Source organism: Anomaloglossus baeobatrachus, chromosome 2 (genome assembly GCF_048569485.1).
Source record: "Anomaloglossus baeobatrachus isolate aAnoBae1 chromosome 2, aAnoBae1.hap1, whole genome shotgun sequence".
Classification (NCBI taxonomy): Eukaryota; Metazoa; Chordata; class Amphibia; order Anura; family Aromobatidae; genus Anomaloglossus; species Anomaloglossus baeobatrachus.
In genome coordinates this window covers 639,733,084-639,990,772 of record NC_134354.1, presented here as the reverse complement: position 1 = coordinate 639,990,772, position 257,689 = coordinate 639,733,084, and the positions used below count along the sequence as shown (strand labels likewise).

The following is a 257,689-nucleotide window of genomic DNA, read 5'->3' as shown; positions in this document are numbered from 1 at the left end:
TTTCTTTAAAATAAAACTGAGATGCAATTGAAGTGGAGACTTTCAGGTTTAAATAAAGGGGTTGAATAAATATATATTATGACACGTTTAAGGAATTACAACCACTTTTCTACAAAAGCATTAAAGTAATTGGACAAATTTACTTATATAAATAAAATATTAATTTTTAATATTTTTGTAAAGGATCCTTTGCAGGCAATGACTTCCTGAAGTCTGGGAGCCATAGACCTCATCAAACGCTGGGTTTCCTCCTTTGTGCTGTGCCAGGCCTTTGCTGCAGCTGACTTCAGTTGTTGCTTGCTTGTGGGTCTTTCTGCCTTAAGGCTGTGCCCACGTAGCGTATTTTCATGCAGTTACGCTGCGTTCTGCTCCTCAGCGTAACTGCATGCGTCCTGCGTCCCCAGCACAATCTATGAAGATTGTGCCTAATCCATGCCCACGTTGCATATTAGAACGCAGCGCTTCAAATCCTAAGTCAAATGTCAGGCATGCATGCGATATATCTTCAGAGACCAGAGATGACCATGGGTCTGAGTAGAAAAGATGACTCGTTTATGTAAAAGAAAGTACAGGATAATATAGAAATCAGTTGGATAGGAGCCAAGAGTGCGTATACTTCTATTGGGTTAATGGCAAACAGAGCTTATTCTGAGATATATACAGTATGTACTGTATGTCATCATTTACATTAAGCTAAGTAAGCATTACAAAAAGTCTTATGATCAAAAAGTCCCATGTCTGAGCACAGTTCAAATGCCATTTTCAGGTCTGTTTTTGGATATCTTCATATAATACTAAATACTGACCATAAAAATCCCCCCTTTGGAGATAGCCAAAAATCTTTCCCTACTTCTGTCGATTCTATCGATCTGTCCTAATGCCAATGATTACTTCACTGCATACGTGGTAACACATCCCTTATGGATGAACCCCCTCGCCCAACAGACTATGCATAAGGAAGTCAGATCCTGTCCCTATCCCCTTGACTGTCCTCATGGCTATGTTCCATGCTGGCGCACGCTATTCGGAGGGAAGGAGGTTGTGGTAGTCCTCTCATCAGTTCATATTCATCAGGGTTGGTTGTACTCAGAGCCTCATATTCCTTAGGCGGTGGTAGTGGGACATCATCAAAGGCGGCATGCATAGTCATCGTCTGGTCCACAAGCTTGGATACCATCTTCTTGATACATGGAGCTACTCAGCACATAGTTAAGGCCAATACAGTAAAAATGTAAAAAGCTTTATTCCTAACTTCACAAGCATCCTATTTTGGAAGACCATAACTGACGTGGGGCCTAATTTTTCCTAATTCCCATTAGGGCATCTCTAGTGTAATTTTACAAAGCATTTTTGTTTACTGTTATTATGGGAATCATAGATTCAAAATCGGCTGCTACATGATTTCTGGCTTTAAATTTGTCAGGGACTCCTCTATGAACACCTATTAAATCTATGTAGACATCGGGCAATTGTCTATTTTTACTCGTTAACAGGGAATCATTATAGGGGCCATTTTCTTGCAGTTTAATGGTGCTATTACCATAGTTGGAAGGCCAATGTATCCACTATTTATAGCAGCGAGGATATAAGTGGGCTAGAGTTTGGCATCTTTTTGTGAGGGTTGTCTGGTTAGAGTAACTGGATAGTATACATTTAAAACTTCTGTTCCAGGATCTATGGGGAATGGTACAGTACCCATGTGAGGTCTAGCTGCCGCACAAACAATACATGATGATCTATTGTTACTACTTGCAGAGTACCTAAGCCATTCTAACCATCTTTCTTGGTTATAGCACCTTGACCAACAAGACAAACACAGCCAACAAGCTCAGGTATCAGGAAAAAGATATGTATCAGGTAGAAGAGGGGAGACAGCCATCTCCTGGCCCCAGGTCCTACATCTTTTTGTAGTGGGATGCGTGGATCTATGTGGGTCTCCTATCAACCTTTACAGCAGTGCTGGTCATCAAAAGGATTTGGAAGGCCACATCGTATCTGGTTCCAGGGATCGTTTGGTGAATCTCCTGATAAGGATCTGGAGTGGAGGAGAAAACTCGAGAATGTATGTTAGTCAAATGTTTAGTTAATTGAACAACAAATTTAGTTAGAGTATCTGGGGGCAGTTCCAAACAGGATCTCTTAGGGTCTAAACTTAGTGGTCCCTTCTGGAGTGTTTCAGACCCTGAACTATGCAAGGGGTAAACTCTCATGCCCTTGTATCCCTGTTTCCGACACTGCATCGACCTCTCAACCCTCCCACTATTCTGCGGATGGTATGGGGTGTGTAGGGCCAATTTTGTCCCCAAGGCCGGCCATATCTCTTTGGTTGGCAGTGAAAACAGGTCCCTGGTCACTTTCTATGGTCTCTGGGAGCCCACAGCTGCACACTATCTCAGTCTCTGATGTTTCTCATTCTGTATGGAAGAAAAGGCATAGGTATCCAGCTCATCTGTTGAGGATTCCAGCATACACGGAGCAAGACACTCTGAATGTGCTGAAGTTAAAGAAGAAAAAAGGGAAGGATCCAGCTTCTGGATTGTAATAAAATTCTTCAAGCTTTATGTCTAAAATTAAATAAAAAGACAGTACAGAGGTCAGGCAGCCCAAGCGTGGCAACGCGTTTCAAACGCAGCCTGCGTTCTTTATCAAGCTTGATAAAGAACGCAGGCTGCATTCGAAACGCGTTGCCACGCTTGGTCTACGGAATATGTTAGCGCTATATAAAATAAAGATTTTTTGATTTTTGGTCTCCCTGACCTCTGTGCTGACTTTTTATTTTAATTTTGGAAATAAAGCGTGAAAGAATTTTATTACAATCCGGAAGCAGGATCCTCCCCTCTTTCTTCTCATTCTGTGTGGCTCAATCCTAGATCCACATGTCTTTTTTTTCTTTTGAAGGTCAAGACCATGTTTTCCCAAGACTTTCCATCTTTTTCTTTCTTCTTCACATCGGGGTCACTTAAGGAGCACAGATTGACTGTTTCCGTGGTATGTGATTGCATTGCTGCTTCTTTAGCTATTTTGTCAGCGAGGGCATTTCCTACTGCTTCCCTTTAGGTTTCTCCAATGTCGGTCTCAACCCTGATCACCACGACTCTGTCTGGCAATAGCAAAGCAGTTCTTCTATGGCCTCGTGAGGATGTATAGAAGTTCCATTGGCGGTGATCAAGACTCCTGTCTTCCATACAGAGTAGATGTTGGCTGCCATCTTGTAGGCGTCAATGAGAGCACATACCTCTGCTACTTGTGTAGAAAAGGATGCGGGTAGCGGCTATTCTATCAGCACAAAGAGGGTTAATTCAGGGTCTTCCAAGTGTGTCCATCACTGTATCAAATCCAGAGATTTCCTGCCTCATGAAAGCAAGGCAATCATGTAGAGCTATGCTAGAGTCGACTACCTCTTCCACCAAGGTGTCAGAGGTGGGACACTCCATCCTTGGAAGAGGGAGAAGTGTAGCAAGATTAAGGACTGTACACCGAGAGAGGTGAATACTGAAGTTGGGTAGGATTCTGAGGCAAATACATCTTCTCCACTTAGCTTTCCAGACAGTATTGTAGCTTCTCCTTTGAGGCTTTGCACCCGTTGAGTGCTAAGAACTATAGCAATGCAATCCATTTGTGTTGGGCTTCTTCTAAAGAGTCTGCTTATGGGCTCTCAGAGACCCAAGACAAAGGATTGTACCCAGATTTGTATAGAAGGGCATTGTGTGTAAATTGGGGTCAGGAAGACTATTCATTAGGACCCCAGCCTCCTGGGGCTTCCATGTAACATATCTGAAAGGACCTTATCTGGCACTGCCAGGGGAAGGGGTTGGGCTGACATCACTGAATAAGGATAGTACCAGTGGGTTATATTTGGAGGTTGTGGGATTGGGATCTAGGCTAATCTGGGGGTTCGGTGTGAATGTAAGGTCTTTATGTCTCTCCTCTGCAGCTTCAGCTACACCAGCAATAAATAGACCAGTGGCTTTGGGTCCTAAGATGGCTGAAAAAGAGAAACTAGGTGTTGGCCAGGCTAAAATGGCCACCAAAGAGGAAGTAGGTATTGACTGAGTTAAAATTGTCCCACAATGTGCCTAAACCACTGTTACCATTCACATGTTTGTTATTATTGTAGTGAGGAGAGCCCGCCTACTTTACAGGGAGTGTGTCTACAGAAACATGAGCTGGGCACAATCTATGGGCACTACAATGTATTATTTGCAATTTTTAATTCTGCAACATTCACTGCGTTTGTCTTCATGGGTGTTCTCCAGAAACTAAATTATCACTATACCTGTAGATGAACTCCCGGAGGGGTGTAATTTCCAAAATTTGGTTACTTGAGGGACTTTCTGCTGTACTAGGGGGGCTCTCCAAACATGACATGGCGGCGTCCTCTATCCTGACAATATTGCGCTTTAATGTTCAAATGGTGCTCCTTCCCTTCAGAGCCCTGCCATGCGCCCAAACAGTAGATTTCCACCACACATGGGGTATCGTTTTTTTTTTTAGGAGAAATTGCACAACAAATCATATGATTCTCTTGTTACCCTTGTGAAAATGCAAAATTTGGGGCTAAAGTAACATTTTTATGGCAAAAAGTAAAATTTTCATTTTTTTCTTCCACAGTGCTTTAATTCCTATGAGGCACCTAAAGGGTTAATAAACTTATTAGATGTGGTTTTGAGCAGTTTGAGGGCTGCAGTTTTTTGGGATCTTTTTTTGTCTCCATTGGCCTCTCAAAGTCCCTTCCACTTCAATTGTGATGCGGCCCCTAAAAAAATGTTTTCTTTTTAAATTTTGTTAGAAAAATTAGAAACTGTTGATAAACTTTGAACCCTTCTAACTTTCTAATAACAAATGTTTAAACGATCGATGTTTAAACATCCTGGGGATGCAGATAGAAAATGAAATTGGCATGGTGACTGCATGGTGCAGACCGTGGGTCACTGTTTTCAGTTTTGCAGCTGAAGTGGGCTGCACTTTTCCCAAGTCTATTAAACTATAGCCCATATCCATTCTCCTCCATCTCAACATTTCATATTACCGTATATTGTGGGCAAGAACTACTGCAGCTACTTAAATCCCTAATTCCAACCAAGGTTCACTGTTACTGGTTAAAGACTCCTGGCCCTGGCAGCATCCCACAAGTGAGTAGTCTGAAAAATTGCAAGCTTATCACTTTGAGCTGTGTGCTGTCAGACCTTGAATGTGAAGCTACAATGAAAGGAAGAAAGTGAAGAATAGATGGACATAAAAATATTGGTGTTATAATCTGTTTACAATGCAGAGAAAAATGTGTTTTTGTCATTAACTAGCTCTTTTATTTAGATATTTGCAATGACCGCCAAGTAGACTGACACCTTCAACTGTTACCACATATTGCAGTTCATAGTCTAATATATGAACTTAAAGGAAATGTCCAGGCCTTTAACACTAGAACTACTGAGGTAGTCATTTTGACTACTTTGCACCATGTATTTCTATATAGGTGTCACGAGTCCAGTAGTTCTAGTGTTAAAGGAGTTGTCCAAATGAATGGGAGATATACAGTGCCTACAAGTAGTATTCAACCCCCTGCAGATTTAGCAGGTTTACACATTCGGAATTAACTTGGCATTGTGACATTTGGACTGTAGATCAGCCTGGAAGTGTGAAATGCACTGCAGCAAAAAAGAATGTTATTTCTTTTTTTATTTTTTTTTTAAATTGTGAAAAGTTTATTCAGAGGGTCATTTATTATTCAACCCCTCAAACCACAAGAATTCTGTTTGGTTCCCCTAAAGTATTAAGAAGTATTTCAGGCACAAAGATCAATGAGCTTCACATGTTTGGATTAATTATCTCTTTTTCCAGCCTTTTCTGACTAATTAAGACCCTCCCCAAACTTGTGAACAGCACTCATACTTGGTCAACATGGGAAAGACAAAGGAGCATTCCAAGGCCATCAGAGACAAGATCGTGGAGGGTCACAAGGCTGGCAAGGGTTACAAAACCCTTTCCAAGGAGTTGGGCCTACCTGTCTCCACTGTTGGGAGCATCATCCGGAAGTGGAAGGCTTATGGAACTACTGTTAGCCTTCCACGGCCTGGACAGCCTTTGAAAGTTTCCACCCGTGCCGAGGCCATGCTTGTCCGAAGAGTCAAGGCTAACCCAAGGACAACAAGGAAGGAGCTCCGGGAAGATCTCATGGCAGTGGGGACATTGGTTTCAGTCAATACCATAAGTAAACTAAAAATATATGGTGTGCACTCAGTTATTGGAAAATTTTGAGGTGCTAGTGAGTGGACCGGGGTCCAGACTATCATGTACAATATAGACACTGCACTCTCTATTCAAAGAACGAGGTATATAAAGACCAACAAAGTAGTTTTAGTTCAAAAGGTTTTTTGTTTTTTTATTTTTATATTTTCAATGCTATAAGGTAATAAAAGTGATTATAATACATATGGTGGGACGTTTCGGCCATAACACTGGCCTTCTTCACGCCGTATTATACTGGAAAGAGGGTAAAAACAAGACAAAATCAATATACATGAAAAAAAGAGGGAAAAATAAAAGAAAGGGGTTTTTTTACATATAATTACATATATACATTTTTTGGTAGTTGCTTAATAGTAAGGAATCTTAATCCATGTCAATATTAGTTCCTTGGACGTATATTATGCAACTCTATACAGTAAGTTACCATAGATGTATTAGAAAAAGAAAGGATAATAGCAACAGTAGTGAAGGTGGCAATAAAGCACCTACCTCCAAAGAAGTGGGGGAAATTGGTTCCAATAGATGCAGGGAGTGTGTACAGAGAAGTATAGAGTAGGGGGACACCCTAGGTATTATTTTTCTATTGGTCACAGAAGAAAATTCCTGCAAATAAAGGTAGATAGGGTGAGATTGGAGTAGATGGAACACCTGACTAAGGTAAGTATACCCAGGTGAGCATACCTGGTGGATAAGGTGTCTCAGGGTATGTTTGTTCTGGAAAGGTCTAGTGAGTGCATCAGCAGAGCATTTTAACTTATGGTTTCTGAAACATAGGAAAAGAGTCAATGTGGTTTAAACAGATAGATTCTCAGTTTAATGCCAAAGGTGTTTTGACCAATTACCTTGTAATAATGCGCAACCTTAATTCAGTATTTATTGGAATAGTGTAGGGACCTAATCTGAATTTAGTATTTTCAGATACGGGCTCACATTTTATGTCCTGTAAGGCAGGGAACATAAGCTGTTAGGAAGTGCATTTCCTAGGGTGTCCCCCTACTCTATACTTCTCTGTACACACTCCCTGCATCTATTGGAACCAATTTCCCCCACTTCTTTGGAGGTAGGTGCTTTATTGCCACCTTCACTACTGTTGCTATTATCCTTTCTTTTTCTAATACATCTATGGTAACTTACTGTATAGAGTTGCATAATATACGTCCAAGGAACTAATATTGACATGGATTAAGATTCCTTACTATTAAGCAACTACCAAAAAATGTATATATGTAATTATATGTAAAAAAACCCCTTTCTTTTATTTTTCCCTCTTTTTTTCATGTATATTGATTTTGTCTTGTTTTTACCCTCTTTCCAGTGTAATACGGCGTGAAGAAGGCCAGTGTTATGGCCGAAACGTCCCACCATATGTATTATAATCACTTTTATTACCTTATAGCATTGAAAATATAAAAATAAAAAAACAAAAAACCTTTTGAACTAAAACTACTTTGTTGGTCTTTATATACCTCGTTCTTTGAATAGAGAGTGCAGTGTCTATATTGTACATAATACCATAAGTAACATACTCCACCGCAATGGTCTCCGTTCCAGACGAGCACGTAAGGTACCTTTACTTTCAAAGCGTCATGTCAAGGCTCGTCTACAGTTTGCTCATGATCACTTGGAGGACTCTGAGACAGACTGGTTCAAGGTTCTCTGGTCTGATGAGACCAAGATCGAGATCTTTGGTGCCAACCACACACGTGACGTTTGGAGACTGGATGGCACTGCATACGACCCCAAGAATACCATCCCTACAGTCAAGAATGGTGGTGGCAGCATCATGCTGTGGGGCTGTTTCTCAGCCAAGGGGCCTGGCCATCTGATCCGCATCCATGGGAAGATGGATAGCACGGCCTACCTGGAGATTTTGGCCAAGAACCTCCGCTCCTCCATCAAGGATCTTAAGATGGGTTGTCATTTCATCTTCCAACAAGACAACGACCCAAAGCACACAGCCAAGAAAACCAAGGCCTGGTTCAAGAGGGGAAAAAATCAAGGTGTTGCAGTGGCCTAGTCAGTCTCCTGACCTTAACCCAATTGAAAACTTGTGGAAGGAGCTCAAGATTAAAGTCCACATGAGACACCCAAAGAACCTAGATAACTTGGAGAAGATCTGCATGGAGGAGTGGGCCAAGATAACTCCACCTTGTGCCGGCCTGATCAGGTCTTATAAAAGACGATTATTAGCTGTAATTGCAAACAAGGGTTATTCCACAAAATATTAAACCTAGGGGTTGAATAATAATTGACCCACACTTTTATGTTGAAAATGTATTAAAATTTAACTGAGCAACATAACTTGTTGGTTTGTAAAGCTGGTGTCACACATAACGACGACGACAACGACGTCGCTGCTACGTCACCATTTTCTGTGACGTTGCAGCGACGTCCCGTCGCTGTCGCTGTGTGTGACATCCAGCAACGACCTGGCCCCTGCTGTGAGGTCGCCGGTCGTTGCTGAATGTCCAGCTTCATTTTTTGGTCGTCACTCTCCCGCTGTGACACACACATCGCTGTGTGTGACAGCGAGGAGAGCGACGAAATGAAGCGATCAGGAGCCGGCACTGGCAGCTGCGGTAAGCTGTAACCAGCGTAAACATCGGGTAACCAAGGGAAGACCTTTCCCTGGTTACCCGATGTTTACGCTGGTTACCAGCCTCCGCTCTTGCTGCCAGTGCCGGCTCCTGCACTGTGACATGTGGCTGCAGTATGCATCGGGTAATTAACCCGATGTATACTGTAGCAAGGAGAGCAAGGAGCCAGCGCTAAGCAGTGTGCGCGGCTCCCTGCTCTCTGCACTGTCACATGTAGCTGCAGCACACATCGGGTTAATTAACCCGATGTGTACTGTACCTAGGAGAGCAAGGAGCCAGCGCTAAGCGCGGCTCCCTGCTCTCTGCACATGTAGCACAGCGACGTTATGATCGCTGCTTCTGCTGTGTTTGACAGCTAAGCAGCGATCATAACAGCGACTTACAAGGTCGCTGTTACGTCACCGAAAATGGTGACGTAACAGCGACGTCGTTGTCGCTGTCGCTTAGTGTGACACCAGCTTAAGATTTATGCATCTGTTAATAAATCCTGCTCTTGTTTGAAGTTTGCAGGCTCTAACTTATTTGCATCTTATCAAACCTGCTAAATCTGCAGGGGGTTGAAGACTACTTGTAGGCACTGTACTTGAAGCAAGCTGCAGTAAGCAGTGTTCTATTATGTACCGTACATTGCTTATATCTGTCTGCTGCTGGAGCAGATTTCAGCTGGTTTTTGGTGTGCCATTTGTTGGACCCTGGCAATCTCATATTGATGACTTTAGCCTTTAGATAAGTCATGAATATGTGAATTCCGGACATTCTCTTCAATTGCCTATGCTTAGTAGTAAATTAAGCATTTCCAGGACATTCAGATTTCTGACTGACTGCTCTTCACCCCTCCCCATCTGTTACAGTAATTCTGTTTTAGGAAAGTCCATCACAATGATCATAGGCCCCGACTTATCAAACAGTTATCGGGAAAATTCCGGCGTAAAACTGAAATGTAACAAAATTTGTGCATAACTCAGAAAAACACCAGTCCTGTCTCTGTATGAATTGTTTTGGAAAGGGGCAGAGTTTGCTTGGAAGAGGTGTAGTCATGCGCAGCTGGCAAATTTATCATAATTTATACCATAAAAGTGGCTTTAATTATGACAAATGTATTTCAGTCCCTGCCTAGTGTAACATGCAGATGAAAAGATGGCCAAATTAATCAAGAGATGAACACCTCCTATTGAGTATGGCGCATCTTCAGCACACACATCATCAAGACTGCGATATAAAGTGCTAGCCTGGATGAGCTGTGGCCATTGTTTCTCAACAGAAACCATATAACTGCTGCCAGTCTCATTCTAGGTTTGAAAAGACTGGATTGTTAGGAAACTAAGTATATGTGCAGAAAGTGGCTTTTAAATAGCAGCATACAATTGAGTTTCCAAGGCAAGAATGCTTCAGCAACTATCATTTTTTAAAGATAATCTGTCAACACATTTTTGCTACGTCATTTGAGAGCAGCAGAAAGACATCCTGATTCCAATGGTGTATCACTTAGATTCCTGGCTGCAGTCATTCTGACAGATTCTGAATTTTTAGCATTAGTCATGTAGCAGAGCTGAGAGAGCTACCCCCGCCCGCACCAGGCTCTCAATCGAGATTGTACATTGACTGAGAGTTTTCAATCACAGCAGGAGGAGTATCGGACTGTCCTGCACATGGGTTTCTAGTCCTGTAATGTGTCCTGCTTCTTAAACAAACATAGCAAATAAACAAAAGATGGGACTGTGACAAAACATGCATGCCTGAACTTTGTGTTAACCCTTGCAGCATGCTGGCTTCAGCTTACATAGCAAAAACTTGTTGACAGATTCCCTTTAATAAGAAAATTGTATTATATAAACACAATCTGTAGTAGTAGAAGCCAGTCAGATAATTGTAGGAAGAGTTCTGTCACTGGGCAGTTTTCTAAATGGACAGAGATGGAACAGGACTGACCCCGGGCCATTCACATGAGTAAACACGTGTACGAGACAAGACTTGAACAAATAAATCTTAACTAAATGTGAGTGGTTCATATCAAGCAGGATATGAGCGTTTTGATTTTCATGCCTTTAACCCAGCTCAGAGACTTATAAATTGATATTTTAAACTGTTCCACATGACAGGTATGAATAATGTTGCTAAAACTATATGAGAAAAATAGAAATCAAAGTGCATGTAACTTTCTGGCTCGTGGTTCAAGTGAAAGAAGATTGTATCATTCGGTGGATTGAGGTTTCTAACATTTTGAATCATCCTTCCCCATTTACAAAAGATTTACAACTTGGGGACAGAAGATAAATTGCATGGCTGATTACTTTTACTGAACCTCCAGCCTAAAGGATTGTCCACTTTTGGGGGCAATTAATTTTCTTACGTAAATTCATGCAGTTGGGCCTAAAAATAATTTTTACAATTGTTTTTCATTAAAAAATGTTGCTCTGGGGGCGTGGCCTGGACATGGAGGGATAGAGTCGTGAAGTGTCTTTGCTCCTGCCCTGACCCGGGCATTTATAACACCAGGGCAACAAAAACGGAGATTTGAGCAGCGGATGGGCAACAGGAGGAGGGGAGGAGGCCCCCGACATACTTTTAAAACACCGGCCACCACAACGCGGGATATCAGGAGCTATCTGAGGGATCCGGAGCGGGCAGCCCCTGAGCACAAGATGGCGGACGCAGCGAGGCATACGAGAAGCGGCCGCTCCCTGGGCGCAGCCGTGGCGGCGGCAGTGGCGGCTGAGGACCCGGAGGATGCAGCTGACGCCCGGGCTCCGGCTGCGGACACAGGCGGCAATGAAGAGCGGGCACAGGTCAGTGAGGGGCAGGCCGGAGCGGCACCTCGAGCGGCTCCTCAGGCGGGAAGGCAAAATGGCGCCGAGGCCCAGAACGCCGGCGGGACAGTGACGGAAAACTCAGTCTGCACCCAGGCGGCACTTACCATGACTGGAGCGGGAGGGGAGGGCAGTGATGCGGGGGGGTCCATGATGTTGGAGGATTCATCTGGCCCCACTTCCACTGGAGGATCGCCAGCTACTCTGGGCCTGGAGACTCGGAGGGGGGAGGGAAGGAGGGCTGCCTCACCCGACCACTGTGCTGCTGCAGGCACGGAGCTGTGCGTCTTCCCTGTGCAGATGGGAACCGCTGGGACTGTGTTCTTTGGAGGGAGCCCCCCTGCAAGCCTGTGTTTCTCAGCTGCTACATTTAATAGTGCTGCTCAAGAGGCCGGGCACCCTGGCACCAGCGGGGGAATAGGCCACACAGATCATCAGCCTTAGCTCCAGATGTGGAAGGTGTTAGAGGGCCTCAGTAGTCACATCAAAAATATCCCTACAAAAGCTGATATGGACTCATATGTAACTAGATTGGAAAGCTCCTATCGCGCAGAGCTCTCAGGCCTGAGAGACGAAGTACAGCAGATGGGGGAAAGAGTGGGGGCTGTTGAAGCTGCAGCACAATCCCTATCACTTAAAATAACAGAGCAGGATTCCCGCATTTCTTCCCACAATGCTCACTTTCAGTATCTGACTGACCTCATTGACGATATTGAAAACCGCAACCGACGAAACAATATAAGGGTCCGTGGCTTGCCGGAATCGATTGAATCTGTGGATTTGGACAAAACCCTACGCCACATTTTTAATGCTCTGTTACAAGTCCCACTAGACTCTCCCCTGGAGCTGGACCGATCACATAGAGCTTTGGGTCCCCGCTCTCAGGACCCGGACCGTCCTAGGGATGTCATCTGCAAGGTACACAGATACCAACTCAAGGACGCCATAATGGGACGGGCCCGCTCGGCAGAGAATCTAAGACACCAGGGGCGGAGGATACAACTTTTGCCTGATCTCTCCAGATGGACACTCCAGAAAAGGAGGGCATTACGCCCGCTCCTGGACTCGCTGCGCCAACGGAATATCCCGTACACGTGGGGGTTCCCTTTTCGCCTGCGGGTACGGCAGGCGGGCAGGGTACACGTATTGAGCCACCCGGTGGGGGTTCCAGCGTTTACAGCGGCCTTACGGATTCCGGAGGTGACCATCACAGACTGGCCGTGTTTGCCCCCCGGGGGACCAGGGGGCGTCCACCCTGCGGCGGTCTGGGAGAGGAGGAGAAACCAGGAAGAAGTGCCCGAAGATCGTGGCTGAGGTCGGACATTCACAAGGAGGCGAAGATTTATGAAGGTTTATAAGGCGTATAAGTCATATTACTGCAGAGATGTGGTTTGATTTTTCTCATTACAGGTTAACATACTACTGACAGTTAATGTTATATTGCATTACCAAGGATGTGTTGGAGGGGCCTCCTTTTGTCTTTTGTCTAAAGGTTGTGGCCTGAGTTTGCGTCGTCGTGGGGATGGTGAGAACATCTTAATTGGCCGCCAAGCCCCCGCGAGGAACACACTCGGTGCTAAAGTTAAAGGCTGAAGGGCGGCGTAACTTTAAAATGAAGGTTGCTGATATAAGTTGTTAAAATAATATGCTCTGGGTCAGGCGGAGCTGCCTTCCGTGTGCAGTCCGCTTCTCTATTGGGGTTGTTGCACTTGGCTGGCCTAGGTGCAGCTTTATATAGTTCTACCCCATTAACTCCGTCAGGTTTGGCGGCACGCTTTAGCCCTTTCTTGGTGCTGAAGTATTTTCTGTTCTAATTGTTCTAATTCTCCTTCTAACTCTTCTTATTTTACTTCCTCTTCTCTCTCCTCTTCTTTTAATTTTTTTTTCTTCTAACTCTTCTTCTTCCTCTTTTTCTTTCTCCTCCTCACCCTTCCCCCCCTCCCTTTTTTTTTTTTTTTTTTTTTTGTCTTTCTCTGTTTTTCCTACAACCTTCCCCAACTTCCCTATTATCCTTTCTCCAAACACAGGTGATTGATTGGACCCTAGGTGCGGAACCATGGCGGAACTAAAATTCGGCTCTTTGAATGTGAAGGGACTTAATACTCCCCAAAAAAGGACCCAAATTCTTTATGATATGCACAAGCAGAGGGTGCACATTCTTCTTCTCCAAGAAACTCATTATAAAACTGGTTGTGTCCCCAACATGAAAAATCGTTACTACCCGACCTGGTACCATGGTACTAACGCAGACTCTAGATCCAGGGGGGTGTCTGTTGCCTTGCATAAATCATTGAGTCACTCCTTGATAGACATGAAGTTGGACCCAGAAGGCAGATACGTTATGGTTAAATTGAGAATCTCAGGTAATGTGTTCACGGTTGCGGGTTGGTATTCGCCCAATGTAGATCAGTCAAAAGCGGGACGGGGATTTCTCAGAACCCTTACAGAATTCTCAGAGGGCGTGGTCATCTTGGGGGGAGACTTTAATATGCCCCTAGACCCACAGGTGGATACTTCAACTGGCCGAAGCGCGATCCCCTTATCCCACTTACGGTCCTTTAAACGGGAGGTGCATCAGGTTCAATTGACGGACGTGTGGCGGGTATTAAACCCCTCGGGAAGGGATTATACCTTTTACTCAAACCCACACGGCTCATATAGCCGTATTGATTTTTTTTTAGTAAGTCAGCACGTCCTCACATGGCACCCAGTTGCTGAGATCGGAAGCGTGGTTTGGTCCGATCATGCACCTATCTTCCTAACAGTTTCGCCCCCGGGGGGTCAGACGCGTGAGTGGACATGGAAACTTAACGACAATCTATTGAAGGATACACTGTGCGCAAATGATGTCAAGGAAGCAATAGAGGTCTTTTTGGCAACACACGCCGGGGACTCCACCTCCCTACCTTTTCAGTGGGAAGCATTCAAGTGCGTAATTCGGGGAGTTTTAATAAAACATGGGGCACGTATTAAGAAGTTGAAGACTTTGCAAATTAGCACACTACTTGATGCGATACATAGGTTGGAAACCACACATAAAAGAAACAGATCAGCTGGGGTCTTAGCAGACCTCGTTAAAAATAGAGAGGACTTGAAGACGCTTCTTAACGAAAAATACCTTAAATACCGCTCTCATTACCAACGTTTCCTATATCAACACTCGGACAAATGTGGTAGGCCCCTGTCACGCCTTCTTCACCCCCGCAACAACACATCATTCATACCGAGAATACAGCGGCGTGGCGGCACTGACACGAGTAACCCGGTGGAGATCATGGAGGAAATGAGGACATTTTACTCTGATCTATATAACATTAAGGGACGCCTGGCGGATATGGAGCAGAGTAAATTGATGGAGAGGATCAATGAGTACATCACAGACACGGCATCCACACCGTTGAGGGAGGAGGAGGTCTCACAATTAGAAGAACAGTTTACAGAGGAGGAGGTGGGGCTGGTGATTAAAAGCTCTCCTGCAGGAAAGAGCCCGGGCCCGGATGGGTTCTCCCCGGCATTTTACAAGACATTTAGAGAATTGATAGCCCCATTCCTTACAAGGGTTTTCAATTCGGTCTCAGACACGACTCCATTTGCGGCGCAGTCCCTGGAGGCGTTCATTACAGTCTTGCCGAAGCCCGGCAAGGACCCATCTCTAGTTACCAATTATAGGCCGATATCTTTATTAAATGTGGATGTGAAATTGTTTTCTAAAACACTGGCCAATAGACTGGCCCCTCTCCTCCCCTCAATTGTTAACTCAGATCAGGTCGGATTTGTTCAAGGTAGGGAGGCCCGCGACAATGTGAATAAGACGTTATTACTCATGGCTAATGCGATCTCTTCTTCTTCACCGGTTGGCCTTTTATCTGTGGATGCGGAGAAGGCATTCGACCGGGTGCATTGGGATTTCCTCCGAACCGCGTTACAAAAGATTGGCTTGGGCCCGCTCTTTTTACAAAAAATATTGGCGTTGTATACGTGTCCCTCGGCACGGATCAAGGTCAACGGAGCATTGTCTCGACCCATTGCGATAAGGAATGGCACGAGACAGGGGTGCCCTCTCTCGCCATTGCTGTATGTGGTAGTGATGGAGCACCTCGCTAACGCTATAAGGAGGAATCCCAGTGTACATGGTCTACGGGTGGATGAGGAGACTTATAAGACTTCCCTGTATGCTGATGACCTATTGATTTATGTTTCTCAACCCCACATTACACTACCCTCTTTGATGAAGGAGTTTGAGAGATTCGGAGAGGTAAGCAATTTCAAAGTGAATTACTCAAAAACGGAAGCACTGAGTGTCACCCTAAGATCCCACGAAGTGGCATTGGCTAAACAGAATTTCCCATTCATGTGGCAAACTAAAGCAATTAAATATTTGGGCATACAGATCCCGGCTGACCTCTCTCTCCTCTACGCGTTAAATTATCAAACCCTATTGACACGCACACTCAAAGATCTCCTATCATACCACAAAAAACCTATTTCGTGGTTTGGACGTATCAACTCTTTCAAGATGGACGTACTCCCACGGTTTCTATATGTTTTTCAAGCGGTCCCCATATCTCCACCCGCTAGCTTTTTCCGCACACTCAAATCGGCGTTGATCAAGTTTGTATGGGGACACTCGAGGGCGAGAATAAAATATCATACTTTAACCAGACCGACGGACAGGGGAGGGGCTGGACTGCCAGACCTCCGTAGATACCATCAGGCTACTCTATTAATGCGCATGTTTGACTGGCACTTTTTTGCTGAACATAAGAAGTGGGTAGCATTAGAGCAAGGGGGAGCGCATGTACCCTTGCGGTATCTACCTTGGTTGGAGTCACGAGAGGGAGTAAAGTTGCCTACGGCTGACTTCTTGGTAAAGGCCACACTAAAAGAATGGGATCGGACCCGACAAAAAAGTTCGTTATCTGGTCCTCCACTCCTGCTCACCCCGATCCTTTCCAATCCGGAATTTGCTCCGGGATCTGACCGTTCCACTTTCTTGCGTTGGGGAAAAGATGATGATGTTAGGATTCATCATGTATTAAAAGGACATGACATCATGTCCTTTGGGGATCTGCAGGGTCTGGATCCCCCTTGTTCATTATCATGGATAGAGTACAGACAGTTGCACTCATTTGTAAGCAATAGATTGAGAAAACGGAAACATCTACCCAACCCTTCCTTGACCCCATTTGAAGGGTTGTTCATGCAGAAGTCCCCACCTTCTCACTTAATATCATTAATTTATAAATTGTTGAGTCAGGCAGCTCCTGAGGCAGATACGGATCCACACTTCATGTCACAATGGGAGAAAGAATTGGGCACCACCTTTTCTGAAGAAGAAAAACGGAAAGCATATCTGTTTACCCATAAGCTGGCCACGGCAGGCTATGCGAAAGAAAAGAATTACAAAATTTTATCAAGATGGTACCTATACCCAGTGAAGCTGCATAGGATTTTCCCCTCTGTATCTGAGCTGTGTTGGCGGTGTGGAGGTTCCCCGGGGACAATGCTGCATATATGGTGGGAATGCCCGCTAATTAAACCCTTCTGGCTAGAGGTGTTTCGGACATATACCAATATCTCTGGAGAGAGGGTGTTGCCCTCCCCACAGATCTCTCTGCTGTCCATGTTGCCCGGCTCAATTAAGACACAAAAAGGAGACTTACTTAGATTCTGCCTTTCGGCAGCCCGTTCGGTGGTACCTAGACACTGGCGGAAGACAACGTCTCCTTCTATGCAAGAATGGCAGCAGGAACTCTCCTCCATATGTTATATGGAGGAGCTTTCCGCGGAGGTGACAGAGGACAGCGAGAAATTCTTAAAGATTTGGCAACCTTGGATCCTTTTCAAAGAGACAAATGCGTATAGAGAACTGTTTGGTCCTTGAATAGAAGGGGAATACTGGCCGGGCCTGGTTTCTCCAACAGCCGCACCTGGGAGAACATGGACATTCCTTCCCCTCGGACTTACCCACCCTTCACCTTCTTTCTCTCTCTATGTAGTTACTATCTTCACTGCTAGCTCATTTCCCCCCTCCCCCCTTTTTTTTTTCTCTCTTTTTCTCTTTTTTTTCACCCTGTTTCCTGACCTTAAGTTGCATTCTTAGTGCCTAATGTTCTGGTATACGAGTCAAGTGGGTACGTAGACTCCCTCTCATTATATTTTGGTTTTGAAATAATACCCTATCCAAAGTAAACAGAGGGAGCAGAGTCAAACAAATGTGGAGGGGGGGAGAGGGGCAGATAACATTCGTAATTGAAAGATCTTGAGATATGCATGTCCCCTTCCTTTCTTCCCTTCCCTCTGTTATTGCCTTTTGCTACTTTCCAGAAGGATATATGTCTACATGACTCTTTTTTGTATTTCTAAGGAATTGATTTGTAAGTCAAATTTGTATGCAATATTTGATCCTATGCTTTGGTTCTTGTCATTTGTATTGTATTTTTCTTAATAAACAAAGATTATACATAAAAAATGTTGCTCTTTTAGCCTTCTTTAACCGCCTTATTATTCTGACTGTTGCTGGCTGCAGAATGAGTTAATGGGGTTGGCCACATTGTCATTACTTTAACAGATGTTTTGGGGTCATGATTTTGTGGGACTTATTATTATATTGGTGTGACAAGTTTTTATCTTGCTCTTCTTGGTGCATCTTTCCTCACAAACGGCACAAATCTCCAGTCATAACATGGCTGCTACTGGAGGAGCATGTGACCAGACCTGTCCATTTGTCTCCTCCGAATGAAAAGTTATTTCCATGTGACGTTTTCAGTTGGACAAAACTGATGGACAGGTCTAGTCATTGCTCTTCCACTAGCAGCCATTCTATGGACAGAATTGATTTGCAGTCTATGGGAGAAACTGCAATAACAACAATAGTTGAAGGTGTCATACCTATGTTTAAGGTTGCACCCCGCAACCTGGGGGGTTCCACTTACTTGCAGTGGTGCAGGGTAGCTTAGGCATACACAGGCAACACAGTCTCTCAAAAATGCAGCAGTTTATTAGTAACCAACATAAACTGCAGTTCCAAAACACAATGAAGCCTCTCCTGGCTTAAAGGAAAAGGTAAACTAAACACCTTCACATACCGTGGGCTTCAAGTCCATTTAAATGTCCATAGTGAAGGTATGGTTGTCTCCCCAGGAGACACGGATTTCTGGTCAGTCTTTATAGCGGACCGCCCGCTCAGGTTTGGACACTAAAAGTGTCAGAGTGGAGCTCCCTCAGCCTCCACACACTCAGTTCCAGATGGTTGAAGGCAACCCACGCTTCCTTAGGCAGGTTCCTTCCAGAGGCTCCAACCTCTCTGAGAATAGCAGCCCCTTTACCTGCTTGAGGCTGCTCCTCATGCATGGCTGCTCCTCATGCAGGGCTGCTCCACACACTGCTTCACACACACTGACAGTCTGCTAAATCAGACTGGACACACCCACAGGTGGAGGTCTGTGATTCTCCAGACCTGCACTGCACACTGGGATTATTAAAGGGAACCTGACCCTTATATGCAGAAAAAAGCCTTTGTGGAACTACAAGTCCCATAGCAACCTCTTCAGTTTAATATCGCAGGTACCTTCTCCACTGTGACATATAGCGACCATTTACCTGCATGAATCTTCCATTTCTGCCAATCAGCTTCTTGACAAGTTCTCTGGGCACTTGTGTGATTTCTTCTACAAACTCCAACAGCCTTCTAGCTGTCTTCACTGCTTCTGCAGTTTTCCCATAGATTCGGAATGTTCCACTATGTCCTACTTCATCAGCTGTAATACCTGGAACCTTCCTGGCTTGCTGAATGTTACTTCTCAGCGCTCTTATTGCAAGCCCAATTAATGGTTTATTCACAACCACCACTTCCTGAAACGCTGCGGTGAGCTGCTTCATATGCTCCAATCATCTGGTGTCTTCTTCCATCTTTATAGAGATGAGCCACTTTGTGCGAAGACACTGTAGGTGTATGCCACTCAGGATAGCCACACGCTTCTTTGTGACATCACTTACAGAGCACACCACCAACCGACAAGACTCTGGGGCAAAGTACACTTTATAAGCTCCTACGGCCGTCTTGAAGTTTTCATGTACCGCCTCACTGGCACAGGCTTTTCTCAAGTCTGCAGGAACTTCTACCATGCACGTAAAGACTGGCCGAATTTCTTTATCTGTAAGGCCATCGGACCGTTCCTTGGGTCTTCCACATCCATCCTCTTTTCTTATCACAGGCTCCACCTTTGGAGTTGCATTCTCCTCAGGTTTTTCCATAGCCTTAGAGCCTTTGAATTTTCCTCATCTTTGACCTCAAGATTCTCAATCTTCTGAACCAAGTCCATCTTTATGGCCTCCATCTTGGTCTTACCAGTAAGTTCAGTTAAGCTCTCAGCTGCTGATGAGACTTCTCGGCTAGATTTGCCTACTTTAAGGGTTCTCTCAACTTCTGCAGCTTCATCCATCTCTTGGGACTCTGCAGCATCTCCCTCAATTTCCTCTTGATTCTCTGCAACTTCAGAGGCTTTCTTGCATTCCATATCTTCAACCTCAGATTCTCTGGAGTCTACAACAGCTTTTGTGCCGTTTGCACTATTATACACCCCAGCACTGGGTGGATCACTGGTCTGCTCACCATGACCTTTGTGGATTTTTCCTCCACCAACAGCCTCCAGGATTTCTTCTCCTATAGTGTTCTCACTCAACAGACCATCATATTCACACCAGGAAATCATAGGGGACATCACCACTACTGTTTTGGTCGGCTCCTTTTCTGCATTTTCACCCTGCTGATTTTTGTCGTTACAATGTGTCAGTTCCAGCTCAGACTCATCTTTCTTTTGTATGATTTTTCTGTCCGACTCTACATTAGCGGTTGCTATCGGCAACGTGCCTTTCTCAACCTTCTCTGCATACTCAGATTCTGTAAGGGAATCCACACTTTGGGCAGAAATACATGACACTGTCTTTACCTGGACCATATTTTCAGAGGTTGTAGCTTGCTCCGCCTCTCTACGCCTGTTGCGCCTCCGGCGACGGGAGGAGGTTTTCCCCTCTTTGCTCATCAGTACGTCACTGTACTTGTTTGTCACTTTAGTAGAGTCAGTGTCTTTACTGGAGTCGTCACTCCCTAACCAGGTGTTGGCTCCCTTTTCTGGAGCTCTTCCGTCACTAACGGTCATATTGTCATTTATTTTCTTACCCATCATGTAACTAAGTTGGGCATGTCCACCTTTTTCTTTGCTCCCCACTAACTTAGGATAGTCAACTTTAGAGGGTGCTATCTTCACCTTACTACACATAATCACCCCACAAGGACTCTTTTTAACCTCCCGCTGTGGTGGAGCTTCCTTTGGGCCATTCCGGCTCTTACACAAGCAACCGGACACTTCCCCCTGCTTCCACAAGTCCACAAATAATTTAGAGTCCCAACCTATAATAATTGGGTGCTGTAAATCTGAAACTACACCAACATCATGAGAACCAATGTCCCTGTCTGTCTTAATGACCACGCTGGACATCGGGTATTCTTTATCATTATTGTAGGTGCAGTTGGCGTGGAACTTCCTTTCAGGAATCAGGTAGATATCAGATGTAGCCCTTACCAGTGTCACCAAACTCCTTGAGTCTACGAGTCCAGTTACAGATTCCCCATCCACTTCCATGCCGCTGCAGCTCATGCTGCTTTACCTCCTTGCAGCCGGTCTCCTGCAGTCGCTGCTCACCGACCCGTACCAGGTACTTTAACAGTAGCTCATCCACACAAGCTTCTCCAGTCATGGCTGCTCAGCTCCCACGAACCTTCATGGACCCGCCGATCCACTGCAAGCCGCTTGTGTGCGCCGTCAACTTTCGTGGACCCGCCGATCCACTGCAAACCGCTTTGAAAATTGTTTTCGTGGACCCGCAGATCCACTGGCAACACTTCCTTGCAGTGTGTAGACAGCAGAAAAAAAAAAACCTTCGTGGACCCGGCTGATCCACAGGAACAACACCTCTACAGTTGCTAGACGTGCTGCCTGGATTGCTGCCCGCATTCTCCACCATATGTAAGGTTGCACCCCGCAACCTGGGGGGGTTCCACTCACTTGCAGCGGTGCAGGGTAGCTTAGGCATACACAGGCAACACAGTCTCTCTCAAAAATGCAGCAGTTTATTAGTAACCAACATAAACTGCACTTCCAAAACACAATGAAGCCTCTCCTGGCTTAAAGGAAAAGGTAAACTAAACACCTTTACATACCGTGGGCTTCAAGTCCATTTAAATGTCCATAGTGAAGGTATGGTTGTCTCCCCAGGAGACACGGATTTCTGGTCAGTCTTTATAGCGGACCGTCCGCTCAGGTTTGGACACTAAAAGTGTCAGAGTGGAGCTCCCTCAGCCTCCACACACTCAGTTCCAGATGGTTGAAGGCAACCCACGCTTCCTTAGGCAGGTTCCTTCCAGAGGCTCCAACCTCTATGAGAATAGCAGCCTCTTTACTTGCCTGAGGCTGCTCCTCATGCAGGGCTACTCCTCATGCAGGGCTGCTCCACACACTGCTTCACACACACTGACAGTCTGCTAAATCAGACTGGACACACCCACAAGTGGAGGTCTGTGATTCTCCAGACCTGCACTGCACACTGGGATTATTAAAGGGAACCTGACTCTTATATGCAGAAAGAAGCCTTTGTGGAACTACAAGTCCCATAGCAACCTCTTCAGTTTAATATCGCAGGTACCTTCTCCACTGTGACATATAGCGACCATTTACCACATTGGTGGTCGCTACCTCACATACGGTATATAATAATAATAATAATAAATATCACAAAATCATGACCCAACATATCTGTGAAAATAACGGTAATGTTGCTAACCCCTTTAACTTATTCTGAAGCCAGCAATAGACAATATAATACAGTGGCTACTAGAGGCCAGCGGTGCAAATTTTTTAATGAAAAACCATTGGAGAAAAAAGATTTTTAGCTCCAAATGCCTTCATTTAAGTAATAAAAAAGGTGTCCACAAATCTTTTAACCCCTTCACGACATTTGCCGTACCTATATATCATGGTCGGATAGGGGTCCCGAACCAATAACGTATATGTACGTTATGGGGATCTCGTGGGGCTGTGCCTGCACGATCGCTGCCAGGAGCTGGGCGTAAGTTATAGCTGAGTGCTGGCTGTCACAGCCAGGTACAGTCTTCATGCCGCCCCTGGCTATTTAAAGGGAACCTGTCAGGTCCCATATGCATTCTGAGCTATAAGCAGTGTGTTGTGTGGCCTATTAACCGCTTCCTACCCATCCCTGTGCTGTAATATTGTGGAATATGAAAGTAATAAAAAACATTTTATTACTTACTTATACCCTGTGTAAATGAGCAGGGGCTGTAGCCCCATGAGCGTCACATCGCCCTGTGGGTGTTTGCATGTATTCCGTGGTATCATGCCCCTGTGGGCGTGATACCATGGATTTACATGTGCAACATCACCATCGGCATCTTCAGATCCCGCGCATGCGCACTTACCATTCCTGCAGCCATCATCAGGATGCTCGCTTCTCTGCTTCAGATGCGCTTCTGAGCATGCGCAGGGCGCATCTGAAGCAGAGAAGCGAGCATCCTGATGATGGCTGCAGGAATGGTAAGTGTGCATGCGCGGGTTCTGAAGACGCTGATGGTGACGTGCACATGTAAATCCATGGTACCACGCCCACAGGGGCGTGATACAACGGAATTCATGCAAACGCCCACAGGGCGATGTGACGCCCATGGGGCTATAGCCCCTGCTCATTTACATAGGGAATATGTAAGTAATAAAATAATTTTTATTACTTTCATATTCCACAATATTATAACACACTGATGGGTAGGAAGTAGTTAATAGGCCACACAACACACTGCTTATAGCTCAGAATGCATATGGGACCTGACAGGTTCCCTTTAACCCTATGAATGCCGCAATTAATAGCGATTGCAGCATTTAGGAGGCTGGGAGAGGGAATGAGCTCCCTCTCCCACCTGATTGAGACCCCACGGGGGCCTAATTGCTGCCATGGTAACCTGAGGTCATCACAACTATCTCTGGGTCAGTCATCTAACACAAGCCTTTTAGACTATGTCAGGAGCATGGAATAACTGGCTTTTGTCAGTATCATGGTGACAGGTATAATGTATTGCAATGCTTGAGCAATAGATTATACCAGCGATCAGACTAATAAAAGTTAATGTTCCATCCTGGGACTAAGTAAAAAAGTTCAAAAAGCTTGTAAAAATATTTAAAAAATATTGTACCACATAAGTGCGGTCAATAACAGTTTTTTTGCACCTTTGAAAAGATGGACACCGCTGAGGACAAACGGAGTCCAGAGTAATTCTGCTGCCTCATTAGCGAATGGATCCATCTGGAATTCAATCTGAATCACATATTTCGGAGATGTAGATGGAAACCCTAATGTAAGTGTTCAGCATAGAGCACAGGATAAATGTGAACTGATCCAAAATGTTCTGTACCCGAAATTCTAAAAATAGCGTTTAACTGAACTGAGTTTGTCCAAGGTCATTGCCATGGGCTCTCGCGATACTTGTTGTGAGAGCAGAACTGACTTGTGGTGAACTCATACTATCACCATCGCCTCTGCCCGCAGCCACTTGCATACTACTCTGTGACCCGCTGCAGTGACCTGGGCTGACCTCATGAGGTCATCTCCGTTCACAGCAGTGGTTCTGACACAGAACAATATGTGAGGCTGCAGTCACTATTCTCTCAGCCAATGAGGAATGATCTGTTCTTCATTGGCTGGGACAGTGAGTCTTGGAACATTGTGGGACCCCCTTTTGGATTACGCCGCACCTTGGATTAGGGTTTTTGCAGGGAAATAAATTAGTGAATGAGGGTGTCTTTGGGATCCCCTCTATTTTTCAAAACCAGCCAACAGACAGCTGCAGCTGCTGTTGTACCTGTGCTGGTTGTGAAAATTAGGGGAAACCACAGGGTTTTTTTTTCTAAAATTACTGTAGTATTTAATTCTGCTAAATAGCTGTACAAGCTATTTCTCTATCTAGCATTTATCTAGCACTTTTCATGCTTTGCACATCTTTTAAACATAAAAAAACCCCATTCATTTCTGTTTCATGTGTTTTTTTTCTGGTACTGTTCACACGGACATACGGACAGTACACGGATGACACACTGATGACACACAAGGATGGCCATACGGATGGTCAAAATGGACCATGCAACACATGCTTTTTTTTTACACGGATGTCTGAAGGGGGCCTTAAGTATGTGATGCTCGTTCACACTCATTTGTGGCAAGCAACTGGTGTGGGCAATAAGAAAATCACACCTGAAACCAGGTAAAAAGCGAGACGTTGACGAAGTCTTTGCAGCAGCACAATGACCTCAAACATAACACAGGTCTGCGACTAAAAAGCTGCTTGATTATTTTCATCTAATTTCCATGTATTTTGGTGTGCTGAAAGGGAAATAATATTGGAAAAAAATCCTGGACGTCAGGATTTGCCACAAAATGCAAAATTCTCTTCAAATTTAGTAAATTTTTCATAATTTTTTCCTTTTTTTTTTAGGGTTTTGAAAGTCAAAATTACTATTAATTAATTCACATCAATTAATTGAAAATATATAATGCCAAAAAAATATAACTTTCAAAGAAAAGAACTTTCAGAGTGAGCTAATGAAACCAGCATCAACATTTTGCAAGCTGAATGAGCGGGCTCTGACATGCTCGGGTTGTTTCAATTGTTTTATCTTTGTTCTCGCCCGTTCACACTTTTTAATCTCAGTTTGTGTTAGCTCTTCATATTCAACCGTGTTTCCCAAAATTAGCATTATGGCTTAGCGGAAGTGTATTAATTCTCCTGACAGTTTCTGTTACATTTGTGGTGAATATACAGTGTTGAAGCAATAGCTAAATATTACAGACTTTGTGAAAAAAGTATACTTTGCATATTTCGGACTAAAGCTTGGAGATCAAGATAAAGCTTGGGCGCCTCATAAAGTGTGCAAACGGTGTGTTGAGGACCTCTAAAATTGGTTCAAGGGTAAGAAAAAAGCTTTCCATTTTGGGATTCCTATGGTATGGCGAGAGCAAAAGAACCATAGTGACGATTGTTACTTTTGTTCATGCGATGTGAAAGGGTATTATTCAAAATTGAAGCATTCCATTTTATACCCCAATATTCACTCAGCAATTTTTCCTATCCCCCATGGCACAGATATACCAGTACTCAAGGCCCCTGCTACCCTGGAAGAAATAACTATGTCCGATGAAGGTGGAGTAATACCTAAACCAGATGAATCAAGTTCTGACTTTGAAGATGATACAAGACCAAAATTGTTTTCCCAGGAGGAGATGAATGATTTGGTAAGAGACTTAAATCTTCCCAAAGATGCCGCTGAGTTACTTGGCTCAAGGCTCAAAAGCAAGAATTTATTGTTGCCAGGAGTGTCTTTTTCATGGTTCAGACATCATGAAAGACGAGTGCGTTCCTTACTTTGCCCAGGAAGATAAGTTGGTTTATTGCATCGATGTCGAAGGTTTGATGGGTCAATTCAAAATCCAATATGATTTACCGCAATGGCGTATTTTTATGGATTCGTCAAAAAGAAGTCTCAAAGCAGTTTTACTCCACAATGGCGGTTTTTATGCTTCCATCCCTGTGGGTCATTCCATACACCTCAAGGAAACCTACGAGAACTTGGAATTGGTTCTTCGTCAACTTAAATATGAAGACCATGGTTGGCAAGTGTGAGGGATTTGAAAGTCTTGTGCATGCTGCTCGGGCAACAAGCTGGGTATACCAAATACCCTTGTTTTCTGTGTGTATGAGACAATCGAGACCGACAAAATCACTGGACCAAGAAGTATTGGCAGCCGAGGGTGCTCACAGTTGGGGAAAAAAATGTCCTCTAAGAAACTTTGGTTCCTCCCCATAAAGTTCTTCTACCACCTCTCCACATCAAATTGGGATTGATGAAGCAATTCGTAAAATCACTTCCAAAAGATGGAGAATGCTTCAAATACTTGGTCGACAAGTTTCCAGGCCTCTCGGAGGCAAAATTGAAGGAAGGTGTGTTCGTCGGACCTGACATTAGAAAGCTTATAGCTAATCAAGAGTTTATCAATACCATGACGCATCCTCAAAAAGAAGGGTGGATTGCATTTAAAGAGGTCGTAGAGAAATCTTTAGGCAATAACAAAGACCCTGACTACAAACAAATCATCGGACGAATGCTGAAAGCATTTCAAGCTTTAGGTTGCCTGATGAGTTTGAAAGTGCATTTCCTCCATTCCCACCTTGACAACTTACCTGAAAATTTGGGAGCTGTGAGTGAAGAGCAAGGTGAACGATTCCATCAGGACATTAAAGAGATGGAAAGAAGATACCAGGGAAGATGGAGCATTACAATGATGGCAGACTACTGTTGGACGCTTCAGAGAGACATTACAGATAGTACTCACAAGCGTAAATGTACCAAGAGAAGCCTCACAGGGAAGAAGAATCGATTTTAGTGTGTGTTAGTGAGCTCATTGCAGTTAAAAAAAATTATTTTCATGAAACATTTGTAATAAAAAAATAATTTTGAGTCTATTTTCATTTATTTTGAGGTATTGTCTTATTTAACATAGTTATTTAAATTGTCAGAAAACGTGATGTCCCATGACAAAACGGAGGTCATGTTCGGATTCAGCGCACTCAAAAAGATAAAGATTACGTGGAATAATCGAAACAGCTCTCGAAATAGTTTTTTTGCAGACCTGTGTAATTCAAAAAGCACCCAGAAATTGATGGAAACAAAGCGCTGGAGAGTTCTGAAGTGGTCAGCAATGAGTCTGGTTCGAAATCCCATTGAACACCTGTGGAGAGATCTTAAAATTGCTGTTGGGAGAAGGCACCCTTCAAATATAAGAGACCTGAAACAGTTTGTTAGAGAAGAGTGGTCTAAAATACCATTTGAGAGTAGCTTGTTGATGGATATTGGAAGCAATTAATTGCAGTTATTTATTTGTCCCATTTTGAGGGTTTTGTGTTTTGTTTTTTTTCTTCGTCTTTTGTTCCAATACACACATAGTAAATAAACATGTGTATGACAAAACATGTCATTGCAATAATTTTCTGGGCGATATATTTCATTTTGTGGAACAATTTCAAGGGTGCTAACCTTTTCAGCTATGACTCTAAAATAGACTTTAAGAAAGTTGCAAATTAAAGAATTCAGGAGAAGTCAAAAACATAACAAATGCCAAAAACTAGACAAAAAATTGGTGTGAATGCAATAATGATTTGGGCCGATAGTATTTTCTTTTTTGCTAACTACAAACAGGAACCTGGTAATCAATCGTTGGTGAACCTGGTAGCAGAGTCAAAGTCTTCTCACTTATTATACTCTTGAGTGAAAAGCTACACCAGAAAACCAGGGAAAAATACCCCTAAGAAGATTGATGGCCAACTATGGGTTACAAATGTTTCCCTAAATATTTTCATACCTTAATTTAATGAGATGAAAATGTCAACAAAGTGGTAATTGCTGCCAGTGGAGGAATTTTTAAGGCATGTAAAGTTTGACGAATAGTGCTTTCATAGTAAAGGGGTCTTCCTCACCCCTTTTTTTTTTTTTTTTTTCATCTTCCTAAACCCAGGCCTAGCATGAACCATGAGGAAGCAAGGATACTGATGTTGGTCTTTGTCAATGATAGAGAGGATCAGCATGTGTGGGGGGGTGTGCGCGTATATATATATATATATATATATATATAAAATGTTTTTTTTAAACCATACTAGTTCCAGATGTAGAGAAAACCATAGACAACCCCTTAAAATAAAAAATCTGTACCAACGCAATATAGCCATTATGGGCGGCACGGTGGCTCAGTGGCTAGCACTGCAGTCTTGCAGCGCTGGGGTCCTGGGTTCAAATCCCACCAAGGACACCATCTGCAAGGAGTTTGTATGTTCTCCCCGTGTTTGCGTGGGTTTCCTCCGGGTACTCCGGTTTCCTCCCACATTCCAAAGACATACAGATAGGGACTCTAGATTGTGAGCCCCAATGGGGACAGTGTTGCCAATGTATGTAAAGTGCTATGGAATTAATAGCGCTATATAAATGAATAAAATTATTATTATTATTATTATTAAAAGAGAAGTGCTGAACTTAGGGATATATTTGGTTCTGATTTATTGTAGTATTTTCATGTAAAAGAAATCTGTTTTAACGCTGCCAAAAGAAAAGGCAAGAGAGTTTGGTTCCCCTGCCCAAATAAATTGATTGACATCGATTGACATCAGATTGAATCATTCACATATCATTGCTAAGGCCAGGGGTCCCAAACACTCGGCCTGCAGGCTCCATGCATCCTCTTATGCTTTTTCTTGCAGCCCACAGGCATGTAGCCCCTTGATGATCACAGCTGGTGTAGAGTCCACCCCCTTCAGCACTTTACTTCAGTTGAATGTATTGGCGGCACCGCACAGAGACTAAAGGCCACTTTACACGCTGCGATATCGCAAGCGAGCGTACCCACCCCCGTCGGTTGCGCGTCACGGGCAAATTGCTGCCTGTGGCGCACAACATCGCTAACACCCGTTACACTATACTTACCTGCCTAGCGATGTCGCTGTGGCCGGTGAACCGCCTCCTTTCTAAGGGGGCGGTTCGTTCGGCGTCACAGCGACGCCACTAAGCGGCCGCTCAATAGAAGCGGAGGGGCGGTGATGAGCGGGACAAACATCCCACCCACCTCCTTCCTTCCTCATTGCGGGCGGCCGCAGGTCCTGCAATAGCAACGATAATCGTGAATGGAACGACGCATCAACGATAAGGTAAGTCATTTTGATCGTTAATGGTCGTTCGTGTGTTTCACACGCAACAACGTCGCTAACGAGGCCGGATGTGCGTCACGAATTCCGTGACCCCAACGACATCTCTTTAGCGATGTCATTGCGTGTAAAGCGGCCTTTACTCTCTGCACAGCTATACTAGTGGCAGGCATACCAATGGACAGAGGCCAGCAGCTGAAGTCATACACCAACGTCAGCTGCTTGCCTCTGATTGGCTGGCGTTTACCATTGGTATAGCTGTGCAGAGAGTTTTTCTCTGTGCGGTGCTGCTAATACATTCAACTTAAGTAAAGCATTGAAACTTACAGGGACACAAGCGCTCACACTCAAGACGTTCTGTGACTGGTTGGGTATTGCTGGATGGGGGATACGTTTTTATGTACCACCTATTGCCCTATTTGCCAAACCAGAAAAATTGGGGAGCTGCCAGTAAAGCTGCAGGTAGTAGGCAGGGTCCGCGAATAACCTGTCCGGGAGCGATAACACTAGCAAGAGTAAAAAGGTATGGCTACCGCGCTAACTGGCAGGGGTTAGTTGAATGCAGTAGGTAGATGAATTTACGCAAATTGATTTACTGGGGATCAAGTATAAAATCAAGTTAGAACAATGTGAAATTGTTTAAAATTTAAATTAAATGTTAATTTCATATACATAAAATGGAGTAAAAAGGGTTAAAAAGGGTCAGGAAATTCTGATGAGATCCAAGTATCCCGAATGATGATGATGATTGGATCAATATAGGACCTATGGAATGAGAGAAAAAAGGGGGAGAATGTGTATATTAGAATATAAGCCCAATGGGTTAGGGTATGTGCGCACGTTGCTTTTTACCTGCTTTTTACCTGCTTTTTTGCTGCTTTTTCTTCTGCGCTGTTTAATGCCAAAATGGATGTGTTCTTCTATTCAAGCAAAGTCTATGGGAATTTGGGTATCTTGTTCACACTATGTTGTTCAAAATGCTGCCTTTTTGTGGCAGAACTTTGGTCAAAAACTCAGCTTTGCAGTGCAAAACCCAAATGGCAAAAACAATTGACATGTTGCTTCTTTGAAAAGCTGAGTTTTTGACCAAAGTTCTGCCACAAAAAGGCAGCATTTTGAACAACATAGTGTGAACAAGAAACCCAAATTCCCATAGACTTTGCTTGAATAGAAGAACACATCCATGTTGGCATTAAACAGCGCAGAAGAAAAAGCAGCAAAAAAGCAGGTAAAAAGCAGGTAAAAAGCAACGTGCGCACATACCCTTAAACCTAGTGTTGTCGTATTCAGTACAAATAGAGATTACCTGTGTTCCGCAGAAGTGGAACAGTGAAGTGGTGAATAGAATGAGTACAGCACAAGGCCAATGTCCAATGTACAACAGAGGAAACCTGGAAAATATCGGCGGTTAATCAATGAATAAGGGCTCTAGGTAAAATTTATAGCAAGCCAAGCTATATACGTGACGAACCTCCGGTGCCTATTGATGGTTGGCAAATGTACATGGAGGTCGTCTCCAAGTTGAGGTGCTGCTTGTGAAGATCCAAAAATGCCAGCAGCACCTAATCAGCTAAAAAGTAAATTTTAAAATTTGTATCCTCATGTACAAGGGAGACAGATAGAGGGGAAAAAAAAGGACTTTTTATACCATTGATGGACTCTTATTCCTGAATTTAGGAAGCTTCTGGAATCTTATCCGGGTGTTACCAGATAATGAGGATTTGGTAGGTTAGTTGCACCTGTTAGATAATAAGATATTAAAATATTAAAAATATAAAAGATTGTATTAAATTTAGGGTGCTATTTAATAGCTCACCCTATGTGGAGTATTACCTTGGAATGCAGAGCACTGACCACAGCAGCCCCTACACTGGCCGCAATAATAAAGGGGGCTATGTGCCTGCAGACTGCAAGAAGAAGAAGGGAGGACACCGACGGAACAGAGGACAGGTAAGAAGAATATTTTTTTTCATGTGTATGTGAAGAATGGCACAATAGAAGAATGACACTGTTGCAGGATGGGCCGCTGCTTCAAGAAGGGGACTAGGAAAGGGGACATTTCTACAACATGAGGACCAGCATGAGCACATTATTAAAGGATGAGGACAAGGCTGGGCACATTACTACAGGATGGGGACAAGAATAGGCACATTACTACATTATGGAGGCAATAATGGGCACATTAATACAGGATGAGGACCAGGATGGGCACTTCAAGATGGGGACAACCATAAGCACATTACTACAGGATGGGGACAAAGATGGGTACATTACTACAGGATGGGGACAAGGATGGGCACATTATTACAAAGAGACCAGAATGGGGCATTACTACAGGATGGGAACATTACTACAAGACGGGGATTAGGATGGAAACAATCGGTACATGTTGGCAAAAATTACTGTATGGTGCTAATTAGAAGACAATATTACTTACAAGAAGGGGATCAAATGTAAAAAAAAATTCTAAATAAAGCGTGAAAAATATGTTGCCATTTAAAATGATTTTTTATATATAAACTGAAATTAGCAAAAAAAAGTGCAAGTTTGTTATAGCCACATCCTTAACAACCCAAGGCACCATAACCCATAAGACGAATGTCATTAAAAAAAATAAAATGAATGAGTGAATAATCTTCAAAAAAAGTGATCTCAAGGTGTAGAGAAAAAAATATGGTATCACTAAAAAAGTCACTTTGTGCTGCAAAGAATGCGGCCCCCCAAATTAAATTTTTTTCTATGTGTGACCCATATATACAGCCGGGTTTAAGAACCCTGTCTTAGGCCAATAGCACAATAGCAATAAGTGATCAATATTGCTAGCATATGGCGAGCTTTTTTTTTTTTTTTAGATAAGTTTGGGAAGTAGTTATCCTCTGTCACCGGGCCACTGGAAATCACTTGGCTATGGAAACAGCCTAACAAATTGTTAGTTTATAGCAATGAACTGTACGTGTGCAGTCTTTCTAAAGGCTAAACTGCCACAATGGTGAACTGTTGAGGGCAGCCGTCAGAGCTATATTTTCTGACCTCACATAAACTGTCTGGCTAAGGAAAATGACTTAGGTTTTTTTTTTATTTTTTGCATGCCACTTTGGTGGAGACGAGGATTGATTTGCCGTCAGTACATGCCGTTCAAATGTAACTCTGCAGGGTGTAGAAGTCCCTGAGGTGCTGTGTTTTCATGCTGTGACCTGCCTGACATATTATTAAAGGGGGGAGAACTACTGAACTTTTTATTTTTCTCGTAACTAATGTTGTTAATCAAGGTTCTCATCTCCAGATGTCTGGGTTCATAATCTTCATGGCAGATGTGTTCTGAGTTTAGTGACCAGACTATTTTGGGTTACTGCAGACAGTGTGGTTTAGCTGTAGGGAGGGGTATTATAATACGGCAGATTAGACAGGGCAGACAAGTCCTGTAGTTTTTGAGGATTTAAACTAACCCTATACATTTCTGATTACATGAACTTATAAAATATAGTAATACCTCCTCTTGATGATAAACATAGTCTTAACAAATAATTTTAGATTAAAGAAGGAAAAAAAAAATGTCATATACTCATCTTATATAATTAAGGCAATTCTTAGGATTCCACCTTCATCTATCCTGAGAATGGGGCACTGCTGTTGGAATTCATACTCGGTTGTATGGGAATTGTGCCTGTATCATCACTGAAGCAGAGTGCCCTATTCTAGAGATAGATGTAGGTCTCAATTGTGAACCCCCATCTGCTGTACATTTAATGCATGCCCTGTGAATACTCCTTAAACATAAGAGCTTGAAATACACTTTTAAGATCAGATGTCTTGGGATAAATCATTACCGTGAGAATGGCAGCCCTATTGATGAGCTGTTTGCAGCGACCTTCAAGGCCAGATGTAAACAGCGTACAGATCTGAACACCACCGCACCATCGGACAGGCTGCTGCTGGTACTGTAAAGAAGTTTGTATTCAAATAATTTCTGAATTTCTTTTTCACATCCATGGAGTCATTTATAGGTCTACGTGACAACCCTTTTTAGGCCCCCTTCACATGCACGTGAAAATCATGCACGTGCCGCGAGACACGTATTTTCCTTGCGTGTGGTAAGTACGTGTCTCCGGTACGTGCGGGCCACGTGTGTTCTACGTGGGCTATCCGCGATAACACACAGAGAACCGGTAATTTGAATACTCATTTGGTCCTTGCTGCTGTCCAGGGTACTGATCTTCGGCTCCAGCCCCTCCCACTCCCCGCTGATGCTGCTTCCGGCCGAACGGAGGGGCGGAGATCAGCGGCCGTGACATCACGCCCAGCTCCTTAACACGCTCATAATGTGCGGTGGTCAGCAGCAACTGTTTGCAGCGGAAGATTCTGCAGGGCTGAAGGAGGTGAGTATGTGTTTTTTTTATTTTAAAATAATGACACGTGTTTCTCCAGCGTGTGTCATGTGGGGCCACATCCACACTACATCTGTGTGGTACGTGTGCGGGCCGCGTGACACCCGTGCTGCCGGAGAAAAATGGACATGCCTCCGTATGGAGCACGCGGGCTCACGAATGCTCCACATGGAGGCACGGGCCAATGGCTAAACACGTGCGTGCACATAAACCCATTTATTTTAATGGGTTTACGTGTGCCCGTGTCTCAGGTACATGCGGGAACGGACCTAGCACGTACTGGAGGCACGTGCGTGTGAAGGGGGCCTAATACTGTTACATATGGCAACTTCTACAGCAAATCCTGGGCTTCTGATGCATATACACAGTACCAGAACAGTCCTTAGTAGAGGGCAGTGCATATACACATATTACATACTGTGAGTGAAATAAGTATTGAACACGATACCAATTTTCTAAGTAAATATATTTATAAAGGTGCTATTGACATAACTTTCTCACCAGATGTCGGTAGCAACCCATCCAATCCACACAGACAAAGAGATCAAACCATAGATGTTAATTTATGTAGAATGAGAAATGACACAGGAAAAAAGTATTGAACACATGAAGATAGAGAAGTGCAAAAAGCCATGGACAGTCATGACACCAGCTGAAATCTATCAGTAATTAGAAAGCAATCCTGACACTTCGTGAAAAATAAAATCAGCTGGTTCAACTGATGGCCTATAAAATCATCTCTTTATGGGTAAAACCAGTTAGCTGTCTCAAGACCTTCACAACCTTATTGTTTCAAAACATTCTAATGGTATTGGTTACAGAAGACTTTCTAAACTACTGAAGATTTCTGTGACCACTGTTGAGGCCATTCTCCAGATGTCTAAAGAACATAATCTCACCATAAACCAGCCATGACCAGGTGCTCTGTCCATGTTTTTTTCTGCCGGGGGCCATTTGGAAATTTCTACCAACCTTCCTGGGCCGCACAAAACTATCAACTTGAAAATTACCCAACTATATTTGGTCAAATAATTAACTCACTGTGACGGCTGGTGCTTCTACTCTTTGGTGCAGCTATAATATTAGGCGATATTGATCTTGTTGCTTTTTACAACTGCTTTTCCAGGTTTGAGTTGGCTGGGACTGCTGCATATACATCACAGGAGGGGATGGGGGCATGTACATCACAGGGGAGGGTTGGGAGGAATATAGAACACTAGGGAGGCTGGGTTTCAAAGACATGACTAGGGGGGCTGAGGGCATAGACATCAAAGAAGATGCTGAGTGCAAATACATCACTTGGGAAGAGTATATATCACTAGAAAAGCTGCGGGACCTAGACATGGCTGTGGGCATAGACATCACTGGGGTACATACATCATTGATGGGGAGCACAGACATAGCTGGGGGGCATAAACAATGCTGGGGAGGGTTGAGAGGAATTATCATCACTAGGGAAGCAGCAGGACATAGACATCACTGGTGGTACATACATCACTGGGCAGCACAGACATCACTGGGGGTATATGCATCACTGGGGAATGCTGGAGGGGCACAGACAGCCCTGAGGTCACAGAGAACGATGGGAGAGGCTGGAGACACAGACAAACTTGGGGAGGCTGGGGGCACAGAGGGTGCTGGGGGAAGCTGGGTGCACAGAGAGCACTGGGGGAGGCTCGGGGCAAAAAGATCACTGGGGTCACAGAGATCACTGGGGGGCACAGAGAGCTCTGGGAGCACAGAGAGCGCTGGGGGCACAGAGAGCGCTGGGGGTACAGAGAGCGCTGGGGGCACAGACAGACCTGGGGGAGCTTGGGGACACAGACAGACCTGGGGGAGGCTGGGGACACAGACAGACCTGGGGGAGGCTGGGGGCACAGATAGACCTGGGGGAGGCTGGGGGCACAGACAGACCTGGGGGAGGCTAGGGGCACAGATAGTCCTGGGGGAGGCTGGGAGCACAGACAGACCTGGGGAGGCTGGGGACACAGACAGACCTGGGAAGGCTGGGGACACAGACAGACCTGGGGGAGGCTGGGGACACAGACAGACCTGGGGGAGGCTGGGGACACAGACAGACCTTGGGGAGGCTGGGGACACAGACAGACCTGGGGGAGGCTGGGGGCACAGATAGACCTGGGGGAGGCTGGGGGCACAGACAGACCTAGGGGAGGCTAGGGGCACAGATAGTCCTGGGGGAGGCTGGGAGCACAGACAGACCTGAGGGAGGCTGGGGACACAGACAGACCTGGGAAGGCTGGGGACACAGACAGACCTGGGGGAGGCTGTGGACACAGACAGACCTGAGGGAGGCTGGGGGCACAGACAGACCTGGGGGAGGCTGGGGGCACAGACAGACCTGGGGGAGGCTGGGGGCACAGACAGACCTGGGGAAGGTTGGGGACACAGACAAACCTGGGGTAGGCTGGGGACACAGACAGATCTTGGGGAGGCTGGGGACACAGATAGACCTGGGGGAAGTTGGAGGCAGTTAGAGAACTGAGGGAGGCTGGGATCACTGCTGCCGGGCACAGTGAGCGCTGCCGCCGGGCACAGTAGGACCTTGGGGCTGATGGGGTAGTCGCTCCTCTTCTGTTGGATTGGAGCCCACCTCTACCCCGCCTACAAAGCACTTCCTCACGTAGCCACTGTAAGCGTGGGGACGTAGTCAGCATTGAACGTGCCGTGTGGGGTTTTATAGGGATAGCAGCAAGCAAGATGTGGCTGCCGCCACAGCACTGCGCTCCTCGGGAATCAGCCCGGGGGCCGCAGAAAAAGTCATTGCGGGCCGTCAGGTTCCCCACCCCTGGTTTAGATAGAAGAGTGAAAATAATTATCAGAAAAGCTGTTCAAAGAACCACCTGTGGAGAGCTACAGAAAGGCCTGGAATCAGCAGGTAGAATTGTTTCAAAGAAAACAACAAGTAGTGTAATGAACCTCCATGGCCTGTATGTACGCTCACCACACAGGACTCCATTGCTGAGCAAAAAGCATATTCAAGCGCATACAACATTTAGACAAGCCTGTGAAATACTGGGAGAATATAGTCTGGTCAGATGACATCAAAATTTAACTCTTTTTATGCCATAATACACGCCATGTTTAACCCCTTAACGACCGCGGGCAGTAAAATTACGTCCTAGCGGTCATAACGTTACTGCCTGCGGTCTGCCGGCGGCAGCATGCTGCGATCGGCGCACATCTCAGCTGATTTTCATAGCTGAGATGTGTGCCTGCTAGGCACGAGCAGAATCGTTATCTGCTCGTGCCGTTTAACCCCTTAAATGGCGCTGTCAATATGTGACAGCGCCATTATAAGTGCGATTGCGGTAAACTTGTACTTACCGCCCGATACCGGAAGTCACGTGACGCGATCACGTGACTATGGTAGCACAGGGTCATGTGATGACTCCTGTACTACACGTGAATTGCTTTCACTTTCGCTGTGCCCGCGGCCCAGTGAAAAAGAAAGTGAGCGTATCTGCTGTTTACAGCTATGTAGCTGTGATCAGCAGATAGTGCAGAGCGATCGGACTGCGGATCACAATAGCCCCCTAGGGGGACTAGTAAAATAAAAAAAAAGTTAAAAAAAGTTTTAAAAAATTAAAAAAAAAAAAAAAAAAAACCTAAAAGTTCAAATCACCCCCCATTCGCCCCATTGAAAATTAAAGGATTAAAAAAATACACACATTTGGTATCGCCGCGTTCAGAAACGCCCGATCTATCAAAATATAAAATCAATTAATCTGATCAGTATACGGCATAGCGGCAAAAAAATTCCAAATGCCATAACAACGTTTTTTTGTCGCCACAACTTTTGCGCAAAATGCAATAAGAGGCAATCAAAACGTAGCATCTGCGCAAAAATGGTACCGTTAAAAACGTCAGCTCGAGACGCAAAACATAAGCCTTCACAGAGAAATAGATCCCGAAAAATGAGAGCGCTACGGGTCACGGAATATGGCGTAAAACGTGCGCCACTTTTTTCGGACAAACTTCCGATTTTTTTTAACCCCTTTAAACCTATACATTTTTGATGTCTACGAACTCGCACTGACCTGAGGAATCACACCCACACATCAGTTTTACCATATAGTGAACACAGTGAATAAAATATCTCAAAAACAATAGTGCTATCGCACTTTTTTTGCAATTTTTCTGCATTTGGAATTTTTTTTACCATTTTCCAGTACAGTATATGGTAAAACTGATGGTTTCATTTAAAAGTACAGCTCGTTCCGCAAAAAATGAGCCCTCACATGACTATATTGACTGAAAAATAAAAAAGTTACGTCTCTTAGAAAAAGAATGGCGAAAAAAAACGGAAAGCGAAAAATCGGCCGATCGTGAAGGGGTTAAAGGTCAAAAGGCACTGCATATCACCTCAATAATACCATATCAACAGGGAAGTTTGGAGGTGGAAATACTATGGTGGAGGGCTGTTTTTCAGTGTGCGGCACTGGCAAACTTCATATACTTGAAGGAAGAATGGATTAACAAATGTACCAAGAAATTCTTGATAAAATTCTGCTCTCATCTATCAGTCTCATGAAGATAACAGATGAAACGAAGCAAGGCATTTCAGCCAGACAATGATCCCAAACACAGCCAAGGAAACTCTCAATTGGTTTCAGAGAAAGAAAATAAAGCTGCTAGAATAGCCCAGCCACCTGACCTGAACCCAGTAGAAATTTTATGGAAGGAACTATGCTCAGAGTTCATAGAAGGAGCCCTTGAAACCTTCGGGATTTGAAGAGTGTTTGTGTGGAAGAATGGGCTAAAATCACATCTGAGCAAAGACTAGGTTCTCCATATAGGTGGCATCTTGAAGCTGTCATCACCAACAAAGGCTTTTTTATTAAGTGGTAAATAAATGTCAGTAAGCATAACAATAGAGAACAAATTAAAAAATGTTGGGGGGTGCCTCAGGTATTAAGCTTGATTTTAGATACCGTATTTTTCGCTTTATAAGACGAACTTTTGTTCCCCCAAATTTTGGGGGAAAGTAGGGGGTGCATCTTATAATCCGAATATACGGGTATATATATACTACAGAGTCCAGGGGAGGTAGGGGCAGCTCTGGAGTGGTGCTGGGGGCTGGTGAAAGCTGCAGGAGTCAGCGGGAGATCTCCTGCTCCCGCTCATATAATATGCACTGCCGCTGTCCATCACCGTAGTGCTGAAGCCGCACCGCGGTGATGGGCTGGGGGAGCGGCGCATATTATATCTGCCTGCGCCCCCCTTTGATGGCACATGCCCCCCCTGTGTTATATATGGCCATCATGCTGCTGCTCATAGTAAAATAAAAAACTCTTTACTTACCTCCTCCAGCGTGTCTCCTTGCTGCCGCTGTGATCAGGCACGCAGAGATGATATCACTCTGCTGCGCCAATCACATGACCGGCACCGAGAACCAGGAAATGCAGGAGCTCAGCAGCACGGTGTTAGACACGAGGAAGGACAGCACTGGAGAAGGTAAGGAAAGAGTTTATTTTACTATGGGCAGCAGCATGGAGGCCATATCTAACACAGGGGGACGTGTGCCATCCATAGGGGGCCACATCTAACACAGGGGGAGGTGTGGCATCCATAGGTGGCCATATCAAACACAGGGGGGGGTGCCATCCATAGGGGGCCATATCAAACACAGGGGGAGGTGTGCCATCCATAGGGGGCCATATCAAACACAGGGGGAGGTGTGCCATCCATAGGGGGCCATATCAAACACAGCGGGAGGTGTGCCATCCATAGTGGGCAATATCAAACACAGGGGGAGGTGTGCTATCCATAGGGGGCCATATCAAACACAGGGGGAGGTGTGCCATCCATAGGGGGCCATATCAAACACAGGGGGAGGTGTGCCATCCATAGGGGGCCATATCAAACACAGGGGGAGGTGTGCCATCCATAGGGGACAATATCAAACACAGGGGGACATGTGCCATCCATAGGGGGCCATATCAAACACAGGGGGACGTGTGACATCCATAGGGGGCCATATCAAACACAGGGGGATGTGTGCCATCCATAGGGGGCCATGGGCAGCACAGGGGGACGTGTGCTATCCATAGGGGCCATGGTAAGCACAGGGGAACATGTGCCATCCATAGGAGACCTGTGCCAGCTGTAGGAGACATGTGCCATCTATAGGAGTCCTGTGCCAGCTGTAGGGGATATGTGCCAGCAATAGGGGATATGTGCCAGCAATAGGGGACGTGTGCCAGCACAGGGGGACGTGTGCCATAAATAGGGGATGTGTTCCATCAATAGGAGACATGTGCCAGAAATAGGGGACGTGTGCCAGCAGTAGGGGACGTGTGCCATCAATGGGAGACATGTGGCATCACTGGGGGACGTGTGCCAGCACAAGGGGGCTATATTCAATATAAGGGGGCCATATCCAGATTAAGGGGGATAATTTTAGGATGGGGGGCTATGAGGGACATATACCCTATATGATTTGTTAGATGGACACTGGCATTATAAGACGGACCACATTTAACATTAAAAAAATGTCTCTTTTTCTTCACCAAATTTGTGGGTGTGTCTTATAAAGCGAAAAATACGGTATATTCAATCCTCTGAATCAGAATGTTATTTATTTTTTGTAGCAGGTCTACTTTTTGAGATAATGATCAGTTGCCCACACATGAATTTAGAACTTTTTCCTTGACAATGGTATTAGTTATAGAATCAAAGATGGTCTGTAAGATATGTGACAAATACGTGAGTACTTATTAAATGCAATACGCATTTAAATAGATATTAAGGTATTGGTCAAATACATCACTGACATTTTTGATACTGTACCGACTGCCGGTGGCATGTTCCACATAATTGTGTGGCAATGCAATAAAGCATTTGGCGAGCTTGCTGACGTCTTTTCACTTCAAGCTGAGTGAGTGTGTTAATTATGGAGAAACTAAAGGTGGGTATTTTTGACAGTCTTCAAATCAGAGGAAACATGACTTTTTCGGCATGTTTAACTCTTATTCTGTAATATAAATTCTTCATGAATAAAAGAAATCTACAAGTATCAATTTGTTGTTATAACCAAGAAGGCCAACTTAATAATGTTTAGTTGACATCAGTCCTCGTGTTTGATTGGTCGAATGAATATACTTAGGGTATATCAAATCTCATTAGCTAGAGCTGATGGAAGAAAAAAGGGCAGGTTTAGAATCAGAGACAAAAAGACAAAAGCTGACCTTAAAACAGGTGAAACATCTCAGGCGCCAATTTTCTTGTTCCTCAGTGTGATATATAAATAAATATATAAAGCATATATATAATAAATATATATTATTTAAAAAAAAATGAAGTGTAGTCCCCCCCAATTTTGATACCCAGCCATTATAAAGCTGGGAGTTGGTATTCTTAGGCTGGGGTGACCCAGCCACAACTGAGCCCTAGATTAGTAATGGGGAGGGTCTATGAGACCCTTCTAATACTAATCTGTATGTGAAAAGAAATAAACATAAAATCCTTTATTTGAAATAAATACAAAAAACACCCTCTTTCGCCCCTTTGTTAACCCCCAAAACACCCAAGTCCGACGTAATGCACTCAAGGTCCCACAACGATTCTAGTTCAGCTACATAATGAAGGCACAACGCGTGGCCATAGAACATGACCCCCCACTGTGAGCTTCACGCAGAAACAACCTCCTGATGAGCGGTGATGTAAATCAGGTTATTTGCAGTCACAGCTGGAGGTTACCATGGTCCTTCACCTGTGATTACAGTTAGCCAGACCTCAAGTGACCTCAGTAAACTCAGTGACCTCACCTCAGGTGAAGTCACTGAGTTTAGAAATCTGCATCTCCTGGCAGAAATCCAAGGTTTATGCAGATTTGGTACTGAAATTTCTACAGCATATTCCTGCCCCCAATCTACACCTCCTGGCAAAAAATTGCATCATTACTGCATCATAAAAAAGCAGCATGTGGTTCCCCTTATTTTGATACATAGCCAAGATAAGCTCATGCCTGGAGGCTGCAGCCTGTAGCTGTGCACTTTATCTGTGCTGGGTATCATAATATGGGGGGGACCTTATGCCAATTTGTTTTATTATTTATTTAGTTTTACACCATGGTATAGACCCGCAGACAGGGTCTGTGATTGGTTGCAGCCAGACACACTGTCTCACAGGCTGGGGGTGCGTCTGACTGCAACTAATCACAGACGCCAGGACTTCCAGTGGGCGAGGGAAGCAATGTAATGCATGAGCAATAATGAGAGGACCTGGAAGTAGAGTGAGCAGCCCAGAAACAGTTACAATGGCACCGAAGACTGATAAGTATAACGTGCCTGCTCCAGTCTCCCTATCCATTCTACCACCATTTTTAGGTGCCAGATTCTGGTCCCTATACACTTATATGGGAACCAGCGTCCGGCCAGATATCCGGGATAAATTTTGAGCTGTAACTGTTTTTCTTTCTTTTAATCCAGTTAGACTCACCAATCCCAGATATCTGCAAGTTCGCCCATCAGTAGTGACCCAGTAGTCTATGTGATACATCATTGGAATGAGGGTCTGTCTCTCCATTATGCTGCTCTCAGATTGTTGAGGATAAGAATTGAGTATCCAAAAATACTTAATTCAGCCATGTCATAGACTCAGGTATATCGTTAGTAGATGTAAACTAACACACATATTTATGTATGTCTTTGTTCTTTTTACTAATACGTATATAGGTATATTGCATATTCAGTGTATTTTCCTTAATACAGTATATATCAGTATATGTAATTTGAAGATGGCTGCCACATCCTGTCTACACCCGGGACGATGAACAAAGGAATTCCTAAAAGCCTGGACTGTCCAATAAAAAAAGAGACTATGCTAATTCCTATACGTCTTGAAGCCCCGACCTACGATACTTGATTGGACTAAAACTTTTCTTTACACCCCCTTACTTCTCGGTATAGGGGCTTTGTCTAAGAATAAAGTTCAGTTTTGCCCAGCGTCTGTCGTGAGAGGAAGAGTCATAATTGATTCAATTAATTGTTATTATTTCTGTGCACACACGACAATATAATTTGAAACAGCAGTCAGATCCTGAGTGACCGGTTGAGTCACATCCTTAACAAGATGAAGTAGCAAAAATCTGCTTACAGATTCCCTTTAAAAGAATAAAAATACAAACAATTCTTGAACGGCTGTTAACAATATCGTCAAATCAGACACGGTACATCACGAATTGTGCATAACATTATACAAATCAGGCACAAAAGGGAACAGCAGAATATCCCAGAAAATCTATAACTTTGGCAGTACCTGGAACAAAATTGTTGTCTCAGTACTTTAACATTGGTACATTCAGTTGATTTCTGTGATAAATACGCAGACAACTTATTCAAAATGGGCTGAAATAACCAAAACCAAAGAACATAAAATAATACAATAAAGCATAAAGGAAGTGCAGCAGTAGTACCTACGTACTAAAGTGTTCCGCATTTAAATAACGAGAGGGGTCGTTAATTGCATTAACCTCTCTCAAGCTTCTGTGAGTGTGCTGGGAGAGGAGTTCCACAGGTCCCAGATTTTACTGAATTTTTTTGGACGCCCCCTGTTATAGTACAGCACCTGTTCATAAGGTATGATTGAGTTGACTAAATTGACCCAGGATCTTACAGTCGGATCCGAACCACCCGTCCACCTTAGGGCAATCAATTTCCTGGCGGCCATAACGACTGTTTATTTCTTCATTCTGCCTCCCAAAAATTAAAATAAGGCGCAGTTCACATTTATCCTGTGCGCTACACTGAGCATTTATGTTGGGATTTCTATATATAAACCCCAATAACGTAATTCAGATGAAATTCCCAATTGATCCACTCACTATAATGAGGCAGATGGAGTCACTTTGGAATCAGTTTGCTCTCTATTTTGTCAATGTCCAGCATTTTTAGGTATCTTTTTAGTCCACAAAAGTGTGGTTCAACACCATTCTGGGCATTTCTAAAGAGGATTTGCTACAATCTGAACAAAGGCCAAATGAAGCCAAAGTGACTCCATCTGCTTCATTATAGTGACTGTTTCTGTTGGGGGTTTCATCTTAATTATGGATCTTGAGGCTTTAGATGAAAAGCCCAATGTAAATGCTCACTGTAGAGCGCAGTATACAGTAAATGTGATCCTAGCCTTATACAAAAAGAGATAAAAAAAACGTTATCACTAGAAGACTGCTAAACCTGCTGCCATGTAGTCCTCTAAATTCATGAGCTCTGTATAACCACGCCCCCACCACTGATTGACAGCTTTTTACCTATGCACAATGTACATAGAAAGCTGTCAATCAATGGTGTGGGTGGGGTTATACAGAACTTTGCATTCAGAGAAATGGTAGTTTTTTATCAATGAAACACTGATTTTTATCAAAATGACAGCAAGAAACCCAATAATTGATAAATCTCTGGAATAACAGTCTCTGCCCTTACATCTTGCTGCTCCCACATGGCGTAGCAGAAACCTGGACACAGATTCCCTTTAAACTATTAAGTCATGAATATATTATTAGTGTATAATCAAGCACAGAAAGTATGTTGTAAATCACTTTTTTTGGTACAAAAATATATAGTGCGATTCATCAAAGCTTTTACGTAAGAATTCTAGAGTAAAAAGCATTGAAAAATCACAATGTTTTGGCGCTACTCGAGGTGGTGCTAAAATTTTGAAACTTTTCTAATGCCATTTTCAAGCAGCTCCAACAAAGACAGCAGAGCTAGGGTGAGATGGGAGTATGGCATGACGAACAGCATAATTCGCTTTGCCACAAATCTTCCTCCAGCTGGGAATGAAGTAAGATTTGTGGCTTAGTGCCTCATGAATGTGCACACCATTGCTCCTGATTCATTAAGAGGCATGCACTTCTTTATGAATCAAGAGCCCTGGTCTTCAAACTGCACTCTCATCAAGATGGGTGTGAAGATCACTGATCTTGCTGAATTAGGGCCGATATGTGATAAGTATAAAAAGTGATCAAAATCAGAAACAACACTCAACATTGCTTATAAATCTGCCTTATTTTTGGAATCAGCAAAATTTAGAGGAACTCTTCATAAAGATTGTGATGTTAGATGACTGGGTCTAATCTTGCTGGTGGCTTCCAGTATGCAACGGATAGTACTACGAAAATTGGTCCAAGGATGCACAACCTGTGAACTGGAATCAAGGTCATGGGTTTCCAAGGATCTTTAATGCATGTAGTGAGTAAAGGCTAGCCCATCTGACCCCATATAAGAGCTACTGGAGCACAAATTGCTTAGAAACATTACTACTGGCTATGATAGAAAGATTTCAGAACACACACTCCCCCAAAATTTGCTGCATATTGGTATATGAGTACATAGCCTTGGGCTGATAAGAATGCCTGTTCAGATCCATGTCCGATGCTGAAAGCATCTCTAATGGGCACGTAAGCTTCAGAAATAGACCATGTAGCAATAGAAGAAGGTGCTCTAGTCTGAAAAATCATGTTTTCTTGTATACTATGTAGACGGCTGAGTGAGTTTATCACTGGCCTGGAGATGGCACCAGATTACTGTGTTGGAAGAAAACATTTCAGAGGAGACCGTGTGATAATCCAGCAATGTTCTGCTGGGAAACCTCGGGCCCTGACATTCATGTGGCTATTGCTTTGATACGACCATCTATCTAAACATGATTTCATGCCAAGTACACTCCTATATGGCAGCACTAACTCCCAATAGAAATAACCTATGTTAACGTAATAATGTGCCTTGCTACATTTATAGTTAAAAGAAAACAAATTTGGTATCGTGTTAGCCATCTTGCTACATTTAAAAATGTGTTAAAGAATGGTTTGGAGGACATGACATAGAGTTGATGATGGACATACACAATATTAGATGTGCATCTACAAATAAATTTGGCAACTGTACTCCACCTCACTTTCGTTTAAAGACTACATGTCATTAGATTAGCAGTTACCAGTTTTTTCTCTCATTTTAATCCCCTGAGTGTTCTGTAGTAACTTTGTTTTTTTTTTCATATAACTCCAGACATATGGCCTTTTTTATTTTGTGCTAATTTTTATAGTCTTTATATGGGGGAGTGATTTGCAGAGTTCAGTGGTGTTTTGCCTTTAGGTTGGTCTGCATTATTACTTTCTGAGCAATGCCTCATTGTTAGAGATGAGCGAACCTCAGGCTCAAGGCTTGGGGTTTGGGTTTGGAAAATGACGTGAGAATTCCCGTGGTGAGTATCGCGCTGTGCTGGTGTCTGAGTGATTACCTGTTTTGTCTCTGCAGCTTGAAGTGTTTGGTTGTCACAAATTAGGTTTTTATTCAGTGTACTGAGCTGTTTTGTTCATGGAGAATTAAAAAAAAACAAAAAAAAACACCACCCACCGTGCTCTGGAAATGTTTTGCTATGGGCCTAAAGCAAAACATTTCCGGAGGTGGGTGGGCGTTTTTTTTTAATTAATTTTCTGTGAACAAAACAGTTCAGTACATTGAATGAAAGCTTCATTTGCAATGAACAAACACTTCCAGAAGTGTGGACAAAGCAGGTAATCACTCAGACACCAGCATAGCGCAATACCACGGGGGTTCTTACATCATTTTCCGAGACCGAACCCTGAGCCTCGAGCCTGAAATTCGCTCAACTCTACTCATTGTTAAAGCCTTGTGATTAGTGAGCAATACCATGCTTGGGTGCTCAGTTCTCATAAGGAGCAGTTGAATGCTTGAATGGGTGCGATTCGAGTACCCAAGTATAATGCAAGTCAATTTGGAACTCGAGGATTTTTCTGGAAGAGTTCCTGAAAAAATGTTCTAGGTCCCCATTGACTTCCATCATACTCGAGTACTCGAGTTATACCGATCTGAGCACCCAACTGAACACCTGAGCATGGATGTGCTCACTCATCACTATTAAAGACCATAAAGAGAAGCAGTAAATGAAAAAACTCCTATCTCTGGAACCGTATGGTCGAGTTAAAAAACAAAAAAGCAGAATATTCAAGAGAGCACTGGAGTAAAATGTGGGCAAAAACTCCACTTTTGACCTGGTGACACATCCTCTTAAAGATGTAACATTCAGTCATAAATTATAATACATTCTCCCCATATTCTATGAAATGTTCCTTAGAGTTCACCATATAATCTGTTGCATAATGTTCAGACATAATGTTCCAAGAAATATATTTCATGCAGAATAGGTATTCGAAACAATCCTGGAATATTTTTAGACTTCCAGCAATCATTGATACATCGTACCTATTCTTCCAGTACTAATGTGAAGGAAACCATATAGTGAGTCCAGGTTCCTGGTATTCTCCAGTCAGACTAATAGTCATTGACCGGGGCATTTCCTGAATGTCTGTCCAGCATGCCAGCAATGAAGTCACACCAGCTATTTCAGTTAAGGACAGTCGCTGAACTCACTTGGAGGATTTTTTCTTGCATCCATAAAATGGATGTCGATATTCATAATAAAATATCCTTCATTTTGAAGCCGACAGCAACCAAACTCCTTATGGTTGTATTTTGTTGTCAATCTTCACAGCCACCCCAACATGGAGATGGTGCTATGAACTCCACAGAATGAAAGACATCAGTCTAAAGTTTTATGAAATGGTGAATATATTTAATCTTACAATCAGTGTACCATAATACAATTTGTAATGTTTAGAACTATAGGAATAAAGTCCCTTATTAAGCTGGAGCTGAGCACACTCTTGTCTAAGCAGCCGGCTGCGGGACCCGTCCATCCAGCCGTTTGTTTTACCGGAGACTCTGCATCTGTTCTTGGCTGAGTGAGTACCACCGTGCCATCCGGCACCGCGCTGCCCCCACGACCCTGCACCTCACCAACCGTACCTCCCCGTCACACCTTACCGGGTCCCGGGACAACCAACCCCTGCCCACGGAGGGGGAAGCAACGTCCCAGCTGCTCCCTGCCATCGCTCCCGGGATCGCCGTCACCAACAGCGGTGGTGCCCCAACCTCACCACAAACCGTGGGTGGCGTCACGGACCAAATCCCCAAACCACACAACCCCCCTTTTCACTCACGGGCGAGGAGTGCCGCTCGAGTCCCGGGATCCGGCCCACCGCTCGAGCCACCGAGCAGCACCACGCCGGACCCGCCCGCGACACATACATACTCACACACATACATACACACATTTAACTTTATATATTAGATATATTATTGTTTTAATAATCATGTGGCTATATTATACACTTTTATTTATATGTTTCTAATCCCTTTGTCGGGAACCAATGACAATTTTTAATTTTTGGTCTATACACATCTTTGCTATTGGTAGTTTCTTGCAAAGATGTTTTCAAAAATTCAAAAATTGCCCTTCTTTTTTCTGACCTGCGGCCACTATCTCTGTAGCTATATTTGCCTGCTTTTTCAAACTGTTCCATACCAGTTCCTTTAACATGGATACACACAATATACAGTATATATATTTTTTCATATAATTATTTTTATCAAAAAGTTTCCTTAACACTGTCAGCATCTTTTATTGTCATAAATGTATATATAATCCTCACCATTTCATTGCACAGTATTTCCTTACATCGTATATTTTTTTCTTTTTAAAACAGACACAATACAAATAATATCTATAAAAATAAAAAATTCTTTCTGCGATCCTTTTATCTTATTTTTCATATCCATCTCAATTTGATTCCTGAACTATGGTTACTGTTATTTTGAACAGTTAAGTAAGTTGAAAACAAAAGGAACTCTAAGGCATAACGTTAAAATGATACATTTCTTTTTTATTTTAAGCAAAACAAAAAGATTTTAACCTTTTACATTTTAAAATTTACAGAAAGCAAAATGGGCTGGTGTACAAGTTTGGGCACCCTTGGAGATTTGTGTGACCATGGTTTCAGACCTTTATTAGCCTGTTAGGGTTATGGTTTGTTCACTGTCATCGTTAGGAAAGACCAGGTGATGCAAATTTCACAGCGTTATTAAAACCCAGCCTCCTTTATCCTTGTGTCAAAAACAGCAGCCATGGGTTCTTCTAAGCTGCTGCCTAGCACTCTGCAAAATAAAGTGGAGGAGGCCCACAAAGCAGGAGAAGGCTATTAGAAGATAGCAAAGTGTTTCCAAGTTACTCTTTCTTTAGTTTGAAAAGTAATTAAGAAATGGTAGTTAATAGGAACAGTGGAGGTCAAGATAAAGTATGGAGGACCAAGTAAAATGTCTGTGTGAACTGCTTGTAGGTTTGCTAGAGAGACAAATCAGAACCCCCGCTTTACTGCAAAATTCCTTCAGGAAAACCTAGCAGACTCTGGAGTTGTGGTACATATTTCTACTATTCAGAGACACCTGCACAAATGGGACTTTGCCAATGGCACAGGGAAAATTTCGCAGGTAGAGGGAAGAATGGATTAAATGACATTTCAACAAATTCTTGATGCAAACGTAAAAGGCGCAAGCTGAAGGTTTTTCAATGGTCCTCACAGTCCTCTGATCTGAACATCATTGAAAATCTGTGGCTAGACCTCAAAAAAGTAGTGTATGCAGGACGGCCCAGGAAGCTCAAAGAACTGGAAGACTTTTCCAAGGAAAAATTGATGAAAATACCTCAAAAAATAATTAAAAAGACTCTTGGCTGGCTACAAATATTTTTTACAAGCTGTGATACTTGCCAAAGGGGTGCTACTATGTACTAACCATGCAAGGTGCACAATCTTTTGCATCATCCCATTTTCCTTTTTTGGTAATTTTAAAATGTGAAAATAATAACTATTTTTTCACTAAAATACAAAGGAAATGTAGGAAGGTGAAGTCCAGCACCAGGCTTGATTAAAACTCATCTTTATTGAGTACAATTAAAACATAGTGCAATTCAAATAAGATGACACTGATGCGTTTTGGACCAGGGTGGATTGATTTAAATCACGCCGATTTAAATCATGATTTAAATCACGATTTAAATCAAAAGATTTTTTTCTATTTAAATCGGATCGATTTAAATCATGATTTTAATCATGATTTAAATCACTGATTTAAATCAAAAGGTTTTTTTTAATATAAATCACGATTAAAATGAGAAGTGAGAGCAGTGTGCATGTGCGCCCATAGTTACACGGACGAAACTAGGGGCAACGATCTAACACCAGGGTGAGGGGGGGACCCCAAAGTAAGTAAAAATCTTTTTTGTTTTACTATATGGCAATAGGTAGGTGTTTAAAAGCAGCATGTCTTAATTGTATAAACTATTAATAGCCTCCACATTTTGTTCATACTGCCCCTTTAATTCCACACTTCTAGCTTGGTTTCAGTTTTGGTTTAGTTTCTTTTTCCCTGCATTCAGTTGACATGCCCAAACTTGTTGGATAGTCAGCACTACTTGGCTCAGGCTGTAGTAACATCAGCAGTGCTTGGCTCAGGCTGTAGTAACAATCAAACTTCATAAGTGATCTGTGTGAGCCTGCCATGGCAGCAGGTCGTAAGAGAGACCCTATTTGGGTTCATTTTGTTGAGATGCCAGCAGCAGATCTTGGAAAGAAAGGTGCAAGAGCAAAGTGCAAATACTGTCAAAAGGATATCCAAGGACTTGTTTGCCGTTTGAAATCACATTATGAAAACTGCAACCAGAAGGGAAATGAAGATGTTGATAGTGATACAACTAATGTCAATGAACCCCCACAGCTTCTTATGCACCAGGAGCCTAGTACTAGTGGTAAGTCTGGCAATTAATTTACAACCTATTTTTTTAACAGACATTTTACTGGGATGGTTAAAGTCTATGAAAAGAAAAATTTCTAGCACTGGTAGTTCTGGAGTATAGAATTTAAATTTATGTTAAGGCAATATTTCACAGAAAATTAACGCTAAAGGACATGTGCACCTTTATTTTTTTAAGGTGCACATGTCCCCCCCCGCAGCGCTCTTACCTCCGATCCCCGCAGCGCTGAGATCCGTGGCTTCGTTTTGACCGTCCGCCTCCCGTCCTCCGGTTGCGGCCTACTCGCAGTGATCCAGCGGCGTGACGTCAGCGGGCCGCACGCTCCATTGAAATGAATGGAGGCGCGCTCGCGGACGGGCAGAACGAAGCCACGGATCCCCGCAGCGCTGACATCGGAGGTAAGAGAGCTGCGGGGGGAGGACATGTGCACACTGTGACTGGCTGCACCTTAAAAAATAAAGGTGCACATGTCCTTTAAGTAAAAATAAAGTGTGTATACGCTTATTTTTTTTTTATTGTAGGCTGCAATTCACTTTTGAAGTCTGCCAAATTGACCATTTTAAAAAAAAAACATTTTTAAAACTTTTGTGACATAATTTTTTTCAGTTGCTGAGGCTCTGATATTAGTTACCAGTATTACAGCAACCTCACCGGAAAACTTGAGTAGCATAACTTTTGAGACAGCCCTTATAAGACGAGGACCATTACATTGTTCAAAAAGTTTGTTTCAATATTTTCGTTATATTTCTTCAAATACGCAGTCGATTTATATTTTTAATTTCTGTGCTTTCAGGGTCAAATATGGCTTGTGCTGCACGTGACAATCAATATCTGGGTACAACTTCAACAAAGCAGCCCAAAAAAAAACTTTGCGTGCAACAAAGTGTAGAAAAATTCATCTTAAAGACTACGACGAGCCAGAAAGAACATTTTGATGAATTAATTGCTAAATTCATATTTGCAACCAATTCTTCTTTCCGACTAGTTGAGCACCCATTGTTTGTACAAATGATCGAAGGAATTAGACCAGGCTACAAACCACCAAGTAGATTTGATATCTCAGGAAAACATCTTCAGGCTGTATACGACATAGAAAGAGCGACTTGTACAAAATATTTGAAAGACAAGGTTGTTAACATGAGCTTGGATGGTTGGAGCAACATCCACAACGACCCCATAATTTGCACTTGTGTCACAACAGAAGATGGTGAAACTTACCTTACAGACACAATCGACACATCTGGAAATTCACATACTGCTGAATATTTACTTGAAATTGCTAAGAACTCAATTCACCAATGCCAAGAACAGTTTGGATGTAAAGTAAGGAGCTTAGTTACTGATAACGCAAGCAATGTGGCAAAAATGCGAGCGGAACTGGCACAGGATGACACAAATGTCATTACATACGGTTGTTCTGCCCATTTGTTGCATCTTTTGGCAAAATACCTGCATATTTTGGGTGTCAAGGAACATGTTGTAGAAATTGTTAAATATTTCCGCAATAATCATTTTGCACATGCAACCTACAAGGAAATGGGAGGACTGAAGTTGGTTCTACCATAAGATGTTAGATGGAATACCTTGGCTGACTGCTTGGAACTGTTTATTAACAACTGGTCAAAATTACTGTCCATTTGCGAAACACATCGGGATAAAATTGATGCTAATATACGAAGCAAAGTATTAAATCTTGGTGTGAAGAGAAATGCCGAGGACCTTTTGGAAAGGTTAAAGCCAATATCGATTGCGTTGGATAAAATGCAGAAAGATACTGCAACCATAGCTGATGCCACAGAAGTTTGGAAAGATTTAGAAGGTTCTCTAGATCTCTTGAACCTCTCAAACAATGTAAAGGTTGCAATACAGCACCGCAAGGACCAAGCATTAAAAGAAGAACACTATTTAGCCAATATCTTGCATCCCATCTACAGAGGGAAAAAATTATCTGAGGCGGAAATCAACTCTGCAATGGAGTGGCTCGCCAATACTAACCATGACATTGTGGCAACTGTGCTGAAATTGAAGTGTGAATCTGCACCATTTCAAAAATACATGTTTGCAGATAACGTCGTTAATGAACTAAAACCACTGGACTGGTGGAAGTCGCAATCACTTGTTCTTCCAGCAAAGATAATAAATCTAGCTACTCAGCTACTGACTGCATCGGCTTCATCCGCAGGAGTAGAGAGATTGTTTTCTTCATTTGGTTTTGTGCACACAACAGTCCGAAACCGCTTAGGAACTGCTAAAGCAGGACAACTGGTTTTCCTATTAAAAGTCCTAAATAAACAGTAGGCTTAAAGGACTGATGTATTCACTGAAGATGTTTGCTTACTTCAAACGTTAGAGATAGGCTATTGTTAAAAAGTACTTACTCTCTGTAGTTCAATTCTGAGTGTTTAATAGTGCAAATAAAAATTATTAGGTTTCATAATCAACTGTTTTAATATTTTTATTTGTGTAAAACAATTAGATTTGCAAAAAGACAAAGTTTTGCTTGTGTACAACTTGATTAAAAAATCTGATTTAAATCAAATGATTTAAATCAAAAAAATCTGATTTAAATCAAAAAAATCTGATTTTTTTGATTTTTTTAAAAAAATAAAGATTTTTATCCACCCTGTTTTGGACAGAGTCCTTAGTCATATGATTAATCACCCTGTCTGGAACGCATCAGTGTCATCTTATTTTAATCACCCTATGTTTTAATTGTACTCAATAAAGATGAGTTTTAATCAAGCCTGATGATGACCTTCACCTTCCTATACCTTTATTCTGTGGACGTCAGACACATGGATCCATGCCCCTGCCCTCATTTGATCCACTAAGGCACTTTAACATGAACCACCATAAGCTTCTCAGGATGTGCTGATATATCTTTCTTTTGTTCACAAAGGAAATGTGTCATCTTTAACTGTATGCCTTTTAGAGATCATTTCATCTTCAACTTGCTTAACTGTTCACAATAACAGTAATTTTGACCAGAGGTGCCCAAACGCTTACATGCCACTGTAGTACTCCATATAAAATAATGTATACCCCATAGTCCTCCATGTAGTATAATACCGTCCCCATAAAACAATGTGTAATGACCCAGTAGGAGACATTACAAATGTTTCTGCATTCGCACGCGTCTGTAGAATAATGTATGGTTTAATGTATTGCCTGGTGTCATTCTGTCAAATTTACTGTAAGTTGTTACTCTGTAATACCACTGGAGACCATCAGGTGGACGTATAAGTGTTGCCAAGGGACTGTACTGGAGGATGTCTGATCAATATCCTCTATAGCCTGGTCACTATGGTAACCAGGGAGAGTTGGCAGTTGGCAATTGGCAGTTGAGACAAGCTGAGCTGGAGGTGATGAGCAGATTACAAGGGCAGCTAATGTCCTGCCCCTCTCCAGACAGTCTTTTCAGAGACCATCGCAGCAAGGCCAAACTGCAGTTATAGTTTTGCAATTGCAGAGCACCAGTTCAGTTGCCAATTAACGAAAGGCTGTATGGAAATCCAGTGTCACGGCTAAATGGCTAAGAAGTAAACCCTCATAGTGTTATCCAGTAAACCGTTTGAACATTTCATACCAAGGTCCAGTCTGCCTTTTTCTTACTTACCTACCTCATACAGATGTACCCTGGGAATGGGCTCGGAGCGCCAGGAACCAGGTAGGAGAAATGTGACACCCCAAACTGCACAACACCACAGAAAAGCCACAACACCGCTCGGCACCTACGTCTGGGCCTAATAGTGCCTCCTGCACCTACTATCCAGGTATGATGTATGTTACAACTACACACCCCATACTCATCCATATAGTATTATTTTCGCCAGAGTGCTCATTATTTAATAAATATAATTAAATACTCACTTCCAGTTGTTTGCCTGCTGATTCCATCTCTTTAGCAAGAGGTCAGCAGTTCTGCTCATCTCAACACAGCGGATGTGCTGTAGTGACGTCATCACGCTCGCTGTCCTGAAACATCACATGCTGAGGGAGAATAATGAAGGAGGGCGCGGATAGTGGAGGGCTCCCATTTTCATCATTGATTTCAAGTGTATCAGAATCATGGATGCCAATACAGCTGCACTGGCTCACAGTGAACTTGACTGACAGGCTCCATAACGGCCTCTAACCTACCCATAAAGGTACTCGTGTGCCTGTGGTTGGCTGATGCCAAGGTGAGCTTGCTTACAGAAACAGAATCGCTGCCTGTATAAATAGGTCCCAAAAACACACAGGCAGCATTACTCCACAGGGATGCAGTGTCATGTAATTTATTGGGATGAAATTGCCTCTGCAAATTAAATTGTGCCATGTTGATTTTTTTTCTTTTTTTAATAAACCATTTCAAGTCTAATAATTCTGTATAATGCCCAATTTCAACTGCTTTGGAGTTTGTAGTGGGCCTCTTAACACTTGGGCCCTAATGTTGCATCAATGGTTTGTTTCATAGTTTCATAGTTTTTAAGGTTGAAGGGAGACTCTAAGTCCATCTAGTTCAACCTGTAGCCTAACATGTTGATCCAGAGGAAGGCAAAAAAACCCCAATGTGTCAAATAAGCTCCAATGGGGAAAAAAATTCCTTCCTGACTCCACATACGGCAATCAGACTAGTTCCCTGGATCAACACCCTGTCATAAAATCTAATATACATAACTGGTAATATTATATTTTTCAAGAAATGCGTTCAGGCTCTGCTTAAATTTTACTAGTGAATCCCTCATTACAACATCATACGGCAGAGAGCTCCATAGTCTCACTGCTCGTACAGTAAAGAATCCTCATCTGTGATTATGATTAAACATTCTTTCCTCAAGACGTAGCGGATGCCCCTGTTCCAGTCGCAGGCCTAGGTGTAAAGAGATCTTTGGAAAGGTCTCTGTACTGTCCCCTCATATATTTATACATTGTGATTAGATCCCCCTAAGCCTTTGTTTTTCCTAACTAACTAACTCCAAGTTTAATAACCTGTCTTGGTATTGCAGCCCCCCCCATTCCTCTAATAATCTAGGTCGCTCTTCTATCTACCTGTAAGATTATGCTATTTAAAACCTTCTATAATTTTGCTAACAAGAAATGCATCCATTCCTCTCTTAAATTCATTCAGTGAGTTGGCCATCACCACTTCCTCAGGAAGAGAGTTCCAGAGCCTCACTGCTCTTACCGTGAAGAACCCTCTTCTATGCTGATGTAGGAATTTTCTTTCCTCCAATCGAAAAGAATGCCCCCTTGTTCTTGTCATAGTCCTTGGTACAAACAGATCATGGGAGAGATCTCTATATGGCCCTCTGATATATTTGTACATATTTATTAGGTCTCCCCTAAGTCTTCTCTTTTCTAGAGTAAATAGACCTAATTTTGATAACCTTTCCGTGTATTGTAATGCACCCATTCCATTTATTATTTTAGTAGCCCGCCTCTGAACCCTTTCAAGTTCAGTAATGTCTTTCTTCAGCACCGGCGCCCAAAATTGCACACAATACTCCAAGTGTGGTCTGACTAGTGATTTGTACAGAGGGAGAATGATGTTTTCATCTCGTGCCCCCAGACCTCTTCTAATGCATCCCATCACCCTATTTGCTTTGGTGGCTGCTGCCTGACACTGGGCACTCCAATTTAGATTCTTATTCACTAAGATGCCTAAGTCTTTTTCCATGTCTGATTTCCCCAGCAGTTTCCCATTTAGTAAGTAATCGTAGCATCTGTTTCTCCTTCCCATGTGCATAACCTTACACTTATCTGTGTTAAACCTCATTTGCCATTTTTCAGCCCAATTCTCCAATTTACTCAAATCCATCTGTAGTTGCAAACTGTCCTCCTTTGTGTTAACTACCTTACATAGTTTTGTATCATCTGCAAATACTGATATTTTACTCTGTAAACCATCCACCAGATCATTAATAAATATATTAAATAGTAGGGGGCCCAATACAGACCCCTGTGGCACCCCACTAGTAACCCTGGCCCAATCTGAGTATGCACCATTAATAACCACTCTTTGTTTTCTACCACTAAGCCAGCTACCTACCCATCTACACACATTTTCCCCGAGCCCAAGCTTTCTCATTTTACTTAGCAGTCTTTTATGTGGGACAGTGTCAAATGCTTTACCGAAGTCGAGATAAATGACATCCAATGATTCTCCTCGGTCCATGTGAGAGCTTACATCCTCATAGAAGCTGATCAGGTTAGTTTGACAGGAGCGATCCTTCATAAATCCATGTTGATATGGAGTTAAACAGTTATTAACATTGAGACATTCCATAATAGTATCCCTTAAAAACCCTTCAAACATTTTACCCACAACAGATGTTAAGCTTACTGGCCTATAGTTTCCAGGTTCCCTTTTGCACCCTTTTTTGAATATTGGTACCACATTTGCTAGCCGCCAATCCAGTGGAACAGACCCAGTTTCTATAGAGTCTTTAAATAAAAGGAATAGAGGCCTGTCTATCACATTACTTAACTCCCTTAATACCCGAGGGTGAATGCCATCAGGGCCTGGTGATTTGTCAATTTTAATGTTACTAAGTCGGTTCTGCACTTCTTCCTGGGTTAGGCAGGTCATACTTAATGGGGCATTTACATGATCACTCTGCATTTCCCCTGGCATATGCTTTTCCTGTGTGAACACAGTTGAGAAAAAAGTATTTAAAACATTTGCTTTTCCCACATCGCTTTCTATGATTTTACCCTCATTATTCTTTAAAGGACCAACACCATCAATTTTAATCTTTTTTCTGTTTATATAATTAAAGAATAGTTTGGGATTTGCTTTGCTTTCCTTAGCAATGAGTCTCTCAGTTTCTACTTTTGCTAAATATATTTGTTTTTTACACATTTTATTTTTTTCTCTATATATTTTTAATGCTTCCTCGCTGCCTTCTTGTTTTAGCTTTTTAAATGCCTTTTTCTTATTATTCATTGCCCCTTTTACATCCTTATTTAGCCACATTGGTTTTCTCCTGTTCCTAGCCCTTTTATTTCTGTATGGTATGGCTAGCCCGCAGTGGGTGTTTAATACCGATTTAAAAATGTCCCACTTATTTTCTGTGCTCCCATTTTTGAGGACATTGTCCCAATCAATTTGGCGAAGGTCTTCTCTAAGCTGATCAAACTTTGCTTTGCTGAAATTCAGCGTTTTTGTAACCCCCCTCCAAGGCACCTTACTAAAGGACAAGTGGAATTGTATTATATTGTGGTCACTATTCCCTAGGTGCCCATCCACTCGTACGTCTGTTATTCTATCTGGCCTGTTGCTTAAAATTAAGTCCAGAAGGGCTGCCCCTCTAGTTGAGCCTGGCACAAGTTGGGACAGATAATTATCCTTAGTTACTGACAGAAGCCGGTTTCCTTTCTGAGATACGCAGGTTTCAGTTTCCCAGTCTATATCGGGGTAATTGAAGTCCCCCATAATAATCACCTCATTGTGATTTGCTGCTTTGTCTATTTGTTTCAATAATATATTTTCAGTAGTTTCTGTTATATTTGGTGGCTTATAACAAACCCCTATGAGGATTTTATTAGTTTTCCTTCCTTGTATCTCCACCCATAGAGACTCCACCTCTTCATTTCCCTCTTGAATATCTTCTCTTAGTCTGGGCTTTAAACTGGACTTTATATATAGACAGACTCCACCCCCTTTCCTTTTTTTACGATCCCTCCTAAACAATTCATATCCTTGCAGGTTAGCCGCCCAGTCATAACTATCATCTAACCATGTCTCAGTTATTCCTACTATGTCGTATTTCTCCTCATACATTACCAGCTCCAATTCCTCCATCTTATTGGTCAGGCTTCTTGCATTGGTCAGCATGCAGGAAAGAAGTTTTGCTCCCCTTTTCTTAGCTTCCTTCTGATTACCCTGTCTTGGGTCCTCTTTACGGTGTTACGGGGGGCTGTCTGATAATAACCGAAAGGAGTATCAGACAGTCAGGGTCCACCGTGCAAAGACTTTGCTGCAGACTATGGCAGAGTGCAATACCTCTGTTAACTCACAGAAGGATATAATAAGTAAGTAAAGCAATTCCTCCCTTACTTGGAGGGTGTGTGGAATGATCTCTGTTAATAATCACAGAGACAAAGGCAATGTGTGCGAAATGGCACCTACCTAGGTCCGCTCTTCTAGTGGTGCAAAAGAGACGAACAGCAGCATAAGCCGCACAAAGCTCCTACCTGCGTTCGCTCCACTAGTGTGCGAGGACACGAACCACTAGATATGGCACCTGCCTAGGTCCGCTCTTCTAGTGGTGCAAAAGAGACGAACAGCAGCGTAAGCCGCACAAAGCTCCTACCTCTGTTCGCTCCCCTAGTGTGCGAGGATACGAACAACTGCCAGACGCAGTATAAGGAACGTTACCCTAGCGGCAACGTCCACCTACGAGTAGAATCACAAGGCCCAGCCAGACCATGTGCCTCAGGCACCTGCCTATGTCCGCTCCCCTAAGAGGTAAGGATACGGACAGCAGCCGAAGCTGTAAGGTATAAGAACGCTACCCTGCCGGTAGCGCTCACCTAGCATAGACAGAGGAATGCCTAGAGGAACGCGCACAGAGCGTCTACTCATATGCATGAACCAAGAGGACTGAGCACCATGCGGCGTGTGTCAGGGTCTTATATAGACTCTGTGCCTCATCCAAGATGGAGGACACCAGAGCCAATCCGCTGCCAGAACGACAGGAGTGACGTCATGCTGGCCTATCACCGAGCAAGACGTCACAAGCACATGACCAGCGACCAATCGGCATAGAAGGTGTCAGAGACATGTGACCTCGTGTCAGCGATGATGTCACCCGCACATGTGCAATGGCTCCAAGATTGGACTTAGTCTCCGGCGCTCGCACATGTGCAGTAGCAAGAAATCTGGACTTAGTCTCCAGCGCTCGCACATGTGCAGTAGCAAGAAATCTGGACTTAGTCTCCAGCGCTCGCACATGTGCAGTAGCAAGAAATCTGGACATAGTCTCCAGTGCTCGCAGCAACCGTAACATACGGCATCTAGTATCCTTGATTAGTTTGTCCTTCTGTTGCATGTTCTTGTCTGCTGTTTTTTCTCCCATCCCCTCTTCTTCTAGTTTAAAGCCCTCCTGATGAGTGTGGCAAGCCTTCTGGCGAACGTGTGTTTCCCAGGTTTTGTGAGGTGTATCCCGTCTCTTGCGAGAAGTCCATCGTAGAGGTAATTCACTCCATGGTCCAAGAATCCAAATCCTTGCTGCCTGCACCACCGTCGTAGCCAGTTGTTCAAATCTAGTATCCTATTCCATCTTCTGACACCATGGCCATCGACTGGGAGGATTGATGAGAAAACAACCTGTACGTTCCGTTCCTTAATTTTCTTCCCCAGAATTTCAAAGTCTTCACAAATAGTTGGTAGATCATTTCTTGCCGTGTCGTTTGTTCCTACATGTATCAATAGGAACGGGTATTCGTCCTTGGATCCGAGGATAGTTGGTATCCTGTTGGCCACATCCTTGATTTTTGCTCCCGGTAGGCAGCATACTTCTCGTGCGGTTATGTCCGGTCTGCAGATAGTTGCCTCCGTGCCTCTTAGTAGTGAGTCGCCCATAACTACCACTCTTCTTTTCTTTCTGGATGCACTGCATTTTGCTCCTGAGTGTTTTTGAGTGTCTTTTGTTTCTGCTTTTGTTGACAAAGTAACTTCTTTTGATGATACTGTGTCTTCTCCTGTAGAGACGTTCACGTTTGGAAACAGCAGTTTATTCCTGTGTTAGTGCTGAAATGAGTTAACTATCACTGTGGGGACCCAAAGGGGTAATATTACTGTGTGAAGATATAAAAAGGGTATTTTTACTTTGTGGGGACACAAAAAAGGGCACTTTCACTAGAAGACACAAAGAAAGCCTTATTTTTTAGTAGGCACCATGGATAAATTAATATTGTATGGGAACATAATTACTTTATGGGGCATAAAGAGGGCCACCAGTACTATGCAGGACACAAACTGGAAAATGAGACACTGCAACGCCAGGATAAGTAATGGGGGTGTTTCATAGATGCCTTTCCATTACTAACACCAGGGCTTGATGCTAGCTGTCACTACACAGCTGACGTCAACCCCATAAACCATTTCTCCAACTGCCACCGCACCAGGACAAATGGGAAGAGCCAGAATTCATGCATCTAATGAGTTGTGCCACTTCTGGATTGGCTGTAGGCTGGTATTTTTAGATTGAGAAGGGCCCAATAACCATGGACCTTCCCAGCCTGACAATATCAGTTCACAACTGACTGCTTTATTTTTGCTAGTTGTCAAAAATGGGGGGGGACCCCACATTGTTTTTTAAAATTATTTATTTGTTTGGCTAATAGCTGTAAAATCTATCTATCTACCGTATTTTTCGCTTTATAAGACGCACCTGATTATAAGACGCACCCCCAAATTTGGTGAAGGAATAGAGAATTTTTTAATAAATGGGGTCTGTCTTATAATGCCAGTGTCCGTCTAACAAATAATATAGGGTATATGTCCCTCATAGCCCCCTCATCCTAAAATTAGCCCCCTTAATCTGGTTATGGCCACCTTATATTGAACACGTCCCCCAGTGATGCCACATTTCACCTATGGCTGGCACACATCCTTTATGGCTGGCACACATCCTCTGTGGCTGGCACACGGCCCCTATGGCTGGCACACAGGCCCACTCTGGCTGGCACACAGGCCCACTGTGGCTGGCATACAGGCCCACTGTGGCTGGCATACAGGCCCACTGTGGCTGGCATACAGGCCAACTCTAGCAGGCACACAGGCCCACTGTGGCAGGCAGACAGGCCCACTGTGGCAGGCAGACAGGCCTACTGTGGCAGGCAGACAGGCCCACTGTGGCAGCCAGACAGGCCTACTGTGGCAGGCAGACAGGCCCACTGTGGCAGGCAGACAGGTCCACTGTGGCGGGCACACAGGCCCACTGTGGCTGGCATACAGGCCTACTCTAGCAGGCACACAGGCCCACTGTGGCAGGCACACAGGCCCACTGTGGCAGGCAGACAGGCCCACTGTGGCAGGAAGACAGGTCCACTGTGGCAGGCAGACAGGCCCACTGTGGCAGGCACACAGGCCCACTGTGGCAGGCACACATCACCCTCTGTTACATATCGTTCCCATGTGTCTACTTTTAGTAAAATAAACTCTTTCCTTACCTTCTGCAGCGCTGTCCTGTCTCGTGTCTCCCTCCTCGGGGTTGAGCTCCTCCAGTGTCTCCTGCACTTCCTAATTCCTGGTTCTAGTGCAGGTCATGTGATCGGGACAGCAGAGAGATATCTCTGCATGCCTAATCACAGCAGCAGGAGGGAGACCGGGCAGACGCACCTGGAGGAGGTGAGTAAAGAGTTTATTATTTTACTATGGGCAGCAGCACGGGAGGCCATATCTAACACAGGGGGAGGGGGGATCCTGTGCGATCAAAGGTAAGCACAGGCAGATATAATATGCCCCGCTGCCACAGCCCATCAGCGCGATGCAGTTTCAGTACCACGCTTCTGATGGACAGCGGCTGTGCATATTATATGAGCGGGAGCAGGAGATCAAACGCTGCCGCTCCCAGCTTTCCCTGCCCCCAGCAGCCCCCATCACCGCTCCAGAGCTGCCCACACCTCCACTGGACTCTGTATATATATATATATATATATATATATATATACACCCCCCCTCCCGTATATTCGGATTATAAGACGCACCCCCTGCTTTCCCCCAAAATTTGGTGGAACAAAAGTGCGTCTTATAAAGCGAAAAATACGGTATCTATCTATCTATCTATCAATCAATCTATCTATGAGCTATCTATCCATCAGCTATCTATCTGTTATCATCTATCTATCCATTTATCTATCTGTCATCTTTGCACATCTTTAACACATAAAAATCTATTAATTTCTTGAATGCATTTAATTCTGGTCTGTGCCACACGAATGTCACACTGATCCGTGCCCTGTATGTGTTTTTCACAGTCCCATAGACTTCTATTGGCCTTTGTTATCCGTGCTAAAAAAACGGACATGTCTCTGTGTGGATCACAGCCCATGTGAAAACACTGAGGCGTAAAAAGTAACACAGATTTTAATAAGTATGCATGTGAACGAGACTTCTGTATGTGTAAAAATGAACACTACACGTACTGGAAACACAGACATGAGAAGGGGGCCTTAATGTAAGTTTTTTACTGCCAATACCAGTTTGAAAGGATCATGTATGTACATAATAACTAGAGCTGAAGGACTCTTTTGAAATTCAATTTTGATGAATTTTACCCAAAGCTTGTTATTACTTGGAAAATACACACGGAGGAGAGAAGAGAGATAGAGAACCCCGCTGATTATAAGCGCTTACACTTTACAGGCGAGAGAAAGAGTAAACCGCTGACCATAAGCGATTCTGTGTCGCCCTGGGCAAGCCAGGGGACACAGATAACAACACCACTACACCCCACACTCCAGGTAGGCACATCTGCTAACCTAGAAATCCTTGTTGCCTCCCTCCAGGAGTCTGTGATGCACACCAGGGGGTGGGCCAGGCGGTTGGCTCCGCCCACCAAGGAGCTCACAACTCTGGAGGCAGGAAGTTACCAGGCAGTTTAGCCCGGGGAGGGCAAGAGAGCAGATTAGCTCAGGAGGAGCTTGAGTGAAGAGCAGAGTAGCCCAGGCAGGGGCTAGAGGAAACAACCAGAAGTGAAAGTGAAAGAAAGGAAAGTGGAGAAGGAGGAAAGCAAGAAGTGGTGACAGAGCAGAGAGAAGGAGAAGCCTGAGAGCCCAGCTGTGTGTAGGGCTAGAACAGCAAGGTCAGCGACGGCGGTGACTGTCCGGAGTGGGACAGTTCGGAAGTTCCTGGAAGGACCCCGTTGGCTGTGTGCCCGGTGGTCTGGAGCAGTGTTCCGAAGGACAGTCAGCACCAGGGCAGGGGCCTCTCGGACCCCGGCAAGGCTAGGAGTCGCCCAATTTGCCGAATCCGTCAGTGAAGGGGACGCAGATCCCCCAGCAACAAAGTCCCGATTGACGGCAACAGCCCGACCATTAACGGGGAGACACCGCCACCGCCAAGGCACCAGTTTCCCCAGGGCCAGCGCCTGCGGGCAAAGTGTAGAGCTCCTCCGGCCCAGATTGCAGTCGGGGAGCGGGTAACCGGAGGGAATCCACCGCTACCATCAGTCAAACAGGTGCAAGGAAGAGAGACGTCACCGTCACCTACCGGGAGTGCAGGTGCAACCGTCTGTGGGACCGTCCTACCAGCCGTTGGTTTACCGTACAAACTGTGTCCGTGTCTCAGGCTGAGTGAGTACCACAGTGCCGCAAGGCATAGCGCTGCCCCCGCGTCCCTGCGCCCCCCAGGCCCTACCCTTCACATCTCTTCACCGGGCCCCGGGAACACCAACCCCTACCCACGGAGGGGCAACACAACACCTGGCTGCTCCCATCACCATCCCCGGGACCCTCATACTGAGCAGCGGTGGTGCCATCACCACAACCGTGGGTGGCGTCACGAACTATAATCCCAACAAACACCCCCTTTTCACTCACGGGCGAGGAGTGTCGCTCGAGACACCCCGGGATCCGGCCCGCAGCTCGAGCCACCAGGAGCAACTGCCGGACCCGAGCAGAAGGGGTGAGCGCGGTGTGCTGACATCCTCCTCCCCGCCCGCGACAACTTGGCGTCACGAACAGGATCTTACCGCTCTGCCGTCAGGTAGAGGTGCGCCTTGTGACCGCCGGAGATATCCGACAGAAAAATTTCAGAAGCCGCCATCTTTGGCGCGAAAAGTTCCCGCTCGAGCGTCTTCTCGAGCAGTAGAAGCGCGAAGGCCAAAACCCCGCCCCGAGAGAGGAGGGGCCGGAAAGAGATAAGGGGGACGCGATGGCGGCTGGCGGCATGTAGTCGCCGCTATAAAAGCGAGGACGCCAGGACCTTGCCAGAATACCGTTCCTGGAACCAAACAGTGGAGACACCATGTGGATGCCGTCCCGAAACACCGTGGCCCCCGCACCGGGAACCGCAGCGTGGGTGGAGATCCGGACCGCGCAGCTCCACCTAAGGCTGCAGGTCAAGATGCAGCTCCTCATGGAGGAGTGGGAGACCGACATGGCGGACGTTGTGGCAGCCGTGCGGAGACGCGAGGAGGAAGCGGAGGAAGGGAGGGTGAGTGACCCACGCCCCTATGTCCCGGAGGGACCGGTCGCTGCGGCTGAGGGACCCGGTCCAAGCCCTCTCCCCCCGTTGCCTCCTTCGCCACCCGTATCGGAGTCCGTGACCCCGCCACTAGGCCCGCTACCACCGCAACCGGTAGCGATACCCAGCCCGTCCGCCCCAGCGGACCGACCTGTAGCCGGAGCCCGAAGCAAATCGGAGGCATTGCCATGGAAGGCCCCGAAGATTGCGCCAGAGACAGTCCCCGAGCAGTTCCCCGAGCCGGAGCCGATGACCCGCTCCGAGCCGAAGGCCCAACTGCGGAAAGCCCCTGTGCCCATCCCCCACACCTCGGCTGAGGTGGCGCCGGGTTGTTGCTGCAAGGCAGCGCCCAAGGCCATGACACCGCGGGATACGCCGCCCACCTTTCTGACAGTGGGTAACGTACTGGATGTCCCGCGGGGCTCAACCCGTGCGCCGGAGCCATACTGGGACAGGGAGCCGACCAAGCTGGGCCTGGAAATCGCGGAGAGGGAGCGAAGAAAAGCCGAGCTGGTAGCCCGAGCCATCCGGGAAAAGGAGAACCTGCGGCAAGCGACCTTCCGTGTCCGGGGCCCGTTCTACGAGGGGCAGGTGCGGCGCTTCGATATCCGCCGGGGCTACGGGTTCATATACGAACCGGGCCTGGAGGCCGAGGTGTTTGTAGCCCGGCGGGATGTACATGCCCATCTGCCCGAGGAGCATCCTGGCCGCAACCTAATACCAGGGGACATGGTGCGTTACACTCGGCACTGCGGAGAGAGGGGGTGGTTTGCCCTGGACGTAAAGCTGAAGGGCAGCCCGGAGAGCAAGGTGAGCTCTGCACCCCCTCCCTCGGAGGAAGCAGCAGCAGGACCGGAGTAGGGCAGCGGATGCCCGTTGCACCGTCCCCCGTTGGGACCACCACTGAGTTATTTGTTTGATGTTTGAAAGTTCTGCAATGATGAAAGATGATTACCCGAGTTTGTTACCTGATTTGCTGCAGTGATTTGCAACCGGCAGGAGCCGGCACCGTTGTCCCCGTGGGGACCGTTTAAAATGCATGGGAACTATCCATGGACAAGCCCGTGAACTCTGCAGGGCAACCACAAACGTTAGTGGCTTGTAAATATGTTGGGTACCGTTACCGTTTCCGCAGGCCGCCTCCGGAGAGGCAGGTTGGAGGGAGGGCCCTGAGCAGAGCAGGCCAGGGCCCAGCCACCAAAGGGACCGGTGGCTACCCTCTGGAGGGGAAGGACAGATCCCGCTCGGGTGACTTGTGCTGGACTGTGGGTCAAGGGGTGCTGCCTGGGTTTTAGGGGCAGCATCAGGGCCAGGTTGCTTGGGTGGGAGAGAGCGGAAACCGTGACCGTACACCGTTGCAACGTTTAAAGTAAAATGTGCCTCCCGTCTTGGGAAGAGTTGATTAAAAAAAATGTTATGCTTATGTTTTGTTTAACCCTGTTATCCCCTTTTTACAGAAAAATAAAACAGGTGTAGGACGGCAGCCCGCGGACGGTCTGCATTTTGCTAAGGGGGAATGTGTCGCCCTGGGCAAGCCAGGGGACACAGATAACAACACCACTACACCCCACACTCCAGGTAGGCACATCTGCTAACCTAGAAATCCTTGTTGCCTCCCTCCAGGAGTCTGTGATGCACACCAGGGGGTGGGCCAGGCGGTTGGCTCCGCCCACCAAGGAGCTCACAACTCTGGAGGCAGGAAGTTACCAGGCAGTTTAGCCCGGGGAGGGCAAGAGAGCAGATTAGCTCAGGAGGAGCTTGAGTGAAGAGCAGAGTAGCCCAGGCAGGGGCTAGAGGAAACAACCAGAAGTGAAAGTGAAAGAAAGGAAAGTGGAGAAGGAGGAAAGCAAGAAGTGGTGACAGAGCAGAGAGAAGGAGAAGCCTGAGAGCCCAGCTGTGTGTAGGGCTAGAACAGCAAGGTCAGCGACGGCGGTGACTGTCCAGAGTGGGACAGTTCGGAAGTTCCTGGAAGGACCCCGTTGGCTGTGTGCCCGGTGGTCTGGAGCAGTGTTCCGAAGGACAGTCAGCACCAGGGCAGGGGCCTCTCGGACCCCGGCAAGGCTAGGAGTCGCCCAATTTGCCGAATCCGTCAGTGAAGGGGACGCAGATCCCCCAGCAACAAAGTCCCGATTGACGGCAACAGTCCGACCATTAACGGGGAGACACCGCCACCGCCAAGGCACCAGTTTCCCCAGGGCCAGCGCCTGCGGGCAAAGTGTAGAGCTCCTCCGGCCCAGATTGCAGTCGGGGAGCGGGTAACCGGAGGGAATCCACCGCTACCATCAGTCAAACAGGTGCAAGGAAGAGAGACGTCACCGTCACCTACCGGGAGTGCAGGTGCAACCGTCTGTGGGACCGTCCTACCAGCCGTTGGTTTACCGTACAAACTGTGTCCGTGTCTCAGGCTGAGTGAGTACCACAGTGCCGCAAGGCATAGCGCTGCCCCCGCGTCCCTGCGCCCTCCAGGCCCTACCCTTCACATCTCTTCACCGGGCCCCGGGAACACCAACCCCTACCCACGGAGGGGCAACACAACACCTGGCTGCTCCCATCACCATCCCCGGGACCCTCATACTGAGCAGCGGTGGTGCCATCACCACAACCGTGGGTGGCGTCACGAACTATAATCCCAACAAACACCCCCTTTTCACTCACGGGCGAGGAGTGTCGCTCGAGACACCCCGGGATCCGGCCCGCAGCTCGAGCCACCAGGAGCAACTGCCGGACCCGAGCAGAAGGGGTGAGCGCGGTGTGCTGACACCCTCCTCCCCGCCCGCGACAATTCCATACTACAGCATAGTTATTCTGGACCTCGAAAAACACTGCTCTACAAACTGTCCTCCACTGGAAAGTGCAGATCTTTGGTGGCCCGGCTACTGACCACCAGTGTGCAAGGTAACCACTAAGATGTCATAGCCTCAGGGCATTAAGGAGAAGACAACGCAAAATGACAGTAGCCTGATCTCTGATGCGTCAATGTTGCGGGAGATGGTGCCAGGCAAGTTTACTTTTTACGAACCATGAATCGAATCTAGAAATGTTCAAACTTACATGGGACTGCGAATTTCAGGAAATTCAACTTAAGCTTAATCCTCTGCAGATCGGTCTGCTCATCTCTTATATTAAAGGATATAAATCAGTGAATTTATAAAAGAGAAGATAACAAAACATTTGATAAACTGCTTAAAAAAAAACTTCACTGCATATGATACCAGTATGATGTGGAGAAAGAAGAAATGGGCTTGATAATTTGTTTTACCAGAAATGAGTATGAAATGCATACTACGTTAACCTGTTATATCCTTTTTTGAGGGGGAAAAGCATTTTTCAATGATTTCATTAACTGGGAATATTAGCAGCATAGTAGACAATGTATGGTAACACTTCAGCATATAACAGTGGAATGTGGAGTCCACCCCTTAATAAAATCATGCAATTGCCCAAAGGGCTACTATCCTTAAATAAGTTAATCTTTCCTAAATAATGTTTGTCTCTCTGCATTTCTACTGATGCTGTAATCTGTATTTGCTGCCAAAATATTGCTAACTGCATTGTGAATCTGTGAGGCTAGCCCATCCTTGTATATTTAACCTTTCCCAGTCTAATAAAGAATTAGGATCTGTGATACCTGTGAAATAGTCTCATAACCCAGTATCCTTAGACAGCTTTATTCCAGATGGTTTGCACAGCGTATGACAGAAGTCTATCCGTCTGTACAGGTAATATAAAATATATCACATACAACATGTATACAATTGAAATTAGGATATAGAGATGTTGTAATCAAAATATAACAAGGAAATGTCCACACAGGACAGAGGAGTCTGTAATCCACTGTAGATTTTCCTAGGCAATTATACATAGAAAATTCACGGAATTTCCATTCTGTGTGGTAGAGTTGGCATGAATCAGTTCTCTGAACTCAGTCCATTTCCCACATCAGTATTCTGGTCGGGGCCATGAGAACAACCTTTTACCTCTTGGCATCTGCGACTCTTCTTTTCATTAGTCAGTTTGCCTAAAGTCACTGTTTTAGCACAATGCACATGTGATGTCGCACCAGACTGGCTAATCAAAAAAAGAGGTGCAATTGAATAGAGGTAAGAGCTGGTACACAAGGTTTCCGTCTAGTGACCATACATCACTAATGTGGCTGATGGACTGGGTCCAGCAAATCTATTTGCACCTACTATACTGTGTGGCCACACTCTAAAGCAGGGGTCTCAAACACGCGGGCCGCGGGCCGCATGTGGCCCGTCAGGCTGCTTCGTGCGGCCCCCTGGCCCGTGCCCCTGGTCACTATCGCGGCCGGTGCAGGGGCCGCAGCCACTGTCTGCACTTTGTTAGATGAGTGTTTTGCCGGCGCTGCGTTCTCAGAGGCAAGGACTGTGCGTGCGCAGCGCCGGCAAAACATTCATCTGATCTGACATAAATCGCTGCCAGTGGCTGCGGCCCCTGCACCGGCCGCGATAGTCACTGAGGGCACGGCCTGCAGACAGCAAGAAGCAGAGGTGAGGAGCCGAGGGAGCGCGGGACAGGTGAGAAGAATGGTGTTTTTTTATTTTTTGTGTATGTGAAAGATGGCACATTAACCCCTCAGCGACCTATGACGTACTGGGTACATCATGGCTCCCTGGTACTTAAGGATCCATGACATACCCAGTACGTCATGGTGAAATCGCGGCCCCGGTGGCTGCGATCGCTGTTTGCATTGCAAATAGCAACTACCTTAGATTCGGGGAGGAGGGAGCCTCAGGAGGGGTGGTGTCTCCTCCCCGGACCTACGGAGGCTGTGATTGGCTGTGCGGCGTTCGTCAGCCAATCACAGCCACTGTAATGTTCCAGCCATTGAAAATGGCTGTAACATTGAAATCCAGCCATGATCAGTGCAGCTGTAGCACCGATCATTGGCTGGAGCTGGGTGACCTCAGTTTCACCCGCCCCCAGCTCTGATTGGAGAGACCGGCCTTGTGACCGATCTGTCCAATTACTGTGGATCTGGGGCCAGAGACCGCCCCCTCAGCTTCACTCAGGAATCTGTGGGTGGAAGGAAGCCGAGAGCGATCGGTAAATTATCACCTTTCACCCGCCGCCGCCACTGCCCCCACCACCCATTACTACAGGATGGGGACATTACTATAGAATAGGGACAAGGTGGGCACATGTCTATAGGATGGGGACAAGGTGGGCACATGTCTATAGGATGGGGACAAGGTGGGCACATGTCTATAGAATAGGGACAAGGTGGGCACATGACTATAGGATGGGGACAAGGTGGGCACATGACTATAGCATGGAGACAAGGTGGGCACATTACTATAGGATGGGGACAAGGTGGGCGCATGTCTATAGGATGGGGACAAGGTAGACACATGACTATAGCATGGGAACAAGGTGGGCACATGTCTATAGGATGGGGACAAGGTGGGCACATGACTATAGCATGGAGACAAGGTGGGCACATGTCTATAGGATGGGGACAAGGTGGGCACATGACTATAGGATGGGGACAAGGTGGGCACATGACTATAGGATGGGGACAAGGTAGACACATGACTATAGCATGGGGACAAGGTGGGCACATGACTATAGGATGGGGACAAGGTAGACACATGACTATAGCATGGGGACAAGGTGGGCACATGTCTATAGGATGGGGACAAGGTGGGCACATGACTATAGCATGGAGACAAGGTGGGCACATGTCTATAGGATGGGGACAAGGTGGGCACATGACTATAGGATAGGGGACAAGGTAGGCACATGACTACAGAATAGGGACAAGGTGGGCACATGACTATAGGATGGGGACAAGGTGGGCACATGACTATAGGATGGGGACATTACTAAAAGATGGGGACATTACAAGGATGGGCATAATACTATTGGATGGGGACATTACTATAGAATAGGGACAAGGCTGGGGTCATTACTATAGCATGGGGACAAGGTGGGCACATTACTATAGGATAGGGAACATTACTAAAGGATGTTGGCCAAAATTTCTATATAGTGATAATTGTAACACTATTAGTTACAAGAAAGGGATAAAATGTAAAAAAAAACAACAAAATAAGGCATGACTTTTTTTAACATCAAATTTTTTTTTTTTAAATTTAACCAAAGAATGTGCACATTTGTTATAATAAACAAGTGAAAAATGTTGAAAATCAGTGATCCAAAGGTGTGTAAAAAAACTATATATGGTACCAATAAAAATGTCACTTTGTCCTGCAAAGAATGCGGCCCCCCAAATTATTTTTTTCCTCGGTGCGGCACATACACCCAGCCGAGTTTGAGACCCCTGCTCTAAAGGAATCTTCTGGTCTCATAAAAAAAATATATATTTATTCTATAATTGCAAGTTATACAATTTATTAGTGGTTATAAAAGGGGTGGTCCGGCACCTAAAATGTCCATTTTAAATATCTATCTTTACATTTTAACCACTTTTGTAATTGGCCTACCCTATATTTCTCCCTTTCTGGCTAATTGCTAAAAGTGGCTTTTTATTTCACTTCCTGTGATGCTTCGTTTTAGAGGAGTCTCAAATGGGATGTCACAGGAGGCTAAGGCTTCACTCACTCCCCAGAGTGTCTATCGCTGCTCCTGGAACAACTCATCATCAGGGGCCAGCATTGCAGTTTTTATCTATTGTTTCTTCCATCGCCACCATCTGAAGATGTCCTGGTCCTGGATCCATTGTGCTAGACGCTGTGGGAGATGTGAGTGCTGCACTCTCCTTATGTCTCTGCTGTCATTGTAACATCTCTGAAAGAAGACGTCATCAGGGGACAGAAATAGAAGCAGTGAGTGACACCAGTGCAGCTCCACAGCTTCTAGCACCACACATAAACAAATTGGCCTCAGGGGTTGGTGCTGTTATTACTCACTGGTTTTATCACTGGCCGCTGGTGACAATTCATTTGAGGGCGGTGCTAAAAGCTATGAGTGACACCAGCGCCACTCTCTGATGAGAATTTGTTTGAGGGTCATGCTATTAACTGTGGAAAGACACTTGTGTCACTCATTGCTTCTATCTCAGCCCCCTGAAGACGTCTTCTTTCACAGAAGCTGCAGTGACAGAGATAGAAGTAGAATGCTCATACTCATATCTCCCACAGTGTCTATCACCATGGATCCATGATGTCTTCAGAGGATGTTGATTCAAGAAACTATAGCAAGTAACAGCAGCGCCAGTCCGTGATGACATCCTGTTCGAGGAAAGGTGGTAGACACTGCAGGAAACTGATGTCACATTTGAGACTCCTCCCAATCGAAATGTCACAGGTAGAGTAGTAAAACCACATTTACAGGTTAGCTAGGGAGAAGTGTAGGGTATTGTAAAATAAAGCTAGTTACAAAAATGTTTAGTTATTAAAGATAGATATTTAGAATGGACATTTTAGGTGCCGGACCACCCCTTTAAGATATGTGAGTTCTGGCATAAAATGATAACCTTCATTGTTTTCATTTCCTTCAATGAAATGAACATCAGTCATTGTTATTTGATGACCCAGATCCACAGTCTGTTATAGAGATAACTGTACTACTTTATAAATGTGACACCATGGAGATTATTTGGAATTTTATTATCCTTAGTGCTCTGCTGTCCAACAAAACACTACTTGTCCATTCTTGTGTATCCTTCAATGCCAAATTATGATTACAGGGTTCCTGAGTTCTTCATGGAGCTGCTGAGGAGCTTAATTGCTGTATATAACTTTGAAGTATTGAGATTTCAATGTTGAATTTACAAATGGACGACATTTGTATTGGTCCAGGTTGGTCCTATTTGATTGGTCAACGTTACCAATATTTTTAAAGAAAAACCATGGTAAAATACATAGAACACAAAAAAAATTTCAATTGTTCATTCCAATCTTGCCAGCTCCTCTCTCAAGGCTTGAGATCTCTAACTATCAAAGAAACTTGGCAAAGCAAGTGTAAGTGGCAAGGTTTTCAATGTTTGGATGATATAGTACATTTTGATTTTGTAAATGGCATATATTTAAAAGCTGACCTATAACGAGTGTCTTCTCTGATATTTCTAAAAACTATTTTAACTCAAAGACAAAACTACAAGTCATGTCTACATTTACTTTTCTTAATGTAAGTGGGCTTTACCATAATTCCTCATTATTAATGTTTATTAACTATTAATATGACTCCAGTCCATGACTAATTTATATTTCTGAAGTTTTTTATTTGTGTTATTTGATGATATCTCATATTGCATATTCAATGAAATCATATATTATTATATTATTATTATAATATGGAAATTGGATTCAAACATGTTGTTTTTTATGCCCAAACCAGGAGTGGATGAAAAAGGAAGAAGCATAAAGGAAGAATTCCTAATAATACAATTAAGAATAAAATTGAGAGTTTCAAAATAAAAATGTGCTGAAAAATGTGTATAAATCTCCCTCAGTAGTTACCTAAAAATTTAAGTGTACTATTAAAGTAGCCAGCAAATTTTAAACCTAATTATGTTGTAAATATGATACTTCTCTACTTCCCTCTCATCTCCTCTTCCCACCATTGCACCCAAGATTTCTCCCGTGCCTCCCCCATACTCTGGAATGCTCTGCCTCAACACATCAGACTCTCGCCTACCTTGACAAGCTTCAAAAGGAACCTGAAGACCCACCTCTTCCGACAAGCCTACAACCTGCCGTAACCTTTAGGGCGGCTTTGCACGTTGCGACATCGCACGTGCGATGTTGATGTGGTCAAATCGAAAGTGACGCACATCCGGCGTCGCAGTCGATGTCGCAACGTGTAAAGCCTTTTTGATACGATGAACGACCGCAAAAGCGTCGTTATCGTATCATCGCTGCAGCCTCCGACATTTCCATAATGCCGGTGCAGCGACAGGTGCGATGTTGTTCCTCGCTCCTGCGGCAGCACACATCGCTGTGTGTGAAGCCGCAGGAGCGTGGATCATCACCTTCCTGCCTCCCGGCTGCAATGAGAAGGACGGAGGTGGGCGGAATGTTTACATCCTGCTCATCTCCGCCCCTCCGCTTCAATTGGCCGCCTGCCGTTTGACGTCGCTGTGACGCCACACGACCCGCCCCCTTAGGAAGGAGGCGGGTCGCCGGCCAGAGGGACGTCGCACGGCAGGTATGTGCGTGTGAAGCTGCCGTAGCGATAATAATCGCTACGGCAGCTTTCACTAGATATCGCACGTGCGACGGGGGCGGGACTATCGCTGCAGCATCGATAACACATTGTTACCGATGTCGCAGCGTGCAAAGCCCGCCTTAGTGTGATACAGCGCTGCACAATCAGCTTTACCCTATCCTCCTGTACCCTCACCTATCCCTTGTAGACTGTGAGCCCTTGCGGGCAGGGTCCTCTCTCCTCCTGTACCTGTCTGTGTCTTGTATTGTTTATGATTATTGTACTTGTCCCTATTATGTACACCCCTTTCACATGTAAAGCGCTATGGAATTGATGGCGCTATAATAATAAATAATAATAATAAAGTACTGCTGTAATGAGGAGTCTTAGGAGATTCCTGGCAGCACATATGCTCGGAAATTAGTCACGTACAACCAGTAGACAGACATTATGTCTTCAATAAATACTCCATTATTTTTATACTTAATCATAATCAATATGAATACAGTTAGGTCCAGAAATATTTGGACAGTGACTGAATCTTCGTGATTTGGGCTCTGCATGCCAATATTTTTGGTTTAAAATGAAACAACTGCCTTGCAATTGAAGTGCAGACTTTCAGGTTTAATTAAAGCCATTGAAAAAAATTATGTTATGAAACGTTTAGGTATTGCAACCGTTTTTCTACAAAGCCTCCTCATTTCAGGGGCTCAGAAGTAATTGGACAAATTTACCATAAATAAAATGTTCATTTTTATTTCTTTCCTTTGCAGTCCATGATTGCCTAAAGTCCCGAAGCAATGGACATTACTAAACGTTGGGTTTTCTCCTTTGTGATCTTTTGCCAGGCCTTTACTGCAGCTGACTTCAGTTGTTCCTTGTTTGTGGGTCTTTCTGCCTAAAATTTTGTGTTACGTATCTGAAATGCATGCTTAATGTGGTTGAGATCTGATGATTGACTTGGCCATTGAAGAATATTCTACTTCTTTGCCTTAAAAAACTCCTGGGTTGCTTTTGCAATATATTTGGTATCATTGTCCATCTGTACTGTGAAGCGCCATCAAATCAACCTTTCTGCATTTGGTGCAATCTGAGCAGAAATTATAGCCCTGTACACTTCAGAATTCATACGGCTGCTTCTGTTTTCAGTCACATCATCAATAAACACTAGTGACCCATTGCCATTAGAAGCCAGGCATACCAGGCCATCACACTGCCTCCACCGTGTTTTACAAAGGATGTGGTGTGCTTTGGATCATGAGCCGTTCCAAGCCTTCTGCATACTTTCCACTTCCCATCATTCTGGTTGATCTTAGTTCCATCTGTCTAAAGAATGCTTTTCTAGAACTGGGCTGGCTTCTTTAGATGCTTTTTGACAATGTCTAATCTGGCCTTTCTATCTTTAAGGCTGATTAATAGTTTGCACCTTGTGGTGAACCCTTTGTATTTGCTCTCATGATGTCATCTCTCTATGGTAGACTAAGGGGTGCTTTACACACTGCGACATCACTAGCATCGGCTAGCGATGTCGCGTGCGATAGCACCCGCCCCCGTCGGTGGCACAATATGTGGTGATCGCTGCCGTAGCGAACATTATCGCTATGGCAGCGTCACACACACATACCTGCTCTGTGACGTCGCTGTGACTGGCGAACCGCCTCCTTTCTAAGGGGACAGTTCATTCAGCGTCACAGCGACGTCACAGCAGCATCACTGAACTGCCGCCCAATAGAAAAGGAGGGGAGGAGATGAGCGGCCGGAACATCCCGCCCACCTCCTTCCTTCCTCCTTTTCCGGTGGACGCAGGTAAGGAGATGTTTGTCGTTCCAGCGGCGTCACACATAGCAATGTGTGCTGCCGCAGGGTATAGGGGGGCATGTCACCGATGAGCGATTTTGAACGTTTTTGCGACGATTCAAAATCGCTCATAGGTGTCACACACAATGACATCGCTAAAGCGGCCAGATGTGCGTCACAAATTCCGTGACCCCAACGAGATCACTTTAGCGATCTCGTAGCGTGTAAAGCCACCTTTAGATTCTGAAACACCTATTTTCTTGAGAGTGTTTTTCCACTTGGGTAGATGTTGTGAAGGGATTTTCCTTCACTAAAGAAAGAATTCTGTGATCATTACCACTATTGTCTTGCTTCGACATCCAGGTCACTTTGAGTTCCTTTGTTCTCCAGTGTGCTTATTTTTTTTCAGAAGATACCAAACTGTTGATTTGGCCAACCCTCAACATTTCTGCTATCTCTCTGATGAATTGCTTCTGTTTTTTTTTTTCAGCCTAATGCTGTTCTGTTTCTCCTCCATTGAGAATTGTTTTGACTGTATGTTATGGTTTTACAACAACAGCTTCCAAATGTAAATGCCACACCTGGAATCAGCTCCAGACCTTTTAACTTCTTAATTGATTATGAATTAATGAGTGGATGGCCCACACAGCTACTAAAGAGCTTTTGAGATAATTGTCCAATTACGGGCCCTTTAAATAGAGGCATCTACATGTTAAAGAGCTATAATTCTTAAACCCTTACTCAAATTAGGATGTGAACAGCCTCAAATTAAAGCCGAGAATATGCGCTTAAAAATGCATATCGATTACATAACTGTATATTGAAAATGTTTTGGTAAACAGGTAAAATGGCAAAATTTGCGTTACTGTCCAAATATTTCTGGACTTAACTGTTTATATGATTATATATTATTATAACAGTTTACAATCATCAAAACCATGTTAATAAAATTAGTATAGTATTTTAGTAAAATTAATGACACTTAAAACATGTGACTGGTAATCTGAGACATCTAATGATTTTTATCTCTGTAATTTAAACTTCAAATATCCTATTAAAGATATACATTCTTGTTGTTCACAAAATCTGCACATGCAAAAAAGGTCCCAAACCAACATGCATGTCATTTTTGGCCTATTTATCAAAAGTATGTAATAGAAAACCATTGCTCTTATACATAAACCCCCCCATACACTGTGATTGGCTGCTATAAGCAACAAGGCACATTTTTCTATTAGACAATTTTGATGAATATCTGAAAAACTGGTTTGTATAAGGAGAAAATTACTTGATAACATGAGTGTTCTGTTCTTATGTAAAAAAAAAAACCCCATTAGGTTTATCACTACTCTGTGGTCTGCTGTTATTTTTATGTATAAGTCTTGTGTGTTGTCATGTCGCGGGCGGGGAGGGAGCTGTCGCTGCTGCGCTCTCGCTGGCGCTCGGGTCCGGCGCTGCTGCTGGTCGGTGGCTCGAGCGGTGGGCCGGATCCGGGGACTCGAGCGGCGCTCCTCGCCCGTGAGTGAAAGGGGTGGTTTGTTTTGGGGATTTGGTCCGTGATGCCACCCACGGTTTGTGGTGAAGGTGGGCACCACCGCTGCTGGTGACGGGGATCCCGGGAGCGTTGTTAGGGAGCAGCTGTGATGTTTTCCCCCTCCTCGGGTAGGGGGTTGGTGGTCCCGGGGCCCGGTTGAAGTGAAGGGGAAGCAGGGCTGGCAAGGTGCAGGGTCGCTTGGACTGCGCAGCGTGGTGCCAGTCGGCACGGTAGTACTCACTCAGCCACAAATGGATGCACAGTCTCTGGTAAAACAAACGGCTGGATGGACGGGTCCCACAGCCGGCTGCTGTGGCTTCTCCCGGACGGTTGGTGGTGGCTGCCTTTAACTGCACCTTTTGTGTGTGTTCGGTCCCGATGGCTTCCCACCGGTAACCCGCTCCCCAGCGTGGATATGTGCCAAAGGAGCCCTTTTGCCCGCAGGCTCTGGCCCTGGGAACTCTAGCTGTGGCGGTAGCTGTATTTCCCTTTTGCTGTTTGGACGGTTGCCTTCAATCGGGTCTTGGCTGCTAGGAAACCCCTGGGGTTCCAGTCACTAACGGATTTGACCTGTTTAACGGCGACTCCAAGCCTGGTCGGGGTCCGCAGGCCCTGCCGGTTTGTGCTGGCTTCACTTCGCTCCCTGGTTCGGTACCGGCGGGCCACCGCCCGTCCCCGGTCCTACGGTTCCGCGTTGATCTGCCTCTCCTGCAAACAGCCACCACCGTCTGCCAACCTTGCTCTCGGTGCCCGGGCCACGTACCCGGACACGGTCAGTTTTGCTCTTCTCCTACCACTTCCCTAACTCAACTCCAACTAACTGCCTTCCTTTTCCCGCCTCCAGGACTGTGAACTCCTCAGTGGGTGGGGCCAACCACCTGGCTCCACCCCACCTGGAGTGGACATCAGCCCCTGGAGGGAGGCAACAAGGATTTGTGTCTGGCTGATGTGCCTATCTCGGGGTGGGGGGTGTTGTGTTGTAGTCCCTGTGACGACCTGGCTAGTACACTGCGCCACATAAAAATTTGGACACAACCTGCAATGGTTTCCGTTTTCTTATTGGAATGTTTGAGAATACCCTCAAGGCTCTAGCAATTTTCCGGATTGACTAAACTTCATGTCTTAAAGTAATGATGCACACTGTCCAGAGTTGTTGATAGGGCTCAGCACTGAATGTAACTGTGTACCAGCACTACCTCTGCAAAATGCACCTGATGGTTGCAAAAACTTTCAGAAAGTCAATGATTCCACAAATTAAATCTTGATCAGGCATACCTGTGGCGCCCTGGACTAGCCAGGTCATCACAGGTACTGCAACAACACACCCCACACCCCGAGATAGGCACACCAGTCACACACAAATCCTTGTTGCCTTCCTCCAGGAGCTGATGTCCACACCAGGTGGGGTGGAGCCAGGCGGTTGGCCCCACACACTGAGGAGTTCACAGTCCTGGAGGCGGGAAAGGAAGGCAGTTGAGTTAGGGAGAGTGAAGGAGAAGGAGTGAAGTAGTGGTAGAGGAACAGACTGACCGTGTCCGGGTACATGGCCCGGGCATCAAGAGCAAGGTTGGCAGACGGTGGTGGTCGTCTGCAGGAGAGGCTGATTGACGCGGAACCGTAGGACCGGGGATGGGCGGTGGCCCGCCGGTACCGAACCGGGGAGCGAAGAGAAGCCAGCACAAACCGGCAGGGCCTGCGGACCCCGACCAGGCTTGGAGTCGCCGTTAAACTGGTCAAATCCGTTAGCGACCGGAACCTCCGGGGTTTCCTAGCAGCAAAGACCCGTCTGAAGGCAACTGTCCAAACCGAGAAAGGGAAATACAACTACCGCCACAGTTAGAATTCCCAGGGCCAGAGCCTGCGGGCAAAAGGGGCTCCTCCGGCCCATATCCAAGCTGGGGAGTGGGTTACTGGTGGGAAGCCATCGGGACCGAAGATACACAACAGGTGCAGGGAAAGACAGCCACCACCAACCTGCCGGGAGTAACTGCCGCAGCCGGCTGCGGGATCCGTCCATCCAGCCGTTTGTTTTACCGGAGACTCTGTATCCATCATTGGCTGAGTGAGTTCCACCGTACCGTCTGGCACCGCACTGCCCCCGCGACCCTGCACCTCGCCAACCCTGCCTCCCCTTCCCACCTCACCGGGCCCCGGGACCACCAACCCCCTACCCACGGAGGGGAGAGAAACATCTCGGCTGCTCCCTGTCATTGCTCCCGGGATCCCCGTCCAGAGCAGCGGTGGTGTCCCAACCTCACCACAAACCGTGGGTGGCGTCACGGACCAACTCCCCAAATCCAAATCACCCCTTTCACTGTCCGGGCGATGAGCGCCACTCGAGTCCCCGGATCCGGCCCACCGCTCGAGCCACCGAGCAGCAGCAGCAGCGCCGAACCCGAGCGCCAGCGAGGGCGCAGCGGCGGCGGCATCCTCCCCGCCCGCGACATATCTACTTATTGGAAGCCATTCTAGGTGACTGCCTGATGAAGCTGCTTGAGAGAATGCTAAGGGTGTGTAAATCTGTCAGCAGAGTAAAAGGTGGTGGGAGAGTATTTTGAGGAATCTTAGGTTTAAATGAACACACATTCTGGTTTGTTTCACACATTTCTTTACTCTGTTTCCATATACTGTATGTACCACTTATGGTTTTAGGTTTTACTGCCTTCATTCTGAATTTATAACAGGCATATTCTAATAAGATCAAGAAAAACAATTCCGTGAACAAGTTTGTCCAAACTTTTGACTTGAACTGAATATGTATATATACTGTATACTATTATGCACTGTGCCTTACTGTTCTCCACCCTGTTTATATGTGATGCAATGCATAAAGAGTATGCTATATTATTTATTGTTACCATAAAATGACTTATTTCTAACAGGAACCAGGAGCTGGTTATACAAAGGGCTGGTTATAGGATGAAGGGTCAGTGTGTGACTGAAGCTGGGGGAGGTAAATGTCCCAAGTGAAAGACAAGAGGAGATAGTCCTGAGACATAGGGTACTGTCACACTTTAGCGACGCTCCAGAGATCCCACCAGCGATCTGACCTGGTCAGGATTGCTGGTGCGTCGCTACATGGTTGCTGGTGAGCTGTCAATCAGGCAGATCTCACCAGCGACCAGTGACCAACCCCCAGCCAGCAGCGACGCGTGGAAGCGATGCTGCGCTTGGTAACTAAGGTAAATATCGGGTAACCAAGCAAAGCACTTCCCTTGGTTACCGGATATTTACCTTGGTTACCAGCACACACCGCTTAGCGCTGGCTCCCTGCACTCCTAGCCAGAGTACACATCAGGTTAATAAGCAAACCGCTTTGCTTATTTACCCGATGTGTACTCTGACTACGTGTGCAGGGAGCAGGGAGCCAGCACTGGCAGCCTGAGAGTGGCGGACGCTAGTAACCAAGGTAAATATCGGGTAACCAAGCAAAGGGCTTTGCTTGGTTACCCGATATTTACCTTGGTTACAGCTTACCGCAGGCTGCCAGACGCCGGCTCCCTGCTCCCTGCACATTCAGATCATTGCTCTCTCGCTGTCAAACACAGCGATGTGTGCTTTACAGCGGGAGAGTAACGTCCAAAAAAAGAACCAGCACTGTGTGTAACAAGCAGCGATTTCACAGCAGGGGCCAGATTGCTGCTCAGTGTCACACACAGCGAGATCACTAATGATGTCACTGGTGCATCACAAAAACCGTGACTCAGCAGCGATCTCGCTATGTGAGAAGTACCCCATAGATTCTAATAGAAGAGCCTGATATAGGGGTATCTAAAGGCATCTGTAAGAAGAATGCTAATTGTGAAATGTTTGTGGTGATCACCAGCTTAGCTCCTATGAGGCACACTTGAGGAGACTGTGAGACTTTGGCAAGGGAGATCAAGAGCTGATAATGACAATGGGCTATGATGTGTGAGATTGACTGGTCCCTCTGTTAAATAGGGCAATCAGAACACAAGTCTTTTAGCAGGCTAATTCTCTTGAGACTCTAATGACAAGTGTGATGTGACTGATTGCAGTACATTGCACTCATGGGTAGTAAAGATCCGTGAGCTTATGGTAGAGCTTTGGTGCTCAAGAACCGAATCTGGTTGAATTGAATGAGGTGACAGGAAAATCTGTTTGTGGCATTAGTTAGGTTTGGACTTCTCCATCCTCATAGTAAGTGGTCTGGATGTTTGAGCACCTTGTCCATCAGGCAGTGTGTGTTAGTGGGCTAAAAGCTCTAGTGAGCGATGGTGTGCATAAGTCAACGCTATACAATGGTATTCCTAGAGCTTTATTTGGATTTCTGCATTCAGGTGCGTATGGTGTCATGTACCCAAGCTGCACTTGTGTCACTGGGGGGCAGATGGGGCAAAATATGTGATACTGAGGGATGACAGCTGAGTGTACCTTCCACCCTGTGAGAGGAAAATTCATCCAGGTGTTGTTGTGTAGCAGTATCTTCAACCTTATGGAAGTCAGGTCTTGGAGGTCTATGTGGATTGTAGGTGACTTATTCCCTGTGGGAAGGTGTCCAGATTGGGAATCTAAGAAGAGTTGGGTTGCAAGAGACTTTAGCCCTGGAGGAGGCAAAAGCTATTTCAGGGTGTAGCTAAATTGAGTTTTAGCTTGGGAATAAGTAAGGGGCTGAATACATGGGTCCATTTATGTGGCAATCCATTACGAAGGTCTGATCCTAATGATTTAATATTTATCTAGCATCCAGTGGATAAGTAATAAATGCTTTATGCTGTTATAACCCTTCAAAATACATTAATATGCTATCAATTCTGCAGTACTTTTGATGGCTATACCTTCAACTCCATACATTTTCTTTAATAAGTAACAAAATCTTCATTAGTTTTTTTTTCTTACTTTTGATGACATTTTTTTTGAGTCCCTTAGTTTGCACTGTGGATTCTCAAATGAGACGTCATACGGGAGCTGGCACTGCGGTCATTGCCACAACTGCTGTCCCCACCCTGAAACAGATCGTGATCAGGGACAACTATTTCAGGGGCTGGGGTATTCTCTGCTATACTGAGCATGACCCAGTTGTCAATACCGATGCATGCTCAGTATGCTGTCCCTGCTTGATGTATTTTAGAAAAGTGCTTAGTTTTTTAAGTTAAAAACAATAAGAATCCCATTAAATGAAATTAGGTATTGGACAAGTCCTTTGAGGTACATGCTAATAAGGCTTGAAGTACATTGTGAATGTGTAGGTGCACTCTGTGTGTGAGCTTTCTGTATTATTCCACCCTCAGTCAGCCAAACACCTAATGTAGAGGAGGGCGAGCATTGTAACAAGGAGAAGAAGGTGGTGATGGCTGGTGTGTAATAAAGAGAGCTGATCTTGCTGATTCTTTTTTTCCCAAGATGAGACCAGGGATAAATTTAAGGAAAAAAAATAAGTTTTGACTAACTAAAAATGAGATTAAATATTTAGAGTATAAATAAGGCCAAAGTTGATCTCTTCATTCTTATTGGCCCAAGCATGGCCCACAATCCACTTTTGTTGACTTGATAGCTATTGGATGAACAATCCCCTGATATTTTTCTTCTACACCATTTATTTTTATAATGCTTACCTATTTCTCGTAGTCATTATCCCTTTCAGAATTCTTCATTATCAGTGAAAGGGACAGGGGTGGACATACCATTGGTTTAACCTGTGCGCCTACAACAGCCAAGACATAAGACGGCCCATTTCTGTCTCCAAAGTAGGTGGAATAGTGCATTTTGATGAGCTTTTGCACTTCAAATAGCCCATATATTGTTTTTGCACAGTGGCCAAAGATGTAAGGCAGCCCATTTGTATCTCCAAAGTAGGATGATTTGTGCATTTTGATGAGCTTTCACCCTGCAAATGGCCCATATATTGTTCTTGTGCCCTCTTGTTATTGTTATTGTGGGCCCTCTTCAGTCTGTGTCTACTCCTGGAATGGAATAATATCTTGGCACATATTAAAGCATTATAAGCAGCTCGCACTTGGCAATTGATTGTTTTTTAACTGCTTCATACCATGTACAGCCCACCTTCTTCAGCAGAAAATTCAACTGAATCACCGTTCCAGGCCCCATCATCTAGAGTATATAATCTGCGCAGGTCACTTTAATAATATTTTTGAATTTTCATTTTTTTCACACAAATTTTTAGGAATAATGTAAAAGGTGAATAGAAGGTAAGCTAAAGTACACTTTAATTTAAAAGATGAACACAAACTCCAATAAATAAGCCTCCTAGTTATGTATTCTCTCTGACTGTCCTTTGCTAAACCCATCAAATGATATCAAAACCCCTGGAGGTCTCTGTGTTAGACATTTTAGTAAGTGCACACCACTTACACAGTCCACAAATCCAAAACTGGAACTTTTGGTAAAAGAACATCTTTCATTATTTACTCTTCCTTTTATAGAAAGTATAAGGCTATATACTGTAATTCCACTAGTCCATGAGATGCCACAGTGTTTCGTCAAAGGATTAATTGGATTTGCTGGTCTTCTTAAATCACTGTATTAAAAATCCACTTATATGGTTTGTCCATCCGGCGTGTGTCTTGGAATGTATAGAAGTCTAGATCATGCTAGACATTGTCTTCAGGGGGTGCCAGTTTGGGTAATATTCCCCTTTATGTTGGATTACTTTGAATCGCTTAGCAAGTTTTATGTGATTCCTGAACAGAAAAATACATACTGTACACAGTCAGTGCTAAGAAGGAATAAATTAATTGCAATAAAGAAAAGATATCAACAAGTTGCAGAACTCCTCACTTGCACACATTAACCCACTGTGTGACCCGGCACTCTTCACACATAACATAGCAACACCAGTGAAAGCGACAGTTGCATCGTTCCCGACGTGTCTGCATTAAAATATTATGACCTCGTCCACAGCAAAGACTGGCACAGCTGTCCATCTGATGGCTTGTCTTATTGCATACTCTTCCTTGAGTACCTGGGGAGTCTACAAAAGGGTCTCGCTCACAGAAGTCAGGGGACTTTTCAAAGTACACCAGCTCACGAGCCAGTCGCTTCTTGTTAAGGCGGGGATGGAAAGCCCCACTGTTCTTATTGCGGGAGTTCACAAAAACAGCACGTTGCAGTTTTTCGCGAAGTAATGTACTAACAGTCCGAAAATCAGGAGTTACATGCCAACATGTTTTAAACTGGCAACTTCCTGATGTTCCATGACACTTACATCTTCGCTTCATGTTTTCTGTCACTGCCTGGAAAGATAAGAATGAAATTAAATGTTAGGAAGAAGTAATATAATATATTCAGTATATGTATATATAGTCATGGCCAAAAGTGTTGGCACCTTTGAAATTGTTCCAGAAAATGAAGTATTTGTCCTAGAAAATTATTTAAATTACACGTCATATTTTACACATTTATTTCCGTAGTGTGTATTGGAACAACAAAAAAAGACTGAGAAAGTTTTCATTGGCTGTAAGCCACAATCATCACCATTAACAGAAATAAACACTTGAAAGAGATCACTCTGTTTGTAATGACTCTATATAATATATGCATTTCTCTTTCTCTTTGTATTGAATTACTGAAATAAATTAACTTTTTAATTATATTCTAATTTATGGAGATGCACTTGTATGTACTAAGTGTACAGGTCAATATGATTACAGTGATATCCAATTGATATATATTTTTTTTTAAATTTGGCTATTAGAGGTGAGTAGATCTTTTAAAATACAAGTTCACCAACTTTGCGAAATTTAACCAAAAATGTGTAATCATGGTGGGTAAATTTGCACAAATTCCATAATTAAAAGGTGTCAAATTGCCTGGAAAATTTATGTAGAACACTATGAGGTCACTTTGGAGTTAGTTGAACATAATTTGAGCTCTGTAATACAAAACAGCCACCTGGTTAGAGGAAAATGAATGGTTACCAAAGTATCTAGCAGCATATACCTTTTTAACAAATATAAAACATCAATGTTATTAAATTATAGTTAAAAACTACCCCAAACAGACACAACACAAAAACATAAATAGCAAATATAAGTACAAGCTGTGGGCACTAGGAGTATATATATATATATATATATATATATATATATATATATATACCCACAAGACCACTAAAGGGACGATACGATCAGGACAAAGAATAATAAACCCTGAAAGATTTCTGTCTCTACCTGTCAATGGAGTAAAACACCTTTATTTGTGAAAATTGATGTTTTAACCAGAGTACTTAACAACACACTGCAAAATCAGACTTTTTAGGCTACTAAATTGTATAAACAGTCTAAAAATTATCCCTATTGGGGAGGGGCAAATGCATGTATTGCTGTTGTTTATATGCTGTTAATAGACAGGTGGTGCAAGTGGAATAAGCTATGGCCTTTTCAAGTGATTGGAAGCAACTATTATCTCTGTTTAGGAGGTAAAAAGAGCTTTAAGGTGGTGTCACACACAGCGACAACAACGTCGCTGCTACGTCACCATTTTCTGTGACGTGGCAGAGACGTCCCGTCGCTGTCGCTGTGTGTGACATCCAGCAATGAGCTGGCCCCTGCTGTGAGGTCGCCGCTCGTTGCTGAATGTCCTGCTTCATTTTTTGCTCGTCGCTCTCCTGCTGTGAAGCACACATCGCTGTGTGTGACAGCGAGAGAGCGACGAACTGAAGGGAGCAGGAGCTGGCGTCTGGCAGCCTGCGGTAAGTTGTAACCAAGATAAACATCGAGTAACCAAGAAGCCCTTTCCTTGGTTACCCGATATTTATATTAGTTACTAGCACCGCCGCTCTCACGCTGCCAGTGCCGGCTCCCTGCTCCCTGCACTCCTAGCCAGAGTACACATTGGCTAGGAGTGCAGGGAGCGAGCGCTAAGCGTGTGCGCTGGTAACCAAGGTAAATATCGAGTAATGGTTACCCGATATTTACCTTAGTTACCAAGTGCAGCATGGCTTCCACAGCGACGCGTGTCGTTATGATCGCTGCTGCGTCTGCTGTGTTTGACAGCTAAGCAGCGATCATAACAGCGACTTACTAGGTCGCTGTTGCGTCACAGAAAATGGTGACGTAACAGCGACGTCGTTGTCGCTGTTGCTATGTGTGAACCCAGCTTTATACTTTGCTAATTAAAGAAGTGATAGCTTTTTAACAAGTTGTCCAAAAATTATCTCCTTATATCTGTGGAGACAGCATAGAGGCACTCTTTTGAAAATGAAGACGTTGTGGCATGTTGTCATCAAAAATTAGCTCTAATTTTCACAGCTGCTTCTTGAGGGTACAAAAACATGAGTATTTTTTCCAGCATCAGTAGAACAGTCAAGCACTATGAAACAAAGTGGGCAATCAGTGGGTGTGTGGTTGGTGTGGCTGTGCAGTGGCTGTAGCAGGAGCAGCATGGTAGACCATAAAATGCATGGAAGTTTAGGACCAGCAATGCATCTGACAGCAGCAGAACTATCATGATAGCACCCATAGTGAAATGGGCCAGTTCTTTCCACTGGTCCAGTTTGTTAACAAAGAAATCCATGGGATTTGGTTTCAGGATATCTGCTTAAGAAAGGTCACAGTCTAGGTATGACTGAATCTGAGTTTTCAGGTGGTGTAACTTTGGTTATAAACCATCTGGTCCATCATGTCATATCTATTGTAATTGGTGCTGCTGTCTCGGATATTTCTCAAATGTTTAATGTTGTGAAAGAAAATTGCACAAATGGAATTCAATTAATTTTTTTTAAAATTTTAAACAATTTTGTATTTTTTAGATAATCTTTTCCTTTTGGACCTGTCCTGCGCAGAAGCTGAGTACTGGAGGAGGCATTTACAATGTAGGAAATGCATAATAGTCATCTGGTCATACATGCGGTTGGCAACGGTCCTCTGTGCAAAAGCTTCACCAATTAGAGAACTCATATTTCCCCATTAATATTCCAATTCCTTTTCCCAAAAACTGTCTTAATATTTTTTGAAAAAATGATGTTTTTGACAGAAAATGTTATTTTATAAGACTTTTTTTAAAAAACAAAAAACAAAAACAAAACTATTTTCCCTTTGCTAGTTCTCCTGGTCAAACACAGATTTTCCTGCTAATATACCAATATCAATATGCGAATTCCAGTCTCCCTGCCCCACTTACCTCATGTGCAGGGCAATACAGTTTAAGTATCCATGGTGTGCTAACTGAGTAGACGTAACCATGGACACCTAAACTGCACATGAGGTAAGAAACATGGCTATATCTGGAAAACTACAGTATACAGTCATGGTCAAAAGTTTTGAGAATGCTACAAATATTAATTTTTACAAAGTCTACTGCTTAAGTATTTCTAATGGCAATTTGCATATACTCCAGAATCTCATAAAGAATGAACACATTTCAACATCATTGCATTCCTGCCTTAAAAGGAGCAGCTAACATTGTTTTAGTGATTGTTCCATTAACACAGGTGTGGGTGTTGATGAAGACAGGGCTGGCGATCAATCAGTCATGATTAAGTAAGAATGACACCACTGGACACTTTAAAAGGAGGCTGGTGCTTGGTATCATTGTTTCTCTTCAGTTAACCATGGTTATCTCTAAAGAAACATGTGCAGCCATCACGCTCTGCACAAAAATGGCCTAACAGGGAAGAGTATCGCAGCTACAAAGATTGCACCTCAGTCAACAATCTATCGCATCATCAAGAACTTCAAAGAGAGAGATTCCATTGTTGCCAAAAAGGCTCCAGGGCGCCCAAGAAGGACCAGCAAACGCCAGGACCGTATCTTAAAACTGTTTCAGCTGCGGGATCGGACTACCAGCAGTGCCGAGCTAGCTCAGCAATGGCAGCAGGCTGGTGTGAGTGCTTCTGCACGCACTGTGAGGCGGAGACTCTTTGAGCAAGGCCTGGTTTCAAGGAGGGCAGCAAACAAGCCACTTCTCTCCAGAAAAAACATCAGGGACCGACTGATATTCTGCAAAACGTACAGGGAGTGGACTGCTGAGGACTGGGGTAAAGTCATTTTCTCAGATGACTCCCCTTTTCGATTGTTTGGGACATCTGGAAAACAGCTTATTAGGAGAAGAAGAGGTGAGCGCTACCACCAGTCGTGTCTCATGCCAACTGGTAAGCATCCTGAAACAATTCATGTGTGGGGTTGCTTCTCAGCCAAGGGTATCGGCTCACTCACAGTCTTGCCTAAAAACACAGCCATGAATAAAGAATGGTACCAGAATGTCCTCCAAGAGCAACTTCTCCCAACTGTCCAAGAGCAGTTTGGCGCCCAACAATGCCTTTTCCAGCATGATGGAGCACCTTGTCATAAAGCAAAGGTGATCACTAAATGGCTCATGGAACAAAACCTAGAGATTTTGGGTCCATGGCCTGGAAACTCCCCAGATCTTAATCCCATTGAGAATTTGTGGGCAATCATCAAGTGACGGGTGGACAAACAAAAACCAACAAATTCTGGCAAAATGCAAGCATTGCTTATGCAAGAATGGACAGCTATCAGTCAGGATTTGGTCCAGAAGTTGATTGAGCGCATGCCAGGGAGAATTGCAAAGGTCCTGAAGAAGAAGGGTCAACACTGCAAATATTGACTTGCTGCATTAACTCATTCTAACTGTCAATATAACCTTTTGGTACTCATATAATATGATTGCAATTATATTTCTGTATGTGATGTAAACATCAGACAAACACAATTAAAAACCAGAGGGCAACAGATCATGTGAAAATATAATTTTGGTGTCATTCTCAAAACTTTTGGCCATGACTGTACTACATTTCTAATTGGAGGAATTTGCTAATATTATTATTATTACGCCTTCTACATATTGGGGTAGGATCTTGGAGATGGGAATACCCCTTTAACTTTTCTTTTTTGCTAGTTTTACTAAATTTCCCCCATTGTGCTCTTCTCCTGGTGTTTTCAGAAGAATGGTAATGAAAGATTGTCCTCTCATCCAACATCAGTATCTGACCTCACAAATACTCTTCTTTTCCTAGGAAGCCTTGCCAGACAAGTGGAAGCTGTTTAAAGTGGAAAAAGGGGACCAACTCTATGTAATTGTAATGTTCCAGAAGGAGTCATTACAAGAGTTTCTGCATTCATATGAGTCTCTAAAATAATGTTTGGTTTAATATATTGCCTGGTGTCACTCTGGCAAATGTACTGTAAGTTGTTGCTCTGTAATACCACTGAAGACCAGCAGCTGGTGGTATAAGTGTTGGCAAGGGACTGTATTGGAGGATGTCAGATCAATATCCTCTATAGGCTGGTCACTATGGTAACCAGGGAGAGATGACAGTTGGCAGTTGAGACAAGCTGAGCTGGAGGTGATGAGCAGGTGACAAGAGCCGCTAATGTCCTGTACCTGCCAGACAGTCTTATCAGAGCCCATCACAGTAGGGCCCAACCACAGTTATACCTTTTCAATATCAGAGCACCAGTCCAGCTGCCAACTAACCAAAGCCTTTATGGAAATCCAGTGTCACAGCTAAATGCTCCAGAAGATGTGAACCATCAGTGTGTGATCCAGTAAATCGTTTGAACATTTCATACCAAGGTGCGGTGTGCCTTATTGTTATCTACCTCATACAGATGTACCCTGGGAACAGATTTGGAGAATCTGCAGGTGCAGGAGGCACTATTAGGCACAGACGTAGATGCCGAGCGGTGGTGTGGCTTTTCTGCAGTGTTGTGCAGTTTGGGGTGTCACGATGCTCCTACCTGGTTTCTGGCGCTCCAAATCTGTTACCAGGGTACATTTGTATGAGGTAGGTAGATAGCAATAAGGCAGGCCGCACCTTGGTATGAACAGTTCAAATGCTTTACTGGACAACACTGGAGCATTCAGCTGGACTGGTGCTCTACTATAGGAAATTTATAACTGAGGTTTGGCCTTGCAGTGATGGGCTCTGATAAGACTGTCTGGCAGGTACAGGACATTAGCCGCCCTTGTCACCTGCTCATCACGTCCAGCCCGGCTCAACTGCCAACTGTCATCTCTCCCTGGTTACCATAGTGACCAGGCTATAGAGGATACTGATCAGACATCTCCAATACAGTCCCTTGCGAACACTTATACCACCACCTGCTGGTCTCCGGTGGTATTACAGAACAACAACCTGCAGTAAATTTAACAGAATGACACCAGGCAATATATTACACCATACATTATTTTACAGACTCCTCTGAATGCAGAAACGTTTGTAATGGCTCCTTTTGGGACATTACATAATTACCCATAGTTTTTGTATGACATGTTATAAAAGGTCCTGTGTAATGTGTAGAAGTCCCAAATCTTTGGTCTATATATTGAATATTTATATACAGTACATAAGTAGTAATTTATTATTCATTACCTGTCTCCCCACACGGTTATTATGTATCCTCATTCGTGCTTGAATATCCCTTGGTGACTCCCTGGAGTCAAGAAAATCCCTGGAAAATTTCTCTCCAAATTCCAACTCATGTTTGCAGCCTCCCCATTCCCAAGTATCCTGGGGACTGGGCTCAGGGGTCTCCCTAAGCAGTGGAGTCAAGTCTCTCGGGAGACCCCTTACCTTAGATAAAGCTTGAAGCTGCAGCTGGTTCAACTTTAGGCGTATCTTCTCCTCAGTTCCCCTTCGTTTCCATTCACATCCACAACCTTGAAGTTTGCCCAGACTGCAAGCTGTGGCCACTGAATGCATAACTCCAGCTGCTAGCAAAGAGAAGGCAAAGGCGCTCTCCCGAAAACCTAGTGGAGAAAACAAAAATGTTACAAAAATCATGTAAAATGGGACTGATGAGAGTTTGTCTGAGACAGAAATGTTCTTGTTGACATCTGGGACCTCACAATTTGAAATACATGGGCATGGACTTAATAAGTGATGTGTTCCATGAATAGTCTTTTATTAAAGGTTTCTTGGGATGAAGAAACAAAACTTTTAAGTCCTTTTAATTTGGACAGAGAAAAGAAAACATACTGGGGACAATTCAGCAATGTGTTTTCACCAGACAACTTACGTAAAACACTTTGAAAAGTTTCAAAAAAACTGTGCAATGTGAAGTTCTGCACTAATTTTTGTTCATTTTGGCATTTAATTCCAGTTTTAAGCAGCTCAGCCAAATTGGGCCAGAAAAAAGGAAAAACCAGCATCAGCTCACCAAATGCACCATCCGAGACGTCTCAAAAAGCTGCGGTGTACAGAGAAACAGGCTGCTCCTGGTCACAGTAATCCAAATAGAAAAAAACAGCATCCACAAATATCTTCATACAATCTTCAATTTATTGATTCCATAGAAAGATTAAAAACATAGACACAAGTCAGTCCTGGTTAACTCATTTCGAGTGGTACAGCTCTTAATCATGGCAATAGCTATTTACAGGTTTACGGTATAATTAAAAGCTATACCGCTCAAAACGCGTACATCGAGACCAGCCTGTGTCTATGTTTTTAATCTTTCTATGGAATCAATAAATTGAAGATTTTCTGAAGATATCAGCCAAATTGGGCTAGCTGGAGTGAACAGGATATGGCTACACCCCGCCATCAAATTCATCAGTGGTACCGACAGACTGGAGTAAGATTTTTGGTGGCATGGTCATCTCTTTCAATATGGTCACCTATACCTGTGAATCTTTTTGCTTACCTCATCCTAGTGCCCTTGGTGGAACTGTTTAGAACACTCTGCAGAGATGTGTCAATTGCTCATTAGTTTCTTACACATATGATCTCCCATATATTTCATACATCATTTCTTGCTACAGCTGGATGTAAACTTTATTGATCGATTAAAATCATTGCTAACACTTCTGATACATTTGTGGTGGTGCATACTACAAGAAAGGGTTAAGATTGACTCTTACTCCTATTTCTTACTCTAAAAGCAGCACAATTCCCCAAAACCCCCCCATCCAAGGAGTCAGACCTGTACAAATTGGGAAGTTGCTACTTGCACATGGGAATTTCCCAGCAGAAGCAGCTGTAGATAGTAAGCTTCTATTCTATTTTATATACTTTGCCTTCATAACTCAATCCTCATTGGCTATGATTCAATATGCTTTTAGGCTGCTTACTGATGACAGAGAAGTTTGAAGTTATTCCAAAGGTACCAGGTTAAATTCGCCTTTAATGTGGTGATGTTTTTCACACTTCATTATAATGTTTTTTTCCCTGATGTTTAAGTATTTTCTTTTATTATTTATGATGAGTTTTTACAATTGCCAAATTAACACATTATCTAGTGGTAGATAGGATAAAATATAATTGCAGATGGATTATATTTTAAAGTGAATAAGCTTCTAATGTTTTTTCTAATGGTTTTATGTAAAATTATCAGAACAATCTAAGATGTCTAAAATGCAGAAATATTTAAAAACGTCGACTTTTTTTTGCATTTTCCTTGCTTATTTTAATCAATAAAAGCAAGGAAAAAGCATCCCAGCAAGGTCTATGACCTATGAGAATCCTGACTTGCTGTGCACACGCTTATGCTTTTGTCCTTGCAGCTTTTGTTGCTGAAAAAAAGAAGCAACATGCCAATTATTTCTGCGTTTATTTCCTATAGCCTGCTTTACACCATACTATCCAGCATACGATATCGTATGCGATCGTACCTGCCCCCATCGTATGTGCGGCACGGTCAATTTGTTGAACGTGTCGCACAAACGAGTAAACCCCCGTCACACGTACTTACCCATCCATATGACCTCGATGTGGGCGGCGAACATCCACTTCCTGGAGTGGGAGGGATGTTCGGCGTCACATCGACGTCATGCGGCAGCCGGCCAATAGAAGCGGAGGGGCGGAGATGAGCGGGACGTAAACATCCCGCCCACCTCCTTCCTTCCGCATAGCTGGCCGGGAGCCGCAGGACGCATGTAAGCTGCTGTTCATCGTTCCCGGGGTGTTACACACTGCGATGTGTGCTACCCCAGGTACGATGAACAACCTGACGTTCAATTTGTAGGAATTGAACGACGTGTATGCGATGAACGTTTTACCGTTCAATCGCAATCGCACATAGCTGTTACATGTTACAATGTAACTGATGATGCCAGATGTGCGTCACTTACGACGTGACCCCGCCGGCACATCGTAAGATATATTGTAGCGTGTAAAGCACCCTTATGTTTCAATAATCCACTGCAATACTTTATCACTACAGGGGATTATATTGCAGCACTTTGCCTCACACACAGTGCATACAGCATGGTGTATGAGGCTCTCCGTAGCTCAGTAACCCGGGGTCATCATGGTGACGACTCAGTGTACTAGCGATCGGGTCCCTGTGATCACATTACAGGGACAAGATCGCCAGAGAGAGGTAAGTGATTCCTTTCCCTGCCTCCTGAATGTTGGGATCGCACTGATCACAGCATTTACGGGGTAAATGGCTGGGAGCTGCGCCGCCACCGTTCAGGGTAGCCGGAGATCCGGCGGTGATCGCAGGAGTACAGTGCCTGAACCACGGCGATCACATGACTAAAAAAAGCATGCCGGAAACTGCAGGAAAGAAGCATACAAAATAGCAACGTGGGCACATAGCCTAAAGGGTGCTTTACACGCTGCAACATCGCTAGCGATTGCTAGCGATGTTGCATGCGATTGCACCCGCCCCTGTCGTTGTAACGATATGTGGTGATCGCTGCCGTAGTGAACATTATCGCTATGGCAGTGTCACACGCACATACCTATGCAGCGACGTCGCTATGACGGCCGAACAATCCCTCCCTCAAGGGAGAGGTGCGTTCGGCGTCACAGCGATGTCACCACGACGTCACTAAGTGGCTGGCCAATAGCAGAGGAGGGGCGGATATTAAGCAAATGAGCGACGTGTCAACGAGCAACGATTTTTCACGTTTTTGTGCTCGTTGATCGTCGCTCATTTGTGTTACACGCTGCGATGTCGCTACCGGCGCCGGATGTGCGTCACTACTGACGTGACCCCGACGATATATCGTTACCGATATCGCAGCGTGTAAAGCACCCTAAAATGTATTTTATTAGGGAGTAGAATTATTACTGTTCCTACTATTGTATTCTGTGTATTATTGGTTCCTTATAACATTATAATATAACTGGTATTGAAGCTGCGAGGTAACTCATTAGCCGTGGGACCCTTATGTTCAGGTGTCTGAAAAGTGATCAAAGTGTTATGCGCCTCTGTGCTACAAATATTACTCCAGTCAGGGGCTGGAATAAGATTTCTGGCATTAGATACGCCACAGCTTGTCATAAGTTAAAATGAGCTTTACTGTTGCACCTTTGTCCCAGCTCCGCCCAAGTGACATGAAAATGCTAAATTCACAAATACTTATGCAACTCCATGACGCGTAAAATGTTGGGACTTTTCAAAGAGATTTAAGCCTGAATTGTGGCAGTCGCTTTGATGATTGGGGTAATAGTCTTTTTTTTTATCAAATTGCTTATATTATAAACTGAAATAATCCAGGAGGCTGGAAATATATAACCCAGACTGTAATTATAGGCAATATATAGTACACACATATCTCAATATTGAAATTGCTACATCAAGAAGGAAAAGTCATGGAATTGTGGCAATCAAAGGACTGATAGACATGTTAATGATATGCAAATGATGAAAAACTGGAAATAACATTTAAAAATAAATCTCGATTATTTATTCAGTATCAAGTATGAGTGTCTTTTGCAGATGTACATGCATTTATATGCCTTGATATGCTATTATTAAGGTTATTAATGATTGTCTGATTAATGTGCTGCCACAATGATTACACTTGGGAAGGCAAATCATGACGATTCACTGCTGGCAGCGTCCTTTCCAATGATGTCCCCAATGAAGTGGTAGCCAAGTAAAGTAAGCATATTTACAGTAGGCCATGCAGCATGTTCCTAGAATCACAAATCAGTATGCAGCCTGGAGTTATCATGTTGAAAAGCCGCTCCTGGGGCACTTTCTTGTCCTCTTATGAACGCATCCTCATGGTATTGCCCACATGGTGTCCAGTCCAATTTTCTGCAATCCATGCATCCAAGATAAAAGGCAGAACTCATCACAGAAGAGGAAAGGCCTCTATTTACATCTTGCTCTGCACCAGCCTTAGAGAGCAGTGGTTTGAGGTCAATGGAACCCCTGTAGCTGGACATCTTGATTTGTAGCCCAAATTCGTACAAACTGAAAGTTTGAGTAGATACTGTTGACACCTTATGCTTAAAAACAGAAAAATAATGTTGCTACCTGGGATCAGCTATGTTGGCTGAGGCCCTGCCCCTTCTGGTCACATGGATATGACATCAGTAAAGGTCCTTCTAGCCACTTAGTAGAACGCTTCTATAATAGAATTAGCATAACTAAAAAGGGGAGAAACAACAGGCAGGGGGTGGAAATCACTATCAAAACCCACCCCAGCTATTAGCTGATCGGCAGCTGCTGCCAATCAAAAAGCTGCTCATTTTACAAACTTTACTTGCTTGTGTTTCTAAAACATTACAACCTCGCTGACAACTAAAGGTGTGTATAGAATCAGCCTGATAGTACCAACATAGCACTGGCTTTAGGTTATATAGGAAAATCCTGGTGATTGGTGAGCTTTATGTGAGAAGGAAGAATTTAGCCGTTTTTAAATATATATACTTGCGGCAAACATCTATTTACATTTTCCTTGGAGTTTGTGAATGCTGAGCTTTGCAGGAGTCCTTTCACTGAAATTGAAACAATTTTCATGCGCCAGTATGAATTTAAAGTTATGTCACATTTCCTACATGATCTAATCATGATTCTGTGCAAATACACATTTTTTATGTATGTCATACAAGCACCCAAATATTATTTTTTACATTGACCATACCTCTTTTCAGAATAGCACTGTCATGTGGCACTTTGCCCCCGGTCTCCAAAGTGGAACAATTCCAGCGCTGCCCTTTCAGCTGGTGCTGACATTCATGGATAGCTATTTGGATTCCCTGTAGAGCTGAAGCGGTCACATCAGGGCTGCGCACACAAAGTCCAAGCTGGCGCTTACTTAAGCCAGGTAGTGTCAAACAGACAGTGTTTGGAGTCAGGATGGGATCATTGGGCAACTTTAAACCCAAAATATCATTGCACAGTACCCTGGAAAGAGAGAAATAAAAGTCATAATTACATGATGCAGAAGGATGTACAAGGAGTAGTGTCTTGTATAGAGAGAAAAAAGTGCAACTCTCCCACAATGATCAGTCTATAGTAGATTTTAACATACCAGCATAGAATATGATGAATAAGTATTACAATTTTATAATAGTCAGAAATTTTACAAACTGTATTATTTTTAAATTATGTTTCTTAAGTGATAAGATTAAGCTTGATGTAATCCAGAGTTTAAATTGTATTGAGCTGGCTGCATAATATGATGACCAAACTTTAAAAGAGTTCACCTGGAATGGAAGAAAAATAACTAAAGGAAATCTAATAACAAATATATTCCGCAATACCATTTAAAAAATCATTTTGTGAAAGGAGATAATTGTTATACTGAAACCTGTCGTAGAATGTTAATAGGGCAGCTGCCTGTGACTATGTCCAATAGAAAGATCAGGGAGAACAGCAATATGAAAATGGTTTCTTCTCGTCTCAACACATGCTTCCTAATACCTCAGCACCAATGTTATCCCCAGGATTAGATACCAAAAATAGGATGGACAGCAGCATAAGCAGCCTCTTCTTACCTAAGCACCCCCATTATCTTTGGGATTAGATCAGGAAATAGAGTGGACAGCAGTATAAGAAGCCTCTCCTTATCTCTGCACCCCTGGCTTCTCCAGTGTTTGATCACGGAGACAGGGAAGACAGAAATGTGAGTAGCTTTTTCTAACATCAGCACCATTGGTATCTCCAAGATTACATCAGAAAGACAGGGTTGACAGCAGCATAAGCAGCCTCTTCTTACCTCTGAATTGAATCTTATTATTTCCACATTAGATAAGGATGACAAGGTGGACAACAGTGTGAGAAGCCCTTTCTTACTACAACACTTCTAGTATCTCAAGTATGAAATCAGAAACACAGGGTGGACAGCAGTGTGAGTAACCTCTTACTTCAGCACTTCTGGTGTCTCCAATATTAGAACATATAAACAGGGTGCACAGCTGTGTGAGTGGCCTCTTCTTATCTCAACCCCCCCCTTAGTATCTCCACTATTAGATCGGATACACAAGGTGGATAGTAGTTTGAGCAGCCTCTTCTTACCTCAACACCTGGTATATTTAATATTAGATCTGAAAGACAGGTTGGACAGCAGTGTGGGAAGCCTATTCTTACCACAACACTCCTGGTACAATGGGTACGGAAAGTATTCAGACCTTTTTAAATTTTTCACTCTTTTTTCCATTGGAGCCGTTTGGTAAATTCAAAAAAGTTCTCTTTTTCTCATTAATGTACACTGTGCACTCCATCTTGGCAGTAAAAAACAGAAATGTAGAAATTTTTGCAAATTTATTAAACAAGAAAAACTGAAATATCACATGGTCATAAGTATTCAAAACCTTTGCTCAGTATTGAGTAGGAGCACCCTTTTGAACTAGTACAGTCATGAGTCTTCTTGGGAATGATGCAACAAGTTTTCACACCTGGATTTGGGGATCATCTGCCATTCTTCCTTGCAGATCCTTTCCAGTTCCCTCAGGTTGGATGATGAACATTGGTGGACACTCATTTTTAGGTCTCTTCAGAGATGCTCAATTGGGTTTAGGTCAGGGCTCTGACTGGGCCAGTCAAAAATGGTTACAGAGTTGTTCTGAAGCCACTCCTTTATTATTTTAGCTGTGTGCTTAGGGTCATTGTCTTGTTGGAAGGTGAACCTTCGGCTAAGTCTGAGGTCGAGAGCACTCTGTAAGAGGTATTCCTCCAGAATATCTCTGTACTTGGCGCATTCATCTTTCCTTCAATTGCAACCAGTCATCCAGTCCCTGCAGCTGAAAAACACCTCATAGCATGATGCTGCGACCACCATGTTTCACTGTTACAATTGTATAGGACAGGTTATGAGCAGTGCCTGGTTTTCTCCACACATACCGCTTAGAATTATCACCAAAAAGTTCCATCTTCATATCATCAGACCAGAGAATCTTATTTTTCATAGTCTGGGATTCCATCATGTGTTTTTTTTCAAACTCTATGTGGGCTTTTATATGTCTTGCGCTGAAAAGAGGCTTCCGTTGGGCCACTCTGCTATAAAGGCCGACTGGTGGAGGGCTGCAGTGATAGTGGACTTTGTGAAACTTTCTCCCATCTCCCTACTTCATCTCTGGAGCTCAGCCACAGTGATCTTGGGGTTCTTCTTTACTTCTCTCACCAAGGCTCTTCTCCCACATTACAAGTCAAGGAAGAGTTCTGGTGGTCACAAATTTCTTCCATTTAAGGATTATGGAGGCCACTGTGCTCTTAGGAACCTTGAGTACTGTTGAAATTCTTTTCTTGGCCAGATCTGTGTCTTGCCACAATTCTGTCTCTGAGCTCCTTGGACAGTTCCTTTTACCTCATGATTCTCATTTGGTCTGACATGTGCTGTGAGCTGTGAGGTCTTATATAGACAGGTGTGTTCCTTTCCAAATCAAGTTCTATCAGTTTAATTAAACACAGCTGGACTCCAATAAAGGAGTAGAACCATCTCAAGGAGGATCACAAGGAAATGGACAGCATGTCACTTAAATGTGAGTGTCTGAGCAAAGGGTCTGAATACTTATGACCATGCGATATTTCAGTTTTTGTTGTTTAATAAATTTGAAAAAAATTCTACATTTCTGTTTTTTTTTCTGTTAAGATGGGGTGCAGGGTGTGCATTAATGAGAAAAAAATGAACTTTTTTCATTTTACCAAATGCCATATTTTTTGGACTATAAGACGCACTTTTTTTCTCCCAAATGTTGGGGGAAAGTGGGGGGTGCGTCTTATAGTCTGAATGTAGGGCTGCGGAGAATGAGTGTGCTGCAGTGGAGCGGGTCATCGGGGGCATGAGCAGGCTGCAGCAGCACCTGCCGTGACCACGTTGGCCCGCTCATTACATATGCACGCCCATCCTCCCACCCATCTCTCAGCGCTGAAGCCAGCACTGACAGGTGGGCGGGGTGATGGGCGGGGGATGCACGCATAGTAAACAGCCGGCCACATGATCACCCCTGGCAACTACAGCCTGGAGTGATCATGTGCAGCTGTATTCACTGCTCCCCGCACATCATCATCAGCGCAGGGGGCAGTGAATCAGTACACTCACCAGTCACTTCCCTGCAGCACCGCAATCTCCTCCTGTCTGTGCCAGCAGCGCTGTGTGGAGCCGGCCATGATCCCTGCAGCATCGCGATCTCCTCCTGTCTGTGCCGGTGGCGCGGCTGCATATGGACACGTGCGCACAGCGATGACGTCATTGCTGTGAGCACTGCTAGTCTCCACACAGCCGTGCCACTGGCACAGACAGGAGGACATCGCAATGCTGCAGGGATCGTGGCTGGCTCCACAGAGCGCTGCCGGCACAGACAGGAGGAGGAGTGATGCTGCGTGGAGCGAGGAAAGGTGAGTATAAACATTTATTTATTTTTTTTGTGTGCCACAGGATGCAGGACATATAGCAGGATGGGGATATATGAGCAGGATGGGGGTATATGAGCAGGATGGGGTATATGAGCAGGATGGGGGTATATGAGCAGGATGGGGGTATATGAGCAGGAAGATGGCATATAGAAGGATGATGGCATATAGCAGGATGATGGCGTATATAGCAGGATGATGGCGTACATAGCAGGATGACGGCGTATAAAGCAGGATGGGGGTATATAGCAGGATGGAGGTATATAGCAGGATGATGGCGTATATAGCAGGATAGGGGTATATAGCAGGATGGGGGTATACAGCAGGATGCGGCCATATGCCAGGATGGGGTATATAGCAGGACAGGATGCGGCCATATGCCAGGATGGGGTATATAGCATGATGTGGCCATATACCAGGATCAGTTATACAGCAGGATGGGAGCACATACCAGGATGAGGGACATATATATATATATATATATATATATATATATATATATATATACACAAGGCAGGAGGATAATTACCAGGATGGGGTACCTTAGAAGAGAATTTGGGGACATTAGCCCCATAATAGTGTCAGCAGCAGATCCTCGCCCCATAACAGTGTGTCATGACCACATTTTTTGCTTAAAATTTTATTTTCCCTATTTTCCTTCTTATGGTCCGGTGCGTCTTATAGTCAGAAAGGTAGCTGCAATGAAACAAAGATTGAAAAATTTAAAGGGGTCTGAATACTTTCCATACCCATTGTATTTTCCCAATATCCACACAATGCATTTGGTTGAATCTGAGCAGAAACTATAGTCCTGCACACTTCAGAATTCATCCGGTTGCTTCTGTCCTTAGTCACATCATCAATGAACACTAGGGACCCGGTGCCATTGGAAGCCATGCTTGCCCATGCCATCAAACCTTCTTTACCATGTTTTACAGAGGATGTGCTGTTCTTGGGATCATGAACCGTTGCAAGCCTTCTCCATACTTTCTTCTTCTCCTCATCATTGTGGTCCAGGTTGATCTTAGTTTCATTTGTCCAAAAAAATCACTGGGCTGGGTTTAGATGTTTGTTTTTTTTAGCAAAGTTTAACCTGGCATTTTTTTTTAAGGCTGATTAATGGTTTGCACCTTGTGGTGAACCCTCTGTATTTGATGTCATTAAGTCTTGTCTTTATGCTAGACTTAAGGCCCCTTTACACACTGAGACTTTCAGCGATCCCACCAGCGATCCCAACCTGGCCGGGATCGCTACAAAGTCTCTGGTGAGTCTCTGGTGAGCTGTCAAACAGGCAAACCTGGTCAACGACGCAACAGCGATCCGGACCTGCAGAACGACCTAGCTAGTCAAACACTGGAAACGAGTGATGTGTCACAATATCTGTCAATCACTATTCTCTGTCAGTCGGTCTCTCCCTCTCGGTCTCTATTCTCTCTCTGTCGGTTCGTCACTATCTCTGTCCCTCTCTCACAGTCTGTCGGTCATTTTCCCCTCCTCTCTCATACTCACCGATCCCCGGCGCGGCACTGCACGGCATTCACACTGCTGCGGCGGCTTTTACTATTTTGAAAAAGCTGGCCGCTCATTAAACAATTTCGTATTCCCTACTTTCCCCGCCCACAGGCGCCTATGATTGGTTGCAGTGAGACACGCCCCCATGCTGAGTGACAGGTGTCTCACTGCACCCAATCACAGCAGCCGGTGGGCGTGTCTATACTGTGCAGTGAAATAAATAATTAAAAAAACCGGCGTGCGGTTCCCCCCAATTTTAATACCAGCCAGGTAAAGCCATACGGCTGAAGGCTGGTATTCTCAGGATGGGGAGCTCCACGTTATGGGGAGCCCCCCAGCCTAACAATATCAGTCAGCAGCCGCCCAGAATTGCCGCATACATTATATGCGACAGTTCTGGGACTGTACCCGGCTCTTTCCGATTTGCCCTGGTGCGTTGGCAAATCGGGGTAATAAGGAGTTATTGGCAGCCCATAGCTGCCAATAAGTCCTAGATTAATCATGGCAGGCGTCTCCCCGAGAAATCTTCCATGATTAATCTGTAAATTACAGTAAATAAACACACACACCCGAAAAAATCCTTTATTAGAAATAAAAAACACAAACACATTCCCTCATCACCAATTTAATAAGCCCCAAAAAGCCCTCCTTGTCCGGCGTAATCCACGGACCTCCAGCGTCGCATCCAGCTCTGCTGCATGCAGGTGACAGGAGCAGCAGAAGACACCGCCGCTCCTGTCAGCTCCACGCAGCTAATGAAGGCAATAGCGCGATCAGCTGAGCTGTCACTGAGGTTACCTGGATCCAGCGGTGGATGCAGCGGTGGCCGCGGGTAACCTCAGTGACAGCTCAGCTGATCGCGCTACTCGCCTCAGTTGCTGGAGCTGACCGGAGCGGCGGTGAGTAGCGTGATCAGCTGAGCTGTCACTGAGGTTACCCGCGGCCACCGCTGCATCCACCGCTGGATCCAGTGACAGCGGGTAACCTCAGTGACAGCTCAGCCGATCGCGCGGCTGTCTTCATTAGCTGCGTGGAGCTGACAGGAGCGGCGGTGTATTCTGCTGCTCCTGTCACCTGCATGCAGCAGAGCTGGAAGCGACGCTGGAGGTCCGTGGATTACGCCGGACAAGGAGGGCTTTTTGGGGCTTATTAAATTGGTGATGAGGGAATGTGTTTGTGTTTTTTATTTCTAATAAAGGATTTTTTCGGGTGTGTGTGTTTATTTACTGTAATTTACAGATTAATCATGGAAGGTATCTCGGGGAGACGCCTGCCATGATTAATCTAGGACTTATTGGCAGCTATGGGCTGCCAATAACTCCTTATTACCCCGATTTGCCAACGCACCAGGGCAAATCGGGAAGAGCCGGGTACAGTCCCAGAACTGTCGCATATAATGTATGCGGAAATTCTGGGCGGCTGCTGACTGATATTGTTAGGCTGGGGGGCTCCCCATAACGTGGAGCTCCCCATCCTGAGAATACCAGCCTTCAGCCATATGGCTTTATCTGGCTGGTATTAAAATTGGGGCGGACCGCACGCCGTTTTTTTTAATTATTTAATTATTTATTTCACTGCACAGTATAGACACGCCCACCGGCTGCTGTGATTGGGTGCAGTGAGACACCTGTCAGTCAGCGTGGGGGCGTGTCTCACTGCAACCAATCATAGGCGCCTATGGGCGGGGAAGGTAGGGAATACGAAATTGTTTAATGAGCAGCCGGCTTTTTCAAAAGAGGAAAAGCCGCCGCAGCAGTGTGAATGCCGAGCAGCGCCGCGCCGGGGATCGGTGAGTATGATAGAGGAGGGGAAAATGACCGACAGACTGTCAGAGAGGGACAGAGATAGTGACGGACCGACAGAGAGAGAATAGAGACCGAGAGGGAGAGACCGACTGACAGAGAATAGTGATTGACAGCTATTGTGACACATCACTCGTTTCCAGTGTTTTAAGTCCCCTTTACACACTGAGACTTTGCTGCACAGCGGGAAACAAAGGACCAAAAAATGGTCCTGAACGATTTGTAGCGATCAGCAACTTCACAGCAGGGGCCAGGTCGCTGATGTGTTTCACACACTGCAATGTTGCTGGGGAGGTCGCTATTACGTCACAAAACCCGTGACGTTACAGCGATGTCGTTTGCGATGTTGCAGTGTGTAAAGCCACCTTTAGATACTGAAATCCCTATTTCCTGGAGAGTGTTCTTCACTTGGGTGTTGTGAAAGGGATTTTCTTCACCTTGGAAAGCATTCTGCAATCAATGACTGTTGACTTCTGTGGATGTACAGGCCTTCTTGAGTTCCCAAGCTCACAAATGCACTCATTTTTTTTGCAGAATGTACTAAACTGTTGATTTGGCTACCTCTAACATTTTTTGCTATGTCTCTGATGGATTTCTTCTCTTTTTTTAAGCCTAATGATGTTGTGTTTCCCCTCCATTGAGAGCTCCTTTGACCGCATGTTGTGGGTTCACAGCAACAGCTTCCAATGCAAATGCCACACCTTGAATCAGATCCAGACCTTTTTCCTGCTTAATTACTGATGGATTAATGAGGGAATAGTGCACGCAGCCCATTAAAGACATTTTGAACAAATTGTCCAATTACTTTTAGTCCCTTGAAAAAGAGGCAGCTATATATTAAAGAGTTGTAATTCCTAAACCACTTCTTCAATTAGGATGTGAAATGGCTCAAATTAAAGCTGATGGTCTTCACTTTAAGCCCATATTGATTATATAACTGTATTGTGAATATGTTTTGATAAACAGCTAAAATGCCAAAACTTGTGTCACTGTCCAAATATTTCTGGACCTATCTGTATATATAATGAGAAAATGCTACAAAATCATGTCTCCTGCATATTTATTAAAATAAAGTTTAATTGGCCAACCCCTTTAAGTTAAAATGACGAGGTGAGTTACAATAGAGTTGTACTCAGTTTTTTTTGTTTTAAAGGATTACTTGTGGTTTTCAATACCTCTGCTTGCTGCCTTTAAATAGACACTTTGTGTCACGACCTCACCGCCAGCGGATCCAGGAAGGCGACGAGCGTCCGAGAGTAGAGTGAACCCCCTGGACCACAGAGGGAAACCGGGACCAACCCTTTAGCAGAGCGAGGGGCTTGACTAAGCGCCCTCTGCAAGGTGGGATACCAGGTGCCTCTCCCAGAGCAAGCGATAGGGACTGTGGCAGCTGAGTGGGCCAGGGTGACAGCTGGACTGGGGAAACAGAAACACAAAACAGGGACCTGAACAGGAATAGGTAGGGTAAGCACCAGCAGACATCAGGCACGAGACACCAGAAGTAGTACCTCAGGCACGGGTCCTCAGGCATAGGTTATGGACATCGGGTCAGGCTCAGAAATTGGGCAGAAGTCAACAGACACCGGACATCAGGTAAGGCTCCAGACATCGGGCAGAGGTCATCAGACACCAGACATCGGGTACAGCAGGCACGGACTGCAACAGGGTAGTGCAGGCGGAGGCGTGGACCACAGCAGAGTGATGACAGCACAGCAGGTACATTCAAACTTCAGTTTACATAAAACACCACTTTATTTACAGGACACGGAAGGACTTTGGGTACTCTACACAGCAGGATATTAGGGTACATCACACGGCAGGATATCAGGGTAGATCACATGGCAGGATATCAGGGTACATTACACGGCAGGAGCATAAATACAGGACACAGGATCAGGCTGGAGTCCAGGGGGAATGGCAGTAACCAGATACGCTGGGCCCTGAATACGCAGATACCTGAAGACCCGGGACAATGGTTAACCGGACTGCAAACAGAATACGAGCTTCAAACAGGTGACCGGGGTCAGGGAGTTAACTGGACTCAGGAACAGAAGACACCAGCCCTATATATAACACATATCAAGACACATACAAAAATGATACAAAATGCTCTGTACCTCCATCAGGGGGAGGGGCCTTAAATAGCTGGTGCCTCCCAGCAATAGGCTGGGGACAACTTAGCAAGGTGTGCACCTCTCCCTATAAAAGATGAGGAAGTATGTGCGCATGCGTGCCCCCTAGGCTGGAGAGCAGGAAACCCCACACAACATGTGCAGAGCCTGCAGCCTAGGTGGGAGCAGAGCTGACCATCATGTGGACATCCACTGGGAACAACAGCCGAGGACTGTGTGACGCCCTGGGCAAGCCAGGGGTCACAGGTCATCACACCACCACACCCTACACCCCAGTTAGGAACACCAAAGCTAACCCAAAATCCTTGTTGCCTTCCTCCAGGGGCTGATGTTCACACCAGGGGGTGGGCCAGGCGGTTGGCTCCGCCCACTGAGGAGTTCACAGCCCTGGAGGTGGGAAGAACCAGGCAGAGAGAAGTGGAAGTTCAAAGTAGAAGGAAGTGAAGTGGTAGAGGAGTAACAGAAGAGTAAAGTGGAAAAGGAGAAAAGACAGAGTGTGAAAAGCCTGAAGTAGTCCAGCTGTGTGCAGGATAGAGTCAGCAAGGTCAGCAACGGCGGTGATTGTCCGGAGGGGTGACCGTTTGGAAGTTCCTGGAAGGACCGCGGACGGGTGGTGGCCCGGCGGTCTGGAGCAGTGTACAAAGGACAGTCAACACCAGGGCAGGGGCCTCTCGGACCCCGGCATGGCTAGGAGTCGCCATAATTTGCCAAATCCGTCAGTGAAGGGGACGTAGATCCCCCAACAACCAAGTCCCGATTGAAGGCAACAGCCCAACCATTACAGTAGAGACACCGCCACCGCCAGGGCACCAGTTTCTAAGGGCCAGCGCTTGCGGGCAAAGAGTAGAGCTCCTCCGGTCCAGCTTGAAGCCGGGGAGCGGGTTACCGGTGGGAACCCATCGAGACCATCAACAACATCAGGTGCAGGGAAAAGGGACATCACCGTCACCTACTGGGAGAGCAAGTGCAGCCGTCCGTGGGAACCGTCTTTCCAGCCGTGTGGTTTACCGTAAAACTGTGTCAACGTCTCAGGCTGAGTGAGTACCACAGTGCCGCAAGGCACAGCGCTGCCCCCGCATCCCTGCGCCCACCAAACCCTGCATCTCCCACCTCACCACTGGGCCCCGGGATCACCAACCCCTACCCACGGAGGGGCAACACAACAACTTGCTGCTTCACCCCATCACTCCCGGGATCCCCACACTGAGCAGCGGTGGTGCTAACAAATCACCACAATCATGGGTGGCGTCACGGACAATAGACTTTATCCCAACACCCAATCCCATTTCACTCACGGGCGAGGAGCGCCGCTCGAGAACCCCCGGGATCCGGCCCACCGCTCGAGCCACCACTGAGCAGCAGCAGCCGGACCCGAGCAGAGGGGTGAGCGCAGTGCTGACACCCTCCTCCCCGCCCGCGACAACTTGGCGTCATGAACAGGATCTTACCGCTCTGCCGTCTGGTAGAGGTGCGCCTTGTTATCGCCGGAGGTATCCGGCAGGAAAATTTCAGAAGCCGCCATCTTTGGCACGAAAAGTTCCCGCTCGAGCGTCTTCTCGAGTAGCAGAGGCACGAAGGCCAAAACCCCGCCCCGAGAGAGGAGGGGCCGGAAAAGAGCTAAGGGGGACGCGATGGCGGCTGGCTGCATGTGAACGCAGCTATAAAAGCAGGGACGCCAGGACTCTGCAGACATCTTGTTCCTGGGAAAAGCCGCCAGCAACATGTGGATGCCGTCCCGCGACACCGTAGCCCCCGCGCCTGGGACCGCGGCGTGGGTGGAGATCCGGACCGCGCAGCTCTACCAACGGCTGCAGGTCAAGATGCAGCTCCTCTTGGAGGAGTGGGAGGCCGACATGGCGGACGTTATAGCAGCCGTGCGGAGACGCGAGGAGGAGGCGCAGGAAGGGAGGGTGAGTGACCCACGCCTCGATGCCCTGGAAGGGCCGGTCATCGCGGCTGCGGGACCCGGTCCAAGCCCTCTCCCCCTGTTGCCTCCCTCGCCACCCGTCTCGGAGGTTGTGACCCCGCCACTAGGCCTGCTACCACCGCAACCGGTAGCAATACCCAGCGTCCCCGCTCAGGCGAGCCGACCTGTAGCCGGAGCCCGTAGTCGACCGGAGGTGTTGCCCTGGAAGGTCCCAAAAACAGAACCGGAGGCATCCCATGAAAAGTCACCCGAGCCGGAGCTGATGACCTGCTCCGAGCCGAAGGCCCAGCAGCGGAAAGCCCCTATGCCCATCCCCCACACCTCGGCTGAGGTAGCGCTGGGTTGTTGCTGTAAGGCAGCGCCCAAGGCCAAGACACGGCGGGACACGCCGCCCAGATTCCTGACAGTGGGAAACGACCAGAATGTCCCGCGGGGCCCGACCCGTGCGCCGGAGCTCGCAGCAGCGCCGTATTGGGATAGGGAGCCGGTACCGTTGGGCCTGGAGATCGGTGAACGGGAGAGAAAGAAGGCCGAGCTGGTGGCCAGAGCCATAAGAGAAAAGGAGAACCTCCGGCAAGCAACATTCCGTGTCCGGGGACCGCTGTACGAGGGGCAGGTGAGGCGGTTTGATGTCCGCCGGGGCTACGGGTTCATCTATGAACCGGGCCTGGAGGCCGAAGTGTTTGTAGCCCGGCGGGATGTGAATGCCCACCTGCCTGAAGAACATCCCGGCTGTAATCTAATGCCGGGCGACATCGTCCAGTATACCCGGCACTGTGGAGAGAGAGGGTGGTTTGCCCTGGATGTAAAACTGCGGGGCAGCCAAGAGAGCAGGGTGAGTCCCGCACCCCCTCCCTCGGAAGAAGCTGAAAGTCCGGAGTAGGGCAGCGGATGCCCGCTGCAGCAGCCCCCGTTGGGGCCACCACTGAGTTTCTGTTAAAAGTTTGTTTGAAAGTTTTGAAAATGATGAAAATGATTACCGAACAGTAACCTGATTGTCTAACAGTGATTGAACCGGCCGGAGCTGGCACCGTTGTCCCCGTGGGGACCGTTTAAAAAGTTATGCATGGAGAACTTTCCATGGACAAGCCCGAGAACTTGCAGGGCACCCACAAACGTTAAGTGGAATGTAAATAAGTTGTTTGCCGTTACCGTTTCTGCAATGCCGCCTCCGGAGAGGCAGGTTGGAGGGAGGGCCCTCAGCAGAGCAGGCTGGGGCCCAGCCACCAAAGGAACCGGTGGCTACCCTCTGGAGGGGAAGGACAGATCCCGCTCGGGTAACTTGTGCTGGACTGTGGGTCAAGGGGTGCTGCCTGGGTTTTAGGGGCAGCACCAGGGCCAGGTTGCTTGGGTGAGAGAGAGCGGAAACCGTAACCGTAAACCGTTTTGCAACGTTTAAGAAATGTGCCTCCCGTGATGGGAAGAATTATTAAAAATGTAAATATGTTACCGTTTACCTTTTATGCATTTTCAGAAAAATAAAACCGGTGTTGGACGGGCAGCCCGCGGACGGTCTGCATTTTGCTAAGGGGGAATGTGACGTCCTGGGCAAGCCAGGGGTCACAGGTCATCACACCACCACACCCTACACCCCAGTTAGGAACACCAAAGCTAACCCAAAATCCTTGTTGCCTTCCTCCAGGGGCTGATGTTCACACCAGGGGGTGGGCCAGGCGGTTGGCTCCGCCCACCGAGGAGTTCACAGCCCTGGAGGCAGGAAGAACCAGGCAGAGAGAAGTGGAAGTTCAAAGTAGAAGGAAGTGAAGTGGTAGAGGAGTAACAGAAGAGTAAAGTGGAAAAGGAGGAAAGACAGAGTGTGAAAAGCCTGAAGTAGTCCAGCTGTGTGCAGGACAGAGTCAGCAAGGTCAGCAACGGCGGTGATTGTCCGGAGGGGTGACCGTTTGGAAGTTCCTGGAAGGACCGCGGACGGGTGGTGGCCCGGCGGTCTGGAGCAGTGTACAAAGGACAGTCAGCACCAGGGCAGGGGCCTCTCGGACTCCGGCAAGGCTAGGAGTTGCCATAATTTGCCAAATCCGTCAATGAAGGGGACATAGATCCCCCAACAACCAAGTCCCGATTGAAGGCAACAGCCCAACCATTACAGTAGAGACACCGCCACCGCCAGGGCACCAGTTTCTAAGGGCCAGCGCCTGCGGGCAAAGAGTAGAGCTCCTCCGGTCCAGCTTGAAGCCGGGGAGCGGGTTACCGGTGGGAACCCATCGAAACCATCAACAACATCAGGTGCAGGGAAAAGGGACATCACCGTCACCTACTGGGAGAGCAAGTGCAGCCGTCCGTGGGAACCGTCTTTCCAGCCGTGTGGTTTACCGTAAAACTGTCTCAACGTCTCAGGCTGAGTGAGTACCACAGTGCCGCAAGGCACAGCGCTGCCCCCGCGTCCCTGCGCCCACCAAGCCCTGCATCTCCCACCTCACCACTGGGCCCCGGGATCACCAACCCCTACCCACGGAGGGGCAACACAACAACTTGCTGCTTCACCCCATCACTCCCGGGATCCCCACACTGAGCAGCGGTGGTGCTAACAAATCACCACAACCGTGGGTGGCGTCACGGACAATAGACTTTATCCCAACACCCAATCCCCTTTCACTCACGGGCGAGGAGCGCCGCTCGAGAACCCCCGGGATCCGGCTCACCGCTCGAGCCACCACTGAGCAGCAGCAGCCGGACCCGAGCAGAGGGGTGAGCGCAGTGCTGACACCCTCCTCCCCGCCCGCGACAACTGCACTTATACGCAGACGGCAGAGAAGAGGGAAGCAGGTACACTGCACAAGGTACAGAGGGACGCGGGCATCCCTAGTATGTCGGCATGACACTTTGATTGTTTAACTCCAGAAGAGGAAAATAAATTGCACGGGGGCCCAGTTCATTATAAGAGGGAGCCGTGATAGTTATAACTTTCTTTTAGATAAAATACATTTTTGCCATAGGAAAAAAATAATAAAAGGTCAATTATTAATATCAGCAAGCAGGGTTCTGGGAATTTACGATTTACACACAAATTGTATGCTATTATAATAGATTGTTCATTACTTTAATTATACTTTTATATTGATAGGTCATCAACATTAGAATTGGAGGTCTTACACCCTGAAATTTTTGTGAACTGTTCCCTTTACATATGTCATTGCACTTTCACTGAGTCTATAGAAGAAACTTACGTGATTACAAATACACCTATAATTTTAAAAAGAACATATCCTACCTTGGCAATCAGTTACATGTAATTTTAGACGCGAATAAAATATTAATTCAGATTTGAGTTTTAACAGATGTACAAGAAACCATTAAGTGCAGGATAGAACCTGTCATATGCATTGGCAATAAATAAAAATAAAAATGCAAGCCCTGAAGAAAATTACATTCCACTGAATGTTCTTTTCCATTTCTCTAGGCACTTGTTTTATTTGCTACTGTCTGGGCCCAGGCATATGTATGTAAAGAGAGGTGTGAAGGTCACTTGGCATTGCATGAGATGCTTTCAATTCTGTTTAAAAGCCAAATCTTGAAGGGAAGCGAGAGCAACAGGTGCCCCTACATTCACACAGATGTGGCTGTGAAGTGGTTAACATATGGCCTGCTCATCTTGCCCTGGGTGGGGACAGAAGAGTCAACCGCTGTCAGAAGCTCTGCGGGACGCTCCCTGCAGGGCGGGAATATATTTGTCTTCACTTTGGAACCAGGGATCAGCAATTTCTCTACTGATGTAGGAGGGGCAGGAAAACAGAACTCAAAGCCAAGGGACCAAATGACAGATCAAAACATGCCCATGCTGAAGGGAAAATAATTCATGTTTTATAACCATAGTAATAAAAGAAACTTTTCTCAAAATAAGAAGTGAGAATGTTATAAAACATACAAAGGGATATATAATAAACATGACTGGTAACAAATACAGACAAAATGATCCATAACACAAAATGAAGGGTGTTTTATGAGACAGTGACCCTGGAAACATCTCCATAAATCAGCACTCCTGACTTATATATATGTGTGTATATATACAGTGCTTTGCAAAAGTATTTGGCCCTCTTGATTTTTTCAACCTTTTCCCACATTTCAGGCTTCAAACATAAAAATAAAAATGTTAATGTTATGGTGAAGAATCAACAACAAGTGAGACACAATTGTGAAATAGTTGAACGAAATTTATTGCTTATTTTAAGCTTTTGTAAAAAAAGAATAAACTGAAAATTGGGGCAAGCAATATTATTCGGCCCCTTTACTTTCAGTGCAGCACACTCAATCCAGAAGTTCATTGAGGATCTCTGAATGATCCAATGTTGTCCTAAATGACTGATGATGATAAATATAAGCCACCTGTGTGTAATCAAGTCTCCGTATAAATGCACCTGCTCTGTGATAGTCTCAGTGTTCTGTTTAAAGCGCAGATAGCATCATGAAGACCAAGGAACACAACAGGCAGGTCCATGATACTGTTGTGGAGAAGTTTAAAGCCATATTTGGTTATAAATGATTTCCACAACTTTAAACATCCCAAGAAAAATCGCAGGTTAACACCAGCTCAGATTAGAGACCAGGTCAATGCCACACAGAGTTCTATCAGCAGACACATCTCTAGAACAACTGTTAAGAGGAGACTTTGTGCAGCAGGCCTTCATGGTAAAATAGCTGCTAGGAAGCCACTGCTAAGGACAGGCAACAAGCAGAAGAGACTTGTTTGGGCTAAAGAACACAAGGAATGGAGATTAGACCAGTGGAAATCTGTGCTTTGGTTGAATCAGTCCAAATTTGAGATCTTTGGATCCAACCACCGTGTCTTTGTGCAACGCAGAAAAGGTGAACGGATGGACTGTACATGCCTGGTTCCCACCATGAAGCATGGAGGAGGAGATGTGATGGTGTGGGGGTGCTTTGCTGGTGACACTGTTGGGGATTTATTCAAAATTGAAGGTATACTGAACCAGCATGGCTACCACAGCATCTTGCAGCATCTTGCATCTTGCAGCAGTGTATTCCATCCGGTTTGCGTTTAGTTGGACCATCATTTATTTTTCAACAGGACAATGACCTCAAACACACCTCCAGGCTGTGTAAGGGCTATTTGTCAAGAAGGAGAGTGATAGGGTGCTACGCCCGATGACCTAGCCTCCATAGTCACCAGGCCTGAACCCAATCAAGATGGTTTGGGGTGAGCTGGACCGCAGAGTGAAGGCAAAAGGGCCAACAAGTGCTAAGCATCTCTTGGAACTCCTTCAAGACTGTTGGAAGACCATTTCCGGTGACTACCTCTTGAAGCTCATTAAGAGAATGCCAAGAGTGTGCAAAGCAGTAATCAAAGCAAAAGGTGGTTACTTTGAAGAACCTAGAATATAAGACATATTTTCAGTTGTTTCACACTTTGTTGTTATTTCATTCCACATGTGTTAATTCATAGTTTTGATGCCTTTCAATGGGAATCTACAATTTTCAGAGTCATGACAATAAAGAAAACCCTTTGAATGAGAAAGTGTGTCCAAACCTTTGGTCTGTACTGTAGACATATATATATATATATATATATACTAGAAGGTGGCCCGATTCTACGCATCGGGTATTCTAGAATTTACATATTGTGTAATTAATGTATGATATTTATTATATATATATAGATGTTGTTGTGTGTAGTTACCAAGTGTTTGTGTAGGGCGCTGTACATGTTCTGGGTGTTGTCTGGGTGTGGCGGGGGGTGAGAGCGGTGTTGTATGTGTGTTGCGTGTGTTGCGTTGTTTGTGGAGCGCTGTGTGTCTGTAGCGTTGTGTGTGTGTGTGTTGCGCGGTTTGTGTGGGTGTGGTGTGTTTTGGGGGGAGGTATGTTTTGTGCAATGTGTGTGTTGCGTGGTATGTGCGTATATTTATGTATGCCGCGGTGTCTGTGTGTGTGGGTGTCTGTGTAGGGCGGTGTTTGTGGTTCCCAGTGTGTGTGTGGTGTGTTGTGTGTGTGTGTGTTGGGGGGAGGTGTGCACCTCCCATCGTGCTCCATCCCCCATGCTGCGCACCCCCCATCGTGCTCCATCCGCCATGCTGCGCACTCCCAAACGTGCTCCATCCGCCATGCTGAACACTCCCAAACGTGCTCCATCCCCCAAGCTGCGCACTCCCCATCGTGCTCCATCCCCCATGCTGCGCACCCCCTATCGTGCTCCATCCCCCATGCTGCACCAGCATCAGCCTCTCTGCCCCCAGCATCAGCCTCTCTCCTCCCAGCATCAGCCTCTCTCCTCCCAGCATCAGCCTCTCTCCTCCCAGCATCAGCCTCTCTGTCCCCAGCATCAGCCTCTCTCCTCCTAGCCTCAGCCTCCCCCAGCATCAGCCTCTCTTCTCTCAGCCTCCCCCCTCCCAGCCTCCCTCCTCCCAGCCTCCCCCAGCATCAGCCTCTCTCCTCCCAGCCTCCCCCTCCCAGCCTCCCCCAGCATCAGCCTCCCCCAGCATCAGCCTTTCTCCTTCCAGCCTCCCCCAGCATCAGCCTCCCCCAGCATCAGCCTCTCTCCTCCCAGCCTCCCTCCTCCCAGCCTTCCCCAGGATCAGCCTCTCTCCTCCCAGCCTCCCTCTTCCCAGCCTTCCCCAGCATCAGCCTCCACCTCCCAGCCTCCCTCAGCATCAGCCTCCCCCAGCATCAGCCTCTCTCCTTCCAGACTCCCCCAGCATCAGCCTCCCCCAGCATCAGCCTCTCTCCTTCCAGCCTCCCCCAGCATCAGCCTCCCCCAGCATCAGCCTCTCTCCTCCCAGCCTCCCTCCTCCCAACCTCCCCGAGCATCAGCCTCCCCCTCCCAGACTCCCCCAGCATCAGCCTCTCTCCTTCCAGCCTCCCCCAGCATCAGCCTCCCCCAGCATCAGCCTCCGCCTCCCAGCCTCCCCCAGCATCAGCATCTCTCCTCCCAGCCTCCCCCAGCATTAGCCTCTCTCCTCCCAGCCTCCCCCAGCATCAGCCTCTCTCCTCCCAGCCTCCTCCACCATCAGCCTCTCTCCTCCCAGCCTCCCCTAGCATCAGCCTCCCCCTCCATCAGCCTCCCCCAGCATCAGCCTCTCTCCTTCCAGCCTCCCCCAGCATCAGCCTACACCCTCCCAGCCTCCCCCAACATCAGCCTCCCCCAGCATCAGCCTCTCTCCTTCCAGCCTCCCCCAGCATCAGCCTCCCCCATCCCAGCCACCCCCAGCATCAGCCTCCCCCAGCATCAGCCTCTCTCCTCCCAGCCTCCCACAGCATCAGCCTCCCCCAGCATCAGCCTACACCCTCCCAGCCTCCCCCAACATCAGCCTCCCCCAGCATCAGCCTCCCCCTCCCAGCCTTCCCCAGGATCAGCCTCTCTCCTCCCAGCCTCCTCCAGCACGCCGTGCTCCTCTGCCAACACTCACAGATCCGATCGCATACACTCACACACACACACACACACCCGATCGCATACACTCACACCCACCCGATCGCATACACTCACACCCACCCGATCACATACACTCACACCCACCCGATCGCATACACTCACACCCACCCGATCGCATACACTCACACACACCCGATCGCATACACTCACACACACACCCGATCGCATACACTCACACACACCCGATCGCATACACTCACACGCACACCCGATCGCATACACTCACACCCGATCGCATACACTCACGCACACACACATTGACAATATTGCACATATGCGCTCATACTCACAACATCCGGAGATACCACATGCTTCTGGCCATGTGATCCTCCGGCAGGTCCTGGAAGCTCACAGCACAGTATCACGGCCGAGAAGCAAGCGATATCTCCGGATGCTGTGAGTGTGTGGATGCGATGTGAGGTGTGTGTGAGGTATGTGTGAGAGTGAGTGTGATCTGATGTGTGTGTGTGTATGTGTGTGTTGTTATGTGTGTGCGTGTGTGTATTTTCCGCCGCTGCAGGACCTTGATGCGCTGGTAACTATGCTACCATGGTTACCAGCGCATCACGTCCCCCACTTGCACGGGAGCCCACACCAGCATAAACCGGCAAACCCCAGCAATGCGAGGGTTTGTGTCGGCTGGGATGGCGGAGTATGCTGGTGTGGGCTCCCGGGGGTACAGTACTCACCTGGTAGTCATGTCTCCGTGTCAGTTCGGGGGATGCGTGCGGGGGGCGGGGCCAGAGCGAGCGTGCATTGCGTGAGGGGGGCGGAGCGTGGCCAAGTTGCCAATACGTGCAGGGTGCCGGGGCGAGAGGCCAATCCGTGGGGGAGGCGGAGCCTGTGCGAGCAGCCGGCCAATCAGTGGGGGGGGGAGCCAGGGCGAGCGACCAATCCGTGCGGGGGGGCGGGGCCATGGCGAGGCCAGTGGCCAATCCGCTTTGTGTCACCGTAAGGACACAATTTTGGAGCAAGACAGACAGACAGACAGACAGACAGACAGAATAAGGCATATATATATATATATATATATATATAAAAATATATATATATATATATGCAGCTACATCATTCATCAGCTGCAGGTGGGACAAGCCTTAAACTTTGTAGGCCTCTCCTGGAGTTGCACTTGGAATGAGCATTTCTAACATTAGTTATCAATACATATTCAATATATAATACACACAATTATATATATTAGGTGTAGTACTCAGTGTTGCCCGGGATAGTAACGAAGTCTCTCTCTCTCTGTTTTTCTCCCCGTCTCCCCCTCTCCCCCTCCCCCCTCTCCCCCCCCTCCCTTACCTCCCTCCCACTCTGCCACTCTCTCACCACTGAAATCACGTTAACTGATACATAAGCTTTTATACTGAGAATGTCCTTTGTTGTCTATAGCAACCAATCAGAGCTCCTATTAATGACCTGTAGCAAAATAGAAGCAGAGCTGTGATTGGTTGCTATAGTCCACCTGATAAATATCCAGGATAACTGTCAAAACAGCCAATATATTACCTCACACATCCAAACTGTAAGTGTTTTTTTTATTTTTGCAAATGACTCTAAATGCGGGCTTAAAATTTCCCCTCCAAACATGGTCTATGATGTTCCCTGAGTCAAAAGAGGTAGCTGCTTTGTCACACATTTATGACAGTTGGCGTGTGACAAAAAGTGAATAAATGCATGTTATGTTACATGATGTTATCACATTACTCCTGTAACTTCTGAATTAGTTTTTGATCATAATCCTGCGAGACCTTAATGTATAAAAATGCAAAGAGATGACTTCTTCCTGACTTATGTGGCAATGTGTAGGAGGTGGCCAGACTACCGCACTCCTATGGTGTTTATATGTACATTGTCTTATGTGTTTTATAAAGTGAATGTCTAAGTGCTGCTGCCTGTAAATACGGGCTGGCAATGTAGCAGAGTCACAGCAGTGCAGCAGTAGGCGCCATCTACTGGCCGAGAGTGTTTTACTGCGTTTTGCTTTTTACTGAAGATTGCGCTTTATTATAAATGTGTATTTTATAGTAATGTAAAGCCTAATCTGTAATGTGTGATTACTCCGTTAACCGTGTAATGTAATGTATAGGATTGTTAAGTAGGAATGTCAACTAGATAGGTATTAGACTAAGTGAAGGTTTGGTATGAACAGTTTACCAGGCCTGAGGAAAGTTAGTTCTGCAGAGAGGTTCCAGGTGTGCGGACGGTGCTTGGTAACTTGGGCCCGTCGGGGAACCTGGAGGAACCCTCCATGTGTCCAGAGCCTATGGCTCACCGTGGAATGGACTTAGTGTAGCCATCCGAGACAGCAATTGGATATGGGTAGCCACAGTGACAAAATCAGGGACAAGTAGAGGTTTAGGCCTGGCCACTGGAAGTCAAGGGCTAGGCAGAAGAGGTACCCCAGAGAACAGTGGCAGCAGAACAGGATAGCAATTTCCATGTCTGTCAGGAAGATTGAAGAGCAAATAAACCATCACATGTTGTTTTGTAAAGAGAATCTCTGTGTGAAGTGTTGCCCTGCCATGTCTATGATGGTGACCGGCTGCAGAGAGGTGGACACACTCCTGAAGACCAAAGTAAGTGTCGCACCTCCCGTCTGAGGAAGATCAAAACACAAAGGTTCAATCTGGTGAAATAGAGTGGAGCCCCATTGTCCTGGCATTTGCTCCCCTTTACAAATGGCTAACTAAAGAATGCTGTCATATGAAGTAATAAAACATATCTATAACATATACGTGCCTTTAGTATGGGTCAATTAATTAATTGCTATGTAATGACATTTACAGTGAACTTTGTGATTCCTTGCGTCTCTTTTGGTCTGCGAACATGATGATGAAAAATGGTGAACACGTGTCTTTAATATTTCTATTTGTTTTCATTTTTGACGATTTCTAGATAGAAATAATATATGATAGTAATTCCAGGTAGCTCACGATAAATGTCTCTAATACTTCATCCTGGACACCTCTGCTATGTCTGAAAAGGAAGGCATTCACTTGCCCAAGTAAATCAATTAATTTAGCCATCAAAGTGTTCTTCTAGTCTCCTTCTATCAAAATGTAATGCAACCAGGTGTGTGTCAAATAAAAGACATATCATTCTCAATGGTAGGAATTTACCCTGCAAATATTGTATTTTATTGTGTATAAATTCCTAACATGTGTATAGACTGCTGGACCAAAGCTTTAGAATCTCACTCTCTTTCCAATAGGTATCAGTACTTGGCCTTATAGTGACAATGGGTTTCCAAGTTCACTTGTACGGTACACACAAATAATATGTCAAGTTACATATTAGTATGAGGACACTGTAGGGAAATGTACATATAGAGTCAGTGGCTGTCTGTATGTGCTGCCTGGCAGATATATACAGGTATGTCAAACAAGTGCCAGCACATGAGTCTTATCTGCAGATCTAGATGATACTTCCCCTTTGTCAAAACATGTTCTATATAGATCTTAGGTTAAACACCCTTTTGCGCAATATTATTACAGATAGAATACCATATAATTGTGTTTATATCACCCTCTGTAATATATAACGAGACAATGTGCCAAAAAGACCTTAGAGCAGTAAAAAAATTGGCCCCAATTCGTAAAGACCACAGTTACTCATGCCATTCAAGATGAGGAGGGTTATAAACCAATAAATGACTCACCAAAGAAAAATAAACTAATAATAAATAGATCAATGCCAAAGTAGAAATACACTAATTTTATTAATCACTATTAGTACACAAAATTGAAGAAACAAGTATAAAAGAGTGGTCAATGGCGAATCACACCATGGCAACAAGATACAAGTGCTTCTCATTAAATTAGTATATAATCAAAAAGTTAATTTATTTCAATTATTCAATACAAAAAGGGAAACACATATATTATATAGAGTCATTACACACAGAGGGATCTATTCCTATATATTATAGAGAGTCATTACTAACAGAGTGATCTATTTCAAGTGTTTATTTCTGTTAATGTTGATGATTATGGCTTACAGCCAATGAAAACCCAAAAGTCATTATCTCAGAAAATTAAAATATTTTATAAGACCAACTGAAAAAATGATTTTTAACTCAGAAATGTTGTCACCTATTGAAAAGTCTGTACAGTAACTGTACTCAATACTTGGTCGGGGCTCCTTTTGCATAAATTCCTGCATCAATGCGGCGTGGCATGGAGGCGATCAGCCTGTGGCACTGCTGATGTGTTATGAAAGCCCAGGTTGCTTTGATAGCAGCCTTCAGCTTGTCTGCATTATTGGGTCTGGTGTCTCTCATCTTCCACTTGACAATACTCCATAGATTCTCTATGGGGTTTAGGTAAGGCGAGTTTGCTGGCCAATCAAGCACAGTGATACTGTGGTTATTAATCCAGGTATTGGTACTTTTGTCAGTGTGGCCAGGTGCCAAGTACTGCTGGAAAATTATTTTTCCATCTCCAAAAAGCTTGTCGGCAGAAGGAAGCATGAAGTGCTCTAAAATTTCCTTCTAGACAGCTGCGCTGAGTTTAGTCTTGATAATATATAGTGGACCTACACCAGCAGATGACATGGCTCCCCAACCATCACTGCTTGTGGAACCTTCACACTAGACCTCAAGTAGCTTGGATTGTGGCCTCTCCACTCTTCCTCCAGACTCTTGGACCTTGATTTCCAAATGAAATGCAAAATTTACTTTTATCTGAAAACAACATCTTGGACCACTGAGTAACAGTCCAGTTCTTCTTCTTCTTGGCCCAGCTAAGACGCTTCTGTTATTGTCTATTGGTCATGAGTGGCTTGACACAAGGAATGCGACAGTTGAAGCCCATGTCCTGGATACATCTGTGTGCGGTGGCTCTTGAAGCACTGACTCCAGCAGCAGTCCACTCCATGTGAATCTCCCCCAAATTTATGAATGGCCTTTTCTTAACTATGCTATCTAGGCTGCAGTTATCCCGGTTGCTTGTGCACTTTTTTCTACCACACTTTTTCCTTCCACTCAACTTTCCATTAATATGCTTGGATACAGTAGTCTGTGGACAGCCAGCTTCTTTAGCAATGACCTTTTGTGGCTTACCCTCCTTGTGGAGTGTGTCAATGACTGCCTTCTGAACATCTGTCAAGTCAGCAGTCTTCCCCATGATTGTGTAGCCTACTGAACCAGACTGAGGGGCCATTTTAAATGCTTAGGAAACTTTTGCAGGTGTTTTGTGGTAATTATTCTAATTTTCTGAGATAATGACTTTTGGGTTTTCATTGGCTATAAGCCATAATTATCAACATTAACAGAAATAGAGACTTGAAATAGATCACTCGGTAATGACTCTATATAATATGTGTTTCACTTTTGGTATTGAATTACTGAAATAAATTAATTTTTTGATTATATTCTAATTTATTGATAAGAAATTGTACATATATTAACCCCTTAACGACAGTGAGCAGTAATTTTACGTCCTAGCGGTCATAATGTTACTGCCTGCGGTCTGCCGGCAGCAGCATGCCACGATCGGCGCACATCTCAACTGATTTTCACAGCTGAGATGTGTGCCTGCTAGGCACGAGCAGAATCATTATCTGCTCGTGCCGTTTAACTCCTTAAATGGTGCTGTCAATATGTGACAGCACTATTATAAGCACGATCGCGGTAAACTTTTACTTACCGCCCGATACCGGAAGTCACGTGACGTGATCACGTGACTTCCGGTAGTTGTCATGGTAGCACAGGGTCATGTGATGATGCCTGTACTACACATGAATTGCTTTCACTTTCACTTGGCCCGCAGCTCAGTGGAAAAAAAAGTGAGCGTATCTGCTGTTTACAGCTGTGTAGCTGTGATCAGCAGATAGTGCATAGCGATCGGATTGCTGATCGCTATAACCCCAGGGAAACTAGTAAAAAAAAAGTAACATTTTATTTTTAAGAAATTAAAAAAAACAATAAAACCTAAAAGTTCAAATCACCCCCCATTCGCCCCATTGAAAATTGAAGGATTAAAAAATGTAAAAATATACACACATTTGGTATCGCCGCGTTCAAAAACACCCGATCTAGCAAAATATAAAATCAATTAATCTGATCAGTAAACGGCGTAGCGGCAAAAAAATTCCAAACGCCAAAATGACGTTTTTTTGTCGCCACAACTTTTGCGCAAAATGCAATAACAGGCGATCAAAACTTAACATCTGCGCAAAAATTGTACCATTAAAAATGTCAGCTCGAGACGAAAAAAATAAGCCATCACTGAGCCATAGATCTTGAAAAATGAGAACGCTACGGGTCACGGAATATGGCGTAAAACGTGCGCCACGTTTTTCGGACAAACTTCCAATTTTTTTTAACCCCTTATATAAAAGTAAACCTATACATGTTTTGTGTCTACGAACTCACACTGACCTGAGGCATCACACCCACACATTAGTGTTACCATATAGTGAACACAGTGAATAAAATATCTCAAAAACAATAGTGCTATCGCACTTTTTTTGCAATTTTTCTGCATTTGGATTTTTTGTTGCCATTTTCCAGTACACTATATGGTAAAACTTATGGTTTCATTTAAAGGTACAGCTCGTTCTGCAAAAAAATGGGCCCTCACATGACCATATTGACTGAAAAATAAAAAAGTTACTACTCTCAGAAGTAGAATGGCGAAAAAAAAAACGGAAAGCGAAAAATCGTCCGGTCGTGAAGGGGTTAAATAATGAATTGATAAATTCCAAGGTAAGGGGTTATACATGCCTGAACATTCAAAAATATCGATATAAGTGCACAAACCAAGATCAAAAAGTATAAATTAAGTAAGATTCTATATCACAATTAAATTCAAAATAGTACAAGGGCCTATGACCAAATAAAGTGCAACGTTAAATCTAAATCAGTGAACAGCTCCTAGGTTATAGTAAAGTGCAATAGTGCAAAACCACGTTACCCACCAAGCTGCGCCATCATAACTGTGCCAACAATAGGACCCCACTGCCTAGTGCTCCAAAGATGAGAAGGGTTGTCAGAGGGATGCCTCTGATTCATTAACAGGCGCACACCTCTTAATGAAACAGGCATGTCTTAAAAATGACGTGCGCCTCCGTGTGCCTTGCCACAAATCTTACTCCAGTCAAAGACTGGTATCATGAATGCGAGAAGCAGGTATTTCAGGTATGTCCCACTCCGTTTCAATTCAGCTCCACCTATTCCGTCAGAGTTGGTCAAAACTGGCTTGAAAACACCAAGAGTCTCAAACATAGCTGAGCAGAAAACTTTGTCACTTTTCAATGCAATTTATGACAAATTTCTGGTGTAATCACTTTGATGATTCAGGAGCTTAATATATTTACTGAAGTACCGTACTTTTCAAAAACCGACACTGTGCATTTCAAGCCTGTGAGCAATGCTGCACGAAGACGTCCAGGAGGATAAACTGCATTATTCACAGTATATCTGTGAATATATGTAAATTCATGTCCTCAACATATTAGTTAAAATAAAGATAAAGGTAAAGTGGTCAACCCCTTTAACCCCTTCCCTTGTTAATCAGTTTGGGCTTTCATGACCAAGCCACATCTTTAAAATCCTTTGTGTTCCACTTTATGTGGTGATAACTTTGTATACTTCTACATATACCAGTGATTCTTAGATTTTTTATTTTTTTTTGTGATACAGCAACATATTTTATATTTATTTATAAAAAAAATCAAAATTTGCAAATATTTAGAAAAATTAACAATTTTTAAACTCTAAATTTTTATGCCACCACCAGCTCATGGAAATCTTGTGCATGCGCACTTCTCATTCCCGCAGAGTTGCTTGGCCTCTGTAGCCGGGTGTACATTTGTTGGCTTCACAAGCACACTGCACATAACCCAAACGCCTCTGCACTTCCGACCATGCACAGTGCACCTCTGAAGCTGGGAAGCAAACACCTGGCTTCAGAAGCCAAGCAACTGCCGGAATGAGATGTGCGCATGCACAAAATTTCAATGAGCTGGTGGTGACATCGGCTCATGGAAATCATGTTATCATCCCCACAGGGGTGAGAGAACACAGAAAGGGTGCAGGCAGGGATTTTTGGTCCACACTTGTCCCTGCTGCTAGGTTAGAGGGCATATGGGACCTTTCTGCTATACAGAGCAGTGCTGATGCAATAGGACAATCAAAGCCTCAGGTCCCCCGGGAGGACTAGTAAATACAATAAAAAGTAAAACAACAAGTTTTAAAAAGTAGGAAAAAATTAAAACTTCAAATCAAACACCTTTTGCCCCAGTGATTATAAAATAATAATAATAATAATAATAAAAAACATATATTTGGTATCGCTGCATTTAGAAATGTCCAATCTATCAAAATATAAAATAAATTAATCTGATCAGTAAACGGTGTAATGAAAAAAAATCAAACCGTCAAAATTATGTTTTTTTTTATTGCAACAGCATTGCAATAAAATACAATAAGAGGTGATCAAGACATTTTTATCTACTCAAAATTAGTATCGGTAAAAACATTAGCTCAGGGCAAAAAAAATAATCCAGATCAAGAAAAATAAAACTGTTACAGTTATCAGAAAAATGGCTTAAAAATGTAATTATTATTATTATTATTTTTTTTTTCACCACCTAAATAATAATAAAAAAAAGAATACATGTTTGGTATTTTGGTAATCATACTAACTGGGACAATTATACTTCCAAATCAGGATTACCATATAGGGAATATGGTAAATAAAAAAAACCAAAACAATTGTGGAATCGCATTTTTTTGCAATTTCACCACTCTTGGAATTTTTTTTCGCTTGTTCCAGTAAACTATGTGTTAAAATGAATGGTGTTACTCAAAAGTACAACTCATCCTGCAAAAGGTAAGCCCTCATATGGCAATATTGACCGAAAATTAAAAACATATGGCTCTTTGAAAAAGGGAAGAAAAAATAAATGCGCAAAAATGGAAAATCACAAGGCGGTGAAAGGGTTAAGGCCATAACACAGTAGGTATTACACACCATGTACAGACATCATTTTACAAAATTTGTGCAAGAATTTTGTCAAATCTTTTTAGTAAATTTTTAGCATTGAGCTTTATAGTTATATGTATTACCTAAAATAATATAGTGATATTCCTTGATTTCTGATTTTTTTTTTTGCCAAATTCTGTATTCGAAATTTATAGCATTAAATAAAATTATTGAAACTAAAGATCCCCTTTGCTTTATTAGAGAGCAAAAATACATTTTGGATGACTGTGCTCTGACTAATTCAGGCTGACTTCCTTGCCTACTTTATTCTTTCTGGAAATGTCCTCAATCCCACACTGTGTTTCAATTCCTATATCATATTATTTACGCAGCCTGATCTATGATCGCTAGATCTTGGAAATTAGATAATTCTTTATCCATTCTGAACTAAAAAATATTGGTAATTATGCATATACTATGAAATGCATGGTTGCGTCCTGTTCTGTCAAATTTCTTCAATTTCAACCTTTTACCTACAAAAAAGCATCACAGCATTAATTCTTTTAGATGCATTTGTATACAGTTTTTAAAGGAACTTGAAACGGTATGCTGTACCAAACATCTTGGAGAACAAACCACATCTTTTTTTTGATGAAGGCCTTCACAAATCCTTTTATATCTTCATTTAATCCCAGACAAACTCAATAATGTGTTGATCAGGGCTCTGTGGGGGTCATATCATCACTTCCAGGACTCCGTGTTCTTCTTTTTGATAGAGATACGGTAGTTCTTAATGACATTGACTTTATGTTTGTGGTTGTTATCTTCATGCAGAATAAATCTGGAGCCAGTCAGATGCCTCCCTGATGGTATTGTATGATTTATAATTTATTCTTATTATTAGTAGGGATGAGTGAACCAGAACTGTAAAGTTTGGGGTTAAAACCAGTAACCGGGTATCCAGGGTGTCGGATTTGAACACAGACTTTTAAAACAAAAGTCTGTGTCCGAGTTCGGTGTTTGGGAACCGTTCGAATGCTAATAACGTTTGTTAAAAGGGAGCGCAGTCAATCAACATGCTTTATTGTATGTGGAAGATGACTGTATGCTGTTGTGAACAATAAAGATATTAAGAAAAAAAAATTATGTGGGCTCCCACCTAATTTTGATAACTAGTGCAGGAAAATAGACAGCTACAGGCTGCAACCCTCAGCGGTTAGCCTTACCTTGGCTGGTTATCAAAAATAGAGGGGCTCCCATGCTGTTTTTATAATTATTTAAATAAAAAATGTAAAAAAATGGCATGGGCTCTTCCTAAGTTGATAACCAGCCAAGGTAGAGCAGACAGCTGGGGGCTGGCATTATAAAGGTGGCACTTTACCCGACTCTTCTTCTTGTGGTGGCAATCGGAGTAATACTTTTGGTGTTGATGTCAGCTTTGAATTGACAGCTGACATAAAGCACAGAAGATAGTAATGGATAGGTGTCTTTTACACACACCCATTACTGACTCGGCAGTATAAAGATAAAAAAAGACACAGACACAGAGAAAAAAAGGTTTATTTGAATAAAGACTCCCAAATACTCCCTATAACCAATTTATTATTTCAAAATTAGTCCTGGAATCCAAAGTGTAATGTCCCATGATGCCTATCGATTCCTATGGAACATTGTTCTGAGAACTTTCTCAAAACAAAGCTCCATAGGTCTCTGCCGGTCAGTGGCTGAGTATTTATTCCATAATCACATGTTTTCAGGGCAATTGCCCCCATTTTATCTCCTTCTGCAGCTCTCTAGCCCTTACTATGACCATTTTACATCCATTTTACAGCACAGATGATTTGGTCTCTATTGACTTGTATGGGGTTTCTGGTTCCTTGGTCATATTTGAGTCAAGTTTGAGGACTGGACAAAACTTTTAATTAAAGTCCATACAAAGCTGACAAACCAGAACATCCATGGGTCTGCCCAACACTAGCTATTATTTAACTGCCTTCAGTTCTATTTTGAGCCATGGCAACTTAATGGATGAACACTCTTTTAGGAAGATCGATCTTGTTCAACCCTAGATAGGTCCACCAGGGTCTTCTCCAACATTATTTTGATTGCATCAAATCATCGGGTTGCTGGTCTTCTTCTTTGCCTTCTTCCTTTTATTCTTCCGACCATTATGTCCTTCTCCATTAATTCCTCTCTATGTATGTGTCCAAAGTAGACAAGTGGTAGCTTGGTGATCCTTGCTTTGAGTGACATGTCTGGCTTAATTTGTTCCATAATTGATTTGAAATGATTGTTTGTTCTTCTTGCCATGCATGGTATTGATAACATCTTTCTCCAGTACCACATTTCAAAGGCGTTCATTCTTCTTCTAGCTTATTCTTTTATTGTCCTGGTTTTGCATCTATATGTTACCAAGAATAGACCAGATTATGTATGAGTCGTGTCTTGGTCACTAGTTAAAAGAAAAAGGTTTTGATACCGTGTTAGCCAGTTGAAAAATGATTGATTGCTCTCAGTGAGAGAAACAAAATTAAATTTTTGTAGTTGTGATACCTTTTAATGGCTAACTAAAATAAAATATGATGTTATAAAGCAAGCTTTCGAGACATCTCAGGTCTCTTACTCAGGCATGGTATCAGGCCTGAGGAAGAGACCTGAGATGTCTCGAAAGCTTGCTTTATAACATATTTTATTTTAGTTAGCCATTAAAAGGTATCACAACTAAAACATTTTAATTTTGTTTCACTGAGAGCAATCAATCATTGGTCACCAGTGAAATGTTCTTTGATTTGATGAACTTGTCCAGAGACTTCATTGCTATTTTTCAGATAGCGATTGTCCTATTGTCTTCTGGTGTCACCGCTGCATCTTGAGTGATCATTTATCCTAGTAGGTTGAAGTCCGTTCCAACTTCCAATTCAGCCCCATCTATCTCAAATGTGTCCTGGTCATACCTGGCAGTAGTCAATATCTTTGTCTTCTTTGTATTGAGTAGTAGTCACATAGTCGACCTTTCCATCTTGAAACGCCTTAATAAGTCCTGTTTTTCATCTGAGCTTGTTGCTATCAATGTTGTGCTGTCTGCATATTTAAGGATGTTGATGATATGTCCAGCAATTTTGATGCCTTCTTCTTTTTCAGGAAGTCCAGCCTTCCTTAAAATAGCTTTTGCATCTAAATTGATGTGAAATGGTGACAGGATGCAGACTTGTCTGAGAACTCGCTCTAATTTAAAGGAATCCTGTCACCATTTTTTTCACTATAAAATCAAAAGTGTCACCTTCTGCAGCTCCTGGACTGCATTCTATGAAGGTGTACCTTGAGCCCTGACTCCCCTTGCAGACCCCAAATATACCTTCATAAAACCTGACTGTTAGGTATGCTAATGATGACCTATGGGGTTCAGATGGGCGTGATTATGGTCGGCAATGTGCATGACGTCCCCTGCGTCATCCTCATAGCAGACCATAATTCCGGCGGGAATGACTGCACAGATGCGAGATTTGGCCGCGCAGCGTGCATGATGATGGCAGCATCATCACTAGAGATGAGCGAACCGGTCCCGGTTCGGCTCGAGGCCGGTTCGCCGAACGGAGGTCCCGTTCGAGTTCGGCTCGTCGAACGTTCGACGAACCGAACTCGAACTGCATAGGAAACAATGGCAGGCAATCACAAACACAGAAAAACACCTAGAAAACACCCTCAAAGGTGTCCAAAAGGTGACAAACAACTCAAACACATGGGAAAGTGACAAGGACATATACTCATGCGAAAACAAAACAGCTGGACAAGGAAAAAGAGGAGGACACACAGATATAGGCATGGCACGCCCTTCTAAAGTCATGTAAAACACCGCAAGGTGACTCCAAGCGGAGTCTCCCTTTTTTCCAAAAATTGGGCCACACTGACACCCACCCCTTCAGTGGCAGCAGTTGTGCCCCAGTTGTACACTTCACAGCTAGATTTGCATCAAGCACATTCAAAAATACGCCATTCTTATCCGTCCCCAGGATGACACCGGGGTAGGTAGCAAAGTCTTTCCTGATCCCAGCTCTGTTCATCTTGGCTTCTTTTAAAAACACAGCAAGCAAGGGTTACTCCAAGCGGAGTCTCCCTTTTTTCCAAAAATTGGGCCCCACACACACCCACCCCTTCAGTGGCAGCAGTTGTGCCCCAGTTGTACACTTCACAGCTAGATTTGCATCAAGCACATTCAAAAATACGCCATTCTTATCCGTCCCCAGGATGACACCGGGGTAGGTAGCAAAGTCTTTCCTGATCCCAGCTCTGTTCATCTTGGCTTCTTTTAAAAACACAGCAAGCAAGGGTTACTCCAAGCGGAGTCTCCCTTTTTTCCAAAAATTGGGCCACACAGACACCCACCCCATCAGTGGCAGCAGTTGTGCCCCAGTTGTACACTTCACAGCTAGATTTGCATCAAGCACATTCAAAAATACGCCATTCTTATCCGTCCCCAGGATGACACCAGGGTAGGTAGCAAAGTCTTTCCTGATCCCAGCTCTGTTCATCTTGGCTTCTTTTAAAACACAGCAAGCAAGGGTTACTCCAAGCGGAGTCTCCCTTTTTTCCAAAAATTGGGCCCCACACACACCCACCCCTTCAGTGGCAGCAGTTGTGCCCCAGTTGTACACTTCACAGCTAGATTTGCATCAAGCACATTCAAAAATACGCCATTCTTATCCGTCCCCAGGATGACACCGGGGTAGGTAGCAAAGTCTTTCCTGATCCCAGCTCTGTTCATCTTGGCTTCTTTTAAAAACACAGCAAGCAAGGGTTACTCCAAGCGGAGTCTCCCTTTTTTCCAAAAATTGGGCCACACAGACACCCACCCCATCAGTGGCAGCAGTTGTGCCCCAGTTGTACACTTCACAGCTAGATTTGCATCAAGCACATTCAAAAATACGCCATTCTTATCCGTCCCCAGGATGACACCGGGGTAGGTAGCAAAGTCTTTCCTGATCCCAGCTCTGTTCATCTTGGCTTCTTTTAAAAACACAGCAAGCAAGGGTTACTCCAAGCGGAGTCTCCCTTTTTTCCAAAAATTGGGCCCCACACACACCCACCCCTTCAGTGGCAGCAGTTGTGCCCCAGTTGTTCACTTCACAGCTAGATTTGCATCAAGCACATTCAAAAATACGCCATTCTTATCCGTCCCCAGGATGACACCGGGGTAGGTAGCAAAGTCTTTCCTGATCCCAGCTCTGTTCATCTTGGCTTCTTTTAAAAACACAGCAAGCAAGGGTTACTCCAAGCGGAGTCTCCCTTTTTTCCAAAAATTGGGCCACACAGACACCCACCCCATCAGTGGCAGCACTTGGGCCCTAGTTGCAAACAGGATGTTTTGATTTGCATCAAGCACATTCAAAAATACGCCATAATTAACCGTCCCCAGGATGACACCGGGGTAGGTAGCAAAGTCTTTCCTGATCCCAGCTCTGTTTATCTTGGCTTCTTTTAAAAACACAGCAAGCAAGGGTTACTCCAAGCGGAGTCTCCCTTTTTTCCAAAAATTGGGCCCCACACACACCCACCCCTTCAGTGGCAGCAGTTGTGCCCCAGTTGTACACTTCACAGCTAGATTTGCATCAAGCACATTCAAAAATACGCCATTCTTATCCGTCCCCAGGATGACACCGGGGTAGGTAGCAAAGTCTTTCCTGATCCCAGCTCTGTTCATCTTGGCTTCTTTTAAAAACACAGCAAGCAAGGGTTACTCCAAGCGGAGTCTCCCTTTTTTCCAAAAATTGGGCCACACAGACACCCACCCCATCAGTGGCAGCAGTTGTGCCCCAGTTGTACACTTCACAGCTAGATTTGCATCAAGCACATTCAAAAATACGCCATTCTTATCCGTCCCCAGGATGACACCGGGGTAGGTAGCAAAGTCTTTCCTGATCCCAGCTCTGTTCATCTTGGCTTCTTTTAAAAACACAGCAAGCAAGGGTTACTCCAAGCGGAGTCTCCCTTTTTTCCAAAAATTGGGCCCCACACACACCCACCCCTTCAGTGGCAGCAGTTGTGCCCCAGTTGTACACTTCACAGCTAGATTTGCATCAAGCACATTCAAAAATACGCCATTCTTATCCGTCCCCAGGATGACACCGGGGTAGGTAGCAAAGTCTTTCCTGATCCCAGCTCTGTTCATCTTGGCTTCTTTTAAAAACACAGCAAGCAAGGGTTACTCCAAGCGGAGTCTCCCTCTTTTCCAAAAATTGGGCCACACAGACACCCACCCCATCAGTGGCAGCACTTGGGCCCTAGTTGCAAACAGGATGTTTTGATTTGCATCAAGCACATTCAAAAATACGCCATAATTAACCGTCCCCAGCATGACACCGGGGTAGGTAGATAAAGTCTTTGCTGACCCATGACTTGTTCATCTTGGCTTCTTTTAAAAACAATGTAAGCAAGGGTTACTCCAAGCGGAGTCTCCCTTTTTTCCAAAAATTGGGCCCCACACACCCACCCCTTCAGTGGCAGCAGTTGTGCCCCAGTTGTACACTTCACAGCTAGATTTGCATCAAGCACATTCAAAAATACGCCATTCTTATCCGTCCCCAGGATGACACCGGGGTAGGTAGCAAAGTCTTTCCTGATCCCAGCTCTGTTCATCTTGGCTTCTTTTAAAAACACAGCAAGCAAGGGTTACTCCAAGCGGAGTCTCCCTTTTTTCCAAAAATTGGGCCACACAGACACCCACCCCATCAGTGGCAGCACTTGGGCCCTAGTTGCAAACAGGATGTTTTGATTTGCATCAAGCACATTCAAAAATACGCCATAATTAACCGTCCCCAGCATGACACCGGGGTAGGTAGATAAAGTCTTTGCTGACCCATGACTTGTTCATCTTGGCTTCTTTTAAAAACAATGTAAGCAAGGGTTACTCCAAGCGGAGTCTCCCTTTTTTCCAAAAATTGGGCCCCACACACACCCACCCCTTCAGTGGCAGCAGTTGTGCCCCAGTTGTACACTTCACAGCTAGATTTGCATCAAGCACATTCAAAAATACGCCATTCTTATCCGTCCCCAGGATGACACCGGGGTAGGTAGCAAAGTCTTTCCTGATCCCAGCTCTGTTCATCTTGGCTTCTTTTAAAAACACAGCAAGCAAGGGTTACTCCAAGCGGAGTCTCCCTTTTTTCCAAAAATTGGGCCCCACACACACCCACCCCTTCAGTGGCAGCAGTTGTGCCCCAGTTGTACACTTCACAGCTAGATTTGCATCAAGCACATTCAAAAATACGCCATTCTTATCCGTCCCCAGGATGACACCGGGGTAGGTAGCAAAGTCTTTCCTGATCCCAGCTCTGTTCATCTTGGCTTCTTTTAAAAACACAGCAAGCAAGGGTTACTCCAAGCGGAGTCTCCCTTTTTTCCAAAAATTGGGCCCCACACACACCCACCCCTTCAGTGGCAGCAGTTGTGCCCCAGTTGTACACTTCACAGCTAGATTTGCATCAAGCACATTCAAAAATACGCCATTCTTATCCGTCCCCAGGATGACACCGGGGTAGGTAGCAAAGTCTTTCCTGATCCCAGCTCTGTTCATCTTGGCTTCTTTTAAAAACACAGCAAGCAAGGGTTACTCCAAGCGGAGTCTCCCTTTTTTCCAAAAATTGGGCCACACAGACACCCACCCCATCAGTGGCAGCACTTGGGCCCTAGTTGCAAACAGGATGTTTTGATTTGCATCAAGCACATTCAAAAATACGCCATAATTAACCGTCCCCAGCATGACACCGGGGTAGGTAGATAAAGTCTTTGCTGACCCATGACTTGTTCATCTTGGCTTCTTTTAAAAACAATGTAAGCAAGGGTTACTCCAAGCGGAGTCTCCCTGTTTTCCAAAAATTGGGCCCCACACACACCCACCCCTTCAGTGGCAGCAGTTGTGCCCCAGTTGTACACTTCACAGCTAGATTTGCATCAAGCACATTCAAAAATACGCCATTCTTATCCGTCCCCAGGATGACACCGGGGTAGGTAGCAAAGTCTTTCCTGATCCCAGCTCTGTTCATCTTGGCTTCTTTTAAAAACACAGCAAGCAAGGGTTACTCCAAGCGGAGTCTCCCTTTTTTCCAAAAATTGGGCCACACAGACACCCACCCCATCAGTGGCAGCAGTTGTGCCCCAGTTGTACACTTCACAGCTAGATTTGCATCAAGCACATTCAAAAATACGCCATTCTTATCCGTCCCCAGGATGACACCGGGGTAGGTAGCAAAGTCTTTCCTGATCCCAGCTCTGTTCATCTTGGCTTCTTTTAAAAACACAGCAAGCAAGGGTTACTCCAAGCGGAGTCTCCCTTTTTTCCAAAAATTGGGCCCCACACACACCCACCCCTTCAGTGGCAGCAGTTGTGCCCCAGTTGTACACTTCACAGCTAGATTTGCATCAAGCACATTCAAAAATACGCCATTCTTATCCGTCCCCAGGATGACACCGGGGTAGGTAGCAAAGTCTTTCCTGATCCCAGCTCTGTTCATCTTGGCTTCTTTTAAAAACACAGCAAGCAAGGGTTACTCCAAGCGGAGTCTCCCTTTTTTCCAAAAATTGGGCCACACAGACACCCACCCCATCAGTGGCAGCAGTTGTGCCCCAGTTGTACACTTCACAGCTACATTTGCATCAAGCACATTCAAAAATACGCCATTCTTATCCGTCCCCAGGATGACACCGGGGTAGGTAGCAAAGTCTTTCCTGATCCCAGCTCTGTTCATCTTGGCTTCTTTTAAAAACACAGCAAGCAAGGGTTACTCCAAGCGGAGTCTCCCTTTTTTCCAAAAATTGGGCCCCACACACACCCACCCCTTCAGTGGCAGCAGTTGTGCCCCAGTTGTACACTTCACAGCTAGATTTGCATCAAGCACATTCAAAAATACACCATTCTTATCCGTCCCCAGGATGACACCGGGGTAGGTAGCAAAGACTTTCCTGATCCCAGCTCTGTTCATCTTGGCTTCTTTTAAAAACAATGTAAGCAAGGGTTACTCCAAGCGGAGTCTCCCTTTTTTCCAAAAATTGGGCCCCACACACACCCACCCCTTCAGTGGCAGCAGTTGTGCCCCAGTTGTACACTTCACAGCTAGATTTGCATCAAGCACATTCAAAAATACGCCATTCTTATCCGTCCCCAGGATGACACCGGGGTAGGTAGCAAAGTCTTTCCTAATCCCAGCTCTGTTCATCTTGGCTTCTTTTAAAAACACAGCAAGCAAGGGTTACTCCAAGCGGAGTCTCCCTTTTTTCCAAAAATTGGGCCACACAGACACCCACCCCATCAGTGGCAGCAGTTGTGCCCCAGTTGTACACTTCACAGCTAGATTTGCATCAAGCACATTCAAAAATACGCCATTCTTATCCGTCCCCAGGATGACACCGGGGTAGGTAGCAAAGTCTTTCCTGATCCCAGCTCTGTTCATCTTGGCTTCTTTTAAAAACACAGCAAGCAAGGGTTACTCCAAGCGGAGTCTCCCTTTTTTCCAAAAATTGGGCCACACAGACACCCACCCCATCAGTGGCAGCACTTGGGCCCTAGTTGCAAACAGGATGTTTTGATTTACATCAAGCACATTCAAAAATACGCCATAATTAACCGTCCCCAGCATGACACCGGGGTAGGTAGATAAAGTCTTTGCTGACCCATGACTTGTTCATCTTGGCTTCTTTTAAAAACAATGTAAGCAAGGGTTACTCCAAGCGGAGTCTCCCTTTTTTCCAAAAATTGGGCCCCACACACACCCACCCCTTCAGTGGCAGCAGTTGTGCCCCAGTTGTACACTTCACAGCTAGATTTGCATCAAGCACATTCAAAAATACGCCATTCTTATCCGTCCACAGGATGACACCGGGGTAGGTAGCAAAGTCTTTCCTGATCCCAGCTCTGTTCATCTTGGCTTCTTTTAAAAACACAGCAAGCAAGGGTTACTCCAAGCGGAGTCTCCCTTTTTTCCAAAAATTGGGCCCCACACACACCCACCCCTTCAGTGGCAGCAGTTGTGCCCCAGTTGTACACTTCACAGCTAGATTTGCATCAAGCACATTCAAAAATACGCCATTCTTATCCGTCCCCAGGATGACACCGGGGTAGGTAGCAAAGTCTTTCCTGATCCCAGCTCTGTTCATCTTGGCTTCTTTTAAAAACACAGCAAGCAAGGGTTACTCCAAGCGGAGTCTCCCTTTTTTCCAAAAATTGGGCCACACAGACACCCACCCCATCAGTGGCAGCAGTTGTGCCCCAGTTGTACACTTCACAGCTAGATTTGCATCAAGCACATTCAAAAATACGCCATTCTTATCCGTCCCCAGGATGACACCGGGGTAGGTAGCAAAGTCTTTCCTGATCCCAGCTCTGTTCATCTTGGCTTCTTTTAAAAATACAGCAAGCAAGGGTTACTCCAAGCGGAGTCTCCCTTTTTTCCAAAAATTGGGCCCCACACACACCCACCCCTTCAGTGGCAGCAGTTGTGCCCCAGTTGTACACTTCACAGCTAGATTTGCATCAAGCACATTCAAAAATACGCCATTCTTATCCGTCCCCAGGATGACACCGGGGTAGGTAGCAAAGTCTTTCCTGATCCCAGCTCTGTTCATCTTGGCTTCTTTTAAAAACACAGCAAGCAAGGGTTACTCCAAGCGGAGTCTCCCTTTTTTCCAAAAATTGGGCCACACAGACACCCACCCCATCAGTGGCAGCACTTGGGCCCTAGTTGCAAACAGGATGTTTTGATTTGCATCAAGCACATTCAAAAATACGCCATAATTAACCGTCCCCAGCATGACACCGGGGTAGGTAGATAAAGTCTTTGCTGACCCATGACTTGTTCATCTTGGCTTCTTTTAAAAACAATGTAAGCAAGGGTTACTCCAAGCGGAGTCTCCCTTTTTTCCAAAAATTGGGCCCCACACACACCCACCCCTTCAGTGGCAGCAGTTGTGCCCCAGTTGTACACTTCACAGCTAGATTTGCATCAAGCACATTCAAAAATACGCCATTCTTATCCGTCCCCAGGATGACACCGGGGTAGGTAGCAAAGTCTTTCCTGATCCCAGCTCTGTTCATCTTGGCTTCTTTTAAAAACACAGCAAGCAAGGGTTACTCCAAGCGGAGTCTCCCTTTTTTCCAAAAATTGGGCCACACAGACACCCACCCCATCAGTGGCAGCAGTTGTGCCCCAGTTGTACACTTCACAGCTAGATTTGCATCAAGCACATTCAAAAATACGCCATTCTTATCCGTCCCCAGGATGACACCGGGGTAGGTAGCAAAGTCTTTCCTGATCCCAGCTCTGTTCATCTTGGCTTCTTTTAAAAACACAGCAAGCAAGGGTTACTCCAAGCGGAGTCTCCCTTTTTTCCAAAAATTGGGCCCCACACACACCCACCCCTTCAGTGGCAGCAGTTGTGCCCCAGTTGTACACTTCACAGCTAGATTTGCATCAAGCACATTCAAAAATACGCCATTCTTATCCGTCCCCAGGATGACACCGGGGTAGGTAGCAAAGTCTTTCCTGATCCCAGCTCTGTTCATCTTGGCTTCTTTTAAAAACACAGCAAGCAAGGGTTACTCCAAGCGGAGTCTCCCTTTTTTCCAAAAATTGGGCCACACAGACACCCACCCCATCAGTGGCAGCAGTTGTGCCCCAGTTGTACACTTCACAGCTACATTTGCATCAAGCACATTCAAAAATACGCCATTCTTATCCGTCCCCAGGATGACACCGGGGTAGGTAGCAAAGTCTTTCCTGATCCCAGCTCTGTTCATCTTGGCTTCTTTTAAAAACACAGCAAGCAAGGGTTACTCCAAGCGGAGTCTCCCTTTTTTCCAAAAATTGGGCCCCACACACACCCACCCCTTCAGTGGCAGCAGTTGTGCCCCAGTTGTACACTTCACAGCTAGATTTGCATCAAGCACATTCAAAAATACGCCATTCTTATCCGTCCCCAGGATGACACCGGGGTAGGTAGCAAAGTCTTTCCTGATCCCAGCTCTGTTCATCTTGGCTTCTTTTAAAAACACAGCAAGCAAGGGTTACTCCAAGCGGAGTCTCCCTTTTTTCCAAAAATTGGGCCACACAGACACCCACCCCATCAGTGGCAGCACTTGGGCCCTAGTTGCAAACAGGATGTTTTGATTTACATCAAGCACATTCAAAAATACGCCATAATTAACCGTCCCCAGCATGACACCGGGGTAGGTAGATAAAGTCTTTGCTGACCCATGACTTGTTCATCTTGGCTTCTTTTAAAAACAATGTAAGCAAGGGTTACTCCAAGCGGAGTCTCCCTTTTTTCCAAAAATTGGGCCCCACACACACCCACCCCTTCAGTGGCAGCAGTTGTGCCCCAGTTGTACACTTCACAGCTAGATTTGCATCAAGCACATTCAAAAATACGCCATTCTTATCCGTCCACAGGATGACACCGGGGTAGGTAGCAAAGTCTTTCCTGATCCCAGCTCTGTTCATCTTGGCTTCTTTTAAAAACACAGCAAGCAAGGGTTACTCCAAGCGGAGTCTCCCTTTTTTCCAAAAATTGGGCCCCACACACACCCACCCCTTCAGTGGCAGCAGTTGTGCCCCAGTTGTACACTTCACAGCTAGATTTGCATCAAGCACATTCAAAAATACGCCATTCTTATCCGTCCCCAGGATGACACCGGGGTAGGTAGCAAAGTCTTTCCTGATCCCAGCTCTGTTCATCTTGGCTTCTTTTAAAAACACAGCAAGCAAGGGTTACTCCAAGCGGAGTCTCCCTTTTTTCCAAAAATTGGGCCACACAGACACCCACCCCATCAGTGGCAGCAGTTGTGCCCCAGTTGTACACTTCACAGCTAGATTTGCATCAAGCACATTCAAAAATACGCCATTCTTATCCGTCCCCAGGATGACACCGGGGTAGGTAGCAAAGTCTTTCCTGATCCCAGCTCTGTTCATCTTGGCTTCTTTTAAAAATACAGCAAGCAAGGGTTACTCCAAGCGGAGTCTCCCTTTTTTCCAAAAATTGGGCCCCACACACACCCACCCCTTCAGTGGCAGCAGTTGTGCCCCAGTTGTACACTTCACAGCTAGATTTGCATCAAGCACATTCAAAAATACGCCATTCTTATCCGTCCCCAGGATGACACCGGGGTAGGTAGCAAAGTCTTTCCTGATCCCAGCTCTGTTCATCTTGGCTTCTTTTAAAAACACAGCAAGCAAGGGTTACTCCAAGCGGAGTCTCCCTTTTTTCCAAAAATTGGGCCACACAGACACCCACCCCATCAGTGGCAGCACTTGGGCCCTAGTTGCAAACAGGATGTTTTGATTTGCATCAAGCACATTCAAAAATACGCCATAATTAACCGTCCCCAGCATGACACCGGGGTAGGTAGATAAAGTCTTTGCTGACCCATGACTTGTTCATCTTGGCTTCTTTTAAAAACAATGTAAGCAAGGGTTACTCCAAGCGGAGTCTCCCTTTTTTCCAAAAATTGGGCCCCACACACACCCACCCCTTCAGTGGCAGCAGTTGTGCCCCAGTTGTACACTTCACAGCTAGATTTGCATCAAGCACATTCAAAAATACGCCATTCTTATCCGTCCCCAGGATGACACCGGGGTAGGTAGCAAAGTCTTTCCTGATCCCAGCTCTGTTCATCTTGGCTTCTTTTAAAAACACAGCAAGCAAGGGTTACTCCAAGCGGAGTCTCCCTTTTTTCCAAAAATTGGGCCACACAGACACCCACCCCATCAGTGGCAGCAGTTGTGCCCCAGTTGTACACTTCACAGCTAGATTTGCATCAAGCACATTCAAAAATACGCCATTCTTATCCGTCCCCAGGATGACACCGGGGTAGGTAGCAAAGTCTTTCCTGATCCCAGCTCTGTTCATCTTGGCTTCTTTTAAAAACACAGCAAGCAAGGGTTACTCCAAGCGGAGTCTCCCTTTTTTCCAAAAATTGGGCCCCACACACACCCACCCCTTCAGTGGCAGCAGTTGTGCCCCAGTTGTACACTTCACAGCTAGATTTGCATCAAGCACATTCAAAAATACGCCATTCTTATCCGTCCCCAGGATGACACCGGGGTAGGTAGCAAAGTCTTTCCTGATCCCAGCTCTGTTCATCTTGGCTTCTTTTAAAAACACAGCAAGCAAGGGTTACTCCAAGCGGAGTCTCCCTTTTTTCCAAAAATTGGGCCACACAGACACCCACCCCATCAGTGGCAGCAGTTGTGCCCCAGTTGTACACTTCACAGCTACATTTGCATCAAGCACATTCAAAAATACGCCATTCTTATCCGTCCCCAGGATGACACCGGGGTAGGTAGCAAAGTCTTTCCTGATCCCAGCTCTGTTCATCTTGGCTTCTTTTAAAAACACAGCAAGCAAGGGTTACTCCAAGCGGAGTCTCCCTTTTTTCCAAAAATTGGGCCCCACACACACCCACCCCTTCAGTGGCAGCAGTTGTGCCCCAGTTGTACACTTCACAGCTAGATTTGCATCAAGCACATTCAAAAATACACCATTCTTATCCGTCCCCAGGATGACACCGGGGTAGGTAGCAAAGTCTTTCCTGATCCCAGCTCTGTTCATCTTGGCTTCTTTTAAAAACAATGTAAGCAAGGGTTACTCCAAGCGGAGTCTCCCTTTTTTCCAAAAATTGGGCCCCACACACACCCACCCCTTCAGTGGCAGCAGTTGTGCCCCAGTTGTACACTTCACAGCTAGATTTGCATCAAGCACATTCAAAAATACGCCATTCTTATCCGTCCCCAGGATGACACCGGGGTAGGTAGCAAAGTCTTTCCTGATCCCAGCTCTGTTCATCTTGGCTTCTTTTAAAAACACAGCAAGCAAGGGTTACTCCAAGCGGAGTCTCCCTTTTTTCCAAAAATTGGGCCACACAGACACCCACCCCATCAGTGGCAGCACTTGGGCCCTAGTTGCAAACAGGATGTTTTGATTTGCATCAAGCACATTCAAAAATACGCCATAATTAACCGTCCCCAGCATGACACCGGGGTAGGTAGATAAAGTCTTTGCTGACCCATGACTTGTTCATCTTGGCTTCTTTTAAAAACAATGTAAGCAAGGGTTACTCCAAGCGGAGTCTCCCTTTTTTCCAAAAATTGGGCCCCACACACACCCACCCCTTCAGTGGCAGCAGTTTTGCCCCAGTTGTACACTTCACAGCTAGATTTGCAACAAGCACATTCAAAAATACGCCATTCTTATCCGTCCCCAGGATGACACCGGGGTAGGTAGCAAAGTCTTTCCTGATCCCAGCTCTGTTCATCTTGGCTTCTTTTAAAAACACAGCAAGCAAGGGTTACTCCAAGCGGAGTCTCCCTTTTTTCCAAAAATTGGGCCCCACAGACACCCACCCCTTCAGTGGCAGCAGTTGTGCCCCAGTTGTACACTTCACAGCTAGATTTGCATCAAGCACATTCAAAAATACGCCATTCTTATCCGTCCCCAGGATGACACCGGGGTAGGTAGCAAAGTCTTTCCTGATCCCAGCTCTGTTCATCTTGGCTTCTTTTAAAAACACAGCAAGCAAGGGTTACTCCAAGCGGAGTCTCCCTTTTTTCCAAAAATTGGGCCACACAGACACCCCATCAGTGGCAGCACTTGTGCCCTAGTTGCAAACAGGATGTTTTGATTTGCATCAAGCACATTCCAAATCCACAAGCATTTACTCTCCCCAGGATGACACAGGGGTAGTAAATTCCTTGTGGATCCATGACTTGTTCATTTTGATGAACGTCAGTCTGTCCACATTGTCACTGGACAGACGCGTGCGCTTATCTGTGAGCACACACCCAGCAGCACTGAAGACACGTTCAGAGACAACGCTGGCAGCTGGACACGACAAAATCTCCAAGGCGTAACTGGAGAGCTCTGGCCATTTTTCTAGATTTGACGCCCAAAAGGAGCAAGGCTCCATTTGCAAAGTCATGGCATCGATGTTCATTTGGAGATACTCCTGTATCATCCTCTCCAGCCATTGACTATGTGTCAGACTTGTTGTCTCTGGTGGCCTTGCAAAAGAGGGTCTAAAAAAATTATGAAAAGATTCCATAAAATTGCTGTTACCAGCACCAGATACGGTGCTACTGGTACGGGTAGACTGTTGAAGATGACGAGACCGTCCCATGTTTGTCAAGTTACAACTGGGAGATTCCCTCCCTGCACCTGCACGGTTGTTTGGTGGAAAAGCCGAGCTAAGATCGAGTAACAGCTTCTGCTGATACTCCTGCATACGTGCGTCCCTTTCTATGGCTGGAATTATGTCACAAAATTTGGACTTGTACCGGGGATCTAATAGTGTGGCAATCCAGTAGTCATCATCACTTCTAATTTTGACAATACGACTGTCATGTTGGAGGTAGTGCAACAAAAAGGCACTCATGTGTCTTGCGCAGCCATGCGGACCAAGTCCACGCTGTGTTTGTGGCATAGAGGTGCTACCCGTTCTTTCTTCCTCTGACATCTCCCCCCAACCTCTTTCAACTGAAATTTGACCAAGGTCTCCCTCATCCGCTGAGTCTTCCATGTCCATGGACAGTTCGTCCTCCATTTCTTCATGTTCTCCTGCACCTTGCTCAACATTTCGCCTGCTACTATGCGCCCTTGTCGATCCCTGTCTCCCATGGTCCCATGCCTGCTGCGTTGGTGATGATGAACGTCTGGACCTTGGTGATGTTGTTGTCCCTTGCGCATATGAATCCTCCTGTAGTTCCTCCCCTTCATGTTGTCCCACCCCCTGACTCCGAATAGTGTTTAGCGTGTGCTCCAGCATGTAAATGACTGGAATCGTCATGCTGATAATGGCATTGTCAGAGCTAAACATATTCGTCGCCATGTCGAAACTGTGCAGAAGGGTGCATAGGTCCTTGATCTGAGACCACTCCATCAGGGTGATCTGCCCCACCTCTGCATCTCGTTGGCCCAGGCTATACGTCATGACGTATTGCACCAGGGCACGGCGGTGCTGCCACAGTCGCTGTAACATGTGGAGAGTTGAATTCCAGCGTGTCGCCACATCGCATTTCAGGCGATGAACCGGCAGGCCGAAAGACTTCTGGAGCGATGCAAGTCGCTCAGCTGCGGCGCTTGAACGGCGGAAGTGAGCAGACAGTTTTCGTGCCCTGTTCAGAAGGCCATCTAGGCCGGGATAGTGTGTTAAAAATTGCTGCACGACAAGGTTCAACACGTGAGCCATACAAGGTACGTGTGTCACCTTGCCCAGGCGAAGGGCCGCACCCAGGTTTGCAGCATTGTCGCACACGGCCTTACCAGGCTGCAGGTTGAGTGGAGACAACCATTTATTAAACTCGGACCGCAGAGCTGACCACAACTCCTCAGCTGTGTGACTCTTATTCCCAAGACATGTCAAGCTAAAGACCGCCTGATGCCGTTGCGCTCTGCTGCCAGCATAGTAATGAGGGGTGCGTGATTCCTTCTGCGCAGTGAGAACGCTGGTGGCCTGACCAGGCAGGCTTGGGGCGGAGGTGGAGGACCCAGATGAGGTGGAGGATGCAGAAGCAGTGGCGGAACTTGGACAGACAGAGGATTGACACACAAGTCGTGGGGACGGCAAGACTTGTGCAGCAGACCCTTCACCATCTATCACCATAGTTACCCAGTGCCCAGTCAGCGACATGTAACGTCCCTGTCCATGCTTACTGGTCCAAGTATCGGTGGTGAAATGCACCCGTTCACACACAGAGTTTCACAATGAAGCGGTGATGTTGTGTGCGACATGCTGCTGTAGCGCGGGCACACCTTTCTTAGAGAAGTAGTGGCGACTAGGCATCTGGTACTGGGGCACAGCGACAGACATAAGGTCTCTAAAATCCTGTGTGTCCACTAGGCGGAAAGGCAGCATTTCGGTAGCCAAAAGCTTACAGAGGGATAGAGTCAACCTCTTAGCTTTGTCATGGGTCGCAGGAAGTGGCCTTTTATTTGACCACATCTGAGGGACAGAGATGTGGCTGCTGTGTGTAGACGGTGTTGAGTAGGGTGTCCCTGGAAAAATGCAGGTTTGTGAGGAAAGTGCAGGCGGAGACATGATGTTGCCTTCATCCAACGTTGGTGCTATCGATGTCTGAGAGAGCTGTACACACTCACTTGTTTCTCCTTCCAAACCAACTGACGACCTACCAAGCAAACTGCCTGTTGCGGTTACAGTGGTGGAAGTTGTGCGTGGAAAAACAGGTGTGACAGCTGTCCCCACAGTCCTAGAAGATGAAGAGCGCGCGGATGCACTGGAAGGGGCAGGCGGTGGATGGTTCGCTCCGCTAGGCCGCATTGCAGCACGGTGAGCTTCCCACAGGGACCTATGATATTTATTCATGTGACGATTCATGGAAGAAGTTGTCAAACTGCTGAGGTTTTGACCTCTACTAAGAGAATCATGACAAAGTTTACAGATCACATAATTTGGGCGATCTTTTTCTATGTCAAAAAAGGACCAGGCTAGGCAAGGCTTAGAGGCCATGCGACCTGTTGATCCACCCCGAATAATGCTCATAGGCAGAGTGGTGGCTGAGGATGCAGTTGTAGACGTGCTACCAGTGCTCCGACTCTGTCCAGGAAGGCGCAAGGTAACTTCGTCGTCGGTTGCATCCTCCTCCACCGCCTCTGTTGACCTCCTCGAGTGCCTGACTGGGGGTTGACAGTAGGTGGGATCTAGAACTTCATCATCAATTGTTGTGTTTGCACTCCCCTCCCCCTCAGACCGAGCCTCTTCTTGCCCTGACCGAATATTTAAGTTGTCATCCCAATCGGGTATCTGCGTCTCATCTTCATCAGTATGTTCCTCATTGTCTATAACCACAGGTGTTACAGTTTGTGACAAAGGGTCAACATTATGCTCAGAAACATGTTCCTCACGGCCTGAATCAGACTCACAAAGGTTCTGGGCATCACTGCAGACCATTTCCTGTTCTGTACTCACTGTAGCTTGGGAGCAGACCTCTGATTCCCAGGCTATAGTGTGACTGAACAGCTCTGCAGACTCAGCCATCTCAGTTCCACCATACTGTGCAGGGCTGATGGAGACTTCAGAGCTGGGAGAAATCAAGTGTGATTGGGATGACAACTCAGAGGACTGGTGTTTTTTGGATGCGGTACTTGAAGTGGCTGAGAGGGCACTTGTTGGACCACTTGAGATCCATTCAAGCATTTTCCTTTTTTGCCCATCATCTACCTTTCTCCCTGTTGTTCGTGTCCGTAAAAAAGGGAGCACATCGGATTGTCCACGGTAAGTAGTAGACATCTTACTTTTGCTGGTAGATGGTCTATCTTCAGCAGATGATAATGGAGCTTTGCCACCTTCCCCACAGACAAAACCTTTTTTGCCTTTTCCACCACGCCTCTTCCCCTTTCCACCAGCATCTGTCATTTTTGCCACTCATGTTGATTGCGACAAGATTGTGGACTGAAAATGTGGTAGTAAAAATTGAGAGGTGGTGAAGATTGCAGTGGTGGTCTAGCTTTATTAACAGCAGAATAATAAAGAATAAATATCCCTGACAATGCAACTACGGCCCTTAAACTGGCAGCAAAAATTGCTAGTATAATGGCTTAGTTATAATGAGTTGGAGTGTGCAATGCAGGCAGACGCGCTCTGCAAATGTCTTTGCACTAGTGGGACTATAGCAAAGTCCAATAGCCACGTATAGGATGCCACTAGGTACACTGAGTGTTTGCTAGTATAATGGCTTAGTTATGAGTTGGAGTGTGCAACGCAGGCAGATGCGCTCTGCAAATGTCTTTGCACTAGTGGGACTATAGCAAAGTCCAATAGCCACGTATAGGATGCCACTAGGTACACTGAGTGTTTGCTAGTATAATGGCTTAGTTATCATGAGTTGGAGTGTGCAATGCAGGCAGACGCGCTCTGCAAATGTCTTTGCACTAGTGGGACTATAGCAAAGTCCAATAGCCACAGATAGGATGCCACTAGGTACACTGAGTGTTTGCTAGTATAATGGCTTAGTTATCATGAGTTGGAGTGTGCAATGCAGGCAGACGCGCTCTGCAAATGTCTTTGCACTAGTGGGACTATAGCAAAGTCCAATAGCCACAGATAGGATGCCACTAGGTACACTGAGTGTTTGCTAGTATAATGGCTTAGTTATAATGAGTTGGAGTGTGCAATGCAGGCAGACGCACTCTGCAAATGTCTTTGCACTAGTGGGACTATAGCAAAGTCCAATAGCCACGTATAGGATGCCACTAGGTACACTGAGTATTTGCTAGTATAATGGCTTAGTTATCATGAGTTGGAGTGTGCAATGCAGGCAGACGCGCTCTGCAAATGTCTTTGCACTAGTGGGACTATAGCAAAGTCCAATAGCCACAGATAGGATGCCACTAGGTACACTGAGTGTTTGCTAGTATAATGGCTTAGTTATAATGAGTTGGAGTATGCAGAGGACACGAGGGTACAGTGCCAGGATTTTGGGGCTCTGGGTAGAGGAATGGAAGCCTGCCTTTCTATCCCTCCTAATAGGGAAATGCAGGGAGGAAATCCCTGACCTTGGCTACACAGACGCTGGCGCTGTTTTCAGGACCTGTCACCTTAACTCTGACCCTGCCGGTTTGAACCCTTAAAAGGACTGCTAGAAAGTGCTATCCCTATGCTGTCCAGCGCTGTGTATGGAGCGCATACAGCTGTATCGGCGATAGGACTCAGGAGGACGGAGCTGCGACAGTGATGTCTGACACCAAAGACGCAGAAGAGATAATGGCGTCCTGGAGGAAAATGTCCGTTTTTATAATGCAGGGACATGTGACATGGACATCCTATCACACATGCCGTTGCTTCTCTGGCTAAAAGTCCACTTAGCTGTGTGTGTGTCTGGGATTGGCTGACATGCTGGCCCGCCCCACAAGACGCGCGCGCTTAGGGAAGGAAGACAAGAAAAAAAAAAAAAAATGGCGATCGCCATTATACTAACAGCAGTGATCTGAAGGCGCTGTTCCCGCACAGTATACACTGAAATGTCATAATAGTGTGATTCACAGAGTGACTTACACTATTACAGCAGAAACCAAGCTAGGATTTAGCTGTTTTTTTGCTGCTAGAACCGTTCTCGAACGTTTCTAGAACTATCGAGCTTTTGCAAAAAAGCTCGAGTTCTAGTTCGATCTAGAACATGCCCCAAAATCACTCGAGCCTAGAACTGGAGAACCACGAACCACGAACCGCGATCAACTCTAATCATCACGTCAATCATGAAAGGAGGATGGCGAAGAAGTCAACAAGGAGGGACAGGAGACGAAAATGAGCATGCCCATATGAGCCCCACAGGTCATTAGCATACCTAATAGTCAGGTTTTATATAAAGTTATATTCGGGGTCTGCAAGGGGAGTTCAGGGCACAATGTACACCTTCATAGAATGCAGCCCAGGAGCTGCAGAAGGTGACACTTTTAGTTTCATATTGAAAAAACTGGTGACAGGTTCCCTTTAAGCATGCTGTGTCATCATGTTCAGTTCAGATTGTTGCTTTTTGGTTAAGGTAAAGGTTCCTAATGAGGCTTGTCAGATGGTTTGGCACATCCATTTCCTTCGTGGTATTCGAAAGTTTCTGGTGATGAATAAGTATCTGCCTTTATTTTTCATCCTTGTGGACAAGAAAAATATTGACCAAATCCACAACTCCACTTGCGGAAATGCAGCCCCAAACGTCCAAAGAAACTCCACTGTGCTTTATTGTTCCCTGCAGACATTCATTATTGTACAGCTCTCCAGGACTTTAGTGAACAAACTTCTTTTTTTTTTACAGACAAATATTTCATTGTGACTCATCAGTCAAAAAAACTGTTGAGTCACTTGACCTTATTTCCATGTTAAAGGTATGGTATTGGGCTAAAATTCTTACATGAATATCACTTCAGACCAGACTTGTCTGAACAGTAGGTAGTTGTAGTTGGGATTTACAGGTTGCTACCAATTTTGAACTGATGGCATTATTGGACATCTTCAAGGTGGTGTAAGCATGGGCCGATTCATTCAAGCTTTGATGTTTAAAACATTTGAAAAGCTGATAAATGTTTGCACAATGAGGATTTGCTCTACAATTTTGCAAATTTTGGCGTTTTCAATATGAATCAGCTCTGACAAAACTGATGGAGCAAGGATAAGATGTGGGCATGGCAATACCCGCCCATCAAATTCAGCAAAAGTGGTGGCATTTTGTATAGCAGAAATGCTACTCCAGTTCCTGATTGGATTAGATATTTTGGCATGGCGTATGAGGGCGCACACCACTCAGAAGAGGTACAGAATTAATTAATTGGTGTATGATTAATGAATTCGGCACCTCGTATTCCAGGAAAACTGAATGCACTAAGCATCCTAGTGTCTATGGTGCTCAATACTACCTATTTCTTGGTCTTCTCAATGCTAAGAAATTCAGGCAGATATGTATCATACAATACCATCAGGGAGGCATCTGGTTGGCTCCAAATTAATTCTGTAGCAGCAAAAAGACTACAAACATACAGCCAATCTTATCTTAGGCATGAAGAAGAAAAAGAAGACCTGGAAGTGATGATATGGCCCTCACAGAGACTTGATCTCAACATCATCTAGTTTATCCGGGATTACAAGAAGAGACAAGGATTTGCACAAACCTCCAGTCACAATTCTGAGGTCAGTTCTTCAAGATCTTTGGAGCAACCTCCCTTTTGAGTTCGTTCAAAAACTAGGGGCAAGTGCACATAGATTTCCTACTTTGCAGAATTATCTTCCACTCTTTTCTGAATCTTTTGTACAATACTTTATCTCTCTCTCACTCTATCTTTCTCCTTATATACATACACACAATATACACCAATTCCTGAACATTGATAAAGCAACAAGAAGGAAAAGTGGTGGGATCAAAAGTTAGTATTGTGGATATTACGGAAAAGTAACACATGAAATGTGGTAAATGACAATACTAGCTGCAAACGTCTGGTTTTTAATTCCATATCTACATAGGTGTACAGAGGCCCATTTCCAACAACCACCACTCCAGTGTTCTAATGATACATTGTGTTTGCCAGCTGTGTTAGAAGGCTAATGGATGTTTAGAGATCCCTTGAAAACCCTTGTGCAAGTATATTAGCACAGATGAAAACAATGTTGCTGATTAGAGAAGCTATATAACTGACTTTCCTTGGAGCTAGTCGAGAATCTGGAGCATTACATTTGTTGGTTCTATTAAACTCTCAAAATGACCAGAAAAAGAGAACTTTCATGTGAAACTCGATAGTCTATTCTTGTTGTTAGAAATGAAGGATATTCCATGCGAGAAATTGTCAAGAAACTGAAGATTTCTTACAACAGTGTGTACTACTCCTTTCAGAGGAGAGCACAATCAGGCTCTAACCAGAGTAGAAACAGAAGTGGGAGGCCCCGATGCACAACTCAGCAATAAGTCAAGTACATTAGAGTCTCTAGTTTGAGAAATCAATGCCTCACAGTTACTCAAATGGCAGCTTCATTAAATAGAACCCGCAAAATGCCAGTGTCAACGTCTACAGTGAAGAGACAACGCCTGGATAGTGGCCTTCAGGGCGGAGTGGAAACAAAAAACCATATCTGAGACTGGCTAATAAAACAAAAAGATTAATATGGGCAAAAGAAAACAGACATTGGACAGAATAAGATTGGAAAAAGTATTATGGACATACGAATAGAAGTTTGAGGTGTTTGGATCACACAGAAGAATATTTGTGAGATGCAGCACAACTGAAAAGATGATGGAAAAGTGCCTGACGCCATCTGTCAAGCATGGTGGAGGTAATGTGATGGTCTGGGGTTGCTTTGGTGCTGGTAAAGTGGGAGATTTGTACAAGGTAAAAGGGATATTGAATAAGGAAGGCTATCTTAGCTTGGAGCCAATTTCATCCTACAACAGGACAATGACCCAAAGTACACCTCCAAATTATGCAAGAACTATTTAGGGAAGAAGCAGGCAGCTGGTATTCTATCTGTAATGGAGTTGCCAGCCCAGTCACCAGATCTCAACTCTATTGAGCTGTTGTGGGAGCAGCTTGACCGTAAGGTACGCAAAAAGTGCCCATCAAGCCAATCCAACTTGTGGGAGGGGCTTCTGGAAGCATGGGGTGAAATTTCTCCTGATTACCTCCACAAATTAGCAGCTAGAATGCCAAAGGTCTGCAAAGTTGGAATTGCTGCAAAGGGAGCATTCTTTGACGAAAGCAAAGTTTGAAGGAGAAAATGATTATATCAAGTAAAAATCATTAATTCTAACCTAGTCAATGTCTGGTCTATATTTTCTATTCATTATGCAACTCATTTGATAAATAAAAGTATGATTTTTCATGGAAAAGACAAAATTGTTTGGGTGGCCCCAAACTTTTGAACTGTAGTGTATATATACACTGTATATATACAGACACACACAGGTGCATCTCAATAAGGCTGCTTTCACACTCATTTTTTTAACATGCGTCATGAATGTTTTTTTGCTGTAAAAGCGGATCCTGCTTTTACAGCAAAAAAACACATGCAAACGCATGTGTTATTTTGCAGGATCCTGTCACTTTAAGTTTATGGGCGGACATTGGAGTCATGTGATCGGGAGTTAGTGGAACTGAATGTGATAGACTGGGAGCCGGCATCTGACAGCTGCGGAGGCTCGTAACCAAGGTAAACATCGGGTAACTTGCTTAGATACCCGATATTTACCTTGGTTACGAGCATCCGCAGCTGCTAGGAGCCGGGCTTCCTGCTCCCTGCACACGTAACCAACCTAAACATCGGGCAACTAAGAGAAACGCTTTGCTTGGTTACCTGATATTTACCTTGATTACGAGTGTCCGCAGCTGTCAGACAGGGAAGAGAGAGAGGAGAGGGAGAGGGAGGGGGAGAGAGACAGAGAGGGAGGGGGAAAGAGAGAGGGGGAGGGAGAGGGGGGGAGAGAGAGAGGGGGAGAGAGACAGAGAGGGAGGGGGAGAGAGGGACTGATCACCCGAGGCTGGTTTCTGTGCATGCTCAGTAGAGCAAGCAGGATCCTGTCTATCAGCATGCCAGCGTTCACATGCGTTTTCATGCAGTATAGTCAGGATCCAGCAATTTTCAGTATTTGGACGCAGCTCAAAAACGCTACAAGTAGCGTTTTTGAAAAATGTTAAAAAACTGCAACTCGCTGGATCCTCACTATAACGCACACAACCGCATGTGAACGCATGTTGACGCGAGTCCATTGCAAATGCATTGAAATGAAAACGCATTTGCACTGGATCCGTTTTTGCGTTAAAAAAACGTTCAGGACTAGTGATGAGCGAGCATGCTTGTCACTACTCGGTACTCGCACGAGTATCACTGTACTCGGGCTGCTCGGCGGGGACCGAGTAATCTCGCGATACTCGTGCTTTACTCGTGGTCTTCATTTCTGCATGTTGGCGCTCTTTTGAGAGCCAGCCCTCATGCAGGGATTGGCTGGCAGACCACTGCAATGCCACAGCCCTGTTAGTTGTGGAATTGCAGTGATTGGCCGGCCTGCACAGCGTCACCGAGCCTTTATATAGGCCGGCGCGCTGTGCTCTGCTCACAGCTATTCTGACAGTGAGTGTAGGGAGAGTGTCGCTGATTCAGGGAAAGCTTTGCGGCCCTTTATAGTTAGTTCCGGAGCAGGGCTGCAAACAGTGTGACCAGAAGTCCTTCTCAGGACTATTCTAGTTGTATACAGGCAGGCAGGGTATAGCCAGGTCGGAGTACAGTAGCAGAGTCCTTCTCAGGACTATTGTTGCTATATACAGGCAGGGTATAGCCAGGTCGGAATACAGGCTAGTGACCAGAAGAGTCCTTGTCAGGACTATTGTAGCAGTATACAGGCAGGCAGGCAGGGTATATATAGCCATTCCTAGTGGTGACCGTATACCAGCCTTCATCATATCTGGGGCTGGTGTACACAGTGTAAAACAGTCCAGATAGTGTCAGACTTCTCAGTAATTGTCGCTCCTAAAAACCAGTTAGGTTCTTATTGCGTCCGTGCTTGCATTTAAAAACAGCACGTGTGTGGCAGTCGGTGGCAGGGTACAGGTGCGCGTTTTGCACAAACTATTATATAACGCACAAGTCTAGTGTATAATACACGTCAGTCAGCAGTGTCTGATAGTGTCAGACTTCTCAGTAATTGTCGCTCCTAAAAACCAGTTAGGTTCTTATTGCGTCCGTGCTTGCATTTAAAAACAGCACGTGTGTGGCAGTCGGTGGCAGGGTACAGGTGCGCGTTTTGCACAAACTATTATATAACGCACAAGTCTAGTGTATAATACACGTCAGTCAGCAGTGTCTGATAGTGTCAGACTTCTCAGTAATTGTCGCTCCTAAAAACCAGTTAGGTTCTTATTGCGTCCGTGCTTGCATTTAAAAACAGCACGTGTGTGGCAGTCGGTGGCAGGGTACAGGTGCGCGTTTTGCACAAACTATTATATAACGCACAAGTCTAGTGTATAATACACGTCAGTCAGCAGTGTCTGATAGTGTCAGACTTCTCAGTAATTGTCGCTCCTAAAAACCAGTTAGGTTCTTATTGCGTCCGTGCTTGCATTTAAAAACAGCACGTGTGTGGCAGTCGGTGGCAGGGTACAGGTGCGCGTTTTGCACAAACTATTATATAACGCACAAGTCTAGTGTATAATACACGTCAGTCAGCAGTGTCTGATAGTGTCAGACTTCTCAGTAATTGTCGCTCCTAAAAACCAGTTAGGTTCTTATTGCGTCCGTGCTTGCATTTAAAAACAGCACGTGTGTGGCAGTCGGTGGCAGGGTACAGGTGCGCGTTTTGCACAAACTATTATATAACGCACAAGTCTAGTGTATAATACACGTCAGTCAGCAGTGTCTGATAGTGTCAGACTTCTCAGTAATTGTCGCTCCTAAAAACCAGTTAGGTTCTTATTGCGTCCGTGCTTGCATTTAAAAACAGCACGTGTGTGGCAGTCGGTGGCAGGGTACAGGTGCGCGTTTTGCACAAACTATTATATAACGCACAAGTCTAGTGTATAATACACGTCAGTCAGCAGTGTCTGATAGTGTCAGACTTCTCAGTAATTGTCGCTCCTAAAAACCAGTTAGGTTCTTATTGCGTCCGTGCTTGCATTTAAAAACAGCACGTGTGTGGCAGTCGGTGGCAGGGTACAGGTGCGCGTTTTGCACAAACTATTATATAACGCACAAGTCTAGTGTATAATACACGTCAGTCAGCAGTGTCTGATAGTGTCAGACTTCTCAGTAATTGTCGCTCCTAAAAACCAGTTAGGTTCTTATTGCGTCCGTGCTTGCATTTAAAAACAGCACGTGTGTGGCAGTCGGTGGCAGGGTACAGGTGCGCGTTTTGCACAAACTATTATATAACGCACAAGTCTAGTGTATAATACACGTCAGTCAGCAGTGTCTGATAGTGTCAGACTTCTCAGTAATTGTCGCTCCTAAAAACCAGTTAGGTTCTTATTGCGTCCGTGCTTGCATTTAAAAACAGCACGTGTGTGGCAGTCGGTGGCAGCGTCAGGCTCCACGTTGTCCCTGGATAGAGACGTGCATGAGGGCCTCAAAACATTGTTCCCATTGCAAAGGAGTGGGTCTCCTGTCGTTGTAATGTCCATTCTGCAAAGAATGGGCGAAAAAATTTACCACTGGGGGTATACCTGAAACAAAGGCCTAAGTATTGCAATTTGTAACGGTCATCATCATGGTGGCGCATGAGGAGAAGGAGGAGCAGTCCAGCGATTAGCCAAACTCCAGAAGTGTGTACCCATGGGTGAGTGGAGGTACATGGCAAACTTTAAATTCCGCTCTCATTTGCTGGTGGTGTGGTGAAGTCTGGCCCAATCCAACCCTTGTTCATCTTGATCAGAGTCAGCTTGTCAGCATTTTCAGTTGACAGGCGGGTGCGTTTATCTGTAATGATTCCACCTGCGGCACTAAAAACACGCTCTGACAAAACGCTAGCAGCAGGGCAGGCCAGGCCTTCCAAGGCGTAGAGAGCCAATTCATGCCACGTGTCCAGCTTGGATACCCAATAATTGTAAGGCACAGAGGAATGTCGGAGTACAGTTGTTCGATCTGCAAGGTACTCCTTCAGCATCTGGGCAAACTTAGGATTTCTTGTGGCACTACCCCGCACCTCAGGGGCTGTGGTACGTGAGGGGCTGAGAAAACTGTCACACATCTTAAAGACTGTTCCCCTACCTCTGGCGGATTGGACTTGTGCCTCTCTCGGCTGTACGCCTCGGTTGTCCACTGATTCATGACCTATGCCGCTAGCGTTTTGTGAGGGGAATGCTTTGCCTACTTCCGTGACTATGGCCTTCTGGAACTGCTGCATTTTGCCTGACCTCTCCGCCTCGGGAATAAGAGACATAAAGTTCTCCTTTTAGCGTGGGTCTAACAGTGTTACCAACCAGTAATGATTGTCGGCCAAGATGTTCTTAACGCGAGGGTCACGAGACAGGCAGCTTACCATAAAGTCAGCCATGTGTGCCAGACTCTTAACAGCCATCACTTCAGTATCCTGACCGACACGATGACTGAACATGCTGTCCTCCTCCTCCTCATCATCTACCCTGTCCTCTGGCCAGCCACGCTGAACCGAGGATATGACTGCATGTCATATCCTCAATTTGGCCAGAGAGTTGCTCCATGTCTTCATCCTCCTCCTCGTCATAGTCCTCCACTGCACGTTGTGATGAGACGAGGCTGGGCTGTGTGTTATCATCACCCACACCCACTACTGTTTCTTGCTGAAACTCATCGCGCTCCGCCTGCAATGCATCATGTTTGTTTTCTGAGCAGAGACCATTTTAGAAGGCAGAGAAGCGGTATGGTGACGCTAATAATGTCGTCATCGCCGCTCACCATCTTGTTGTAGTCCTCAAAGTTTTGGCGGATGGTGCATAGGTCGGACATCCATCTCCACTCCTCAGGTGTTATGTGTGGAGTTTGACCCATTTCCCGACGGCTTAGGTGATGCAGGTACTCAACAACTGCCCTCTTCTGCTCACATATCCTGACCAACATGTGCAGAGTTGAATTCCAACGCGTGGGGACATCACACACCAGTCTGTGTGCCGGAAGATGCAAACGGCGTCTTAAGGCGGCAAGGCCGGCTGAAGCAGTAGGTGACTTTCGAAAATGTGCAGACAGGCGGCGAACTTTTACCAGCAGATCAGACAGCTCTGACTATGACTTTAGAAACCGCTGAACCTCGAGGTTGAGCACATGGGCCAAGCATGGAACATGTGTCAGCTGGCCTCGCCTCAAAGCCGCCACCAGGTTCCGGCCATTGTCACACACCACCTTTCCTGGCTTTAGGTTCAGAGTTGTGAGCCAGTGATCTGCCTGCTGTTTCAGAGCTGTCCACACCTCTTCTGCATTGTGGGGTTTGTCACCTATGCAGATTAGCTTCAGCACTGCCTGTTGCCGCTTCGCCGAGGCAGTGCTGCAGTGCTTCTGTGTCGCCCTGGACAAGCCAGGGGCCACAGAGCACAACACTTAAACACCCCACACTCCCTGCAGGCATATCATAGTCAAAACACAAAATCCTTGTTGCCTTCCCCAGGGGCTGTTGTCCACACCAGGGTGTGGAGCCAGGCGGTTGGTCTCCACCCACCGAGGAGGAGGGAAAACACAGGCAGTGAGAGTTAAGCTAAGGAAGTGGAAGGAGGAAAGTAGTAGAGAGGAGAAAAGTGACAGCAAAGAGCCTGAAGTTGGTCCGGGTGTGTGGCCTGGACAGGACAGCAAGGTTGGCAGGATGTGGTGACCGTCTGCAGTGGAGGCCGATTGGAGTCTGCCGTAAGGACCGTGGACGGGTGGTGACCCGGCCGTACCGGACCGGTATACAAAGCGAAGCCAGCACCATTGGCAGAGGACTTTCGGATCCCGGCAAGGCTTGGTGTCGCCGTGAATTTGCCAAATCCGTTATTGAAGGGGACCTCAGGGTTTCCAAACAGCCAAGTCCAGATAGAAGGCAACCGTACAACCGTGAAGGGGAGACACAGCCACCGGCAAGGGCAACCGTCTCCCAGGGCCAGCGCCTGTGGGCAAAAGGGGCTCCTCCGGCCCATATCCAGGTCAGGGAGCGGGTTACCGTTGGGAAACCATCACTACCAACACTTAACTTCGGTGCAGGGAGAGACAGTCATCACTAACCTGCAGGGAGGAACAACCGCAGCCGTCCGAGTGACCTGTCCATCCAGCCACTTGTTTTACCCTGAACTGTGTCATCATCATTGGGCTGAGTGAGTACCTCCGTGCCGTGCGGCACAGCGCTGCCCCTGCGACCATGCACTTCATCAGGCCCCGCAACCCGCCTGTCATCCATCTCTACCCCATCACCAGGCCCCGGGACAACCAACCCCCCTACCCACGTAGGGGAGAAATAACAACAAAGCTGCTCCCTGTCACAGGCTCCCGGGATCCCCGTCCAGAGCAGCGGTGGTGTCCACACAATCACCACAACCGTGGGTGTCGTCACGGACAATATCCCCAAAACCCAAACCACCCCTTTTCACTCACGGGCGAGTAGCGCCGCTCGAGTCCCCGGGATCCGGCCATCGCTCGAGCCAACGAGCAGCAGCAGCCGTAGAGCTGCGTCAGCCGGACCCGAGCAGTGGGAGAGCGCACCGTCCCCTCCTCCGCCAGCGACACTTACAGCTTGGGACTGGTGTGGAGGGTAAAGTGGATCAGGATGCGCAGGAGGAGGAGGAGGCTGAGGAGCATGACATTCCGGAGCTGTAGAGTGTGTGTGAAACCCTGACTGAGGTAGGGCCTGCAAAACTTGGTGTGTGAAGGACGTATTCCGTCCCTCGCTCAGACTGGGTCCCAGCTTGCACAATATTAACCCAGTGTGACGTCAACGAGATGTAGCGGCCTTGCCCACATGCACTTGTCCACGTGTCTGTGGTTAGGTGGACTTTGGCTGAAACAGCGTTGTTCCGGGCACGTGTGATGTTTTGTGACACGTGGTTAGTTATGCAATGCGGGGACGGCACACAGGGAGAAATAGTGGCGGCTGTGGACCGAGTAACGTGGGACAGCTGCCACCATCAGTTCGCGGAATGCTTCTGTCTCAACCAGCCTAAAAGGCAACATTTCCAGCGCAAGCAGTCGCGAAATGTTAGCATTTAGAACTGTGGCATGTGGGGTGTTGGCAGTGTATTTGCGCCTGCGCTCAAAGGTTTGCTGAATGGATAACTGAACGTTGCGCTGGGACAAGGACGTGCTTGATGATGGTGTTCTTTCTGCGTAGGCAACTGCAGGTGCAGGAGTGGAGGAGGCTTGTTCGCAGGCAGCATGGACAGGGGATTGGCTCGCATGCACAACCAGCGAAGACGTAGCAGTGACATCAGCAAGCACTGCTCCTCGACTCTGTTGTACTTCCCACAAAGTCGGGTGCTTGGCTGACATGTGCCTGATCATGCTGGTGGTGGTCAGGCTGCTAGTTTTGGTACCCCTGCTGATGCTGGCATGGCAGGTGTTGCAAATGGCCTTTTTAGAATCATCTGGAGCCAACTTAAAAAACTGCCAGTGTCAGAGTTCCTGGTTTTCCAGTTTTCTTTTGAAAGAGCTTGCCCTTTGTTAACATGGAGTTTTCTGTTATGTTGCCCTACTTCCTGTCCATCTGTTTAAAAGCCGCCCCTAAAGCTTAGTCCAGTGCCTGAGTATACTGCTTCCTGTGTGCTCCTGCCCTGCTGCTTTTGGTTCCTGATTGTTATTCGGATCCTCTTGGAAAACAACCGACACCGACTCTGGACTTCATCTGGTATCATCTAGCTGTACCTGGACTCCGTTTGCCGTCTTTGGTCGGAACTTCTGCCCGGTTCCTTCCGTTTAATACCACTCTGGACTCACATCACGTACAGACATTTTTCGACTTACCTATTGCCCTTTTGTGTCCCGGCTGCTGCGCATTTAGGGCTTCTGGGGTGATTGCCAGACAGTCCCTGTATAGGGGTTTGCTGTTGGTGGTCTCCCTGGGGGAGTCCGGTGCGCGGTACCGGGAATTCCCTTTCGCTCAGTCCCTGGAAGGTATTTCCTGTATTTATGTTCTACTGTGTTTTTGTTCCGTTTATGTACATATTTGCTGGTTGCATATTATAAATGTCTTGCACCAAGAACTCGTCTCTGGTTGTCATTGCCCTAACGCAATCGAAATCCTCAATACATACAATAGTATTACAGCCAGACTCGGGAAGACCTAACATTTGTACAGGCACCTTGTGTCGTGTTGTTCCGGGGAACAGTTGACTGACGTCTGCCTGGGGCCACCACTCTGCTTCTTACTGCCTGTTGTGATGCTACGCCTCCCTCCCCCTGTGCACTGCTGTCCTCGCTCTGCATATCCTCCTGCCAGGTTGGGTCAGTTACTGGATCATCCACCACGTCGTCTTCCTCTTCCGCACCCTGCTCCTCCTCCTGACTTCCTGACAATTGTGTCTCATCATCGGCCACCCCTTGTTGAGACACGTTGCCAACTTCGTGAGAACGTGGCTGCTCAAATATTTGTGCATCTGTACATACAATCTCGTCATGGCCCACTTCAACAGGAGCTGGCGAGAGGCCAGAATTTGTGAATGGAAACGTGAACGAACAGCTATTCCGAGTGTCCAAGTGTGGGATCAGTAATGTCCGTGGACGTGTACTCGGCCTGGTGGTAGGAAGGAGGATCAGGTTCTGAAATGTGCGGTGCAGTATCACGGCTACTGACACTTGACCGTGTGGAAGACAGAGTGTTTGTGGTGGTGCCAATCTGACTGGAAGCATTATCCGCTATCCAACTAACAACCTGTTGACACTGGTCTTGGTTCAAGAGGGGTGTACTGCTGCGGTCCCCAAGAATTTGGGACAGGACGTGCGAGCGACTAGATGTGGCCCTTTGTTGTGGCGAAATTAGAGCTTGCACACAACCTCGGTGTCTGCCTGCACCACCATCACGTCCACTTCCTTGTTCGTTGACAACGCCCTTGCGCATTTTGCAATGCTGTGCTGATGTGTATTCACTAGACTTGTGTGTTATATCCAAGTTTGTGCAAAACTCACACAAATGCAGCGGAAAGCTGCCACCAACAGGCACACACGTGCGGTTTTTAAATGCAAGCACGGAGGCACTAAGAACCTAACAGGTCTCTATCCAGGGACAACGTAGAGCCTCCCAATGTTTGGCTTCCCTGCCTAAGGGCTATACTATAATACACCCACTTCCTTCCAATGGGCACTTCAGGTTTACAGGCCTTCATGCACGTCTCTATCCAGGGACAACGTGGAGCCTCCCAATGTTTGGCTTCCCTGCCTAAGGGCTATACTATAATACACCCACTTCCTTCCAATGGGCACTTCAGGTTTACAGGCCTTCATGCACGTCTCTATCCAGGGACAACGTGGAGCCTCCCAATGTTTGGCTTCCCTGCCTAAGGGCTATACTATAATACACCCACTTCCTTCCAATGGGCACTTCAGGTTTACAGGCCTTCATGCACGTCTCTATCCAGGGACAACGTGGAGCCTCCCAATGTTTGGCTTCCCTGCCTAAGGGCTATACTATAATACACCCACTTCCTTCCAATGGGCACTTCAGGTTTACAGGCCTTCATGCACGTCTCTATCCAGGGACAACGTGGAGCCTCCCAATGTTTGGCTTCCCTGCCTAAGGGCTATACTATAATACACCCACTTCCTTCCAATGGGCACTTCAGGTTTACAGGCCCTCATGCACGTCTGTATGCAGGGGCATTGGTGAACCTCACAATTTAGGACTGCCCTGGCAAAGGAAAATACTACAAAGACTCACTTCCTCAAAATGGGCACATTAGACTCAAGAGGCCTTCATGTACGTCTCTTCTCAGGGACATCGGAGTGCCACACAATGTTTTCACGTAAAATCTTTCATGTATTGATCTCAAAAAGTAACATACACCAGCTCTATCTCACTATTGGGTATGTGCCCTTAACATTTCCGCCATGAAAAATCATTTTGGGGTCATTTTGGAAGGTTTTCTGGTGAGTCCGTAAAAATGGCGTAAAACGCGGACAAAATTGTTCACAGCTGTGACTTTTGAGTGATAAATGCTTCAAGGGGTCTTCCCCATGCTGTTGCCATGTCATTTGAGCACTCTTCTGAGACTTTTGTGACATTTTTAGGGTTTCTCCATGCTGCCGGGAGGTCATTTCACAAAAATACTCGGGTCTCCCATAGGATAACATTGGGCTCGTTGCTCGGGCCGAGTACACGAGTATCTTGGGAGGCTCGGCCCGAGCTTCGAGCACCCGAGCTTTTTAGTACTCGCTCATCACTATTCAGGACGCATGTTAAAAAAATGTAGTGTGAAAGCAGCCTAAATTAGAATATAATCAAAAAGTTAATTTATTTCACTAATTCAAAACAAAAAGGAAAACACATATTATATAAAGTCATTACAAACAGATTCAATTATTTATTTCTGTTAATGTTGATGATTGTGGCTTACAGCCAATGAAAACCCAAAAGTCATTATCTAAGAAAATGAGAATATTATTTAAGACCAACTGAAAAAATAATTTTAAGCTCAGAAATGTTGGCCTACTGAAAAGTATGTACAGTAAATGCACTCAATACTTGTTGGAGGCTCGTCTTGCATGAATTACTGCATCAATGCGGCGTGGCATGGAGGTGATCAGCCTGTGGCACTGCTGAGGTGTTATGGAAGCCCAGAGTTATGAAAATATAATAAGCAGATATGTTTTCATGGTCTCTGGATCAGGGGTGACCCCCCCCTCCAGAGCCCTGCCAAATTAACAGCCAGCAAAAGCTTTCCTGGTCAGGGGATGTAACAGGTACATTTCAATGAACTTACAACACCTCTCCCCAGTTCTTCAAAGACCTCCTGTGTGGCAAGAGATGCTCCGACTATAATCTTTGTATATACAGGGGCAGAGTAGAAGTTTCCTGCAGGAAAACAGCTTCTCTGATGAAAAGACGAGGGCAGCCATATTGTCTCCGTTGGGAAAGTATTAATATTATGAGATACATACGATCCCCAGATATGACGGGCATACCGCTGATCTCAAGATTCTATGACGCACACTCACATATTTCAGCTTAATTGTAGGACATATGGAACAAATTAATATCTGCCCCCCCAGAACATACCAGATTCCCCTTGTGTGGTATCCACCTTCTGTTAAAATCACAATATAAAATATGACGGTAATATCGTCCGTGTGGGATGCTCCCACACGGAGATATGAGGACCGTGAGGATTCCATAATTCTGGAAGAGGGAAAGCCCCCTCCCTTACATGATGTCAGCAGAGGTGGGGGCTGCAGGTGGGACAGAGGTTAATATAAGCCAATGTCTCCTTACTCTTTGAGTCAATGTCTGGAGGATATACATTCTGTGTATAGGATTGTCTATTTCCTGGGGGTGCCTCATCCCTATATCTGAGCCATAATCCATGACCAGGTGTAGTAGTCTCTTTCATTTTTCCTTTTATTTTATGTAACTATATACTGTATTTGTATTGTTCCCTTTTGTAATATCTTGAATATTTTTATAAACACTGCCTATTTTTGGATTAAATATATAAAATTTAATAGTTTCTTTCCTCATGCGCTATATACGAATCCAAAACCCGGAGGGCCTTATGCTATCTGTAATGGGTGTCCGGACTACCTGTGGAACTTTTGGTGGTGGCAGCGAAAATATTGTTGGATAGAATTATTGGGGTGGCGGATCGCCTCTATTATCTGTGATGACAGCTGCAGGATCTTTGGGATATGTGTCTGGCATGGGAGTATACAGGAGCTCCCTGACGCTGCTGCTGAACATTGATATTATCTGAATGCTGCATAGATCCTATTGTGGAGGACTAATTTATTGCACCTTAACATATCTGATAATATATTGGACTAACTATTGAATGTAAGGCCTCCTGAAGAACCCCGGGCATGGAAGGGGAGAAACGCGTCGAGGCAGAGGCGAAAATAAAATTTTGATAAGACTCCTCTATATGGAAGGACTGTTATCCGATAGGTGACTCCATAACTGTTAAGTCTTTCCCCTATTTGGAGAGACAGGAGCACTAATGATTTGGCTATATGAATCCAAGAAGAGTATACCATTATAATAACTATTGGACAATTCCTTTTATCTGCAGTATCATTTGATACTTTTTTTCTTTCTTGTACCCTGAGACAAAATTATAAATATTGACCTATATGTAATAGGAGGGGCCTCAATAACCTCGGCTATAGTGACATATGTACTTATGTATGGTTATTCCATGTATGGTTAGGAATATAGTACTGGTTTCTTTATTCTGATGGTCTAAATAAAGGTTTCCCCTGTATGTTTCTTTGCATTTTTTGAGGACCTCCTCTTTTTCTCATCTTGTATTAACAAAAGAACCTGGACTATAGATCCATTTTTTGAATAACTGATGTAAAGGTTTCTCCTGTATTTTGTATGTATAACCGGGGATATGTTCAATTTTTTTATTCGGAACTATATATATGTATCACTGGTTGAGATCTGCCCGGACTGAGTGACTACCTTTCTAATTTCTTTACTTTTTATCACCTTTTTATCTACCATTGGTGTATGGATGATCCTATTGAGGACTAGGGAATACTAGGAACAAATCAAGGCACAGTCCTCGTGGAGCGGGGACCCCAAATCACCTTAGGGAGGTCTCTGATGCTAGGCAGTGGACATCCTAGGGAATCATCAAGGTCATATAGGTTGTCTGGGGCAATACTAATTATTGGCACCTCTAACCCTACTGGTGCATTTGCCTATATGTGGTGTTTTTATATTGTGTTTGAAAAACCAATAAAATTTGATGTTTTTATAATTTGGGTCTTCGATTTATGATAATTGGACGAACTGACTTGGATTGGTTATCCTTGGTTGTAATATATTAGAACTATTGGGGTGCTATCATTAAGGGTACCGAGGTATATACATATTCCATTAGCGGGAATCGGTGATATATACATTTAATCTTGCCGTGAGACCTCCAATATTTGTCATTATTAGCTCAGCAGCCTCATTTACTTATTGTCCGGCAGTTCCGAAATTGACCTGACAATAAGGGGGTGGTAGAGAGTAGTCGTGTTCTTGACAAATCCGTGAACAGCGGGTGGGATTTTGGTGTCACCCCCCCTGGCTGTTCATGACACCCAGGTTGCTTTGATAGCAGCCTTCAGCTTGTCTACATTGTTGGGTATGATGTTTCTCATCTTCCTCTTGACAATAATCCATAGATTCTCCATGGGGTTTAGGTCAGGCACGTTTGCTGGCCAATCAAGCACAGTAATACTGTGGTTATTAAACCAGGTATTGGTACTTTTGGCAGTGTGGACAGGTTGCCAAGTCCTGCTGGTAAATGAAATTTCCATCTGCGAAAAGCTTGTCTGCTGAGGGAAACATGAAGTGCTCTGAAATTTCCCAGTAGACGGCTGCGCTTACTTTGGTCTTGCTAAAACACAGTGGACCTACACCAGCAGATGACATGGATCCCCAAACCATCACTGATTGTGGAAACCTCACACTAGACCTCAAGCATTTTGGATTGTGGCCTCTCCACTCTTCCTCCAGACTCCGGGACCTTGATTTCCAAATTAAATGCAAAATTTACTTTCATCTGAAAACAATACCTTGGACCACTGAGTAACAGTACAGTTCTTTTTCTCTTTGGCCCAGGTAAGACGCTTCTGGCATTGTCTATTGGTCATGAGTGGCTTGACACAAGGAATGCGACAGTTGTAGCCCATGTCCTGGATACGTCTGTGTGTGGTGGCTCTTGAAACACTGACCCCAGCAACAGCTTGTAAATCTGCTCCAAATTTTTGAATGGCCTTTTCTTAACTATCCTATCAAGGCTGCAGTTATCCCGGTTGCTTGTGCACCTTTTTCTACCACACTTTTTCCTTCCACTCAACTTTCCATTAATATGCTTAGATACATGGCTCTGTGAACAGACAGTTTGTTTAGCAATGACCTTTTGTGGCTTACCTTGTGGAGTGTGTCAATTACTGTTTTCTAGACATCTGTCAAGTCAGCAGTCTTCCCCATGATTGTGTAACCTACTGAACCAGACTAAGAGACCATTTTAAATTTCTAGGATGCCCTTGCAGCTGTTTTGTGGTAATTATTCTATTTTTCTGAGATAATGATAATCATCAACATTAACAGAAATGAACACTTGAAATAGATCACTCTGTTTGTAATGACTCTATATAATAAATGTTTCCCTTTTTGTATTGAATTACTGAAATAAAATTAACTTTTTGCTGAAATTCTAATTTATTGAGAAGCATCTGTATATATACAGTGTATATACTGCATATATACTGTATATATGTATATATATATATATATATATATATATATATATATATATATATATATATATATATTTCAGCACATATATATGTAATATGTAGATACATGTCTTAAATTGTTGAGGTTTCACTTGTTATATGCTACATTACCTGTCATGTAGTATCCACAAAGCTACTCTATCAGTGCAAGTATTAAAAAGCAAAATTGTTTGTTAACCATTGTCTCAATATGAACCTTAATGTTACATGTTTAATGCATATTAGAATGTCTTTTCTTTTCTTGAAAGTAACCAAAAATGTTTACATTTGCAGAGATAATGAGTAGTGATGGGTGAGCACTAAAATGCTTGGGTGCTCGGTGCTAATAAGGAACGTGAGACGGTCTGAAAGGGCTTGACTTGAGTAACGAATATAATGGAAGTCAATGATTGGGCAGGTTGTCTCTCCACACACATATAACTAGCCAAAAACAGAGCATTTCAGGGGCAGGGAGGGCAGGATCTTTTTGGAGGGGACACAAAAATGTTGGTTTAACCCCAGTGAGAGCCATTCAGAGACCACGAATGGCTCTCCCTGGGGTACCTGCACACATCATGCAGTGAAGCAAGCCTGTGCTTTGTGGTCGTTGTTTCACAGATGAAACATCTAAGCACTCGTATTACTTGGCCGAGCTCCGCGAGTACCCGAGCACTCCGATGCTGGAACAAGTTTCTTGCAGTGGCGAGCACGCTCACTCATCATTAATAATGAGTCAAAAGTCTGGCCAACAAAATGTGGACTACACTTAAGTACCCTAATCAGAATCTATGAAACATCTATTGGTTTTGTTTTCTAACAGGCTAGCACAGAAACAGAGATAATAAATAAATATAAATAAAGCAATATGAATAATTCAGATAGCTTCAGCAAGTAATCTTATGTTATCATCATCACCATCATTATTTAATTCCACTGTGAGGTATGAAACAGGGAAACACCCTTTTTGCACCATATGTCCTCATTTTCACTTTTGCTTAAAAGGAAGCTTAACATTCAGTGTTGGAAGATAAATCCTCATTAACTCACTGAGGTCAAGGTGCAAGACTTTCATAAATCCCACCATGACAGCGTTCCTGAAGTTCAGGTGCTTAAATGCTTCATTGCCGTAGGGTGCAGTGCTTGACACTCAAAAAGGAAGATACCATGAATATATAGGATTTAGGTATTAGTGATGTAAATATAGAAGGTAAGAAATAGTTATAACTGACTCTATATATCATATTTGTAATATATAATAGCATTCTTTCTGACATAATGTATATAAAATCTAATTTGACCAGATGTCATCCTTTCAACTTCACCCTTTGTAATACCTAATAAAATTAGAAAACACAGTTTTGTTCTTATGAGCTTCTATGTATTGATATCTATGTATTTTTGTAATATAAGTACCAAAATGAAGAAAATGTATATATTAAGACAGCCTCTGTTGTCCAGAAAATGTTAAACCACTTTTTTCACTATGGGCGATCTCAGCCTGTACATGATTCCCAGTCATATTTACCAAAAATTAACCGAGAAGGAAGTAGGGTAAGTTGGCCTTTCTCAGTTGAATTATTATTGTGCTTGTGTCTTCTGTGATGACAGATGGAACCAAAATTGACCTACACTTAAAGTTTAGTCCATATTTATCCAGTTAAAAAATAGGTAATTCCCCCCCATTGCTTTCATGCAAATTTTAAGAGCTCTAACATTTTTCTAGCTCAGGTATTCACATAATTTTTGCAGCATTTTTTGTAATATAAAATTGCCTTAATTTTATGTTATCTTCATATTCTGTTATTTATTTTTTTGCAACATGCAATATGGGTAGTGGGTACAGGTGGGTACAAGATGTGCATCTGATGTTCACATTTTTTTACAATCACAAAAGACTAAGATACATTCTACATTTGTTCCCCTTTCCTTAACAATAATTTTTATATATCAGGTGTATCAGATTATTCTTCAATGAGGGTTAGTAACAGCGATACGGACTGACTGTGGCTTTTTTTTATTTACTTTTTTTTACTTTTATTTACTGACAGTGTGAGAGCAGCGGAAGCTGGTAACGAAGGTAAATATCGGGTAACCAAGGGAAGGGCTTCTTGGTTACCCAATGTTTACCGTGGTTACCAGCGTCCGCAGAAGCCGGCTCCTGCTGCCTGCACACATAGCTGAGTACACATCGGGTAATTAACCCGATGTGTACTGTGGCTAGGTGTGCAGGGAGCCAGCGCTAAGCGGTGTGCGCTGGTAACCAAGGTAAATATCGGGTTGTTACCCAATATTTACCTTAGTTACCAAGCGCAGCATGCTTCCACATGTAGCAACGCTCCAGCGATCCCTGCCAGGTCAGGTTGCTGGTGGGATCGCTGGAGCGTTGCTTAGTGTGACATCTCACCAGCGACCTCCTAGCAACTTACCAGCGATCCGTATCAAGTTGTATCGTTGTTGGGATCGCTGGTAAGTTGTTTAGTGTGACTGGGCCTTAAGACTTTTTTTCTATGTACACAAAAGGCCTTTTTCGCTCAAATATTGTTCACAAATTTGTCTAAATCTATGCTAGTGAACACTTCTCCTTTGCTGAGATAATCTATCCACCTCACAGGTGTGCCATATCAAGATGCTGATTAGACACCATGATTATTGCACTGGTGTACCTTAAGCTGGTGTCACACACAGCGACAACGACAACGACGTCGCTGCTACGTCACCATTTTCTGTGACGTTGCAGCGACGTCCCGTCGCTGTCGCTGTGTGTGACATCCAGCAACGACCTGGCCCCTGCTGTGAGGTCGCCGGTCGTTGCTGAATGTCCAGCTTCATTTTTTGGTCGTCACTCTCCCGCTGTGACACAAATATCGCTGTGTGTGACAGCGAGAGAGCGACGAAATGAAGCAAGCAGGAGCCGGCACTGGCAGCTGCGGTAAGCTGTAACCAGCGTAAACATCGGGTAACCAAGGGAAGACCTTTCCCTGGTTACCCGATATTTACCTTCGTTACCAGCCTCCGCTCTTGCTGCCAGTGCCGGCTCCTGCTCTGTGCACATGTGGCTGCAGTACGCATCGGGTAATTAACCCGATGTATACTGTAGCAAGGAGAGCAAGGAGCCAGCGCTAAGCAGTGCGCGCGGCTCCCTGCTCTCTGCACTGTGACATGTAGCTGCAGCACACATCGGGTTAATTAACCCGATGTGTACTGTACCTAGGAGAGCAAGGAGCCAGCGCTAAGCGCGGCTCCCTGCTCTCTGCACATGTAGCACAGCGACGTTATGATCGCTGCTTCTGCTGTGTTTGACAGCTAAGCAGCGATCATAACAGCGACTTACAAGGTCGCTGTTACGTCACCGAAAATGGTGACGTAACAGCGATGTCGTTGTCGCTTAGTGTGAACCCAGCTTTAGGCTGGCCACAATAAAAGGCCATATATACTTGTATGGGTGGGTGTGATCCAAGATTTGCTGCCAAGAGCGGCATGCAGTGACCTTTTTCTGAAGCTGAATTGGTAAGAAAAAAAATACTATTTGGCACTGCTCCATAGTATAATAAAGGAGCGAGTGCTATCCGATAAAACATGAGATAGCACTCATCCGTGGTATGAGTGAGTCCTTAAACTGTATACACAGCACTTGTTACATGATGTGTTTAAGTTGGTCAGAAAGGCAGCAATGTTAATGAACTATTTCTGCCTTCTGTGTAGGAAGTCCATCTGGTTCTCACAGCCGGCTCCTTGCTCCTGTGGCTGTACAATCACGTTGCTATGCTTTGAAGTGATGTTTTCGAACATTATTACAGAGTAAACTACAGACAACACTGACATTTTAAATCAATGCGAGATCTAAAAGTAGTTGAATTTATGCATTTTTTAGCTGGAAATATATAAATGTATATATATTTACCAATTGATTTATTTTCTCTTAAAAATGCATATAAATATATTAATATAGGATGCAAAAACAACCCAACAAAACATCACAAGACCAGAATGCAATATAATAACAATATAGATAAAATCTGCTATATAGTTATAATCTAATTTTCTAATAAGGTATTAGCCACATGCACACACAGGGATGTCTTAATTGCTTTCTGAAATATTTTAAAAATGTTCAGATGCCACTTTTTTAGTTTGCTTTTTTCACTCTCTTTCTGTCTTGCATTCTCCTATTGTTTAAGCAACTATGGTATGTAAGTCACTGATGTACGATTTAATGCTTTATACATGTAAAATATTTTTTTTTCTAATAAAACAATTCTTCAGACACAGAATGTTAGGTGAAAGCATGACACAAGATGATAATGAAGACTTAAAGCCATGTATTAAAAAGGATCTAGGGGTTTAGATATTTGCTTTTTAGTAACTGTATACCCCATGAAATAATAATTCTGGAGCATTTTTCTTGTTCTTTGTGCCGTTTCCTGTTATTCCTCTAAAAATCTTCGAATACATTCAAACCTGGGTGTTCCCAATTTGGTGCACGCCAATACATAATATAAGACTGTCCAATCAGTGTTGACTGTGTCAGGCTAGGTCAACACATGCCCCTTTGACAAGGGAATGGTAACACCCAGTTGTCAGTTACAATAACTGAGAACTGGCCCAATACAGGATTGTAAGAAAAGAGGTTCCAGAATTGTTATATTATGGTCAATACAAGTATTCATAAAACTGATGTTTCAGAAAAGCTGACATTCTCTTTAAAGTAGGTTCTTAACTACATTTTTTATGAAATTGTAGAGATTTGACTTAAAAAATAACAGTTATGGAAAATAAATATGTTTAAGTTACCGGCTGCAGAGCCATAAGGAGATGGTAAGAATCCAGGGCCAGGTCCCGGTGTGAATGTCCCAGGCCATCCTCTGACCTTTCATTGGACAGTTGTGTCAGACAGTGAGGCTCCTTCTTCATCTCCTGGCCCAGAGGCTCCCTCTTCTCCAGTCTTACTGACCCTATTAAAGACAGACCAGTGTCAGCATGATAGAAATGTAACATGTTTAGATACTGTATTACAAGTTGCCGGTAAACAAATAAAAGTACACAAAAGTAACACAGCTGTACTATAGGATAACAAACCATACAGTTTAAAGGCATAGAAAATGTAAAAGGCATAGATCTAAAGGATTCAAGCCCTCTACCTGGTCATAGAAGTGACCTTACGTGGGAATGGAGAGATGCTGAAAACGTTTGAAGCCGCCGGAAGGTGAATATAGGAACATGGGCAAGGACATAGCGTCACTCCAGCACTGAAAAATAAAAAGCTCTAGAGTGGTGCTTTCATGTAGAATGTCAAACATATGCTCAACCACCTCTCTAATCATTCTCCACCTTGATGTGGTGGCCAGCAGCCTCACCAGGCAAGAGAGGTGAAAAAGGTTGTGGGGGGCCTCAGTTATAGAGACAGGTGCAGGTCAGTGGTGGTGGAACCAACATTATCACATGTTTATGTCACGTCTTATGGCTATGTCAAAAATGTGAAATATCAGACAATTATTACTCCTTTAACCTTCTATTACAATGCTTCTATGACCCTATGTTAGCATGTTCCATACATGTACAGGGCTAAGGAAGGATACTGTTATCTTCAAGAGCAAAAACATGCCTGCAAATTTTCAGATAATTTCTCATTGCTGCTGTTCAATCACTTGTCAACAAAAAGATAAAAGCTGTTACTTTCTTTTGATAAAATAGTGTCAACTAAGTGCACTATATTTATTTGATCTACTACTACTATTTATTTACTTACTGCAGAGAATCTACTTAATGTTCAGTTGAAGTCTAATTTTTTTTGTTTAACTTATGCTAACAAGTATGGTGGTTCAATTTTTTTGTTTTGTCCCTTTCTTATACATATGAGGGAAAGGGTCACTCCAATTTGGGCTGTACAGCTTGTCTATTTGTGGTACCCCACAGAGTGGCTATCTCTAGTGGATACGAGCTGTATAATGTGTATAGCCGTGTCTAAGTCCTGTGTTGTGTCTACTGAGAATGCTCAGGCACTTAGTGCATCAGAGGCTAGGTCCGGTAAGGACCTCACTGGGCATGTCCGTGAGGTTAAGGCCCTGATAGGGCAGAGGGCATCAGGTGTCCTGATGACGTGGCCACTCCGGACTGGCTCGCGGAGGCCCGCCCCTATGACCTGGCACCTCACCATTGGTCGTCAGACGATGACTGTTGAGGTGTTTGGGGCGTGGCTGCCATGAGGTGATCAGTGACATGGCGGTTCTGGATAGGCCGCTGGTGATGTCGCTGATGACATGGCACCTCCGCTATTGGACCCTGGAGGTGCCATTGTGGTCCACCCTGGGTTTGGGGCGAACCCAGGTTATAAAATGGGCTGGAGACAACATGGAGGTGTGCAGTCTTCACCTATGCTCAAACAAGAGCACACCTCCATGTATAGAGTCCATTGCGGCATAAGCAATTGTTGGGAAGCGGTAGGCAGGGTTAGGCGAATGGTGCCTATCACGCCAAGATTCGTGGCTCAGCACATCAGGGTCAGGCGTCGTGCTTCCTTTCTGCCATTCCAGTTGTGCTATAGCAGTCCAGTGGCATTAACTGGACTGCGGCTGCTGCGTCACCTGTCTGTTTGTGCCTCATACGCACACGGACCGCATACCTGCTGCGTTACTTTTCCGAGAGTGCCCTTTACGCACACGGACAGCGTGCCTGCTGCCACACCTGTCCAGTTGTGCCCTCTACGCGCACAGACAGCATATTCCAGAACCCCTGTGGCGTTAACAGGGTGTTCCTGGATTGGGTGTGTGAACATTATTTCCCTCCTCAGCTTCCCAGTCAAATGCTACTGGTGTGACTACCTAGTCTGACGTGTCCTTCACACATGTGGCCAGTCGAGTGGTGACCAGAAATGCTAATCGGAGGACCGCTCAGCCTGACGTGTCTTACACACATGGCTGACAGGGCGCTGTCGCAGCGGTCTTCTTGGTCAACGCTAACTGGTTACCATCCGGCCTGATGTGTTCCCTACACACGTGGTAGGAGTAGCGCCCGCTCCACCGAAACGCTAACTGGGTTGTTGTCCGGTTTGACGTGTCCCTACACACGTGACTGGTTCCCAGGTCTCCTGGGTTATCTCTGAGTCATCAGCTCTATAGTCTCCGCCTAACCCACAGTGTGCCAGCAGCTCCAATGCCATCTGGAGCACGGTGGGCCCCGATTGGCGATTGGGATATATACCTCCTGGTCCTAATCTGCCGGTCCCTCCGTAACAATAGGCTTGAGAGCCAACTACCAATTAAGTAAAATCAGGTGATGTGCATCTCTGTAATGAGGAGGGGTGTGGTGCAATGACATCAGCACCCTATATAAGGTGTGCTTAATTATTAGGCAACTTTCTTTCCTTGGGCAAAATGGGTCAGAAGAGAGATTTGACGGGCTCTGAAAAGTCCAAAATTGTGAGATGTTTTGCAAAGGGATGCATCAGTCTTGAAATTGCCAAACTTTTGAAGCGTGATCACCGAACAATCAAGCGTTTCATGGCAAATAGCCAACAGGGTCACAAGAAGCGTGTTGGGCAAAAAAGGCGCAAAATAACTGCCCATGAATTGAGGAAAATCAAGCGTGAAGCTACCAAGATGCCATTTGCCACCTGTTTGGCCATATTTCAGAACGGCAACGTTACTGGAGTTTCAAAAAGCACAAGGTGTGCCATACGCCAAGACATGGCCAAGGTAAGGAAGGCTGAAAAACGACCACTTTTGAACAAGAAACATAAGATAAAACGTCAAGACTGGGCCAAGAAATAGCGTAAGACTGATTTTTCAAAGGTTTTATGGACTGATGAAATGAGAGTGACTCTTGATGGGCCAGATGGATGGGCCAGAGGCTGAATCAGTAAAGGGCAGAGAGATCCACTCCGACCCAGACGCCAGCAAGGTGGAGGTGGGGTACTGATATGGGCTGGTATCATCAAAGATGAACTTGTGGGACCTTTTCGGGTTGAGCATGGAGAGAAGCTCAACTCCCAGACCTACTACCAGTTTCTGGAAGACAATTTCTTCAAGTAGTGGTACAGGAAGAAGTCGGTATCGTTCAAGAAAAACATGATTTTCATGCAGGACAATGCTCCATCACATGCACCCAACTACTCCACAGCGTAGCTGGCCAGTAAAGGTGTAAAAGATGAAAAAATAATGACATGGACCCCTTGTTCTCCTGATTTGAACCCCATAGAGAACCTCTGGTCCCTCATAAAATGTAAGATTTACAGGGAGGGAAAACAGTACACCTCTCGGAACAGTGTCTGGGAGGCTTGAATTTTGAGTTTTGAATTTTTTTCCCATTTCCCAGTGCACTATGTGGAAAAATGAATGGGGTCATTTAAAAGTACAACTTGTCATGCAAAAAGCAAGCCCACATACATCTATGTGAATGGAAAAACTAAAACATTATGACTCTTGGAAGAAGGGGAGAAAAAAAATAAAATGTAAAAACAGAAATTGACCAATTTGGAAAGGAATTAAAGGGAACCCGCCAGGAGATATTTACCTGAAACTAAGGACCTATATGTACATGGCTTTCATACTGATTAAATCCCTACTTTGGTTGTACAAATCCATTTTGCAGTTTTGCAAATCATATGCACATGAGCCGCAAGTGCTTTAGGGTGGGACATTGCACTTCAAGTTTTCCTGCTTTCCTTCTGAAATCTTTTGTGCCAGTGGTACTGCTGCGGTACCATCCTCATGATACCGAATCTGTATCACTCTGCGCATCCTGTGGTACAGTGACTGCTAAAGTCAGCTAAACCCACAGATATTGGCTGGGGTCATGATTCCTCTGTGCAGAGCATCTTGCATACTAGGAGATGCTCTGCTATGTTTTCCTGGGCTACTGGCTGGCACGTTGATTGACAGTGTAGGTTTCCATGCTGGTTCTGAGAGGTGCTGATTGCTCAGGTGTTCCATCTTCTGGGTAATTGTTTTGCTTCTTTAGTGAGCATGCTCTCACAGAACCATGCCAGTTGTACTCTCTGGTTCTGTTGTTGTGCTGTTGGCCTGTGTTCCTGCTTGTGCTCTGATCTTTTTTTCCTAACCCCGGACTGTTGTTTGACTCCTCTCTTCCCGCTCCCTGTTCCTGTCGTGACCTCCTGGCTTTTTACTTCGAACCCTTACCTGACCAAGTCTCAGTTTTCTCCCTGAATCTACTACGTGCCTTCCCGGAATTCTGACCCTTAGATCATGACCTGACTATAGCTCTGTGTAGTCCCTGTGTCCATATGTGTTCTCCTGTTTCCTGACCCCAGCTTTCTTAACCACACTACCATTTGTACTACCCGTAAGTAGTGACTAGCATCACAGTTGGATTGTCCAATCTAATATGTATAGGGGTTACATATATCTGTCACCATTTTCTTAAATCAAATCTGTAAATGTTTCCTTACACATTAGATGAGCCAACAGTCAAGTGTGAATTAGAGCCTCCAAGAGAAATATTAGGCAAGTCAGATTTCCAACAGCTTATCCTTTTATTATCCAGGTAATGAGTTGCTGCCAGTGAGTCTGAAGGGTTCTGGGGAGTCTAGCAGTGACTAATTCATAGAGAACATAGTAGTGTTTGGCCGAACAATCTTATCTGTAAGCTGTCCATTATCTATTGGGGGAACTAAAGGGGTGTTATCAAGCTTGAAAGATACCCCCTATTAGAGGATATGACTCATTTGCATATTGTTGAGTTTTTGGCTACTGGCGCTCCCATTAAACCTGAGAATGGAGTTCAGTAGAGGCCTGTATGAATGGAGCTGAGGTTGACTATGATCACTTAGGCTGCTTTCACACCTCCGGTTTTTGCTATGCGGCACACTCCGGCACTTTGCAGGAAAATCGCAACCGTTTTTTTTTGCTGCCGGTTGCGATTTTCCTGCATAGACTTTAATTAGTGCCGCATTGTGCCGCAAGGCCTTGCGTTCCGTCCGGTTTTTGCCGCATGCGGCAGATTTAGCCGATGCGGCGGCCGGATGGAACGTTGCCTGGCACGTTTTTTCGTGCGGCAAAAAAAAACGCATCGCGCCGCATTCGGCCGATGCGGCGCATTTTTCAATGCATGCCTATGTCGGCCGGATGCGGCGCGATGCGGCAATAACCGCATCCAGCCACCGCATGCGGTTTTTGCCACTGCGCATGCTCAGTAGCATGCCGCAAGCGGCAAAAACCGGACTGGCCGCAAAGGAAAAACTTATGCAAAGGATGCGGTGTTTTCACCGCATCCGTTGCATAGCTTGCACAGCCGGATTGAGCCGCAGAGCTCAAGCCGGATGTGTGAAAGTAGCCTTACACTTCATCCATTTCCAATGGGTGTGCAGGACATAACTGAGTGATGCACACCTCTATTTAGCACTTCCATTGACAATAAATGGAGTGGAGGTGCACATGTACAAGCTTTGCTCCCTTCAGACAGGGCCATACAAAATCCTCTTCTCGGTATTGATGGAGTTCCCAATGGTTAACCCGTCAAGCAATTGGAAAGTTATCACCTACTGTATTCTGTAAATAGGTAAACTTGGTACAACACTTTTAATGCTTCCTGAGTTACAATAAACACTATGACTCCAGCTGCAAGTAAAGGCCCCATACACATTAGATGTAATCAGTCAAACAATGCTTCCACAACACAGTCATCTCAGTCGATTCTCCCATACACAGAAGCACTCGCTCAGCCGAACACACCTACTGTATTTTACTATGATAAAGACATGTTGGACATTGGCTGATCTCTAGGAGAACAATAAGTGAAAGAAGTCCTCAAAGAAGGAGGTATTCCTGAAGCTGTTTCAACTAAAAAAAAATGGCATTATGCTGGTCTCAAAAAAAACTGTGTGCACAAAACCTTATATGCAATGTCTCTGCAAAGGGTATCACACCTGAAATTTAGGATGACACCAAGCTGCTATTCATATGAAACCGCCTAACCCCCCAAAAATGTGCAAGAGCATAAGCTGGTATATTCGTGAAAACATCTTCACACTGTGGACATTCCGCAGAAAAAAAAAGAGAAAAACACAAAATTAGCATATATCATATATTAAATAAAAGTTATACGTATATGTAAATAACATAGTGTACTTGGTTAACACTGTTTGATCAAAAAGCGTATAAGTCATCCCACCACGACAAGGTGTATCCAGTCAGGATGGTCCTGTAATATTAAAACCTTATCTTGCATCATTGTGAATATGGGCAGAGAAGGACAAGACCAGAGTAGTAGCCACCTGTCCATGGGAAGCTTTCTAGGTAAAAGTCATAGCTCATAATGAAGGACCACAAAGTTAAAAAAAATACAGAAAAAAAGAGCCAAAGCATAAGTTGGTATATGTTGAATAGTAAGAGCACCTTCATACCATGGATATTCAGACAAAACCCAGGAGAAAAACAGTGTTAACCAACTACTCTATGTTATTTACATATGCTCTTACTATTTACCTATTATTGGGTATATGCTAATTTTGTGTTTTTCATTTGGGTTTTATATATGAAAAGGTCTGTATTTTACATGCACTCATCCATAAATTTATGTCGTACATGCTAATCAAATTGGGGTTGTCAAGTACTACTTAGATGTTGATGGCATATCCATATGGACACCTGTGAACCCCATGTTCAGCTGTGCACAGGTCTCTCTGCAGCCACAAGTGAAGGAGATCCATGCTCCATTCACTTTATGTGCTTCTCTTATACAGAAACATCCTGGCTCATGTACTCTAAGGAGACAATAGTGATGAGTGAGGACTAAATTGCTCGAGCGCATGCTCTGCACATAATGAAGATGAGAGGGAGTTCAAGTTGGAGGCCCATCAGGGAAGAGTACCCTAGTGGGCTAGAAAGGATTCCATGGAATTAGCATTGGACTTCAATTTGGACACTTGATGGACTTGCTGTTATTGCACTTTTTATTCCACCTCAAAAACATCTCGAGAATTTGATCTTTTCTTACCGTTGACTCTGCAAAAACTCTTAAGGGTGTTTACACGCTGCGACATCGCTAGCGATCTCGTTAGCGATGTGACATGCCAGATCGCAGATGCAATCTGGCGTGTCACATCGCTAACGAGATCGCTAGCGATGTCGCAGCGTGTAAAGCACCCTTTACTGTCACTCTCATTCATTCTCACCTGGACTATTGTAATTCTTTACTAATTGGTCTCCCTGTTACTAAACTCTCCCATCTCCAGTCCATTCTGAATGCCGCATCAAGGATCATTTTCCTCTGCAACCACTTCACTGATGCCTCTGCACTGTGCCAGTCATTGCACTGGTTGCCCATCTGCTACAGGATCCAACATAAGCTTATCACTCTCACTTACAAAGCTCTCCACGGTTCTGCACCACCCTACATCTCCTCCCTCATCTCTGTCTATCACCCCACCCGTGCCCTCTGCTCTGCTAATGACCTAAGACTGACATCCTCAACAATTCGAACCTCCCACTCCCGTCTTCAAGATTTCTCACGAGCTGCGCCTATGCTCTGGAACACACTACCAAGAGCAATCCGATTAATTCCCAACATCCACACCTTTAAGCGGGCCCTAAAAACGCATTTCTTTAGACTAGCCTATCACCTCACTGCCCTGATCTAATCTAGTCCCTTTCTGCCCTTCCTAAAAAAATTTACTTCCAATTCTTGTCCCCTGTACCTGTATAAATTCTGGCTGATGACAGGTTCATACAGCTGAATTTGAATCCCCTATTAAATCAACGGTCGGACCATATATAACAAGCTTTTCTCCCCCCCATTCACCTTTTGTGTCTCCCCTATTTCCTCATAGACTGGAAGCTTACGAGCAGGGCCCTCACTCCTCCTGGTATCTTAATTTTGTTATTTTGTATTGTCTCATTGTCTGTACATGTCCCCTCTGAATTGTAAAGCGCTGCGGAATAAGTTGGGGCTATAGAAATAAAACTTATTATAATTATAAGTGTGATTCTCATCTGCTGCTGGAAGCCTGTGTCTTGGAAACTGCCCTACATACAGTGTCATCTACTGTAACCATCGCCAGTAAGTAGACGTTTGCATTTGTTTTAACATCACGCTTACTGTTGACTCTATTCTGTTTTCCTGCACCAACATCACGGGGAATGACACTAACCAACTAGCTACAGTGAAACAGTAATGTCTGCATTAACCCTCACACATCCCCAGCCATGTGCCTTTCACTGCACCAGTGCTCCAGGTGCCGGGCACGGCCAACACCAACTATGTCTCTTCTAGGGATCTGGCCCATGCCCGTCATACTGCGTACACAGAGTAACAGAGGTCACATATTTAGCTTTCTAAAGGCAGGTGCAAAACAAATTCAGGCCCAGGTTCAACCCTGTAACCATGTCTATATTGAAGCATGCATGGCATACAGTGAGGTGAGTTACTAGAGCTAGGGACAATGGGATGGCTTTTACACTCTTTTGATCTAGGATTTCAAAATATAAATATGGCAGAATAGCAAATTTCTAATTCTCATATATACAGTATATACACAGCTCTGTCAAAAATTAAGAGAGCATTGCAAAATTGACAGTTCAGTTTTTCTGATTTTTCGCTTTATAGGTATATTTCTGAGTAAAATGTAAATTGTTCATTTATTCTATAAACTACTGACAACATGTCTCCAAATTTCCAAGCAATACATTTTGTATTTATTTTCTGAAAATGAGAAATGGTCAAAATAACAAGAAAAAAGCATTGGTTTCAGACCTCAAATAATGCAAAGAAAACAAGTTCATAATCATTTAGAAACAACAATACTAATGTTATAACTCAGGAGCAGTTCAGAAATCAATATTTTGTGAAATAACTATGATTTGTAATCACAGCTTTCATGCGTCTTGGCTGCTTTCTACCAGTCTTTCACACTGCTTTTGGGTGACCTTATGCCATTCCTGGTACAAAAATGTAAGCAGTTCTTTGTTTGATGGCTTGTGACTATCCATCTTCCTCTTGATCACATTCCAGAACTTTTCAATAAGGTTCAGGACTGGAGATTGGGCTGGCCATGACAGGTTTTGATGTGGTGGTCCTTCATCCACACATTGATTGACCTAGCAGTGTGCCATGGCGCATTGTCCTGCTGGAAAAACCAGTCCACAGAGTTGGGGAACATTGCCTGAGCAGAAGGAAGCAACTGCTTTTCCAGGATACCCTTGTATGCTGCTTGATTCATACAACCTTTGCAAAGTTTAATATATATATATAGCATATATACAGGTTTGTGAGTAATATGAAAATCATACCTGAAACCAGATAAAAAGTGGAGAGGTTGACTCAATATATGCATTATGTGTCTGTGTGTGGCTCACTAAGCAACTAAGCATTGAGAACATAAAGAGGAGGCGTTACCTGTCTGAGTACCTGCGAATCAAAATTTTTGAAAGATATTAACATTCTCAAGGTTACAAATCCATTTTCAGAGATCTTTATGTTTTATTGTCCATGGTGTGCAACGTAATCATGAAGCTTACAACCCACGGCACTGTAGCTAACCTCCCTAGAAGTGGACGGAAGAGACAACTTGATGTAAGGTTGTAATGCAGGATAGTCCAGATGGTGGATAAGCAGCCCCAGTCAAGTATCAAAGAAATTCAAGCTGTACTGCAGTCTAAAGGCCCTGTCACACACAGAGATAAATCTGCGGCAGATCTGTGGTTGCAGTGAAATTGTGGACAATCAGTGCCAAGTTTGTGGCTGTGTATAAATGGAACAATATGTCCATGATTTCACTGCAACCACAGATCTGCCAAAGATTTATCTCTGTGTGTGATGGGGCCTTTAGGGTGCATCAGTATCAGCAAAAACTATCAGTTGACATTTCAATGAAATGAAACATTATGGCAGGAGACCCAAGAGGACCCCACCGAAAATGGAATGATACCTACAAAAAAAAAAAGAACAGAGTACATACAGTCAAGTACAGTGGAAATTCAAAGATATTTTCAGTTGTTTTGCTGCCTCTGCCATTATATGCCTTGACTGAGTGCAAGGCTTCATGAAATCTGAATATTACCAAAGAAATTTTCCAAGTGTCTAACAGCTGTGTTTGCTTCCTTGGTCATGGGTCTTCCAGCAGGACAATGACTCCAAACATACTTCAAGAAGCACCCAGAAATGGAAGGAAAAAAATAGCTGGAATGTTCTGAAATGGCCAACAAATCCCATTGAACACCTGTGGAGAGATCTTAAAATCGCTGATGGGAGTAGACACCCTTCAAATATGAGAGACCTGGAGCAAAAGAAGAGTAGTCCAAAATTCCAGTTGAGAGGTATAAGAAGTGTGTTGATGGTGATTGATTGCAGTTATTTATTCCAAAGGGTGTGCAACCAAATAGTGTCATACCCATTTTTAAAGTTTTATCTGAAATTATGTCAAATTTGCCTTTTTTTCTCTGGTTTTTTTTTTTTTGTGTGTGTTGTTTCAATACACGCAAAGGAAATAAACATATGTATATAACAAAACATGTGTAACTGCAATAATTTTCTGTGAGAAGTACTTCACTTTCTGGTACAATTTCTAGGGTGGCAACATTTTCGACCATTACTTTATCTATTGAACACATCAATAATTTTCTAAGTAATTTTATTCCTAAAGATACAATTGACATGAAATACTCACCAGATGCCTTTAACAACCCATCCAATCAACACAGGCAAAGAAATCAAGCCATATACTGTACAGACCAAAAATTTGGACACACCTCATTGAAAGAGTTTTCTTTATTTTCATGACTCTAAAAATTGTAGATTCACATTGAAGGCCTCAAAACTATGAATTAAAACATGTGGAATGACATACTTAAAAAAAGTGTGAAACAACTGAAAATATTTCTTATATTCTAGGTTCTTCAAAGTAGCCACCTTTTGCTTTGATTACTGCTTTGCACACTCTTGGCATTCTCTTGATGAGCTTCAAGAAGTCGTCACCGGAAATGGTCTTCCAACAGTCTTGAAGGAGTTCCCAGAGATGCTTAGCACTTGTTCGCCCTTTTGCATTCACTCTGTGGTCCAGCTCACCCCAAACCATCTCGATTGGGTTCAGGTCTGGTGACTGTGGAGGCCAGGTCATCCGGCGTAGCACCCCATCACTTGCTCCTTAGTCAAATAGCCCTTACACAGCCTGGAGGTGTGTTTGGGGTCATTGTACTGATGAAAACTAAATGATGGTCTAACTAAACGCAAACCGGATGGAATAGCATGCTGCTGCAAGATGCTGTGGTAGCCATGCTGGTTTAGTATGCCTTTAATTTTGAATAAATCCCCAACAGTGTCACCAGCAAAGCACCCCCACACCATCACACCTCCTCCTCCATGCTTCACGGTGGGAACCAGGCATGTAGAGTCCATCTGTTCACCTTTTTTACAAAGACACGGTGGTTGGATCCAAAGATCTCAAATTTGGACTCATCAGTCCAAAGCACAGATTTCCACTGGTCTAATGTCCATTCCTTGTGTTCTTTAGCCCAAACAAGTCTCTTCTGCTTGTTGCCTGTCCTTAACAGTGGTTTCCTAGCAGCTATTTTACCATGAAGGCCTGCTGCACAAAGTCTCCTCTTAACAGTTGTTCTAGAGATGAGAAGGTGTGTCCAAACCTTTGGTCTGTACTGTGTGTCTATACATTAAGTTATGTGTAATAATGAGAAATGACATAGGAAAAAGTATTGAACATGCTTACTGAAATTTAATTAGTACTTAGTACAAAAGCCTTTGGTGGTGATGACTGCTTCTTGTATGAAACTAGTCACATGCATTGCTTAGGTGTAATTTTGTCCCATTCTTCCACACAGACACTCTTCAAATCCTGAAAGTTCCGTTGGCTCCATTTATGAACTCTGAGCTTTAGTTCCTTCCATAACTTTTTTTTATTAGATTTAGATCAGGTGATTAGCTGGACCATTTTAGCTGTTTTCTTTTCTTCCTCTGAAACCAATTGAGAAATTCCTTGGCTGTATGTTTGGGATCATTGTCTTGCTGAAGTGTCTACCCTCATTTCATCTTCATCATTTTGCTAGATGGCATCAGTATATTTTGCAACAATCAGGTTGCGAAGGTCTTGAGACAGCTCACTGGTTTTACCAATCATGGGAGTTTTTTTTGTGTGGTACTTTGGTAATGAGACACCTTTTTATAGGTCATCTATTGTATCAACTGATCTTATATTATTTTTCACTAAGTGGCAGGATGGCTTTCTAATTACTGATAGATTTCAGTCAGTATCATGACTTTCCATGGCATATTGCACCTAACTTTCTTCATGTGTTCAATTGTAACATAAACATAAAAAAACTATATAAATTAGGTGAAACCATAAAAAGGAAACGCAGTTCTGGTATTGCTATTACCAATGTTTCTCCTTTTTTTCAATACACTACATACTAAATAGTACCATAAAAAATTCACTTGTCCCTTAAATAACAAGCTTCCATATGGTTATGTTCACAAAAATCCAAAAAACGTTATGGATCTTGGAAGACAGGCAGGAAAAATTAAAAATGGCTATGGCTGGAGAGAGTTAAAAGTGTATGGATCATTATATTTATATAATGATTCAGAAGTAATTATGATCAATTATCAGTATATGTAGATAAATGCATAAAAAATTGTAATGTATCCTAAGTGGGTACAGTGTAATTTTCTTAACTGTCTGTAATCTGTGTCTGTAGGTCCACTTTGATGCTTTTCTGGCTTTTACAAAAATTACTTCTCTTTATTTATTAAAAATTAACCTAGTATACAAGCGTATACAGAAGATGGGGAGGAAGGGGATGCAGCTGCAGCTTTTCACTTAAGGCCACTTCACACATAACGAGATCGTAAAACGAGATCGTTACTACGTCACAGTTTCTGTGACGCAAGAACGACTTCAATTGCGATCTCGTCATGTTTGACACGTACCAACGATTCACCCCCTGCTGCGAAATCGCTGATCGATGCCGAACAGCTTGGGCCATTTTTGGCTCGTTGGAGTCCTGCTGCGCTGCATGAATCTGTATGTTTGACACCCAATCGTTAACATAGTAGCTGTGTGACAGGGTCCCTGCGATTTGAAAGATCGTTATACGGGACGCATGCTCGTTCATAAACTCGTTATGTGTGACACCCAACATGCGATTTCAACAACGACTCATATACGATCCAGAAAGTGTGACGTAGTAGCGATCTCGTTCACGAACTCGTTATGTGTGACTGGACCTTTAGTGTTTATTGCAATAACATAAGTAGTAAGGGATAAGGAGCAGAAGAAGAAATATCTAATTGACTCACAGCATTGACACATAGATGCATAGGCGGACATATAATAGGTGCAGGCTGGGGTCCAGTTCTACTTCCAAAACAGGTGGAGTTGTGCAATTTGATGAGCTCATGGGCTGCAAAGGGCCCATATATTGTTGTTGCACAGTGGCCCTTTTCTGTCTGTGTCCGCCAGTGCATAGATGAGTTCTTATATTACACCAGAAAATGTCCACTCACACTACATACATGTAGAGAAAAAAATGTACCGTACATTACAGACATCCAAAAAGGTAATAGACTCTAAATATGAGGGTTATACACTAGATCTAATCTAGATATACATCTTTTTAACAAAAGTTTATGAATTTTGTCTTTTATTTATATTGTTGTGTTTTCTCATTACCTACAATGTCCTGCTTAAGATATCAGCATTGATCAGGAGATAAAGGTCATTACCATTTTAAGCACAAAAAATAATTTTGCATGAGATATTGCAGAGTATACAATCTCTGCAGTGCACAGCTAATAAGCACCATCTTTTACTGGTTAAAATAAATCAATATCATTTTTACCTACTACGCACCAAAATATAGTCAGAGTTACTGTGTCACAAATGGGCAGACTTTATAATTCACCAAAACAAAAAATCAGAAAAAGGTATTTTTGGATATTGTATTTAGAGATGAGCGAAATCGTGGAATTTCGGTTCGGCAGCTGCAGCCGAATCATACATGCTCTGGTTCGGACTTGGCTTGAACCCCAATGGAAATCACTGATTGGCAGTTTGAGGCTCTGCCCACATACAGCCAGCCATAAACAGATCACTTCCGGAGGCGGGTGAGTGAGGTTTTTCCAATTTTTTGGTTGCACACTAGATCCGATCACGCTGTTGTTACCCCCAGTGCGAGCTAATCAAACACCGCAAGCGGCTCACACCGGGCTGAGCACCGAACGTACATGAACATAGTGAGGCTTCCGCCAGTGGTCAGCATACATAAAGCTTCCAAATTCAGAACCCAAATTCTGGTTTTTTTTTTCAAAGTTGGTGGTCGGTCCGAAAAACAAACACCAAACATTGGGTTTGCTCATCTCTAATTGTATTATCAATTGTAAAAAAAAAAAATGTTTCCATCATTTTTATATTGCTTCAAAATCGTATTTCATACTTGGTTTGTCCATCAAAAAAAAAAAAATACAAAAATAAGAAGGAAAAAATAGAAAATAAAAAAACATTTTGACTTCCCATGGTAAAAAGTTAGTTCAGCTTGTACGGATTAGCACGTATGATTTAGACAAGGTGTGATTTTTAAACTTGCACACCAAATGATAAAAAATAACACATAAGGAAGTTTACTGAGGATTTAAGAGATTTCTATTTATTTTCCAAGTCCCCTGATGAATACATATTTAACCTTTTAAAATTGCTGGCTGGACACTTTCGATACCTGGAGCTGTATATCTGCTATCCCTTTGCATTTCTAAACATGACTAAGCAAGCGGATGAATTCTAACGCAGAAAAAACATGTACGCTCCGAATCTCAGCTTACATTTTGCTTATAATGCAGCAAATACTGGCTAGAGACAAGAGATGTTTCACATTTTTGTACAAAATATTCTGATATATCAAAGGAATATACAATGTTGATGCTGATCTATAATTAGGATTACAACTATTGATATAGCCATTTAAAAGTCAACAAAAACCTCCTGCAGAAAAAAATCCGGCCTATCCAATAAATTTGTGTACAAATCCATTTATTCCGACAGAATTCACAGAATATTACATAGACCTTATAATGTCAATGAGGAATAAAACAATAAAATAGGCCTAAAAAATAAAAACATGAACAGTTATAATCAAATATACAAGGAAATATCTTTTTTCTGTGCTCTCTCATGTGAAGGATTTTAATATTTAATCCTTTCTGAAATTTTGAAGATGCTGAAGAAGCGTATCCTTAAGATGCACATCTCAGTCCTAAGACATACAAGTGTCAATAACTGCCTTCTGGACATCTGTCAAGTCAGCAGTCTTCCCCATGATTGTGTAGCCTACTGAACCAGACTAAGGGACCATTTTAACCCCTTCACGACCATGGACGGATGGTTCTGCTTTTAACTTTATCTAGGAGGCCGCATGGCACATGAAATACGTAATATAGGTTAGGACCCCCCTATTGAGAATTGCCGTGACGTTGGCAGGGGTGGCTCAAAGAATTGATCAATTATTTGCTAAAAATCTCATTTTTTTTATTATAGTACAGTTAGAATAAATCTGTGAATTTTCACTTTTTATATGATGCATGCCAATTTCAGATCGTGATGGCTCCTTTTTCTCTTCCCCATGATTGTGTAGCCTACTGAACCAGACTAAGGGACCATTTTAACCCCTTCACGACCATGGACGGATATATCCGTCATGGAGCGTGTCCCATAAAGCCCCGCCCCCTGCCGCGGGCAGGCGGCGGTGGTTGGCATACATATCAGCTGTTTTCAACAGCTGACATGTGTGCCTGCATGTTGCGAGTGGAATTGCTTCCACTCGCAACATTTAGCCCCTTAAATCTCGCTGCCAAAGTCTGGCAGCGAGATTTATATGCACGCGGCCATAATTTTTACTTACCGCCGCCCCCACCGGAAGTCACGTGCGTGATCACGTGACTTTCGGTGGTTGCCATCGTAGCACAGGGTCATGTGATGACGCCTGCAGCTATGAAGTTTCACTTTCGTTTTCCCTCGGCCGAGAGCAGAGAGAAACAGGAAGTGACTGAATCTGCTGTTCACAGCTGTATAGCTGTGATCAGCAGATAGATAAGAGCGATCGGATTGCTGATCGCTATAGCCCCCTAGGGGGACTAGTAAAATAATAAAAAAAAATTAAAAAAAAAGTTTTAAAAAAAACCTAAAAGTTCAAATCACCCCCCTTTCCCCCCATTGAAAATTAAAGGGTTAAAAAATAAATAAATATACACATATTTGGTATCGCCGCGTTCAGAAATGCCCGATCTATCAAAATATAAAATCAATTAATCTGATTGGTAAACAGCGTAGTGGCAAAAAAATTTAAAACCCCAAAATTACGTTTTTTGGTTGCCGCAAGTTTTGCACAAAATGCAATAACAGGCGATCAAAACATAGCATCTGTGTAAAAATGGTACCATTAGAAACAACAGCACGAGACGCAAAAAATAAGCCATCACTGAGCCATAGATCCAGAAAAATGAGAACGCTACGTTTTTCGGAAAATGGCGCAAAACATGCGCCACTTTGATTGGACAAGCTTGTGAATTTTTTTAACCCCTTAGATACAAGTAAACCTATACATGTGTGGTGTCTACAAACTCGCACCGACCTCAGGCATCATACCCACACATCGGTTTTACCATATAGTGAACACCGTGAATAAAACATCCCAAAAATTATTGTGCCATCACACTTTTTTTGCAGTTTTTCCACACTTGAAATTTTTTTGCTGTTTCACAGTACACCATATGGTAAAACTTATGGTTTCATTTAAAAGTACAACTTGTCCCGCAAATAAACAAGCCCTCATATGGCAAGATTGACGGAAAAATAAAAAAGTTACGGCTCTCAGAAGAAGGGGAGCAAAAACAAAAACGCAAAAACGGAAAGTGCCCCGGGGCTGAAGAGGTTAAATACTTAGGCAGCCTTTGCAGGTGTTTTGTGGTAATTATTCTAATTTTCTAATTTTCTCAGAAAATGACTTGGGTTTTCATTGGCTGTAAGCCACTATCAACAACATTAACAGAAATATACATTTGAAATAGATCACTCTGTAACGACTCTATAATATATATGCGTTTCCCAGTTTGTATTGAATAAAAATACTGAATACGGAAATAAATGAGCTTTTTGATAAGATTCCAATTTATTGAGGTGCACTTGTAGCTTAAATCAGCACTCCATAGTGCAATTTAGGCTGTTATTAAAGAATATTTTCAGTATTACTAAAGAATAATGTAGACACTCTTGTGTACACCTCATGTATACCTGTTTTGGTTAATGTTTAATTTCAGGGTCATCTTCCATGCTGCTTCCTTCTTCATTCAATGGTTTCCCTAATAATAACTACATTTCCATGATGCCTCTTGTGACGACATGGACTCTCATGGGTTAAAGTTTCTTAACATTCAGCCAGACTATTGTTCTTATGTGTGCTAAGTTATGTTTGCTTAGCTATTGCTCTCCAGACTTTTCCAGTAGTCATTGTAATGTAGTTGTGTATTGATAATGTAATTACCTTAGTAGCCATTGTCTAGTCGGTGACTTGCCGACTCCATGTAGATATACTGAGTCTTTCTATGCACATCATTTAAATGAACATTGTCCATGCAGCTTGAGATTCATCCAATGGGAGAGGCGATCTTGTCCAACCAATCGATGAGGACGCAGTGTATCTAAGTGGAAGGCTGTGGCTATAAAAAGGGACTTCTTTAAGCCACCAGTTTGATGAAGGTTGATGGATGCTGATGGATCCAGTCTAAGCTCTTTGGAGCTGACTAGAGGATCAGGATATCTTATGGCTTCAATCTAGGGACCCCGGTTCCGGTTGGAGACCATATCCACAGCCTAGGGATTTCGACTCCGGCTGCCAGGATTGTAACATCAACCCAGGACTACCTAAGGAGGACACTCAGGTTGGGACAGTTCAGTCACCTGTTACAGACTTTGCAGACCTCACACAGCTTCCTGAATCTGGCATTATTCCTTTCTCGGTGGGTGCCCGCCAAAAGCGGGGTGCTGCTGGACTGGAGTAAGCGGCCCTGGAAGCTCTGAGGCATGGACATTCTAAATCCCTGGTGAGCCAGCGGAAGGGTGAGACTCTGTTGCCTGTTACATTTGTGTTTTTTACTGGTTATGTGTTATGTGCCGTTAATTGTTTGGGGATCCAATAAAGTCTAATTATTGTGGTTCCCTCACCCTATGTTGTCTGAGTAGTGTTACGCCCACGGTTAAGGAGGCCGGCGTTCAGTTTGGATGAGCCCTGAGCCACGCTGTCTTTCTAAAGGCGGCGGGTTTTAGTGGACGAGAGCACCCACTGAGCCCCGTGTCCCCACACCTCTTTCATTGCAGAGGGTGCAGAGTCTTATCACTTTGCTCTTGCTCTAAGGAAATGGCAGTATGAGTCAGGAGTGTCTGGGATGTTATCTATAGATGCATGGATACACATATAGATATATTTGAGAGCTGCCAGGAGAGATTTGATAGGTGATAAATAGAGAAGTTCAATTTTTTATTTTGAATTCACCAGATTCAGTAAATTTTTCCCAAAATTTTAATTTGCGGTGAATAAATTTGCCATAAGTCGCAGGTATTTCAATTGCCCTAAAGAGATTAATATAAAACACTGAGGACTCCTAGTCCTGCATCCAATCCCTTTTAATCTCTTTAACCCCTTAATAACTTATAAGGTACTATGTATGTCATATGTCTTTTGCCTGCCTTTGACAAGGACTTGCACGCCAAGCCTGCATCTTTGCCAACAGATAAAGGCTGAATTAATCAGCCATCATCTGCCTGTAACAGCTGTCAACATGTTAAATGCCACTGTCAATCTCTCACAGTAGCATTTAAAACGTGCCAGCAGGGGGTGCACTTTTCGAACTCTTCATTGGCGCTGCCGCTATGTAATCATGGGATGCCAATGAGTTGTCCTGATAACCATGGGTCTGCTGAAGATCCCTATGTCTGTTATCACAGTACTCTCGTAAAAACCAGCCTGTAGCTGGCGTTCATAGGAGACTATGATTTTTGCTATACACAGCAGTGCTGTAGCACTGCTGTGTATACCACATGCAATAAAATGAGCGCAAGTTCAAGTCCCTTAAGGAGACTATTAAACACAGTGAAAAGTTAAAAAAGTTTTAAAAAATGTGAAAATATATAAAAATATAAAAGTTTAAATGAAACCCTCTTTTAACACATTAAAAATTAGGAAATAAAAAAAATTACAAAAATAAACATAATTAGTATCATTGCATTCGTAAAAGTCTGATTTATCAAAATACAAAATAAATTACTGTATTTTTTGCTTTATAAGACGCACCTGATTATAAGATGCAGCCCCAAATTTGGTGAAGGAAAAGAGATTTTTTTTTAATATTAAATGGGGTCTGTCTTATAATGCCAGTGTCCATTTAACAAATCATATAGAGTATATGTCCCTCATAGCCCCCCCATCCTAAAATTAGCCCCCTTAATCTGGATATGGCTCCCTTATATTGAATATAGCTCCCTTGTGCTGGCACACATCCCTCAGTGATGCCACATGTCCCCATTGATGGCACACATCCCCTATTGCTCGCACACGTTCCCTATTGCTGGCACATGTGTCCTATTGTCCTATTGATGAAACACGTCACCTATTTATGGCACACAACCCCCTGTGCTGGCACACTTCCCCTATTGCTAGCACACATCCCCTACAGCTGGCACAGGTCTCCTATAGATGGCACACATCTCCTACAGCTAGCAAAGGTCTCCTATGGATGGCACATGGCCCCCTATGGATGGCACACGTCCCCCTGTGCTGCCCATGGCCCCCTATGAATGGCACACCTCACCCTGTGTTTGATATGGCCTCCTATGGATGGCACACCTCACCCTGTGTTTGATATGGCCCCCTATGGATGGCACACCTCCCCCTGTGTTTGATATGGCCCCCTATATATGGCACACCTCCCCCTGTGTTTGATATGGCCCCCTATGGATGGCATATCTCCCCTGTGTTTGATATGGCCCCCTATGGATGGCACGACTCCCCTGTGTTTGATATGGCCCCCATGCTGCTGCCCATAGTAAACTAAAACACTCTTTCCTTACCTTCTCTATTGCTGCTATCCCGGTGTCTCCCTCCGTGCTGCTGAGCTCCTGCACTTCCTGGTTCTCGATGCCGGTCATGTGATCGGCACAGCAGAGTGATATCATCTCTGCGTGCCTGATCACAGCGGCAGCACAGAGACCGGGAGATCAGCGCTGGTGGCAGTAAGTAAAGAATTTTTTATTTTACTATGGGCAGCAGCATGAAGGTCATATCTAACACAGGGGGGGCATGTGCCATCAAAGGGGGGGCATGTGCCATCAAAGGGGGGCGCAGGCAGATATAATATGCACCGCTGCCCCAGTCCATCACCGCGGTACGGTTTCAGCACCACGGTGATGGACAGCAGCAGTACATATTATATGAGTGGGAGCAGGAGATCTCTCGCTGCCTCCTGCAGCCTTCACCAACTTCCAGCACCGCTCCAGAGCTGCCCCCACTTCCCCTGGGCCCTGTAGTAATCCGTATAATCGGATTATAAGACGCACCCCCTACTTTCCCCCAAAATTTGGGGGAACAAAAGTGCGTCTTATAAAGCGAATAATACGGTAATCTAATCAGTAAACCGTATAACGAGAAAGTAAATCAAAACACTAGATTTTCAGTTTTTTGGCCACTGCAGCAACATAAAAAATGTAATAACAGGTCATTTTTAATAGATCCCAAAAGAATATTAATAAAAACATCGGCTTGGCATGCGAAAAACAATCCCTCACACAGCTCTATATCCTTAAAATTGAATACATTACGCCTCTAAGAAAGTCATGACATGACCAAAATTATTTTTTTTACAAATCTTATAAAAAATATTTTCTCACTGAAATAAAACAAAACGTACACGTTTGGTATCTGCATAGTCATACTGACCTGGAAACTTATATTGCCATGTCATTTTTATGATAAAATGAATACTGTAAATGAAAAATAAAAATAAAATAAAATAATAATTGCATGATTGGACTTCTTTTGCTATTTCCCCACACATAATTTTTTCCTGCTTTCCATTACATCATATGATAAAATGGATTGTGTTATTCAAAAGTACAACTCATCCTACAAAAAAAGAAGCCCTCCCATGGCTATATCAACAACAGACAAATAAAAAAGTTATTGGTGTGGGAATAAGTGGAGAAAAATATTAAAATGCAAAATGGAAAAATCAACCAGTCCTTACGGGGTTACTGCAAACACAGTCTTAGTAATCTTAAAGTAACCTCACCAAAGAAATGGATGCGAAGTGGCAGTAATCAGCAGCCAATTTATTATCACAGTGGCATGTCAGACTTTTCATATTTTTTTTTTAAATAAAAAAAGTCCAAAAATTATCCCTCTTAGTCATTTCTGATCAGGCAGACTGTTGTGTTCAGAACACTGAGTAAAAATGACAATGTTGCTGTCAGAGGTAACATCATCCTGTTATGGCTCAAATGACTGATTTGTCAAATATTCCATAATACCCTCGTCATCTTCCCCACTAATACGCTTGCCAGAGGTAAGTCAATGGTGAACTGTATCTGGTAATTCTACTATCTGGACGACTGGTGTAAGGGATGGGGGTGATACTGTTACTATTGTTACTAGTGCCTCCTACGTTCTTAGATTTGGTGTGGGTTTATTTTCTATTACATTGCCATTGCCACTTTTGCTTTTACCATACATTTTGTACAACACTATGATTAACTTTTAATTAATTAACTAATTAACATCCCACCAAGGACAACATCTGCAAGGAGTTTGTATGTTCTCTCTGTGTTTGCGTGGTTTGCTCCAGGTTCTTCGGTTTCCTCCCACACTCCAAAGACATACTGATAGGGAATAGTGTAATATCCTAGTGATACGGAATAAAGGAAATTTGAAAACTCACCTTCAGGATTTGTGAAGGTCACAACTACCATTAGAGAATAATGTCAAAGCCACGTCTGCTGCCGCGTACCCAGTGAATTAAAATGGTAACCGAGGGGAAGAAAGGGTTAATCGAGCTGCTGTGGATACAAGCAGGATATGAATCCAAGGGTTAATCTTCATGACTTTTATTATTCAACACGTTTAAGAGTCCCAAAGACTCCATCAGGAATCAAAAACCACTGATGTATAGTACATCAATCAGTGTTTTTTGATTCCTGATGAAGGAGTCTTTGGTACTCTGAAACGGGTGGAATAATAAAAATCATGAAGATTAATCCTTGGATTCATCTCCTGCTTATATCCACGGCAGCACAATTAACCCTGTCTTCCCTCCGGTTACCAAGGGAATTTAGATTGTAAGCCCTAATGGGGACAGTGTTGCTGATGTATGTAAAGCGCTGTGGAATTTAGGGTGCCATACAAGTGAATAAATATTATTAACTATTTAATTTAATAATTAACTTTTCATCTCCGATTATTCAACCCATGCCAAAATGGATTTAACCCCTTAACAAGTTATAACATGCTATGGCTACCATAAGTCATCTCCATGTCTTTGATATGGGCTCAAACACTGAGCCAGCATCTTTCCCGGCAGATGATGGCTGAATTATACAGCCATCACCTGCCTCTAACAGCCACTAAGGCAGAGCTGTTAACATGTAAAATACCGTTGTGGCACTATTCTAACCCATCATTGATGAACCTGTGTTGGGATGTCACGACAGCAAGAGGTGTGTTGAAGACAACTATGTCTGTAATCACAATACTCCTGGAAAAACCAGCCCATGGCTGGCGGTCGTGGGAGGCTGTGATTTTTGCTATTTACAGCAGAAGTGATTGGATTATAGTAGTACCATAAGAGGACTATTAAATACAGTGAAAAGTAGATGAAAAAAAAATAAAAATAAATAAAAGTTCAAATCACCACAGTTTTACCACATTAAAAATTAAGAAATAAAAAATACATATTTGGTATCACTGCATTGGTAAAAGTCTGATCTATCAAAATATGAGGTACATTTGATCGGTAAAAAGCATAACAATAAAATAAATTAAAACTGCAGAATTACACTGCAACAACAAAAAAAAAATGTAATAGCAGGCGATCAAAACATTGTATATACTCCAAAATGACATCAATTAAACCAAGCTTAGGTCGTCAAAACAAGCTCTCACATAGCTCCATAGCCTGAAAATTGAAAACATTGCGGCTTTTGGAAAGTCGTGACACAAGCACGTTTTTAGCTTAAATAAATCAGAAACTACATATTTGGTATCTATGTAATCGTACTGCACTAGAGATTCATGCTGCCAGGTCAATTTTATGATAAAATTAATGCTATAGATTAAAACAGAAACTATTGCAGAATTACATTTTTTTTGCTATTTTGCCACTTTTTTCCCGTCTTTCTATTATATTATATTATATGATAAAATGGATGGTGTCATTCAAAAGTACAACTCATCAGACAAAAAACATGCCCTCACATGGCAATATTGAGGGAAAAATAAAAATAGTTATTGCTGTTTTGAATAAGGGGAGGGAAAAACAAAAGCACAAAAGCTAAAAATTGCCCAATTCTTAAGGGGTTAACTATAAATTCTAGGTAGATGGGTACACATCCAGAAAGCAAAATGTGGTGGCAAATTGCAGTATTAGTTTGACATGTATAGTTGTCGAATTGGATGAGTAAAACGTGTCCAAAATCAGAAATTCAGTTAAATATTTACATTTTGGTTACTACTTTTTTTTTATTTTTTTTACCAATAAAAGTGAACCTCTTCCCAAAAAGGACAAAATAAATACTAAGTGAGTACTCGACTAAAAAGCCAGCACCTACAAGAGTCTGCTGTATTGCTTTGGTATGTATGGATGTAAAATTTGCCTATCTACACAGATCTGCAAAAAGAAAAAAAAAATTGTTTGTGACGCACAATCTTTGCACGATAGACAGTTGCAGTTAAAAGTCTGGATTTTAGGCTGTTATTAAAAAAAAAAAAAAAAAAAAAAAAAGAAAGAAATATTCCCACCTTCACAAAAACAATTGTACAATAAATGCAAACTCAGTACAGTCTCTTCTGACAAGTAAGTAGACTGTCTCTGACTGACATTAAGTTCATTTTTTTTTTCAGGAAAAACTATTGTGCTCTCTTGCTTCTGCTTTCTAATGCATTATGCATGAAGAAAATAGTGTAATTGTTATTCAAATGTTGCTGGACAGATGCCATATACAGAATATTACTGATAAATAACACTGAGTCTGTCTCCGCTACATTCACCTTCCATATCTTGCTCCCCTTATCAATTAAATCTCTGTATTATTCATAGACTATTACTCTTATTCTCTTCAGTGCTACAGGAATATAATATATTACTGTCATTACTGTCAGGAGTGTTTGTCCAATGTTTTAGAGGTTTTGTCTTCTTTTTGTCATATTGCTGAGTTGTGAGCTCTAACTTCCTTTCACTACCCTAAAATCATCCTAAAATGGCTGCTGCATTCTCTCCCTGGACTTTTATACAAGCTATGATAGTTCCTCGTTATTGACTGCACTATACTATTTGATGTAATAGCTGGAAGGCATTTTTGGAAACCCAGCTGATTGTGACAGAGACATTTCACCATTCTGTGACTAATGTAATGTTCTGCAATGTATACACAGGAAAGCAGGTTCCATACTTGCAGGCAGGCTGGAGATCACATGATACAACTGCCCATAATATAGGGAAGATTTGTAGCTTCACAGGCAGGCAAGAAAAAATTACATAGCTAAAATTTGGAGTTCCACTTTAAAACTCCTGGGCATTATTGCAAAATGTGTAACTGGGTCCCCACCTAACATGTGACGTGTCTTCCTATACAAAAGAGGATTATCTAGACCATATACAACTTGTATTGCTAAGCCCATGCTGTTGGTTGGGCTCGTATTTTGTTCATAGTGGAATCCACCAGGGCAGACATATCATTGGTGCAACCTGTGCAGCTGCACAGGAGTCCAAAAGGTAAGAGGGCCCTTTCTACCACTAAAACAGGTGGAATTGTACATTATGATGTTTTTGGACTGCAAAGGGCCCATATATTGTTCTTGCACAGGAGCCCTTTGCCATTTGTGTCCACCAGTGTACATATATGTTAACATCTACAGTAGACCACTTAAAAGGACTCTGTCAGCAGGTTTCTGCAGAGTTAGGCTATGTGCACACAGTGCGTTTTTCTCGGCGTTTTTGCACGTTTTTCGGGTGCGTTTTTGGCCTCAAAACTGCATGACTTTGCTTCCCCAGCAAAGTCTATGAGTTTTCATTTTTGCTGTCCCCACACATCTGTTTTTTTTCAGCTGCGTTTTTGTGGTGCCACAAAAACGCAGCATGTCAATTATTCCCGCGTTTTTCACTGCGCTTTTCATCCATTGAGTTCAATGGGATGTTGAAAGACGCAATGAGAAACGCAAATAGCTGCGTTTTGGTGCGTTTCTAAGACCAAAAACGCAGCTATAAACGCAGGAGGTGGGTAGTAAAGTGACGTGTACAGGAAGAGGATTCCTTCTGTCAGTATATACAGAAGTGTGAATCCTCCCGGTACCGTCACCGCCGCTTCCATCTCCCGTCCTGGGCATGTATGCTGCTGTGCGGCGCCATGTCTGGGCGGGAGGTGGAAGCGGCTGCAAAAACAAAAGTTAACAGTAGAAAAAAAAAAAAAAAGTTATACTCACCTGTCTGCAGGGTCCCGGTGCCATGCCCGCTCCCATCTCCTCCCGGTCCCGCCGCTCTGGCAGTCTCCCCGGGTGCGTATGCCTGCAGGATGCAGGACCTGGCGATGGATCACCTGATGCAGTCACCTGATGCATCAGGTGATCGTAAGTATCGCGGTGACACGGGCGCCCGGCCGGTATCAGCGGATGCGTCAGGGGACTTCATCCCTGATTACCGGCAGCTGCTGCAGCGATCGGACGGGATCAGACTCCCGCCCCATCGCTCCAGGATCTGCCGGTAATCAGCACATAAGTGAGTATTATTATTTTTTTTTTTTGCACCGATGCATCTGCTGATTGTATAATCGGCTTTTATACAATCAGCTAATGTGTGATGTGATTCAGGCACTTGATCCTGACACATCATCTGATCGCTTTGCCTTCCAGCAAACCGATCAGATGATATTGGATCCGGATTGGACGGCGCGGGACCCTTGACCCAGGATTACTGCGGAGGGGGGTTTATTTAAATAAAGATGGAGTCACTAATTGTGTTGTGTTTTATTTCTAATAAAAATATTTTTCTGTGTGTTGTGTTTTTTTTTTATCTTTACTAGAAATTCATGGTTGCCATGTCTAATATTGGCGTGACACCATGAATTTCGGGCTTAGGGCTAGCTGATAATATACAGCTAGCCCTAACTCCATTATTACCTAGCTAGGCACCCGGCATCAGGGCAGCTAGAAGAGTTGGATACAGCGCTAGAAGATGGCGCTTCTATGAAAGCGCCATTTTCTGGGGTGGCTGCGGGACTGCAATTCACAGCAGGGGTGCCCAGAAAGCATGGGCACCCTGCACTGTGGATTCCAATCCCCAGCTGCCTAGTTGTACCCGGCTGGACTCAAAAATTGGGCGAAGCTCACGTCATTTTTTTTTTAAATTATTTCATGAAATTCATGAAATAATTTAAAAAAAAGGGCTTCCCTATATTTTTGGTTCCCAGCCGGGTACAAATAGGCAGCTGGGGGTTGGGGGCAGCCCGTACCTGCCTGCTGTACCCGGCTAGCATACAAAAATATGGTGAACCCCACGTAATTTTTTTTGTTTGGGGGGGCAAAGAAATCCTGCATACAGTCCTGGAAGGAGGATGCTGAGCCTTGTAGTTCGACAGCTGCTGTCTGCTCTCCTGCATACACTATTGGATGGAGGATGCTGAGCCTTGTAGTTCTGCAGCTGTCTGCTCTCCTGCATACACTAGTGGAGAATGAAGATCAAATTGAAGAAGGAAATGACATCAGACCTTTTTTTTTTTGTTCACTGATAAAAAACGCATAAGGACGCAGTGAGCAAAAACGCAGCAAAACGCAGCAAAAAAACGCACCAAATCGCGGCAAAACGCGTGCATTTTTTGCCGCATTTTTTCGACGCAGGTGCGTTTTTAGCGGCCAAAAACGCACAAAAACGCAGCGTCAAAAAAACGCAGTGTGTGCACATAGCCTTAAAACAGAAATTTCAGCCATGCCTGTCTTATCTCATAGTCCGCTTTTGTTTACCAGCAATGTTAGCTTAAGCCTATTATCTTTATCATTAGTGGGTCTCACGGACCTGTGAGCTCTTGTCTGACACCACCCCCTTCTGTAATTAGCAGCTTCTGTCTTCTATCTGTCTATGGAAATGTGCACTGAGAACCTGGTGTGGTACGGGGGCAGCTCTCAGAGCTCTGCTACATGCAAAATCTCAAATATTTCAGTGTCCGAGGGGCTGAATCCACTAATCTAAGTGATACATCGTTGAACTCAGGGCCTCTTTGCCTACATCATGCAACTCTCAAATGAGGTAGCAAACACCTGCTGACAGATTCTCTTTAAAAATGAGCAAGTGAGGTCTGCAGCAAAGACTGGAATGAATCTGCCACAGAATGAAGAATCCTGCAAACATTTCCATTTGCAGAAGCTTGTCAGATTTGCACAGATCTTTGTGAGTTGGTGTTGAATTGTATGAATGATGATTTCCTAAACTGTTGTGTAATTGATTGTGGTATTGCACATAACCAAACATTCATATTGTACATTCATTTCAAAGCATTAGGAAAGATTTGTTCATGTGACATTCATTTTTTAATTACAGATTTCTAATCTAAGTCTGGTTTAGCCAGTTAAACGTGTCCCATGATAAGAAAACCATGGCATAAATTAGCATTCATACATATAAAGAGCTTGAGAAAGATTGTGAAAACCAGTGATCACTGTTTTACACTGAAGAATTAATTGCTTTTATATATATATATATATATATATATATTTTTTTTTTTTTTTATTTTTTTAAAGGAACACTAAACCTAGAAATGACTGTTCAAATAAGACAAAAATAGTCTCCAATTAGTTTTTTCTTCATGATCCTGAAGCATATTTGTAGAAATCCTGTAGAGAACATCGGAGTGAATCTCCTGCTTATCAGTCCATCTTCAGCTCATGACCAGCTGCAGTCACACCCCCACAATAGGTTGGGCTTAGTGATATCCAGACAAGACAGGGAGGGGAGGTTTCTGCTGCAGGCAGTTTTCTACAGCCACACTCAAGACCATTAATAGGAAGAGGGGACTTAGCTGAACCCCTGAGAAACAGGAAGAATTTTCTGTTTGTTTTTTTTTCTGTGTATTTTTTTGTGTGTAGGGATTTTCTAGTTTCTAGTAGAGTTTCTTAGTAAGCCTTTGGCAAATGTTGGCATAACATGTAATATATGTTCACATTTTTATTATTCCAATATAGAATGTAAAAACATAACATTCTTTACATAAGAGAACTGCTTTAGGAGCTGCGATGACTGTTACTTGGTGGCGCTGGACATTACCTGCATGCAGTAAATGGAGAGGTAGTCAGATAGGCCAAGATCATAAACCAGGAGGGCACAACAGTACACGGGGGGGGGGGGGGGGGGAAGACAGAGACAAGGTCAAAGTACAAGTCAAAGGTCAGGGTTCCAGTAGAGTATGTACCAAAATACAGGGAGCAGACGGGGAGGAACTCCAAAATCAGAAGCTGGGAAGTAACAACAGAAACAGGAGGGGACAGGCAGAGATGGGTCAGCAACAGTCCAGAGTCGAGAGGCCAAGATCTGAACAGTGAGCACCAAGGGAGCCAACAGCACAACTGAAAACCAGGAAGTACGACTGGTGGCATCCTGAGCTAATATGCTCCCTAAAAAAGCAGAGCAATCACAGGGAATGAGAGGCATCTGCGTGAGCACCTCCTAGGATTAGTGTGGAACCCAGTGCTGTGAAACTCTCAGCAGAACATTCATCCTGCAAAACGCTCTGCACCATAAGCAACATATACCGACTCCACAAGAGAGTACAGCAGAACAATACAGAATGTTCTGCACATATGATTCGTGACAAGAGCTATATGTTGTCAATACTGCTAAATCCTGTGTTCTAGAAAGTTATAATTTTGATTATTTAAATTATAGCTCATTTTTTTAGCAGTTTCATCAGAATCCTGAAGGTAAATCAACTTTAAAGTCGAGCTTTACAATTATTTTTAGAAATTATTCCTGTTTTTTTTCATAGCCAACTCCAGGTCAGTCTAGATCAGGGATCTCAAACTCGGCTGGGTGTATGGGACGCACAGAGGAAAAAAATAATTTGGGGGGGCCGCATTCTTTGCGGGACAAAGTGACATTTTTATTGGTACCATATATATTTTTTTACACACCTTTGGATCACTGATTTTCAACATTTTTCACTTGTTTATTATAACAAATGTGCACATTCTTTGGTTAAATATAAAAAAAAAATAAAAAATTTGATGGTAAAAAAAAAAGTCATGCCTTATTTTGTTTTTTTTTACATTTTATCCCTTTCTTGTAACTAATAGTGTTACAATTATCACTATATAGAAATTTTGGCCAACATCTTTTAGTAATGTTCCCCGTCCTATAGTAATGTGCCCACCTTGTCCCCATCCTATAGTAATGTCCCCACCTTGTCCCTATTCTATAGTAATGTGCCCACCTTGTCCCTATTCTATAGTAATGTGCCCACCTTGTCCCCATCCTATAGTAATGACCCCAGCCTTGTCCCTATTCTAATGTCCCCATCCAATAGTATTATGCCCATCCTTGTAATCTCCCCATCTTTTAGTAATGTGCCCACCTTGTCCCTATCCTATAGACATGTGCCCACCTTGTCCCCATCCTATAGACATGTGCCCACCTTGTCCCTATCCTATAGACATGTGCCCACCTTGTCCCCATCCTATAGTAATGTCCCCACCTTGTCCCTATTCTATAGTAATGTGCCCACCTTGTCCCTATTCTATAGTAATGTGCCCACCTTGTCCCCATCCTATAGTAATGACCCCAGCCTTGTCCCTATTCTAATGTCCCCATCCAATAGTATTATGCCCATCCTTGTAATCTCCCCATCTTTTAGTAATGTGCCCACCTTGTCCCCATCCTATAGACATGTGCCCACCTTGTCCCTATTCTATAGACATGTGCCCACCTTGTCCCCATCCTATAGACATGTGCCCACCTTGTCCCCATCCTATAGTCATGTGCCCACCTTGTCGCTATTCTATAGTAAGGTGCCCACCTTGTCCCTATTCTATAGACATGTGCCCACCTTGTCCCCATCCTATAGACATGTGCCCACCTTGTCCCCATCCTATAGTCATGTGCCCACCTTGTCCCTATTCTATAGACATGTGCCCATCTTGTCCCCATCCTATAGTCATGTGCCCACCTTGTCCCTATCCTATAGTCATGTGCCCATCTTGTCCCCATCCTATAGTCATGTGCCCACCTTGTCCCCATCCTATAGTCATGTGCCTACCTTGTCCCTATTCTATAGACATGTTCCCACCTTGTCCCTATTCTATAGACATGTGCCCACCTTGTCCCTATTCTATAGTCATGTGCCCACCTTGTTCCCATCCTATAGTCATGTGCCCACCTTGTCCCTATTCTATAGTAATGTCCCCATCCTGTAGTAATGGGGGGGGCAGTGGCGGCGGCGGCTGAAAGGGGCCGCTATAATTTACCGATCGCTCTCGGCTTCCTTCCACCCACGGATGCTGGAGTGAAGCTGAAGGGGCGGTCTCCGGCCCCAGATCCACAGTGATTGGACAGATCGGTCACAAGGCCGGTCTCTCCAATCAGAGCTGGGGGCGGGTGAAACACAGGTCACCCGGCTCCAGCCAATGATCGGTGCTACAGCTGCACTGATCAGGGCTGGATTTCAATGTTACAGCCATTTTCAATGGCTGTAACATTACAGCGGGTGTGATTGGCTGACGAACGCTGCACAGCCAATCACAGCCTCCGTAGGTCCGGGGAGGAGACACCACCCCTCCTGAGGTTCCCTCCTCCCCGAATCTAAGGTATTTGCTATTGGCAATGCAAACAGCGATCGCAGCCACCGAAGCTGCGATTTCGCCATGACGTACTGGGTATGTCATGGACCCTTAAGTACCAGGGAGCCATAACATACCCAGTACGTCATAGGTCGCTAAGGGGTTAATGTGCCGTCCTTCACATACACAAAAAATAAAAAAAACACCATTCTTCTCACCTGTCCCGCGCTCCCTCGGCTCCTCACCTCTGCTTCTTGCTATCTGCAGGCCGTGCCCCGGTGACTATCGCGACTGGTGCAGGGACCGCAGACACTGGCAGCGATTTCTGTCAGATGAGTATTTTGCTGGCGCTGCGCGCGCACAGTCCTTGCCTCAGAGCGCAGCACCGGCAAAAATGTAGAACTGGTGGAGGAAGGTTGAACTAGATGGACCTAGGTCTTTTTTCAACCTTAGTAACTATGTGACTATGTGAAAACACTCATCTAACAAAGTGCAGACAGTGGCTGTGGCCCCTGCACCGGCCGCGATAGTGAACAGGGAAACGGGCCTGGGGCCGCACAAAGCAGCCTGACGGGCCGCATGCGGCCCGCGGGCCGCGTGTTTGAGACCCCTGGTCTAGATGTTCACTGGTGGAGGATTCTCTAAAATACTGAGAATTTTTACATGTGTAATATTTCTGGGTGGTGTCTAGTATTTATGTCAAATTTGCTTGAATGTAATGTTTATCCCATAATAATCAATCAATTCTTGGCAAAATAACACTATCAATGTATCCTGCCAATGATAAAATAAGTGATAATGCGTGAACTGAGAGCTGTTGACACTGAACATGATCAATCATCTGTCATTTTTTAGAACTGCACATGAAGTCAGCTTAATTTAGAAAATTCATGTCTTATTACTGACAATGTACTGTTCTTACAGAATAAGTTGATAAAATAGATTTCTAAAAAAGAATCTTTGCCGGTATTACACAGTAATCATTACTGAGTAGAGATAAGCGGACGGAAGTTTGGTTTGGCGTGTTCAGCCGCACTTTGGATAATGCTCTATTCTGGACCCGGACTTGACCTGAACCCCATTGGAACTTACTGATTGGGCAGTTCGTTCGCCCAAATGCAGCCCGCAATAAACAGATCACATCCAAGGGAGGGTTTTTTCATTTATTTTTGTTTACACTACATCCAATTAACGCTGATTTACCCTCTGTGAGCCATTCAAACACTGCTAGGTGCTGACCTTTGCTAAGCACCGAGCGTACCCGAGCACAGCGATGCTCACTCAAGTGGTCAGCATACTTAACTCCGAACTCAAACACTGATTTTTTTCGTAAAGTCTGTGTTCGCTACGAACACCGAACTTTAAAGTTTGGGTCCACTCATCTCTATTAATGAGTACTGTATAGAGATAAGCGAACCCGAGGTTCGGTGTTCGGTGTTCGTACCAAAACGACTTTACAAAAAAAACAGCGTTTGGATTCGGGGTTAGAGTGCTTTACGTATGAGCACCACTTGCGCATGCATCAATGTGCTTGAGTACGCTCGGTGCTCAACCCAGTGCAAGACGCTTACAGTGTTTGAACGGCTCTCACAGGGGGGTAACAACAGCGTGATCGGATGTAGTGTGCACCCCCCCAAAAAATGGAAAATCCTTGCCCACCTGCCTCCGGAAGTGATCTGTTTATGGCTTTTTGCATGCGGGTTGAGCCCAACCTGTCCAATTAATGACTTCAATTGGGGTTCAGATGAAATCCGGGTCCCAAACTGAACTTTATCTAAAGTCCAGATGAAGCTGCCGTTCCGAACTTCAATGGGTCCGCTCATCTCCAGTACTGTATGCTGAGATGTAAAGTGATCATTTATACTGTGTACACGCATAGGGTGCATCCAAACTGCACTAATTTCTCTACTAATAATAATGTGGTGTGATGAAACAGACAACTTTTTATGAGTTAAATCCTACTAATGTCTCTGAGTGGAATTGGTCGTATATGGAAGAATGGGCTTGTAGATTTTGCAATTAGTGTGCATGAAGCCTTACAGTTAAAAAATATCATCAAATAGACATTATGGTAGGCTGGTATGTCTTGTCATGTGTTCAGATACATTCTACTTTTTGCTTGTAATATAAAACACAATGGCTGGCAGTTAACTAATGAAAGAATGGCTAACCTTTGTACTCATTTGCTGCAAGGGGGCTCATTAATATAGGAGTGGACTTCAATTGATATCAGAGGCAAACATGGTCAAAAATTCAAATATGCAGATTAAGCTTGATATATTATGGAACAGCTGAGGTTTTGGTAACATATGTTTAGAACCTTTGTTTCCCAAGGCTAGTATTGCAAGGGACCTATGACGTTCCCTACTTCACATTAGCTCAATTGTGTAATCTGCAGCTAGCAGAAGTGGGTCTGCTATTTTTTTTTATAAAGTCTAACACTAAAAACCAACAAAACAAGATATTTTAGGATTCCAACAAACAGGGGGATCAATAAAGCAACTAAAAAAATCAAAGACAAGAAACTGAACACTTAGCACAAAGTATAAGTATCAGTAGGGATCTAAAATGGGATGCACATAATCATAACTATGCTGTATGAGCATATTTATGCCAGAACAAAGGGAATGTAATGAAAAATGCTAAGGGAAGTGGAAAATGTAATAAAAAAGCTGCCAATGTAATAAAAAGAGCTGACTAACTATCTAGTAAATTACAGTAACAAAGCTCCAAACACATCCAAATGAGAAGTCGTTTCATTCAATTGCTCACGTAGTCTGGACTATATCAGTGGATACATGATTAACCATTATATCCCCAAGACCAGCAAACAGTATTTTTGTTAGAACCATGTAGATTTTCGAATCCAGTGTTAGACGTCTGGAAAAGATCAGCCAGGTTCCTGTAGGGAGGTATAGTGGAGAGATGGGAGGGATTGAGAATAATTGAGTTTTTCATGGGCAGGGAAGAACAGAGTTGAAGACGTCTTTCCAAGAAAGGATCTTCAATAGAAGTGATGCCAGTTGAGAACACAGTTCAGGTTATCTGAGAAATTATATTTATTATCTGAGAAATTTTATTCAGGTAAAGACCTGTATGTGATTATTCATGAAACAGTTGAGCTGTAATCACCTTTCCCTTAGTTATCTCTGTACTGGATAAAACCCAAAGTGAAAACTAAAATGTTTTATGTGAAATTTGTCTTTACAAGCAGTAATAATACTCTAGATAGCCTCTACACAAAAAAAGTTTTGTTGCTTTTACTAAAATTCTGTAAAATCTAGTAAAATCTCTCTGAGAATGATTACAGTATTTATAGGCGTTCATTACTCAAGTCATTCCTTTTTTTTTTTTGGAAGGTCCCCTCATGACTAGCAGATTATGGAGGTCCTGCTGACATGCTCATCCACTAATGTAATATTAAAGGGAATCTGTCAGCAGGTTTTTGTTATGTAATCTGAAGACAGAATGCTGCATGGGTTAACATACAGATTACAGCCCTACATCTCTTATCACATAGTGTGTTTTTGTTTACCTTTAATGTTAGTTTAAGCTGCAGTAGTTTTATCATTAGAGGACTGAGGAGAATAAGCTCAAGTCCAACTCCACCCCCTCTGTGATTAGCAGCTTCTGTCTGTAGAAATGGACACTGAAAGCCTGTTATAGGAGGGGCAACTTGTTAAGTTCTGCAACATGCTAAAACTAGAATCTTTGATTATCTCAGAACGGCTACACCAAGTAATCTAAGTGATACACCATTGGATTTAGGATCTCTTTGCTCACATCATGCTTCTCTCAGATGAGGTAGCAAAAACTTGCTGACAGATTACTTTTAAGTGTGCAAGGATGATAATTAGCAGCCAAACTGGTACATACCAGGGAATTGGCATTAAAAGGAATCTGTCACCATGTTTTTGCTTCCCTATCTGAGAGCTGCATAATATAGAGTCAAAGCAATGTGTCACTTACTGAGCTGTTTGCTGTAATTTTGATAAAAAAATATGTTTTTTCTGTGCTTAAGATCTAGCAGCTATACAGAGATCATGAATATGCTGGACCACCTGGCAGCAAGCTAAGTAGCTCTCTAATGATAAGGTCCTGCTGATTAAACAGTGATTTTATAAAAACTACACTATGCAGCCCACTAAGTGACACATCGCTGGAATCAGGATCTCTGCCCCTACATTATGCTGCTTTCAGATTAGGTGGAAAAACCTGGTGATAGATTCCCTTTAAGGCTTTGTTCTCAGTTGTGATTGGCAAATGTGTTGGCTCTTGATGTAAATATTGACACCAAACTGCTCATTGAACTTAATAGCCCAAAATTTGTCAAAGAGTGTCCTTTTGAGATACATTTGAGTGATATTGTGTTGTCAACTATGCTTTTCAATACAAAGGGACCTTGCAATTCTGTACACTGGTCAGTTCAATACATTTCCTAATATAAACTTTTGGAATTTTGTAGACAAAAGTTACAAGAGTTGACTATATTTTATATATATATTAGCATAAAGCAAACTAAAAAAGATAAGTGAAAAGTGTGATCCATGGAAGTCCCTAGAGATCTGGTATTCCACACATAATATGACAATTATTTCATAAACATAGTAAACCCATAAATAAATTGCTTACATAATTTAACTGTCTAAATCATCAATATATTAATCAATGATATTTTCGAAGATTTGCAAACATCTAATAGTGGTGTTCAGCATTTTCTAATTGCCCAAAAGCATAAAATACGTTACATTTGTGTTTTTGGATTTGCTTTTGGGTCCTTTTCTTTTGTAAAAATTAGTTTGCAAATTAAATTTTACTGAGAATATTTATGTTATGACCACAATTACCAGTTTTTTGATTATGAAAAGTATTATCTTGGTGACAAAACTGATTTTCCTTAATACAAAGATGCAGAATAGTTTGCTTTGTCATTTCTTTTCGTTATTCTCACATAGATGTTGTTTTCTTCACTTGGTTCTTTTAATATGTCTCACATTTTGCACTTCTACATCTCACTTGTTTATAGAAATCCTTAGCTACATAAATGGTTTCAATAAGTCTGAACAATTCTGATTTGTATCTTCCTATTACAAATGATTGAATATATTTTTTCATGGCTGAAATGTGCACATTCATTTATAAATGTATTGATCCCCGTATGTATTTCTTTAACATATATTACTTTTTTTTTTCTAGTTGACTTGCTGTTCTCCAAGAGGTCCAAAAATAGGACCAAAAATAGGTCCAAAAATAAAGCCTTTAATCAATAATAAATACAAATTGCTCATCAATGCTCTAGAATAAATGAAATGCGGTTTGTTATGGAGCATAAAACATTTGATTTATGTTACAAAGCAATGATGCCTCATATTTATTAAGTGTAACGAATCAGTGTAAAATCAGAAGCTCTACTATGTCCACTTGTATTTCCATGGTGGTAACTTCAATGTGAGAAACACTTACGTGCTGATATAATGAAATGATGCTCTGTGGGGTTCACTGGTAAAAGTAAATAGGGCTCAGCATGACTATAAAGCTAAGTAATACTTAACCACTATGTAAGCCTATGAAAGACTTAATGGTAAACTGTACCCTGCATGCCCCACTAGAAGTACTCTGCATGTGGCTCCTGAATCCAGTGCTCTCCAGTCCCCTCCGCAGGTGTCCCTGCTTGTCTGGTTAGCTGGAGTTTTGAGTAATCCTCAGCAGGTATCATTAGAGCAGGTTTAATCTTGTTATGTGTTCTCGGTAATAGGACATGCTCATTTAATATTATGTATTAAGGCAAAAGTGGAGCAATTTTTGGGTTGGATAATTGCTTCACAAATATCAAAGGATCATGTATCTTCAAACCAGTGTGATTGTTATTCTTTGATATATACTGTTTGGAGAAGTCTTCTAATCTCTGAAGGTTTTTCCAAGTTTACATTGATGCTGGGAGGGTGTGCATGAAAAGTGGAATAGCGTTTCCAAACTGACTCATTACTTATTAGGTGTTTGGTTACAGTTTTCCCCCAGAAGACATCTGCTATGAGCTTCTTGAGGAGTCGCCATACATATGTTTATGTGTTTTATATGCTTTATTTGCGATTGACTGTTAAAGTGATGTTGTGTTTTTCATGTTTTTCACATCCCTTCCTATTTAAAGTAATTGATCAATTCTTGTTAACTCTAGGGCTCCTGCCGGTAGATTTGACTGCTCTAGCTGTATACATTGAAGATACAGTATATGTATGTATATGTGAAACGTCTACAGTATATAGGTGATTTGGATTGTAATTAAAGCATGATAGAATGAAAGACTAACCAAAGACATTATTATCTTTTCTTCCTTGACCAACACAGCTCTTCTTTAGTACAGATCATAGCTTTATGGGGTAATTATGGTAGCTAAAGTTACCATTGATGATCTCTAGATCCAGCATGTGGACAGTACATAACAGGGATTTCAGCAGGTGTATAGTAATTAATAAAATACTTTTCATGGGGCTTCATTCATTCATTCATTTATTGTAATTTCTTAGCTACAGCGTTCTACAGATACATATGTGTGTACATGCTGAATGTATGGAAGTCTTATTTAGGTAGAAAGGTATGAACTAATTCAGATCTATTGGTGTCTGTCCCATAAATGCACTCTCTTTTTTGAAAGATAGCCAGAGACAATGATAAAACCCATTTTATAGTTCATTTTGATGGAGTAATTTAAAATGTACTAAAACTGGTACATTTCAGTAGATATAATCGATTATACTGTATGTTGATTATCATCCATTTCTTATTGTGAGAGATTATATTCATCGCCATATAGTTCTATCTTCTATCTACAGTATCTATAATCTATCTATCTGGCTATCTATCTTTTATATATTCATCTACCTATCTATCTATTATCTATCTAGCTATAATCTTTCTTTCCCTGTCTATCTATCTGTCTCTATATATATATATACACACAAAAACATATACACATCTGTCTATCCATCATTTATCTATCTATCTATCAATCATTTCTCTCTCTTTCTCTCTCTCTCTATATATATATATATATATATATATATATATATATATATACATATATATATATATATGTGTCTATCCATCATTTATCTATCTACATTTATCTGTCTATCTGGCTATCTATCTTTTATATATTCATCTACCTATCTATCTATTATCTATCTAGCTATAATCTTTCTTTCCCTGTCTATCTATCTGTCTCTCTCTCTCTCTCTCTCTCTCTATATATATATATATATATATATATATATTTTATATATATATATATATATATATATATATATATATATATATATATATATATATACACAAAAACATATACACATCTGTCTATCCATCATTTCTCTATCTATCTATCAATCATTTCTCTCTCTTTCTCTCTCTCTCTCTCTATATATATATATATATATATATATATATACATATATATATATGTGTCTATCCATCATTTATCTATCTACATTTATCTGTCTACATATCTACATCTATCTGTGTATCTATCCATCATTTATCCACCTATCTATCTATCATCTATCTATCTGTCTATCTATCTATCTCTCATTTCTCTCTCTCTCTCTCTCTATATATATATATATATATATATATATGTATCTATCCATCATTTATCTATCTATCTCTATCTACATCTATCTACCTACTGGAAAATGCTCTTTTCTGGCAGGTTTCATTGAATTTTCTACGTTTGTGTATCTTTTGTTAGCTTTTGCTTGATAGCCAGCTTTTGTATGTATGATTTATGTTGCAATTCCTGTTTATTAGTCATCAGAAACTAGAAAATAATTAGTAGTAAGGAAAACATGGAAACCTTCCTGCCTTCCCTGAAACTTCGAGGTGAAATATTACGTAATCTACGTCGTCCTCCTCTAACATGGAGCTGAGCTATAACCCTGGTCCTCATATGTACCTGGCTCACACAATACAGATATCATATAAACATGTCTCTCTGGACTGAGGGTGAAATTATCTAAACAACTGTAATACTGAAATCTAATAAAAGAGATAAGAGGAAAGAATAATGCATTTATCTAAAGCAGTGAAGGGAGAACGTCTAATGATCCTATAGTGGATCCACACTAACAATGTACATGACATCTCCTTGTGAGACAAGAGAGTGGCAGCCATAGATTGGAGATTGTATAACTCTTAAGATGTTCTGAATAAATTATAATGACTGTAGTTTTTCACACCTATGTACAGTGTGCCAGCTGTGGGAGGTATATAGGTGTGCCCTGTAATGGGATATATGAAATCATAAGTCTGGATGAAGCTACAATGCCTGCTGTATGAGACATTGTGATCACTAATATTTGGATATTTCCTCCCCATACAATACATCTTACATGGGGTTACTTGTAGTCAGGATGTGGACATAATGTGTAAAGAATTTCTGCCGCACAGTTGTTAAGACGTTTTTGACCTAAATGAAATGGACCTTTTATTGGCCTACAGCAGCATGGCTATAGTGCCTGCTTTACTACAGCAGCAGGGAGCCTCTATGAAAAGACCACAATAAATCTTGTCCAAATATCTTTTCTGCTTTTTCCTTCCCTTTCCTACCTATGGTCATTATTTTTACCCTTACTGAACTACTAAGTCTTGGATATTGCAGCTGCAGACAGAAGCTTCGGCACACAATTTCTGATCGAAGTGCCAAATCCTAACCAAGTGGCATCACAACAGCCTCCCTGAGTCGACATAAACTCCAGATGTGTCCGTACATCAGCATAAGTTCCTGCATTTACAAATGTAGCAGAGATGTATTTGTCATGTAACTCAGTGGGGCTTTATTAGTTGTATAAGATGATAACATAAAGAACCATAGTTCTAGAAAATTAAATCAAAGACAACATATTTGATCACGGTGAGTTGTTCCAGATGACACAGTCAGCCCTACCACATTTTCTATATTCAGCCAAGAAACGTGTCCAAAATACAAATCGTCTCATGTTCCCTCAGTGAGCCACATTCTGCTCATTTCTCTCACTATGCTATGGATCTATACAATGGTGACAGGTGTATTCCCCTGGTCTCCATGTGTTGACAGTGGCAGCACTTTATATCCTATAGTACTTTGACTCAATGTTAACATTATTACACAGAATTAATAACTTGGCTGTTCAGATACATAGTTGATCTCAAGTTGCCTTCCTCTATAAAGCTTCTTTATTATCCTTAATCTCTATATTGTCCTACCTTCCTCTCCAGTGCTTGCTCCTTATGTTCTGAAGATGCTTCCTCTGGATATATTGCTGCTTTCCATTGCTACAGGGATCCTCTAGGTGCTTTCCACTTCTCCGCTACCCTTGTTGGTCCTTGTTGGTGACGTTGTCCTGGTCACCCGGTCACCAGTGGTCACAGATGTGATCGGGGCAGACACATCATGAGCAGCTACTATGGGATGTGTCTGGCAGAATCTCTCCTCTGTGTCTGAAGTTGATCTGGATAGTGAATGCAGCCACTCCCTGAAGTCACTTTCCACTCCCCCTCTATCCATCCAGGATTTACCTCTTTCCATCAACATTCATCTCGTCTCCTCCTTTCTGTCTTCCTAAGGTTTTCCATCTGTAAGGTGTAACGGGTTCAAACAGACGTCTACCTTTTCTTTGCTGCTTTGGGGGACAAGTGAATGAGGGATCACAGGGCAAAGTTCAACATCAATTTGCAAAGCTCTAGGTGGCAAACTACAAGCAAAAAGAGCACAAAAGATCGAATGTTATTGCATGTAGAACTAAAATAGCCTTTTACAGGATATGTCTTATTAGAAGCGCGGAATTCCTAAACCAAAAAGTGCACGTTGCATGTTTATTCCAACCTTTTAATTTATCAGAATGGTTTAAATAGTTTTCCTCAGGCAATTTTAAATGTTTCCCCATCACATTCTGCTAAATTGCACACTCCGAATGCTACTGTCATTTACTGACATATCTGACTTGACTTATTAGTTCATTTCAGATCATTTGTCTACCTATAATTAGGATTTTGCTAGTTTCATGATGCAGCATAAGGGGATATTCACATGTTGAAAATGGCATACATTTTTGTAACTTACATAGATGTGTATAGCGCAGAGATGATCCACAATCAGATGTATGGAACAAATGATCAATTGCAGACATTTCTGCCATGTGTCATTATCATTACGCTTTATAGATTGTATCATTCATTCATACTGAATGCGATCTGCACCATTTTTAGCTTCACAAAGAGTTTTTCTTGGGAATGTTACTAATAATATATCATCTAATGTAAAGGTCTTCATTCACATTAGATAAAAGTTGGCTGATCCCGAAGATTTTGGTGGAGTGGGCCAACTATCTAATGTGTTTGGGGGCCTTCCAACTCTGCCCCGACAGATTGTGTCAGGGGACATAGGGATGGGGTAGTTGGAATTCATTTGTCTGATCCATTTAGTCAGGGAGGAGATGATTCTGGCAGCAGTTCTTTCATGGACAGTGCAGGATTCCTGTGTATGGGGGAATCAGGAGACGGAGCTGGCAGACGAACAGTCATTTGGCTGATCACTAATTACATTCTTCATATTGCAGTAACATATGGCCAGTGTCATATAGAAATAGTGACACTTGTATAAGTGCCTTGTGAAATAATTAACTATACTTTATACACTAGAAGTGCACAACTCATGACCAGAGGGCAAGGAACAGAATAAAATTATTCAAATTGTGCAGAGTACCTCAGGGTGCACCCACAGATTTAGGGTTTATGAAGGGAAGGACACCCAGATTCAACCCCCTGTCCGGGGAGTGATTTGGAAAATTATGTGGGAATCGGTGCACTCACTGCAGGATTAAGGTTATCAGCTCTATGTAGATAACTTTTACACCAACAACCCACTTTTCAAGTCCCTCTCTGCCAGAGCTACTGCAGCATGCGGTACTGTGCGCAAAAATCAGAGAGGCCCGTTGCTAATTGGGCAGCTGCTCAGAAAGAGTGAGAGCAGAACCCAATGTAGTGACAACATATCGGTGGCCAAGTAAAAGGACAAGAGGGATGTCCTTTAATTGACTACAATACATGCTGATGGCAGGTCCACAAACCAGAATGTGTCCTGGGGTACAATAAGGAAAAAACTAAAAAATAGAAGCTTAGACAGAGGATGATCTCTCTAATCAAGTCCTCCAGCCCTACAGTGCCATGTGGAAAGCTAAAGTGTGGTACAAAAAGCTGGCTGTGCACATTGTGCAGATGGCACTGTTTAAGGGACACTTTGCATACTACGACATTGCAAATGCGATGTCGGTGGGGTCAAATCGAAAGTGACGCACATCCGGCGTCGCAGTCGATATCGTAGTGTGTAAAGCCTTTTTGATACTATTAAGGAGTGCAAAAACGTCCAAATCGTATCATCGGTGTAGCCTCGGTCATTTCCATAATTTGGAAATGACCGATGTTACGATGTTGTTCCTCGTTCCAGCGGCATCACACATCACTGTGTGTGAAGCCGCAGGAGCGAGGAAGATCTCCTACATGCGTCCTGCGGCTCACGCCAGCTATGCAGAAGGAAGGAGGTGGGCGGGATGTTTACGTCCCGCTTATCTCCGCCCCTCCGCTTCTATTGGCCGCCTGCCGCGTGACGTCGCACGACCCGCCCCCTTAATAAGGAGGCGGGTTTGCAGGTCAGAGCAACGTCACAGGGCAGGTGAGTGCATGTGAAGCTGGCATAGCGATAATGTTCGCTTCGCCAGCAATCACCATGATATCGCTGCTGCGACGGGGGCGGGGACTATCGCGCTCGGCATCGCAAGCCGTAGTGTGCAAAGTGCCCCTAAGACTTACGTGCTATCACGATCTGCAGGCTAGCAACCACATTCCTTCATTTCCAGGAGGTAGTGATCAAGGCCCTAATATTTGGAAATCAGGAGAAGCTGGCCCTGGTACTTCTGGAACTTAAGATGCCCATATACTATTAGGGCAACATTTCCTAGGTGAGGTCCCTCAAAATGCAAAGAAAGGAAGATTGCGAAGTGCTGAGTGTGTTATAGAAGGAGGATAAGAAAGGACACCACTTAACATTTGCTCTGACAAACCTGGCCTGTGTATAAAAGAATGTTTCAAAGTCTTCCACTCATCTATGGACTGGTACATTTTTTCTGATGTAAGGCCCCGTTACACGCTACGATTTATCTGACGATCTCATTAGCGATGTGACACGCCCAGATCGTAGTTCCGATTTGCCGAGATCGCTCATAGGTCGTTTATTAGCGGTCACACGTACACATCTCACAAACGACACTAAATCGTTCAGCGATATATTGTTTGACCAAGGCGGTCGTGTGCATGTTGTTCGTCATTGGCAGGGTGTCAAATGTACCAATATGTCTGCTACTTTCCAAACGATGAACAATATTTTGAAACTGAGTGACGTGTCAACGATCAACGATTTTCAGCCTATTTGTGATCGTTCGGAGTCGCTCGTAGGTGTCACACGCAACGCCGCCGCTAACGATGCCGGATGTGCGTCTCGGAATCTGTGACCCCGACGACATATCGTCAGATAAATCGTAGCGTGTAACGCCGCCTTTACTCTAATTTATTGCACGACTGGATGTACTCTATATTACTAACATATACCAATCTGATGTACTCTACTAAACTCACATATGCCAACCTGATATATTTTACACAACTCATATGTGAACCAGATGTACTCTACACAACTCACATACAGTGAAGAAAATAAGTATTCGATCCCTTGTTGATTTTGTAAGTTTGCCCACTGACAAAGACATGAACAGCCTATAATTTTAGAGTAGGATTATTTTAACAGTGAGAGATAGAATATCCAAAATAAAATCCAGAAAATCACATTGTATAAATTATTTATTTGCATTTTGCAGCGAAAAATAAGTATTTGATCCCTTTGGCAAACAAGACTTAATACTTGGTGGCAAAACCCTTGTTGTCAAGCACAGCAGTCAGACGTTTTTTGTAGTTGATGATGAGGTTTGTGCACATGTCAGGAGGAATTTTGGTCTACTGATGTTTGCAGATCATCTCTAAATCATTACGATTTTGAGGCTGTCGCTTGGCATCTCAGAGCTTCAGCTCCCTCCATACGTTTTCTATGAGATTAAGGTCTAGACATTGGCTAGTCCACTCATGACCTTAATGTGCTTCCTTTTGAGCCACTCCTTTGCTGCCTTGGCTGTATGTTTTTGGTTATAGTCATGCTGGAAAATACAGCCATGACCAATTTTTAATGTCCTGGCGGAGGGAAGGAGATTGTCACTCAGGATTTTATGGTACATGGCTCCATCCATTGTCCCATTGATGCCGTGAAGTAATCCTGTGCCCTTAGCAGAGAAACATTCCCAAAACATAATGTTTCCACCTTCATGCTTGACAGTGGGGATGCTGTTCTTTGGATCATAGGCATCATTTCTCTTCCACCAAACACAGCGAATTGAGTTAAGGCCAAAGAGTTCAATTTTTGTCTCATCTGACCTCAGCACCTTCTCCCAATCACTCACAGAATCATCCAGGTGTTCATTGGCAAGCTCCAGACGGGCCTGCACATGTGCCTTCTTAATCAGTGGGACTTTGCGGACACTGCAGGTTCTTAAGCCATTACGGCGTAATGTGTTACCAATGGTTTTCTTTGTGACAGTGGTCTCAGTTGCCTTGAGTTCATTAACAAGTTCCCCTTGTGTAGTTTTAGGTTGATCTCTGACCTTCCTCATGATCCTGGATACCGCACAAGGTGAGATTTTGCATGGTGCCCTAGATCGATGTTGATTGACACTCATTTTGTATTTCTTCCATTTTCTTACTATTGCACCAACACTTCTCACCTAGCGTCTTACTTATGATTTTGTAGCCCATTACAACCATGTACAGGTCTATGATCTTGTCCCTGACATCCTTAGAAAGCTCTTTGGTCTTGCCTATGTTGTAGAGGTTAGAGTCTGACTGATTAATTGATTCTGTTGACAGGAGTCTTTTATACAGGTGACAATTTTAGACAAGTGTCTTTAATGGAGGTATCAAGTTGATTAGGAGCATCTAAGTGGTCTGTTGGAGCCAGAACTCTTAAAGGTTGGTAGGGGATCAAATACTTATTTCTTTCTATAATACTAATAAATTTATAGAATATATACAATGGGATTTTCTGGATTTTATTTTGGATATTCTATCTCTCACTGTTAAAATTAACCTACCCTTAAAATTATAGACTGTTCATGTCTTTGTCAGTGGGCAAACTTACAAAATCAGCAAGGGATCAAATACTTATTTCCTTCACTATATGTCAACTTAATGCATTCTACACAACTAACATATACCACTCTGATGTATTCTATATAACTCATGTCATCCTGATATATTCTAGTCAACTCACGTATTCCAACCGGATATACTCTACACAACTTACATATGCCAACCTGATGCATTCTGCATAACTCAGATATGCCACATTCTAATATTTACATACCTGGAAAACCCTAGATAAATTCTAATATAGGGTTACTTGTGGGGAATTTCTACTGTTTTGGCACCTTAAGGGCTCTACAAATGCAACATGGTGCCTGTGAACAATTCCATTTAAATCTGCACTCCAAAACATCCCTCTTTCCTTTTGGATCTCAGTCGTGAGCCTACACAGTAGTTTTACACAACATAAGGGGTATTGGTGTACTCAGGAGAAATTGCATAACAAATTGTATGGTCCATTTTCTCCTGTTAGGCCTAAGCCACACGGCGAGAAAATCGATGCGAGTGGAGTGTGATAAAACATTGCATACCACTCGGACCAATTCTAGTCTGTGTGTCAGCGCACATGAGCGATTATTTTCTCAGCCCTAATCGGACCGAGAAAACAATCGCAGCATGCTGCGATTGTAATGTGAGACTCTTTTCTCTCGCACCCATTCAAGTGAATGGGGCGAGAGAAAAATCGCACTGCACTCGCAGTACACCAGTGTACCGCGCGTGCAGAGCGAGAATCGCAATAGCCGGCTACGGATGAGAGAGGGAGATAAATCACTCTCTCCCCTCCTCAGCGCCGGCCCTTCCTTCTGCAGCGCCGGCCCGCCCCCTGCAGCTGAGGTCCGCTCGCACGGTTCACTAGCATGACACTCGGCTCCTGCTGTGCTGCCAGAAGGTCACGGCATATTGTTGATGAAAGATCCACTTTAGTACTCGATAGTCATTTAGCCTGAGTTGGAGCGTATTTAATTCAAGTACTGAAGGGGTTAAGGTTCATTTCTATCCTGCAGTGATCGAATAGGTAGTTGGAACCTCAACCTCAACTACAGCTACTCCTTTCTGCTATAAATATCCCCACCTCACTCCTCCCTATGCCAGTTCTAACTCATATATATGCTGTGCACTGAAGGAGACAGTTTCTGGAGAACCTGAGGTGCTGCTTTTATTGTAGCTGAGAAGTTTCTGATGGAGAAGCTGTGGAGTGTAATTTGTCGTGTCATTCTCCACCTGTTTACCTTACTTTCCTTATGTTGTCTTACTGCAGTGGCAAGACTAGTGTCTCAAATGGCCTTTACTAGTCAGAGTGAGTTCCTGGCACCTGCAGTCACATCAGAATTTTAATATGAATCCAGTCACGGCTCTTACAGAAAAGATGCAGAGTTTATTTCTGGAAGTGACATTGTGATTACAGGTTATGCAGCAGCTGCAGCAGATTGCGGGTCTGCTGGTCTCGGCTCATAGCCAGGCACAAAGAGAATCCAAGATATCCCACCTGGACAGGTTTTCTCAGAGGAGATAAGTTTGTGGTTTTCAAGGAAGCTTGTAAACTGTATTTGACATTTGTAGATGATTTTTTTGTGGCCCTGGGCCTTGTTTGTGATGACCTGGACTGAGTTTCCCTTGCTAAGTCCAAGCTACGTAGGCTTCGGCAGGGGGTTGATCAGCAGAGGAATTTTGTTTACAGTTCTGCAGAAGGGCCACTGACACTAGGTGGAATGACCCCACTGTTAGAAGCCATTTTTGTCAGAGCCTGTCTGAAAGGCTAAAAGATGCCTTAGCTATAAATGAAGTACCTGAGTCTTTAGAGCCATCAGATTGATATACACCTAAGGGATAGACACGTATTGCCCCCTTTTTCTATAGATATCCCTGGGAATGAATTTGTCTTTTTAGTGGCCAAGGTTGCATCTAGATGTGGTTGATTTTGTCTTCCTGTAATGTTTGTGTGCATTCTAAAACCCCACATACTTGTTCATCTGGGTCTCTTCTACCGTTAGCTATACCTGACAGACCAAGGACACATTTATTTATCCATGGATTTTATAACTGACCTTCCTTCATCCGCTGGAAAAACTGTAATTTTAGTAATGGTTGACTGGTTTAGTAAAATGCCATACTTCATTGCTTTACTCGCTGTTCCTAATGCATAAATGTTAGCTCAAGTGTTGTGTCACATTGGGGATCCATTTTGTATCTAAATTTTGCAAAACATTTTGTTCTTGTCTGTTAGTGCATCTTTCATTTTCTTCAGTGTTCCATCCTCAATCTAACGGTCAGATAGAACATCTGAATCAAAGTCTAGAGACATACAGTGCCTTAGGTGTTTGTGTCTGATAATTAGGAAGATTAGACATCTTACTTAGGGTGCCTTCACACTTTAGCGATGCAGCAGCGATCCGACCAGCGATCTGACCTGGTCAGGATCGCTGCTGCATCGCTACATGGTCGCTGGTGAGCTGTCAAACAGGCAGATCTCACCAGCGACCAGTGACCAGCCCCCAGCCAGCAGCGACGTGCAAGCGACGCTGCGCTTGCACGGAGCCGGCGTCTGGAAGCTGCGGACACTGGTAACTAAGGTAAACATCGGGTATGGTTACCCGATGTTTACATTAGTTACCAGTGCACACCGCTTAGCTTTGCTCTCCTAACTACAGTACACATCGGGTTAATTAACCCGATGTGTAATGCAGCTGCATGTGCAGAGAGCAGGGAGCCGCGCACACTGCTTAGCGCTGGCTCCTTGCTCTCCTAGCTACAGTACACATCGGGTTAATTAACCCGATGTGTACAGCAGCTACATGTGCAGAGAGCCGGAGCCGGCAGCACAGGCAGCGTGAGAGCTGCGGAGGCTGGTAACTAAGGTAAATATCGGGTAACCACCTTGGTTACCCGATGTTTATCTTGGTTACAGCTTACCGCAGCTGCCAGACGCCGGCTCCTGCTCCCTGCTCGCTTCATTTGTCGCTCTCTCGCTGTCACACACAGCGATCTGTGTGTCACAGTGGGAGAGCGCCTTTGAAGAAAACGAACCAGGGCTGTGTGTAACGAGCAGCGATCTCGCAGCAGGGGCCAGATCGCTGCTCAGTGTCACACACAGCGAGATCGCTAATGAGGTCACTGCTGCGTCACAAAAAGCGTGACTCAGCAGCGATCTCGGCAGCGAGCTCGCTGTGTGTGAAGCACCCCTTACCCTTGGCTGAGTTTGTGTTAAACAATCATCACAATGAGTCCACTAGTAGGTCACCATTTGTTTGGTGCAAATAGCTTTCACCCTCAGTTCTGTGCTTTTAGTAAAGATGGGTTTTCGTGGGTTCCTGGGGAGAAACGATTTTTTTCATCACTTTCTTCTGTATGGCATGAGGTAGAGAACAACCTAAAGGTTATGGGGGGACAGATACAAACGCATGGCTGATGAAAGACGTTTCTCAGGTCAAAGTGATTGCTGTTAATTAATCATGTGGCCTTTCGTCTTGAGGTATCTCAAGCACATAAAATCCATAATGTGTTTCACAGGTCATTGCTCAAAAAATATGTTGCATCTTTGGAGCCATCATCCTTAACGTCGCCTCCAGTTATTGTTGAAGGTAATTAAAAGTTTTAGGTGCCAAGAATCATTGATGCTCGTTTTGTTTGCCACTTTTTCCAATATTTGATATACTGGAAGGGTTTTAGTCCGGAAGAAAGGATATGGGTACAAGCATCGGAAGTTAATGCTAATAGATTGGTGCATTCATTCCATGCACCTTATCTGGACATACCTGGTCCTGAGGGTCGAGAGGCCCCTTGTAGAAGGTGGGGTAGTCTCATTATTGTGTCACAGCCTGATGTGATCTGGGAGTGATCTGGGATCAGAAGGTTACAGCATTTTGTTGATCGCAGATCTGCTTTAGTGCCCCTTGTCATTTACTCTGAGTTGTAGCGTATTTAATTCCAGCTGATACTGAAGGAGTTAAGATTCATTTCTATCCTGCAGTGATCTAACAGGTAATTATATGTTTAGCTGCAGCCACTCCCTTCTGCTATAAATATCTGCTACTTACATCTCCCTATACCAGCTATAGCTCATATCTATGCTGTCCACTTTGAAGGAGCCAGTCTCTGGAGCAGCTGAGTTGTTGCTTCTGTTGCAGCTGGGAAGTTCCTGTTGGAAAATCTGTGGAGTATTATTTGTTGTGTTATTGCAGTGGCAAGATTAGCCTCTTGCTGGCTTTCCCTAGTCAGTCAGGGCCAGTGAGTTCCTAGACACGTACGGCGCACAGGGGAAGGTGTTCTCACTGTGTTGCATTACTGTCCAGGAGTCATCTCGTATTTGTGTTTAAAGTCAACTGGTGCTCCTTCCCTTCTGAGCCCTATGTTGCCGGGGTCACGTCCTTCTGCGCGCCGGTGGTTCATCGTTCCTGAGGCAGCACATATCGCTAGGAAGTTGTCACTCACGATTTTATAGTACATGGCTCCATCCATTGTCCCATTGATGCAGTGAAGTAATCATGCGCCCATAGCAGAGAAACACCCCCAAAACATAATGTTTCCACCTGCATGCTTGACAGTGGGGACGGTGTTCTTTGGTTCATAGACAGCATTTCTCTTCCTCCGAACACAGTGAGTTAAGGCCAAAGAGCTCAATTTTTGTCTCATCTGACCACAGCACCTTCTCCCAACCACTCTCAGAATCATCCAGGTGTTCATTGGCAATATTCAGATGGGCCTGCACATTTGCCTCTTTGAGCAGTGGGATTTTGTGGGCACTGCAGGATTTTAATCTATTATGGCATAATCTGTTACCAATGGTTTTCTTAGTGACAGTGGTCCCATATACTTTGAGATAATTAACAAGTTCCCCCTGTGTAGATTTAGACTGATCTCTCACCTTCCTCATGATCCTGGACGCACGAGGTGAGATTTGCATGGAGCCCCAGATCAATGTCAATTGACACTCATTTTGTATTTGTTCCATTTTTTTTTACTATTGCATCAACAGTTGTCTCCTCCTCACCCAGCATCTTACTTATGGCTTTGTAGCCCATTCCAGCCTCGTGCAGGTCTATGATCTTGTCCCTGACATCCTTAGAAAGCTCTTTGGTCTTGCCCATGTTGTAGAGGTTAAGGTACCGTCACACTAAGCAACTTACCAGCGATCCCAACAACGATAGGGATCGCTGGTAAGTTGCTAGGAGGTTGCTGGTGAGCTGTCACACTGCGACGCTCCAGCGATCCCACCAGCAACCTGACCTGGCAGGGATCGCTGGAGCGTGGCTACACGAGTTGCTGGTGAGCTCACCAGCAACCAGTGACCAGCCCCCAGCGCCGCGTGGAAGATGCTGCGCTTGGTAACTAAGGTAAATATCGGTAACCAACCCGATATTTACCTTGGTTACCACTGCACGGAGCTACACGTGCAGAGAGCAGGGAGCAGCGCACACTGAGCGCTGTCTCCCTGCTCTCCTAGTTACAGCACACATCGGGTTAATTACCCGATGTGTGCTGCAGCTAAATGTGCACAGAGCAGGGAGCAGCGCACAATGCTTAGCGCTGGCTCCTTGCTCTCCTACTTACAGCACACATCAGGTTAATTAACCCGATGTGTCCTGCAGCTAGCTACATGTGCACAGAGCAGGAGCCGGCAGCACAGGCAGTGAGAGCGGCGGAGGCTGGTATCGAAGGTAAATATCGGGTAACCAAGGACAGGGCTTCTTGGTTACCCGATGTTTACATTGGTTACCAGCCTCTGCAGAAGCCGGCTCCTGCTGCCTGCACATTTAGTTGTTGCTGTCTCGCTGTCACACACAGCGATCTGTGCTTCACAGCAGGACAGCAACAACTAAAAAATGGCCCAGGACATTCAGCAACAACCAACGACCTCACAGCAGGGGCCAGGTTGTTGCTGGATGTCACACACAGCAACATCGCTAGCAACGTCACAAAAGTTGTTCGTTACCAGCGATGTTGCTAGCGATGTTGCTTAGTGTGACGGGGCCTTTAGAGTCTGACTGATTAATAGAATCTGTGGACAGAAGTCTTTTATACAGGTGACAATTTAAGACAGCTGTCTTTAATGTAAGTAACAAGTTGATTAGGAGCATCTAAGTGGTCTGTTGGAGCCAGAACTCTTAAAGGTTGGTAGGGGATCAAATACTTATTTCTTTCTATAATGCTAATACATTTATAGAATATATACAATGTGATTTTCTGGATTTTATTTTGGATATTCTATCTCTCACTGTTAAAATTAACCTACCCTTAAAATTATAGACTGTTCATGTCTTTGTCAGTGGGCAAACTTACAAGATCAGCAAGGGATCAAATACTTATTTCCTTCACTGTATGTCAACTTAATGCATTCTACACACCTAACATATACCACTCTGATGTATTCTATATAACTCATGTCATCCTGATATACTCTAGTCAACTCACGTATTCCAACCGGATATACTCTACACAACTTACATATGCTAACCTGATGCACTCTACATAACCCACATATGCCACATTCTAATATTTACATACCTGGAAAACCCTAGATAAATTCTAATATAGGGTTACTTGTGGGGAATTTCTACTGTTCATTAGGAGCGTCTAAGTGGTCTGTAGGAGCCAGAATACTTAATGGTTGGTAGGGGATCAAATACTTATTGCTTGCTGCAAAATGCAAATAAACGTATAGAATTTATACAATGTGATTTTCTGGATTTTATTTTGGATATTCTATCTCACTGTTAAAATTAACCTACCCTTAAAATTATAGACTGTTCATGTCTTTGTCAGTGGGCTAACTTACAAGATCAGCAAGGGATCAAATACTTATTTCCTTCACTGTAAGTCTCTGGTTTATGGGCATAAAATTCAAAGTTTGAATATTGTAAAATTTTCAACAAATGTCCAACATTTTAACAAACAAATGCAAAGTATCATCCTAAATTTACCAGTAACATGAAGTAGAATATGTCACCAAAAAACAATCTCAGAATCATTGGGGTCCATTGAAGCGTTCTAGAGTTATTACCTCATAAAGTTACACTGGTCATAATTGTAAAATTTGGCCTGATCAGATAGGGGAACACAGGCTGAGGAGTGAAGGGGTTAAGGCCTCATTCAGGAATCCGTTTTTCATGAATTCTTAGATAGAACGCACGTTTGTATTTTTTTGAAGACCAAGTGTGCTATAAAAAATAGAAATGTGTCCATTGTTTATCTAAAGCGAGCTATAAAACGATATATCTAACGAGATGTCGGCGGCGTCACGTCATAAGTGACGCACATCCGGCATTGTTAGTGATATCGTAGCGTGTGAAAGCTATGAACGAGCAGAAATACTCACCTTCTCGTTTATCGTTGACACGTCGCTCATTTTCCAAAAATCGAACGTCCTGTTGTTCATTGTTCCCGAGGCAGCACACATCGCTCCGTGTGACACCCCGGGAACGATGAACTGCAGCTTACCTGCGTCCCGCCGGCTATGCGGAAGGAAGGAGTTGGGTGGGATGTTTACGTCACGCTCATCTCCACCCCTCCGCTTCTATTGGCCGGCCGCTGTGTGACGTCGCTGTGACGCCGAACGTCTCTCCCCCTTCAGGAAGTGGATGTTCGCCGCCCACAGCGAGGTTGTTTGGAAGGTAAGTACGTGTGATGGGGGATTACAACATTGTACGAAACGAAATTGCCCGTGCCGCACAAATGATGGGGGCGGGTGCGATCGCAAATGCGATCGCACAAGAAATCGACACATGTAAAGCAGCCTTTAGTCACAGATCAAACCCACCTATCCAATCAGTCTAGTAAAAAAAAATGGGCTGTACATGGATTCCATCTTTGCGTTATTCCAGTACTTCCATTTTATTGATCACTAAGTAAGAGTCAGAGATGAGTGGTTTTGTGGGCTCGGTTCGCAGGCAGCCAAGGAGGAGCAAAGCCTCCACTGGCTTGAGCTTGACCTGAACCCTGGAGCAACTAACTGATTGGCAGTTTGAGTCTCCGCCCACAAACAGCCAGCCATAAGCAGATCACTTCTGGGGTAGGGTGGACGGGCTTTTTAAACAAGTTTTTGGGTTGCACAGTACATGAAATCATGCTGTTGTTACCCTCAGTGTGCACCGTTCAAATACTGCAAGCGGCTCACACAGGGCTGAGCACTGAGCGAATCCGAGTTGCTCGCGTGAGTAAAGTTCGCACGTAAAGAATCCGAACCCCTGAACCCGAACCTTGATTTTTTAATTTGGCGTTCAGTTCGAAAATCGAACCTCAGGTTCGCTCATCTCTATTAAGAGTAGCATGATTTTTGGGGGGCATAAGAGTCAAACATTTTATACTATAATAAAAATGGACAAAAGCACTAAAAGTTGATGACGATTATACCAAGCACATTGATGCAAAATGATCCGTTTTTTTTTCTAACATGTAAAATGAAATGAATGTCTGAACCAGTCATAACTTTAATATACTGTGACAGAGATAGCCATACCTAAAGCAGTGGAAGGATTAATGGCCTTGATTTATTACAATATATACACCTGCAGCACATTTGATGCAGAAATGTGTGTCTGAAAAGTCGTTCCATACACCTGGATGGATTTGATTTTGCATGATGTAAATGGAATCTGCAAACCACTTTCTGATGAATGAAGCAGCTAAATATTTTTTTAAAACTCAATCTGAAACTTATAGTAATAACATATATAGCCAATGTAGCCACCTGCATTCAAAATCCAAATCTCTAGCAAAAAAACTAAAAGTTATTCTTTTAACCATCGCTTTGTTACTGTAGTTCTTTTTTGTGATAATACCTGTCGTTTGTTTTCTCTGTCTTTACATTACAGAGACTTCAGTAAATAAGGCTATTAGATTGCCTCAGGGAAGAGAGGCCATTGGTGAACATTAGCTTTTGTGCCCTTTATCAATAGGTTGTAAACATGTCAGCTAAGGGTTTATGTTCCTAAGGTTTGTCCTTTTTTTACATATATTTTCCCGTAAAAACAAAATTGTACTTCAGAGGGCAAGTTTTGCACTACAAAAGCATCTTTTGTGCCACTAGTCATATAACCATGCAAACAAATTAGACATTGCTGTGTGAGGATCAGAGTATACATATGTTCAAATATAGGAGAAAACTTAAAATGTAGCTAATCCTTTTCTATTGTTTCTTCTATTTCTCCCACTGATGCTCAGTTTACAAAATCTATTCTATATATTTCACTACACATCATAAGTATTGTAAGTCTAACCTGTCCGGTCAATGGACAAACATGGTCACAACCACAAAAGCCACTCGCTGTTGGCAGTGCCCACTCGAAATTCCAAGTGTTTGGGTATCATTTAGCAGCCTGGTAAATTGTAGCTAGGACCATGCCAAACAAAGCTATCTCATTGAGACAAAGGATAACCTACAACATGAATGTGACGCCCCGTGCCAGCAGCCACCGCTGCTCGGATCCGGGCCTGCTGGGGTGGTGGCTCGAGGGTCTCCGGATCCGGGGGTCTCACGGACACGCCAAATAAAAGGGGGGATGTAGATGTACGGGCTAGGCCATATTAAGTTCGTGACGCCACCCACGGTGTGTGGTGAGGTGGGACACCACCGCTGCAGTTGTGGGGCACCCGGGGAAGTTGTTGTGGCAGCTAGTTGTTAACCCCTCCGTGGCTAGGGGTGGTGGCCCCGGGGACCCGGTGTCTCAGTGCAGGGTATAGCGACCGCAGGGAGTGTTTGTGTACTCACAGTTAATAAATCACACAAGTCTCTGGTAAACCAAGATGATGGAGGCCGGTGCCGTGGCCGGTTGCATTCGGGTCCCCCACCCGGCTGTGGTCTCTATCCTTTTCCTCTGCACTGTTTATGTAAGGTAGACTTCCTAGCGTGAAACTCAGGAGTCCGCTCCCGGCTGGATGTGGCCTAAGGAGCCGTGCCCGCAAACGCTGGCCCGTGGGATCTATGGGCCCTGGCGGTGACCTCTTATCCCTAGCGGTGGGCTGTTGTCTTCTATGAGGGACTTTGGGTGGGACAGAACCTCTAGTCCTGGCCTCAATCGGTGAATTAACCAGTCCGCTTGGTTCCGGTTCTGGCTTCAGGGTCCGAGTACCCCCCTTGTGCTACGGTTTCCGGGTCGGTTCCCCGTGTCGGTACCGGCGGGCTACAACCCTGTCCTGGTCCACCCCAGTTCTGCCGAGCCGTCTTCCCGTCTCCTGCCGACGGAGACCACCGTCTGCCTCCTTGCCAGTGGCACCAGGGCTCCTACCCTGGTACCATTCAACTTAAACTTTCCTGATGGAGCTACACTTAGCTCCAGCCCACACTCCTCTCCAAACTGAAATCCTAAGCTTATCTGCTTACTTTCCCGCCCTGGGCTGTCTGGACCCCTGGGTGGGCGTGTCCCAACCACCTGGTCATGCCCACTGGTGTGTCTATCTTTCCCTAAGGGGGGTGACTAGGGTTTCTGGTTGGCTGTGTGTTTCCTAGTGGGGGAAGGTGTTATGCGGGGGCCTATTTGTGACTACCTGGTTTTGCCAGGGCATCACATGAACACACATATTCATTGATGCAGAATTGTGATATGTTCAAAAAGATGTATGCACCCAAAATATTTGCTAAGTAAAAGATTAGCCCCCTTGGTATCTTAATATTTCTTCACAACCATATAGCAATATTCCTTACATGACTACATGACAGCTAATAAACTGTACAGTGTGTTATATATCAGCATTATACAAAGCACTTTTCCAATATGTCTCTGTGGTGCCCTGGACAAGCCAGGTCGTCACAGGTACTGCAACAACACACCCCACACCTCGGTTAGGCACATCAGTCACACACACAAATCCTTGTTACCTCCCTCCAGGGGCTGATGTCCACACCAGGTGGGGTGGAGCCAGGCGGTTGGCTCCACCCACCGAGGAGTTCACAGTCCTGGAGGCGGGAAAGGAAGTCAGTCAGAACAGTTAGGGAGAGTGAAGTGGAAGGAGTGAAGTGGTAGTTGAGGAGCAGACTGACCGTGTCCGGGTACGTGGCCCGGGCACATACAGCAAGGTTGGCAGACGGTGGTGACCGTCTGCAGGAGAGGCCAATTGACGCATAACCGTAAGGACCGGGGACGGGCGGTGGCCCGCCGGTACCGAACCGGGGAGCGAAGAGAAGCCAGCACCATTCGGCAGGGCCTACGGACCCCGACCAGGCTAGGAGTCGCCGTTAAACCGGTCAAATCCATCAGCGATCGGGAACCTCCGGGGTTTCCCAGCAGCAAAGACCCGACTGAAGGCAACCGCTCAACCGTGAAGGGAAATACAGCTACCGCCACAGCTAGAGTTCCCAGGGCCAGAGCCTGCGGGCAAAAAGGGGCTCCTCTGGCAAATACACTGCTGGGGAGCGGGCTACCGGTGGGAAGCCATCGGGGCCGAAAACACATCACAGGTGCAGGGAGAGACAGTCACCGCCAACCTACCGGGAGTGACCACCGAAGCCGCCTGCGGGACCCGTCCATCCAGCCTTTTGTTTTACCAGAGACTCCGCGTACGTTATTGTATATGATATGTATATGTTCCTCCTGAATTGTAAAGCGCTGCGGAATATGTTGGCGCTATAGAAATAAAGATTATTATTATTTATTATTATTATTATTATATTGGCTGAGTGAGTACTACCGTGCCGTCTGGCACTGCGCTGCCCCCGCGACCCTGCACCTCGCCAGACCCCGTCATCCACTTTCCAGTCACCATCACCGGGCCCCGGGACCACCAAAAACCCCCTACCCACGGAGGGGAGAGAAACATCTCGGCTGCTCCCTGTCATCGCTCCCTGGATCCCCGTCCAGAGCAGCGGTGGTGTCCCAACCTCACCACAACCGTGGGTGGCGTCACGGACTGACTTCCCAAACCCCAGAAACTATTCCCCTTTCACTCACGGGCGAGGAGCGCTGCTCGAGTCCCCGGATCCGGCCCACCGCTCGAGCCACCGAGCAGCAGCAGCAGCCGGACCCGAGTCGCGAGCACGGTCGAGCAGCGCACCCCCCGCCCGCGACATCTCCATATCATCTCCAGAGTAATATCTTCAATTGTTGAAATTCAGTCACATACAAATCAGGCGGCACTCCATTGTAGTAGAGAACAGCAGTTCTTTACTTGACATCAACTTGTTACCAGCCATTTTCATAGTATTTAACACTTCAGGGTAATCCTATGAAACCCTCTGGGATATTCTTACTACCCCTTCGGCAGTGTTGCGGTGGTCTCCCAGTTTTTGGAGACTATGACAGCTTTTTGACTGGAACCCCTCATCTCTATATGGCATTCTGCATTTAAATGTTGTTTTGTTTCCTTTGGTCCTGAAGTAGTTAATGTCAGTTTTTCTGCCAGCAGCTCTCCTGTAGCTGCTCTGAAGCCATGCCCCCCTTGTGTTTAAATAGCTAGGTTTCCCAGCAAGCCTTGCGAATTATACAAAGCCATTTGTATGCTGGCCCCCTTTGGTGAAGGAGCTGCTGAGGATTCACCCTGAAGTTGGATCCTCTCAATTTTTGGTTGTATTCCACTGTTTGTCTCACCTACCCTCTTGTTGTATTAGTGCAGCGATGGGGCTAGTGAGCCGTACCACCCCACTACTTAGCTAGGACCATAGGAGGGATTTTTTAGGGCTTCAGGTATTCCTGCTCGGTGACAGGTGTGGAGCCTGTATAGGGTCTGGCTAGGAGGTGAGGGTACAGTTCCAGGCTAAGGAAGGAGGTGTCCATCTACCCTCTCACTAGCGCCAGGGCTCACCATTGTTATTGTGTTCCTGGTGTTTCCCCTTGTTTGTGGTGTAGTTGTTGGATTTTTTTTGTTGTGCTTCAGACATCTGTTGGTCTGACTGCGCTCGCCATGCTTGTTGCATGACAGGCAGTGACCTGTCAGTGCTCTCTCTAGGAGGCCGGTCTCCCAACTGCCAATTGCCACTCTCCAGGAGACTCCATCTGCCCTAGCCATCACAAGGGCAACAGCTTGTTCTGCATAGGGACATGACTTCCCCAAAAATACTACCTAGCCTTTCCTATCTAACCTTTCAGAAAGCTTTCTCTATCCTCTCACTAGCCTCCACTATAGAAGCTAATTATATTCTCAGTTATTAATGCCCCTGAACTACTTTTAGAGTCAGAGCTACCTATGCAAGAACCCTACATAGCAATACCTTACCATCTATTTCACTAACACGACTAACATTGCTACTGCTACATCTGCCTACCATCTATACCTTATTGCTATATAGACATATTCATGCAACATTACATAACAACAATATGGTCAATATCTCTGAGGGAAAGAGCTCTATCACCACCTTACACGAGCATCGCTGTGCTCGGGTATGCTCAGTCATCAACCCAGTGTGAGCCGCTTGCAAAGTTTGAATGGCACGCACTGAGGGTAACAACAGCGTTATTGGATGTAGTGTCACCGCCCAAAAGAAAAGGAATAACTCCTTCCGCCCACCCAGATCTGTTTATGGCTGGCTGTATGTGGGCAGAGACCTGAACTGCCCAATTAGTGACTTCCATTGGGATTTAGGTCAAGGTTTGGAACAGAACTTTATCTAAAGTCCAGCTGAACCCTCCGAAACCGAACTTCCACAAGTCTGCTCATCTCTAGTCAACAACTTTCAAATATAAATAACCCTATTCACATGAGTGGACATGATTTGAAGTTGTAAAAATTTCTGCAGCAAAATTAACAGATTGGGAATTTACCTTACAGAGCTGATTGTAATGAAGGAAATCATATTTGGCTAAAAAAAATTAAGCATCTTACGTTTCCTATATCTTTACCTACATCACTCAAAGATGTTCAAACGTAAAAATACTGAGAAATAAGAAATTAGGCAGGAAATAGTGGGAATATACTTCCAATATTACTCTAACAAGACATTGCCATGGGCCATCAAACATCATCTACACATGATACTAGAGAAACTCTCTATTACCTTCCCTTATTCAGCGGTAGAACTCTCTGATTAGCCATATCTCACTCAACTTCTTGTAAGATCTGATTCCTGACTTCAGTACCATTTGAAGGGAGCAGCCTTTGATTTGATTTTCATTGATGGTTGTCATCTTTCTTCTCAGGCTGCCAAAAGAAGGTAATAGCAACCTTCTCTGCACAACAGAATAATTACTTAAGACCTTCTCTTGTACAGTATGGCCAGGTCAACTGCTGCAAATTGTATTTTTTCCCTGTTTTTGCATTGGTTTCATATACAGTAGGTACAATTGATTCCTAACACAGGTCAAAAATATATTGATAGGGTACCCCTGGCTCTCTGTTTCTTGCCCCTGATATAAAATAAGATCATCAATAGTGAAGCTAAGGTCTTGATACTGATTAGACTGAACTCAGTCAAACCCACTAATAGGCTAACAGTCTAATGTGAATGGAGCCCCCTGATATCATCTGTCAGGGAGTTAAGGGATGGGCAATTTGGATTTTAATACCTGGCCTTTTTGTTCTTCAGATGAGCCCATCCTGGAACTGTCAGGCAGCGACTTTCTCGTTCGTCATCTTTAAAAACATATTGACTACCCTGAGCATTTACGTATATGGAGGAGTTGGGAGAGATACAGTATATCACAAAAGTGAGTACACCCCTCTCATTTTTGTAAATATTTTTTATACCTTTTCATGGGACAACACTGAAGATATGGCACTTTGATACAATGTAAAGTAGTCAGTGTACAACTTATATAATTAAAAATTTGGTGTCCTCTGCATAACTCAACACACCGCCATTAATATCAAAACCGGTGGCAACAAAAGTGAGTACACCCTTAAGTGAAAATAGCCAAATTATGCCCAATTAACCATTTTCCCTCCTCAGTGTCATGTGACTCATTAGTGTTAAAAGGTATCAGGTTTGAATGGGGAGTAGGTGTTATCTCTCACACACTCTCTTACACTGGTCTCTGGAAGTTGAACATAGCAACTCAAGGCAAATAATTCTCTGAGGATCTGAAAAAAAGAATTGCTGCTCTACATGAAGATGGCCTAGGCTATAAGGAGACGAGACTGCCAACACCCTGAAACTGAGCTGCAGCTAAATGGCTAAGACCATAAAGCAGTCACTTCAGAACAGGCTTTGTCATGGTCAACTAAATAAGTTGAGTGCACATGCTCAGCATCTCAAAATAGATGTATGAGTTCTGCCAGCATTGCTGCAGAGGTTAATGGTGGTAGTGGTGGGGGTGGGGGGGTTCAGCCTGTCAGTGCTCAGACCATGTAATATGCTGCACACTGCATCAAATTGGTCTACATGCTATCATATCAGTCATACCACAAGAAAGCCTCTTCTAATGATGTACAAGAAAGCCCACCAACAATTTGCTGAAGACAAGTAGACTAAGGACATGGATTACTGGAACCATGCCCTTTGGTCTGATGAGACCAAGATAAGTTACTTGGTTCATATGGTGTCAAGCGTGTATGGTGGCATCTGGGTTAGGAGTACAAAGAAAAGTGTGTCCTCCTGCCTACAGTCAAGCATGGTGGTGGGAGTGTCATGGTTATAGCTGCATGAATGCTGCCAGCTGTGAAGACATAAAGTTTACTGAGGGGACCATGGATGCCAACATTGTGACATACTAAAGCAGTGCATGATCCCTGCCTTCAGAAAATGGGCAGCAAGACAATATTCCAACATGACAACGACCCCAACTGCATCTCCAAGATGACCTCTGCCTTGCTAAAGAAACTGTGAGTAAAAGTGCTGAACTGGACAAGCATGTCTCCAGACCTAAACCCTATTGAGCATCTGTGGGGCATCCTCAAAACAGAAGGTGGAGGAGCGCAAGGTCTCTAACATCCACCAGCTCTGTGATGTTGTCTTGAAGTAGTGGAAGATGATTCCAGTGGAAACCTCTAATGGACTTAATGCTGAAGAGAGTTAAAACACGGCTTGAAAATAATGGTGGCCACACAAAATATTGACACTACGGGCACAATTTGGACATTATCACTTAGGGGTGTATTCACTTTTGTTGCCAGCAGTTTTGAAATTAATCACAGTGTGTTGAGTTATTTAGAGGAAACCAAATTTACACTGTTATACAAGCTGTACACTGACTACTTTACATTGTATCAAAGTGTCATATCTTTAGTGTTGGCCCATGAAGAGTTATAAATGAGGGGTGTACGCACTTTTATAGTATACTGTAGCTGACAGCTGAATGATCACTGAGCTTTAAGCTATTGCATATATATGGTCTAGAGTTTTGAATAGACTTTCAAAATGGCTTTTAGCCAGTTATGTTGTTTGTTAACTATCCAAAATGTCATTTTTTGCTATGTATTATCCAAAATGTGTGTACAATAGTAAATCCAATCCAGTACTCTAACTTAAAAAGCAATTAGCCACATTGCACCAGTGAACGTGTCTTCACTTGCTTCCAAATATCTCCCAATTTGATCCCTCTGTTCTTCCCATGACCTCCTCTTGTCCTCCTCCCTCATTACCTGCTCATTTCCAATAGTTTTCCCGTACAAAAACCATTCCATGGAACTTACTTTCATGGTTCATTACACTTTCAACCAGCATTCCTTATTTTGTGCTAGGTCAAACACCTTTTCCAGATATTTTTATTAAGTTACTTAATAATCTTCCTTTTCAAGGTTTTACATTAAACCACTCCATTGGCCAATTTCATTTATCAAAGCCATAAGCCTATCCAATATTCTCCAGTATAGTATAGCACAGTCATCATGAACCAGTTTGATGATGTAGCATTCCATCATGTTATATGTAAAATTATAACTTTTTAATTCTTAGGGTATGTTCACATGTAGTGAATTTACTGCAGACTTTCAATCTAGATTGTGGATATGGTGCAGATTTTAAATCCATAGCATGTTATCTATGTTGCGGATTTTGACTGCAGATTTCACTCTTTCCCAGAAATTACCTTATTTTTCATTTTATAAGACGCATCGGATTATAAGATGCGCCCCAAATTAAGTAGAGGAAAATAGAAAAAAATAATTTTAATGTTAAAATGAGGGTCCATCTTATAATGCTAGTGTATCTTAATCCTAATGCTCACCAGGGGGGAGTGGCGGTGGTGGAGCCGCTCAGGAAGGTCACAGGAGGCAGGTTCAGCGATGCTGCAGACTCAGAGGAGGGAGTGTTGCGGCTTTGGAGGGTTAGCGATACTGCGGGTTCAGAGGTGTTTTGGCAGCGGGCACCATTGATCTGCCAGCGAGCTGCGGGGGTGTCACTGCAGTGGAGTGACTCAGGAGGGTTACAGGACGGGGTGTCTCGGTGGAAGGGTGCCATTGATCTGACTGTGGGCTCTGTTGAATCATCCGTGGATGATGAGATGGACTTCAAGAAAATGGCTGCAGAGGCAGTGCGTGCACAGATAATATCCGTGGCCATTTTCTTGAAGTCCATCGCGTCAACCGATGGACTCCACAGTCAGATCAATGCAGCTGCCGCCAAGACACCCTGTTCTGTGACCCTCCTGAGCCACTCCACTGCTCCTCCGAGCCCTCAGTATAGCTGACCCTGCCTGTTATGACCCCACTCCACCACCACCGCCCCGGCAAGCTATATCTGGATTGTAAGACGCACCCCTATTTTACCCGTCTTATAATCCGAAAAATACGGTAAATACATGGTAAATCTGCATTAAAATCAAAATGCGGATTTGTTGCAGATCTTTTTAGATTGGAAATGCATATGTGTTTCTAAACCTGAAGATTTTAGAAAATATTTGTGACATCACTGTCCTGCTTAAAAGTTAGAACTATGTTCAAAAGAACTCTTAAGCGGGCTTTACATGCTACGAGATCGCTACAGCGATCTCGTTGGGGGTCACAGATTTTGTGACGCACATCCGGCCGCTGTAGCGATGCTGTTGCGTGTGACACCTATGAGCGATTTTGCATCGTCGCAAAAACGTGCAAAATTGCTCATCGGCGACATGAGGTTCCATTCTCAAATATCGTTACTGCAGCAGTAACGAAGTTGTTCCTCGTTCCTGCGGCAGCACACATTGGTACGTGTGACACCGCAGGAGCGAGGAACCTCTCCTTACCTGCCTCCCGGCCACAATGCGGAAGGAAGGAGGTGGGCGGGATGTTCGTCCCACTCATCTCCGCCCCTCCACTTTTATTGGGCGGCGGTTCAGTGATGCTGCAGTGACGTAGCTGTGATGCTGAACGAACCGCCCCCTTAGAAAGGAGGCGGTTCGCCGGTCACAGCGACGTCGCAGGGACGGTAAGTAGTGTGACGGGTCCAGGCGATGTTGTGCGACACGGGCAGCGATTTCCCCGTGTCGTACCACAGATGTGGGTGGGAACGCACGATGGCGATATCGGTACCGATATCGCAGTGTGTAAAACGGCCTTTAGCTGTAGAATAGCATAGGATTCACTGAAAACAATGATTCAGTGTTTTTTTTTAATTAGCTATTTTCACAATAAAATAATAAATACTATATAAAATATCACACACTGTTTGTGAAGCTGAAGATTAAGTATGAGTTGTGAAATGGGATAGGGAAGTCTACACAGATCGGTTTAATAGACATCACCCTGTTCTCCACATTTTTTTCATTTAAGCAATGTTCTAAAAGTGTGCCCGATTTTTGTGCATCTAGCCACTAAGTCCACCAGTAACTATTATCTACTATATTTATATAATATGTAATATTCGCTGCATTTTTGCATTTTTCACTTCCGTCCATTCAAGAAGTTTAAAAAAAAAAGTCTTCAAATACTGATAACATTTTGTTTGCTGATCCAGGGAGTGGCTGTCATTTTAAGGCAATGTTGCCCATATACATAAGAAATAAGTTGGCCGAATCCTCAGACCACTTTAGGATTTGTAAGGAGGTGGAGCATTGGTCGTGTTCCTGCCCCTGAAAACACCAATGACAGCAACGTCTGCGCCTTGTGAATTATATGCGCCATGTATTATATGTATAGGTGCAGAAGTATTAGCAATGTAATGAAGAATGTAATATTTAGCTATAGGACTGCTATGTAGGAATGTTCTGTGGTTAAATTCTGTCATCAACAGAATGCAGGAACAAAGATAGGTAGGTGTGGGACAAGCCCACAATGGGAGGAGAAAGTCTCTGAGGCAAGGGACTGCTTCCTGGTGAGAGTACAGATAGGGCCTGTTATAGAAAGTGTACACGGTGTGTTCAGTGCAGTACGGGTTCATGCTGGAACGTCCTGGATGAGGAAACTCCTCTAACACCTGGAGATCAAGGCTCATGGTTGGTGCATTGGTGACCACCTGAAGTTGGTCATGGAGATGCTGGAGTCGCAGGTGAGAGAAATATGGAACTCAGACGTACCATGGGACTGAGTTGGGAATCGTGTGCTGCCATATGATGTGTTTGTACCATTGCGTAAAGTTCTTTGTCATGAAACTAATTTGATGTCCTTTGATTCAAATGTTGCATCTTCTGAAGTGGAAGACTTGGAGATAGCTGGGGAAGAGCTGGTTTGAGTACTGCACTTCCCACAACATCAAACAGCACATGTATTCAGGGACACAATCTCTATGTAGCGTGCCAGGGCATTATGCAACAGCTCACCCATGGCTATCGCCCTGTGGCACCCTACAGATTGGCCAACTATTTTTTGTGTCTCATTTGGACCTAGACAGAATTAAAGAGGTGCCATTCACCAATTGTAGAAAGTCCTTCATTTCTTCACAATATTAAAACATGCAGGCAGGTGGATATGGGTCACGTCTGGACGACGAGCGTATCACTCGAGGCTGCTCTTCTACAGGTCCTGACAATCAGTGGTATAGGTGGAATTATACAAATTCAGATAACAGAAACTGTTATATGTGCAGCATATAAAACAATGATTTAATCAAAATGATAGCAGGAAGACCAGTAAGTGACATATCGCTGGAATAAGGGATTTTGCCCCTACAGTATGTTGCTGTCAGATGCAGTAGCAAAAACCTGGTTACAGATTCCCTTTATTGACATTGGTCACCTATGAAATGGCCATCTTAAGAGATTATTGATATATATATTTGATTAGATTTGCCGATATATGGGTGAGATCAGATCGTGTTACTGAAGCAGCAAAAACATGACCACACTTAGAGGCGAATGGCTGCATGATTTAAGGTAAAATTGTGTGACCATTTTCCTCTGCATGTGGGCATGGTTTCGCCATGTGCTTTCAGCCTTACCAAAGGGTCCCATTATATATTGCTATATACCCATGCAGAAACCATATTAAAAAAATAAAAAAGTAATAAAAATTAAAAGCATTTATTTAGAGTGTGTCTGTTGCAATGAGCAAAAGTCTGTCTTTAATAAATCAGCTTCTGTAAAAATCAAACTTTTGCACTCTCTTGTTAATAATTTTTTCCAGTGCACTTTGCTTAGTCAGTGGGTAACTGGATTTTCATACTCCAATATGCAATTTACTGCAAAAGCTGGCAACAAATATAATAAAGTAAGATGTCCGTCAAGTCTCACTGGTGATTCTTTACTAATCATGAATTCACACCCTACTAGACTATAACATTTGTTACAAACATACAGTACTTTTTATTTTTAAACCCTTAACAAGTGCGGGCAGTAAAATGACGTGATAGCGGTCATAGTGTTAATCTCCCCGCCTGCTGCCGGCAGCCAGGGGAGATCGGCGCACATCTCAGCTGATTTATACAGCTGACATGTGTGCCTTCCAGGCACGAGCGGAATCACTATCCGCCCATGCCTTTTAACCCCTTAAATAGCACTGTCAACATGTGACAGCGCCATCATAATAGCCAGTGGCGTAGCAAAGGGGGGGCGGAGGGGGCGGTCCGTCCCGGGCGGCACGTGTCAGGGGGGCGGCATTTTGGCCACTCGCCTTCAGTTCTGCTGCCCTCAGGCCGAGTTCCGGGGACCGGAGTCCTCAGCAGGAAACTGTGGCTGCTGTCTCTTTAAGGCATGCAGACCACAGTGTCCTGCTGCTTTGAGCTTCATCTGTGGGCGGAGCTACCGCTCGGCATCCTGCTCTGTCCCACAGAGATGAAGGGGTGCCAGCCAGCAACCCCCAGCACAGCGCTTCCCTCCGGCGCTGTCTGGTCCCCCTCTCATCCGTGTCCGAGCGGTAAGTGCTACCCCCCTCCCCCCTCGACCTGTATACTCCCTCCCAGCCACCCGGTTTATGGGCCCCAGTGAGCTGCATGGGCTTTCCCCACCTCAGGAACTGTGTGTGCGGGCCCCCAGGAGCCGCGTGTGTCAGTGCAGGCTCAGCTCTGCTACATCTGCCCTGTGCTTGGTGTAGGCTCAGCTCTGCTACATCTGCCCTGTGCTTGGTGCAGGCTCAGCTCTGCTACATCTGCCCTGTGCTTTGTGCAGCCTCAGCTCTACTACATCTGCCCTGTGCTTGGTGCAGCCTCAGCTCTGCTACATCTGCCCTGTGCTTGGTGCAGCCTCAGCTCTGCTACATCTGCCCTGTGTCTGGTGCAGGCTCAGCTCTGCTACATCTGCCCTGTGTCTGGTGCAGGCTCAGCTCTGCTACATTTGCCCTGTGCTCGGTGCAGGCTCAGCTCTGCTACATCTGCCCTGTGTCTGGTGCAGGCTCAGCTCTGCTACATCTGCCCTGTGCTCGGTGCAGGCTCAGCTCTGCTACATCTGCCCTGTGCTCGGTGCAGGCTCAGCTCTGCTACATCTGCCCTGTGCTTGGTGCAGCCTCAGCTCTGCAGCAGCTGCGTGTGTGGGCCCCCAAAAGCCGCATGTGTGTCTATATGTGCAGCAGAGTTGTGTGTGTGTATGTATGTATGCAGTAGAGCTGTGTGTGTCTGTATGTTGCAGAGTTGTGTCTGTATGCATGTATGCAGCAGCTACATAGTTGTGTGTGTCTGTATGTATGCATGTATGCAGCAGCTACAGAGTTGTGTGTATGTATGCATGTATGCAGCAGCTGCAGAGTTGTATGTGCCTATATGTATGTATATATATGTATGCAGCAGCTGCAGAGTTGTGTGTGTCTGTATGTATGCTGCAGAGTTTTGTGTCTGTATGCAGTAGAGCTGTGTGTCTGTATAAATGCAGTAGAGCTGTGTGTGTCTGTATGTATGCTGCAGAGTTGTTTGTCTGTCTGTATGCAGTTGTGTGTCTGTATGCAGCAGAGTTGTGTGTCTGTATGTATGCTGCAGAGTTGTCTGTATGTATGAAGTAGAGCTGTGTCTGTCTGTATAAATGCAGTAGAGCTGTGTGTGTCTGTATGTATGCAGCAGAGATGTGTGTGTCTGTATGTATGCAGCAGAGTTGTGTGTGTCTGTATGTGTTCATGTATGCAGCAGCTACAGAGTTGTGTGTGTCCGTACGTATGCAGTAGCTGCAGAGTTGTGTGTGTATGTATGCAGTAGAGTTGTGTGTCTGTCTGTATGCAGCAGAGCTGTGTGTGTCTGTATGTATGCAGCAGAGTTTGTGTGTCTGTATGTATGCAGCAGAGCTGTGTATGTCTGTATGTATGCAGCAGAGCTGTGTATGTCTGTGTGTATGCAGCAGAGCTGTGTGTGTGTATAATAGGCCTACATGTGTGTAAAAAGGTGAAAGTCTAGGACTAATAGCAGCAGTCTACAATTAGATCTTTGATTGTAGTTCCATGAAAAATAAATATTTTGATGGTTTTCCAAATGTTTGAAAATTTCTGGATTATCAACGGCAAACGGGGGGGGGGCACATTTGACGACCGCCCCGGGCGGCAAAAGCAGTAGCTACGCCACTGATAATAGCTATAACTTTACTCACAGGCCGATACTGGAAGTCATGTAACGTGATCACGTGGATCTGATGGTTGTCATATTAGCACAGGGTCATGTAATGACTCCTGTGCTCACATGACTCAGATTCTGTAAGAAACAGCCGAGTGCTGCTTGTTACAAGAGATGATCATTTCTCCCGGTCTGATTAATGCTGCTCTGTTCAGGAGAAATGAATGAGCGATCAGACAGCTGATCGTTATAGCCCCCTTGGGGAACTAGTAAAATAAAAAAAAAAGTTTAAAAAAAGTTTTGAAAAATAAAAAAAAAAAAACTAAAAGTTCAAATCACCCCCAATTCGCCCCATTGAAAATTAAAGGGTTAAAAAAATAAAAAACATATACACATTTGGTACCCCCGTCTTCAGAAACGCCCAATCTATCAAAATATAAAATCAATAACCTGACTGGTAAACGGCGTACTGGCAAAAAAATTCCAAACGCCAAAATTAAGTTTTTTGGACGCCACAAATTTTGTGCAAAATGCAATAACAGGTAATCAAAATGTAGCATCTGTGCAAAAATGATTCCCTTAAAAACGTCAGCTCGAGATGCAAAAAATAAGCCATCACTGAGCCCTAGATCCTGAAAAATGAGAAAGCTATGGGTCGCGGAAAATGGCACAAAACGTATGCTATTTTTTTTTGGACAAACGTCTGTTTTTTTTTAACCCCTTAGATAAAAGTAAACCTATTCATGTTTGCTGTCTACAAACTTTCACCGACCTGAGGCATCACAGCGACACATCCGTTTTACCACATAGGGAACACTGTGAAAAAAATATCTCAAAAACAATAGTGCAATCACACGTTTTTAGCAACTTTTCTTCATTTGGAATTTTTTTGCCGTTTTACAGTACAATATATGGTAAAACTCATGGCTTCATTTAAAAGTACAGCTCGTTCCACAAGAAACAAGCCCTCACATGACCATATTGACTGAAAAATAAAAAAGTTACGTCTCTTGGAAGAATGGCGAAAAAAACAAAGAGCGCAAAATCGTCCAGTCGTGAAGGGGTTTTAAAGGGAACCTGTCACAAGGGTTTTGCTATGTACTCTGAAGACAGCATTCTGTAGGGGTTAAAACACAGAATTCAGTGATATGTCTCCTATCATACTGTGTGCTGTTGTTTACTTATAATGAAGGTTTTTATCATCAGGACCTTATCATTGCCCGGACTACATGGCACGTGTTTACTAGACCGACCGCACCCCCTCCTTTGATAAGCAGCTCACTGTCAATAGACTATATGCTGGAGGTGGCAGCAACATGTCCAGCCCTACTGAGAAGAGCAACTCCCACAGAAGTGTACAGAGTAGTATATTGAATGTAAATTGTTGGATAAGTACATTGCTGTGCCAGTGATGTAGCAGAGCTGGATGGGGGTGTCAGCCGGCACCCTCTAGCATCTGTGTATTTATGTGTTTTATTACAGGGTATTGTTACAGAGAGCAGACACCTCCAATATGTAGGTGTATTCTCCATGTGTATGTATGTAAGTTATGTGTATATTATAATGCAAACAATATGTAATGTGGAGTACTGGCCCCTCGTGCTGTGGTAGGCAGGAGACATAGTACAGGGTTAGGGATAGCAAGTAGGGTTAAGCTGGAACTAGGGAAACAAGCAAAGCAGGAGTGGGGATGATATTAGTAGTCAGCAAGTTGCTCAGACTAGTGTAAGATTAGTGTAGGACAGGTGCAGACAGTTCAGTGGTTCCCAGGGAGACAGAACTAAGGTGGTTGGAGCAAGGAGTTTAGCAAGAGAAGACATGGAGAAGTTAGTCGGTGAAGCTGCAGATGTCCTACTGAGAGGATGGGAGGTACCCTCCCTAGTGCCAATGTGGCGCCCCTGACCTGGTCAGGCACCACTGAGTACTGCACCCATACTGGGGACAGTACAAAACAGGTAATCCAGAAGGCTGACCGAGGTGTGACTACACAGGCGCATAGTGATCAGGTCTCACACATTTACCTTTGAGAGGACCCCTGGGGATCCCAGGAGGGGGCGAAGCCTCCATCTCCACTCGAGGGGTGTGGTAGAGAGCCTGGTTGCTAGGTGACGTAGGCAAGAACAGGAGAGGAGGGAAGAGTGAGCCGAAAACAGTTGAGTGGTGAAGCTCAGGGAGAGCAGAAGCAGACCCTGTAGCTCTACACAATTCTGACAACGTACGCGCAGTGACTACCGACGGGGGAGATCGGTCACCTGGTAGTGCTGCCCGAAATCCACCCACGACTAAAGAGAGAGCAACGGAGTGGAGAGTAAGGAGACTGTCAGGGAGATACCAGGCCCAAACGGGTAGCAGGTCCCAGTGCAGGGATAGATCCACCTGTCCTTTGCCAAACCTGCATGAGGGGGCACTTTACACCCCCAAGACAACACCACAGAGTCCGCAGCCACGTAGCAAAGTGAGGGCCCATAGCTCACAGGAGGCAAGCAGCCGGAGTGACCTGGTCCAGGCTACAAGCAAACGGGCCAAAAAGAAGGGGAGAGAGGCACCAGCAACTTCCCTGGGCGACCCCAGCAGGGCTTCAAGCAGGGGTTACCCCAAAACACAACGGGCTAAGGAAGGCGAGTTGGTAGTCACCCTCACAAGTCAGCCTGAAGGACACCTGGTTCCAGCCTGGTTCATCCCAGCTACGCCCGGGTTACTCACCCTGCCACCATCAGTGAGTAAAACCCCTGAAAGACATCCTGCTTGTGCGTGTGAGTCATTCTGCGACTTGTAGTTCCACACACCTACACGGGACCCTGGGGCATGCCTCACTCTCAGGAGGCTATTACAACTGACTGCACCCACTATCAGCCCCAGGCACCCCTAACCTGCAGTGGCGGTCTCCACTGACCGCAATTCTGAGAGTGGCGTCACGACAATCAAAATAGAGGATTTCCTACCTGTGACAAGATCCAGCCGCGTGGAGTCCCTGAAGGTAATGCACAGCTGCACCGACACCGAGCCTCGGGGCCCCACATATCTGGCGCTGTGAACAGGATAAGGACTAGACCTGTTCAGACAGGTGACCATGTGCCTGGGCGGTCCGCTTGGAAAATTGGAAGCGCCGCCATATTGCCACCATGAAAAGCGCGCTGAAGAACAACAGCAGCCCGCGCTGGGAGAAGTTACCGCCCACGAAGAGGTGTGGCTACCCAGAGATCCCCTGAAGGGTCCTGGTCTCGCAAGTGATGAGAGCGAAGGCGTTCAGAGACGTCGGGAAAGAAAGGGAGCCGGAAGCCTGCTGCTGAGAAAAGATCTGCAGAGCAGCGACGACGCGGTGAAGATGGCGTCTGAAGATAGGAGCCCAGAGCCGGGTTCCGCTGCCTGGTGGTCCTGGGAGCTTGCCCAGTTCAGTAACCGACTGGAAGCGAGGATCGTGCAGCAGATCCGAGAGGGACGTGCGGAGCTGCAGGAAATCGCTGAGGCAGTTGAGGCCTATGAGGAGAGAGCTGCGCTACGAGTGCCCCACAGGACGGCTCAGGTCCCGATGGTGGCACTGATGGGTGAGTCCTATATTGCCCCTGCCAGCGCGAGTGCCCCGACTCCTGCTGCCACGCCCGCGGTCCCTGAAGAGGCGCCCGGCGCGGCAACGCTGAATCAGGCCGCAGAAGCGCCCAGCCCGGCCCGCACAGATCCCATCGCAGCTGCGGCGCCAATCCAGGCCGCAGAAGCGCCCAGCCCGGCCTGCACAGATCCCATCGCAGCTGCGACGCCAATCCAGGCCGCCGCAGCGATGCCCTGCCCGGCCCGACAAGATCCGGTCCCTGCAGCGACGCCAATCCAGGCCGCCGCAGCGATGCCCTGCTCGGCCCGCCAAGTCCAGGCCGCCGCAGCGACGCCCAGCCCGGCCCGCCAAGTCCAGGCCGCTGCCACGCCAGGCTCAGCCCGCCAAGACAAGACTGTACAATTATTTACCCCGGCCTGCAAGGCCAGAGCAGACACCGCTCCCCAGCCCAAGGAAGTCCCTGCTAGGAAGTCCCTGCTGGGGGAGGACCCCGAATACTGGAAGCTGAAGGCTGATCTAGAGGCCCACTTCCCAAAGGAGATGGTGGACAGGTATCTGCTCCCTCCGCATACTCACAGGAAGACTCCTGCAACATTCATGCCAAAGGGTCCCCCGCCCTGGCCTGCTGATGAAAACCCATCCCTAGCGCTGCCACAAGAGGAGTGCCCAGAAGAACTAAGGGGGAGGGGAGGCCAGGAAGCTGAGAAGCTGACCCCAGAGCCATCAGCAGTGGATGCAGCACCAGTCCAAGAGCCAGAGATGCTGCCGTACTCCCGCTGGGATGAAGAGGGCCCGACATCCTCCGCTGAGGAAGATTTGTCCAGATACCTCACCTGGGAGCCTGCAAGCGGTGAGGTGGCAGCCAGGCAGGACCCAGCCCGCAGGACACGGCGCCGCAGCAGGACAAGGGATCCACCTGCACAGCAGTCTCCAGAGGAGAAGGACGAGGTCACGGCCAGAGACTTAGAGGAAAAGCGGTCCTTGAGAAGGGCCAAATCGCAGGTCAGAGGCCCACTTTGTCGAGGAGTTGTAGAAGACTTCAGTCTAAGGTCTGGATATGGCTTTATAGTAGCACCTGGTGTAAAGGAGGGCATATTTGTAAGCAGGAGAGACGTTAGAGCCCATTTGCCCAGAGGACACCCAGGAAGAGACCTACGGAAGGGAGATTTGGTCGAGTTCACAAAACATCAAGGAGAAAGAGGGTGGTACGCACTGGATGTCATACCATGTACCAGGAACCCCTACAGAGATCCTGTTATCTCTACAACAGATGATGACGACAGGTGCCAAAGCCCAATAGGCAAGAGCCCTGGTAAACAAGAGTAAAGTTAAATACGAAAGCACAGCAAGTTAAAGTTTGAAGTTTGCAACGTTACAGAAAAGTTTAAGAAATGTGCCCACATGAACTGATGTGAGAAAATCCTTTTGCACCTCGTGTATGGACCATAGGCTATGAACTGTCTATAGCCACAAACTCTCGCAGTGTTTATAGTTACCCCAGAGGTACAACCACTACCAGGGAGCACGCCTGTTTATGGGGCCTGGCTCTCCACCACAAAGAGGGTACCTGGTCAGCACCAACTGTGGAGGCCGCCTCTGCATCCTGCCAGAAGAGGCTGAAGGCGCGGCTCCACCAGGCCAGGTATACCCTGAAACCACCAGACCATGAAAGCCGCCTCTACATCCTGCCAGAAGTGGCTGAAGGCGCGGCCAACGGGAGAGGCAGATGGGAAGAAAGGTCTGGGGAAGCTGATGACCCAGACCTGGTTACCAAAAAGAAACCGGTGACCTGCCGCCTGAGAGGGTTTAGGGTGGGTTAACGGACTTGTGGGTGGAGGGTGGTGATGTATGGTACCTGATGGTTTTAAAACGTTTTACCATGTTTTACTGTTTTACGCATTTTAAAAATGTTGTCTTGCAGCCCGAGGACGTGCTGGTGATAACTAAGGGGGAATGTGGCGCCCCTGACCTGGTCAGGCACCACTGAGTACTGCACCCATGCTGGGGACAGTACAAAACAGGTAATCCAGAAGGCTGACCGAGGTGTGACTACACAGGCGCATAGTGATCAGGTCTCACACATTTACCTTTGAGAGGACCCCTGGGGATCCCAGGAGGGGGCGAAGCCTCCATCTCCACTCGAGGGGTGTGGTAGAGAGCCTGGTTGCTAGGTGATGTAGGCAAGAACAGGAGAGGAGGGAAGAGTGAGCCGAAAACAGTTGAGTGGTGAAGTTCAGGGAGAGCAGAAGCAGACCCTGTAGCTCTACACAATTCTGACAACGTACGCGCAGTGACTACCGACGGGGGAGATCGGTCACCTGGTAGTGCTGCCCGAAATCCACCCACGACTAAAGAGAGAGCAACGGAGTGGAGAGTAAGGAGACTGTCAGGGAGATACCAGGCCCAAACGGGTAGCAGGTCCCAGTGCAGGGATAGATCCACCTGTCCTTTGCCAAACCTGCATGAGGGGGCACTTTACACCCCCAAGACAACACCACAGAGTCTGCAGCCACGTAGCAAAGTGAGGGCCCATAGCTCACAGGAGGCAAGCAGCCGGAGTGACCTGGTCCAGGCTACAAGCAAACGGGCCAAAAAGAAGGGGAGAGAGGCACCAGCAACTTCCCTGGGCGACCCCAGCAGGGCTTCAAGCAGGGGTTACCCCAAAACACAACGGGCTAAGGAAGGCGAGTTGGTAGTCACCCTCACAAGTCAGCCTGAAGGACACCTGGTTCCAGCCTGGTTCATCCCAGCTACGCCCGGGTTACTCACCCTGCCACCATCAGTGAGTAAAACCCCTGAAAGACATCCTGCTTGTGCGTGTGAGTCATTCTGCGACTTGTAGTTCCACACACCTACACGGGACCCTGGGGCATGCCTCACTCTCAGGAGGCTATTACAACTGACTGCACCCACTATCAGCCCCAGGCACCCCTAACCTGCAGTGGCGGTCTCCACTGACCGCAATTCTGAGAGTGGCGTCACGACAATCAAAATAGAGGATTTCCTACCTGTGACAAGATCCAGCCGCGTGGAGTCCCTGAAGGTAATGCACAGCTGCACCGACACCGAGCCTCGGGGCCCCACACCAAGAACTCTTCCTGCGGGCGGCTAGAGGATCTCCGGAGGCCGGTGAGGAATCAGGGTATGGAGACTCCCGATGATACCTTGAACCGGCCAGGGGCTAGTACTTTGTCCGAGGGTCCGAGTTAGGTATGGTAGCCGTCAGGACAAAATACGGGGAGGAAACCAGTATTAGAAACAAGCACCAGAAACCCAGAGTAGGGGTAGAAAGTCAGATACCCCTAGAGAGCGTCGCAGCACGAGAAGGTCTGTCTGTCCGAAGTAAGAAAGACCTGGTGTACCACAATACAGTCAGTTCCTGAGTTGATTATAAAAAGGACTTGTCTGTAATTGTGGCACCCTCCATGTCAGCGACGAGGATCGGAATCCGAGATGAAGATGACCGTGGACATTTAGGTAAGTGTCGCACATCCCATCGGGTGCACAACATGGACGCGCACAATTTCAGAAGCAAGGGAATTGGTGACCTTCGGGCTCTCCGCTTAAAATATACACTGTGTGCAGAATTATTAGGCAAGTTGTATTTTTGTGGATTGTTTTTTATTATTGATCAACAACTATGTTCTCAATCATAAAGATTGACAAAGACTCATAAATATCAAAGCTTAATAGTTTTGGAAGTTGGAGTGTTTTTTTTTAGATTTGGCTATCTTAGGAGGATATCTGTTTGCGCAGGTAACTATTACTGTGCAGAATTATTAGGCAATTAATAAAAACCAAATATATTCCCATCTCACTTGTTTATTTTCACCAGGTAAACCAATATAACTGCACAAAATTTAGAAATAAACATTTCTGACATGCAAAAACAAAACCCCAAAAAATTATTGACCAATATAGCCACCTTTCTTTAGGATGACACTCAGCAGCCTACCATCCATAGATTCTGTCAGTTGCTTGATCTGTTTATGATCAACATTGCGTTCAGCAGCCACCACAGCCTCCCAGACACTGTTCTGAGAGGTGGACTGTTTTCCCTCCCTGTAGATCTCACATTTTATGAGGGACCACAGGTTCTCTATGGGGTTCAGATCTGGTGAACAAGGGGGCCATGTCATTATTTTTTAATCTTTTAGACCTTTACTGGCCAGCCACGCTGTGGAGTAGTTGGATGCGTGTGATGGAGCATTGTCCTGCATGAAAATCATGTTTTTCTTGAACGATACCGACTTCTTCCTGTACCACTGCTTGAAGAAGTTGTCTTCCAGAAACTGGCAGTAGGTCTGTGAGTTGAGCTTCACTCCATTCTCAACCCAAAAAGGTCTCAAAAGTTCATCTTTGATGATACCAGCCCATACCAGTACCCCACCTCCAGCTTGCTGGCATCTGTGTTGGAGTGGAGCTCTCTGCCCTTTACTGATCCAGCCTCTGGCCCATCCATCTGGCCCATTAAGAGTCACTCTTATTTCATCAGTCCATAAACCTTTGAAAAATCAGTCTTAAGATATTTCTTGGCCCAGTCTTGACGTTTTATCTTATGTTTCTTGTTCAAAGGTGGTCGTTTTTCAGCCTTCCTTACCCTGGCCATGTCCCTGAGTATGGCACACCTTGTGCTTTTTGATACAACAGTAACGTTGCATCTCTGAAATATGGCCAAACTGGTGGCAAATGGCATTTTGGCAGCTTCATGCTTGATTTTCCTCAATTCATCAGCAGTTATTTTGCGCCTTTTTGCCCAACACGCTTCTTGCGACCCTGTTGGCTATTTGCCATGAAACGCTTGATTGTTCGGTGATCACGCTTCAAATGTTTGGCAGTTTCAAGACTGCTGCATCCCTCTGCAAGACATCTCACAATTTTGAACTTTTCAGAGCCCGTCAAATCTCTCTTCTGACCCGTTTTGCCAAAGGAAAGGAAGTTGCCTAATAATTAAGCACACCTTATATAGGGTGTTGGTGTCATTACACCACACTCCTCCTCATTACACAGATGCACATCACCTTATTTACTTAATTGGTAGTTGGCTCTCAAGCCTATACAGCTTGGAGTAGGACAATGTGTATAAAAATTATCATGTGATCAAAATACTCATTTGCCTAATAATTCTGCACACAGTGTACAGGTGGAAGCCAGCAGCTTTCTCAGCTGTGCTTCATGTTACAACTGAGAACTCTGATTGTGGCACAATTGCTGCACTCAAGTAAGTGATACATCGCTGAAATCGTCTCTTCCCCTACATTATGCTGTTCTCAGATGAGGTAGCAAAAACCTGATGACAGATTCCCTTGAAATATTTACATTATTAGAGATTTACATAGACAGCAACAACCTTATTATAAAGTACATGTGTTGTATGAGCAGTGTGCAAGACCCAAAAAAAGAAACGAATCACACAAGCAATCTAGGTGACATCAGTTCAAGCTTCTCTTTACTGGCCAATTATAACATTACTAGAAGGAGGCCCGATTCTACGCATCGGGTATTCTAGAATTTACGTATTGTGTAGTTAATGTATGATTTTTGTTATATATATATATATAGTTGTTGTTGTCTGTAGTTACCAAGTGTTTGTGTAGGGGCTGTACATGTTCTGGGTGTTGTCTGGGTGTGGCGGGGGGTGAGAGCGGTGTTTGTGTGTTGCGTTGCGTGTCGTTATTTGTGGAGCGCTGTGTGTCTGTATCGTTGTGTATGTGTGTTGCGCGGTTTGTGTGGGTGTGGGGTGTGTGTTTTGGGGAGGTATGTTTTTTGCAATGTGTGTGTTGTGCGGTATGTGCGTATATTTGTGTGTGCCGCGGTGTTTGTGTCTTGGGTGTGTGCGGCGTTGTCTGTGTGTGTGGGTGTCTGTGTAGGGCAGTGTTTGTGGTTCCCAGTGTGTGTGTGGTGTGTTGTGCAGTGCGTGTGTGGCAGTGTGTGTGTGTGTGTGTTTTGGGGGGAGGTGTGCACCCCCCATCGTGCTCCATCCCCCATGCTGCGCACTCCCAAACGTGCTCCATCCCCCATGCTGCGCACTCCCCATCGTGCTCCATCCCCCATACTGCGCACCCCCCATCGTGCTCCATCCCCCCATGCTGCGCACCCCCATCGTGCTCCATCCCCCATGCTGCACACTCCCAATCATGCTCCATCCCCCATGCTGCGCACCCCCCATCGTGCTCCATCCTCCATGCTGCACACTCCCCATCGTGCTCCATCCCCCATGCTGCGCACTCCCCATTGTGCTCCATCCCCCATGCTGCGCACCCCCCATCGTGCTCCATCCCCCATGCTGCGCACCCCCCATCGTGCTCCATCCCCCATGCTGCGCACCCCCCATTGTGCTCCACAGTCACACATCAGACAGTAAACACGCACACATCTGATCGCATACACTCACACACACACCCCACTTCTCCCTGTGCCCACCGGTGTGCGGTCCCAGCAGCTGTGCTGCACGCCATGCTCCTCTGCCGACACTCACAGATCCGATCGCATACACTCACACACACACACTCACACATCAGAACACACTCACGCACATTCGATCGCATACACTCACACACACACACACACATACTGACGATATCGCACATACACGCTGACACAATCACAACATCCGGAGATACCACATGCTTCCGGCCATGTGATCCTCCGGCAGGTCCTGGAAGGTCACTGCACAGTATCGCCGCCGAGAAGCAAGCGATATCACGGGATGTTGTGAGTATGTGGATGCGATCTGATGTGTGTGTGAGGTGTGTGTGAGAGTGAGTGTGATCTGATGTGTGTGTGTGTCTGTTCTTATGTATGTGCATGTGTGTGTGTTCCGCCGCTGCAGGACGTGGATTCGATCTGATGTGTGTGTGAGGTGTGTGTGAGAGTGAGTGTGATCTGATGTGTGTGTGTGTGTGTTCTTATGTGTGTGCGTTCCGCCGCTGCAGGACCTTGATGCGCTCACCTCCTGGCGAGAGGCCATTCCGTGTGGGGGGCGGAGCCTGGGCGAGCGGCCAATCCGTGCGGGGGGCGGAGCCGAGTTGAATCCGTGGAGCCGTGCGGGGGGGTGGGGCCATGGCGAGGCCAGCGGCCAATCCGCTGTTTGTCACCGTAAGGACATAGCCAATCCGTGCGGGGGGGAACGGACCCGAGGCGAGGCGAGCGGCCAATCCGTGCGGGGGGAGGAGCCGAAGCGAGGCGAGCGGCCAATCCGTGCGGGGGGGCGGGGCCATGGCGAGGCCAGCGGCCAATCCGCTGTTTGTCACCGTAAGGACATGTTACGGTAAGGACACAATTTTGGAGCAAGACAGACAGACAGACAGACAGACAGAATAAGGCAATTATATATATAGATTCCTCTGCTTAGTAAATTAGGACAATGTGGAAAAAAACATTACATAGAAGTATAGAAGAAAAGTAAATCAATTTCCATTACTCAGGATTCAGGAAGAAGCATGGAAACAGATCTGATGTGTGATCTTTTACATACGTGTAAGAAGTGAGTTCTGAGAGACTCTGGAGAAAACGGTTATCACTGAGACATATAGAAAAACCTTACATATTTTACACAAAACCTGACAGTAATTCTATGGTCACCTATTAATCCCTATTATGTTCTCTAAATGGTGAAATATGGTTCCATGTGTAGCTTAAAGGCAACCTATCAGGTCCCCTATGGCCTCCAACCCAACAGCGTTGATACCTGTATGCCCAAATTCCCTGCCTAACCAGCCCTGTATAACGCTGGTTAAAACAACTTTTAAACCTCGCTTTCCCTATGCTAATTAGGGCCTTGACTAGTCAATAGAGCGTTAGTTCCCAGGTTAGTCTGCCTTGTTTCCATGTTATTACACTCCTCTGGGTGTGGTATCATGCACGTGGCTCATTAGGCACACTGCTTATGACTCTTATGCTCTTGTACGCGTCTTCTGAACATCCGGTCATGTGCAGTGCACCTAATGAAGTCATGAAGCGTATACTCGGCTTCAAAGTCGCACTGACACAGGCGAAATGAGTTGTACACATGTGTGAGATTTCCAGGAACTAGCAATTGATGCTAACTCATGGAAAAAATGTTATCACGCCCACAAGGAGGTAAAAAGGGTCAACTAGTTTGGGGAACTAACGCCCTTTTGACTAGTCAGGTCCCTAATTAAATTAGGTTTATAACTATTTTTTTTTAAATTCATATTAGTAAATAGCGTTATACAGGGCTGGTTAAGGAGGGACTTTTGGCATACATGTATCAATGCTGCTGGGATGTAGGGCAGAGGGGATCTGACAGGTAACCTTCAAGGTAATACTAGGTGCTGCTGATAAGTCTTTGGCTTTACCCAGAAAGAAACAAGATAGGATAATGAAACTGTAAATTTATTCCACATACTCTACCCTGATGTCAACACACTTCATACATCTGTATTCCAAGTTCTGTAAGCCTTGCAAAAAGAAGGATTTCAGTTGTGCCTAAAACCAGGAATCCGTAGCAGCCATGGCATCAGAAATGGTGTGAAATTTGGTACCCTTGAGGTGTTTCTTCAGGTTTGGAAACAGGTGATAGACGGAGGGAGCTAGATCAGGTGAATAAGGTGGGGGGTCAACCAGCTGGTATCCCAGCTCTGCCAGTTTTGCCGTGATCGCTTGTGCAGTGTGAGCGGAGTTTTGCAGGACCGGGAAGATGTCACTCGCATGATTCTCTGATCTGTTGTCAAACATTTGGGACCCGCTTTGCAGATAACTTCCTCATGTCGAAATGTTCATGGATAATGACACAAACACGTTCATGGGAAATCCCCATGATGTCTGCTATTGCTTTAACTGAAATTCATCGATTCTCCAGTATGAGGTTGTGCACAGCATCGACGATCTCCCGAGCAACAACCACTCTGGGTCGTCCAGGACGTTCCTCATCATTGATGCTGAAGTGGCCCCTTTTAAATTTGACAACCCAGTTCTTAACTGTGGAATATGAAGGGCATGGATCCCCCAATGTCTACGACATATCACCATGAAGATCCTTTGCGGACTTTCCTCGCAGAGACAAGAATTTTATCACTCCTCTGCTCTCAGTTGCTGAGAATATCGCATTAGACTCCACCATTTTTTTTCCCGCATGCGTAGAACACTGTTGGCATAAGCAACAAACATAAAATTTTGAAAACATACTGTATACAAGACACATAAGGCTTTTATGTGATGTACCATTCGTTATCATAGAAACAAAAAAAATCACAAAGCCAAAGACTTATCAGCAGCCCCTCATATACTAGCAGAACAGGGACTGATTACTCTGTCATCACAGTTTTGAGCATGGCTTGTTCTAGTTTTCCAATAGTAGATCCAATATTGCTTAATTTGGTCTACGATTGATGTACCCATGATTTTACAACCATTTACTAAAGACCTAGAAATAATAGCAATCATACTAAACCTAAAAAAGGCCTAGGACTAGTTTCATCTTTTCATTTACACACTTGCTCAGGATGGCTTCCAGACTTACAGCCTTAAGGCCCCTTTCACACGGCAGTGATTCTGGTACGTATGTGGGGTTTTTTTATATGTAAAAGAATCACTGACATACGCAGACCCATTATAATCAATGGCTCTGCTCACACATCAGTGATTTTTCACTGAACGTGTCTCCGTGCAGCATACACCCATGGCCGTGTTTCTGCACGGAGACAAGTCAGTTTTTTTCTGACATCACTGATGACCCACGGACCACACTATGGTGTGATCCATGAAACACGTACCAGAAAATCACGGACATATTAAATATTTTTAACTTACCTTGCCTGCGATTCGCTCTGCAGCCTCCGCTCTCGGCAGCTCCTGCCTGGCTCATGAATATTCATGAGAGCAGGAATAGCCGACCAGGAAGTAGCTGCTGGGAGCGGTGGGCGGACACTGGAGAGCCAAGGAGTTCAGCACCATGGACAGCAGTAGTGAAGGCAGGTGAGTAATGTCCATATGCAATCACGGATCACGGATTGCACATGGACAACCCACGTGTGCCGTGAATTACAGAACACGGAGGGACATGTGCGTGTTTTACACGTCAGTGAAGAACGTCAGTTTTTCACTGACGTGTTTAACGGGCCTTATAGTCAGGACAAAAAGACAAAACACCAGGGGGTACTGCTATTTCCAAAAGTACAATATATACAAAATCAGCAATCTGCTAGAAGACTGCTGAGGTAGTTATTGCAGGAGACAGTTCCTTGTAGATTCAAGATCTGGGAATGTTATTGCATACATGGATAGTATCAACCAAATATGTGATTATATCGCTTGGCTTCTTTTTGCACTCAGATTTCAGATTATTCTGATATTTCTCAGAATTTAATTTTTACTCCATCAACATACTTTAATGATGTTTTTCTTCAAATTGTTCTCTTTTTAGTCACATATCTGAATTAAAATACCTGGAAACATGCATGTCTTTTATATAAGTAAACTAATTACAGCATTTCCTCTCATTAAAGAAGCACTTCCATCAAAATGTTTATCCTCTTAATATATTGCAGTCATCATATTATATAGCACTGTGTACTTAACAATTGCTGATTTGCCTTTCTACCCAGTTAAAGCTCCAATTTTCTATTTAGGCTATGACATCACGTGATTAAAAACAGACTAGCTGAATCCTTCTAAGCTCTATGTAGAAACAGGAAGTCTATTTTTCCTGCATGTTTCATGTGTCACTGCAAAAGTCAGTGACAGGTGTGATGACCTGGGCCCCGAACGTATTGGGGCACATGTCTGGCAGCGGGATCGAGACACACACGAGCACTTTGTCTCTTAAACAATCAAAGTGATTTATTCACATTCTCATGAACCGCACCAGTTCACATAACAAAGTAGCCTTTCCTTTGCTTTTTACTAAAAACAGATAAGTGTACAGTCTCTTTACTTCTGTGGATATGTCCACACATTTCACAGAAACATTTATGACCCCACAGTCTGTTCCTACCGTGGATCCGTCCACACACACTCTGGCTATGGCTCCGCCAGAGTATATCACTGAAGGTTTCCACTCAACCTTCACAAACTAACCTCTGTAAGGCTATGTGCGCACTTTGCATTTTTACCTGCATTTCCGCAGCGTTTTTTGAACTGCAAAGTTTTAATGCTAAAAGGCATGCGTTTTGATTTTCAAGCAAAATCTATGGGAAATAGGGATTTCATGTGCGCACTATGCTGTTCTAAATGCTACATTTAATTTGCATAATTTTGGGCAAAAACTCAGCGTTTAAAGAAGCAACATGTCAATTGTTTTTGCCATTTTGGCAGCGTTTTTCTAACATTAGAGTCAATGAGAAGTTGCAAAATGCATTCTACATAAAAATTCTAGCGTTTTACATGCTTTTCGGATGCAGAAAACATGCCTTTTTGACAATTTAATTGCATGCGTTTTTGACATTGTATTAAAGGCATGATATGTCCCTTTAGACACACACACATAGTCCGACAATTAAAATGAAGAAAAACATTAATTTAACGTTATTTTATACATAAATATTAACAAACATTAATTTTTGATTTGATTTTAATCTTGATATTTGTTATCATTTCTTCCCTATTTTTTCATAGTGTTTGAATGTTAAAACTTTATTTAGCAGTGTATTTGTCATCAAAACGCATCTGACTTTAAGCAATGAAACAGCATGTAAATCGCGGTAAAAACGCGGCCAAAACGCGGTAAAAACGCAAGCGTATCTATAGCGTTTTTGTGGTCTAAAGCAACTTTGGCAAATACCATTTCTGCCAGAGGATGTGTTTAGAATTGCAACTACCTCGACGCAAAGTGCGCAAATAGCCTTAGTCACATAAGCCTCTTTCTTGGCGGTTTACCTGCTGGAAGCTCTGCAGGCTGTAAGTCTGGCTCCCTCGAGTCCAGATGTCCAGGGAGATTCTCTCACTGGGCTCACCGGCCAGGTCCTAGGACCTGCTCCATTCAGTGGAACCTGCTGATGGTCCAGAGCCTGAGGAGACTCTGCAGTGCCCTGGATTTCTCATAACCCTTGCTGAATCTGCAACCCTAAACACTCTCTCCTGACAGAAACACAACATTGTTTTAACCTCATGGAGCCACACCCACAGGTGGTAAGGTGTGTGTAATCAGACCCACACACCCTTACCAGCACCTAAACATGGCTCTGAATGCATTGCAATCTCTTGTGGAACTACAGGTTCCATAGTAACATTTTCAGTTCAATGTCACATGGGACTTTCTCCACTGCGACACATAGCGACCATCCACAACACCGGCAGTCGCTATCTGAAACAGGGGAGAAGGGAGCAGCTGGGTCAAGAGTTAAAGAGAGAGATAACTCATGCAGAGAAAAGTGACTTCCTGTTTCTACATAGAGCATAGAAAAGAGAAGAGTTAACTGGATAGAAAGCCAAAATGAGCAACTGTAAGTTCACAGTGCTATATAATATGATAACTCCAATATATTAAAAGGATAAAAACTTTAATGGGAGTGGACAAGTGCTGTAATCAATGTTCAAGGGCATTGCATAGAAACATGCTATGTACCTTGGCCCCAGTATTATTGATGACACATGGTAGTTGGAGGGTACTGGCACAGACTTTGTTTTGGGGCACAAGAGCATGGAATATTTGTATCCCATTGATGGTTTCTATAAAGGCTTCCATTTGCGCCTTGAAATATCCAAAAAGGATGTAAAAGTTAAGAATTATGTTAGACTGATGAAGCAGAACGTCACGTGAGTATAGGATCTGACAACATACAGTTTTGCTTGTAGTGTTTTAGATTTTGTCTGTGTAAACGCTGTAGCCAGACAAACATTTTATAACTAAAATTTAGTTGCAAATTTGTTTTCTTTTTCTATATTAAATGCAAAAGAACACTGGTAGTAGTGTTGTATCATTGTACCTAGACTTAAATGTGAAAAAGAGCCTTTAGAAAGGAAAGAATTTTGTATTGATCTTTTGATTGTGTGCTGTTTATTTACTTTACAGAGCACTCATGGACCTATTATAATCAATGTGCCTTTCAATGTCCCTTTTTTTGTTGTGTTCCCCCCTCAAAAAAAAAATCACTACAAGAGAGATATCTTACTTTGATTCATGATACAGTCCAGAGCTGTCTATTTAAGCGAATGGGTCCATAAAAAAAAAAGAATAGCACTAGCATGCCATCCATGTGTTATCTGAATGCTGTGTATTGTTCACTGTGTGCTGGTTAGGAGAAGCTTTGAATTATTTTTTTTGGGGAGGGGGTGAAATAAAAAATTAAGCCGTATTAATTATAAAAACTGACATGTGCCAAAAAGCAAAAACTAATCCATACACTGGAAAACAAACAGAAGTTATCATTCAACAATCATTTATAGGACCAGGCACAGTGTTCTTTGTTACAGAATCCGTAAAAATGGGACGGCAAATGGACAGTCCGTGTGACGTCAATTTTTTCTCGAACCGTTTGACTTGCATTGTCTAGTCTCAGCTGACCATACATAACATGCTGCAATTTTTTACTCAAGGCCAAATACTACTAAGGAAAAAATTACAGATCAACATTGCCTCATTGAATAACATTGGTGCAAGTGCAATAGGACAATTTATCGGATTGTACTCATATTTGTACGCAAGTGTGAGTGAACCATTAGCAAGATAAATTAATCTACAAATAGATACTGTATATGCATATACTGTATGTATATATTTATATATATACTAGAAGGTGGCCCGATTCTACGCATCGGGTATTCTAGAATTTACGTATTGTGTAGTTCATGTATGATTTTTGTTATATATATATATATATATATATATATATATATATATAGGATGTTGTTGTGTGTAGTTACCAAGTGTTTGTGTAGGGCGCTGTACATGTTCTAGGTGTTGTCTGGGTGTGACGGGGGGTGAGAGCGGTGTTGTATGTGTGTTGCGTGTGTTGCGTTGTTTGTGGAGCGCTGTGTGTCTTTAGCGTTGTGTGTGTGTTGCGCGGTTTGTGTGTGTGTGGTGTGTTTTGGGGGGAGGTATGTTTTGTGCAATGTGTGTGTTGTGCGGTATGTGCGTATATTTGTGTGTGCAGCGTTGTCTGTGTGTGTGGGTGTCTGTGTAGGGCAGTTGTTTGTGGTTCCCAGTGTGTGTGTGTGGTGTGTTGTGCAGTGCGCGCGTGTGTGTGTGTGTGTGTTGGGGAGAGGTGTGCACTTCCCATCGTGCTCCATCCCCCATGCAGCGCACTCCCCATCGTGCTCCATCCCCCATGCAGCGCACTCCCCATCGTGCTCCATCCCCCATGCAGCGCACTACCCATCGTGCTCCATCCCCTATGCTGCGCACCCCCCATCGTGCTCCATCTCCCATGCTGCGCACTCCCAAACGTGCTCCATCCGCCATGCTGCGCACTCCCAAACGTGCTCCATCCGCCATGCTGCGCACTCCCAAACGTGCTCCATCCGCCATACTCCGCACTCCCCATCGTGCTGCATCCCCCATGCTGCGCACTCCCAAACGTGCTCCATCCGCCATGCTGCGCACTCCCAAACGTGCTCCATCCGCCATGCTGCGCACTCCCAAACGTGCTCCATCCGCCATGCTGCGCACTGCCAAACGTGGTCCATCCGCCATGCTGCGCACTCCCAAACGTGCTCCATCCGCCATGCTGCGCACTCCCAAACGTGCTCCATCCGCCATGCTGCGCACTCCCAAACGTGCTCCATCCGCCATGCTGCGCACTCCCAAACGTGCTCCATGCACCATGCTGCGCACTCCCAAACGTGCTCCATCCGCCATGCTGCGCACCCCCCATCGTGCTCCATCCCCCATGCTGCACCAGCATCAGCCTCTCTACCCGCAGCATCAGCCTCTCTGCCCGCAGCATCAGCCTCTCTCCTCCCAGCATCAGCCTCTCTACCCGCAGCATCAGCCTCTCTCATCCCAGCATCAGCCTCTCTGTCCCCAGCATCAGCCTCTCTGTCCCCAGCATCAGCCTCTCTCATCCCAGCATCAGCCTCTCTCCTCCCAGCATCAGCCTCTCTCATCCCAGCATCAGCCTCTGTCCCCAGCATCAGCCTCTCTCATCCCAGCATCAGCCTCTCTCATCCCAGCATCAGCCTCTCTCCTCCCAGCATCAGCCTCTCTGTCCCCAGCATCAGCCTCTCTCATCCCAGCATCAGCCTCTCTCATCCCAGCATCAGCCTCTCTCCTCCCAGCATCAGCCTCTCTGTCCCCAGCATCAGCCTCTCTCCTCCCAGCATCAGCCTGTCTGTCCCCAGCATCAGCCTCTCTCCTCCCAGCATCAGCCTCTCTGTCCCCAGCATCAGCCTCTCTCCTCCCAGCATCAGCCTCTCTGTCCCCAGCATCAGCCTCTCTCATCCCAGCATCAGCCTTTTCTGTCCCCAGCTGATGCCTTTTCGGTCCCCAGCATCAGCCTCTCTCCTCCCAGTATCAGCCTCTCTCCTCCCAGCCTACCCCAGCCTCATCCTCCCCCAGGATCAGCCTCTCTTCTCTCAGCCTCCCCATCCCAGCCTTCCCCAGCATCAGCCTCTCTCCTCCCAGCCTACCCCAGCCTCAGCCTCCCCCAGGATCAGCCTCTCTTCTCTCAGCCTCCCCATCCCAGCCTTCCCCAGGATCAGCCTCTCTCCTCCCAGCCTCCTCCAGCACGCCGTGCTCCTCTGCCGACACTCACAGATCCGATCGCATACACTCACACACACTCACACACACCCGATCGCATACACTCACACACACCCGATCGCATACACTCACACACACCCGATCGCATACACTCACGCACACACACATTGACGATATTGCACATACGCACTCATACTCACAACATCCGGAGATACCACATGCTTCTGGCCATGTGATCCTCTGGCAGGTCCTGGAAGCTCACAGCACAATATCGCCGCCGAGAAGCAAGCAATATCCCAGGATGTTGTGAGTATGTGGATGCGATGTGATGTGAGTGTGATCTGATGTGTGTGTGAGGTGTGTGTGAGAGTGAGTGTGATCTGATGTGTGTGAGTGTGATCTGATGTGTGTGTGTGTGTGTGTATGTGTGTGTGTGTGCTGTTATGTGTGTGCGTGTGTGTATTTTCCGCCGCTGCAGGACCTTGATGCGCTGGTAACTATGCTACCATGGTTACCAGCGCATCTCGTCCCCCGCTCGCACGGGAGCCCACACCAGCATACGCCGGCCAGCCCCAGCAATGCGAGGGTATGTGTCGGCTGGTTTGGCGGCGTACGCTGATGTGGGCTCCCAGGGGTACAGTACTCACCTGGTAGTCGTGGCTCCGTGACTGTGTTGGTTCGGGGAATGGGGGGGGGCGGGGCCAGAGCTAGCGTGCATTGCGTGAGGGGGGCGGGGCGTGGCCGAGTTGCCAATGCCTGCAGGGTGCCGGGGCGAGAGGCCAATCTGTGGGGGTGGCGGAGCCTGGGCGAGCGGCCGGCCAATCCGTGTGGGGACGCAGCCTGGGCGAGCGGCCAATCCGTGCGGGGGGGCGGGGCCATGGCGAGCCCAGCGGCCAATCAGCTTTGTGTCACCATAAGGACACAATTTTGGAGCAAGACAGACAGACAGACAGACAGACAGAATAAGGCAATTATATATATAGATTGTAGTATTGCAACTCACTTGCTTGTTGATTGAGCTAGTCACAGGAAGCATTTCTTTGTAAATCTCCGGCTGGTTTATTAAATCCTCATGAACTTTCCACAGGAACAAACTTAATAAAGCTTTTTCCGGGACTAAAGTGCAAACATGAAAATAACAAGTCCATATATACCTGCGGGGTTTGCCTGCTCAGGTACAGGGTTCTGCTCTTCTGACAATCAGAGCACAACTATGGAGGTCTGTTACCTCCATACACAAAACACAGAGTGATTCCAGAGGCCTTCATTTTACCTGCTGGACCACTTCCTAAACGTGGAGAGATGATGAATAGCCATCCCACCCATCTCTTTAGCTGGTCACAAAAACCCAGCCCTGCTAAAGCCTGTTTAACCCTCACAGTGCCTAGTGTACTGGAGCATACCTTTGTGTTCACATCACTGAGGTTAATAATCTCAGCAATACATATCTCCCCTCTAGTGTTTTACCAGCAACTATCTTACATTATATATCTGTAGAGCTGGTGGGGTCCCCATTTAGTATACATTTAGCATAAATGTACAGGAATGGAATACCCTTTAAATAATTGAACTAAGTTATCTTATATTACTAATAATAAGAAAGACTATATTTGATAAATATTAGTATTAGGCATATTTTTTTATAACCAACAAATCACAATATAAAAGACAAAGGTGATATGTCTACCTAAGCTTGTTTATTCAAGGGATTATCCACTTTATTTTAAAATGTGTTGGGGAATGTGATTTTGCATCTCAAACTAATAAATATTAGCGATTCTCGTCCTGCACTTGATAATACATGCTTCCTCTCACACAGCTCATCGGTGCACAAAGTAGCTGTGAAAACACCGTGCCTGCGCGTTTCCAAAAATTCCGTACTCCAGCACTGGGAATGAATTGGCATATATGGTCAGTGTATACAGGGTAGTGATATGAATTACAGTATTAGCACTTGTGTAACAGAACTAACAACATTGGATATAAACAAAACATGAACATGCAATGCACTCACCTCTGTTTGCTGATTGCTTCCCGGCTCTGTACTTGACTACAAAAAGAAGTTTTGAATTTGAAAAAGAAATGAATACATAAATTATTGTTCCCAATTTTTCTCTAGTAGTAAAGTCAATCCAAAGATGATTAAAAGTAGCAAAAACACACGATGACTATTACTTTATCTTATGAAACATTGTAAAATAAGCTCCAACCAAAAGTCAGTGGCCTATAGTAATCATACACCACAATCTGTGTTACAGCTATTGATATTGTGATATTGTAATTAGAAAACAACATTTTCATTTATATTTAAAAATGCCCAGAATAAAAATATTATGAAAATATCTAATTCTATAAGCAAATATTTTTTTTCCAGTATACCAAACCTTCCAGTTTGTCTTAAATGGAACCTGTCAGGTGCAATATGCATCCAGAACCACAAGCAGTTCTGGGTGCATATTGCCAATCTCTGCCTAACCATCCCTGTATACACTAGCATAGATAAAGAGATCTTTAGAAAAAGTATTTCTAAAGATCCTTTATAATATGCTAATGAAATGAGGCCAGCGACTAGTCACAAGAGCGTTAGTTCCTGAGCTCATTCTGCCATCTTAGCATGTTAGCACACCCACAGTTGCGTGCTAACATGTTATTCAATGCCCATTACCAAGCGTCATCAGCAGTGATGCACGTACCGGTGTCTCTTATCACAGCTTCAGAACATCGGGCTTAGGATCAGTGTGCATGATCAGAAGTCCCCGGCACTTCCAGTCATGCGCACTAGACCTCTCTGTAGCCAGGACACGTACACCCAGCTTCAAAGTGCGTATGACTGGAAGTGTGGTGGCTTCCAATCATGCGCACTGACCCTTAGCCCAGTGTCTGAGAGGTGGTGACAATGGACACAGGTATGCACGTCACCACCGATCACGCTGGGCAATGGGCATTGAGTAGCATGTTAGCACACCCCTATGGGCGTGTTAACATGCTAAGATGGCAGAATGAGCGCAGGAACTAACGCCCTTGCGATTAGGGGTACTTCTCACATAGCAAGATCGCTAGCGAGATCGCTGCTGAGTCACAGGTTTTTTGACGTACCAGTGACCTCATCAGCGATCTCGCTGTGTGTGACACTAAGCAGCGACCTGGCCCCTGCTGTGAAATCGCTAATTGTTACACACAGTGCTGGTTCATTTTTTGCTCGTTGCTCTCCCGCTGTGAAGCACACATCGCTGTGTTTGACAGCGAGAGAGCAACGATCTGAATGTACAGGGAGCAGGGAGCCGGCATCTGGAAGCTGCGGACGCTGGTAACCAAGGTACACATCGGGTAACTAAGCGAAGCGCTTTGCTTGGTTACCTGATATTTACCTTGGTTACTAGCTTACGCCGCTCTCAGGCTGCCAGCGCTGGCTCGCTGCACACGTAGCTAGAGTACACATCAGGTAACTAAGGGAAGCACTTTGCTTAGCAACCCGATGTGTACCCTGGCTACGAGTGCAGGGAGCCAGCGCTAAGCGGTGTGCTCTGGTAAACCAGGGTAAATATCGGGTAACCAAGCAAAGCATTTTGCTTAGTTACCCAATATTTACCTTGGTTACCAAGCGCAGCATCTTTTCCACGAGTCGCTGCTGGCTGGTGGCTGGTCACTGGTGAGATCTGCCTGATTGACAGCTCAACAGCGACCATGTAGCGACGCACAAGTGATCCTAACCAGGTCATATCGTGGTCGGAATCAGTGGTACGTCGTTTAGTGAGACGTACCCTTAGTCATTGGACTCCTTAGCATATCATTAAGGATCTTTAGAAATATTTTTTCTAAAGATCCCTTTATCTATGCTAC

At 44.6% G+C, this 257,689-nt stretch overlaps 1 protein-coding gene across 2 annotated transcripts; it reads right to left on the bottom strand.

The window, feature by feature from the left end:
* Nucleotides 1-83,333: 83,333 nt before the first annotated feature.
* On the bottom strand, nt 83,334-207,225 carry WNT10B (Wnt family member 10B). 2 transcript variants are annotated; one of them, XM_075336930.1, is made up of 5 exons: nt 206,990-207,225; nt 166,521-166,681; nt 95,941-96,203; nt 90,485-90,861; nt 83,334-84,383 (listed from the first exon to the last, which is right to left on the bottom strand). In XM_075336930.1, the coding sequence occupies exons 2-5, from the start codon at nt 166,601-166,603 to the stop codon at nt 83,925-83,927; spliced, it is 1,182 nt and encodes a 393-aa protein (XP_075193045.1). In that variant the 5' UTR covers nt 166,604-166,681; nt 206,990-207,225; the 3' UTR covers nt 83,334-83,924. The 2 variants fall into 2 exon arrangements, with proteins under 2 accessions (XP_075193045.1, XP_075193046.1); XM_075336931.1 differs by having other exon boundaries at nt 90,686-90,861.
* Nucleotides 207,226-257,689: the final 50,464 nt, after the last annotated feature.

Bases quoted from the DNA above. Each gene is read 5' to 3' on its own strand.
- WNT10B (XM_075336930.1), bottom strand. From the start codon at position 166,603: ATGAAAGGTCAGAGGATGGCCTGGGACATTCACACCGGGACCTGGCCC. The intron at 96,204-166,520 runs GTAACTTAAACA...CTCTCTTTCCAG, and splicing joins TCCTTATGGCTCTGCAGCCG to GGTACTGTGCAATGATATTT. The intron at 90,862-95,940 runs GTATGGTCAATG...TTTCTCCACTAG, and splicing joins CAGTGCTATTCTGAAAAGAG to GTTTTCGGGAGAGCGCCTTT.